Below are 288,358 nucleotides of genomic sequence, written 5' to 3' on the forward strand. Positions count from 1 at the left end.
GTTGTATGGTTGTGCTTCCACTGCTAGTCTCGATTTTGGACATGAATTGCACTGCACTATGTTAAAATTGGGCTATTTGGAGGATTTATTTGTGGTCAATGCTCTTGGGACTTTGCTATCAAGCTATGGGTGTCTTCATTACTTTGAGAGCATCTTTGATGGGATATGTGGTTTTCTAGACTTCAATGTTGAGTGGTTACATTAAGCATGGGTACAATAAACAAGCATTGAGGATGTCTTTTACAAATGACTTGGGGTGAAATTAGTCTGGATGCCTTTGCTCTCTCTGTTGGATTGAATGCATTTCAAAATTTAGGTCATATTCTTTTGGAGCTCAAACACATTGTTGTATAATCAAGTAGGGTTTAAGTTCTTGTCTATGTTTGGAGAATTGTGTTATAGAGTTTTATGGAAGAATTGGAGAATTGGGATCCATGAGGTAGGTATTTGTTAAGATGTTTGAAAAGGATTTGGTTTCATAGAATACCATCATTGAGTGTTGCACGCATAACAATTGAAGATGAAGAGGCTTTGATGTTATTTCATATGTTGATGCTCGATCATTCACAGTGTGATAGGTACACTTTAGGCAGCCATGAGATTAAGAGATCTTTGTCTTAGTAAGAAAGTACATGCCTATATAATTCGAACGGGCTTTGACTTAGATACTCATGTGATTAGTGCTCTTCTTGATATGTACATTGACTATACAAGTTTTGGGGTGTCAGATGACACATTTGATACGGTTCCTCTTATGCTCTGAAAGTAATCTCTATCTACTAAAGCAGAACTAGATGAGTTTATTATAATCAGCAATTTGAAGTCTTTGACTTTCCATATGGATTTGGATACAGGAAATCAGTGCACGCCGTCATTATGAAACTAAATATGAAGTCAGACGGCTATGTGATGAACTCATTTATTGATATGTACGCAAAGTGTAGGATTCTAAAGGCAGCTTTTCACCTCTTTTTTTTTTTCAGGAATCGAGGATCTAGAGCGTGCTATAGTCTGCAATAATCTCCAAGAACTGTTGGAATGGTCAGTTTTGAAAATCTTTGCTGTTGGAGCATGTCAAAGCTAATGAATTCGCTTACACTTCTACCCTTCTAGCATGCATTGCTTTGGGAGATCTTACTAGCGGAAAGAAAATCTATTGCAACATAATCAGAAGAAATGATCATGGATCCATTGGTTCTATTTCTAAAGGTTTTATCAACCTTTCTTCAGAGGTGAGGCAAGTCCAACAAACTCTTACGTTATGGGATTCATTAGTTCAATCTCTAACTGAAGTGAAGGACAATGAAGAGATTCTCAGACTTTTTGAAGCAATCCAGCGCTCTCTTGGGAGACTTGATTATTTATCTGCATGTCTTATTTTGAACTTTTGTGGTCGACTAGTTTATCTGGGTTCTAAGCTCATGCTTACATTGCAAAAAGAGGTCTTGCTTTTGACCCCCACATGAGAAATACTCTTATCAAAATGTACTCCAGTTGTGGACTTACAGATGCAATTAAAGCTTTCAACCACATGCCTGAAAAGAGCTCTTCTTCTTGGACCTCAATGATCTCAGTGAATGTGGACAATGGATGTTCTTCTAGAGCTCTTGGAACTTTTTGAGCAAATACTAAGGAAGTGTAAGTCTTGTCTCTGTGCTGAAGGCATGTGCCCAAATAGGAGTTGTAGATGAAGCCTTCCATTTCTTCGAATTGATGAACAAAGATTATAGGATTAATGCATCAGCCAACCACTATTTCTCCATGGTTGAGGTTTTGAGTTATGCTGGTATGTTCAGAGAAGCAGAGCACTTTATTGACAATGTCATTCCGGGTTGCAAAGCATGCAGCAAAGAAGCTACAAGAACTTAATCCTATTGATTCTTTGGCAAATATATTTCTTGGGGAGATCCTTATAGCATCCGATGAATGGAGTAACAATTCAATGATTGCAAAGGGTTTTTTTGAAGGAGAAGAGTGATAGCTTGAGACAATAAAAGAGGATGAACATGAGTATTCTTCTGCCTAAACAGTTACAGGAGAAATCTTGGGTTAATTTGTTTAGATCAGGAAAGCAATTCTTGTTGCTGCTGAAAATAGTGGCTCCAATACTTGGTAAAATCATCAAACTATACTGCAATAGTTAAGGGAACTGGAAGTATTGCTATGACTGTTGGCCTATGCTCAGCTTCTCAGGAGTGGGGATAAAGAGAGCTCTCATCACAGAGAAGTCATGGCCTTAACTTATTGGCTTGCTTTTCTACATCATATTCGAAGTGATATAGTGTCCAAGGGCTTAATAAGTTCTAAGGATTGTGTTTATTCTGTTATGAACCAAATTTGGACCGATCTGGATGAAAGAAAATTATGAAAATTTATATAGAGGTATCTTCGGAAGTTAGCATTCTAATGGATTTGGTTTCGAATCCAACGTCTAAATGAAAAAATATTAATAAAATAGTGGAGCAAGGTCAAATAGTGCAAAACGGTAAATATCCGACGTTGCAGCTGTTGTCGGAGGGTAGCGGTGGTGAATGATCGTAAGGTAGGGTTGTGCTGGTAGAGGAAGATGGCTAGAGTTTGAAAGATCGAAATGTTTCTATTGAAATGTTTCTACGACTATGATATACTTTTAGAAAAATAAGAACAATCTAACGACTACGTTTAAAGATAAAGACGAGATAATGAAATAACTTAACTTAATCTTCATTCCACTACACACTAATCAATACATGACTACTCTTATTTATAGGAGTAGAGTCCTAGCGGATTAGATTTACATACGAATTATCTGATTTATTTAAAATTTAAAATAATAAGATAACACTAAATAACTAACTTGACTCGATTTAACCCATGTGGTCGGATCGTAACACATTACGAATATGTAACACCATTTATACTATAATAATTGATTGTACATTGTCCAAGACCGCAGGAAACAGTATTTGCAATCGCAGACTTCAAAGATGAGCACTGCAGCTCTAATATAGGTGTTAGATAGTTAAGTTATTACACATTAAACTGTTAATAAGTTTTCCATTTTAGGAGGTTTAAACAATAAAAAGATGTTTTTTTTTTGTTATACATGTAGATTTATAGAAGAAATAATTTCCTTTTAGGAGGTTTTTATTTTTATGTTGTGAAAATGTTATTTTCTGTGTATCCAATTTTGTGAAACAGGGGTTAAAGACATGCAATTCCTGGGAATATATTTTTGTGCTAAGATTTGTGTAAAATGCCAACATTTGAACTACTAGTGGCAATTCACCTCCTTATGTTGCCTCTAGAATTACAGTGTGTAAGACTGTAGATATTTCATTTGAGTAACCTTTCAATTTAATAATTCTTACATGTATGTCCTACTTTGTATAGTTTCCAATCCTACAATTTATGTTCTTTTATGTAGCCAGTTGAAGCTGAAATTGATAACAGGATGGAGTTTCTTTTAGCTGAAGTCAAAGATAAAAGACATATAAGTGAATTTATTGCTTATGGGAGAGAAAATTCCTAAGAAAATCACTACAAATAAGAACAATTATGGATCTATCAAGAGTAGAATCAAAAGAACCATCTCTAAAAAAAATTCTTATTATCTCTGACTGCCTTCTTCATAGTATCCCAATTTTTTTCTTCCTTTGAATCTTGTCGTTAATCCATCTATTATCATCACCCACCTTTCTCTGGTAATTTTGTAATACAATTATCTGTATATTTTTTAGTTGCCATTTACCATGGGCTTTTGCAATTTAATTCCATTTGATTTTTTATTTATTTATAATTTTGGGCTCTAATATTCGTTGCAAATATAAATTATATGCATTCTAATATAACAAAAAATGTATCGACTATAGATAACATATGCACTCAGTTTTATATACTATATTAAAAAATTAGATATAATTAAATTGCAAAAGACCCCATTTTATATCATGTATATTTTGAGTAGCCTATTTAAATATTTATTTTATACAATCGGCCAAAGTACCAAGATTCTTTGAAATTGATTGGCCTCTCTAGAAGATTTGGTGCCAAAGATCAATGCTCTTTTAACATGAAAAAATATCCTTCTTGTTAGAGGGGAAAAAAACTATGGATCGATTTAACATGGATTTAGTTATAAAAAAACTTATAATCCCCACTACTAGATATCCACAACTATTGATTAAAAAATTATTACTTGCTAGACTCAAGAATGCACTACTCTTATGCTAAAAAATTGACTCCAATTGACCTCGTTCAACTTGGGACACTCATGTCTTATTGCAGAGAGACACTGAACATACAATAACAATAGTAGACGATGAAGCTCCTCCAAGATGCTGACACTAAGCATCAAAGTAGAATTGATTTTGGACTTTTGATCTCCTCACTAGACTAGATATTTCTTAGAGAATTCACGCCATAGGCACAAAGGATGGTAGGCCTACATTTTCATTGTATTTAGATCTGAGGGACATCTTAAGAATTATATTAAATAAGTGAAGACGAACTTTTTTTAATTGAAAGAGCTGAGATCTCAGCTATCAGGTACAACACGGGGACTATGCATACCCAAACTATCATTAACAATAATGGAGTCCAGTTATGGAGGCAGGACGTCGAGATTACTCTAGTACCTAACTCCTGAAGATTTTCTTTCCAACCTAGCAAGCCAGTCGGCTGCTCTATTACCTTCTCTATAAGTACATAAAAATTTTACCTCTCTAAAGATTGACACAACTGAGAGGCAATTGGAGAGTATCCCCCTAAGACACCATAGTCTAACTTCCCCCTATAAAATACTCTGACTAAGAACTCTGTATCTGTCTCGACAATAATTTTGTCCCATTTGCCTTTAGTTTCCAAAAGCGCTAATTATATAGCCTGAACCTTGCAATACATTGCTAATTCCTTGATGGTTGGCTCCACTGTAGCCTAGGAGGTCACCTCGCTTATTCCTAGATATAACTTCGGCACCACCTTGATAGTCCCTCTCATAAAACCCCACGTCTGTTTTAATTTTAATCATCCACATGGCGAAAGCCCCCAATGGATATTGATGTTTATATGACCTATGTGCTTTTCAACTAAGGAGATCTGTAAATATTCTTGTGCCATTTGTATAGCTCTTCTGGCCACTATCCCAAGTTGAGATATGATTCCTTGGAAGATCCTATAGTTACATTCCTTCTATATTCTCCATAGTGTAGCTGCAATGGTGGCCTTGAGTTGGGTATCGCAATTTTGCTCATGGTCCCACACCTACATGATCTAAGGACTCTCCCTCCAAAACCAACTGTAAAGTGGGTGACTTCAATGATGCCATCCTAAACCTCCATAACAAACCGGCAAGAATATTACAAATGGGCCACTATTTGCAAAAACAACCCACACATAGAACAATTATCATCTAGTCCACATCTAATCCCATGGAGGAAGGCTTGAGTTGAAACTCTATTCCACAAAACCTTCCATATAAAGGTCTTAATACGGGTCTCATAGCTTGGACCAACCTTCCCACCCATGCTCCTTGGGCCCATGTAAAAAGCTGTAAATAGAACTTGCTTTAGCTTCCCCACGCGCATTTGCAGCCCACATCCATTCATCAGCTATATCAGCACCTATCCCAACCGATGTGAGAATATCGAAAGCCATATCTTTTTCAAAGCCAACCAACAGTTTCTTAATATCCCATATTCTATTATATATGAGAATAGAGACCTTGGAACTCATCATGAAAGCACTCACATTGATTGGGCAAGGTTACCTTCCGAGCAGAACCACCGCCAAGCGTCTCCTAAGACGGGAGTACTCTCTCTGTTGCCAATGTGTCGCCTAAAACCTTCCTTTAGGTATGTCGCTATTTGGCAATGAGCCATCCGCAGCCATGAGGAATTCTTCTCCAGCTTCGCATTTTATAGATCAATAGGCCCATATTTAGCTCGCATGATGGAGACCCATGGGATAGCCCCGCCTTAGTGAACACTAAGCATGTGTTTTCCCAATAGAGTTTTTTTGCTGATCGAAGGCATTTGATACCCAAACCTCCCACCCATTTAGATTTGGTGATGGTCTCCCAATTGATAAGTTGCAGCCCTATTGGCCCTCACCTTTTTCTCGTAGAAAAGACCTAGCATGTTAAGATATGGTGTCGAGAACTAAGTCCAGAATCTATGTAGAGCACATCTAGTATATTGAAATGGTAGTTACTGGTTTGAACAAGAAACTAAAATAGCAGCCTTCCAAAACACACACCATCGATCGAATGCCCACTATGTTGTTTGAATAGTCCTTAATTGGACTTCGCTTAAAAATTAATATCCCAGTGTACAATCGCACTACGGTGTCATCCAAACGGTCTGTTGAAATATTTTTTGTTTAGTTATACAACAATCAAATATTCTCCAAATGCTCTTCAAAAAGCTAGACACCATGTTCTAGAAAAATTGTTCGAAGATCGTTGAAATGTTGCTTAGACTTTATATATGATAAATAAATAAACTAGCATTCGCACTGAAGTGTTGTTCGAATGTTGTCTAATACAGTTGTTGAACTATCTTTCACTTTTCTAGTTTTAGTTTGCTTTATTTGAATTGATATTTTATGTTGTGCATTGACAATATAAATAATAAGATTGTACAGCTCTATACAAATTTTTATGTTTATGAATTTGACGTCGATATATAATTTCACCAACAATCTCATCCATGGCTATGCAATTACAAAACAATAAATATAAATTAATTGCTAAACCATACAACCACCATCAAAATTACTAAGGCACAAAATAACTTGAGATTTAATCAACGTAGGAAACACATATATTAGATGCCCGTGAAATGTATGTGTGACAAATAATAAATAAATTTGATGAAAAAATAGAAAAAGATGATTAAGTCATAGATTCTAAGTATAATTAACCCTCTAGAAGTAATAAGCTCGATGATGATACACGTATGCCATTAGATCTTATCTAAGGGTTTGAGAAATGTATGGATTGCAATTTTGGGTCAAATCTAGGTACGACTAAACCCGTAGCAAGCCTCTCTCTATTGGATGTTTTGACCAAATTAGGTTTTCTCTAAATTTTATATATCGAAATTGATCAAACTGGTACCTAATTTATTTTTAGAAAATTATATAAATCACATTCTATATTTGACATATTTTGTGATTCGCACACAATCTTTGATAATTTTGTAATCTGACTCTTTCTTTTTTTCCCTTTAATTCTCATCTAATACCCTCAGTTAACTTAAACAGTCCTAGCAAAGAAATAATTCATTATGATATATAGAAATCATTTGTAAATACTAATATTTTACTCGTCCTTGAAAATGCCAAACAATTCACTTTCTTTCTTTTCCATTAAATCGCTGATCAACTCATGGAGGGCACATTTAAGTATTAAAAAAAACGTCCAATAGTTCAACATTTTCTCTAAATAAATTGCTTAATAGTTCCAAATAAATCATAGATTGAAAATTTGGTATCTTTTTGTAGCATATATATCATTATCTATTCAAACTATATTGAACAAACAATTGCAATGATCATAATGAGATCTTCCCAAAATATCTGTACGCCTCAAAATAGATGAATTAACACAAAATTATTCACACAGCATTGAGCAAAAGAACTGGACGAAAATTTGCAAACTTAAATTTGGAACCATTCTTTGTGATTTCGACACCACCTTGTTGCCGAATACTGACGATTTTCGTTCATCCATAATATTTAAATTTGGCACATTCGTCACTACAGTATACAAATTGCTAATCTGCAAACTGCCAAGACAAGGCAAAAGGAAAGCATGAAATAATCAACAATTTATCCTTCAATAACATTTCTTCAATGTTTTGCCTCGACAAGGATCGATAATAAAAGAGGCAATGGTCTTTATATTTACTATTAAAAGCAAAACGAGACTGGCATCAGTTGAAGCACAAATTGAGAAAATCCATAACATAAAAAAGACAGTTACTAAACATTATTCACTACCTAGAAGAAAGCATGCTTAAACATGACAAACATGACATAAAGATTAAGGTAGCATTCATGATGCACCAAAAAACTTTTCCACTTCTTGAACTCAACAACTTTACTCCTTCAATTGAGGGGAGGTTTCATCCTTCAAAGATTTTTTTGAAGTGGCTGCTTCGAGTGTCTTATAGAACTCCTCAGGAAGCTCGACTGGTTTGTGTTGAGGAACATGTTTTGGAATTGGAGCATCATCTTCAATAACCTCACATTCATAATCATCAGGAACACCCCAGGGGTCCCATTCTGCAGTACAGAATAACATATAGATTAATGAGCAGTTGCAATTGCTTGCTCAAGATCCATAACCTGAACTAAAACTCACAAAGCAACAAAAATAGGACAAGCCACAAATCTAAGAGAAGATAAAAAATGGTTCAAGGCCTACTTTGTTTAGCAGGCACGAGTAAAGATCCATTCACTACCAAGACCTCTTCACCTTAATTAAGTATTCCAACAACCAAAGGATAAAAAATGGGAAGCAAATTTCATATAAGCATAAAGATTATATCTTTCACAAAAAGTCAAAAACAGTTGAACCATATAAACCAGAGTTAAACAAGGTCCCTTTAAAATAAAAAATCAACAAAAGCTGTAGCAAACATGTAGGGGCAGATTCAGTATCATAAACAAGTATCCCTACAGGACTTTCCTTTTCATTTGAGAAATTGCATCTAGACTTGTGGTAATAAAAATGACAAGATAATTGTGCCTGAAAGAGATGTCCAGAAATGACATGACACAAAACCATCAATATGCTCAATATTATGCATGTGAGGTTTGTCCGACTAGGTAAGTGGTACTAATCAATATTCCTAACCCCTAAACTGTAAGATTCAAGACTCTTCATATTCTAATTCTGTCTCTTTGACATCCTCTAAATTTTCAGTAACCTATAATTAGTCACCAGATGTGAACAATTCACTAACAGGGTTGTGAAAACTGAAAAGTGAAAACAACACAAAAGTGTGTAATAATCCTTTGCTCTATCAAAACTTATAATATAACACAATCAGGTCTTGATTCACCAATAACCAACTCCTCATAGTTTCAAGCTTCAAATCTATTTTACAAGAAGATTATTTTTTTTTCAGTAGTAACAAAAAGTTCGTGGATATAAATGATTTTCAAGAATGACTTTTTGCAGCTGCTATCTGCTCCTATCAAGACCATGCCATCACAATCTCACTCTGTTACGAGTACATTCCAATCATGTCCTGAACATTTACATATAATATTTCAAGGTAAATCATCCTAGATTTGCTATATGTATGATCAAATTCCATCTGTATATTTACACTACATAATTGGCTACATGATGTCATTATCATGTTAATCCATTTAAGATTTTGGGTTAAGTCAGTGAAGGAAGAAAGAAAGGGGCGAATAAGAGAGAAGTAGATAAAGAAGAGATAAAGAAAGAGAAAAGGTAAGGAAGAGTGAAAAATAAAAATTAGAAAGGAAGATTGTCAAATCAGCTGGGAAGAAAAGTGAAAGAGAGTGTTTAAATAAAGAAAAATGAAAGAGAGATAAAAAAAAATAAAAATAAAAATCTACGGGAAATAGAGATTGAGAGAATAGAATGAACTACAAGTCAGAAAAGTAAAGAATAACATTACAAGAAAAGGAAAAAGTATTAATATATGCTGTTGTATTATTCATTATCATCAAAATTTACTACTCTTATCACTATGTACTTTATTAATATTACTATTTTGGGTTATTACATTTTTTGTACCCCACTATAAAAATTTCAGCCTCAGACTTTTCTATCGTTCAATAATACGTCATGAGATCACCAAACTACTACAGAATTGACCAAATTATTCCTACGTACTTTGCAATCAGATGCCATCATTAGTATCACATTTCACAATTTAACTGTTAAAGCCCTCTGGTTCTTTAATTTAGACAAAATCTTCCACATCTATATACTAACTAAATTCATCTATAGAGAGACTAATAAGCAATTCCTTTAGCATCCAACTCTGCTAACAGTATTGTATAAACTTTTACAACCCAACCAATTCGATCAATATGAACAATTCAATTATTTCTGTATATCAGTTAAACCAAAAGTCAATCTACACCATGAATCAATGGACATAACAGTTCTGTTCTTTCTCCATCAGAATCAAAGATAAGAAAAAAAAAACCCAAGATCTTACAGTTATTTATATAGCAACACAATTATATTAGGATGGAAATCAAGATTCCGAGTCTCCCTCTTGCAGCACTAAGAGATATAGATTACTACGGTACAGGCACTTTAGATCGAATATTACATCAAGAGGTTCACTCAAGAATTAGTTATAGTCTCCAATATATATATATATAGATATATATATACTTTGATGTGTAGGACCATACTAATATTAGCTACCTCCATGAACACAAACCACTATCCAATCTTCCTAAATTGTCTAGTTTATCTCAATAAACAACAAGACTAATTATCCTCTAGTCGTTAATGGAATCAATGGTGAAAATTCCCAAAAAAGGTTATGAAAACAACACAAAAGTGTTTAATAATACTTTGCTCTGCTAAATCTTATATTCCTAACATAATCAGGTCTCGATTCACCAATAATAACTGTCCAACTCTTCACAGTTTCAAGCTTCAATTCTAGTTTACAAAAAGATTTTTTTTCAGTAGCAACAAAGAGTTCATGGATATAAATGATTTTCAAGAATGACTTTTTGCAGTTGCTATCTGCTCCTATCAAAACCATGCTTATCGCAACCTCACTCTTTTATGAGTACATTCCAATCATGTGCTGAACATTTACATATAATATTTCAAGGTAGATCATCCTAGATTAAGCTATATGTGTGATCAAATTCCATCTGTATAACCACACTACATAATCAACTATATGATGTCATTCCCATATTAATCCATTTAAGGTGAGGATCGGTAAGATGTTGATTTCATGAAAAACATCTGAAATATTCCTTTCCAAGCACCAAGAGCCAAAATATGATTCTTCTGCGGTTTCCAGATTCACTGCTTCATAACTAGATTACTTCTAAAGCACCAATATTTTTTTTATAAAACAATTCGAAGAACCTCTAGTCAGCAAACTAGACATGAATAACTGTATATAACTTAATCATCCAAGCTCACAATGCCTAGGACTCGACCTGGATAAATTTGATAACATACCAAGAACTGTCTCTGATGCATATGGCATTTTTATCCTTAATCAGAATCATGTCTTTATCCTTGTAGTAACAAGCAAACCTGAATAAATGAAAACATTTGATCCTCCTACCAAGAACTCAGGTATACTCATTAATTTGTTTCCCAAAGTTCAGTAATATTAGTTACTAGATGTTTTGGCAACTTTCTGGGCAATCTTATAACCAATTTCCTAAGGCCTTAACATACAATTTATCTGCCTTTTTTACTTTATTGTTGTCAGAGGTCAAACTATTACATTCCAATTCTCCTTAACAACAGTTTCGTTTTAATTGTCTTGCCATCAATAGTTCATCAATCCCTAAGTCATTAACTCAACTCTTTGGAACAAAACAATAACCCAACATTAAATCATCATCCAAATGCTTAGCGATTTTATCTAATCCTTTGTTAATCTGCCTTCGAATAAGGACATATTCCTTTAACTAACTATCCGTTAATTTACCCTTTCCTTTCATCCATTACCAAAGAATAAGTTTTGGGTCCTTCCTCCAAAGATCTCCTTTACGATTTCTGGTCAACCAAAACATTCCATCCTTACATAATTTAGATAATTAGTAGACGTTAATCCCTGTTTAGATCCATACCTCAACATAAGATGCAGACTTTATTAATGGTCCTGGAGCTAGCTTGCATCCGGCACTAAAGTACATAGGCCAATATTATTTATCTTACTTTGTTAACCCTTAAAAATTCAGATGCTAACTACATTTTCTTCTCATTATAAATCTTGAACACCATAAATTATTAGAGGAACTCATTGATATTACCGATAGAAGATCAGATTTGCTTAAAACATTTTCTCCTACTTGATAACTGGCAGGATCAGTAGCCTATTATGAATCCAGTTGACATTATCCAAACTTTGTTCTAAGTTGTAAGTTAATAAAAGAGCATATTTTCTATAGCTATCTAGTGAGTACATAGATTCTTTGGTCTAGCTAAGAGGGCTCAGCCCCAACTAGACTATTTCTTCCAAACTATTCATTCGATTATGCACTGATGAATGGATTCTTTATGTCATCCAAAAGTTCCAAGAATCTCTTCTAGACTACATCATCAGGAGTCATTTCAGTATAGTAGCTCTGCATATATCTCAATCCTAAATTGGAGTTGTGAAATAATTCTCGTCTTTCAGAGCGTACCCATATAAATACTGGTACTAGGTCTTCTCATCAAGACAACACACTCTAGACTTTGTTCAAGTCCCTAGTGTAAATCATTGCTATTATAGTAGTTTATATTATAGACAACAGTGGAAGGCCATTCATAGGTATAATCTTTATGCCATTGCTCCAACATATAGCAAATTACAACCAAACCCACCAGTTTAATTAGAAGACAATTCAGTCATTCCATTTACATTTTTTCATCTTTGATATTCTGACTAAGTATAAAATATGTAACTACAAACAGCTAAGACAATCAATCCTACCTTTTATATATACATCTGTGCATCACCGGTCACTAGTGCTAATACACACCAATGAACCATCAAAGGTTACTAGTCTACAGATAAAATTCCACCCTCAATTATACCATTTTCTCTTGTATCATCTGATGTAATTGCTGCAAGAACAAGTTAATCATTTTTACCTTTTACACAATTATTTGTCAATCACCAATATATATATATATATATAATCTCTTCCCAAAACAAAGTCAAGACAGATATTTAAAATGCATCATATGCAAGAGGGGACCCATATTAAGTCAATCTCCCACCAATTCAGCATGTCTCTCTAATTTGTCTAACTTCAAACAATCAAACACTAGGCATAATGTTTAATTCAAACGAGGTGTATAACCTTGATATTAATAGATCTTATGCTTGCACTTGGTAACTTGTCACAAACCAAATCGTATAGAGAGAGAAATCCTTTTTTTCCCAAGATAAACAAATCTTTGAGTTTTGAAAAACAAAAAAAGTAAATCTCTGCAATTTGTAAAAACAATGACAAAATAAGACAAGTGACGAAAGGGCAAACAATCAATTATAATATATAAATCGTTCATTCAAGAAACGAAATCACATCCACCAACTCCGAATGTATAGACTATTAGAGATACCAATCTACACAAGATAACTGGATCATGAAAAGAACCACCTTTCGGTAAATCATCAAAAAAGTGAATCTTGAATAAAAAGCCCACACATGAAAAGAAGTGAATATTTCAAATTACAATTTGCCCGAAATGGCTAGGTTCACCCAAATCGATAGTTTTATCACAGAGATGAAAGACTACAGTGGAAAAAAAAGAGAGACAAAAATAGAGTAAAATTACCGATCATCTTGGAGATCAGCTTGAGCTCGTCTTCGGCCTCCTCGATGAGCTCCTCGACTTGTCCGCATCCAATCCGCTTCTCGATCTTCTCCCAGTCCTCCTCCTCCTGGCACACCTGTAAGCGGTGACGCGTGAAACTTTCGACGGCCTTACGATAGCCCTCGTCCTTGGGAATTGTCTGGATCTCCTTTAAGGTCCGCGAGTAGAGCGATATTAGCACCTCCCTCGCGTTCGGGACCACATCCAGCCCTACGATCCCCGTCGTCTCCTTCACCCTCGCCATCACCATCCCTCCAAACCCACCGCTTAGGATCCGCCGCAGGAACATCGTAGCTATCTCCCTCTTCGCTCCGACTTTCTTCTCTTCGCTCCCTTCTTGGATGTGTTTTGCAGGAGGGAGGAGGAAGGAGGAGGAGGAGGGAGGTGTTAGGGGGTGAAAATGGATCGGTCACGGAGATTGATATCGGATCCGGGTCCGGATCCGGATCCATATCTTTGATACTGATATTAGAAGATAATAAAATATAGAAAAATTTGCATATAACACCCTGTCTTTTAATAAAATTATAGTTTATATCCGACATGTTCACTACTTACAAATCGAACCCTATAATTTGGCGAATACGTGTAAAAAATATCTCGCCTAACAAAATCTCTGAGTTAAGTTAACTAAACTTAAAAAATTATGAAAATATCCTCAACCAAGTCATACTAAGGGTATTTTAGTTATTTAAAAAATAAATATCTCTATTCTGACGGTGTTAGTTCAAATCTAACTAGGGTATTTTCTGCAGATATTCTCTCAATCAAAAGACTCGATTTATAAATAGTGAAAATATATGGCGTAAACTATAATTAAGTTATAAAGGAGAGTGTTATATACAATTTTTCCTAAAATATAAAATCACATAGAGATAAAATAGAATATTAAATATTAATTGGATATAAATAAGTAAATAAAAATATAGATAAAATGAGAATTTAGATAAATTTGAAAAATAAACATATATATATATGTGTATATATATCAAAATTTTGAGGATTATAAATTTGCACTAATTCCACTTTAATTATCACAACAGTGAATAAGATTGAATTCCAATTAATTGCTTAACTCCTTTGATAAGTATTATCAATATCATTTCCTTTTAGACCAATAAATGCAAGTCAAACACATCTAAACCCATAACCACATTTCTGTGACACTTAATTATTTAATTCTATGTTAGGTTATATACTTATGCTTTGATTACTTTCATCTTATTAGTAGATCTGCTACTATACAAGGAGGCTCACATGATATAAGAGGAATTAGATAATTGAAGGGCATTTGCAATAGTTGGATACACTTGGGTAGTGTAGACATAATGTGATAATAATGCTAGTATTATGATGTTCCAAATATACTATGATATTTGTATGCTCATGAACCTTTATTTGTTACCATTTATGCTGTATTATATCATTGTGATTAAATACATATTTTATATATTGTATGAACCTTAAGTATGCTTATAATGACATGTATGATGTTAGATATTATACCATATGCATATTTAGCCAAGTAGTTAGATCCCATCACAATAGTACCTTTTTATTCACTTAAGTTAGATTAGAGGTAGAGTATATATATATATATATTAATCTATGCTTAGTTGTTAATCCTGTGAGGACAATCAAGTAAACTATATACTGGATTAGAGCAAGTGTGCTTACTACTAAGTATGAAGATCAGATACTTGATGATCTTGAAAATAATGATTGTGAGGTAGATTTTATAGCCATAACGATATTCGACGACAAAGGAATTCATCTTTTCGAGTTAGGTGCTCATAACTCTCACACGGAGTGCAATAATGAATATGAGGATAAGTTTACGATTGGAGTCCTGAATCTAATGGTCATAGATTACCAGTCATATGCAGTATTGTCAGACACATTATGCTAACTCAATTGTTTGATGCTGAATGAGAGTATGCAATATTATTATTAGTTATTACCTTTAGGCTTAGAAAAGCATGTGATGGTATGAGTACGATAGATGATATAATTTTTGTTATTAAATGATGAAAACCATTGCTTTCATATCTATGAGTTTATTGTGTTATCATATTAGCATGATATATTGTTTTGTTATGTGTTACACTATTTTTTTAGATAGTAGAGAAGAAATATATTTGCTACGCTTTATACTCGCTAGCTTTTGGTGAAATATAATTTTCAGATTCGTAGATAACATTAAGATCATGGAGGAGCAAATATAGATTAGTTAATGTTGCCCTATTTGTGTTTGTTTTCCCACTTTTAATTTTATTATAGATATATATTTTGAAGGCTTGTTGTGACCTATAGTACTTTGATATTCTATGCTTGGATTATTTTTTATAAACTTGGGCTTCTACATTGGATACTATGTGAAAATATTAGCTAAGTTGTCACACGAGATTTATGTGGGTTTATGAAGTACGTGTGTTTTAGTGGTAGATATTTAACTTGATATTAAAGTCAAGTTTTGCCAAATAATCTAATATCTCTAAGATGCTATCTATATGAGTTAGGCTGCAATGAGCGTGGTAGCTATATATAATGAACTACAAATAATATTTGTGACATCTAGATATAAACTTAGATTTATAAATTGATTTATTTTGGACTTATCAGAAATGTTGCTTAGATGTTCTTGTTCTATTTGTGAGGGAGCTTATGAGCTAGCTATTTACACCTTAGTTAGCAGTATGGTGGCTATTAGACTATTTGCCATTTGGTTAGACAATAGATATGACTTGTAGATAAAGCTTATTCGAGAGCAATCTACTTTACAATTGCAATGACCCAGCTAGGTGGGTAGCCAAGTTAGTTTGCATTGGTTGAGCAAATGGATAGTGGGGCATCATGGCTTTCTAACATATTTGTGCAGTTTAATCTTCCATTGTTCAGTGACATAACTTATCCTATAGAGGCAGATAGATGGATCATAGATGTAAAGAAGATGCCTAGAGGACTAATAGGTAGTTTTTGCTACTTTCATTTTTTACATGGAAGCAAAATAATAGTGGAAGCCCATTGCACACTTAGTAGTGGTCTTATGAGTACATTATTTATAAGTCCATTGCGCTATGAGACATTTTTAATTAGAAATATTTTTCGGAGTACATCATTTATAATTAAAGCTAACAAGGAGTTCACTCAATTAAAATAGGATAATATTACTGTATCAAGATATGAAGAGAGATTCAACACGCTATCCCGTCTTGCTCATGGCGTTATACTAGATGATACTGCTAGAGCTGAACGATTCAAGGTAGGTCTCCGAATTGAGATCCGTAAGCAAGTGAACATGACAAGGAATATAACTTATGCAAAAATGGTGGAGAACACAAGGATAGCTAAGAGGGATCTAATTGAGGAGCAATCACTATAGTAGGAGGGCTCAAGTTAATATTTAGATTGCCTTAGTGGACATCAACATGGAGTCAACTCAGATTCAAAGGGATCTACTGTGTTGTTCTCATTGAGATTTCATCCTCATGTTGGAGGTGCTAAATTCAGATTGCCTTAGTTTGACTTTTTTAAAATATACTTACATATCACTTTTGACTTGAGAAATACCTACAATAATAAATATTTACTAACTAATACAAACTTTGAATTGCATAAATTAACTATGACTTAACTTAGTACGAACTAGGAACTAAATAAACTAGCTATAAAATTCATAAGAATATAAGTGTTCAACAACTGTAAATTACATAATAAATTATAAAATAAAAAATATAAGTGTTTAATAACTATGAATTATATAATAAAACTATGAAACTCATAAAAATACATGTGTTTAATAACTGTGAATTACGTAATAAAATTGCATAAGTATAACTACAAATCATTTCTAAATCACTGGATCTAAGAATATATGGATTAGCTATCAAGTTTCTAATCATTTACTTATTTCTGCTTTAAGAATATTTATCTTCTTAATCTTGTCTCTATTATTTTTGGCAAACTTTAACCATTGTTTGAAGTAAATTCATACTAGGCATTAGGATGAAACGAGCTTTCAAAAGTTTGAATGTAATAATATTCTCTTTCTCCTCCTCCTCTTTTATTTTCTAAAAGTAATTCACAATTATTTTACACAATTTATGATTATTTTTATATATTATATTTACGTAATTCACAGTTATTTTTACACATTTCGCTATTTTTACTTGTCTCTACTTTTAAATTATTCATCTTTTTAATCTTATCTCTACTATTTTTGACAAATATTTAGACATTGTTTAAAGTAAATTCTTCCGTGGTTCAATGTTATTTTATGAATATGCAGTAATTGAACACTTTTAAAATTCAAAGTTATTTAGTACCATGAGGATATCTACGCTTTCTCTTCAAGAATAATATCTAATCCTTCCAAACTTAGAAGAATCTCCTTTTATAAGTTAGGGTTTAAAGTCCGTCTATATACAAGGGTTAGATAGTAGCAATGAAATAAAAGAAAAAAGTATAAGAGTAGATTATAGAGTTATATAACCTTACACGAATAGATGTATTAAACATAGTAACATTTTTCTTATACGAGAGACTTGTATAAAATTATTTGATTAAAAAAAGAAAAAGATACGGAGGAGTGAGATATAAAAGAAGAAACTGAAGAAGAATAAAAAAATATTTCTTAGCACACGAGAGGCTTGTATAAAAAAGAAGGAAAAAATAGTTAGAGATGAAAAGAAAAAAGAAGAGCATGGTAACGATTTTCCCATCAGTATTTAATGAGGCACAAAATTACAATAGCAAATCTAAAACAAAAAATTTATAAAAAAAACTGACTCATAAAAACAAAAACCAAAATGGGCTTAATTGATATGTGTTTTCAAACAAATAACCCTAAAAAGTTGGATACATTCAAGGATTCTATTTGAATGATAAAAAATTGAAGAGGTGTATATAAAAAATTATGATAGTTCAAAAGCTATAAATATAATTATCCTAATTTTGGGTGGGATGAAAAAAACATACCTCAAGAATATAGTGTCTAAATCATAAGTGAGAGGGAGAAGATAGGCTAGGGAAGAGCATAGAGAGGGAAAATAAGATTGTGCTAAATCCCTTACACTCCTATAAAGGTAGTTTTGGAAATTCACCTTAAAGTATTCAATCTGAAACAAGATAATTTTCTTCCAAATATAAAAGGATAGGAAGATAATTTTAGAATATCCTTTAACAATATCCTAGGGGTTTATAGATTATCACAATTTTAGGGCACAATCTGTAAAGCAAAATGATACCAAGCCAAAACTCATGGGAACAAACTGTAATTAACCTTAATATAAATAACTTTCTTTGGAAGAACATGTCCAAGCCTTACATCTCAATGAAAATTGCACACCAACAATAACTTTTTTTCACTTTTACTCAATACTCTATCCCAACCCCAAAATCAAGACAGGGGAAATAAAACAAAAATGCATTATTCCTTTGCTCATTATAACAATTCTGCTTATTCTTGCAAATAGCTTCGGATGTTTCACATGAGGTATCCTCACTTACAGCACAACTGCTCATTTCTGTGTCACAAGCCGATTATAACCTAGACCCAGAATAATTAGAACCTCGTCTGTTCAAATGTTAGCTGACACCTACTGCAGCAGGAACTGGTTGAAGATCGATAGCGCTAAAGCACCGAGCACACAGAGTAGGATGCTCAATGACTGATCCAACTAGGGGTGAATAGTTCCAACACCTTTCACATTTCATACCGTCAGCACGAGTCACACCAATCCATAATTCGCCTATTCTTGAGTTACTATATTTGCCGGTGTATGTTATGTTTGATATGATTTCATCATTTAGTGAAGTTAAGATCTCAACCTGCAGAAGCACAGTAAAAAAAGAAGAAAAAGGTCTGAAAATGTGTATATGGAAGGAGATAAGTAATGCTGCAAAAGTGTCTTTGTACCTGAGAAGTTATAAATATACGATGCAGAGCGTCTGCATCATTAGTAGAACTGCACATTTCTTGTAATCGGGATGCAGTGGCACCATCTGCAGCCTGTAGATAAACCTTTGCTTCTAAGCTGGAGCCTATTAGCTTTCCAATTCGAGCATTCTCCAAAACTTTGTTCACTTCCGATCTCAACTACTCAATGACAAGGTTAAAATAAAATTAAGAAGTATCAAAGGATGGAACATTAAGCTATACTTGATTTTGTTCAATGATGAGGAAAGCTAATGTACCTCAAGAATCTGATTCCAGAAATCAACATCGTCAGCAGGTATTGAAAGCCATTTCCCATTTAGATCAGGCCACTTTAATTCAAAAACAAACTTTGCAATGGAACCATCTTCCATGACATGATCAAAAGGGAGATTTTGCCAGACATCCTCAGCCAAATGCGGTAAAATTGGAGCAATAACTTTGACAATGGAAAGAAGATGTGCAGCAAGTACTGTCTGACAACTTCTCCTTGTAAAGCTGAATTTACCCCTGCCAAACACACCACAAAAATATCATCAAAATTATACTCTCATTCATAGCATCTGGGCCACTGTCTCAAATAATCATAACTACTTCAAAGAAATAGAGGATTTTTATTTAATCTTTTTATGATAAATGGAAGCAGAAGTATGTAAAACTTGAGTAAATGCACTCTGAAGCCATATACCACCATTCTATACATGATTGTGTTTACCACCTTAGGAGCTACGGAGCTCAGATGTTGTATTCAAGGAATTACTCCACTCTAATCCTCAGATAATGCAAGTGTGTAAAGTTATGTGCTCAAGTAATGCAGTTTTTTTCAACCCCATTGTACTATGCCTGAAGTGTGTCACCTCTGTTCAAATATTTCATAGTTTAAAACTCTAGGAAGATGTATCAGATGTCCGGTGGCAATAAAGATCCTACTGTGCTTATATAAAGAGCTCAATAAATTAATCACACCAAATCTGTTCGTAGATTATGCATCTTGTTTTCTTTGAAGTACTCATTGAGGTGTATGAGTAAATTGCTTCACAATGATGCATAAAGGGCAAGGGGATTTATTAAGGGATACATCATGTGTGCTGATATAGGTGTATCCTTCAGGGATAGGATTTAAAACATTTCCAGACTTCAATTTTGATTTGAAAATTATTACCTCAACCAAAATAAATATATCAAAAGAAAAAAAGTTAATACATGGGGATCACAAACAGAGTCCAGCATGGCAAGGTATGATAGACAAAATCCTAGAAATATCAACTTATTAGAAGAATAGAGGACACAGGACTGGATGCAAGGAATTACTGGCATGCACAAAGTGATGCTAAGAAGACCTTACCCAACATAAAGTCGATCTTTGGCAACATCGAAATAAAAGTTGGATAGATCAACAATTGCAAAACGCTGTATGATCTGAGATAACAAAAAGAGAACAATGTTCAAAATTCAAAGGTATATGAATAATATACAAACTCAATATATGCAGAAGAGAAACACAATAATTTTAATTAAATTATGCATAAACATTCATCGATGCAGTCTAATGTGCACCATAAATGCACATCTCCTATACTATACTGGAAAATGAAATTTCTGTAGTACCTTCTAATCAATCTTACTGGCGCAGGGACCATTAAGTCAATCACAAGTTCCATATATGAGATAACTAATATAGCTAAACTCAGTCAAATTTATTATGAAGTTTCATCCAATATTTCCTAAGATTCACTATGTCAAGAAGTTTGTTTGCATGAATGTGATACAAAATTATAAAAATGTCTAAACAAAGCTTGAATATTTATCCATATTAGATCTGAAATTTCTTGGTGTAATATCAAGTAAAATTAAGGCATTAGGTGAATCATTTCAATGGGAGTACATAGATTTCAGATAACATGGAGAAGTAGCTAAAACATATATAAGTTCCATCATATTCTCTGCACAATCGAAAATTAGTCCTAGAGATTATTGCTTTCCTTATAAAATATTCGCAAAGGAATCAGTCATAACTTTTTAATATGAACTAAATTGACTCTGATCATAAGGTCCAATCCAACAGCCTTCTGACATGGAAACAAGTACAAAAGTAAGGAAAACATTTGGAGAAGTCTACTTGAACCAATAACTTACATGCAATACCAAACTTTATAATTTCTTTAATTTCATACATATCAATTTGGTTTAAACTTTATCATAGACTGGCAATAATCAATATAAATTATATAATTAACAAGAGTAAATTAAGACTCAATATAAAGGAACTCTTCTCAAGCAAACTCAACTTTTTGTATGGGTTAAGAAGTAACTAAAAACTAGACAATGAAATAAGTGGACAACTTTACGGTCCAGAATAATTGGAATACTATGAACAATTAACAAAACTTCCGGCAGAAATGAAATAATTAGAACTAGACAGACTTTATTTCTTAAAATATGCAAGTATCTGTGTGAATGATTGCAAGAAAAGTCCCTACAAATAAGCCAATATACCTGAAAGTTTTTGTAGAATTGATAGTTCTCATAGCTCTCCTGTATGCTATTCACAACATTCTCAAGTTGGAATAATGCGTATTTGTCAATTTTTGGAAGATCATCATATGAAACTGCATTTTCCGGCTAGAGAAAGACATGAACAAAAAAGAATGAGATAACAATATAATAACACTAAACAAGCATGTGTAATTAACAACTCTGTAAATAGAAAAATAAAGGAGTTACGTAAGTGAGATAAGAGAAACTCATAACATAATAGGGTGATGAAAACCTTCATTGTTGGACTTCTAAAATCACTAGATAAGTTAATAACTATAGTGTCCTTCTAATAAGGAATGACTTGCATTACTACCTAAATATATATTTATTCAAGAAACAATCATAAAGAACTAGTAGATCTACAATTCCTAATAACCAATTTGTTCCAAAATATTGAGGTAATATTATCAAAGATTAAATGAAAATGAGCACTACGGACAGTGATTAGAACCAATATGGATGAAAAATTAGGGCAAACATGAAGAGATGAAAATCAGGATATTTAAGTATCTTTCTACTCATGATTACAATCCATGATTTGGTAAACAAAAGAAAGATATATAGTAGACCACCTGAACATACTTTCCAGTCATGCAGATTTGACAGAAGAAATCTCAGCGTCCCTCTAAGTTTTCTATACATGTCAGATATTTGTCGGAGGACCTGCGGGCCAACCATTACATCACCAGTGTAATCAACACTAGAAACCCATAGGCGGAGAACATCAGCTCCATAGCCAGGCTCATCCTACAGTAGGATAAATAGCATTACAGTGTGCAGAAGAAAGAAGAAACTTACACTCTTTCAGAACTACTTCAAGACAAACCTTGGCATTTTTCCCTCCATTAATTATGATTTCTGGATCAACAACATTGCCAAGTGATTTGCTCATCTTCATGCCTTTCTCATCAAGTACAAACCCATGGGTTATAACACTTGAATAAGGAGCCTTTCCTAAAAGAGCACAGAGCAAATTCATATATTAGCAACTTACCATGGATCTTGGCAGATATACCAGAAAGAAAAGTAATATTAGCTTTGAAAAAAGGCTTAATTATGAAAAAGATCAAAAATACAATAAAAAAAGAGGGAAAAACAATAATTTGAATGAACAACAATTTAACAAAACAAGAATATTTTTGAATGAACAAAGCATAGAATGTCATGCCATCCTAAATCATATGCTTCGAATTATTCTAAGACAAGTGCAGACAGCTGAGCAGAAAGTATGAACTATGAAGATTCCTTATAAAGATTGGTCGCAAGAAATAGCCTTACTAAGGAAATGACAAAGATTCATATGTAATTACCTGTTGTGGCAATACTGGTTAACAAAGAACTTTGGAACCATCCACGATGTTGATCAGTACCTTCAAGGTACAAATCTGCAGGAAAACCAAGGCCATCTCTTTGTGCCAGGACTGCAGCCCAAGAGGAGCCTATGACAGATAAAGAAAATGATGCTCACAACTATCAACTTTTTGATGAGACTGCCATAGCAGAACACTAATACAAGAACAATTGCCCAAGAAAATGAAACTGTAAAAGGAAATAAATTAGAGTGACAGTACTGACATTAATACCTTTTTGTAAGTACTTACTTACATCTGATGCCAAATAGGAACCTTGTTTTTCATCATTTGGCTCAGAGTTCTCCTAATTGGCATCAGATTAATGATCATTAACCAATGCCCAACCAAATAACCAAACTAAGAATACTACCATGTCTCGTGCATTTAGATTGATCATGTTAGAAGGTTATAAGTATCGATCTCAAAAGCATGATTGGTTGCTTGAAAAAATGATATGTATTGGCCATATTAATTATATCGGCCTTCCATTTTGGACAATTTGGATCAAGAATTGGCCATATCGGCTAATCCGTTTGGGCGATACAAATTGGGATCAGTCGATACTTCAATCCATAGTTAGAACCTCCGATTCTTCTTTTTTCATATTAACATCTATGGTGATAGTATAAGTATGATGAAAGAGGCCTTCGGTGCTAGAGATCACATTAGTAGGGCAGATATCTCATAATGTTAGAAAATAGTGAGCACCACATAAATTATACCTGCACAGTCAACCTCTTTGCTTCTAATTACCATACTTGAATTCAGTACAAAATTGCATCTTAGGACTTCAAATTTATAGTATGAAATTTTTTTCTGCCTGTTCCATTCTAGTTCCGTCCATAATGGCAAGATGTGATCCAGTCTCTATGGCTTCCTAATATGGGGAAACAGCACAGTCACATCTATCTCGGTGTTACACTTAATCCAAGATTTCCTTTGTCATACTCAACAACCATAGTAAGTCATCTGGTTCTTATAGCCTTTTAACTTCTATCCTTGCATGCTCTACATGCAATTCACAAATTGATGACTATTGCAACGTTAACTGGCCCTGGTAGGTAGTTTCTAAAAATTCTATGAGAAATCCTTGTTGGTAAGAAAGAGTTCCGGTGTCTCATCCATGAAATGTAGTATGCAAATTTATTATTGCTACTCATGAATATCAACCATCCTTTACTGTTTATTAGCATATAAAAGCACTTCATCTATGAAATAATCATATGCCAACTGTAAAGGATATTACTGAGAATCATGGTCAAGTCTCACCTCATGTATCCTGGTGGCCTAACTTTGCCTTATGAAAACACTCGCATGGAAATAGGGTGAGGTTGTATATAGCTTCTCCTCTTCAGATCTTGAACTCGGAACCTAGTGCACTGATATGCATTCCTTCTGAGTGATATGGAAACTATCTCAGACTCACTGAAAATTTAGTAACACGCACCCCTAAAGGAATAATGAATTATATCCACAGATCTCCCCTTAACTTTCAGGTCATATTGTACTATGGTCATTTTCTGCCCTGACATGGACCACTTGATCGACAGTCTATAAATATATAAAAAAACTCAAATTAATCTTTAAATAAAAGAAAAATATTAACACGTCTAATTCAACTCTACCTTTAGACCTTTTTTTATTACTTTAAATACCTTCAAAGACTATCTTTGCATAGAAAGTCAGTTAGATAGATCTTAAAAGAAGTCAGACAGTAGGAAATATATGAACATAGGAAAAGGTAAGCATTATAACACAACCAAAAAACTTCCATTGATAATAAAACAAATTATCTCAACTATAGAACAACCATGTATCCTATTGCTGCATAAGAAGGTCAGCAAGGATGAGGCTACATGCACATAAAAGTAACCGGGGAGCAGTTTCTTTGATTGCAGCACTGCATTATGCTATATGTTATTACTAATAGTCTAATACATCAGTATGGATAATTGCTAAAATAAAATCCATAAACATTAAAATACTAAGGAAACAGGTAAGCTAAATACCGAAGAAAAAAAAAACACTATACGGAATAAAAGAATTATAAAATGGAAAAAGGAAATTTCTTACGAAGCAAAAAATAGGAATATATTAACAAGTCTTTCAAGAACTTCTAATTAGTGTCTATTAGGAAAAGAAACTGACGAACTAAATTTCTGCTCATTTTTCAGGACATCAAATAATTTAAAACATATTACCAGAGTCAAACCAAACATCCATTGTATCAGTCCCCTTCTGATAGTTAGAAGCTATGTCACGATATTTATCAGGAAGAAGTTCCTCTGTTGGCATGTACCACCATGCATCACTACCCTTTTTCGATACTATAACTGCACAAGAAAGAAGAGTTCCACTATAAGAAGCAAGACATGCTATATTTACTAGGGTCAAAGGATTGAAGTACAATAGATATTAAAACCAGTGGGCAACAAGTGTCAACTACAACCATTAAGAAGTACTGAAAGTCTAAACTAATAGGCATTAACTGTGAACCACAAGCATAAATAATGTTTTACAAGACAGCTGCGAGTTGCAGGTGATCACCCCACCACATTAGCCAAAGTGGAAGGCAAGAGTCAAGACAGTCTAGCATTTTATTAAAAATAATTATATATGATATATAAATATACTAATATAGCATATATAAACTTGTTAATAGCGCAATTCACAACATAACAACACAAGATCACAATACACAAATATGTATACTTATTTTATTAATGTCCGAATAATAAATAACCACTTTGTTCTAAAATAATAAATATGAAAACTGGCAATACAACCTTCTTTTATATTCTAAAGCAATTACTAATGTTCCCCAGGTCAAATCTATTTATATCCGAGCAAAATTTTTACTAAAAAAACTATCTTAACCAGTTTCAGCCAATACAGCCAATCCCAAAAACAAAATCAGTTACCATATTGATTTCAGGCTAGGATCGTGATCGGCTATGAGCCTATGAGCCTATGGCCAATCTAGGTCCATCTTACTGGAATCCATGGTATCAAGCTTTGTCTATTTAGCCCTTGATATGTGAATGCAAATGGATCAATGTCTGTAATATCACCATGCTTTCATCTTCGCTCTTTTCCTAAGGTTTGCCTCTTTGAGGCTATTGAATAGCATTAAGCAGGTGTGGTTGTACTACCAGGACTGCAAGCTTGGGTTTTTAGCTTCGCCAAGTTTCCACTCCAGAACCTCTATCAAGCGCAGAAAATGATGGTGGTTGACTCATCCTTTTGTACACCTTTTGTAGAGGTTCTTGAATAATTTATGTTTATTACAGATACTATCAAAAGAACAAGAAGGATGACCAAGCATTGGTTTTCTCATTACTTTGGTTATGGTAGCTTATCTACTTTTCTCATTTTATATACATTTAGGCTACACCAAAAGATAAGCCATAACCAAAATTAGTAAATAGCTTATAGGACCTGCGTAAATCAATGAGACACTCACTTGATTCTGAATAAATTTAAATACCTTCACCAAAAGAAAAAACAAGTATCATCATTCTTTAGTGGTAAAACTTACTCTTGATATGGTTCAATGTTTCTTCAGTTAAAAGTGGTTCTTTAGAGTCTATGTGATAGAAAACAGGAATAGGAACTCCCCAAGTTCTCTGCCGTGAAATACACCAGTCAGAGCGGCTGGAAGTCATAGCAACAATTCTGTTTTCTGCCTGAACACAAGTTATGCATGTCATTGAACAGCAAATAATCCTCATATATAATAGCTATGGAAAGTTGAAAACAAAAGGAACTGTCACAAATCTTTGGAACATTCTATATTTATATATATAACAAGCATTATAATACGTTCTTTAAGATTCTTGAATGGCAAACTAGTAAAATAACTTTGAACTTTTATAGAACTTACTGTGCTGGTTTAAAGAGGAACATTTAAGCATCTCTCAAAGAGACACTGATAGCTAGAAAAGACTTCATGGTTCTCATCTCCAAGGAAGAAGTCTCACCCTAAAATGCTTTCAATTCTACCTTTTCCAAATCATGTCTTAATAACTATTCCATCAGAAGTATGATCCTTGAGCACTTTTATGAAGCCATTTTCCTAAGGAAATATGGCCATAAAGAACAATAATTAACTGAGTTACACCATAATTTCCAAGGTACAAACACAATCTCCATGTCATCATATCTCGCAGCCTCAACAATGAGTTATAATATATCACTCAACATCAATTATGAATCACAAATTTATTAGTCCATTCTCCTTTAATTCATGTGTTAGCTTTCTCACTTGCCCTGAGAAGCTTTATTGTTTCTGAGAAGGTTTTTTGTCTCGATACAACCCCATGTAAACCATTGGCATGATAGGTGCCAAGTAGTATGGTTAGCATAACCCAAAGCCAAATAATTTTCTATTAGCCCAAATTCACTGCACTAATAGGCATGGATCTGCATAGGGGCCATGGGCATTAAGGCACTGTCATGGCAAATATATCGTCAACATGATAGTATCTACACTTAAAAGTTAATTAAAGGATGTGGGTTTAATAGTATAATCCAAAAATTCACCCTTGAATTGAAGACCAGTGCCTGAAAAAAATCCAGTAAGAAATTCGGAATTCGAATTTTATATCTTTATTTAGTTCCAGAGCTAACAAAGTTCCAGAACTTGATGGAGCTAGATCTTTATTTAGTTCAAAAAGTTTGATAATCAAGGAATCTTGCCAGTAGAAATTATCACCAGATTCACCACTGAACTTCCATGTAAACTTCACATGGAATGCAATTAACTAGTAAAAAGAGTTAAGGAGAAAGCTGCAGCAGTACCTGCGAAGGAATCCAAGCCACTTTGCTAATAGCATCCATAGCAGCATGACGAAAACCATCCACAGATGCAAACCATTGCTCAGTGGCTCTGAATATAGTAGGCTTTTTTGTTCTCCAATCATAGGGGTATTTGTGTTCTGCAAATCAAAGAAACAAATTACGTATAATAAACATTGGAAATTAACAAGAAAATATGCTAATCATTTACATCTGTACTCACTGTATGGCTCTTCCATAAGAAGTGACAATTGCTCATCCAGAAAGTTTGTGACAGCATCATTCCCAGCCCCAAGAACATTTAAACCATGAAATTCTCCAGCTTCTTCAGTAAATTTGCCTTCATCATCCACAGGTGAAAGTAGAGGTAGTCCATATTTCAAGCCAGTTATGTAGTCTTCCTGACCGTGGCCAGGAGCAGTATGAACAAGCCCTGTTCCAGACTCAGTAGTTATATAGTCCCCTCCTAGAACAACAGGGCATTCCTTGCCACTCACAGGATGAACATACCTGACACAGTGGTGGGAACTAACAATTAGCTTGTGAGAGCTGCCATCACTGAAGTGCAAGTTTGCACCTCCATAGAAGTTAACGACTGCCACTAATAACTAACCAAAGCATGACACAATGGAATATATGAGCAAAATTTATTTTTCCATATATGATCTGACCTGCAATTCTCCAAAGCTGATCCAGGAAAAGTTTTTCTAACCACAAGCTTCATGCCCCACTTAGATTCAAGTGTCGATACAAGCTCTGACGCCAATATGAGGAAAGGTTTCTCTTTCCCAGATTTGAAAATGCTGCCAAGTTTTATCTGTTTCCCTCCCGATGATGTTGATGCATTTTCCAGGATAGAGTGCATTTCAGCCACCACATAGGTAAGCCGTGAATTCACTGCAACAGCTGGAAGAAGGTAAAAAGTGTCAACAAACACAATAGCTATCTCTTTACTCCGTAAGCCGTTTCAGATAATGATAGAAATTACGAAGACAGAGTGATCATGCTTTTTGCAATTACAAACAAAACTGATGCTTCTCTCTGTTGCTATTGGACCAGGGGGTAATTCAACTTTCCAGACAAACCCCATGACAAAGAGGCATCATAAGATGTTGTACCCTGAGTACTAGGTGTAAAAATACAGCCATACAGGATGACCAAAGGAAACAGGGTGTTATTTTTGTGGCATAACCCATAAGGAGCAAAATCATAATGTGCAATCCATGACATAATTTTGAGTTTACATTAGACATCCATAGGACAATTCAGTGTTCAAGAATCAAGAGCACAAGAGTACATGGTCATCACAGTATCTCCCAAACTAGGTATGATGCATTGACAAGAACTTCCAAGTTAGCATACTAGAACAATCAACAATCCTAAGGAGAACTAATCTCGGTAAAAAAAATTTCTTGTCAATTTGCACATGATGAAGATTGTAGGGTCAAATTTCCGTTACCTACCTTTTGGAACGAAGACTTCCATGGGACTGATAAGAAAATAAAGGTTCCAGTAAATACCAAGCTAAATTTCAGAATGCCAACAGAATGAATGCATCATAAAAATTGAAAATCAGGATGTCATTCATGCGAGATGCTATCATTTTTCAATTGGTATATCTTGTAAGTCACAATAATAGTATATCTTGAGTGTATTGGTTACTTGGACTGTGTCCAGGTGCCTCCTTGTGATAAGGGGTTCACTCATCCCCAGAGTTGTCCCATGGGGAAGACACACATCCAACGCGATCTGCTAGTCCAGTGCTCCCAATCCTTGTCACACGTTAGGTTTGTACTATTTAATCAAATGACATCATAGCCCTTGGGATTGGGATGCTACAACCCCATGTCAGGGAGATATAACATTCAGTCCGGATTTTATATCAGGTCATTCGTTTTCCATACCAGATATGGGTATATGGCCACCTAACATATCAGTAATGCAATCCACCCTCCATATACCCCAAACAGATATCATCTCACTCCCTTGCTCTAGGAGTAGCTCCTCTAATCAAATGGCTCCACTGATAATTTGATTAATTTCATGAAGCAAAATTAAGCACAATTATCTCACCAGCATTTGCCGGGATAGTCCACGGAGTTGTTGTCCAAATGGCTAAGCATATGTTTGGAAAAAATTCCTCCAATAAGCCATTTGAAGATGGAGGTGGACTTATAATCTTGAAACCAGCATATATACTTTTTGAGATGTGCCCTTCAGGATACTACAAAAGGAAAAAAAATACATGAGTGAAGAGAAACATGTGCACATCTATGACAAGCGATAAATAAATCAATTATGTACATTGTATACCATATGCTCATTCATTTATTATTATGGACAAAATTGAGATACATAAAGATAACTGGAGAGGATTATCAAGCACCAAGTTTTTGTCTTCGACATGGTATTCCTTTCTATTACAAACTCACTTTTGTAGACTGGTCATACAAATCCTATAATTCCAGGATCTGTTTGGACATTAAGTGCTCAGCTTGGAATAAAAACATGATAAGCACTTCAGATATATAGTATTATAAATGTTATGACAAAGTGCTCAGCTTGGAGGAAAAAAAAACAAAAAGTATTAAATATGATTTTTGAAATTTGAATTGAGAAACACATTATTTTGCATAAAGAATATGGTGCTATGAAATAGAAAATGAAAAGGTAGATTTATTGTCTGAACTATTACCAATCCAATTTGCAAGTTGATCAAACAAAAGCAACATAGTTCAAGAAAAAAGAAAAGCACTTATCATAAAGGAAAAGACGTACACTTATATGATTCCACATCTCTTAAAGATAAAGGGTTCCTTCACTTAACTCCAATACATGAATCATCATACTTTACTAAAAAGTTGTCTACTGTCTCAGTTACCATAAAATTTGTAAAATACATATAAATTTCATCTGGCCCTTCTAAGCAATCCATAATATACCTCCAACTCGGCCTCTGCAAGAGCTGTACGTGAGGATGGACTCCAATGGACAGGTTTCCGTCCTCTATAGATATATCCTCTCATGGCCATTTGACCAAACACCTCGATCTGCATAACACAAAGAACAAAATTATTGCTGAAAATATCACAAAGAGGTACGTGGACTGGACCATGTAAAGGACATGGTCTACTTTCTCCTAAATCAACTTAAGCATAAGAATTAAGAACTATGGTCACACATAGATCTGCTGTATATAGAGATGCTAGTGACATGCTTAGAAGTAATAACTCAAGGAGTATATGCTGATAGCATGCAAGTCAAAATAGGCAAGTAAATTAGGCTATGGAAAAAAGTAAATACCTTCCTATTTGTTCCATCAGCTTGAACAGTAATAGCACTTGTAATCAAGGTTCTAAATACCAATATCAATATTGGTCATCAGAGAAAATATCACATATCAACTATAACGGTCCTATAGGCTAATTCAAGTTTTCGACCACTATATCGGTTATTCTGTTAATCTGTTTTAAATTTTTTTTTAATTACTCAAATTTTAAAACATGATATAGAACTTAGGGAAATACTAAAGTTTAGAACAATGATAGAAAAATAAGAAATTTTAGATTAATCAATTTATCATGTAAGTAGCAACTTAAATTGAAGAACGAAATTACTGACTACAATATTAAATTTTAGGTAGAGTCAATAAATATTTAAGCTCATTGTCAACGTCAACTCTGCGACAGAGACAACAAGAAGCCGTACCAACCTCTGCAACAGAGGTGAGTGAAGGAGTTGGTAAAAGAAAAGGTAAAAAATGGAGAGACAAAAAGGCAACAAAAGTTCGGGAGAAGGGAGAGAGGATAAAAAAGAGACGAAGACGTAAACCAAGACATCAATAATTGATGGCCTGAGTTTGATACATGCCAAATTCAATTTATGATCCCAACCCACATCTAGCCCGCGTTGAAGAAAAAATTTAAAATTAGTCATACAATAATACTGGGCCAAAATCAAGAGAAAACCTAGTTCCAGCCTTGTTTCAGTTCAATAATTGCTAAGGTATCAGTATCCCTTAATACTTCAAGTATTCAAAACCATGCTTGAAATAGAATTGCACATTAGGGATATAATTATGTTAGGAAGGTTTCTCTACTAGTTAACAATGCACCTGTCACTAATAATGATCGAGAATATTTAGATCTATGCATGCAAACTAAGAATATAGGGAAACATCTACATCTACTAATCTTGTTCAAACTTGTAATTACTTAAACATGAAAACCATCATGTAATTCTCAACAGTCCAAAAGAAGCAGTAGGAAGCAGTGGAAATGAGCTACCAACCTGAGCAGCTTCATATTCTGGAGAAAGGGTTAAGTAAGGATTCTCCCAATCTGCCCATATTCCATAGCGCTGCAAAATGCAAATATTACAGGTCAATAAACACTAAACCCTAAACAGAAATGTCCAGTGATTAATTTATCAGAGACATTCAATTAATATAAGCAACTCCTATGGGTATATTAATAGGAAATTTAAGATAAAAGAACAATTCGATACAAAATTCATATAACTCATTACATATACCCATTTTTCAATAAAAGAATAATGCAAATTGACCTTGAAAGATTTCATCTGGATGTTAACAGTCTCTTTAGCAAATTTGGCAGCTTTTTGTCTTAACTTTAATGGTGTCAGCTCCTTCCGTGCATCTTGATTCATTGACTGCAAAACTAAAGCAACAAAGGATGTTCCTTACCTAGTTAGATCATTTATAAAAGTTAGAGAAGGGGAAAAAAATGTAGCAGAGGTCCAATAGGGAGTTGTCATACTCCCTGCTAGTGAGGCAGCATTGGAAGAAAAAGAAAAAAAATTCAGCAACCCATACTAAGAAATGATATGGAAGAATCACAACAGATATTTTACGTCAATTATAGTAAGATTTTTAAGTTGTGGTGTGCACAGTACAATTGGAAGACTAGGTCAGACAGTCAGATATCCAACGCAAACTCCCACACATGTTTTGCAAATTCAATGCTAAAATCCTAGAGAAAGACAAGAAAAAAAAATGATATCAAATTCCATTTCAAACCCACAACATTGTAGAGATGGGTGAAAGCCTCACACGAACCAGATTCTCCTTGCCCTAGTCTGCAATCAGGGGTTAATCATGTTGTTGTTATAGTCGCTATGATATACTTATATATAGGCATGATAAATTAATCAGTAGACAAATAGAAGAAAACATGAAATAATATTCCAAGTTTCTCAAGAAATGGAAGGTGACGTAATTAATTCTTGGTTAACAAACATAACTGACAAAGATGCTTAGACGCATTAATAATTGGTGTCTTTCGAAATCAAAGAATTGATGCGTCACTGTTTATCAATTGGTGAGTGGTAGAAATAGAAATAATATCAATGTTTCATATTTCATATCTTATTTATGTAATGACAGTTCACAACACTACTGGCTTCCTAGATTATTCGTGGCAGTTGCCAACAAGTACAAACATAAAAGCTTTGGAAGAAGTCGGCATTGATTAACATACAGAGTAAACTGAATAAGTACTGCATGAACTGTACTTGCCTTTTAGTTCTATTGGGAGACCATGGCAATCCCACCCAGGCACAAATGAGATCTTATGGTTCTGAAGAAGCTGCATCAAGAAGATAATTTGCAGGCAACAAAAGATAAAGATCGTAAGAAACTGAAGACACCTTAAGTCAAGAAAGGCATACAATTAAGTATAACAACAGAGATACATAATATAAATAAGGATGTTCTTCGACCATTAAAATATTAGAACCAATTTTATCACTGAAAACAAGAAATATCATATTTGAATTTTGGAATAACATTTAAGCAGGAAATGATTGAAAACTGCTATTCAAGTTTCACCATTTGACAAAAGAAAGAAAGAAACATATTCCTACATGTGCTACATCAAATAGAGCCTAAAAACCAACAAATGTTTCAACAACCTTGCCCTGATGTCCACTTCCTCCCAAAAAGTAAATATATTATCAATAAGACAACAATCATGAGCACAAAAATCCATGGATCCTAGTTTCGACCGATTTCAAGTAGGATCGGCCAAACCTGATCCAATTCGGGTCAGGATCGGCCATATCAGCCAATCACACCCAAGACGGTACAGGTAAGAGAGAAAGAGAAGGGGAAAGAGAGAGGATGAGAGAGACAAAGAGAGAGAAAGAGAGAGGGTATGGGAGAGGGAAAGAGAGAGAAAGAGGGGGAAGAGAGAGGGAAAGAGAGGTCGGAAGAGAGAGGGAAAGAAAGATAGTCTTATTAGATATGGGTGGCCGATACATATTGTTTTTCTGAACAACTTTTACCAAACCCAATGCCGAGTTTCAGAACATTGCAAAAATTTGCCATTAATACTGACGAGGGAATCATAATCTAATAAAACCAGGAAAAGCTTCCAATGTTGTATCTCATTTGTGGGTTTCATGATGAAAATGCATAGTCCTCAAAATGTTCATCTCTTAATCACTGTATGTCGGGTGGCATGGAGAAAAAGAATCGAAAGATGAAATGTCAAGTATAGAAAGGACAATGTATAGAAATATAAATTGTATCCTATACTAGGGTATAAGCTACCCTTGGCATTGAAAGAATTTTTGTGCAGGCTCAGCAAGAAAACCACAAAAAACTGTGTGCTAATATTGAACACCAATTACAGTATGACCTATGAAGCCTTTCCATTTCAGACAAGAGAAATTGCACCAAACATCTGATTGCACAGAAAGAAACGTGTTCACAGACAAACATTATCATACAAATTATTGAGTTTTTTTTTAAAAAAATGTATTAGAAGACAACAAGTACCTTGTAGCGATTAATAATATCCTTCAAAATTTTATTTAAGGCGTGCCCCATGTGCAGATTGCCATTGGCATAAGGCGGACCATCATGAAGAACAAAGCTACCCTGCTCAAAAATTAATTATCAAACTCCATCCAACCAATATCATCCTATTTCGTGTAACCATACAAATCAAACATATTCCATGGTACCCCAGTATTCTTCTCCGCTATCCTCTTGAACACTTGGTTATCCTCCCACATCTTCTGAATCTCCGGCTCTCTCACCACAGCATTTGCCCTCAATCCGAACGACGTCTTGGGCAAATCCACCGTGTGCTTATACCTCCCTTCGTCTCGCTTCCCGCCTTCACCAATACCAAATTAAATCAGCAACCCAACTATCATTCCTCTCAGGAACACCAAAAATTTAAAAAAGAAACCCTGAAATTCTATTCAAAATCAAAAAACTCTAAATGGGTTACACCTTCCGCCGCCTTCTTGGCCGCCATTATCGGCCCACGAGCTCTTCTCTTCGAAGCGGGTCCCAGAAACCCATCGTTGACATCACTCGAGAAGGGCCGAGAGAGAAGAGGCGGCCTACCAAGAGCAGCTCTTCTCATAGGAAAAGGCGCTCTTTTTGACGTTGCCTGAATCAAAAAACCATAAATGAGAGGCGAGAGAGAGAGAGGCAGAGAGACAGAGAGACAGAGAGAGAGAGTACTAGGCATGAGGAGGCTCGGGCGGCGAGCGTAGCTTCACCGGAAGTGAGCAGATTCGAGGAGGAAGCGGCGGCCTTGAGGAGAGAGGCGGCATCCATTCAACCGGGGATGAGCGTTACCGGACTCACGAGGTGAGCAAGTTGCAGCGAGCCATGGCCGTACCGCACTGGCTTCGAAATATATTAGATGGGGGATGGGGATAAGGAGAGGAACAAGAGCTTCTTCTTGACCTGAAAAAAAATTGTTTAAAAAAATGTTAAATGAGCCGAGCTATTCTTTTTATAATCAATTAGATGTGATCATCGGACGGGTCGGGTCGAAATCAGGCTAAGCTTTTTGGGTCATTCGGGCTTAAATAGTTGTTCGCAGTTTTACCATCAATCACTCAGGTCGAGTTAGAATATTTTAGCTCGTTACCGTCCACTAACCCATTAGATATTACGTTTGGGCTGAATTTAATGAGCTTATATGAAGATATTTTAGTTATATTTTATGCGAATATACTTATATATTGATATAGTTTACTAAATGTTCAATATGGGACTAAAAAAAGTATAGGAATATGTATGCATTATGGATTAAGTTGTAGATGAGAATAGTGGATCGAGTTTTGGGGCGAAGCCAAGTGGGCAAAGGCTTAGCCCATGCCACCCACTACTATCTTAGGCTCAGGTTGGGTTAGGCTTACCTCAGTTAAAACCTGACAAGTTCAGGCCGAGTTTGGATGGGTTGGACCTAATGATCATCTCTTAGTACTCTAGTTTAGAGCCCGTTTGGTTTGAGTTCACAAAGGGTTACTAAATCAGTTCAGAGACCCCTAATTTGGTTCAGTAATCAAATATTTTTTAAAACTTTTTTATATCTAATCAAATTTACTTTTTAAAAAATTAAGTCTAAGAAATAAGACTAACTAATCAATTTCGGAGCTTACCCTCAAACCAAACACGCCCCTTAACTATTTATTGTATAATAATTAGTAGGGTGAAAGTGCCAAGGATCGGCTACTATTAGTTAATGTAGAGTTATAACTGGCCGGGTCTTAATCCAATAACTATAGACCCCATTTTAAGTTCAGATGACAAAGAGGCACACGCTACACATGTAGGAAATTGCATATAACCTGTTTGTAAAATTGTCTGAGCTAGAGAACAGATGTATGAATATTTGCAGACTGCAATCATATCATTTTCTTGTTCATTTTACTGACCTTTCTGTCATTATTTTTTTGTTGATAACATAGTATGTGAATATGTGATGTTGCTTGAATGACTGTATTTTTCTATAGTCTTTTATTTTATTTTTCAAGTTTATATTTATTAAATCATGTCAACTGCAACTCCAACGGTGAATCAACTACCAACCATTGTTTTTAAGCCAACTGATCGGATCAACTACTTTTACAAAGCTACTAAATTAGTCTTAATATATCTAATAGTGTTTTAGTCTTCAATTTTTAAAAATATTTAGTTTATGACATATTTGTGCCTTTTTTTACACCTATACTCTTGAAAAGGCCTTTATTTATAATTTTGTATTATCAATATATATTCGTCAACAACCTCTGTAGATTTTAGTATAGATCTCTGATCTCTAGTCTTTGCAGGAGTTTTCAACCTTAAAGGTTCGAATTATATTGCACGGTTCTTATGTTATATGCAAGTAAAATTATATGTGATCATATATTTATTTCTTATTAGATTTGACAGTGAGCACTTAGATGCATCATCTTTTTATAAGTTCATATAATCTTGGCTTTTTAGGATTTGTGTCAATTGCTTATCACTTATCTGTATCACAGTATCATTGAATGTGCTAATTTTAACTTTCAAAATTTATATTTTTTAATTGCTTAGATTTCAAGATTTTTTTCTTATGCAAATTAGGCTTCGGACCGTTAAGCTCATCGAAGCTTGAAGCTGAGTTCGACCCTTTTTGAGTTAGAAATAAGCTAAGCTAAGCTGAGCTTTTTCAGCTCGACTCGAGATGAGAAAGACGTATTGTCGAGATAGTCCAGCTAGCGTTTAGACCCCTAATTGTAATTAATAAAAATGTCGCTAAAACAACCAAACCAAAAGGATGGTAGCATCAAGTGCACGAACCTCGCTTCTTCCCCCATGCATACAAAGGTGAGGTATGTTAAAAATTGGCTCAAATTCAGTTTTCAGCAAAAATTCAGCATGTATCAGCATTTCTGTGCCGCGCGTTCGAACGCGCCCTGAGGGCGTTCGAACGCGGGCTCAGACAGAGAGCAGTCTGTGAAGCAAGCGTTCGAACGGCCCCAGCCGCGTTCGAACGCGAGCCAACCCGAGAGCAGACTTTCTGCAGGCGTTCGAACGGCCCCAGCCGCGTTCGAACGCGAGCCAACCCGAGAGCAGCTGTTTCTGCAGGCGTTCGAACGGGCCCCTCCCGCGTTCGAACACCCCTTGAGTTTTGCTGTATTAACACTGGGTGCGTTCGAACGCGCCCCGAGGGCGTTCGAACGCGACCCTGAAAACCCCCTTTTCTGAACTTGACTATAAATACTAAAGTGGGGTTTTAGGGCTTAGTAGTTGGAAAAAAACATTAATGAGGATTGAGCCACCATTGTATTGAGAGTGATTAGAGTTGTTAAACTCTTTGTAAATGAGGGATTTGTATAGTAAAGAAGATTGCTCCGCCCGTGGACGTAGGCACATCACCGAACCACGTAAATCTTGTCTCTCTCTCTCTCTATTGTCTCTATTATTTGGCTTTGTTGGTGCTTGCATATTTTAGGGTGTTAATCCGTGATTAGAACTTGCTTAGGGCTTTTCTAACACCATTAACATCCTTATTGGAGTATTTGTATGCTTTGCATTTGGTTGTCTTTCACTATTCCCATTTGAAGACATTTGAGGGTGAAGGTATTGCTTCCGCTTCCTTCACCCATTTGGTAGATTTGCACAACAAATTGGTATCAGAGCCATTGGTTTCAAACCTAGGCCTTTGAAGTTGGGAATAGTGAGGATTTGAAGAAATTTTGGCAAAATGGGAGAATCATCAAGATCGGGCAAACTTATCTCAAATGCAAAGTTTGAAGTTGAGAAGTTTGATGGCACCAACAATTTTGGAATGTGGCAATGTGAAGTTATGGATGTGTTGTTCCAACAAGAATTAGACATCACCTTGGAGGAGAAGCCCGAAGACATCTCCGAAAAGGATTGGGAGAAAATGAACCGGCAAGCTTGTAGTTCCATTCGGCTTTGTCTAGCAAAGGACCAAAAGTATTTTGTGATGAGGGAAAATTCGGCAAAAGGCTTGTGGAAGAAATTGGAGGACAAATACATGACCAAGAGCATTGAGAATCGGCTCTATTTGAAGAAGAAGTTTTTCAGATTTCAATACAAGATGGGAACGCCGATGGCTGAGCACTTGAATGGCTTCAACAAGTTGCTTGCGGACTTGCAAAACTTGGATGTTGAAATTTCAGATGAGGACAAGGCATTGGTTTTGTTGAATTCTTTGCCGGACACTTATGACCACCTCACTACTACCCTACTGTATGGAAAGGATTCAATCCATTATGAAGATGTTGCAAATGCATTGATTAACAATGAGTACCGAAAATTGGACAAGCAAGCTACTCATGAGTCATCTTCAGATGCATTGATGGTGAGGGGTAGATCTGAAAACAGAAAATTTGGGAAGAGAGACAAATCCTTCTCAAAGTCAAGAGGTGCTTCCTCAGATAGGAAGTCAATTGCTAAAGACCAATGTTCTTATTGCCGCAATAAAGGGCATTGGAAGAAGGATTGTCCTGTTTTGAATAACAAGGACAAGAAACCCCAAAAGGCAAATGTGGCACAGTCAGATGATGAGGACTCGGAAAGCGCCTTGGTAGGCTTGGCTCTTGCATGTAGCACGGATGAGTGGATCTTGGACTCCGGTTGCACATACCATATGTGTCCGAACAGGAGTTGGTTCTCCACTTTTGAGAAGATCTCAGGTGGAGTTGTGTTTATGGGCAATGATAGCCCTTGTAGAGCTGAAGGCATTGGCACTATTCGCTTGAAGCTCCACGATGGATCCATCAAAGAGCTAACAGAAGTTCGGTACATACCAGATTTTAAGAAGAACCTCATCTCTCTTGGGGTTTTGGAATCAAAGGGCTTCACCGTTACTTTGAAGGGTGAAGCATTGAAGGTGACTTTGGGAGCACTAGTGGTGATGAAGGGCGTAAGAAGAAGCAATTTGTACTTCTTACAAGGCTCTACTGATTTGGGAAGAGTAGCAGCCGCCTCAAGTAACACTGTTAGTGAGGCTGACTCTTCTAGACTATGACACATGAGGTTGGGGCACCCAGGACAGAAAGCTTTGCAAAGTCTATCAAGCCGTGGTTTGCTAAAGGGTGTGAAGAGCCTCAAGTTGGAATTTTGCAAACATTGTGTTTTGGGCAAACAAACTAGAGTTAAATTTGCTACTGCAATACACCGGACCAAGGGGATCTTGGATTACATTCACACAGATGTTTGGGGGCCTACCCGGAAGGCCTCATTGGGCGGAAAGCACTGGTTTGTCACCTTTGTTGATGACTATTCTAGAAGGTCATGGGTGTACACCATGCACCATAAGAACCAAGTGCTTGAAATTTTTCAGAATTGGAAGAAGATGATTGAGAATCAGACCGGCAAGAAAATCAAGAAGCTCAGATCAAATAACGGTGGAGAGTACACTTCAGACCCATTCATGAGGTTATGCAAAGAAGAAGGGATTGAAAGGCATTTCACCGTTAGAGAGACACCTCAGCAAAATGGCATGGCAGAGCGTCTAAACCGGACCTTATTGGAGAAGGTTCGGTGTATGTTGTTCAATGCTGGATTGGGCAAGGAGTTCTGGGCTGAGGCAGTCAACTATGCATGTCATCTCATCAACCGGCTACCTTCATCTGCAAACAATGGGAAGAGCCCATTGGAGGTATGGTCTGGCAAACATGTTTCAGATTATAATTCCTTACACATTTTTGGTTGTCCTGCATACTATCATGTCAGGGAAAGCAAATTGGATCCTAGAGCCAAGAAGGGCATCTTCTTGGGCTTTAGCACTGGTGTGAAAGGATTTCGGGTTTGGAGGCCAGAATTGAGGAAATTGGTAATCAGCAGGGATATTACATTTGATGAATCATCCATGCTGAAGCAAAGTCAAGCAGGAGATAGCTCAGTTGATGACAGTGCTGAAGATGTTCAACGGCAGGTGGAGTTTGAGGCAGATTCAAGTCCACCACAGGACACATCTTCAGAAGGGGCAAATGAAGAGGAAGATCCAAATTTGCAAGAGGATGACAGTGTGGAGCCAGAAACTGATGATCAAGATTCCATAGCAGTTAGAAGGCCAAGAAGAGAAATCAGAAAACCAGCACGCTATTCTGACATGTTGGCCTATGCTTTTCCGGTAATTGATGAAGACTTCCCCGCTTCCTTCAAAGAAGCTATGAAGAACACCGAAAGAGCAAATTGGAAAGGGGCGATGGATGATGAAATGAAGGCTCTTGAGAAAAATAAAACTTGGGATTTGGTGGAGCTCCCTATGGGGAAGAAAGCTATTGGGTGCAAGTGGATATATGCCAAGAAGGATGATCCTCAATCAAAAGGCGGAGTTAGATTCAAGGCTAGATTGGTGGCAAAAGGGTATGCTCAAAAGGAGGGGATTGACTATAATGAAGTGTTTTCTCCGGTGGTGAAACACTCCTCTATTCGAATTTTGCTAGCCTTGGTAGCTCAGTTTGATCTTGAGCTAGCCCAGATGGATGTGAAGACCGCTTTCTTGCATGGTGACTTGGAGGAGGACATCTATATGACACAGCCAGAAGGGTTCAAAATCAGTGGAAAAGAAGACTTGATTTGCAAATTGAAGAAATCCTTGTATGGCTTGAAGCAGTCTCCTAGGCAGTGGTATAAACGGTTTGATCAATTTATACGGAGGCACAAGTACAAGCGAAGCCACTATGATCATTGCGTGTACTTTCGGAAGCTTCAAGATGGATCCTTTATCTATTTGCTCTTATATGTTGATGATATGTTGATAGCATCCAAGAGCAAGGTGGAGATTGATAAATTGAAGCTCCAGTTGAATAAGGAGTTTGAAATGAAGGATCTAGGAGAAGCAAGGAAAATACTTGGCATGGAGATTAGGAGAGACAGAAAATTGGGGACAGTATGCTTAACTCAGGAGCAGTATTTGAAGAAGGTATTGCAGCGGTTTGGAGTTGATAGCAACACAAAATCAGTGAGTACACCGTTGGCACCTCATTTTAGGCTCAGTGCAGCTATGTCACCCGGTTCAGATGCCGAGAGAGAGCCTATGTCCAACGTACCATATGCAAGTGCTATTGGAAGCTTAATGTATGCTATGGTGTGCACTAGACCAGATATTTCACAAGCTATTAGCATTGTTAGTAGATATATGCATGCTCCAGGGAAAGGGCATTGGCAGGCTGTGAAATGGATTCTGAGATATATTCATGGTACAGTGGGTGTTGGACTAAAATTTGTAAAAGATGATAGACTTGGTCTACAGCTTACTGGATATGTGGATTCGGACTATGCAGGTGATTTGGACAAGCGTAGATCCACTACCGGATATGTTTTCACACTTGCTAGAGGGCCGGTGAGTTGGAGGTCTACCTTACAGTCGACTGTTGCCCTATCTACCACAGAGGCTGAGTATATGGCAGTGACAGAGGCAGTGAAGGAGGCTATTTGGTTGCTTGGTCTGACGGATGACTTGGGTGTATACCAGGAGAAGGTGGAGGTACATTGTGATAGCCAAAGTGCAATTTGTTTGGCCAAGAATCAAGTTCATCACACAAGGACAAAGCATATTGATGTTCGGTTCCATTTTGTGAGAGAAATTTTGGAAGAAAAGGATATTTCACTTTGCAAGATTGGAACTGCTGATAATCCGGCTGATATGTTGACAAAAGTAGTGACCAAAATCAAATTCCAACATTGTTTGGATTTGATTAATGTCACTCACTATTGACCAAGTTTGGTTTGGCGTCTTAGGACGCAAATTTGCAGGCGGAGCACCTTTTGGATGATTACGTCACTTTGGAATGGTGGAGAGTGATTTGCTGAAGTTTTGAGTTCTTCGCCAAGGTGGAGAATTATTAAAAATTAGCTCAAATTCAGTTTTCAGCAAAAATTCAGCATGTATCAGCATTTCTGTGCCGCGCGTTCGAACGCGCCCTGAGGGCGTTCGAACGCGGGCTCAGACAGAGAGCAGTCTCTGAAGCAGGCGTTCGAACGGCCCTAGCCGCGTTCGAACGCGAGCCAACCCGAGAGCAGACTTTCTGCAGGCGTTCGAACGGCCCCAGCCGCATTCGAACGCGAGCCAACCCGAGAGCAGCTGTTTCTGCAAGCGTTCGAACGGGCCCCTCCCGCGTTCGAACGCCCCTTGAGTTTTGCTGTATTAACACTGGGTGCGTTCAAACGCACCCCGAGGGCGTTCGAACGCGACCCTGAAAACCCCCTTTTCTGAACCTGACTATAAATACTAAAGTGGGGTTTTAGGGCTTAGTAGTTGGAAAAAAAATATTAATGAGGGTTGAGCCACCATTGTATTGAGAGTGATTAGAGTTGTTAAACTCTTTGTAAGTGAGGGATTTGCATAGTAAAGAAGATTGCTCCGCCCGTGGACGTAGGCACATCGCCGAACCACGTAAATCTTGTCTCTCTCTCTATTGTCTCCATTATTTGGCTTTGTTGGTGCTTGCATATTTTAGGGTGTTAATCCGTGATTAGAACTTGCTTAGGGCTTTTCTAACACCATTAACATCCTTATTGGAGTATTTGTATGCTTTGCATTTGGTTGTCTTTCACTATTCCCATTTGAAGACATTTGAGGGTGAAGGTATTGCTTCCGCTTCCTTCACCCATTTGGTAGATTTGCACAACAAGGTATTCATGAAGCCTATTGAAAGTGAGGCATAGCACTACAGTGAACCTACTCTCCGCAAGCAAACGAAAAGCCACATCTTCACTCTCTTCGCAAACCAAGCAATCTCTATCTAATCAAACCACCACATAAATATGCATAAATGACGACCGTCAAAACTAAGAGATATCCGCTACTTGGCCAGTAATGAAGCTCTTAGCTTAGAATTGCCAAGGATGCAGAGGTTTCTTGACAATTCGAAACCTCAAGAACTTCCTTCGCTCCAAATCGAACATGGCCTTTCTTGTCAAAATAAAGTGTGGTAAGACAAAGGCGATTGCCATAATCTCCTCTTTTCCTCTACATAACAATTTCATTGTCATTTCTACTAGGATCTCAGGTGGCTTATGGCTTCTATGGGACAACAGCGTGGCTATGGATATTTTAGAAGTCAGCTTAAACTTCATTTTTGCTCACATCAACAGCACAGCTCTTGATCTTAGATAGTTCTTGGGGTGTATCTATGGAGAACCCTACCACTCAAAAAATAGTTTCATATGGGTGAGAATTGCTTCCCACTCCAAAGCTAACCAACTACCTCTCTGTTGTCTTGGAGACTTCAATTGCATTGCGTCACCGACTAAAAAGGAAGGTGGAATCAGTGGAGGCACTGCCAGAATGAGAGAGTACCTGGATTGATAGAGCTGAGCTCATGGACCTAGGGTTCGTAGGCTCAACCTTCACCTAGTCTTTCCAAAAGCTCGGGTCCTCCATCTACCAACCATATCCTTTGACCACAATCCGATCCAACTAGATACCATGTCGGCAACAAGAAGAAGAAGATACAAGTTCATATTTGAGGCATGGTGGCTCAAGGTGGAGTCCTTCCCTTTTGCAGAGACTCTTGTAAGACCTCCTACAATCTCAACAATACCCTTAGCTCCAATCTTGTAAAGCTAACTTGTGAGCTCTGCTCTTGAGCTAATAGACATTCCAATATCCTTGTACTTCAAACCAATGCTACACAACCTGCAGCTGGTCTCGAGAGTGTATGTCCATTATCCATGAAGACCTCCTCCTTAAGGAGGATATCTATTGGCATTAGAGATCTTGTGTGAATTGGTTGAAATAGGGGAATCACAATACCTCTTTTTTCAAGTCCTATGCTACCCTCGAATATCTAGACAAAGAATGAACACCATATCAAAGCTGCCTTCATTTAGCACTTCAAAGAGATATGCAGCTCCTCAAATCCTCTTTCTTTGCAAGATCAATGTCCACAAATTCTAAATTCTATGTAGAGAAATCCCCCAAGAGGCAACGAGCAATCTCTGTAACAATCCATCAAAGGAAAAGGTTAGAGACACGCTCATGTGTCTCCGATCGGACAAATAATTGGGACCTGACGGGCTTCATCTCCAATCTATGCAAACATTCTGACCAGATCAATGGAGAAGGATTTAATTCGACAAGCATTGTCTCTATCCCCAAAAAAAGAGAATTCAGAGGGAGTCGACAACTACTACCTGATTGGTTTGTGCAATACAACTTACAAAATCATTGCCAAGCTTCTTGCTTTGAGGATGAAGCCGCTATTGAACGACATCACCTCCATAGCTCAAAAAGCCTTCATTCTCGGCTAGCAAATCATAGATAACGAAATGGTGGCTCAGGAGATGCTACAGTATCTCCAGACCTCTATTAACAAAAATAGTTCATTCATGCTTCAGGTCGACTTATTCAAGGCATTCGATCGCTTATAGTGGAGTTTTGTCTAGAAATGCCTCAACGGATATGACTTCCCACCAAAGTTTGTGGACTTCATCCATACTTTTATCTCTACTATAACTGTTGCGGTAGAAATTAATGGCTCCACTGATGGTTCCTTCAACCCATCATGAGGTTTGAGTAGGGGTGATGTAATAACCCAAGGTAGGAAAAGAAAAAACTACTACTAAAGCTTGTTGGGCACGACGCAACCGGCCACGCTGTGGCCGGCCTCGTGCCCAACATGCCATGCATGCTGTGGCGCGGTGGGGGTGCCACGCACCTCCACCGAGCCACTTCTCTCCACGCCGCGGCGACGCGTGGAGGTGGGACCCGGCCACTCCGCCGCTGCCGCGTGACCCGCTTTTTCTCTCTCTAATATTCATCCTCTCTCTTCCCCGCATTCTCTCTCTCTCTCTCCCTTTAGTCCACCAGCAGTCATCGACGCCAGGAAGAGCCGTCATTGGCCCTTCGATCCGACGGTGAGCCTCTCTCTCTCTCTTTCTCTCTCTCTCGCTCTTCCTCTTTGTCAATTGCCGTTCGAGACGTCGGAGGTTTGAGCCGCCCGCGAGAGGCCGGCCACTGAGTGGCCACCAACGGTCGTACCCCTCCCTTACAGCGCAACCCTCTTCCCTGCCTTCTCCTTCTTCTTCTTCTTCTTCTTCTTCTTCTTCTTCTTCTTCTTCTTCTTCTTCTTCTTCTTCTTCCCTTCTTTTCTCTTAGACTGCACCTTGCAAGTGGTGGTGGGCTCAACCTAACACCCTTGCAGCGCAAGGTACTGGGCTGAGCCCAGCACTATGTAATATATATATATATAATATATATATATATATATATATATATATGCATATTATTGATTTCTAAGTATATTTAATTATGTTATTAATTATTCAATTAGTTTAGTTAATTTAATGTATTTAATTTATATAAATTAAATATAATTATATCATAGTTAGTAAATAATTATAATTATATCATGTTTAGCAAAATACCTGTAATATAAATTACTATTTTAATCCTAGGTAGGTAATAGTAATTATTAGGGTTACGTATGTATATTCTTACGTAATAATTTGTAGTAACTTAATTCTTATTTTCTTAATTATCATAAAGAATAATACGCAAATAATTATGTTTCAATTACACTATTAAATAATATAATGATGGTTAATAAAATAACAAAACAAATATAGAAATGAAGAGTACAGGATTACAACGAGAAATTATCTTCTAGCCGGGTTAATTTTAATTAATAGAAAGATTGACATTATTTATTATAAATAATTTCAGATTCCAACCCCCCTGTTCAAGACCCCGTTGACTTAGCTATCGAGGCTTGATCGTTGTCGTAGTAGCGTGAACGAGTGGTTGTTTGGTATTTGCAGTGGTAGTGAGTAGTCTTATCCCCTAGACGCCTTTCTCGAATTATGTTATATTATATATTATGTGCATGCATGTTTTGGCCTCCAGTATAATTATATGACTTTATCTAGAGATGATTATAGTCGAGCATATTTTTATCATGCATATAATTAGGCTGATCTCGGATATGAGTATGATTATGATAAATAGATATGATGAGAGATGATTATACTGTTGTAAGGTTATGTCCAGTTGATCTGTAGCACGGGTATACATGTAAGTAAGGTTAGCATGAGTATGCCTGTGTTGACTATATAGTTGGAGACTACATTGCATCATTTTTCTCTTGATTTCTATTCCACCTAAATTTCTATTATGCATTAACTTGTTATCGTACTGCATATATGCATATGATCTGTCATTTAGAAGTAAAGCATAAAATATGATTGATAGGATAGTTGATAGAAAGCGTGAGGATACCCGAGTGGGCGCGAGGGTTAGGGCATGCCTGGAGATGATTGATCGCTCGACATAGTCGCGATACTGTTGGCCTTACGTCTGAGGTCATTAGTCTGTGTGCGTAGTAAATATTCGGACACATGCCGTTTGCCAGGGCATATATGGCGAGTTATCTTCACGAGGTTTCTATCAACTATGTGGGTGCCCGGTCTGAATGGATGTTGATATCCTAGCGGGTGGCGGAGTATACTCTGAGTCTTCAGACATGATGTTGAGACCGGGTATCGGGTGTTGACTGTGCATAGTGGTCTAGTATGATGATGACATATAGAGTTGACATTGATGACTGAGATGTTGAGAAATGCATAGGATTTCATTATTATCTGATTACCTGATTATTGAGTGGTCAATATACATCATATATGATTGCATTTGATATCATAGCATTGTCATGGTCGGCATGCATCATGTATCATATTTCAGAGAGAGTTATGATGATCATATGACGTGGTGACCTATTTATTCATTATCGAAGATTATGTATTCTTATCAGTTATGACATGTTATCTATATTTCATTTATGTATTATTGAGGACACATTCATTTACTCATTCATGACATGATACTCTTTCTGATTCATATTATCCAGTACTTGATTTATTCTCTAGTTGGCTTCACTGATTCGAGGTAAGGTTTATTCACTGAGTCTTTAGCTCATAACTCTCTTGTTTTCTCCTTTCCAAAAACCCAAGTGAACGGGAGGAGCAAGATACTCCCTTAGAAGTCTTGCCAGTGAGTGAGGAGTAGAGTGTGGTTAGTGTTATATGCCAGATGAGTTATCTTATCTGATGTACTAGTGAACATTCTCCAAAGTGTATCTGTATCCTTGTCTTATAGTTTAGCATGTGACATTGTACTTGTGTAATTATGTATATACCACCGTTATGTATATGTAGTTGTGAAAAACTCTTGATGATGTGTTGTGGCCTGTGTGAGGCCCATGTAGGGTTATTTTTATGCTGTTGATAGTTAGACTTGAGTTATTCCTAGTTTAGATGTTGTGGATAAAATTATGATGTTGCTACAGGTTTATTTGATTGTCAGTATTCCTACGCATGTGTCATGTGGGCTCATGCCATGCACGTGTTTAGAGTTTGGGTGTTACAGATGAAAACAGATTGGATACAAATCGAATAGTGTTCAACCCACATCTGGATCCATATTTTTTATATGGATACGAATTCAGATACGGATGAGTGATGTATCAATGACAATCTTAGTGAAATCAACTGATAATTGTGTTATATATCAATTTGAAAACTTTTGTGTTCTGAATTAAATTTGTAGATTGATAGCAGTTGTTACTGTTGTAAAGCTAACTATTGATAGTAGTAGATGTTGTTATAAAGCTAACAATTGATAATAGTTACCTATAAAAACTTGAACTAAACAACTACTATCAAAACTAAACTAAACATATAAAACTAGAATGAACTTTACAAAACTAAACTGGACTTTACAATAACTGTACAAAACTAAGTTTATAACAACTAAATATATAACAATTAAACATATAATAACCTGGATTTACAGATTATCCACATTTACAATAACTAAACATACAAAACTAAATTAAACTTTACAACAACTAAATTAAACTTTATAACAACTGTACAAAGCTAAGTTTATAACAACTTGGATTTATAGATTATCCACATTTATAACTAAACATATAAAATTTGCAACCAACCAAGCTTCTAATATTATAAAAATTACACAACCTGTTATGCTAAAAGCTATTATATCTTGTACAAAGTCATTGAATTAACAAAGTTTCTAATACAACTACACCATAAGATCTAAAATATTAACACCAAGTTTTAGTACAATTACATAGTGTCTGAACTAAATAGTAACTCCAAGTTCAAATTACAAAAATAACTGAATAGTAACTCAAAGTTCAAATTATAAAATAAGTAAATAGTAACTCCAAAAAATCTAGCAGCTGAGAACCATAACAATACTAAATATAATAATATTGTATAGGACCCAATAATGACCAGCATAAAAACGAGACAAGATAAGTATAGTTCCTACTTGGTGAAACATGAGTAATTATTCAGGCACGTGCATTCTAAAATAAGCAATATTTAATAGTATCTATTAGGTGCTACGTGCAAAATTATGTATAGCTCTAGTGACTGAATTACTCCTTATTCTCATAGTTATGGATGATCCCAACTTAGTAGCTGAAGTTCCCCTTGTACCTCTCTCTCTCTCTCTCTACTCTATCTAATATTAATATTTCTAAAATTTTCAGCTACTTGCCCTTACTCTTGCCCTTGCCCTTGCCCTATTAGCTTCTTACAACTTCGCTTGTTGTGGCCTTTCCCACCATAATATCCATAACTTTTGACTGGCTTCATCACCCTGTTTGGCATCTGCTCCTTATTAACACCTCTTATCCTCTTTTTTCTTGGTCTTCCCTTAGGTCGACCTCTCTTAGGAGCATTGACAATTAAATCATCCGTGTGTCTTTTTCAATACTTTTTATCTTGCAATGCTACTATTTTTCCTGCATAAGTTAGCATATATCTTTCAACAGTGAAATAGTCATTGACATAGTCAGTCACTCTTCAATAAAAAATAGAATGACTACTGCAGCATGAATACAAGAAAACCCACATAATTATCACCTTCTACAAAAGCATGTTTGTTCATCTAATTTAATAGTGCATCTCTCATTTGCCCTTTGCACTTCTACTTTCTCATTTCCAGATCGAAAGATGCTACCAACACTTTTCAGCCTCTTTACTCACCCATTGGACATATTTAGCTAATACTAGTGTTAGTTTACCCTACCACATCTCAGAATGCCTTCTACGGTGGTCCATCGTAACTATTAGTTTTTATCTGATACTGTTTATAAGATCAATATATGGTTTCGCTCGATCCTCTAAAATAAACTTATTTGGACATTCCAAAAACCACCTCCATGTATACCCACTTTCAACATTTACTACTGCAAATGCCACTGGAAATATCATATAGTTTACATCCTATGTTGTTGCAGCTAATAAATCACTAAAACACTTTCCCTTTAAGTGGCAACCATCAAGTCTAAGATATGGCCTGCAACCTACCTTAGACCCATCTAAACATGCCTTCAAACAACAAAATGTTTGACAAATGATCCGTGTAAATTAAATTATCAACATCAAGTTTGATTATACTGTCCGATTTTCTCTCATTTAACTCTTTTTATAGTGTAGGAAAAAACTGAAATGATTTTTTTATATTTCCATATATTTTCTCTAAAACTATCTCTCTTTCCCTCCATGCTTCCAATACCCTAGCTCAACTTGATATGCATCCTTTAAACGAGCCTTGATAACTTTAGTAGAAATGTCTAACTCAACCCTTATCCAATAAATAATCTTGTTGCATATCCAACCAGTTATTTCCACAAATATTGACAGTCTCACAAGTATGCTCCCCTTTCACTGTTTTCACCTGGATTAGTGTGCCACCATGTACAGTTGAAGCATGTAATCTCTAAGAACACTTTTCTTTGGCACATTTAACAATTACCTTATGCTTCTTATTATAAAGATAGATCATTTGAAAATAGTGTTTGATTGTATAGTCTCTAAGGGCATCCCTAAACATGTAAACATTATTAAACATGCTTCCTACTGTAAGTGATAAACTCTCCACTGCTCGCTCATATGTGTGGACTTTAAATTGTTCAACATCATCCTTAGAAGATAAAATATTATCAACTTTTTTCTCATTTATAGCAGCATCTTCATCACTATCACTACTAATAGAGCATTCTGAAGCACTTGTGGGAAATACAACATCATCTCCCAAAATATCTACAATATCTATTTTTCCAACATCATCTCCTTCATCATCTAGAGATATATTTGGATTGTCTGCCACTAACTTTGAAGGTCCTTCTCCCAAGACTTTTGATGAATTTGTGTCACAGATCTCAGTACCAACTACAAACATATCAATATGATCTTCAGATAAATCAATCATTCTAAGAACATCATGATCTAAAAATACAGCATTATATGCTTCCCTTGGACCCGGTCTCTTATAACATATATGTAAGGCAACTTGCTTATCCATCTTTGTTTGATCAAAAAAATAATCCAACAGATCTATGAAATTTATGTAGTTTCACTCCACAGTGAATGTAATTTGTCTCCTATTAATAAATTTAGATTGTAAAGTACTTCGATTTGTCTTTCATTTCTTCCATCTAAAATGAAACCCACGACCAAGAATAAACAATTCTTTAATAGTGAGAGAATAATTTATTATGTTGTATTAGGACCACACACGAAATATAATTAACAAACTACTTTACTTTATAAGGACCACAAAGAAATATTTAACAGAAATAAATATTTAATTGCTCTATGGGGATCATACAAGAAATACAATTAACAAACTTCTATAGGGGGCCCACATATAAAATACAATTAACAAACTATTTTACTGTATATAGACTACAAAGATAACATAAACAAATATTTAATTACTCTATGGGGATCATACAAGAAATACAATTAATAAAAAGATCATATAAGATCAAATGCCCTACAAATTGACAACAAGAAACATGTCATCCTTAAATGTAGTATATAGGGACCATATAAGAAACATGACAGTAGGAAAAATGCTTTATAATATTATTTTTTTCCTATCTACACAGTATAAGACCAAATGCCTTACAACATTACTTTTTCCAAATCTAATGGAAGATCTAGCGAGGAAGATAATAAATCCTCTCACTACTAACCTTCACCTTTGCCAGGAGAGAGAGCGTCACCAACTTCAATAGAGAGTGGCCAACTAAATAGTCGGTAAGAAGATAGCGCAACCTACTACGACTAAGAAGAGCAGCCGGAGATCCACCATCAATAATGATCGCATTGAGGGTTTTCTAGAATCTGAGATAGATTTGAGTATTTGTTGGGTTGAGTTTGGTTCAGTTAAGTTAGGTTAGGTTAGGTTAAGTTGGGTCAGGTTAGGCTGGGCTAGGTTGTGTTGGGTTTGGGTTAAATTGTGTATATATTGGATAACTTAGACAAGAGTATTTTGGTAATCATACTAGTGTAGTTAACTTAACCATGGGATTTTGTTAAGTTAAACTAACAAAACTAACAGCAAGATATTTTCTACAAATATCAATTAAATCATAGGGCTTGATGTGTAAAACGTAGAATGTAAATGTAAATTTAGCTAAAAGGCACGATGTTATATACAAATTTCTCTAATTTCTAAATATATAAACTACCCCTATCTTTTTTTAGGAGATGAGTAAAATCTACTAAAGTTTTGTACTAATACGACTCCACAACTATAGCTCTCGTTGCTTTCACTCTCGCTCTATCTCTATCCTAACTATGTAATAGTACAAACATAACTATTGAAGGTAGTGCTTCATGTACCAACATAGCCTCATCCACTAGGTTAGCTTGCTATAGCACTACAAGAGCTGTTAATGTCTAATGCATTGTAAAGGTGATGATGACTAATACACATAGGAGATTGTTGTTTGACAATTGAAACTAAACATAAAATGTGCTTACACATATGTTACATATCGCCTTCTTCGATGCTTCACCACTATTGCTACTCTATGTCACTAATTTTTCGTTACTAGTTAGAGGACATCTGAGGTTTTCAGATCAAGAAGATTGGAAAAGATCTAAGATAGAGGGGAGTTCTCTCAAGAAGAAGAAGAAGAAGAAGAAGAAGAAGAATGGTTTCGATGGAGGGGGTGTGTTAGGTCAAGGTGTACTATAGCTATTTACTTAGACAATGTGGCTAAAAGAGACTCCTAGTATTAAGTTTAGTAGGTATGAGCAATTTGCATGAAAAAACCCTTTAGTTATGGTATTAAAGTTTTGAGCTCTTCAATTTTTAAATTATATTTTTGAACATCTTTTACTCATTTAGCCCTACAAAGTAAAAAAGAAAAAAAACTACCGTGTCCTAAAATTATATGCAAAAACTATACAAACAGTATACTTTCTATTTTGCTAAGAAATGATCAACCAACTCTTATAAAGTGAGTAAGTAACTCCCCTATGACAAGGAGATTGTATGATATATTTCAACTTCAAATAATTATTTTAGAAAAAAATTATTTGATGGTTTACGCTTGGCTCAACGCCTAGGCTCGATTCGGTGATGGCTTGATAGTACAATGGCTTGGATGAATAGCTCAGCAGCACGACGGTTTAAAGCAATATCTTAGTGACATTTATTTCAGAACAATAGCTCAGCCACACACACAACTTAAATTTAGACTAAGAAGATTAATATGTTGGTTAGATCTTAGATAGACATAAGTGCATCTATATTTAGAGAGAGTTGGCCCTTACTTAACTCATATTTAACCTTCAGACTTTTGAATGATAAAAAAAGCTCGCTAAGTTATGCATCTAAATGTAGTAAAAAATGATATGTATTATTTATTATACATAAAAGAGTATGCAAAATTTACATATTTATTTTGTGCTAAGATATGAATCTAAATATATGCTTTAATGAGGTTAAATAAGTAAAAAAAGCTTAAATTTATGATTCAAAAATTAAATAGTCCAGAATTGCTAATACCATATCCAGTAGGTAGGCTAGAAACGGTAAATAATATTTGGGGGGGGGGGAGGCTCGTTACGCTCGGCCAATAACAGTAGTGTTGCTAACTGGGTCCCATCAGCCACAGCATTGGATTGGTCGGTGCACGTTGTCGTGACACGAAATAATTCAGAAGCTCAGTCAGCAGTAATCGCTGTCCCTCCACGTCGGACTCACGTGATTCCGAATCATTTCCCGTTGTCGTCTAATTCCCCAAATCCAACCTTAATGAGAAGGTTTTTTTCTTTAAAAAGAAAAAAAGAGCTCCAAAGCTACGAAGACATCAGATGGGGACCCACTTGGTGTTACGGAAGCGAATCTCCACCGTCTGATCGCAATGGGACGTGGATAAAGCCGAAGCTGGCCCCCTCCAAGGTTTTACTGTATCCACGTGCCATTGGTCTTGCTGCTCTGCTTGCTGTGCGGTGAAAGTACCGGAACAGTGGATTGTTCTTCGGGTAGAGAGAGATATGCATATGACCCCCCCCCCCTTTATCTTTAAGTAAATTTGCGCATAGACACCTGAAATCTTCACTATTTGAAAAACCTCGCTCTATCTTTTCCATTTGATAGTCTTACGTTAGCTTAAAGCGAAGGAATATTTTAATGCTAAGTTTGAAGAGCGAATCCTATTTTCTTGTGTTATAGGGTGTTACGTGCAAATTACACTGTGCTGTTCGGCCATCCGCGCCACGCGGCTCTGCTACACCTGTGGGCCCCATCCGAGCTGTCACGACGGCAGAGTGAGGTCACGGCCACGTGGGATGTCTCGTTCAGCTGACTGGATAAGCCCTCCCCGGGGACCGCGCATGTGGCCTTTCGAGGTCCGCCCACGGTACACAACTCACGGTCCAGCTAATGGGAGTCCGCCACGTGGAGGGGGGCTGCCACGGGAGTCAAAAAGGGTGGCTAAAGTAGGCCGAGGAAAAGAGTGACGGTAGTGCCGACTTTTGGACCGCCATAATTTTTTCCGTTTATTTTACGGAACTTGTGATATCCTCACCCCCCCCCCCCTGCTGCTTTGTGCTTTTACGTACGAATATTAAAGCAGATACTCCACTGCCACATGATTTATTTATTTATTTATTTATTGTACTATACTTCTTTTGGAATACATTAATATCTCATAGGGATGAGATTAAACATCAAAGGTTTTAGTTATATATATATATATATATATATATATATATTAAACCTTAAGAAAGTCCCATAATATTATGTATAATATGTGTATTACATTTTATAAGAAGAGTTTGTCCATTATCCCTTTGTGCAAATATTATCAGAATTTTTTATATTATTATTAACCCTATAGCATATATGTATTTATCGACTACTGTATTTTATTTTTTATTCTTAAACAATATAATGAGATAAATTTAATATAACAACTACTAATAGAATAAAGAATATTTTATTAATTTTAAAAATAAAAGCCTAAAATACCTAAACCAGGATATGATCCGAGTCTGATCGGGTCACCCTGTGAGAGAGATTGAGTCGTTAAGTTGAACCTATTTGTCATACTATTAGTTGTTTATTTTTAATGAACTTCTAGCATCGAGTTTGGGTGGTTAAATGCTTGGCCAATGGCCAACAACGTTCGGATGGTAAAATATAAGAGCAGCCTTTATTGAGGTTCACAACAGTGCTCAAAATGCCCTTACCTAATAATAATATTTGTCCAGTTGTATTCAAATGCCGTCCGGTGGCATTCGAACTTTTGCTCGACACTGAGGTTATATTATGTTAGTATTAATTTGAACGATTTTGAATTTCTAGCTAGCCTCTAAATGTATGAAAGGCAATCATTTTGGGATTAGTGAAAATTATTATTATATTTCTACCTTCTTTCTCTAGCCTTCTTCTTTACCCCTTGATCTCCTTTCCACTTGTTTCTTCAATTTAAGGCCAACACTAATCCCTTTCTCCTCGACTGACGTTCCTCCTAATCTAATAGGCCAACTATCTTTTCCCAACCCCCTCAAATCGTAGATGCCAGCTAGCTCCTTCCTCCTCATCCATCAAACTCCCTTTAGGACCCAACCACCTACTCTCTCATTTTTTTCTCTAAGTATCGAATCTACTCCACACTATTGTCATCTCTATTAATCTTTTCACTTTTATCTTCTAGATCTCATCATCTTTACTGCTTCGATCACCTAGTCATTCACCTTAACTTGATACGCAACAATTGTTATCAGAGTTTAAGTACTCTTTAGGCCAATTTCACAGCCCTTATGCTAGTCCACAACAAACCACATGTTGGTAATATTGTCTATCAAAAGAGCAACAATATTATAGCGTATGTAAGTGAGATAGGTTTAACTTACACAAAAGTATTATGTTCATTATGCTTATATAACCAATAAGTCATCTATATAGTATTAAATAAAAAATATGAAATATTTTCGAAGTAATAAAAATAAAATGATCATAGTAAAAATATAAAATACCGATAAAAGTAGTGTGCTTATAATAATAAAAGCCTTTGTTTACAAAGTAGGTGCAAATAGTCTTGAGCTTTCTATCACGCACTGATTGGTATATCTTAATCTAGATAAACCACTTACTTTTTGTTGTTTATAAACCAATTTAATCATACAAACTGAATTAAAATGCTTAATTAGCTAATGGACAAAATCTCTATTTAGGTAGATATACTAGCTTAGCCAGTATATAATTTCGAGGTAAAATTTGAATCATGCTTAGGTATAGGGAATCAATATCAAAAGGTGGAGTGTAGTTATCAATCCATTTGATCTGTAAAAAAATGTGGTAAAATAATTCATATAATAAACAATGGCAAAGTGCATCGATCCAAGATACTACAAGTTGAGAACAAAATAATTCATCGTTGTTCTCCTTTTTATGCAAGATGATCTGAGGATGCAACAGACCACCTGTAACTTTGATATTATAAATACCCAAACACCCACCACTGCCTTTGCCACTCTCTCACTCTCGCTCTCACTCTCGCTCTATAGCTTAGCTTGTGGTCTCCATTAACTCTCCTTTTAGTCTCTCTCTTGATCTCCATGGCTTCTATAGAGGTGAGCCAAGCATGCATGCAATTATTTGAATCAATATATATATATAGATCCTAGGAGGAAGCTTTATAGGAGCTCTGGTAAAGGGTGTTCATTAATTGTTGTGATGGTTGTGGCTTAATAAGCTATGAAATTAACCAAATTTTGCTAACTAAGTTAGATCTGCTACCTTGTTGTCTACTTCCAAGACTAAAGTTTTAGCCAGCATAGACCCCAGTGATGATGCTCACTGTATGCATCTTTGATCAGGATGTGCCATGAATATTAGTACATCAATCGCCTAACATCCAGTAGTACTGTATTCAGTTTTGACATGATCACCTAAGTAGACTTTGAGTGATCGAGTCTTGATCGATAACATAATCTCTGTTCGAACTCAAAGCTAAGTACCAGCATGCATGCATGCAATCTAATCAAACGTGGATCACTTCTTCTTCTTCTTCTTCTTCTTCTTCTTCTTCTTCTTCTTCTTCTTCTTCTTCTTCTTCTTCTTCTTCTTCTCAGTGGGACTAGCTAGCTCCAGTATTTAGTTCTTGTCATAATTAATAAGTCTTGGTGGGTTTACGGAGCAAGCTAGCTAAATGTGTAAATCTGGATGTAGTAAAGACTTGGATCGATTACTTCTTAAAAGCTTAACAATGGTTTTACCTCCTCCATATTCTAACACTCTCTCTTAATTATCTCTGAATTTTTATCTGCGAATTAGTCTAGTGGCCATTCAAAACCTTCTATACTCAGTAAGGGTAATTTTGATATATACTCTTTTTTATAGGTGGAATCAGCTCCCGTCGTCCAGGTGCCAGCCGAGTCCCCGGCGACTCCTGTAGCAGCCGAAGACGCACCGGAAGAAGCCGTCAAGGCTGAGGAGCCGAAAGAAGAAGCCTTAGTAGAAGCAGAGGCCGAACAAGAAACAGTAGAGGAGGAGAAGCCCACAGAAGAAGCCGAGCCCGCGTCCACACCAGCGGAGCCGGAGCCGGAGCCGGAGCCGGAGACAGAGCCGGCCCCAACGGAGCTTACAGAAGAAGCCAAGCCCGAGGAGACGGTGGAGCCAACCCCCGTCGAAGAGCCGGCGGCTGAAGAAGAGGCCAAGGTCGAAGAAGAGGCGCCTACGGAGGCAGCTACTGTCGAAGAGGCCAAGGTCGAGGAGGTGACGGCGGCGGCGGCCGCGGAAGAGACGGCTGCTGGCTCAGAGTAGAAAGTGGTAGTGGCCTAGAGTGTCATTTTGGGGTGGTTGCATGCATGGAAGAGTTTTAGAGTAAGTATGGTGTTAATTATGATGTTATGGCAAAGTAATAAGTATTTTAAATTTTACAACTAGTAGTAATTATATATATATATATATATATATATATATATATATATTGATGAGAGTAAGGAGTAATAAGAGTTTGTGGGGGGTTTTGTGAGGGTTTTCTTGTAATCTTCTAAGAGATATCCTTGATGGTGAATGTGATGATCATGATGATGATGATTAGTAATTTGTGGGTCCATTGTCCGTATTTACATTATGATTCGCTATTCTTCTCTTTAATTCGCATGCTTAATGAGTACCATCTGAAGTGTTAATTACAAATTAATTAAGAATTACTCTGTGCAGGAATGAGTAAGTGGAGAGAGTAATTTCTTGCCCCCAAAAAGATTATCATATCATTTCTGAAATATAACCCAGTATTGGTTGGATCTAATTAACACCATTTATTATTTACTACTAAAAGAATAAGAATGGCATCTCAAAATTAATCTTTGGAATGTTGTAAGTCCTTTGTGAAGCTATTCTCTATTTGATCTATAAAAATTACTAGAAGATGAACAATTAATAATAGGTTTAAAATGAAGTCCATAAAAGAACATTAAAGTCTTTAAGAATATGGTCAGATGATGTTATCTACACCTAATAGTATAAAATGAGAAAACTAATTCAGATATTTAGAAGGTGGGGGAGTTATAAATCTTTACTAATAACTAAACATAGTAGCCACGAGTTCATGGATTGCTATAGAAGGACAAATATATAGAAAAAATTATAACAAAATGTATATTATATTTTGTTTCGTTTTTTCAATCATTCACATCCTATATATTCTTTATTTCTTTTATCATTTGATTAATTTAACAACTTATATAAAATTGTTAAGTTCTCTAAAAAAATTAAGAAGTTTTTTTTTAATTTTTTTATATAAATCACTTTCTAATTCGACAATTTTCAAATATAAATTGTATATTAGTAATAATAAATTTTAAAAAGATGAGCGCTCGTGAAGGGGTCGGGTTACAGCCTCCTTCCCCAGCTGGGGGAGAGGACGTTCTACTGCGAAGAGCCACGGCGTCGAAACCAGCAAAAAATCGAGGGGAGCCTCAAACGCGATCCTGGGCATTGGTAGCTGCTGGACCAGGCAGCTCTCGGGACGGCAAAGGGCGAATACCTGAGGAGGTGTTGGCCAGGCTCAAAAGGCAGGCCAACGACTGTGTCATCATCGACCCGGAGGTGTTAGAGCGGTGCCAGGGAAAGTGGCGGAGGACCTTATTCGGGAGGTTCTTAGGCAGAGGCATATCTCTGGATAGGCTTAAAGGAACCCTTGCCATGCTATGGAGGGGGATTGAGGGATTCTCTGTTTCAGACATGGAAGAGGGTTACTACATCTTCAGGTTTGACAATGAGGAGGACATAATGTATGCTCTGAGCAATGGGCCTTGGACGATCATGGGAAGGGTGCTCAACTTAATCCCGTGGCGAAACAACTTCCGGCCGACCGCCGAGGCATTTATGACTGCGCCAATCTGGCTCCAACTGCCCAATCTCCCAAAGGAATACTAGGAGCTGGAAGTCCTCATCCCGGTGGCCGCATATTTCGGAAAGCCGTTAAGGGTCGATGAAACCACCTTAGACCACACCCGTAGTCGCTTTGCACGTGTCTGCGTCGAGATAGATCTGGCCAAACCGCTCAAAACGGTGGTATGGCTTGGCCCGAAGGAGGATGAACTGGAGCAAGTAGCGATATATGAGGGTATCCCGGCATTATGCTACCGGTGCGGTAGGATTGGGCACATGGTGGAAGAATGTCCTAACCCTAGACAAGAGGGAACGAGATGTCCCAAAAGCCCAGAAGAAGTAGATAAGCAGGAGAAGGCAGCCGATGAGGCTCGGGTTATGGAAGAAGACCCCGAGGAAGGGCCCATCTATGGGCCGTGGGTCAAGGTCCAACGTAAACCAAGGAGGAAGGGACACCCCACTCCGACGACACCAAACAGTGCTATGGGGCAGGCCAAAGCTCCGGACTGGAAAGCTCAGAGGCCGCTCCGGCAAGGCGGCGGATCTAAGCTGACGCCCGGAGTGCGCGGAGCAGACGGTGGCCAACGGCATAACCACCACCTGAAGGAAGCGAAGTTCACCACCACCAACGTAGGCAAAACCCATGCAGGGGCTGGAGGGAAGGAGACTCAACGACGTACCCCGACGGAACTGTGGGACCCACAGCAACAGTGTGCTAGGCTACCTATCAATAATAAGGGAAAACCAAAGCAGTGGGTACGGAAGACATGAGGGAACAAGTCGCGGTGATTGGAAGTGGGCCGGCCCAACCCCAGGTGGACACGCCAGCAGCTGACAAGACAAGCGGCCATGCAAACGTCGTAACAAGGGGAGCGGCGAGCTAACCACAACCCAACACGCCAGTGGAGGTTTTAATGCATCTAGGGGAAGAGACACAGGGCGCAGCAAGCTTCCGCTCTGGGGAAGGACCCTCGGCCTCGACCGGCACGGCAAACATCAACGGGCTCGCCATCAAACTCGGGTCCGGAAGTGATGGTTCACCCCGCTCGGCTTATGTGAGAACGCTAAAGAAAAATGGCGTAAAGGGCAAGTCCAGCAACCTGTACCCAGCTGAAGTCTTACAGGGAGGGCTAGCAGCAACGGGTACCAGGCTAGCTAGCGCTTGTGACACTCAACAGGCGGAGAGCCATGCAGGTGTAGTCCGGGCTATCAGGCGAGCTTTAATGGCAGCCCAGGGAGGAGAACTGATTCAACACATAGAGACAGACGAGACCAACTTACAGATGGTTGCCGTCTACCCACGCAATTCTCAGCGTTTGGGCACCAAGGACATGGAGGTGGAAGGAACCAGTGAAGCTAACGCGGAAGGCGTCGACCAGCTACCCTCCTCCAAAAGGGGGAGGGCGAACTGAGCACGTACCGATCCCAACCCACAAGGTTATCCAATGAACAAGGCCCTAATCTGGAATTGTAGAGGAGCAATGAGGAAGGAAGTCCTTGACAGATGCAAAGATCTGAACAGAGAGCACCAACCAGAGGTTATGGTGCTGCTCGAGTCTCATGTGGATTGGGATAAGGCGGCCATAGTAGCAAAAGCTCTAGGACGATGCTTGTCCTGGTTTGCAGTTCCGGCGGTAGGAGTATCTGGAGGACTTATTCTCCTTTGGAAGGCCAAACTTGGTCGAGTGGATGTAGTGGCACTGTCTCGCTACGCAGCACACTTCATCATCACCCCGGCGACCGGAGTAACTTGGAGGCTGACGGCGGTCTATGCCAGCAATCACCTAGCGGAACAGCTGAGCCTGTGGGAGGAGCTAATGCAACTCTCTGGCATCGACAGCCCGTGGGTGGTGGCTGGCGATTTCAATGCCTACCTCCATGCGGACGAGAAAAAGAGTTTCGGAACGGTGGAGCTAGATCCTAAGACGAAAGCTTTCGCGACCTTCATCGACTCGGCAAGCCTATGTGATCTTGGGTTCTCAGGACTACCATACACCTGGTGCAATAACCAAGTAGGCAGCCGACGTATATGGGTCAGGTTGGACCGGGTGCTGGCAAACTCTAGGTGGATCAGACTGCACCCTTCAAGCCAGGTCAAGCACCTTGATCGCTCTGCCTCGGACCACACGCCTCTCTTACTAACCCTCCCCTCTAAGCGAACTCAATAGGCTCGGCCCTTCCGATACGAGCTCTACTGGCTTTATTACGAAGCCAGTGTGACCATCGCCGCGGAGGTCTAGAGGAACCAGAGGAGAGGTGACCCCATGCAGCTCTTCTCCCATAATTTGGAGTTGCTGCGGAAAGCCATGAGGAGGTGGAACAAGGAAAAGGTGGGAGATATCGAAGCCAGCCTAAGGGAAGCTAAACAAGAGCTGGAAGATCTTGAGAAGATTGATTCGGAGGCGGGACTGGACGGGCCCGGGCTGTGCCGCCTACGATGCCTCTATAACCTCAAGTCAGCTCTTAGCAGGCAAATTAACATCAAATGGCTGCAAAGAGCGCGACTTAAGTGGGTACAAAACGGAGACAGGAACACTAAATTTTTCCACCTCACAACTACCATCCGCCAGCATCGCAATCGTATCACCGGCATCTTCAGTGAGGACGGGAGGTGGGTCAGTAGCGAGGCGGAGGTGGCAGAAGCATTCAGAACCACATATAACCAGTTATGGGGAGGAAACACCAAGCAGACGGACACCAGCTGGTCTTGGCCACAGGTCGAGAGGATCTCGGAAGAGGAGGCAAAACATCTGGTCAGGCCCATCTCTAGGGAGGAAATCAAAGGTGCTCTATGGAGTCTGCCTAGGGGAAAGGCGTCGGGACCCGATGGTATTCCAGCAGAAGTGTCTGTCAAGCTGTGGGAGGAGATCGGGGAAGGCCTTTGCGACGCCGTTAATCATTTCTTCTCCCAAGCCAACATGCCGCCGCAATGGGGCAGGACCTACATCACGCTCGTTTCGAAGACTGCAAACCCTACCAGAGTGAAGGATTTTCAGCCAATATCGTTGTGTAACGTCAGCTACAAGATCATCGCGAAGCTACTGGTTGACCGGATGAAGAGCCTCCTCCCCAAGCTGGTGGGGCCGGAGCAGGCGGCTTTCGTGGCGGGAAGGAATATAGCCGACAACACCCTGGCAGCGCAAGAAGTGGTGCATTCGATGACCACCAACAGGACCTCGACGCCGATCATGATGCTCAAGCTAGATATGGAGAAGGCGTGCGACAGGGTTAACCGGGAGGCGGTCATGGAGATGCTCCAGAGAATGGGTTTTCCGTCTCGGTGGTGCGCGTGGATAGAGGCCTGTATCTCCTCCCCGGCCTTTGCCTTCCTTATCAACGGAACCCCGACACAGTGGCTTCAACCTTTTAACGGGCTCTGACAAGGAGACCCCCTCTCCCCGTACCTGTTCATCTTGGTATCTCAGAACCTTTCCAGCCTGATTAACGAGAGAGTGGATCACGGCCAACTGACGGGCTACCGGGAAGGGGAAGCCCAACTCACGCACGTGCTGTATGCTGATGACCTCCTCATCACGGTACAAGCGACTAAGTCGAACGTGCTAAGTATCCAAGAGTGCCTCGCAGACTACACCAAGCTAACCAACCAAAAGGTTAACCTAGAGAAGTCCCAGCTCCTCCTCCCCCGGTGGATTGATAAGGAGAGGGAGACGTTGCTCGGCAACTGCCTGGGAATCCAACCGGCGACCATGCCGTTTACCTACCTGGGTGTGCTCATCTCGGACCGCCGGGTAAGAGTCCGGGAACATCAGGCGCTGGTGGACCGCGTGGGCAGGAAACTTGCCGGGTGGAAACGTGGGGTTCTCTCCACTGCAGGAAAACTCACCCTGATAAACGCCACGATCATGGCTATCCCGACGTACTGGTTGGGATGCACGTGGCTGCCGGATACTATCCTACAAGCGATAGAAAAGAAAGCCCGGTCCTTCCTATGGGAGAGTGGGGCAGGCCGAGGTCTCCACCTCCAGAACTGGAACACCGTGACGAGCTCGAAGGCAGAAGGGGGCTTGGCGATAAGAAAGTTGAAGGAGGCAAGGGTGGCGCTCCTCGGGAAACTAGTATTCAAAGTCTTAAATCGGCAGGAAAGCCCGTGGGTGAAGCTACTGAGAGCCAAGTACGGTGAACTTAACCCCTGGAGCCCTAGCGTTCTAGCTAGGGCTTCATGGGTGTGGCGAGCGTTGGTTAACACAGCGGTCACAATTCGCGGCGGGTGTCGCAAACTGATAGGCAACGGAAGAACGACCAAGGCGGCGAGTGAACCTTGGCTATCTGCGGTTCCATGGAACCGCCAGCCACGGCAAATGCACCCGAGGTTGATGAACGAAGAACTGCTCGTCAGCGATCTCATCGCTGAGGCCAGGGGACAGGCGGACCGACTGGTGGGCGAAGCCGGAGTAGACCTGGCTTTCCAGATTGGCACCATGGAGCTGACGGAGGAGATAGGACCAGATAGGTGGATCTGATGGCCGGAGCGAGCTGGAGAACCCAAGGCCAAAGCCATCTACGCCTTCATCAACCCGAGAGGTCAAGACTGTTGGGCAGGATGGACTGAGCTTTGGCGACTACGGGTGGCTCCGAGAGTTCGCATGTTTGCATGGAAGCTGCTATGGGGGAGGCTGACCACACGGGCGCGCCTCTACGCGATGCGAATCGGCCCAGACGAGAACTGTGCCATGTGTGGGATACATCGCAAAAGTATAGAGCACCTTTTCTTCACGTGCAGGGTTGCGAAAGAAATCTGGCGAGCGCTGGCAACAAGCCAAGGATGGGGTGACGAGTGGCCGTCCATGCTGACAGCAGACTGGATCACCACGGCCTGGAACGCTGACCTGGCGGAAAACTGGGACTGCAAGGCAAAAATAGCGTCCACGTTGTGGTTGCTTTAGAAGCTGCGTAACGCTAGGGTTTTTGGTGGAGCTGAGATGCATGTTGACATGCTAGTCCGACGAGCTGTCCAACTTGCTAAGGACTATGCAAAGGAAGGTCGGCTAAGGTCAACTCGGGCGAGGCCGCAGGTGGCAAGGTGGACACACCCAGCGGAGGGGTGGATCAAGGTTAATATGGACGGTGCGTTCTCCGGGGTGGATCGTCTCGGAGGTGCAGGAGCTATAATAAGGGTTGCGGACGGTACTCTGGTCAAGGCAGCGTGGGAACCGTACGCGAGCGAGTCGGTGCTACGACCCGAGGGGCACGCCCTCCGGTTGGGACTGCAACTTGCGGCAGGCTACGCTAAGGTGGAAGTTGAATCCGACTCACTGGAGTTAGTTCGGATCATGCAGAAAAAAGTCAGCTGCCCATGGGAAATTAGGGGTTTAGTTGCTGAGTACAATGCATTACTCAGCTCTTTTGTAAGGTATCGCCTGAGTCATGTAAGGCGAGAGGTGAATAAAGTGGCCGACTGGGCGGCAAAATATGGTAAGCGGAGGCTGAGAGCTGTTCGGCTGGGGCCGACGGACCCTCTCCTCGTGGAATTATGTAACCTCGTTTTAGAGGAGGCCGTTATCCCCGCAAGAGGATAGGTCAGCCTAATATAGCCAGCTTTTCAAAAGAAAAAATAAAAAATAAAAAAAATTATATTTAAAAGTCACCGATTGCGTATCCAAACTCACATAATTTTTAATTCAAATTTTAAAGTGTACTAGACACAAAATAAAAGTTTAAGAGGGCTAGTTTGGTCAAAAAAAGTAATAAACCTGCCCACTCAACGTAACCACAATATTATTTGCCCGTTTGATAAATAAATTTGCCTAAGGGTAGCTTTTAGGTACTTTTGACTTTATAATTTCGAATGTACCAGAAAATTGTGACTGAAATAAGTTGGTAGTTGTTCCCAAATCATCCAGTAGCTATAATTTTGGTTGTCATAATATCCAAAATAAATAAATAAATAATAAAAATAAAATCCCTGCTAAAGCTAATCCTCAACCTTTAAAGCTTTCTATCATGAAAGAATGCATTCAGGTTGGATGCTTTACATTTAAGGACTCTACACTTTACTATACATCCTTAATCACATGATTTACAACTTAAAAAATGAAGTTGCAAATCCAGCTTGTTTGCTTCTGAATATCAATTTGCAAGTCCATGGCCTTCAGCTTAGTTGGTCAACATCTGCAAATGTCCAGTATTCATTGTCTTCAGTCCTATAGAGGATATCACAATCCAACAAACAGTATAAGACTTGTACCTGTAATAGAATGGAAGACCAGACCAGTATGAAGTTCATATGTTTTTAGCTCAACCGGTCATTGGATGGCTGAATAGTATCAACTCATTCTCACGGTTAGCTGAGAAGGCTGCACAAGTATATATGAGAGTATTAGAAAGATGGAATTTTCTTATCAACAAAGTTTAGCAAAGCCAGGATGCACAAAATATTGAGCAATTACTAATCCACCTCTCTTGGATTTGAAATGGTCCACCACATCAGGAAGCACCTGATCAAATTTGTACAATCTAATTAGTTTTGGTCAAACTAGCAAAATTGAGCATCTAAACCTATCATCAAGAAAATAGTAAGTCAAGGGCACCAAATTCCAAATGGATCATGTCTTTTGGGATGGATCAGGTCATGATCAGGGTTGTACAACTTATTCATAACTAGAATGATTTCCATTTTGATCGGTTATAAAATCTATCATATTCAGTATACAGCATTAAATGAATATCAGGCAAGCCTCTTGAATTAGCAACTCTAATTTCTTCCACAATCTCATAAAAGCCTAAAGTGCAAGTCAATATCATCATCTTAAATCCTTAGATGAAGATTATAAACATACATTAACATGGTTTCACAGTATCTTACTATCTTGCACATTAATGAGGCATTTCATCTTAACATGAGTAGCTGCTACTTGGAAAGTGTAATAATGCAACAGGTATTTAAATCTGAATGCCTAAAGATCACTAATAGGGATGAAGTGGGAACAAATTAATCTATGGAGAGAAAAACTTTATGCCAAGCTGCCTTAGAAGAAAATGAAGAATAGAACTCACAACTTAGCCGTCATATGTTTTTCATCAAAAAATTATCATATCATTAACCATCATCAACATTTGAACTACTATAATCAAATGTCCTTCAATTATAGTCCCTCTTAAGTGTTAACTATGTATAAGAGTGCTGGAAACATAGATAACTCTATTGTTTCTACACAATCAATGGTTTAAATTTAGTTCACACAAAACCAGTCAAGTATGGGAAATCAGTAGAGAGAATCATTATTCTAGACATCCTATTATTCCAAATCATTTTGCCTGCAATTGGTCACTAGGAAAGAGGCCTTTAAGACAAAGCACTCATATTAGAAATCATCTTAAAGCACATCTGATAAGATCATTTATTCATTTGGAAACCCCAGCTTCTACCAGAAGCAGGCATAGCGCCGTACACACATACATGTACATGAATATGCATACACAGCCTAGTATTCTGCACGCAAATAGCATGTGCGACTCATAAAGGGAGGATTAGAGACTGCTGCAGTCTCCTAGGACCACACAATTTATTGAGGTTTCATACACTTGAGTCTCACCATCTATTCTATTTAATTTAATAATTCTTATCTAACAAAAACTCCTAGATTCTCATATTGATCTCTTTGGTGGTACAATATTTGGTAGTCAATCTGATCTTTACACATCATTTACTGTTCCACCATTCGTCAGTAGTTGAGAACAAAAAAGATAAGACTTTTTCCCCTCTTTCTTACATACTATGAATTCAATTTGACAGAGAAGAAAGGACCTAGTAACGTGCCAATCTTTTCTAGTATTCTTAAAAATAAATATACATACATGCACACATACATACAAACCTATAAATGGGTAAATACACTCAATAATGTGACAATAATTAACAACTCACCAGTGTAGGGTGGAAGAATTTGATATGCATACTCCCCATAAAATCATCTATTTAGGTTGTGAGCAACTTCCAGTGCTATAGACATTTGATTGTTGATTTCTTCCATGCCCTTCAATATCAAGCACGTCATCCTATGCCAAAACCTTGAGAAGTTTAGGGGTGAAACATTTAGGCATATTTTCAATACAAGTAACTTTAACAAGCATTTAAACAGGCTGATTAGGTTTAAGTAAATAAACAGCATATAGTAAATGGATAGACATATCAAATAACCCAAATCACTTCTTTTCTTTCATATCTCGAATGATGGACCCAAGTGAGACTATCTTCAGCAGATTACTATCAACCATCATGCCAGATCACGAGCCTCAGAATCATCATGATAACTGATTCAGATTCTTATATAAATTAACTTCAGTCAACTTTCAAATATTTGTGCTTTTTGTTTTCATTCTTTGTCTCCCTTCTTATGAGTTTCACTGTTTCAGTAGTTAGGACTTGCTTAGTATTGAGTTGGGACCACTAGCAAAATAGTTCTATAGGAGAGATTGATGCTACATTTGTTCAGGCATAATTTGTGTTTAGATCCTACTTACATGAATAAGTTGTTAGAAGTAGAATACCCAAAAATATTTAAGTTATATCTACTGAGTGGAAGTAGAGAAATTTAGTACCATTTCAGTAGGAATATTTTTATTTGGGCCTCCATTGCTATTCTGTCTCCTCTTTGGCAAAGAGCCAAAAATGTTGAAAGAATTCATCGTCATCCTGCCAGACTGTTTGCCACTTCTGTTACTTCCATCCAAGTCGCTGGGGCCCCATGTGTACATGACAAACTTCCTCAACTGTTGACATAGAATAAGTGCATGTTCTATTGATAAGAAAAATATAGACACGAAGCTTATCCAAGCATCAAGCTGATTACCTTATTCCAATTTAGTTGAGCACGTCTTTGACCTCGAATACGTCGCATTACACTGTCCTCATGGCGTAGTTTCTTTACTTTGGCCTCACACTAAGAATTGGAACAATTGGGTTAAATACTACTCTGGAAGTAATTGTAGTATAAAGGAATAAAACCACCATTCTTTGTAAGATTAGCTTTCAAAGTAATTGATTTGTTAACTATAATTAAATTTCCCACTTCAATAAGAAGACCAAACTAATAGGACTATAGGAGTATGAACATGAGTACTGCAAAGTAGTATCCTCCATTCTAATGCATGTAATTACAAGCAACTATTGGCAAGGAAGATCAAGATATTGTCACTTTCCAATTTTACAAAATATTAAACTGATCCAAGAATTAATAGTGTGACAAGAAAGACCACACCAAAAGAGTTTTTGATTAAAGTGGACCTCCTTAGAAAATCAATTACCATTCTGAAACATCCACCAAATGTAATACCAAAAGGGACATCTTTTGGCAATGTCAATTACCATGTCATTAGTCTGCCAGAAAATCACTAAAGTGTTTAGCATTTTCCATATAAGTAAAACTGCCGAAATGTTCAGCGATTCATTTGAAAAAAAGAAAGCAAACATTGATACACTTAGTTAGGATCTTTTCTTATTGCATTAGTTGTTTATTTTTATTAAAATAAAATTCATGTAGATCCCGTTTGAATGCATTAGGGGTCGCGTTCGAACGCCCTTGCGAACGCCTGCATCAGGTTCGCAAATACAGAGAACGCATATTGTGCGTTCGAACGTGGTCGGGAGAGTTCGAACGCCTGCATCGTGTTCGCACATACAAAGAACGTCTTTTGTGCATTCGAACACGATCGGGCACGTCCGAACGCAATCGAGTGCATTCGAATGCGATTGACGAGAATTCTCTAGAATTAGAGTTACTTATTGTTTTACGACTTGTTGGCTAGCCACTATAAATATGTGGATGACAGCCAAATTCATTATGGAATTAGATTATTGATTTCTTGCCTCCTATATTCTCTATTATCTCTCCCTCCCCCCTCTTCACTATACTTCCACCTCTACCGTTAGCAAGGTTTCTCCTAACTTATAATCTCCCTCGACTGTCGAGCCACTCCTCTTCTTTGGGATCTCGACCATTTCGTTCCTTTCGTCTATATCCCTTAATCACATCCACCATCCCCCTTCACCTCCATACCCATCCATAACCCTAACATCCTCTCCACCCGTCACCACCACCATCACCCACGTTCTTTCGTGTTTTCGTCCCAGTTGTAGTTCGAATCTGCAAAAGGTATACATATGAAAGTTGTAGATCAGGAAGTTACGAATCTAATCCACTTAGTTTCATAATTTTCTGACTATCGAAGAATATTTGACGAATATTTTCTCACGATTGCACGGACTGATTCCTGTAGTACATCCAGATCTTAAAGAAATCGTTGCGTAGCCTATCTTTGATACCGACAACCTATCAAACATCCTATCTCAAAATGCCAAAGTTTTTCGTGGTAGGGGATTGCATTTGGTTTGGGAATCAAGAAGGTTAACTCTCGTCATGTTTATTTCCCCTCCCTCAAACTACTAGTAAATCGGTAAACGAACTTCTTGTAAAGCTCTTATTTTTTCTTGAAGAGAGAAAAGAGTTGAAAAAGAGTCCTTTTTGCCTCATAAGTATATTTCTTCTCTTAGTTTCAGTGAACAGCTTTTTTCGCAAGTGGGTTTTTAATTTTGATCTGGTTAGAGCTTTTGTAGTTGTTAACAAAAAAATTGGTAGGTTATGCTTTTTGTGGGTATTCCTTTGTTCAATCCATGGCTTCCTACTTGCTCAATGGTGCTGATAACCTCACAGAGGAAGAATCTCAAATGGATTGGGGTTCTTGGGTTCTTCTCTTCATGAGATATCCCTTTACAAGACAGGCTTATTTCTCACTAATGGGAGCAAAAGAGCTAACTCATTTTGAAATGAACCACTGAAGTCTTCAGCAATTTCCTTAAAAGATAAACTGCTGAAAAGTTCAGCAGTTTTACCCATATGTAAAATGATTACTCTTCAATAGTTCTCTGCCAAACTAATAAAATTGCAGCTGGCGTGGACAAAAGAGGTGTAGTTTGATATAAGTTTGGTGGGTGGACCAAAACAGTAAATAATTTTCTTCTTAGGCCCACTTTAGTCAAAAAAACTCCATGCTAGGCTGCTAATAATGTCCTATATACATAATGGAAGAGCAATATTCTCTCAAGGAGGGTAAAGTATCAAAAATAGAATTTTTTTTATTAAACCATATTTAATATATTAAAAATGTTAACTAAGTGTTACATCTATTCATGATAAAAAGATAATATAATACTTGCTATTTTTCTAAATTTCACTAAAAACTATGATTGTCATCGAGATTTTATTTTTTGAAAGCATTGCAATCAACTACACTCATTGAACTAACTAGGATTATATCGTCAAGATATAGTGTCAAATATTTTTGAGAACATATATGACTAATACGATTGAAAGGAACCTATTTTTAAATACTCTCTTCTAATTCTATCTGATATATATCAGTGTCAGTCAAATATTCTAATTCTTAATTTAAGATCCGAAGAGAAATATTGTATGTCAGCTCTTGACAACTCTACATATATAGGAAAGATAGAAGAAAACTGACGAAGCCATAGGAAAAAAAGAATCAAACCCACTTAATTTTAGGGTAAAGGAGATTAGCAAAACTTATGTGCATGATAAAAAAAATAAATCAAAAGGTAAAAAAAAAATGAAAATTTAATTCTCATCATTCATTGCAATTGTACAAATCTCATATCCTTATTATCTTCATAATAAGCACCACTAAGACTTTCTTCATAACAAAATTGATAAATATGTGCATGATCCTTGTATTTGGAAACTAGATTTTCTTTATGATTGAATCCGCTTTTTCCGAACTTGCTCTGATATCAAATTTATATGGCCTTGAGATGAGAAATATGCCAATACAAAAAAAGATAAGGAAATACATAGATCCTTACCCAAAGAGAGAAGATAGGTCTCGATGAATCTTTTTTCTGCCTCCACATACTCTTTCTATATTAGCATGATTGAAAATATAGAAAAGATAGAAGATAAGCCTCTAAGTTGGAGGAAAAGAAAATCAAACCCACCTAATTGTAGGGGGAAAAGGTTAACCCACCTAACTTGTTGAGGAAGAAGAAAGCACTCCTAATTTTGGAGGAGAAAGAAAACATGAATTCACCGGAAAAGAGATGAAGAAGGAGGGGGAACGGATAACTATTGAACCTCCACAAGAATAATAATTTTTGATTTCCCATGAGTTTTCTCTTCATTTTCAGAATTTTCATCTCTTCCATATAAAGAGGTGAAGAGATCACATCATATCACAACTTAAAAACTTATCTAAAAACAAAACAACCAAATCTCCAAGATTTTAAGAGTTTTAACCAAGTCAAGCCTGAATTAAACACAACTCAAAACCTTTTAATTTAATTAACAAATTTTTAATTGATTTATATTTGAGGGCTAACCAAATCCAAATTAATTTGACTTAGATGGGTTTTACCATGGTTCCAAGTTTCGGGATCAGTTGAAACCAACCGAAATCGGGAGAGAAAGGGAGAAAGAGGAGAGTAAGAAAAAAAAAGGAGAGGAAGTGACAGAGATAAAGAGAGCTCGTCGAAGGGAGAGAGAAAAGGAGAAAGTACTTCGTCAAGGCTCGTCGAAAAAGCATCGCTAGAGAAGAATCGGAAAGGGAGGACCGAGAGAGAAGGGAGTCGATGAGGGAGAGGTAGAGTTAGTGAGAGAGAGAGAGAGAGAATCAGAGAGAGATCGAGAGAAGGGAGTCGGTGAGGGATAAAGAGGAGCGAGAAAGTTAATGAGAGAGCAAAGGGGAGTTGGTGAGGGAAAGGGAATGGTAGTGAGAGGGAGAGAGATAGTGGGAGAGTTAATAAGAGAGAGAGTTAGTGGGAGGGAGGGAGAGTTATTGGAAGAGAAAATTAATAAGAGAGAGGGAGGAAAAGAGAGTTTGATAAGAGAGATTTAGTGAGGGAGAGAGTAAGAAATTTTTTTTTATTTGTATGAGAGGGAGAGAGAGTGTGAGTGGTAGAAAGAGAAAAAATTAAGAAAATAATATTTTTTATTTTTAGATTTATTAATTAAAAATTTTAAAATCTAACTGTATTTTAAAAAATATTTTAAAATCCAAACCGATACAAACGTCGATACAGCTGATACATATCGATTTTTTAATATGGCCAATCCCGATCTCGATTCCAATACTTGGAACCTTGGTTTTTACTCATCAAGTAAAATTAGACCCAAAGCCAATCCAACCAGCTTTGTCATCTTCATCTTCCCATTTCCTTGTATAAAAACCTAGCTCCGCATCCCCCTTGCCACTTTGCTCTCTCTCTCTCTCTCTCTCTCTCTCTCTCTCTCTCTCTCTCTCTCTCTCTCTCTCTCTCTCTCTCTCTCTCTCACACACACACAATGTCAGTACCCATGGATTATGATGTTGGTATAATTTATGACTCAAGAATTGCCTACTTGAAAAGAACATGTGTTGTAATTCTGCCACATGTGGCTAAACAAAATTACTTTGTTACTTGCCTCTCCAAACCCATGTACTTCTTCACCAGTGTTATGTCTCCAGTATAAAGCTCATCAAAGTGTCCAACGGCTATCCTTGACTACCTTCATAAGTAATTAAGTAGGTTTAACTTTCTGATCAACGTTTTTATCTTTTCCTTTCAACCTAGCTCATCTTCATCTTCTCCATTAGTCCATTTCATTAAACCAAAACTCTCTTCTAATAAACTGACTAATGATGACCAATGAAACACAAACCTGTGACCCCTTAAGTCAGATCCTTTTAAAACTTATCTTTCAAACTTCATACTTCCACTGCTATAAGGGAAAAGAATCCTTTACAGTTTTCAAAAGCCTTTTGGCTGTTCAATAACCCATAAGTTTACAATTTCACCCCTTAGGACTGTTCTACATCACTATGACATAGTACTAATACTTAGAATGAGAATCAAAAGAGAGCACTTATCAAAGTTTAAGAAGGATAATGACTTACTTGCACCAAGATGTACAGAAAAATAGCCAAACTAATGACATAAAGACCACCAATGTTTGCAAGGATACTCACTGCATGATTAAATATTAAGAATTAGAATAGGTTAAAAAGAAAACTAAGAATGTCTCAAAGCCAGAATATTGAACAAAATATCGATTTGCAACATTTAAGATATATTTTAATTGACCAACAAGTGCTGAAAAAGGTAAATTGAAAAAATTGGTATCTTGACCAATCATTATTTCCAAAATATTTCAGCACTACAGGATGAGGCTGTAAAAGACCATGCAATTGCATCACATCCATCATTATTTTGAAGCCAACATTACCCTTTGTGGCAGGAAAAAATAAAAGAATGAAGAAATATGACATGATAAAAATTGTCTAACAACATCAAAGACATATTGAGTAGGTATTTACTCAATAGAGTCAAATCCCCAATCGTCTTCTACAATATCTAGGGTCCACCATGTTTGTTTCTACGTATAACCACTCTGTCATGTCGGCTACTACCGGTATCACTCATGACACTTCCTTGGATTGTGGATTCTAGTGCCACTCATTTTATGACTCTAAACTACTCCATTATTATTGCTTGTTCACCCATATCTAACTTGCCACCACTACAGATTGCAAATGGTTCTCTTTCTCCCATTTGTCAAGGTCAAATACCACTGCCTCTGAACCTTCTAGTCATCCTACACTACCTTATGTTCTAAAGTTTCTTCTCTGAGCATGAACCTTTGCTCAATTAAGTTATTAACAGTATTTGTAAATTTGGCTATCATGTTTTATTTAATGCTGTTTCTTGTATTGCAAAATCAGCTACCAACCACGAGATCAGATTAGTCATAGTGTTGCTGGCCTTTATCATCTTCTTTCTTCTATTTACCCCTATCACCTAATTCTCATTTTGTTTGCCACGTTCTCCTACTGATATGTGGCATCGACGGTTAGGTCATATACTCATATGTTACAGTCTCATTTAAAGGTCTTCTATTTTTCAGAGTCTTCAAATAAGATTCATTTACTCTTAACATATCTCAGAGGGTATCTAGGTTGTCCTTTTGGGTCCATTCATTCCTTTGCTCCTAGACGGAAGCTCTCTTGACTTTTATTAATCTTATTAATCTCATGTCTTCTTTTCTATAATATCATTCGCTCAAAAAAGTTCCTTTCTTTCTTAAGCTAGATTGCAGTCATCTTCATACCTTTGAATGTACTTGCTTTGATGTACTCCTTGCTCATGAGTATGCCAAATTACCTACTTGATTTGTTAGATTTTCTTCTTTTTTTGATACGACTCCAGGCACAAAGCTTATTAATACGATCCGAGTCTCATTTGATCGAATCATGAGGACATTGAGCTCGATGGATCGAATCTATTTATCTTTTAATTGATTTATATTTATCTCTTATGTAAACCCCTAAAGTAAGTCTAGTTAAGTCATGTAAGCCACTAAGGCAAATTCAATTAAGTTACGTAAGCATCCAAGTCAAGTTTAATAAATCATATAAGCCTCTAAACCAAGTCCTGATTCGAGTGGTATAAGCATTTAGAACTAAGTCCGAGTATGACTCATTATATCCGACATCTATATATAGAGGGGCTGGGCTTTAATCATCCAAACATCCATGTATTGAGAAATTATTTTAGTCTTGACTTTATTTTAGAAGAAAAAGTAAAATAATTTAGGAGTAGAAGTAAGTTAATCATAGCCGTTATTTTCCTAAGTGTAAATCTAAATTAGAAAACCAAATTCTACCTCTAACCCATAACCACCATTACCTCCAACAATCATCCTACTCTACAGTTGTCCACCACCAACCTTGGTCGTCCGCCACCCTCCGTCAACCGCCGCAACGTCGGATATTTATCATTTTGCTCTGTTCTAACCTTGCTCCACTATTTTAATTATATATTTTTATCCAGACATCCGATTGACGTGAAACCAGAGCCATTAAAACTCTATCTCGTGAAACTACCACTACCTAAATTTTTATAATTTTCTTACATCCAGATCTGATCTGTAACACTTATTGATGCTATGATTACTAGACTCAAGGATGATCACTTGTTACTCTCATGAGTCTTAAGATCACACCATATTTGAGCCTCAACCTTTATCTATTTCTCAGCTTCCATTTGAGCCTTTGTCTGCTCCTGATTATCTTGAGAATCCCACTTTTGAATGTCTTGGTTTTCTTCCTCTTGTTGTCCTGCTATCACTCGAGTGTACCCTTAGAGTCATTCATATACCTTTTTTATCTATGTCATCACCATCTACACTTTCCCCCCCTATTGATATTTTGAGTACCCATCAATCTCAAGGTAAGTATCGACCTCCTCAGAGATATGGTTATGTTGATGCTACCTGTTATTATTTTGAGTTTAGCACTTTTCTAATAGCTCTTCACGCAAATCATAAACCTAGTTCTTATCAAGACCTGAGTGACGAGGTTCTATAGCTAAGGAGTTTCAGCTTTTGCATGCACTCCAACATAGATGTTGTTCCCTTATCGATCGGTAGCCTACCATGGCGGCTTAGGTTCATGGCAACCATATGGTAGCCGTAGTGGCCAACACGGCAAGCATGGAAGGGTATCGCAGACATTATTTGATTAATATGTATATTAGCATATAACATCAATTAAAACATGGTAGGACTTATTCTTGCCTTGTAGTCAAGCTAATCTTGCACATTAAAGATTCTTGCAAAGTTGAGGTCACCATAAAAACCCTTACTAAATACTAATTATTTGTTAGGAGAAAGAGACTGAAGGAGAAAGAACTGGTCAATACTAAAGTATTCATTAATAATCATTTGTGTCTATTGATATTCACCTACACCTAGCAAAGCACAAAAATAGCAAGTCCACTATCAATAATTTACTTCTATATTTTTTATTCCAATTTTTTTATGCCTTTTCTTTCTTAATGCTCTACTCTCCTACTTTCTTCCTTTTCCTTTTTCCTAAACCTGATTTCATATCTTCCAATTATGTTCTCCCTCTACTATCTCTATACACTTTATTCCTTTTTCTTGTTACATGCAGTATAGCCTATTAATAAAATATAAAAGATTTGAGTTATGCCTCGGGCTCGACATGGCCCCCGCCATCCGCTACACACCACAAATCCACTTGGACATTATGTTGCCACCATAAACTTTTTGTAGCATTGCTTTATATTTGTGCTATCATCACTGCATAGGAGGGCAATTTTCCTATTATGTATATATGACATGATCATTACTACTGATGATTTGAAATATATTAGATCTCTATAGAAGAACTTGTCTCAAAATTTTCAGACCAAGGATTTCGTACATCTACATTATTTTTTGGGTGGTAAGCAAAGTATACTTGCAACCACAAAAAGGTATGCTCTAATCCGATTAGTTAGGGGTTACATGTAAAAATAGGATAGTTGTTACCATAGTTCCAAGTTTCGGTTGATCCCGCCTAATACGAGCTCTCCCTCTCTCTTCTCACTCTATCTCTCTTCTCTCTCTAATTTTTTTTTCAGTTCTTCGCCCATCTCTCTCATTTCTCTCCCTTTAGCGTCTCCCTCTCTCTTCTTCTTTCTCTATTTCTTTTCTCCGATCTCTTTCTCTTGTCTGTCTCTCTCTCTCTCCTTCAATCTCTATTACTGCAACAGAAAATCTGCCGCAATAACAGAGAGTGAGATAGAAGATGAGAGAGAGAGTGGAGAGTAAGAGAGAGGGAGGAAGAGATTGAGAAGAAGTAACAGAGAGAAAGGAAGAGATTGAGAGGGAAAGAGAAGAGAGAAAAAATGAAAAAAAATCAGAGAAAAAAAATTACCTTGCAACAGTAAGAGAGAGGGAGGAACAGAGAGATTGAGAGAGAGAGAGAGAAAGAAAGATGAAGGAGAGAGAAGAAATAAAAAAATAAAATTTACCTTGTGAGAGTAAGAGAGAGAGAAGGTAGAGCGAAGTAAGGAAAGAAAATTATAAAAAAATAAATTTGTCTTGCCAATAATAGAGAAAAGAGGGAAAAGAGAGAGAAGGAAAAAAGAGAAGGGAGGGCCAACTAGGTATTTATCAAAGTTTTGAATAAGTTAATATAATTTTTAGTTTTTAGACTTCATATGTGAATAATTATTATTTTCTTATTATTTTTCTAAATTTTTAGAATTTTTTCCATATTTTAAAATAATAGTTAGAATTTATATGATTAAAAAAAATCCGATCCGATACGGACAGCCAGTACGTATCGTTTTTCCGGATAGCCAATCCCAATTTCGATATCGAGTTTTGGAACCTTAATTGTTACACCTATTGAGCTTCATCTGAAGCTCCGTCCTATAAATGTTGTGTCATTGTCAGATCCAACTACATATAGACAGTTGCTGGCATTATTAGTCCTCCTAATGTATCTTCTAGTAAACAAATAGACAATTGTTTTACCGGATCGCATCCTACTCCTGATCTTAAGTATCCTATAAGAAAACACTTTACATTCTAATCCTCCTATGTATGTATATGTTCATATGTTCTTATATTGTGTCCAAGTGACAGTTGTGCTTTGTATGGCATATATACATCTCCTAACAAGAAAGAACTTACTGATTCTTCCCCTAACAGATACGCTACAGTTCAATATATGTGACCGTGGAGTGGATGAGATTAGCAAGGCCACAAGAGTTGCCATCCATATCGTGCAAAAGCAGATGATAGGGAAATTTAGTAATTCTGTGCATAGAACCTAGGGGCGGGGCATCTTAAGCCATAAGCATGCTTCAAATTTATTATACAAAAAGTGAATATAAGAGGAACCATGGAAAAGGTTGAGTTAGAAATAAATGAGGTGGTTCAAATAAATCATATGACATGATGTAAAATAAAAATTAAACTCTTACCAGAACCCATTACATTTTCATCATCAACCTCCACAATGTAATCAGAAAGATAGCTGATGTACAGGGTAGTATTTATTAATCCATCCTTCGAACTCTGGAGAGAAGCTTGGAGTCTGTTAACATCGGAAAAGGCAGATCCCGGGATGAAGTCATGAAATAGAGGCTGTAGGAGCTTTAAGTTGTGCAGATTATTGTATGCTTGAGGGAAAAGTTGGATTTTCAACACATTCAGTTCTGCCCCTCTGAAAGTTTTTGGTTTATCGTCCATGTATCCATCTGACTTTAATGTACCACTCACAGAGCTCACATGTTTATCATCACCATGTTGTTTTGCTGTAAGGTTGAACTGAAAAGCCACAGCAGTGGCCGGGTCATTTGGAAGGTCAACAAACTGCCAGGAGATGTAATGGTTTCTTCGAGGAACCTGGCAACTGTTGCATTTAAGAGATATAGTTGGACCCCTGCTAGTATTTTGGCAATGGAATTTAATATATGTTGACAAGGGCAAAACTCTGAAGTCAATAAATCCAGGAGTCCCAATCACCAAAGTATTAGGGCCCCGCAAATGAGAACAACTCATGCTAGAAATTGTGGTTATGTTAAACTCTAGGTCATTGACAAATGATAATAAATCTGGAGCATTAGCAGGTCTGACTCTATGCACCTCAATGCTTCGTTTTGTGATGACCTGATACAGCAATCTGCAATAAGTTAATAATCAAGTTCAGTTGTAACTCATGCAATATTAAATATAAAAAATTATCAAATATATTAAATTTCCTTCATGCCATAAAGGGAATGCATAATTTAACACTATCAGAATAGGATGACAATGCCATCACTCACGCTGACAATAGACCAAGAAACAATATACAGCTTGCAACTGAAAATGTTCCACCCAGCTCTGTTTTTCTTTTCACTACCACTTGTTGGTCATCCTACATGTGTAATAAATATAATATTAGAAAGTAGATAAATGCCCTAATATCACCACCAACAAAAACCATATTAAACTTACAAAGTTACAATTTGACATCAAAATTGTCTGACTGTAATGCATGTGAGAGAGCAAATGGTAAACGTGAAAAGCTTATCTAACTCAATCATGCACTGATAAAACAAAGATGATGCCAATCAGTAGTAAAGATATAGTGATCTTATTTCCTAAAATTTCAATTAGCAGAGATGATTATAAAATTCACAATGGAACACTTCATGTTCTCTTGGATAACTGAATTGCCGGGCTAAGATTGGAAATCACACAAGCAGTTTGTTTCTCAACATATGAGAACAGATGGGGAAGAAGAGAATAGAGAAAATAGTAGATCAAAAGCAAAGAAGAATAACTCTACTATGCTAGAAATCCATCATTAATCAAACAGAAAATGTCACTTGCCATGAAATCAGAATATGGCAGCCAATATACCTGAAAAGGATTTCAGGATCTGGAAGGATATAGAAGTTACGTATGATGGACTATAGATTTCTTATTGACAAAATCTGATTGTAAATCGGACTATACAGAAAGTAATTAAAGAAAAACATCCTAAAACAGAAAATTTTCAGATTCAACAAAACCTCAATAAGCTAACAAAATACCTTTCACAGGGTTCTAAGACCTCCCATACATGCTCGAGAAATGCGATTGGTGAACAAACAACTCCACCATATTGATTCCATCAACTTTCTACCAATACTAAAGCTCCCCACCAACAATTCGACAGTATATGGTGCAGTCTGATTTAGTGATTTCACTTTATATCGTCTTATGCTTTTTGCTTCTACTGCATAGGAACTCATTTAGAGTATACAGTCTTCAAGTTTTGTTCTCTCACTCCTATCTATATGATGTAGAAAGATATAACTCTCGTGCAAAACAGATGCAGGACAATACAGTGATTCATGTTTTATTAGTGTTTTGTGAGAAAATGTTGCCGAACATTTAGCTTTCTCCAGAGATACCTAGTTTAACATAACATTCTCTAAAGATATTAAGCAAATACATTTTAGTGGGATGCATACTTTGCAGGGAAAAGACACTCCTTTGGCTCTTTGTTCTTTTCTTTTGTCATCGACTTTTGCATGTCACCACCTACAGTTTTAACCTTCTTGTGAGAAACAGCCTTGCTTTGACATTTTGGCAAATAGATATCTCCTTTTTATTTCTCTTTGGTTCCTTGTTCCTTTGTTGAGTCTTTTGCATATCGCCAACTACATTTTCACCTTATTGCAAGAAACCATCTCTCTTTCGAATATTTGCTGAAAATCCTACTTTAACCATCAGAAGTACTCCCAGAAAATCCTACTTTAACCAATTCATCCATCAGAAGTACTCCCAGAAAATCCTACTTTAACCAAAATGTCTTTCAGGCGGTTTCTAATTATATGGAGTAAGAGGATGGGAAGGACATTTTCTCGTCAAACCTTATTCCTCATAAAGTTGAATACTGATTGCAAATACGCCAAAAGACTATAATTCAGCGCTAATCTACAATGCAGGTGACAATAGATAGCATAACCAAACAAAGTAAGAAAAGCAAAAACAAACAAAAAAAGACATCTTTGCAACAAACACCGCGAAATCCATACCAGCCAATGCTTCGTATCAAAGACCGAATCAAGCCGGCTAATCCACCACCGCATCCGGAACCAGACGCTCCTCCGTCCGTCCATCTTCCCGAATCGCAGCGCGAAGCAGAAGGCGAGCCAGACGACGAGGAAGGCGAGAGTCGCCTCGAGAAGCACCGCCTGCGACTGCGTGAACCGCCGGATGGTATCCACCGGCAGCACCGTGGTGAGGAAGAAGGAAGGATTATTGGAAACCCCAGAGTTCACTACCCAATCTCCGAACCTACCCGGTGAATCCAAGAGCACGCAGCTCCCGTTCGCCGCCTTGTAGAGCCCCGGATCGCACGCGCATAGGGTGCCGTTATACCGGAACGCCCTATCCGGGCAAGATATCCGACCGCTATCCATGTCTATCGGCGCTTGTCGGGATTCTTTATCCGGAAAAGGAGAAGAATTGGGGAAGACGAGAAGGTAATGGGGGGATGGGGGGAGATTAGCTATAAATATTCTTTGCTTTGGAAGGAAGCAGAAGGAAGAGGGGGAAGAGTGGAGAGGATTCCAGGCTGGTGGTTGAAGTGGGGTTTGATTTGGGGGGAGAGAGAGAGAGAGAGAGAGAGAGAGAGAGAGAGAGAGAGAGAGAGAGAGAGAGAGAGTAATGGTGTGGGGTGGGACATTCTGAGCTGGTGGTTGTATTTAACTGGAGGTCTTTTGGGTTTTGACTTTGGACACTGTAATATATTAATAAATTTTCTTGTAGTTAGTTAGTTATTAAGTAAGATTAATAGCAGTTATTAAATAATAAATACTATCCACCTGTTGAAATATTAAATATTAATGTGGCTTAAATAATATATTATAAATGAGTTATCAGGTTATACGGATTAACTCATACGTATATAAATTATTTAGATTATTAAAGAGGTCTAATCAAGTTTATCCTTGTTATAAATAAATTATGCATGAATCTTTCAGATAATAAATTATATATTTGAGTCATAATCTAGTTATGGTATCATAAACCTATTAACTTTGAATGAGTTTATAGGTTAAATTAAGAATTATGAACTTGACTTATTTAATAGATGAGTCAATTTTATTATAATTTTATAAATTCAAATTTTTTATTAATTGATCTAAATATGGATTTATAAAATCGAGCTGAATAAAATTAATTTTGAGACGTACGATTAAGTCATATTTTTAAGTAGCATTTATTATTTTCTGATATGGTTAAGCAATTTAGTGTAGGTCTTATTAGATCCAATGCAAGCTTGTGGGTCATTGATTTATATATATACTAAATCTTCTCTCCACGTTATAACCCTAATTTATTTGCCTCATTAAGATACACCGATTCTAAGTGAAAACTAGATGAAAACCTACAAAATTTCTATTTTTGAAGATCAACAAGAGATCAGAAATGAACAATACTAGTGTGATATCTATTTTATCTGTATTCTAAACTTTATATATAGAGTGTTATAAATTTTATCTTATATGTGATATTAAAAGGTGAATATATATATGAATTTAAACCGTGTATTACACAAAAAGAATATTAATATGTTTATAATTGTGCATTATCAAACTTATTTTCAATAGTGTATTTAATAAGCCGATAAAAGTTAAGGCCACATTATAGTATTGATCTGGTAGGGTTTAACATAGAAATTATGAATTAGATATTTTGTTTTCATATTCTATCGCGCGTTATTTCTAAAAGAGTTTTTCATGCAAAAAAGTTTAATGGAAGTAAATTATTTTTTTTTCTCTCATTCTTTATATTGATGATATTTTACTGGTCAATAATGACTTATTACTATTTAATGAGATTAAATTTTTATAGTCAATGACTTTTGATATAAAAGACCTTAGAGAAGCATTATTTATATTAGATATTGAAATTCAAAGAAATAAAATTCTTAGATTGTTGGATATATCTCAATTGGCATATATTGATTGTGTAGTTAACAAATTTAATATGACATAATTATGAAGAAATTACAATATTATAATATAAAAAATTGATAAGCCTCAAGAATAAACTTGAGAAGTAATCTACACAGATAAATTATTATATTACAGCAAAGAAAATAATGAGATAGTTTTATAGGATGAAAAATCACAATGCTTATTAATAGGAATGTTAATAATTTGAGGTGTTTGGTTATTCAAATTTAGGTTTTGTTAGTTGTTTCGATGATTTGAAATTTGCTCAAGATATATTTTTTATGTTAATTAGAGAAATAATTTCATGGAGCAGTGCTAAACAAAATATTTTGGTTTTTTCACTAGATATGCTAAACTTCTAATTTATTATGAAGCTACAACACAAATTATGTAGTTGAAATTTTTTATTTTAAGGTTTATGAATTAGATTTCATCTTTAGACCAATTACAATTTATTATGACAATAAATTAATTATGTTCTTCTCAAAGAATTAAAAAAAGAACTCGATACATTGAACATATTGGAATAAAGTATCCATTAGTTCGAGATTAGATCAAAATAATGACATCGTAATTAAAAACGTTAGTGCAAGATTAATATTAATTGACATTTTAACAAATGAATTAGACTCATAGTTTTTTTAAAAACATGTTGATAATATGATTGGAGGCATACTAACTTATTGTTGAAGCTAATATATTCTCAAGCTTATTATAAAAGCATTTTGTAAAAGAGAAATTATTTTGAGAACCAATAATAAAAGTAGCAAAATTTAATATCATTTTTTATAATATTGTTTTCTTACTATACTACCAAGTCTTGATTTATATCGATAGAAATCATTATATGCATAATTATGGATTGCATTATGTTAATTATGATACGAAGATTATCATGGTTTGTAGATAATAATTATATTTGATTGGATTATGTTTAAAGTGTTGTTTCTTAAACATGTTTTCTTTTAGTTGTCCTATTCATTTTTAAAATTATTTAGCTCAATATTTTAATTTTAATTTTCTTCTTTTCCAAATCAATACTAATATTATTATTTTATTAAATTACAATTTATATCATCCAAGTGGGAAAATGTTATAATTTTATAAATTTGAGTTTTCCTTTAATTAATCTAAATATAGTCTCGAAAAACTAGGCTGAACAAAATTGATCTCGAGAAATACGATTAAGCATATTATTAAGTGATCTTTAATTAGGCTTATAAGCACTTGTTATTTTCGATACGATTGTGAGAAATTTTATTGGATCAAATGCAAGCCCCTAGATTTTCTTCCTACTTTATAATCTTAATTTGCTTATCCCATTGTAAGTAGCCGATTGTAAAAGAGAATGAGAGACATACCTACCTAGTATTCACATTTGAATATCAGCCAAAGATCAAAGATGAACAACGCATATAAGATTCCTATTTTCTTTACGTTTTAGATTTTATACATAAATTATTTTAGATTTTATATTACAAATATGTCTATGACCAAGATTTTATTATATAAATCCAAATTTGTTTAAAACTTTCAAATTTTATCGGATTATCAGATCGTGTCAAAATTATCACATCTAGGTCTAAGAATAAAAAAAACGTAACAAAATTCAATCGATTCAAATTATTTACTTGAGTATATCACTTTTAGTTTGTGTATGTTTTACGTAAATTATAATGAACGATCGAGTAGAGTTGTTATTTGCTATTAGTTTTATTTTATGTAAATCATTGACTCTTTAATCGGTTATCGGTACTCGTACTTAGAATCTGAGTTTTCGACCAAACTAGTCATCCCTCAAATTTTATATACCAATAAACCATGATTTATATTTAATATCAGAAAGAATCTCTTTCACTGTAGTTGATGGTAAAATATGAAACTTATTATATCTTATGTAAGTAGAGGATACGCTAATAAGTTTTATGTTTCTAATATAAGTCGTTGATCTAATCGGCATTATGTGTGTCGAAAAAAGAAAAGAAAAAACCAAAGCAAACTTAACTCAATCATTAACTGTTTCATTTGAATTTTTTTAAATAAAACGCAAATAAGTTTAAGATTATTATTTTATTTCATTAACTTATAGATATAACCGTTGAATTTGTTGGCATTTCTATTAAAAGTTAAACATTGATCTTATCGGTATTTTACTATTAATTAGAATAAAGAAGACCCCTTTTGATACTAAATATAGGGTGTGTTATATTTTGGTGAAATATTTGAGAGGGTTAATTTGGTTAAAAAGTCGTTAGAATCTTGCCATATGAATTACAGTCAGAATTAGTAGTTTACTTAAATTATAAGTATGCTATTTAATAACTATATCAAGAATATTGACGTTAGTAATTTTTATCGATTTAAATTGCTAACTCTAATAGTGATTTATATGGACGTATCCATATAACTTCTAATTCAACTAATCATCTCCACAAATAAATAAGTTTTAACCTAGACCACTTATGTACGTATTTGTTTATATCTATATCTTGTTTGGCCAAAATTTCTTTCTTAGAAGGTAAAAATTTTAGCATATCACATTATTATGAGATATTATAATTCACTATTTTTTTACATAAAAACTCATAGATAGGTTGATATTTTATTAAAATATAAAAAACAAATAATTAGATAAAATTTTAGCTTATAGGGTATGGCTAACTTTTATTAAATAATTTAAATGTGAGATATTTGTATTCTCTAATGAGAATATTAGTTGAAAAAATAAAATATGCTTAGATACAAAATCTTTTATAAATAGCTTCAAAATTTATTTATTGAATAGGGTTTTCTATTAGTATTTAGTAAATATGTTTTTTCTTTAAAATGATTGTAAATATGAATGACTAGCATCTATTATTTTTTTAATATTAAAAGCATATCCTTAATACATAGAAAAAAAAATTATACTCTAAAATAAAATATAGAAAATCTTAGCCATCAATAATATTTGATAAACCTTAAAATCCCTTTCGACCCTTTTAAGTAAGTTTTTCTTAAATTAAATAATTATTTTTTAAAATGAATACTATTTAAGTGAATTCTTGCCACATAAGCACTAAGTTGAATGCATTTAGCAGCTGTTATTTGAAATACTAACTCTTAGTATTTTTTTTATATATCAATCTTAAAAATTTAAATAATTATTGGATACATAAAATTAGAAACATTAAAAATCACCTTATGACGAAATACTTTTTATCAAGGAAACTTATTTTTCTGAAAACAACTTATAAGACATATCCCTTATAAAGTGATTTATTTAATGGCAAAATTACTTTTCGAGAAAAGTAATTCACTATAGGTAGTTAATTTGGTAAAAATATGACGAATAAAAATCAACTAAATAGTTATTCATTTTGAAAACTAATTTAAATGTATATTTATTTTTTTTGGGAGAAACTTAAAAATGATTAAAAACTTTGTTAAATTTGCAAAATTGATAATTTTATGCAATAAGACCTATGAAATGGATGTTTTTCATAGGTGAATCTTTATAGCAAAGTTGCATTAACTTTATAAAATGTTATTTGCTTGTTAAGTAAGGGTTGAGATTCAGTGTGGGTCAATCTCGTGGGTCGATTCAAGTACACCGTTAAATGTGCATTAATACATCAATGCTTCAATCAAATTTACTCATATTCCACAACTTTATGTATATTTTTTTGGTATAGTTATTAAAGTTGTTAAATGAGTGTGATCAATGTATTGTAATCCATTAAAGTATCTCCAACCGTGGATCTATATTTGGAGCCCAAAACTCTAAATATGGAGCCAAAAATGGAGCAAGAGCCCGGTGCACTCCAACACGCCGGGCTCCATATATATTAAAATAATAATATAATATATATTATTATATTAGCTATTTAAATTATATAATAGGTCATCTTAGCATTATTATTTTTTAATAAAAAATATATGGTTAGAAAACTCTCATTGAGATCTTTAAAATAAGATTAATATTTAATAGTTTCATAATTAATTTTAAATTACTAATTTTTTAATTAAATGCATCGAAATACATTACACGAAATAAACATCGAAATAAGCATTATATGTCATTAACTAAAAATATCAAAATTACATTACATAAAATAAGTAGAAATTAACCAAATATAATAAAAACAATAGATTTTTAATATTCTAGTAATTTATTAGACTCATTTTTATAAATAATAAAAAATTTAAAATTTAAATTAACTTAAAAATAATTTAATATTAGACTCATTTTAAAGGCTCAATGAGACCTTTCCAATATTATTATTTTTGTTAAAAATCGATTAGTAAAATTAATTATATACTCAGTTTAACTAACTAAATTATTTAATAAATGATACAAATGGAAATAAAATTATTGAATGTAATAATTATTGGACAATTTTGTTATTTCAAAAGGTTGAAATGACAAATAGAGTCGGGCTTCAATTTCATAATGAGGCTCCAAATTTGGAGCCCCACTATTGCTAGCTCCAAATTTGGAGCTAGTTTTAGAGCCCCAATGGAGCTAGTTTTATAGTTTTAGAATTTGGAGCCCGGTTGGGGTTGTTCTAAGTGAATATTTAGACTAACAAATATAAATAGGCTCACACCAAAATTGAGTTTATTAAGTAGTATTATATGTACTAAAATTGCGCTCACCACACTGTTTGTATGTAATTATTTAGACTCCAATATTAGTGATGCCTTTTATAACTATAAAGGGGTTAATTTTTAATACAAAAATTATTTTATTTTCTAAAATATATTATAACATATATAAGAGTAGTGCTACATGCCATTTATTGTGTTATACAAATACATTTGATAAATACATTTGATAAGTAAGATATCATATTATGATATAAATAATAATGTAATAAATATAAATATAGTGGGTATTAGTAGAGATAAAAGTGTACTACATAAAATATTCTTAAGATAAAACAATGATAGAATTTCTTGTACCATCTCTTAGGCAAAACAATGAATGGATTAATAATTATTATTTAAAGTAAATTATTAGTTATAAAACCTACTATGTAAGATATTATATATATTGATGGCATTTATAATAACACTATAAAGGACTATTATATATAAAAATAGTGAGAGTTAAACTTTTTGTACATCTATAACATGTTTATAACCAATCTACTATTCTAAATAAATTATTTTTTTCCCATTTTGTTATAGTTTTCAACCTTTTACCAAATGATTATACTTATTGTCATATAAATGCCACATTTGTGAAGTAAAATCATTATATCAAATATCAAATAGTGATTTAATAAATTATCTTGTGAGACAACAAATTATGTAGTAATATATTAAAGAGAATTTTTTTGGTGAAAGCATTTTATTATCTAAAAGAAAATTGTCTTAAATTAATAGAAGTTGTTGATTGAGAGAATAATTTCATAAACCACTGTATGTGATTTATGATTGTTTGCTTGATAAAAATTATAGTAATTTAATAAATAATTAAAAAATTATAGTAGAAATAATGATATTTTGGTCATTTTCTACTGATATAAAGCTTAATTAAAGATGTGTATAATTTTATCGCTTTCTTCTAACATCATAGATTTTGTGTATTACTAATCACTAGCATGTGACTATTTTCTCTTAAACTTTTTATACTTGTTTTAATATTGTATTATTTTTTTATTCTAATAGAGCTTATTACTTTTATTAAAAATTAGTTCTTTTAACCGCTCAATTACCTTTATATAGAGAAAATTACAAATAATACCTAATAATTAAACTATTTTTATAAATAAAGTTATCTCTTTATAGGACAATTTATACTAAAGACCAATATCATTTTCCTCTTTGCATACCTACTATGTTTGATTATTCTTTAAAATTTCAACCATTCTAGATATAAAATTACCAAAATACCCTTATATTTATTTATAAGAATACAAAGGCATCATCACCTTATTATAGATGTGATCATCGAACGGGCTGGGTTAAGTTCATGCTAGAATATTATAGCTCATTACAGTGAACCAGCCTATGAGATATAAGGCCGAGGTCAAGCATAACAAGTCTAGCATAATGAGCCGAATTTACAAAACATTATATCTTATCTAGCCAAGCATAATTGGTTTCCATGAAGATATTTTAGTTATCTATCACAGAAATATATTTATATATTGATATTTAGTAAATATCCCACTAATTATATGATATGAGACTAAAAAATAATAAGAATAGACATGCATAACGGCCGAGCTTGGGAGGGTCGAGCTCAATGATCACCACTATCTTATTATGGGTTTTATTTTAGTTTTGTTCTTTCTTATGTACCTTTTTCATGAGATAATAATCAAAGTATATAAATTAACAAAATATCCTATAATTCCTCATTCTTCTCCCTTCAGCAACATAACAACCTATAAATTTTTTTTCTTTTTTGCCTTATTCTTTCTAGCAATAAAAACTCTTATCTTACATTTTCTTTTACATTATTCTCTAATAAACTCTCTTTCACTTCTTAAATGAAAACCTCAATATATAATACTTTCAGACCTCAATACAAATATGTTACAATAAATTTCCATATAGAGGATATTGTAATATTATATAAGCATTAGAAAGAACTCAACCATACTAGATTTGAAGTCGACATTATTAAGGATAAAGATATCTTGTTAATAGTTAAAAATCTACCCATTATATCAAAAAGTTATTTATTTATTTATTTACTATTAAAATATACAAGCAAGGAGATAGGCCAAGATAATATTTTGTTGATATACTTTCAAATTCCATTAATTCTTTTTTCCTTTTAGATATCAAGTTGCTAACTACACCGGTGAATGCAGTGAAATTGGGAAAAAAATACCCTAAAACAAGAATTTAGAGAGAAAAAGAAATATATGCTCAAAATATAAAAATATATGCAAAAAATGTAATGTCTTGCCCAAATGATTCAAATAATTAAATGTATGCTGCCCTTTAGCTCTAGTAACTATCACAAGAAGATTTTAATTTAATATATAAATATTTATATTTTGTAATAATGTATTCCTATGTTGTATTTATAGATTCTACCTTAATTGACATATTCATATCTCGCATATATGCATTCTCATTTTGTATCTATGAACTCTTATTTTATATATATAAATATGTAATATATGTAGTTTGATGAGGTAATTCTCTGTGGATTCTAATCTATAAATACATATTACAATATCATTATTTATAGATTTTGAAAATAACATCTATGAACTCTATGCAAATAATTATGAATTCTATTGATTTTGTAAATATATTTATCAATTATGAAAATATACATAAATTGTAAATAAACTAGTATAAATGTCAATGAAACTCTCACTAAGAATACTATACAAAATTTGGCTATTGATTATATTGCTTAGTGTACATATTGTTATACGTCGAAAATACAAATTATAATGTTCCAAATTAAAAGAATTAAAAAATAACTTCTATTATTACGTTCAACTTCTTTTTGAATCCTCACGTTGACTTCTTTTATGAGTAAGACTCCAAAAAAAATAAAATATTTGTATAATAAATAAATTAAACCAAAATATTGTCCACAAGTTCAGAGTAAACAAATTTGATTTAAATGAATATCAAATTTAAAATGATTAATTCTAGACTCCATAGATACTATCTCCAGAGTGTACAAATAATAACTCTAGATTTTATAGATATTAATTTCAAATTCTATATATACTATCTTTGGATTCTACAAATAATAACTCTAGATTTATAGATATTAATTTCAGATTCTATATATACTAAGACTACTAGATACTAACTTCGGAATTCGAAAGGACTAAGATCGAAATCCATAGTACTAACTTTTAAAAATAATTAATATTCCATATAAAAACTTATTGAAATCTACGTAATTGTATTAATCGTAATGATGGAACTATATGTCATAATTATATGTATAAGTTTTAATAGAGTACATAGATATATTGATTGCAAACCTACAAAAGTATATATAATCTAATTAAATAGATTAATTGATTACATGATCCATAAATAACTAACAAAAAGTAAATAGTATAAATTATCTCGGTGCTCTTTCTAGAGTTGAAAGATTTGTCTAACGATAAATATAATAATAGGCGTGGAGAATTTAATTGGTTCTCTAGTAATATGGGTTCACCAAACGGAGGAAAGATATTGAGATGATTTTATGTTACTACGATTTAACAACATGAAAAAAAAAATAGAAGTAGTTAAGGTAAGAAATGATGAGACAATTAGAGCAAAAGATTAAGAGAGTTAGTGTAAAAAGAAAGGAAAAAAAAGTTAGAACAATAAAAGTAGAAAAGAATTAGGGTAATAATGAACATTGCAGTTTCGACAAGAAAATGAGATGGGTTAAAAAATATATATATTTAATAAATTTGTAATATTTATGGTAAGAGCACTAAAAAAGTATGATTCAAATTTACCTCATATCCCAAGAATGTTTTATAATATAGATATTGTCAAAAGTGGTGCAAGGGCAATGTTGGTATTTAAAAATAATATTGAGTAAAATTGGTAAATCAAAATGGGTGGGAGTGCAAAAAGAAAATTAATATAGTTTTTGATACAAATTGCCCATCTTTGTATTAATCATAATTGACCCTCCACTTAGTTTAAAAAAGCTATTAATGAGTGAATGAAATATAATATATAATATTTTATTCATTTCAAATTATATTTCTATATTTCCTCTATTATTATTATTTTTAACTTTAATATGATCAGTGTTTTTAATAGTGGACAAGGCAGCCGCGATGGCGTGCGGCGAGCCAGCTGCCCCGCTTTCCATCTTAGTGACTTACAAATGACGTGCAGGCCACCATTTGTCCTTACAAAGGGATTCTGCACAAAAAAAGTCCTTCACATTTTATAATAGAAAAGTTAAGTCATTGTACATATTTCTCATATAAATTATGTATAATTCATTATAGAAAGGTAAGCATCCAGTATAAAAATAAATAAATACACTTAGTTCAAGAATTTAATTTTACTATTACTAAAATATAAGGGCTTCTTGGTGCAAATAGCCCAACTTCTACTAGAAGGTTAAAAAAAAAGCATTTTGAATTCATTCTCACAATGACAATAACCTGTGTAATTGCAATCGTTTATATTTTATGACTAAAATTTGCTCCTATAGTATACAAAAGTAATCTACAGAGGAATACTTTTCTTGATGCATTCTCCATAATAGTAGCTAATAGCAAAGTTCTCTTTTTCTTCCCGCCAGCAAATGAACAGCACATTAACTAATGACAGAAGAAAAATAGGTCAATAGGCTATCTGCAACTAAATAACTTTAGCTAAAAGCATTTGAACCAGATTCAGAAAGCCATATTAAAAGAACCACAAGACTCAAACTTTCTGTCGAATGTGAAAAATAAAGAAAAAGGAAAACCTCTTTTCTCTATCTGCACAATGGAAGTATATACAGATGTTGTCGATCTGCTGAACATATATACTGGCTACTCTTATCAAAATTTGTTGATATTAATTTGACAATATATAAATATGACTATTTTCCTGCTTCTGTTGTAATGGGAGTTGGCCTCACAATAAAAATAATCAATTTTTGCTAACCTCATACTGCAGATTATCTACAATTTGGCAGCTTGCTTCCATATCTGGATGGTGAGTTCATCACCAAGTTACCACTGACATAGCCCAAGAAGGCAATCGAGTCTCTCTCAGGCATTGACAGCAAATTGAGGAAAGAGCAGCAACCACATGTCTCTGATGCGTGAATTGCAACCCCAAAAGGATGCCAGACTTAAACCCATTATGGCCATCACCACAACTGAACAAGCAGCCGGAACTGCATGGCTACTTCCAAGGAACTGAGTTGCAAGAAGACCCGCCAGGGTGGAGCTCTGCATCCCAGTGCACAATGCGATTGTTCTACAAACAGGCTCCTCTTGCCTGAAAAACACTCTTGAAGATTAGCCAGGATGAATGGAAAGGAAACGGACACAACTATTGTTATGACAGCAAAGAAAGACATTACTTTCTAAGTCTGTTGCAATAGTATAAATCATTGCAATGATGTCACTTCACAAGTAAAGCACTAAAAGTGAAACAAAGCATTTCTTAAATAGTTAAATGAAGTAGCAGCACCACAAGTACCAGCACAAAATCAAATTTTATACAAATAATCAGACAGAAAAAATAAAAGCAATTGAATACAAGAAACCAACGAGCTTAGAAAAAGAATCCGTTGTTTCGGGTTTATGGGAATGAATACTAGGAAAGAGTGAAACGGGATCATGTCCAAAATCGAAACATTAATTGGATGACAAAACCTCAACTTAAAACTAGAAAGTAGAAACATGCTTACTAGGTCTTTAAATAATTATTACTGTGATTGAAATTTTATGACAACGGTTATTAAACCAGACAAATGGCTCCAAAAATGTGAATGCAAACAGTAGATTCTAGGAAAAGATAATAAAGAAGCTGGAAAGGAGTAGGGACAGATCATTGTAATACAAATAAAGCTTTAAAGTCTATATTGGATCAAATTGTACCGAACTTGCCAGATAGTTAGGAAATAACTGAGGATGACAATAATGTTTCTTGAAAAATCAAATCAACAGGAACAGCTGTAATATCATATTAAATTCTAGTTTTAAAGGAAGAGATAGCACATTGCCTTTACGCATACTCAATGATTGGAGTTATTAAACCATTGAAATAACACAGAGAACCCTTCAGAAACTGATTGTTTTTTTAAAAAAAAAAATCTATGGATTAAATAAGAAATAGTATCAAGAGTTTTATCTCCCGACATTATATCATTCGTGAAGCATGAGTTAAACATGATATTTACTTCTACTAAGAAGAATCAGGAAGAAAGGGCGAAATTAAGTATCTGGCTATTTAGAATTACCTCAAAGTTGGCAACTTGGAAAACCAATATCCCAATGTGAACGCAACAAGATGGAATGTTAATATGGGAAACAGCAACAGGAAACCCTCGGAAGAAAGGATCTGGCTCCTGTTAATGGCAAGGGGACTTCCAATACAAAGCGACGTACAAACCATGGCAATAAAAGGCATCACAGGTTGTATGACATTCACCAGAGACTTTGCGAAGGTATTGAGAAGAAGACCGAGAGTTACAGGAACTAGCACAACCTAGGAAACAAGAAGAATAAAACTTTGACATCAAACAATAATATGATAATAATTAAAAAGGTAAGTTATATCTATACATACTTAGCATACAAGATGATAAAATGATTCCAAAATTCTTCTGACGACAGTAAAATACAAGAGAAAATTAATCGATGTCTGAAGAACTACTTTAATGTAGAGATGTGAAATATAAATGCCAACTAGCAAAAGAGAAAGTTTATACTAATGCTGTGTTAAAATCATGTGCATCACAGTTCTGATAAATTTTCCTGGCCATTCCCTCAAACAGGAGATTGAATGAGAGAATAGAACAAACAAAAAGGATAACAGTGTATTACAGCAATTTGTCGCCTCTCTGTATGACATGCATGCAAAAGCTGCTACGTAATAGGTATATGACACAGATTAGGTGTATATTGTAGAATATAGGACATGTATTTATTTGTTCTCCAATGAAGTAAAAGGCAGATATAAGAAGCGAATGGAGACCATCTGAGGGGAGCAGAGGTCTTTTGAATCAAACTAACAATCAGTTATCTGCTTAGAAACCTGCCTTAGACAAGCCTATCTAGATTCTAAGCGACACCTAGGGGCTCTTAGGTATCCATCTTAGCATTTAGTAAAATGTTTTAGTATGTAGGATGAGCTTGAATTTCCGAAGTTGATTGAACATGTTGCCAAATCAATGGAGCCTTATAGCCTCTTATGTTCTTATGTTCTTAGTATAGGCATCCCAGAGAAGAAGCTCCTCCTACACAGGGTCTAGGGAGGGGAAATACAAACAACTTTACCCTCATTTTTGAGGAGGCTGTTTATAAAACTTGCACTCACGACTTCTTAAATGCAAGAGGCAAGCTTTATTATCGCACCAAATGATGCTCTCTTTGTCATGTTCTTAGAATAATATGATAAAATTATTTTCTAGCTTTAAGGCATCAAAAAGTTCTTATTTTATGTGTTATTTTCCTAACTTATTTATTTTAAGCCACATTGACTTTTACACAGCTGCATACCCATTCACTCTTTGCCATGTTCTTAATAATTGATAATTTTATTTTCTAGATTTTAATGCATAAAAGTTACTTATTTTATATGTTAATTTCCTAACTTACTTATTTTAAGCCACCTTGACTTTTACATAGCTGCATAGGCATCCTCACATAGCACTTAGGCATCCTATCTACGATCTGTAAGCTCTTAAAAGTTGAAACCTTGAGTTAAAAAGCTCCAACACATACACTTTTTTAGTCTGTATCCTACATAGCCACAAAATGAATTACAAAAGACATGCTTTTAAATGATATCCAAAAATAGCATTATGCCTGTGAGATGGTCCATTTGATTTGAGTTTAAGACCTGAACATGGCTAGCTTACCCCATTTTTTAGTCATCATTTAGATATCTTAAACGAAGCTAAAAGAATATGATGTTTGATTATAAACTTAGCTAAAGTGTAATCATTACTTTTGATGTAATGTGAAAAAGTAAAAAATGTATTAATTTTGGAGGGAAATAGATTATGTATAAAATCAATGGACCAAAGTATCATTTGACTTTAATAACAAAATTTTAATTTTTAAAAATATATTTTTTAAATATTTTTAAATTACTGATTTGCATTACGTGCTTATAAGCGAGATAAGCCTTTGTAAGTCTACTTACATGTAAGGTTAATGTTGTATTTTTAATAGCATGCATGTAACTTACATATTCTTTTTCTTTAAATTTTTTAAAATAATGTAAGATTACTGTTGTTTTTTTTAAAATAATAACATAAGGTTATTACCTTTTATTTTCTTTTGTTTTTGGTTATAAGCTCATATGTAATGCTACATTATCTTTTTAATATTTTTATATATTATGTTTTTAAATAATTTTTAAGAAGTTCTTAGTATTGCAAATTTTATTAAAAAATAAAAGTGAGTTATTGCAAGCTTAAAAGCTCATAAGCCCGCAACCACTCTATAAATTAGGGACTTAGTAAGTTTTAAATTTTCTTTTTGAAAAGATATGTATTTATTTTGAAGGAAAATTGGAGATAGATAGGAGAGGATTTGAAATAGGAGTGTAATACATGAAAAAGTGAAAAATATATATTTTTTTAGGGAAATTGAGTATGTGTCATGCAAATGATACCAAAATATTATTATCAAATTATAAAATATAAATGCAAGTCAGTTATTTTAAATGCATCATTAAATTATATTAAATAGTAAATTTTTTATTTTTCCACCAGTGTGTACAAATATTTTTTTTAGAGGTTCAGTATCAAGTGTGCTCAACTACATTTATTTATTCCAACAGACTTGACTACAAAATTGCAAACTTGAAGGTTATTCTAAAGATAGTAAGGCAGAGTTCAAGGAAATTAAACCTACCACTATGGATTTACTTTCTTGATAGAGCACTTGAAAGTATATCTTTGTGAACCAACTGTCTCCCACTTGGTTTTCAATTATGACTTGGTTAGCAGCATGTCATATGCGGACAGTAAAATGCATAGAATATTATGTTCTCTCTCCTCTAGTTTATGATGGCACACTAGTTTATTATAGTGCAGGAATTGAGAAGCATAGCATACTCAAAAAATTGCAGTTGCTAACCTGCAGAACTAAAATCACAGTAGAAACTGAGAGAAAAAAAAAAAGGAAATAGTATTTATCATTTGCAAGAACAGTAGCTACCTGCAAAATTGACTTGGACATGGCAACTCCATCTACTGGGACCACAGAGCCAATAAGAAGGCCAGTAAGAAGAGGTGTAACAAGGACAGATGAGATTGTTGAGCAGCTGGTTAACAGAATACTTAAGGCCACATCCCCTTTGCTCAGGAAACTAGCATAGCTTGAAAGTTGTGCACCAGCAACACAAGAAGTAAGAATAAAACCAGCATAGAATGTAGGTGGCACCCTGAATGCCCTTGCAAGCAAAAGGCCGAAAAGTGGCTTAAGCATGTATTGTGCAATTAACCCAATAGATAGAGGTAAAGGTCTGCACCGGATGATACATAAGGAAAAAGTTCAGGCCAAGCTAAAATCTATCAGTGCACTGTAATAATGAAAGGTCAGATAGAAAGATTAACCTCTTGAAGGCAAGGGAAAAATCATCAATTGATAGCTTGATTCCAATAGATAACATGATTCCTCCAAGGGCAGGGGCATAATATTCTTTAGAAACCCTGCAAAAATGGAAACAAATTAACTTTTTTTATGTCAAGATACTTGACTATAGTAGCAATCAAAAACAATTTGATACAAAGTCCATATGGATAAATGGAAATGATCTATATTCTGTAAAGTATGACCATTGATCAATGAAACACAAGTTCAAAAGTATAAGATTTAGTGCCAAACTAATGCAAATTCTTAACAGAAGTTTCAACTAGCATGTTTGTAATGTCATGGTTATTTTTTCATTTTTGTTTCACCTTTTCTTCAAAAGAAGAAACTTGGCAGTGCAGATTTAGATCACAATATTCTTCTAATATTGAATCATTACTTGATCAACAATAATTCAAACTTTAATCTCATTTAGAAACAGAGCTTTGACATGCAGGATCAAAGAAGAAAATTACAACCATATGCAATTTATACCAATATTTCGTCAAAGTTTACTACATGACTAACGATCCACTAGTATTGGCTTCAAGCTTATTATTAGAAGTTAATAGTCAGCACTAACCACAATAATCTTCCAAACTCAACTTAGGAACACTAGAAATTCTGTACAACTCCAGATACCTACCTAACAATTTCAAAATTTGCACATATGTTATATCAAAGTCATTTGAAGCCTGTCAACAGTGTTTTTTTTATTTTCAGTAATACTTGCTTTACTCCAGCATTATGAGCAACAATTACTCTAATTCACAATCTAGCAACTTAAAAGTTCTTTAATCTATACTTTCAGACTTTCAAGCTTTCAAGCTTCACTGCAAAAGCACTATATTTTGTCTTGTTTACTTCACTCCGTGATTCATGAATTCATAAGATGTGTGCAGGTGCTACAACAAGTACGAGTAAATTCACACACTAGTTTCCTTCAATATTCACCATAGGTGATAGGTCTGCCTGGTTTTCTTCACAACCAATCATTCCAGTCAAATTTATCATGCCCGTCCTCTAGAACCACATACTTCTCCAGAAGAGTGGATTTCCTTTTATTATCCTAACTACTCAAGAACTCAGCTTCCCTATGATTTCAAATTACAAACCTTCTCACCATTGCTTCGTTCTTCACTCTTTAACTAGTAAAAAGCAAGTTTGATCTGAGTGCATTTTACCACAAATAAGTTATTTTCTTTGCATCATCACTTCGGTATCTTCTAATGACTCCATAAAACACACCTTCAACTCCATCATACCATCATTGAAAGCAATCCATGAATCACTAAATTTATTGTTCCGTTTACTACTTACTATACTCAGTCATTGGCTTTTCCCAATCCAATTCCATCACACAAAAACTCAATTACTGCATGCCGCATTTTAGTACTCTACTGTTTTCCACTTCAAGATTGACGGCATAGATGATCAAATTAAACTCAACAAAAACAGCTGAATTTAATCCAAACCAAAAAAAAAAAGTAAAAATTCCTTGGAGGATTCAGCAAACACACCAGGAGAAGGTATCGGGATTCCCGAGAGCGGCGACCGCGGTGGCAGCGACAACGAAGGGGAGCAGCGCCGCGATGTCCGGCGACGCGTCGTCCTCCGGCTCCGGGGCCGTATATCGCCGCCTCTCGCCGGCGCCGGAGAAGGAGAGAAGCGAGGAGCTTCCCACCCTTCGCGGCCACCCCACCCTTCCTAGTCCCGGGAACGAGGTCGAGTGCGCCCTCGCTCTCCACGACACCGGAGCGCGAACACCGCCCGGTATGCCCACCGCCATGGGAGGCGGTGACCGGACGCCGCTCCGATGTCGCCGGAGTAGGACCGCGGGTAGGGAGCACGGTGCGCCGCAGGCAGACGAGACCGCGGCCATGGAGAGGGAGAAGCGAAGGTTTAAAGATATCTCAAGCTTTTAATGCAAGATAAGGAACTGGGAAGAAGAATAGAGTGGAGATAAGAGGAAGAAGGACGTCATGGAGGTCGTTGTATTATTATTATAAGCTCGGTTGTCTATAGACTACCCGCAACGATGGATAATGGTAGTCGGAATAGGTGTATTCCCTATTCCGAGTTTCGAATAAGAGGGAGGGGTTTTGCAATTTGCACTAGGGTAGCAATTGGGTCGGGTTAGGTGGATTCGGGTCGGGTCAAATTCATCCTAACATGAACACAATCCGATTAATAAATATAAATATAATTTAATTTATAATTAATAGCTATAAATTTTATAGTTATTATCTATGGATGCTTAGGATTAACTAGGTATTACAGAGAAATTATATTAAATTCAGTTCTATATATGATAACGAGTAATAGATCTTATAAATGCAAAATAAAAGTTCATAGATATAAGATAGAAACTTATGTATACAAGTAGACTGACAAATAAAACTCTAAGAAAATTAGAATGTTATGATAAGTACTAAAACTGATGCTGACACTCTTATTTGTATCAGTATGATTTATTGTCAAGGTTTTACATTAAGCCCCATTTTTTATTTTTTTTATATTTTGGGCATTTTTTTTATCTCCATATTCTCACTTTATCGTGATATTCTTTTCTTTTGTTTTTGCTCCGGTTTGACTTTCACTAGTGGAGGTAGCAGTTTGATATCTAGAACACATAATAGTATAGAGTTTAAATTTTTTGAGCTATATTTTTATTAGAGATATGAAAAGAAAGTAAATATGAAATAAGTATGAAGTAAGTGTGGAGTTTATTTTACTGAAGGAGAAGAAAGAAATCTCATATCTCTTATTATCTCTCATTAGTCATTATTAATGTGTTGCTAATCGATAATTTATATTTAAATTAAAAATTATCATAACTAACAATTGAAGATATCACTCTAAATTAATATTGAGAGATATTTTCAAAATCATTACAAAGGCATTTTTAATCGTTTTAAAAAGTTTGGGTAAAACTTCAAAGATAACTTAAATTGAGTAATAAGACAAAATTATAAATATATTTAGTTTACAGTGCAAATCACCTATTTAGATTTTCAATTTAATTTAATTTTTTAATTTACTATATAATAGTGAGTACATAATACACATTTTATTATAGTATAATATCCATATATATATAAATATATAATACACACTAAAATCTATTCTTATTAATAAAACAACTAAATACAATTAAATTATAAAAGCCCTAAGATCCGAAAAACTTTTTACTTTTTTTAGAATCTTATAACTAAATATTGAGCCTAAAGCTCCTGTACTTTATTTTTAATTATTAATATTATTTTAAATATATTGTTAAAAATTTCTCTTCGAGATCTTTAAAATAAAATTAATATTAAATAGCTTCAAAAATAATTTTAAATTACCAATTATTTTAAATTTTCAACTAAATTCCTCGTTGTACATTAGTAAAATCAAGATAGAAATTTTGAGCTGAGTCCACACAAGGCTACCAGATTAATAATAGCTGACAAATGATTCGAGAATATGTCACGAAATAATTGGGCAGATTAACTCATTTATGGCATAGAGATGTTATTTGCTCAATCTGAACTATTTTGAAACAAGACATAGAAGTCAATGTCATGTAGATTTGATGACAAATGTCAACGCGTTGTGTGTCGAGAGGTCAAAGATGGGAGACATTTTTTTTATTTTTAAATATAGACCGTTGAAAGCTCCCCTTCTTTGTTGCTCTTCCCTTTTTTCTTTTTTTCTTTTTTTAATATTTTCCACTACACCGCCGTTTCCTCTCGGCCCCCCCCCCCCTCTCTTTTCTTTCTCCTGGCCAAGAAAAAGAGAGGGGAATAGAGAGCCGCCCTTTTGTTCCGATCTCTGTTTGTACCGGAAAACTAGAAGAAAAAGTCGGTTCTCATGGCTTCCATGAGATCCTCTTCTTCCCTCCTTGTTCTCTTCTTTGTTCTCTCTGTTTATAGCCGCCAAGCTTCTGGGGCTGGGTTTCTTAAGGTGCAAAACAAATTCGCCGGACGGAACCGGACCATCGCTGATCTCGGGGCTCACGACAGCCGCCGACGCGGTCGGATCCTTGCCGCCATTGACCTACCCCTCGGTGGGCTCGGCCTCCCCACAGACACCGGGTAATGCTCTCGCAGTTTAGAAATCGTAAACTAGTTTTTGTTTTTTGTTTTTTTTTTAATTATTTTTGTTACCTTTTGGATTATGATTTTGGCTATTTTAGTTAATTGGGGTGTTTGAATGGGAAAATAGGCTGTACTATGCTCAGATTGGGATTGGAACGCCTTCCAAGAAATATTATGTGCAGGTCGACACGGGAAGCGACATCCTTTGGGTGAATTGCATCTCCTGCGTGCGTTGCCCTAAAAAGAGTGACCTTGGGGTATCCTTCCTTTAGATGAGTTTATTTTACGCTTTCTTGTCTCTTTTCTTATTGATGTATTGAGAATTGGATGTTTGATGCAGATACAACTGACGCTCTATGATCCAAAAGGGTCCCAAAGCGGAAACTTAGTGTCGTGCAAAGAGAACTTTTGCGCGTCGGCAAACGGGGGAGAGATCCCAGGGTGCCTGGGGAATATCCCATGCCAATACAGTGTGATGTATGGTGATGGGAGCTCGACTGCTGGGTATTTTGTGACGGATTTCTTGCAGTATGAGCAAGTAACTGGTCATCACCAAACGAAACAAGCCAATGCAAGTGTTACGTTTGGGTGAGTTGTATGCTTCATAAGTCAAAATAGAAGCTTCTAAACTTATTTTAGAGTTGGTAACAACAACTAAAAGTCATGCTTGATTATAATGCAAAATATTTATAATCTGCATCTTTGTGATTTCTTGTATCCTCTTGAATCCATTATGTTAATGGTAACTGCTATTTTTAGGTGCGGACATGGAGATTTTGAGCATGTGCCACTATGCGCGTTCTTTTCTTCCCTGATGTAGTTTTGTCTTGTTTCAGGTGTGGTGCTCAACAGGCTGGGGATCTAGGTTCATCCAGTGAAGCACTTGATGGGATCCTTGGTTTTGGCCAGTCAAACTCATCCATGTTATCACAGCTGGCTTCTGCAGGAAAAGTTAGTAAGGTGTTTTCTCATTGCTTAGATACTATAAATGGAGGTGGAATTTTTGCTATAGGTAGAGTGGTGCAGCCAAAAGTGAAGACAACACCATTGGTACCTAATCAGTAAGTTATGCTATCCAAGAGAAGCTATTAAGCTGAATTTTTGTTTTGTTTTTAATCTCTAGTTGTTATTTTGATTTGATTACGGGATTTTGAATAAGCATAATCCGATTGATAGTGCATGACTCAGATTATAGGAGTTCAATGAGCATTATATTGACCATAAGTTCTAGGATGTGCAATATATATATACATTATATGGCCACCGTGTTGCAATGTTATCTCATTTTTTTCCTTTTATCCTGCCGCTTCATTTACTATATGATTTTTATATTGCTATTTTCTTCCAATCTGATTTTTGGCTCATCTTTGATCCCTTTAATCTTCCTCTTGTTGGTCATTCAATCCCATATTTTCTTTTCTATTTATGATTATACTTTTGGATGATAATGTCAACTTAGAAGTTTTGCACTTGAGAGTTGACACCACTTTCTAAAGCGTTAAATTTAATTGAAAGATGAGTAGAAGTTATGATACCATTGCTGTACTTTTTAAATTGTAGAAAGCTTATTGGAAGGTCTATGGGTTTTGGTCCATTTTAATTTAAATTTACCATAGGATACTAGCATAGCCAATGAAGAAATTTGTGACCACCGTCACAAAAGTAGCAAAGAGAAAAGAAAAGATACGAAGTAAAATGGAAATAACAATCAATTTTGTAAAAAATGCGTGTTCTCCATTATACGCCACTTCTTAAATAGAGAATAATCCTAAGCAAATAGAATTCCTAAAACGACTAGGATTCCAATCACGATAGTGATACGATCTCCCCTTAGGCTAAGGTTCGATCTCTTTCAATTCTCTGATCTGGACTGGATTTGGCACGGAACTTTGAAATAAGATCCTGAAAGATGCCGCTGTCGGATCGACGTGAAATTTTGGTATGTTGTAGCCCCAGAAAAGAGCTTTCCAACAAATCTAGTTTCAGGCGAATCGGATGTGGGGATCTCGAGATATCGTCTGATTAGTGGACGAAGGTCAGGGTGGTCTGTTTAGGATTCATGGATGGAGGCACGTGATCCTAGGTGATGGTGGTTGGTGGAGGACCAGTGTTAGTGGGGTGGCACCGGTGAAAAGTGGTGGTGGAATGGTTATGGTCGATGGAAGGGTTAGGGCAAGTGTTGGATAGATTGGAAGAAGGGGGAGGAGATGACCACCCCTAAGGGACTAGGGTGATTGGCTGGTCGAGGGAGGTTAGAAGCGGCGTCGTCGGGGATTGAGAGAATGGGAGCGAAGAAGACGAAAGAGGTAAGCCAAAACTCAATTATTCAATAATCAATAATGACCTCTGGTTGTCATCCACATCCTTTTAGAGGCTAACCAACAACTCAAAATTAACCCTAAACAATACAATTTTGCCGACCGCGTTCGAACGCTCCTGACCGCGTTCGAACGCACCGAGTTTGTTCTTCTCTAGAATTGCGAATGTGATGCAGGCATTTGAACGCGCCTGTTTCTCACTTCTCTGGATTTGCAAACGCGATGCAGGCGTTCACAATGCGTTCGAACGGGGCGTTCGAACGCACAATGCACACTCTTCACCCACGTTCACAATCCCGTTCACAACCGCGTTCGAACTCACTTCACCCGCGTTTGAACGCGACTTATAGAAAACTTATTTTCATGGAAATTAAACATTAAAATAAGAAACAAAGACACTCTTAAAGTGACTCCACTCTCGAGACGACGTCGATGAAGTCCGAATCGTATCAGATAAAAAACTAACAATTATTAGGAAACTAAAAATTAGGAAAGACACTTGAAATAGGAAACCTTTAGAGATTAGGAATCTTATGAGATATAGGAAACCTTTGAGATAAGGAATTCTATGAGGATTAGGAAACATTTAAGAATAGGATTCATATGAGCAAGGATTGTTGGATGTAACTAGTATGCCACTCATCACTATGCATGCTGGGTGGTACATGTTGTGACGGAGAGAAAGAGAGGGGGTAGGGTTAGATAAGCCAATTGGCCTGGTCGAACAAATCGTGCAACTCAGCATGTCTCATTCTAATAAGGTTTTGTGGTGGTTCTTAAGTCGTTCACTTATATTTTAACTTCTCTTGCTTGGGGTTCATAGAATGATAACTTTTATATGTTTTACCATCTTATGCTATAATAGTTCTAAATATGCTTTGATATAAAATGCTAATCATCTTGATCACTAAATTTTCATGTGCAGTGTTTTTTACTAAGCTCTAGCATATAAATGTACTTAATTTTCTTTTGGGTCACATACCATATCATATCCTTTTCGTATATTTTGATTAATTTATATATGATAAATGTTTTTCTTTGTTAGGCTACATTATAATGTCAATCTGAAAAAGATAGAGGTTGGAGGCACTTTTCTGCGACTTCCAACTGATCTTTTTGAAACTGGAGATAGAAAAGGAACAATTATTGATAGTGGTACAACATTGTCTTATCTTCCGGATGAGGCATATACAAAACTATATGATGCAGTATGACATCTTTCTGTTCATTAGTCATTTAAAGATTTTTTTTTCCAGTTTCTAATATTGAGTTTTCTGAATACTTTAGGTATTTGCTAACCATCAAGGTTTGAGCTTCCATACCGTTCAAGACTTTTTATGTTTCCAATATCCTGGAAGGTATGTATCTCTTTACAAAATTGAACATGTATATAAGAAAAGGATTAATGAAAATTTCGGAATTTCTGGCAGTTAAAATAGGAAAGCACCTTTTTGTTAGATTTGTTTTAAGATGGAATAGAATATGGGGCATTAACATTATACTCTTTGAATTTAGTAAGGGGACCTCAATCTAGTCAGTTCTTTTCTTTGTCTGTTAAGAGTATGAACATCTAATGAGAGCTGTACAGTTTGATCATGTACATATTGACGTATTTATTTATTTTTTATTTAGCTACGTTGTAAGTTTGTAACTAGTAGGTTATTTTTCTTTAATTTATTTTTAGTCTTATTTGTTTCTTGGAGTATGCATGTATCACATTATTTACTTGTTTTCAGGAGTTGCCATATTTTCACCATAGATAGGTTACAGGTACCATGTCTTTGATTTGTATTGATACTTCATATTTAATCAGCTATGTCTTTCCTCTAGCTCTACATCTTGGTCATGCATGACTAGCTTCCATTAATTTAATTTGATACATTTTTCTTACCTATTTGGAACTTTTCTTTTTCCCTTTTATTATCTTTATAGATCAGTGTCATTTTTCTCCTGTTGATTTTAAGCTAAGGTGCCAGGAAAGTGAAGCCAGTCCAAAGATTCATCACTTTTTTTTGATGAGACTATAAGCATTCATTGTACAATAATTGTGCTCTTTTGGAGATTGAAATAGATAGTTAGTAACGCTCCTTTTTTTTTCTTCTCTTGGATACTGGAATATAAAGTGGATTTTGTTACTTTCGTGGTAGTGTTTAGTTCTGGAATTTGTCTGCTAGGTTAGAGGGGTGAGGCTGTGTAAGGCAAGGTTCAAAGTTTTGGTTTCAGACCCGAAAAAGTAAAACATCTCGGATTTTCAGTCAGTATCAACTTTCCAGATTGGTGTTTTGGTCTTTTATGTTTAGATTAATTTTTTAATGACAAAATAAAAAAAGTCCTAGAAATTAAAAAAGAAGAAGCAAATGGTCAAAAAAGTTATGAAAAAGAAATCCTAAACAATTCCAGAAATTGGGTTGTTTTCTATAAGTACATAATCTATGGTACATCAAGATCACAACATAGTCAATTAGTTGAAATAAAGATGAAATCAGAGGTCGGGCCACTTATGCTATGCTGTGGAATACTGGAAAAGATGAGTGAAGGGGGGTAATGGCAGACTAGGAAAAACCAACAAAAGAGAGGAGAGGAAAAGAAAACAGAAAGTTACCTTGATAGTCAACTTCATCGGAGATCTGCATGGTTGGAGAGGGGAAGATGATAGTCATAGGAGGTTGTTACCACCGAGATTGCTCGAGTTTTTTTTAGGTTGGAGAGAGGAGAGAGGTTCACGGTTGTGTGACAGAGAGATCATTGCCATTGAGGGCATCTAGAGAGATGTGAATTTAATCTAATGGGGGTTGGGTGGGGGAGAATAGAGATGGGTCCACATGTGGTATTGATAAAATCACGGGGTTGACGGGATGTGTATTACAATGACATTAGGGTTTTGACTTGTTTTGGTTGATCCGAAACCATCCTCCATTTCAACTGAGAATTATAGTCGCATGCTGAAACATATGTAATTAGTTGTTTTAGCTATATTTTTAAATCGCCTATGGTCGAAACCAAAACATTTTGAGCAACTTTTTAAAACTTGCATGGTGTACACTGTACAGCTCCCTCCTAGAGCCCTTACTGACTTGAGCCTTTTGCATGGTGTACACTGTACAGCTATATTTTTAAATAGCCTGTGTGTCGTTCGGCACAGCCCCGTGCCAGTCATTGTGCCATATGAAGCTATTTTTAATTTTTTTTTATTTTCATCAGTCATTATCAAATCAACTGATCAATTGATTATTTAGAAGGCTTAGATAAAATTAATGATAATGAGACTAGAAATGGTAATGATGATGATGATGATGGTGATAGTGATAATAACGAAACTCAGTTTGATGGCAGTGATAATAGAGATGAGACATACGTCCCTGTTACACAACATTTTCAGAGAGGTATTATTTTTACAGAGAACTTGAGTTTGTAGTTAGTTGGACATTAAGAGGGGTGTACCTATAGGATGGTATAAGTTCATCATAATTACCATCATATCAATCATATCCACCAGAGCTAGAACACCATTATTATACTTTATATCTACCATTTACATATGCTTATGGTGTGTCTGTGCCGGTGCCGGTGCCGTTCATTCTCGTGCATGTTCAATATTAATATCATATCATATCATAGGAGAATTATAGAATTTCTATTTGTATGAAAGTTATGTGAAATGTTACAATGAGCAATACTATCAGTGAATGAGTTTTAAAAAATATTGGCAGTATTTAATGCAACATTATCGTATTATTCTTATGCCGACAAATAAAGTATTTGTTCTCTTCGTCATTTTATGTTTAGCTAGATATTGATTTTTATTATTAAACTATTATCGATTAATATTATGTGTTCAATTATATTATGTAGTATTCAATCATTAATATTAGTTTTAATGAATGTCTTCAATCAAAGTATGTGTTAAATAATATTTATATTTAACTATTACTTTTTCTTTAATAAATATGTCATTTACAAAAATAATCTAAAGATAAAACATTATAATATAGGTTTTAAACTTTTAATATATATATTTCACCTAAAAATTAAAAATTGACATATCGAAGACCGAAAAACATCTTTAAATATCCTAAAAAGTTTATTAAAAATATTTTAAATACGTGCCAAATCGGCACGTGCCACTAGCACGGCCATCGTTGCTTTCTACAATACTTCGTTCAACTTCAGAATGAGCAAATGCATTCTATTGTTTCAACTCATCATAGTCACTTTCTCTCTGTATTATCCTGAATCATCAACCTAGGAATCCTTTCCAGACTTGATGTGATGGCTCTTTTCTTTTTGAATAAAGATGTGATGGGTGTTGAGACCCATAATAGGAAATCAATAATCACTGTTTATCATACTATTGGACTGGATTACATTGAATGGATGTGATGCTCTAACTTTAACATAAAAGAGAATGAGAATTAACAGGATTAGGAAAATCAGCAGTGCTATCAGATATGAGTAAAGGGTTTTATAACTGAACAATTCAATGTGTGCATATGGAGTTTTTCTTAACCTATATACTTTTTCCTGTATCAGTTTTCCATAGTGTTAATGAACTCACACACATGAACATGAGATAGTAAGGCTAATTGAGTACATGGTATTATGATGAACATGACTTGACTTTCAGTAAGATATTTCTTTGTCCTACAAAAATATTTTCCATGTTAAGAGGTACAGTTTTGTTCAAGCAAATTTTACATCCTATCTTGTTATCTTAGTCATATAGAGGTTGAACTCAAGTTAACTTCCCTGCTAACATGTAACTATTGTCTTGCAGTGTAGATGATGGATTTCCAGAAGTGGTCTTCCATTTTGAGAACTCACTTCTATTAAACGTGTATCCGCATGATTATTTCTTCCAAAATGGGGTAACCAAGTCTTCTTCTATTTTGATGAATTAGTTAAAACCGTTTCTGCTTCTATATATATAAATTATATATATTTGATATTTGTGTATTTGTGTCTCTTGTATTTAACTCTTTCTTGGCTCCATGACCTTCCTTCTCTTGATTTTTTTTTTAATTTTTTTTCTGGAAAATGAAAATTCTCCTTTTGCGTCCTTTTACTTGGTTGAAACTTATGAGTATGCAGTAATTCCTGTTTCCTTTATTCCATCATATTGTTATTTTATTAGTACTTCTAACTGCATTCTTTAACCCTTGTTTATATCTCATTGAAATAGAATTGATAAGAGTTTTCATGTTAATACTTAATAGCATCTATATATGCCAAATTGCCAATATCTTCTGTTCTCCTATAGCGAAACCTATATATCCACAATTAGCTAAAAGAAGCTATTCTGTTCCTGAATTTTTCCCTTTTATTGTGGTTCACTGAGAGATTTGAATCATTTATGTTGCATGCACGGGCTACTCTAATTCCTGTCATGCAATTCAGCAAGTCCTTGCTAAACAAATGAACTCAAATTTTATCATATAAATCTCTTATTTGAAATGTCATTTCGGGTACTTCAGATTCATCTAGGTATTGTAGGATAACAAGTTAACAATTTAACCTAAAAAACATGTTAAGTACTTGGGTTCTCTTCTTCATGTCCTCTTTCGCGTCATTCGAAATATAATTTGTTTGGGCAGGAAATAACTTACAACTTCTTTTGGTGACATTAGACACGTTAATTTCAAAGATTATTAGAAAGATGAAATGTCCGCTTTAAAAGCAAATTTTGGAATTTGGATAGCTTATTATCGTACATAGTTGTAATGTTTCTAGAGTTGCTTATGAAATTTCAGTTTTCATCTAATAGGATAGCATTTACTGCCTTGGCTTTCAAAATGGAGGAGTACAATCTAAGGATGGGAAGGATATGTTTCTTTTGGGAGGTATGAATCTTAAGCACTATCGTACTTTTTCCTACATGTGCAAATTTACTAGTTTTATGGATCTTTCGCTAATGTTTTGAAAGACGGTCACGGGTGCTGGCAGTCACCTCACTGCAGAGCACTTATGCGGAAGATATCGCAGAGTATTATAGTATTTTTAATATATAAACAATTAAAAATAATATATATGATATATAATATATACTGACATAATATATATAAATTTTTTAATAATGCACTACACCAAAATACCGAATAAGATGATCACAATTTGCAACCATAATAAGAAATTCACAACTATAACGTGTAACAGTATGGTAATATACTAATATGCTCATCAAGGATAATAGAACAATATTACAGGGTTATCAAAAATGAACATAACGATATCAAAAATGAAAATAATGAAGAGAGGTAGTGAGTTGAAATTGAAGTATAGTATGGGGGTGTAAAATAAAAGTTGTCCTCTTAGAAGATAAATAATAATAGTGAGTTGCTCCCCCCACTTGCTCTCTCCTATCCATTCAGTATCTCATTACTCACTCCCTTCTCCACACCTAACACCCTTCTCTCTAAATCTCTATTTCCTTTCACTGCCATGTTATACTCCACTTCCCAACCTCATGTTCCTCTCCCTCTCCTTTAACTACATCTACTCTTTCTCACTTCCTATTCTCTACTTCTCTATTTCTCTCTTACCTGCCTTGACCTCTCCTAGAATCTCTTCGTGGGTTGGCCGCTTGCCGCCGCTTGAGAAATAAGATAATTGATAGAGGGAGAGAGGAAACAATAGGTTTGAGGGGTTAGGGCTTAGATCGATAGAGGGGAAGCTAGTGAGAGGAGACAATAGGTTTGAGGGGTTGGGGGTTGGATCGATAGAGGGGGAGCTAGGAAGAGGAGAGGCTCGTTGTCTAGACCGGTCCAACCCGTTAGCTAAGGCGGGCCGACTTGCTCCAGCGCTGAAGTGGGCTCCCTGGCCCGCTCGGCGAAATGGCGGCCCACCCGGCTTCTGCCGGCTGCTTACTTGCAATGCAGGCCACCTGAAGCACCTTTCGTAACACTTAGTTGTTATATTGTTTTGATCCAGCAAAATCAATGATGAAGTTTTTGTGCATCAATTTGATTGTGACTGATTAATTTTAGCTAATTGATTATCGTATCTATTGATAAATCTAGCTAGACACATTTTGTAGAAAATATGGGTTGTTTTTGCTGACACTCAAGGATGCAGGAATAATTTGCTCAGCTTGAAAGGGCCATCAAATCCGTGACTGTTATATATCTTCATTGCTTCTTGCCAAATGAAAAAGATAGTTGCTCTTTTCCACTCAAGATAAATTTTCCTTCATGAGTGCCACAAATTTCATTATAGCTTCAGATCTAGTTTAATTAGAAAATCAAGCTGTAACTATAACTTCATAATGAGTTAAGATTTTAAAAAACAAATTGTATTTAGGACAAAGTGACGGGAGAGAGAAATTAGATGGTATGGATCTATGGAAATATTAACAGGACAAAACAAGGAGAGTTCTTATAAGCAACATAGAAAGTTACAGAAAGAGTCAAAGAGATGATGTCAACTGCAGCATGAAAAAAAATAGTAGGATAGAACATTCGAAAAGCTTGTTAGGATTTTGGAGTAAGTTCACTAATGAAATTTATAGTCAAGAAAGAGTCTAGAAAGTTATATTGAGCAAGGATTTATGTGATGCTAGTACACTACGTGACGGCGCCTATTGGCACAATACTTGCCAGGTGGCACGGGGTTGTGCCGACATAGGATTTTAGGCATAGCATGACATGTCCTGTGTAATGCCACACCATGTTGGGTCTTCAGTTGTGCTGAAACCTCGTCAGCATGCCTAAGTGATGAGTAGCATGGACTGTACCCCTGTGCCCGAGGAATAAATCCATGAGGCTGAGTAGTGAGGACTTCAATTGTTAGTAATATATCTGAAACCTCTAAATTGTATTGGGCTGGTCCTTTTGATCATTCACTCATCATCGTGCAACTATCGAATAAGTATAACCAGTCAGCCAGGTATATAAGGTGTAAGTGTTGTCATTTGCAAGTTAAGTGCCATCATTATTTCTGGATATGATGCTGTCATATTGAATAGAAAAAAAAACACAAGGTACCATTGATCTTTTAGTTATTGGTGTTTTCTGCTTTAGCCAATGTCATCTGAGTTTTAGCTTACACAGTTTCGGATTGCACTCGGTTGATTTTCCATGTAAAGGTAAACAATTACAGTTATAGATTATCTTTGAAGCAACCTAGAAAAGAGTAAGTTATAAGTCCTTACAATATATAAAATTTAACAAATATTGTACTACTTTCTGTAAAGTTTCTCAAGTTTAATGCTGATATAAAGATGTCTATTTGCATAGATCTGTACATATTTAAGATACCAAGAGCCTTGAGTGTATTCAGAATGTTTCATGTTGCCTGGTTATACAATTGGTGTGTGCCTTTATTTAATTTCAGGAATTTTGAATTATGAATACCTGCTTGATTGGGTTTTTTGCATCTTAATTACACTTTTTCTATTGGCATTGTTGTTCGCAAATATTGGATTGGCAACTTTATGTGAAAATTGTTTAAACTACCATATTTACCTCTCAGTTGTCTGTCTCTCTCTCTCTCTCTCTCTCTCTCTCTCTCTCTCTCTCTCTCTCTCTCTCTCTCTCTCTCCCTCTCCCATCTCCACTATTATTACAGACACTACTACCTTCACTACCATCCAATGTTTTGAAAGGCGGTTGCAGGTGGCGGGCGGTCACCCCACCGCCTAGCGCCAAGGCGGAAGGCGGGTGACAAGGCGGTCTAATATTTTTATATTAACAAAAAATTATATATAATATATCTATAATTTTTAATACTAATTTAATATATATAAAATTTGTAATGATGCGCTATGCCACAATATCAAATAACATAATCACAATTCACAATTCACAACTATAACAAGTTCACAAATATCACAACTAAATATCCAAAATAAATAACATGATCAAAGATTAAAATTTATCAAATTCATAACAAGTTCCCAAGAATCACAAGTTCACAACCAAATATCTAAAACAAATAACATGATCAAAGATTCAAAATTGTCAAATTCATAACAAATTCACAATTATCACATCCAAATATGAAATATCTAAGTATCTAACAAGTTCATAATCATCATAAAAATCACATTCATAATAAGTTCACATCATCACAAGAATCACATTCATAATAAGTTCACATTCAAAATTAAAATTCTAGTCTTCACATTCTTCAAGTGGAGCTTCATTTGCCAATAAATTATTATCTGAATCATCATCAAGCTCTAGCTCAACATCATCATCATCCTTTGTTTCCTCATCTGACTGGATCAATTGCTCATCAAGAGAAGTGGAAAGAGTGCTACTAGTAGTAGCTTGAGCAACTCTAGCATTTCTCTTTGATGATAAAAATTCTTCCGCACCTGATGCTTCTGTCACCATCTCCTAAGTTAACCCTTCACCTGGGAAGATCTCTTGCTCTTGAGGATTATTATCCAACCAATCAAATACATTATTTCTCTCTTTTGAAGCCACAAGATCCTTCTCTTTTGCTATCTTTCGATCTTTCATCCTTGCATTAGATTGTACATAGACAAGATCATTCAATCTCTTCACTTCCAATCTATTTCTTTTCTTTGAATGAATCTGAAAATAAAGACTAAGTTAATATGAGTCGATTATAATTTAGAATTGACAACTTAATCAATACTATGATATATTATCCATTCAAATGAGCTCCAATTTCTTTCACACCCGGATGAGCTACATGTCAAATTAAGAATCTGAACTGCCATGTTTTTCAGGTGAAGGATGCTAGCTCCATATACACTCCACCAATGAGCTAATAACTATACAAATTATAAAGTAACTTAGTAACATATTAACATACAAATTAGAAAGACATATTTTATTACATACGTTAAACTATTAAATATACCTAGGTTGAATTCATCTTTATTAACTTCTCTTGCCAATCTTGCTAGTGGTCTCCCAAAAATTCCAATAGCATCCTTATATGCATTCATCTCCACATTTGTAATGTGCACTTGAATCAACAGATTTGGATAGAAGTTTTCAATACAACTAAGAACACCCTCCATTACATTTACATCACTCTTTATTTTATTACAATCTCTATAAAAAATAGTATAAATTTAAATAATATGCAGCAACATGGAGATGTGTATCAAGCTTTCCATTTATGTAGTGATCAATTGCATCGAGGAAAGGCTGGGAAGAAGTCTTATTATTATTGAAAATATTTTTAATTTCCTTAACATCTTTCAACCTACCATATATAAATCCCATTGGTGGCTTTCTTTCACCATCAACAACTCGAAGTAACTTCACCAAGGGAGTGAAAATTTTAACTGCTAATGACATTTGCCTCCAAAATTGATTATTGAGAATAGTAGAGTAAGCTCTCTTACCCTTAGCAGTTTTTGACCATTTGCATGTTGAATATTTATCAGAAGTAAATATAAGCTTTAATTTTTCTTTCTTCTCCAAAAGGCTCTGTAATGTGAGAAAAGAAGTGGCAAATCTTATAACTTCGGGTCTCACGATCTCTCTTTTCTGTGTGAATTGGCGTATCATACTTAATGTCTTATGATGTCCATAAATAAATACCGTGACTTCCCTCCCACGTTCAATTGCACCTTTAATCTTTCATTCTTTGGATATCCTCTCCAACATTAAATCTATACAATGGGCGGCACAAGATGTTCAGTATATGCGGGGATATTTATTTTTTAGCAACCGTGCAGCTGCTAAATTAGTAGCAGCATTATCAGTCACAATTTGGAGAACATTCTTCTCTCCCACTTCTTTGATACCATCAACAACAATATTATAGATGTATTCACTTGTATGTGAGTCTTTAGAGCAATCAACAGAACGCAAAAAACTAACTCCCAACTCACAACTAACACATAAATTCATAATGCTTCTTCCTTTCTGATTTGTCCAAACGTCAGTCAAAATTGAGCAACCATTTTTTCTCTATGCAACTCTATGATTCTCCAAATCATCATTTATTTTAGCCATTTGTTTTTTCAAAAGTGGCTCACGCAATTCATGCATAGATGCTGGCTTATACCCTGGGCCATACTGACCAACTGCTTCCATCAATATATGAAATGATTTATCATTGATAGCATTAAAAGAGATGCCACATTTGTAAACCCAGTGAGCTAAGTAGTTGTTCACTTTATCTCTTTCTTCTTTTGCAAAGAAATCTTTTATGTTCGTTTGTACTACCATCTTTCCCCGCTCTCTAACTGCAACTTCTGGATCAATAGAGGTGAATTTATCCATAGGGCCTCTACTCCTTGGCCTTTTACTGCCAACATTTGAAATTTCTAAATCTTTATTCTCTCTATATATATTTACTTCTGTCCTTAATTCTGCTGCCTATCTTGATTTCTCTTTCCTTTTCTTTTGATTCTCCTGTAGATGATCCTTGATAATTTTTTTGGCCTCATCACTAGCTTTTGGACAAGGGCAACATCACCTCTAATTTGAGTAGTATGCTTTTTAAATCTACTAATTCGTCTCTTAGTGACCTTCCTATAGAATTTACATTTCATTGTGTTGGCATCATTTTTATTAGGAAGGTATCCATATTTCCATCCTGGATCATTAGAGCCAATAGACACAAAATATTCAGATGATGTAGACCCAGCCACAGACACTGTTTGAGAGGAACTAGTTACTATATCTGATTAGTTTTACTCTATATATAAAATTGAGGTCATTGGGTAATTCACAAATTAATTAGCATATGAGATTAACAAAATAACTAGCAATCTAGCATATCAGATTAACAAAGTTACAAACTAACTACTTAACTAGCATATCAGATTGTTAATAGTAAAAAAAAAAATACTAATGGCAGAAGTATTTCTAATTAGCAATTGATTCTTCTAGGCTGCATAACAATTAACAAATTAACAATAATTAGTTAAGTACTAATTAAGCAATTAGAAAACCAAAAGTCCAAAACTAACGGTGATAGTCAAAGAAATCTACATTTAAATTACTACTTACAGTAATTAGTTTTCTAATTACTAATAACTAATCAGAAATTCAGAATTTAGAAAACTAATCACTGTAAATAATATTTATTATTTAATAATTACAGTGAAGCAGTTAAGCAGTTAATTAGTGAAACTGTGAAAAAAAATTAAAAACTCAAGAAAACTAAAGCAGTTAAGCAGTATTGCAGTAATTAAATGTTAAACTGTTAAATGTTAATTAATCAAACCCTTTCACTGCTACAGTGAATCAGTAATTAAGCATTTAATTGTTAATTACAGATTTACTGTAGCAGTGAAGAAAATAGAAAGCAAAGCTGGCGGTGAAAGAAAGAAAGAGAAGGAGAAAGGGAAGAAGAAGAAGAATCATCTAAAGGGAAGCAAAGCCGGCGGGGGAAGGATCAACAAAGTTACAAACCTTAGTTGCCGTCTTGCCGGTTGCCGCTTGGAGCTGTGAAGGGGAAGGCCGTGCTCGCCGCTCGGTGAAGGGAATGGCTGCGCTTGGCTGGTCGTTTGCCAGTGCCGCTTGGAGCCTCGACGAGACCGAGAGTGAGGAGAGAATGGTGGGATTTTTAGGGCTCGGAGAGATTGAGAGAGAAGGCTTCAGTGAGATCGAGAGAGGAGAACGATGGGTTAGTTTTTTAAATGGTTAACGGGTTAGCCTCAAGATCTGACCCGATATCAATTTAAACTCAAAACCATTGGGCTCTCCCGCAAAATGATTTAGCAGGTTGCCTGGCTCGTTACACGCCTTGGCAAACCGCCACGCGATTTGGCGACCTGACAAGAAGGCCTAGGCGGCCTGGCCGCCAAGCCAAGGCCACCTGGGCTGTTTGCGGGGCGGCCGCCTTGATCGCTATTTAAAACATTGCTACCATCAACACCACCTCCTACCATCCACTATTGTTGCTGCCAGTAGCAAGCAACACTGCTTTTATCTTTGCCGACAACACTAATGATCATCACAATGGCCACCACCATCCCACCACCCCATCATCATGATCACCATCTTTACGACCACCATAACCATCACGTCAACCCACCAAAATAACTCATCACCACCACCCCACCATTACCTTTATCACCACCATCTTCACCACCACTGGGGGCACCACGTCAATCCACCATCATGACAATAACTTGCCACGATCTCCACAACCATTAATCATTGGGGCCATCACGTCAATCCACCATCGTGGCAATAACTCACCACCACCATCATTTCAACATGACCAGCACCTTCACCACTAGCACCCACCCCTACTAATATTACCCTTTTCCCTACCAACACAACTACTTTACTGCCACTTCCACCACCTAATTTAATTGTTACCCCATCATTATTATCACCTTCACCACTATCCATATCTTCACAACTACCATAGCCCCACCACTATTTTCACCATCACTACCACATCTTCACCACTACGACACCACAACCACCACCTTTGCACCACCGAACCACTACTGGGAGATGTGTCTATGTTGGACATGTGTCGGGCACGGGCACGTATCGGACGTGTCGGACACGGGTTCAGAGTATCCGTAATTAAAAAAAAGGAGACACGTGCGGGACATTGCTGGGACACAGGCGGAAAATTGGTTAATCTTTAACGGGTCGGGTTGGGTCAATTTTTGTTAGCCAGGATCCAAAACCTGAACCCAAAACTAACTCTCCCAACCTTGCCACCTCCCAAACCTAAATCTCTTTTAGCCCCAAATCCCTCTCAGTCGAAGACAATAGTGCGTGATGGCGAGCGGCTGTGTGACATTGAGCGGTTGTGCGACGGCGAGGTTATCTCTATCTCTCTCTCTTGCTCCCCCCGCAAGCAGCTTTTCTGCTATGCTCTCTCTCCCTCCCTCCCCACAAGTAGCTTCTCTCTCTCACTCTCTCTCTCTTTGCCTCTCTGCTCTCCTTTAAAGCCTTTCATAGTTTCATTTTTCCTTTTCTTTTTGATACTGATAGGGCATTAGGGCTTAAATTTAAATATTTGCTATTTATATTAATTCTAATTAGTGTGATAAACTAATTTTGTTAAATTATATCTGTTCTTAAATTATATTAAAGCCTCTCTGCTCTGTTAAATTAAAGCTTGATGTATACTTCTTAGATTATATTAAAGCCTCCCTGCTCTGTTAAATTAAAGCTTGATGTATACTTCGTAGTAGTTTGAATGATACTTCTTCTTTCTTATAGTTTGATGTATGTGTATTTAACACTATTGGATTGTAAACTTTTACTTTAGATGTATCAATAATATATATATAATGTATATGTATTTAACACTATTAGATTGCAAACTTTTACTTTAGATGTATCAATAATATATATATATATATATTTTGCCGTGTCCTATGCTGTGTTTGTGTCCTATATTTTCAAAATTTATTATGTCGCCGTGTCCGTCTCATGTCTGTGTCCCGTGTCTGTGCTTCATTGGCAATGACTAGGTGGTGGTGATGGGATGACGAGGGTGATGAGAATTGTGGAGGTACTGATAGAGTGGTGGTGATGGTAGTTGTGAAGTTAGTAATAATGGTGAGGGTATGGTAATAGTGAAGGTGGTGACAGTGGTGAAGGTGAAAGAGTAGTGGGATAGTGATGAAGATAGTGATGGTCGTGATGAAGGTGGTGGTACTGGTAAATGTGGGAATGGGGGCATGGCCTTGTTGTGGTAGGTTGCTTAAGGTGGTGGTGATGATGTGAGAAGAAAATGAGAAAGGAGGTAGATAAGGTGATGGTCGTGGTAGTGGCATGGTGGGTTTAGGGGTGTAAACTAGCCGAGCCTGAGTGAGCCGGCTCTGGCTCAGGCTTGGCTCGAAAGTGATTTCGAGCCTCATAATTTTGCTTAGGCTCGGCTCAGCTTGGGCCTAACTGAACCCGAGCAAAGCTCGGTCTTGATTAGAGGATGAGGCGGTGGTGGCGTGGGCGGTGGTGGCATGGACGGCGGCTTGCCGAAGGAGTCGAAGACGGATGGAGGAGGAGGCGACAATGAGGAGATGGTGAATGAAGGAGGAGGAGGAAGTTGACGGAGTGGATGAGGAGGAGGAAGCCGACAGAGAGGAGGGCGTGGCGCCATGGTGGTGGCTTGCTAATGGAGGCCGACGGAGAGGGAGGAGGTGGCGACGCGTGGGGTGAGGCTATGAGTGGTGATCAGGTGGATGAGGGTGAGGGTGAGAGTGAGAGTGAGAGTAAGAGTGAGAGTGAAGGTGAGGGTGGAGTGGGTGAGGGAATTGAGGATGGGGAAGGTGGCGTGATGGGGGAGGGTGAAGTGATGGGTGAGGGTGGGGTAGGTAAGGGTGGGTGAGTGTGGTTGAGGGTGGGTGAGGGTGATGAATATTGAATGGGTTACGGGTGAGGGTGAGGTTGGGTTAGTGAGGGACACGTGGCAATATTTCTTTATGCCACGTGTCCATAGTTATAATTAATCAGGCTATCGAGCCTATCGAGCCGAGCCTGAGTGAGCCGGCTTCTGCTCAGGCTCGGCTCGGTTGTAATTTTGAGCCTGATACGATGGCTGGGGCTCAGCTCAGCTTTGACCGAGTTGAGCCGGACTCGAGCTTCACCCGAGCCAAGCCCGAGCCGCTCGTCAAGCCTGACAGCCCTATGTGGGTTTGTGATAGTGGTTGTGGTGATGGTGAAGATGATGGTCATGGTGGTGGGTTAATAGTCGTGATTACTGATGTTGGTGAAGGTGGAGGTGGTGATAGTAGTGCCAATTGTAATGGCTGATGGTAGTGGTCAAGGATGGTTGTGCCGGTGGTGGCACGGGTGAGTGCCGAACCGTGCTGATATGTAGCTCATGTTTTTAAATCTTTCTTATTTTCATTGATCATTATCAAATATTAAATCTTTCTTATTTCCATCGATCATCATCAAATAACTTTAGTGTTATTCTTGAACCGGCAAATGAATCACCATCATCAATATGATTGAAGATTATCAACATTATTTAACGCAACATTCTCATGCCATTCTTGTGTCGGCAAATGAAGTTTTTAATCATCCCCATCATTTTATGTTCAACTAGATACTACTTTTAATTATTGTACTATTATCAATTAATGTTATGTGTTGAATATTGTTATGTGTTTAATTATATTATGGAATATTCAATCATATTATGAAATGTTTAAACATTAATATAAGTTATTCAATTATATTAAGTGTTGAATAATATTTATATTTGACTATTGCTATATCATTGATAAAATAAGTTATTCACAAAAATTATCTAAAGATAAAAGACTATAATGTAGGTTTTACCACGTATATTTAAACCAAAACTGAAGATTGAGGAACCAAAAACATCTTTAATATTCTAAATTTTTTATTAAAAATATGTCAAATGCGTGCCAGTTGGCACGAGGCTTTGGCACGGCCATCTTTGGTAGTCGTGTTGGTGAAGGTAGCAATTGGTGGTAGGAAATGAGAGAAAAAGAGGAAGAGGTAGAGAAACTGAAAGAGAAAGATGGAGGGGGTAAAAGTAGAATTTTAATTTTTTTAACGTGGATTGCCAATTTAGTTTTTAATGTCACATTGTTGCCAATTGTAAAAAGAACTGCAATTAAGTTGCAAAAAGCCGCTGCTCAGTTTCTAGCAATTGTTTACTTGAGTTGCAAGCCTTAGGATTCATCATATTCATTTTTTTAATTTAACCTTATCTTCATCCTTTGTTCTCACACTTGACTATGTCTTGCAGATTTAGTCCTTTCAAACAAGTTAGTTCTTTATGACTTGGAAAATCAAGTTATAGGTTGGACTGAATACAACTGTAAGTCTAATGTGCCTTTTATCTTGTCATATTTGTTTACAGTAATTAGCTCAAGATATTTTGTCTTATTTTCTTTGTACTTTTGCATCATTTAGTTATTCTATTGTACCGCTCTACCTGGTTTATTCTTTTTATTCTTTTTCTTTGTACTTATTTGTCTCTCCAATATCAGCTTGTTTCTTGTCATGAATAGCTGTCATCCTATTAAGAAATTATCAGCTTTATTCTAGTGATGGAAAATGTTCTTGCTCCATTTCTGTCATAATAGATATTAGGGCAAATATTATTTAAAACCCTCCTTTTGCGTTATTTTCGTTTCAACCCTTCTCCTATCTAAATTGATCATTGCTTTTTACAGTAAGTCTTTGGAAAGATCTTAAGGTTAACTTTAACGCAGCAAAATATGAGGGAATGATATCTATTTACGAATTATCTTTTGTTCTCAAAGCCTGATTCCTAGAATACCAAAATTGCTGATGGAGCACTTTAGATATTTGGTCGACAACCTTGCCTATGCTTATCGAATTCTTTTCTTGCAAGTCAATAAACAATTTTGGATCAAGTCAATAAACAACATCAATTCTCAGTTTTTATTGTTAGTTGAACTATATGTGATTTTCACTTTCATTTGCTTATCTTTTTTCCTCTACAACTTGACCTCGTCAACAATTCAAAATCATCATGCCCCTTGACAGTGTTAACAAAATCTACAAAATAATTATTATGCCTCTAATATGTCTACTACCATGATAAATATGCCCACTACGATCAGAGATTATTGCGATTCAAAGGATGAGTTAACGAGTTATTGAGGATTTGTCCACAATGGGATTAGTGTTGTGGTAGTGATGATGAGATTTATATTTTAGTTTGGGGTTCGAGAGAAAGAATTAAAGACATTAGTGATAGCAGTGGTTGGTGAGATTTATATTTAGATTTAGGGTTTGAGAGAGGGGAGAGTTAGAATGATTAGTGATGGTAGTTGTGGTGGTGAGATTTATATGTAGGGCTAGAGTTTGGAAAAAACATGAGCAAGAGGTGGAAGCAATGAAGCACAAACATGGGACACAGACACGATACGATATGGACACGACGACATGACAAATTTTAAAACAGACATGGCATAGGACACGGTGAAATAAATAAATAAATAAATAATATATAATTGATACATCTAAAGTAAAAGTTTTTCACACTATCTGCCTATCACAATATCAGTTTATCACACTAATTAGAATTAATATAAACAATAAAAGTTTAAATTTAAGCTCTATCGGTATCAAAAGAAAAATAAGGAAAAAAATGAATGGTTTTAAAAGGGGGAGAGAGTGAGAGAGAGAGAGAGAGAGAGAGAGAGAGAGAGGAGAGAGAGAGAGGAGAGAGAGAGGAGAGAACCTCGTTCGTTGCAGCCGGTCTTAAAGAAGCTGCTCAGCCACTTGTCTATTGCAGCCGTTCCTCATGCTCAATCCGTTGCGCTCGTTTGTCGTAGGCGTCCATCGAAGGTAAGGATTTAGGGCTGAGAGAGTGAGATTTCTTTTTGGGTTGGGGGTTTTGGGAATTAATTTTGGGTTTGGATTTGGGTTAACAAAAAAGCCCCAAACCCGACCTGTTAACACCAATATCAGTCCTAATGGTGTCTCACCCTTGTCCAATATTTTTCATTTTTAAAATTAAGGATACTGACACTTGTCCGACACATGTCTGACACGGAGCTTCATAGGGTGGAAGAGAACAAGAGGTTGAAGAATGGGGCATTTTGGTTGATAATGGTCATGTACTAAACATCTGACAAATTTCTGTTAGAAACCCAAATAGTGAACTGACGAAAGGGCTTATTTGATGATTTTGAGTAGTTGAGGGGGTCAAGTTGTAAAAAAAAGATGATGGGTGAAATTGAAAATCACCTATAGTTGAGGGGGCCAAAGTGTGAATTACCCCCAATAATATTGCCAATATCGAAATTTTCCGCAAACCTGTCACCTCTTTTTGGCAGTTGAAATCCAGAAAAGGACAAATGTATCAAAACTTCGGCATATGGATACCACTTGGCTGAAAGTTTTGATTTTTTGTTAGGTTTTGACCTTTTAATTCATATTACAATCTTGCAACTGAAAAGTTCGTAGGAAACAGTACCTATCATTGTTCATTCTCCATCTTATGCATGTTCCGTAAACTGTACTTTGACTTCATTAAACAAATTGTCTTTCCACTAGTTTTTTCTTTTTTCCTGTTCATTCTTTTAGTTTATCAATCCTTATTGTGACCATTCCAATTATTCCAGAGTTTCATCCAAGTCCTTAATCTGCAGTTCTACATGCATTCTTGGTCTATGCCAGCCTCAGAGAGCTGATATTAAAGATTAACTACATTTTAGTTACTGCTTCAGCTCTTAAAAGATATGACCTCTTTAGCATATGGAACTATATTTAGTGGTTTTCTTTGAGAGATACTTTTATATAAGTACTTTAACTGAGATAGCTTGGGAGATCAATATGGTTCCAAGTGTGGCCATTGAGTGCCTTGGGCACTAGGTGCTGTCGAGAAACTTGAGAAGAAAACTGGATTCTAAATTACAACCTAATTCCCCAAACATATTAGAAAAAATAAAGTTAACATCCAAGTTCCCATATTGTAATGGCTCTATGCATCCTCTGCTAAGTTTTTGATGGTATCATCAGCATTATTATTGTATCAAAGAAGCTATTATTTGTTCGACATTTATTATCCATGTTTTAAAGCATTAAAAAAAGAAAAAGCTTAATTATTTTATCAAGTTGTTGGAAAGCTGGTATCAAGATGTAAAAGGAAGGCCTTAAGCAGCACCAGCATCATAGTAGAAGAGATTCTCTGCTCACAGACAATTGTCATTTTCTTATGTCTCCACAGTATCAACCTTTTTTCTTTCAAAATCTTTTCTGGAGATGAAGCTGCAATGCTTACCCTTGTTTTTCTATGAGATCTACTATGTTTTACATAAGCTTTATCTGCAAACCCCGTGCCACCATTTTCAAACTTTCATCAAAGCAAAATTCTTCTTCTCAGAATCTATAACATTTTTTCTTTTCAATCAAATAAATTATGTAATTCTTATGTATTGATTGACCAAGCTGGGATTGATAACCTTGTACCTATCATGGCACTATTGGCATACTTTAAAAGTGTCTGTAACTAGACTATAATACCAAGTTGAGATTTGATATATATTATTGGTATGTTATCTAATAAAGTATTAGAAAAGGAGGTCCTAATTTTGAACCCTGCCAAGCTTATCTGTTTAAAATATAAAACCTTTATCCATTTAGCTCAAATACACTTCTTGAGTTTATTTAAATAACTCGAGCCCAAAATTTACATAAAACTGCCGTTCTATATTAGCTTAAGCTTTTAAAGTAATTCGTAAATTGACAGAGAGATTAATTTTAATTTACATGAACTAATTTATTCAGTCACTTTTGCTAGGTTTGTTTATTCCTTGATGTACTCTAGTAGATATAAGTAAATTTATGACAGTGTAGAATTTACCATATCTAGTGAGCTTATAATCGATAAGAACATATCACATGATCAAACATGGTGGGAATAAGTTCGTAGTTGTGTCTGCGGAACAACAGCAATCAAGGCCTACTATCTAGATCTGTCTATATGGATCCTTTTCTCCATTCTATTTAATGGATTAGTTTGCATCAAGTGCCATTATATCTTTTTGGCTAATTCCCTCTATGCACGATTTGCGAGCTAAAATTAAATTAAAACTTCCTGTAGCAATTGTCTGCAAATGTTGGTGAACATCAATTCCAGTGCCAATGTTTATCTGCTGGGAGGACATTCTCATTCTAAGCACTAAGCATCTCTACCTAGAGGTTTATTTCTTCCTAGATTAATGGCCAATGAAATACCAAAAGAGACCCTCAGCATATCTAGAAGTGGATAATCTATGTACGATCTTATCTTGAAATTTAGCATTTGGACTTATCCTGCTGCAATACAAGATACTCTTTCTTCTTTTCTTAACTTAGAAGTTTTGATTGCTATAAAGAACTCTAGATTTAAATATTTACTGTTTCATGATTAGGGACAAGAAAGTTAGCATGCGTCAATAATTTCAAATATCTCCTTGTACTTCGCGTCATCCTTCTCATGTTGTTTTTTGGCACCTTCTTTAGCTCCATCTATCACAACCTGCTTTGAAGTCATGACCGACCATGTATCACATGAATAGTTGATATATGTTCCAAACCTTAAAAAAAGATAAATCCAAGCCAAAATTTAGAATAGGAAATTTGTATGTTATAAACCAAGTGGTAGACAACTATGACCCTACAAGACATGTGCAGAAGCTACTTATTCTAAATTCAAGAAACCGGAATGCATCATAAGTAATTGTTTCCCAGTGCACAACTGCACATGTTCATTCATCCAGTTGATTATCATCTGAAAATTTTTAAAAAGAGTTCTATGAGCTAACAAGTAACAACTTAAGCTTAGTGGGTAGACTCACTCTACCCTAAGTATAATAGTAATTAAAAATGACGTTCGATGATATTATATAACATGCATGGCTGCAAATGTAATCAAAATATTTTTGGTTTTGAAACGAGGAACTAATATTTGTTACAGGAACTCCACTTGCTCTTATCTATTACTTTACATATTGATAATAAAAACATGCATTTCCCATAGTAGCAGATTTTCAGAAAGTGTACTAGGATACATCTTCACTTGTTTACTAGAGTTATTCTTTCTTCAGGAGAGCATTTTCCATTGTTGACTTGGTCTATATGATTACAGGCTCTTCAAGCATTCAGATTAAAGATGAGAAGACTGGAGCTATTTATGCTGTTGATGCTCACAATATATCATCTGCCTACAGATTTGAGTTGGGGTTGTCCGTAATGCTATTGTTACTAACGATAATGATCCTATGTATGGTCCATTGATTCTTCTTCCCCAGTGATTTAATGTTGGCGTTGCGCTCTAATATATTCATCCTATATTTTTTTGCAGTAAAATTGAAACAAAGTATGCTTGTTTCAATTTGTTTGTTTGCATTCTTTGATTCTTTGGGCAGTTTAAAGGAGCTGTAGATTCAATGTGTTATGTTATAAAGCATTATGTGCCTTTGCAATTGTTAGATCACTAATTTTCCTTTCTAAATGTTCCCTGGCTTGATAATACTAAATCACGCAATTGTTTATCATTCATGTTCAATATTCCTTAGCTGATTCAATGCCTGATTAATTTCAGTGAAGAAAAAGTGTCAGGTATGTAGGAAATTAATCAGTTCTCTGGCACAGTTGGGGAAAGCAATATGTTTAATGTGAAAATAGATCAAACTCTGCTACCCATGTGATTAGACTTGCTGCAGTTCTTACAATCTCTAAATTGATACTTTTTCTCTCTTAAATCAAGGAATTACACATAACCTCTAATTTAGAAATCTGTAGTATGCACCTTCCAATTCAGTTTTTGCAAATCAGGGCCTTTCCCATAAAATCAATTAAGCATCTTCCCTTTGTTTTTCAACTTAAGGTAACCAGGGCTTTGAGTTTAGATGATCATACAAGCAAATTTCTCACCTCACTCCCCTCTCCCCCTTTTATATATGATTTTTTGGTCAAATTGCTTGATAGGAGAGAAATTTATTTGAATAGGGTCAAAACTTGAGTTTATTTTCTATGGAGAAGTACTTTTCCTATGTAGGCAATCAGTTCCCTACTTCATCTCTTTGCTTGCTTGTAAATGAAATTCTATAGGAGGGCAGTCCATGAATCTGCTGATGAGGCTTAGTGGAATAGCAGTCAAGTATACAAAGCCTTGCTCACTTGTGGAATAAGACTTGTTGTAAAATAGTTATTGAAGAAGAAATCTAATACTAGTATAAATTATTTTATTATTTAATTTTAATAGTATAAAAAGTAATAATTATATTTGATGTGAATAAAATTGATATTAAAGTATTTGAGCATAGTGAATTTGTATTGAGAATTTGTGTACAGAGGGCTAACACTTCCCACAATTTGCTTATAGAAACTATTGCCTATCCTCACTTCAATTGCATCTTTAATAAGCTTGAATCCAAGAACTATTGGATTATGAACTAGTTTCTTTCACAACATGACTCCTGTAACCTTTGAAGATGACAAAAGCTTATTACTTCTCTACTAGAAAATGAACTCAAGTTTTGTGACTAAAATCATCAAAGAAAAGTTATCAGGTACCTTTTCTTGCTGTTTGCAGTGGGGTTAATTGGTCCACAAATGCCAGCATGAACCAATTGTAAAATGTGAGAAGCTCTCCATTTGGTCCCCTTTGGAAAGGAATCTCTTCGTTGTTATCAGTTTATAAGGAGTCTTCACACAACTTCGAAGGAGCTTTTAAGTTGTGGCAGTCCATTCACCATTTCTTTTGTAGGAGAATTTTCAAACCATTGAAGCTTAAATGTCTATATATATGTAATGCCAAAGTTGAGTTTGATCTCTGTAAAAGAATATAACAAAGGATTTGATATATTATTCTGTACTTAAAAAAAGTTTCAAACTAGTTTATATACTTATAATTAAAATAAACTCGTTAGTTTTTCTATCAAATTTAATTGAATACCATCAATGAGCAAAATACCCTCTCATGTTTGCTAGGCTCGATTTTTTTAGATCATGTTGCCAAATGACCAAAACAGCTATAATTTGTATTGTTGTCCTATAAATTATCTTATTAGATATGGTATAACTACTAAAGTTCATAAAAATTTGAGTTTAATTATATTTGCTATATAGTTGGCACAACCTAGAAACCTTTTCCCTATGTTACTATATGTTTAAGTTATCTTCACAAGAGCTCTTTGCCCATAGTAGCATAGTATTAAAAAATGATGGTTGAAAAGAGGCTATGTATGAATGAGAAAGTAAGAGCTAGCTAGAAGAAAATGAGAAAAAAATAATAATAAATGACTTTTTTTTTTAAAGAGAATGACTTATATAAGAGGGAGATGACATTTTTATCCAAAAAAATTATATATATATATAAGGAGGGAATTCAGCTCTCCAATTTGTTTTGGATGTTATTTGCACACGCTTAGTTTTTTGACAGAAAAACTAATAATTCCACTTTAGGCATAAGTATAAGAATTTGTTTGAGATTTTTAAAGTACATAAAAGTAAAACAATTTTCATTATAAGTAGATGATGATGAAATGTATTTAATCCTTAAATGAATCTCTTCTTTTGGTTGTACCTTAGAAAGCAAGATGAACATTCTATTTGAGGACATTATAGCCACTAGAATTAAACCTCTTTCACGTAATAAATCTTATACTTTTCAAGTTGTATGAGAATTATAAGTCCCTTTTCTTGTAGCTGTCCAACACTAAATAGATTATTCTTCAATTCAGAGACATAGAACATCTTAGTGGTAATCTATATAATTCTATTCACCAGCATCTATATGTTGCCTTTTCTTATTACAACCATGTTTAAGTTGTCTCCTAACTTCACAAAAAATATTTAACACTTGCAGCTTTCATCTAACTTGCTGAAAAACTCCTTACCATACATATGATGAGTTAAGATACTATAATTCTTTTTTGGTATCTTCTTTAACATCCTCACAAGTCATTAGCAACATATCTCTACTGACTTTAGTAAAATGTGCTTTCTCTATTTCATTGTTTGGATATTCATGTTAAAATATCTCATTTTGTGGTAGTTATAGCACTCAACGAAAAACTTATCAAAGCTTTGTCTACCTCTTTCTCTTCCTCTAAATCTGCCACGATCTCGTTTTCTTAATTGATCTTCATAGGAAACCTTCAAAGCTTGTTTTTTTAAAACATGGTTATTCATATGTTGTTCATGCACCAAAAGACTGTTTCGTAGCTCATATATGAATAAGTTGTCTAGATTATTAGACTCCTCGATAGAGCACACGACATAATCAAATTTTAGTACTTTTGCTTCAAGGAGTCTCAAATACTCTTTGTTGTATCTTTGTTCAAAATGGTCTTCAAAACTGATCAATTGCTTATAGTAGATACATTTTTAGCCTTCAAATCTTTTATTTGGCATTTTCAATCGCTTTCCTTTGTTTTTCAATTGGTTCAACTGCAAGAATCTCTTGTTCTATCAAACTCTAATATTCCTTAACGAAGAAAATTCTCCATGATACACACCAGTGATCATACTATACATCAAGTTTTGAAATTATTGGTTTCAATTGAACTTAGTGTAGAAATTAAGAAATTTGGGAAAGGGAATTTAAGATTTAAGTCGACTTGGCTAGATGTTTGTGGGCTTTAGGGGTTTTGTTTGTTTAGAGAGAGACATGAGCCATTAGATCCTAATGGTTCTAAATTATATATATATATAATTAATCTGAGTTTAGCGAGCCTAAATTAATTGCTCATGCTTAGCTATACTTAATTCAAGCCGCGCTAGAGCTGCTTGTTTATTTTGATAACTTATAACTTATAGGAATATGATCTCTCCTTAGGCATGGTCCTAGATGTCATATCAACCACATTACACTTTTTTATACAAGGTTTAACATTTTTGTAGAATAAGAAGTGCTAGGGTTACTTGAAGCTATAAAAAATAAAAGCGTTTTTTATTCATTAGTCTGCAATGTTAGAGAAGAAACGTGATGCTTGGTCGGTATATTTTAACCCTTTTTTCTTCTTTTTTGTGATTCTAAGTGTTAATTCAATTCATAGACCCTAATTTTTTTTTAAATGTAGATTTAACATGATGCAATTTAAAATTTAATAGCCTAACATGCTCAAGCAAACTATCTTTCAATCTATTTTGTTCTTTAGCTTCTAGAAATCTAATTTTATCTAGTAAAATAATTTTTTAAAAGTATTTATAGAAGAATAAGAAACATTTAACAGTTTGTGAAGTTGAAGATTTTCTTCTCTGAGTTTGCTTAGCTCTTTGGAAACATCATGTTGCTTATTTTAGATTAATCTTTTTCTTACGTCTGACGTTCAGTCCTTTCTTCAAGCTTGACATTGACCTTTTTCAGCTTATACAATTCTTTGTGATGGTTGTAAAAGGTGCCTTGAAGATCTAATTCATCCTCTTCATCATTTAAGCTCTTGTTTTCGTCTTTCCTGAACATCTCATAAAAAGAGTTAGTAGATTTTTAAGAACATAACGAAAATAACATATTTCTTATGTTCAAATTTAGACTCTTCCTCCTCGGAGTCTTAGCACTAATAACAACGAACCTTTCTCCCTAAGGATTTGCTCCTATGCTTAGTGCCTTTTAAATTATAGACAGGGAACCTCTCTCCCTGAGGATTTGCTCCTATGCTTAGTGCCTTTTAAATTATAGACAGTGGAGGGTTCAAAAGAGATCTTTCTCTTTTCAATGCTTTTTTCTCTTTTTGAGCAAAAGAATTTGCTTGTAAATGTTTTCAAAAATCTTCATAAATTTTGAGCAAACCGAGTCATAAAATCTAGATCAACTTCGTCATCATCAAGAAAATCATCATTAAAAGTGTCATATTTCTTATGGATGAAAGAGACATGTCAAGTTTTCTTTTTTTCCAAAAAATTCATGATTGACTCAGAGGTTTGTAAATTTCATACGAGTTGTTTACGCGAAAAGAATTAATATCTTAGTTCTCTTCAATGGCTATAACTGTAGCCTAAAATCTCTCTAAGAGAGATCTATAAGTATTTTTCTCACCATTTTGTTTATTAAAATTAAAAGAAGAGTTAATAATATTGCTCAACTTGGTATAATATTCATTAATGATATCATTCTCATTCATGTTAGCTAACATTTGAAGTTTTGAGAGCTTCACCATGACTGTACCCTCATGAGTAGTCTCAATAATATCCTAAGTATCTTTCACAACCTCATAAGTGCAAATTTTATAGAACTCATCTTATGTTACATCATCGAATAAGAAATTTAGTGCTTTACTATTCCAACCCAAGTTATCGTAATCAATGTAATCGGTCATGTCCCATCAGTCTAATGGTTTGTCTTTGAAGACCTCATCATTACTGGTTACACTGAGAGAAAAGTACTTATGGATGATCGAATACTAAGCTCTCTTATCTATGGATTTGAGGAAAGCCCTTATCTTTACTTTCCAATAAGAGTAATTCTAGCCATTCAAAATTGAAGGTTTAATAGAATAATAACCTTGTTACGAACTAGATTTGAACCGTTCTGGAAGTGATAAATTATAAAAATTTAGGTGGTGGTAGCCTCATGAGTTAGGGTTCTAATGAATTTAGTTTCACCTAAATTGAAAGTCAAGATTAAAAGATATAAATAAAGGAGTGGAGCAGAGTCATAATGGGGTAAAACGATAAATATTCGACGTTGCGACGGTTGTTGGGGAGTGGCGGACGACCAATGGTGGTGGTAGACGGTCGTAAAGTAGGGTGGCTGCTGGAGAAAGATGGTGGCTAGGGTTTAGAAGCTCAAAAAGTTCTATGACTACGATATACTCCTAATAAGATAAATACGATTTAACGGTTATGTTAAAAGATAAATACGAGATAATAAAATAACGTAACTCAAATAATTATTCCAAGATAGATAATAATTTACACATGACCCACTCCTATTTCTAAGAGTAAAAATCCAAGTGGATTGGATCCATATTATATGATTTATTTAAAATTCAAAACTTAACTCGACTTGACTTAACTGATGGTCAAATCATTACAGACCCTATTTTGAAAAATCTCTAACACAAATAATAGTAAAAGCACAAAGATAATATTAAAAAAATTATCACAAAGTGCTTGAGCTGACAAAGACAAAAGAAAAAGCTAATGCAATTATAAAAGCAATAAAGCTAAAATAGTCAAAATGACACAAATAGCAAGATAGTAGATTTCTCTCTTTCGAATCAATGGAGGTGATTAATCATAGGGTGACTTATTCCAATATCCCCTCTCACAGTCCAGTATGTGAGAGTTGATGAGCTCAAGTCAGTCTTAACTATACTAGTCTTGTATCTTCACTTAACGGAGAGAGTGGCACAACTAATGCTATTCGTGCTATTCTAGATTTCTAGCTGGTTGCTCCTACTTATACAAACAGATTATTAGTTCTCAAGGTGAAAAAGAAATACTCAACAAGAATACGAGAAAAATTAGCAATCTAGCATGTTAAGTCTTTAAGTAATAATAATAAAAGTAAAATAACTAAGACCAGCAAAATAATTCCAAAATGCAAATACAATAATTTACTGAAAACCCCTCTATCACACAAGGTCAAAAATCATGGACCTATCCAAACAAATCACTACTGAGATTTATCACTTGAATACAAGCTATTCATAGCCCTACTCATACTGAACACAGTGATGTGTAGATCACACACGGGAGCTTGAGCCTTTTTCTTGAAGAATTTTTGCTAGAACTCCTTTTGTAGTTAACTAGTCATCTCCAATGGAGCCTTCTAACTGGTTCAAATTTTGAGCTATAAATGTCCTCTTCTTTCCTTGCATTGGTGGGGGTGACAATGCACATTTTAGCTCCCCAAGTTCTTTGGCAAGAATTCCCTCTTCTTAAATAAACCATAGCATATGAAGTGGATCTTTTCTATTCTTTCTCCTCAAAGGAGGCTCTTTTAGGGTTTTCTAATAAGTGTGAAAGATGATTTTAAATGTCCTAAACATCTCTTTTTTATAAGAAAAGAGTTTCGCCCCTACATCTGAAAATTTCTAATTTATCCAAAAAATATTATCTTCCCACTACAAAAAATACGGGCTATACTGATAGTCACAAAATGCCACTATAGATCAACACCGGCATTTCTGAAACTGTTGTTTATAGTCGTGTTAGTGTTGTGCAACGCCAACATTTTTATAATACTTAGTGGCATGTATATATGCTAAGAGTTGTAAACAATGGCATAAAATGCCAGTATATGCTGTAACATTTAGTGGCATTTTGTCAATTATTATTAAATATAGTGGCATTCTAAATGCCGGTGAAGATGTAATTCATGACATTTTATCAAACGCCGATAAAAACCTCCATTAATTAGTGACATTTTTTGAAATGCTGGTAAACAGGTAGCGGCAATTACATAAATACCAGTGAAGATATTTGGCTATCTAAGTTTTAGTGGCATTTGCAAAAATACCGGTAAAACTAAATAATTTAATTTTATTATTTATTTAAACTTTATGAGCACTATAATTATGTTAAATTTAAATATCATGTGATAGTGTAATCAAACATAGTACTATTTTCTACTACATATGAACAAAATTATATATAATAAAAACAACTGTATAAACAAAAGTTCACAAATAATATCTATATTGACTTTCTAAAGAAAAATACAAAATTGTCTATGGAGTATACACATTAACAACTATTCAAAAAGATTAATATTATGTCATACTTAAAATTATTCATTTAGATATACAATCATCAAAATATGATTATATCAAAATAAAGTAGTTCTATGACATTTTAAAATCCTTAATATTGAAGATAAAACACCAAACACATCCAACATTTGAGGTATCGCTATTGTATTTCACCTTCATCGTAATTTGACCTGAAAAAGTAAAATAAAATTCATAGATTAAGTAAAAAAAAATACAATAAGCCTATACTTAATGTATACCAAGTAAGAAGGCCAAGTTATTATTTTTGTAGTGACATTTTGACCTGATATTGCTATGACATCTTACTAAGGGCTCATTTCGTGTAAGAATTACTTCTATATAAACTTCTTGAAATTTTTGTTTAAGTCTTTCCCCTCCAACCAATGTTGAGAGATTTTTACTATAAACCACTCCATATGCCACCGGTCGGTGAGGTCTTCTAATTGATATTAAAACAAATTTTTCACCACCTACGATTTATATTACTAAAGTAACAAAAATTTGTAGTTTAAATAAAATAAATTTTACAACAAGATTAACAAGAAATGCTTCATAAGCAGGTGTGAAGGTGTCATAGTATAAGTAGTGAAACAACTATCAAATGGATTGCAAGAACAATACAAATATTCATTGAATTAATCTAGTATTAGGTAGGAAAATCAGTAATCAAGCCAACAACATTAAGTTCAGCCTAAAGATAGCAGTTTATAGATTTATTAGCCCCAACTTAAAATTATACGTCTCTTAGAGATCGAGAATTTACAAGAAAGATCCTAAAGGTTTACATTTATGACATCAAATAAATGAAATCTATGAGATTGCAAAAGCAGAACTAGATGACGGATAAGCTCTTCTACAACATTGCCTATATAACATAAGGTCATATCCTCAAGCCCTAAAGAGAGTAATGCTTACATGTATTAATACCAATCATCTTTGCTATTCAGTAGGTTATTAGCAAAAAATGAAATTAATAAAAGAAAAACTCTTGGAACCTAATCTTCCATAGTTAGTAATTTAGTATGCATATATCTTGCTCATGCCTTATATTGGTGACCCACTCATCATGGACCAAACACTCATGAGCTTACTTCGTGCATGTTTCTCAACCCACGTCAGTTGAAATCTACTATAGACAAAGACTCACTAGCATATTGCGTGATATGAAATTTTAAACCTCCATAATAATTGGCACTTCATATCTATGCACTTTATTTAGTATAATACTTATGCATAATTGTTCTACCTACTGATTTAGCTGATGCAGAAAAAGATCATATTTCCAATCAGTCAATTGATATATCTAAACATGAGAGTATAATGTACTTTAACAATGACATTTGAGCCATCTTAATTGAAATTTATTAATTAAAAATATAAGATGTTTTTTTGCATATATTCGCTAAATCATAGAGCTCGATTTGTAAATAGTGAAGATGTAGGATGTAAATCATAATTTTATTAAAAAAAGGGGTGTTATATGCAAATTTTTCTTGTTACAATGATTTTTATGTGAAGGAGTTTGATTCATTTGAGATTTTTGAGTTTGTGACTAAATCACAAAAGTCATAATTAGAATTATATCTAGAAAAGCCACGAATTGATTGAATAAATTAAATATTCTTAACTATTAAAAATCTAAATCGCAAAAGTCATAATTAGATTTATATCTAGTAAAGCGTCGAATTGATTGAATTCTAAATTGAATATTCTTAACTATTAAAAGTCTTCAATTTCGGTCTCTAGATATTTCTCTCATATGATATATTTAATATTTATATCTCCATAATTGCTTCTGAATATGTTTTTAACTAATATAGAAGTGCTTAAAATCTTGAGACCGTGGATGCTTTAATTTGTACTCGAAGTTAGTTGTTTTATACTAGAGAGAATTATATTTTATTATTTTCTTAATAATTATTCAAAAGTTTAGTCTGCTAACCATTTTATTATATTATGACAGAAAGTTTGGTAGTATTGGAAGAGCTAACGAAAGATATTACAAATTTGGACTTAATGACCAATGCAAGTGAAGCTGTAAAATTCGATGAGCGCTCAAATACATAATTCTAAATATTTAATAAGTTACTTATATAAATTTTAATATATGGGGGAATAGAGTTTTATATTTATATGTCGTTTCTAGGATATATTATAATTTCTCAAATTCTTAAATATGAGATAATATAGATATTTTCTCAATTTTCTATTGTAATTTTTATATTATGTTTCTCACTGCTTATATCTTATATGTTTATTAAGAAAACCTCAATTTTGTCTCTCTCTATCGTCTATCTTAGTTATTTATGTTATTATTATTTTTTTGACAAAGTCATGGTCTTTGGATAATAAAATGGAGAGCTTAATGTTGTTGTATATTTATTTCAAACTATTTGTAATTTATAATGGATTGTAAACTTTAAACTTTGTTCTAATTGTCATCAAATTGTTAAATTTGAGAGTTGGAACTAAATTTATCATATGCATTTGTTCTAAACTTTGTTCCTATAATTTGTTGTATGGATTTAGATTTAAGAGTTAGAACTTTGTTCTAAATTTCAACTTTATTGTATGAATTTGTGTTATGGTGAGTCATTTGAATTGTAATTTTTATGTTCCATGAGTTTTGAGTTAGAAATATATTACTTTATTTGTATAATACACAATTTATATATGATAAATTAATAAATATTGAAATTTATGTATGGCTAAATATTGTTGTGTTATTTGTATCGGTGTTATCGTGTAGTGTTAAATAAGGTATCATGTTCTGTTAACATATCATGTTAACACGAACTGTTTATTAAATAGATTATTTTGTCATGTTAACACGATCCATTTATTAAATAGGTTATTGTTTCGTGTTAATACGATCTATTTATTAAATATTTTGGATATGTCATATTAATTGTTTAATAATCAACTCGGATTCGTATTTATCAAATATAATTCGATTATTAATTGGATCGTGTTGGTCGAGGTGACATAACCCGAACCCACTTAGCACTATCCGATTCCCATCACTATTTGTCTTTAGACTAGATAAAACGGCTCAGCTCGCTCGTGCCCGGCCCGATCCAGCCCGGTTTGGAATGGGCTAAGCCCGGCCGGAGCTCGAACTACCCATGGGCGGCACGGGCCAACCCTTTGCCCGCCCGACCCAGCCCGAAAGCCCGACTGTTTGGCCTGCAACAATATTTACCTGTTCTACTACAATAAAAACCAACTAAAATTTTGGTACTAAACCGTTTTACAATTTTTTTTAGCACACATTTAAAATTTTTTAATTTATTATTATTTTTTAAATAGAGGAATATATATATATATATTAAAAAAAATAAGCTAATTGTAAAAATATTTTAAAAATAGCTAAAATATGGGTTGGGCCAAATGATTGGTGGGTTGGCCCGGCCCAGCCCGGCCTGACCGGCTAGCCCGATCTCTCATTAGCTGACGGGTCGGCCCGACCCGGCCTGACCGTCTAGACTATTATAGCCCGGTCTGAATCCGGCCCGAGTGATTGGTGGGTCGGGCCGTCAATTAATATTTAAGCCCGATTAGTCGGAAATGCTAGGCCCGAACCCGGGCCGGCCCGCCTGATAATCATATCTGTTCGTCTTCCTCTCTTGTCTGGACTCTGGTACTCCTCTGGTTTAATCGAGACCAAAGCCGACTTCTCTCGCCTCGATCGTCTCTTGATCAATTTCTTTAGCTTTCTTGCCCGATTACTTCTTCTCCTCCGTTCTCTTGATCCCGGACACAAATTTTTCTCCTCGATCAACTCGCGTAGGTTTCTTGATTTGTTTCTCTTCTCTCAGTCTTGCTCGATTCATCCACCGTCATCTCCTCCGGCGAAATCGTAAGACGAGGGCTTCACCCGGAGTCGTACGGTACGGTGGGACTACGATCCCTACGCCGCCGAGGGTGTATGTATCCACTTTTTTCTTGAGCGGGTAAAAAGTAATACGGATCTCTCTCTCTCTCTCTAGAAGAGAAGGATGTCGAAATCTTGCAAGGGCCTGGCTATGGAGCTCGTCAAATGCCTCAGCGAGACCGACTGCGTTAAGGTACTCCTCGCCACGATCTCTATATCGCCTTCAATCTTCCTTTTGTTTTCTTTCCTTTGCTGGGTTTGGTATAAGACGACCTCTTTGGTTTGGAATACTTAAACCCTATGATTCAATCTATTCGCGGTTGATTTAGATAGACGGAGGAGTTATTAGTTATCGTAGATATAATTAGTTTTCTTGGTTTCTTTTTCGGCTTCATTAGATTGGATTTAATATTGATAATAATATTTTAAAATGTAATCCGTAGACTACTTTAAATCCCTTTTGGAATGAATGCGCAAAGATTGAGGCCCTTTCAGAACTAAAAACTAGAATGCAATGATGTATATTTTTTTTGAACATTCTAGTCTTTTGAGATGCAAAAGTTTGTGTTAATCTTTTTTATTCGAGGTTTTGGCAGTTGCCAGTGGTGCCGGGCCTGACCGCGTGTGAAGGCCTGCTGCAAGGAGGGCTAAGGGCAATTTCTTTTTAAATATCACATGATCTTGGTATTTAATACTGTTTGTTCAAAAATATCATTCAGCTCAGGAAAAAGGTGAAGGATCTTTTTTGTTAGTAAAAGATGGTAGCTTTAGTTACTACAGTTGCACAGATACAATAGGCTTCCTCATAGATCAACGGCAGGTTTTGCATATTATATATATCATGCAGTTATGTGATTACGGCAAATAAGTTGCCATGAAATTTGAATCAATTCTGGTTATTGTGTATTGAGAATGAGAGCGACAAATACAATTGGTGAATATTTTAGATCATTAATTTGTTCTAAATTTTTAAGCCTAAAGGACTGGTTTCCATCATTGTCGCTGTTCATATGTATCTTAGTCTGTAAGATGCAAATAATGATACAGAAATAATATACTATTGGCAACTCGATGCATTTGATTTCATGCATCAGTATAAAAGGGAAACAATTATAGTTTTTTTTCAGTTCAAATGACCGAACTGAGAAGGACAAAAAGTCATTAAGAGCTACCTTATAATCAGACAATTAAATTGAACTTGTACTTTACTTTCTAACTTGTGGTTTTCTTGTTTATTCAGGTTCAGAATAGATCATATAGGGAATGTGCAGGAGAGAAGGTACCTTGCATATCTAGCGAATGTGTTGGCCTGAGAGAAACGTACTTCAACTGCAAGAGAGGCCAGGCATGTAGTTGTCCTTTTAACTGCTTTATATAGCTCCATGATATTTTTTGGCAATTATCATCAGCATATGGTAATTAGTGAATTCCTCTTTCCTTTGATAGGTGACACCACAACCAACTTCCTATTTTGCTTCCACTGTAAGATTCTTGAATGCACACATTCCAATAGAAAAATACACCTGACTCCCCTTGTTTTAGGTGAATCAGTGACCCCAATAAACCATTGACCGGCTCAGTAAATTTGGCTCCGAGCCCAAAATTTTGCCTATTTGTCAGGGTGACCAGAATGCTACATAATGTAATAGGATATTGGGAACTGATTTTGCATAGTAGGTAGGGGATCATGTTTAAAATCCAAACCCAACCTATTTCAAACTTTGTAACTTATTACCTATGGTCAGAATCCAGATTCTGATGTGGATCTGTGCAGATCAACCCTACCTTGTTGACCTACAATGTAAGTCATGCCTTGACATGCAATCTCTTATGTGTCCCTGGCACACTTATGAATAGTTGACAAAATGCATTACCCTGCACACTGCAAAGGCAGTAGACATTTACAACCTAATTGATAGGTATTTCATTGCACCTCACTTACGTTTGACCTGTGAACAGTTGACATGTACCGATCTCACTATATTGGAAACGAGAAATATCATTCACATTAGTGATGTATTTCTTTCTAGGCTAGTAAACTTGGCCTTTTGAGTTCGACTTGCATTTCAGTCAGCCCTATCGAAAATTGTTTTCATTAAGAGTTCTACAATGGGCAGTACCTTATCAGAAGAGATATATCTCGAACTTCTCTCTTGGAATTGCTTGGTGTAGCTCGAAGAATGTGAAAATATTTCTTTCTACAATGACAATTCTTTGTGGGACCCAATGGCCACTCTTTCCCACTAAGACCAATGACGATGATCATTCCTTATTACTGATGACAATTTTGCTGCTGACTTGTAATGTCAAAATAAATTAGGTGTAATAGAGCATTCCCCTTCTCCCATTATAGCAGTCACCTACATCGCTTTTCCAGTGTAATTTCTGTCTTTGGCATTCCAACTTTTTTGTGGAAAACTGGAAATATTCAGTTGAAAAGAGTAGAAAGTTAGACGATGTTCTTCAGCCGTTTCTGTGTAAATATATCTTCTTATTCCAAATGCATAATTCTAAACTACTTGTTCTATGTAACAGGTTGATATGAGAGCTCGGATACGTGGGAATAAGGGTTACTAAGTGGATCTGGATTCAACATAATGAGTCATATCTTGATATCTGATAGAACTTCACCAGAACATGCTTTTCTTTTTTCCTTTGTTCTGAATGCTGTTGATGTCTTGATGAGCCTTGCAGCTTATTTGTGGCTTGCAATCGAGTTTTTGGTGTACCCCCAGACATTTTTTAGACTCTTCTGTGAAAGTGATCAGATAATTTCTTGAGGATTATATTTTGGATTTGAGTAAAAAAGAAAAAAAAAGCATTTCGAGTTAATGACTGTTGACAGATAGGCACCCAAAATAGGATTATACCATTAGAATCTTGTCTCTTTTTTTGTTGAAAATATCCTCTTCTCTAGAAGTGTGAGTATCTTTTGTTTATCCTTTAGTTTTGATTAAAGCTGGTGTTTTCGGAGATTTTAATTCGTCTAAGTATTGGGTGTAAAGTGTAATTATTATTATTATTATTATTATTTTGAAGCGAAGTAAAGTGTAATTTTTCCAGCTCCTGATTGGCTTCAACTTGTAAGAAGAAAGTAAGTCAAGGACACTTTCATTCGAGAAGATAATCGCGTGTGGCAGCGCTCTCCTCTCCACCGCCCACGCTTCACGAACTGGCACCTTCTCCCCTTCTTCAGATCAACAAAGAAAGAGTAGTGCCCGAACAATATCCGGATTTATAATTTTTGCTTAAGATATGAAAAAGGATACGTAAAAAATTTTATTGTAACTAAAAATAGATATGAATAATTTCTTTTTGGATATTGATTGGATCTTAAAATGATAAGATACGAAACAAAAAGTTTAGCATTATGGATCTGATAATAAAACAGGCATAAAATCATATGATCTAGCATTAAACAAAATCACAATTCCTAATGGCTGCAAGTTCACTTGTTATAGATCGGATTAAGGACTTCAAAACCCTAAACTGACTGTAATTTCTATTATCTCAGTTTACATTTCCTTTAAATTTTTGAAAGAAAAAAATGGATTAATTACACTTAAATCTCTAAACTACCTATAATTTCTACATACATACTAAATTTTTTTAGACACATGAATCCCTGAACTATTAAAAATATTTTAAATAGCCGTTGTATTAGGTTTTCATTGTTTCTTTTTTCATTTGTAAGTTGTTATATGCAACTCAAATGGGCAACTGTATGACATGTTTACCCTTACATTCTAGAGAGAAGAAAGAAAATTTTAGTGTATGGTTTACCTTCTTAATCAGGTGTTTTGGTTTTCTCATTTATTTCATCAACCATACATATATATATAATCGGTATACCAAAAAAAAAAAAAAAAAAAAAATATATATATATATATATATATATTTGATTGTTCAGCTATTGATCCACTATTAAATGAAAGCAAGGGAATTTTAGTCCAAAAACTAAAAATTGCTATAGTTTACTTTAGGGATAAAATCAATTCTAGAATAGATATTTCTTTTTATTATTTTTAAAATAATATTTTTATTTTAAAAATAATTATTCTTATGTTTACTTGTATTATAGAATAAAAGTATAATAATTACTTTTGATGTGATATAAAGTAATGAGAAAAATATATTTTATTTTTATGAAATTATTATGAATACTCTTTGATTTGATATAGAGTAAGTTGATGAGATAGATATCAAGAATAAATTAATAATTTTGACCAAACTAGAACCACTTTATAATTTTTTTACCAAAATAGATTGCCACTTAAACTTATTACCAAATGGGGTATAATTCACTGTAACCATAATAAAAATACTAAATTGATCAGTGTTTTAAAAATGCTAATCAGTTTAGTATTTTTATCGTCAAACATTTTCTTGCCTTAACTACTGAAAGACCTAAGTTATATAAAACACTAATCAGTTCAGCATTTTTATTAGGGCTACTTTAAATTAGACTCCATTTGGTAATAAGTTTGAGTGATAGTCTATTTCGCTAAAAAAATTAGAATGATGCTAGTTTGATCAAAAACACCTGTTTGTTATGTTTCTCTCTCTCTCTCGGTCACTAATCCATTACTAAATAAATATTGGTTTTGCATCAGATCTCTACTCTTATATATACTATATTCAAGTGATGCATCATAAAAAACTTTTCAACAAATAACTCAAAAAGATAACAAATTAAAAGAGAACAAGCAAAAGCAACATAATAAATAATGAGATATAAAATAGCACACCGGAAGCTTTACTATTATGGTAAATTTTAATAATTTTTTTTTTGAGAGAGAAGTGAAAGTTTAATGATATCCCACTAAATACTGATATCACCGAAATTCTTATCCGGGTAGTCTCGTATAATATGAGTCTTTTTAACTAATTCAATTTTATCCTATTTGTGTGAGATTGATATCAAAATATTTTTAGGATATTATGATAGAATATCCTTGTAGTTTTTAAGGAATCATATTTTACTCCTCGCTTGCTACAAGAATATACTTATTTTATGTTATCATTATCCTTTCATAGTTTATGTAAATTTGTGTGATTTGTAGTAAAAAGTGTTTGAGGTTTTTAATTGATAGAAATAGGCATATCGAAATACAAATTCAGGCATTTTTACTAATTTAGATTAATTTATTCTTTCTCTAACTCAATCATATCGTTTAATTTGATGCGCACATTATTGAAAATTAGAGCATACTTTTTATATAAGTGATGCACATAAATTATATATGTGATGTTTCTTTTTTTTTTTGAAATCCTGATGTGCTTATCGTTGAAAATTACAGTGCACATTTTGCATATGTGATACGTATATATTACATAGGTCATATATTTTTTTTTTTAAATTAGAGCATACATTTTGCATGAGCGATATGTATAAATTACATATATGATACATGACATTTTTTTTTGAAATCTCGATACGCATACTTGAAAATTAGAGTGTATATTTTGTATGACCAATGCGTATAAATTACATAATTTATGTGTAAAGTTTTTTTAGGACAAGATAGTTTTTAAAATTTGTTAGGGCTAGCTAAATCAGTAAACAAGGTTCAAAATTATAATATGATAATGGGGATTTATTTTTGCCATTAGAAAATAAAAAGACCTTCTGTTGCAAACCTCACGTAAATTTGCTAATATCAATTATGATCGATTCTTGTCCACCGTTATTCATCTTCTTTTTCTCCCTTAATCAATTTTGCCATGCATGCATTTTTGCACAATTGAGCTCATAACAACACAAACATAAATATTATCTCTTCACAATGCTTTTCCTCTTTATTTATCTTATTAGCCAAAAATCTTCAACTCAACGTAAACACCACCTGTAAACCATTTATGTAAATTACTTCCATCCCATATCAAAGCTGTGCCCTAAATAAATTTTTCGTTCTACTTCAAATTACAGTATTGAGCTTTTCACCAAACTAGCCTAAAGTAAAAAGGGTTCTATTTCACTATAGCCTGAGGTTAAAAAAAAAAAACACTAAACTGTTAAGCATTTTACTTAACTAAAAGTAAAAAACGCTAATCATATCAATGTTTTACCAAGTAAAATATTCATATGATCAGTATTTTATTGAGAAAAAAATGCTAAAAAATTTGGATTTGATCTAAGGCAAAATGAAGAATTTCGAATTTAAGTAGAAATTCATAGTTCAAGTAGAAAATTCTGAGTATTTAACTAATCCTAATTATCCTACCACTATCTCCGATTAATCTCTTAATTTTTTTCTTTTTTCTATATAAGTCTCTTTAATTTTTATTTAATTAATACATAATGGTGAGATAATTAGGATTGGTTAAATAATCAATATCTTTATAATCGATGTTTCAAAAAGAGAGAATTGCTCAATTCAAATTGTTTGGATTTCTCTAAAAAGAATTTAATGCATGTTGCAAATAAAATTATAGTATCTACTTACGGTACAACAAAATAGTAATGTATTAGTATTATAAATGTTTCTAAACGTTTGAATGGGTTGTATCTACATCATTCTTCTAATTCTCTTATTTTTTCTATCTTTCATAGTTAATTTACAAATTTTATAAATTAACGATGAATTTTGTAAAAAAAAAACTATTAATTAGTTAGAATTTTATACTTAAATAACAAATTTCGTACTTAAATTAATAATTCTTTATACTCAAAACATAGCTGTTATGATTCAACCATGTGAGTTAAGTCAGTCAAGTAAGTTGAGTTAAATTAGTTAGTTAGATTTATTTATTATTTTTAAAATTTAAATAAAGTGGATAATTTACATATAGATTTAATCCACTGGAACTTACTCCTATAAATAGGAATGGTCTATGAGTTGATTATGATTGTTGATTCTTATTGCATTTACCTTTTATTATAGTTGTTAGGTCATTTTTATTTTCGTAGAAATAGATCGTAACTCTAAATCAACCTCTAAGTACTCAAATCCTAGCTACTATACTCCATCACAAGCCATCCTACTATATGGCTATCCATCATTACATTTGGCTATCCACCACCCTCCAACAATAATTGTAACATCAGATATTTTTATTGCCCCCATTTTGACCTTTCTTCACTCCGTTATTTCTAATTTTTTACTTCGACTTCAAATTTTCATATGCTATTAGATCCATAACTCATGAGGATACCCTCACAAAAATTCTCATACATTTCTTATGTCTAGATGCTATTTTACAACACATTCTTATATTGCATAAAAAAATATTGCAATCCACTCCATAGAGAAAGATCTCATTAATAACAGAATATATTGATAAGCAAAGAAATATTCAATTAGTTTATTCTTATGACTTATATAACTTTGGGATAATTTTTTTTTAAATATCCAACATGGGGTCAATCATCATGACTGATTGGAGAGTCATCAAATGGGAAATAAACAACTGATACTGTAATTCACTTCTAGTTATTTACTCGTTGTACTTAAAAAATATTTATGAGTAACTACGGATTATGATATATATCTATGAATTCTATCTATATATATATAGATTTACAGAAATAGTACTTATAGATTCTCTAGTGAAATATATACTGAAAATAATATACCATAAAATTTACTATCTGGCACTATTTAATGAGTTGTAATGTATTTATAACCAATAAAAATAGTATGTTATTATTAAGCATTCTATGTGAAGATTATTTTACATCAATATTGCAGATCTTGTTATAAGAGTTAGAGAGTTATAGTTGAGGATATATCTAACTAGAAAAAATAGATTAGTTAAAGCTATAGTTGGATATATTTAACTTGAGGGTGTACAAGTATTACAAGCTATAGTTGAGCGGGTCAAGATATAATTAACCCAAAATATAATTTTTTTTTTTCTTTTGAGCTAACAACCATAATTTTAAGAGTTACTTGTTAACATGCCCATAGACATCAAAATGAATGATTTCAGAAAAATCAAGATAAACTTGGCTCAAATCCTGGCATATCCTACTCACATTTTTGCCTCACTTCATGTTGATGATCCTACGTGAATACAAAAGCACTAAGCTCTTATCAAGCTTTAGCTAATATATTAAGTTGTCTAGTTTAGATTTTAAGTCGTGTGCATTGCCAAACTATTGCTCCAAACTAAACGTTGCCGAGACATTGCTCTAAGTCATCACACTGTTGAGCTGCTCCTTCAAATAAATCTCACCGTCGAGTCATTAACTGAGTTAAGTCATTGAGCCAAGCCACCACCAACTATCAAATAATCTTTTACATAATAATTGTTTGCAGTTGGATCCGATCTCATGACCTTCTTAGTCATGGAAAAGGTACCTACCAATTTTATTAGAATTGGTTAGTCTATTTGTCTCTTTAAAAACATGAGTGAAATCAAAATGAGTAAAAAAGATTGATAATTTTGGCTACTACTTTCCCGTCAATCTCATGAAATGCAAGTTTTTACCTTTAATTGCTATGATTGATAAGTAAATTATAAGTTGGTATTTATTTGATTCTTGAAACCTTGAGGTGCTAAAACTATTTTGCTCCATATGTAACTAGCTAATTTCAGCTTATCTTTACTTCAAAATAAGAAGAATTGTAGACTATCTTACGATGAAATTAACTTTCTTTTTATTTTTCGATGGAAGGCTCGTAGACATAAAGTCTGATTAAATTGAACATCAATACTTAAATAGAGCTCAACATATAAAAGATAGAGGAAATACGATAATAACTCTTTGACACAAGTTTCACATTTAGCTATATTAGATAACACCATGAAGAAAAACTATATATCAAGCCCAATAGTGTAGAAAAAAAATACAACAAGAGAACATGATCCTGATAGATTCATAGGTGCAAAGACCTTAAATTTTTCAATAGCTCTATCGTGATTTTGTAGTTAAAGATGCGCAACTTGAAAAAAATCTGAAAATGTGGGAGAGAAACGTCGTTAAGACCTAATAAAAGAATCACCTCACAAACCATAATGATATAATTGTAAAATAAAAAATAATCAGAAATTAATATAGATCATATCATATCGTCAAAATATCTGGAAAATGAAACTAATGTGAAAAAAATCATAGATGGTATAATCGAACATAGGCAAGAAGAACAGATGCAAGATCGACCAAGCCACTAACCCATAATTGACCTCCAAACTCTCGTTGTCGATGATGACCACGACACAATTGTAGCATTAGCTGTAGTAGTGGTGGTGAAAGCTATAGTATCGACGATGACGGTGAAGGATGCAACATCAATGATATGAAAGTATTTAATGAGAGAGTAGACTCACATGGGACGGAGAGAATCTCTCCCCTCATTGCCAATGTGGCTAGGAGCGAGAAGGGAGAGGAGGCCATCAGTGATGGGGAGAGTCTTTCAAGGAGAAAAGGAAAATTTTCTTTGGAATGAGCCATAGCAAAGATCTGCTAAGCCTACTACACTCAAAACTTATAAATATATTAGATTTTCGGATAAAACTAATTTTCCTCCTCCTATCCTTCACAACATTACATCGTAGTAACTAGACATTATTATCTATGCTTGTCAAGGATAAAATAACCAACAATTAACTAATTAAATAGACTAAATTGAGCAATGTACATTACTTGACTAACATATATATATATATATATATATATATATATATATATATATATATATATATATTGCAACTTGCCCATAATTCCATAACCCATTAGAACAAATAAAGAATTATACAAGGAAAGGATAATGGCATGATTGGGTGGAGGTCCACCATATCCCATCAGGTGGAATGGTAGGCTTATATGCTAACGGCATCTCCGTAATAAAAAGAAAGCTGGAGGGTAAAAACCATCGTTTATATCCAATCTGGGACCAGCTGTCCGGTGGACCCCAGACTACACATTATGAAAGATGGGAGGATTTGTCTTCCATTTCACATCCTGATCCTCCTATGCGCTTATTTTCACTTTACACCCTATATCTTTTTCTATTTTTAATTTGACTCTTGTTTCTTCTTCTTTTCACTGAAAAATCCAACAACTATGGTTAATAAAGATGCTGGTATCTTTTCTGCATTAAAATGTTGAATATTTAAACTTTTTATCATTAATTTATTTTGGATATATGATATAATACAAAGATGAAAGAGAAATAAATATAATAAAAAAATATAGATAAAAATATTAAAAAAAATTAAGAACATTATAACTTAGTGTTCAATTATTCATAAAATAAAGTTTGGATGAGGGCTAGTGGTAGAAAAACGTCAGCATAATAAATACATAATACAGAGTGTGAAATGAAAAAAAGAAATTCTTAAAACTGAAATATGATGTTATTAAAATATGTAAAAGATATATAAACAAAACAAAGGAATATCAAAATCAATCATGGAAAATTTGTCAGAAACACCGTACATTTGTTTTTATTATCGGTCATATCCTTCCATCTGAATATTCGACACTTTTCCTCAAAAATATTATGAAATAATTTTAACTAAAATACAATTATCTAAAATCTCCCAATTAATTTTAAATTTTAGTTCAATTTTTTAACCTTAATCTAGAAAAATCAAGCCTTTATAATTATTTTAACATATATTTATATATATATATTGGGGTCAAATAATAAATATGTATATAATTAGGTGTGAATATTAAAATATATAATAGTGTTTTTGTTGATAAATATTCTAATAATAATAATTAGATAAAAAGAAGCCAAATATGAGCACCTTTTATTATAGACAAGGTAGCTGGATCGCAGGAGATAATATCGAATCCTTTTTCAAGAAAAAAATTAAATAGATTAGATAAGATCTCACAATAATCCTCGAAAAAGGGAGTAAAAAGATGAGAAAGAATAAATCAAGTGGAACAAAAACAAGGGGAGTTGCGAGCGATTGGAACCGGGAGCAGAATAGAATCCAGTGGCGATTCGGTCAAGTAGCGCCACCCGGGAGGAATTATAGTTTGGGTTCTCCAAATCTCTCTCCTTCTGTCTCTCTCTTCTTGATCTTCATTGGATCCGCTTCTTGGGTTGTTGGATTTGGTTTGCGGACATCATTAATATCCTTGACGTTGAATAGGATCTTTGTCTTTGTCCGTCTTTTCTTGCTTTCTTGTTTATTGCACTGTTGATCTTTGCTTGAGGTGGTCGGCTATACGGGTTTTGGTCTGAACAACGCATCTTGTTGGAGGTGGAAAGGGTCAACTTGTGGCGTGCTGCAATGGTTTGATGAATCGCCTGTGAGGATAAAATATAATATTCCGTTCCGGCCGACCATGTTCGGATGTTTTTGTTTGTGGTGAAAAAGGAAGTTGCTTTCTGAGGTCTTTTTGTGTTTTTAGCAGGAATTAAGGACTTCAATTGGGCTATTGTTTGGATTTGGGTAGTCGTGGCCGGGCCGGAATTCCGATCGGCTTGGGTTGAGTTCTGTGCCGGCGGTTGTGGGGAGGCGGCCGGGTTGTCGTCGGCAGGGTAGAGGAAGGAGAAGATCGACGGAGTCGTCAAAAGAAGGCGGTGGGGTCGGCGGCCTAGCAGGTCTGGAATGCCTATTAGGCATCATGAGGGCCCTCAAGATGGGGTCCTGCCTGCCGTTGGATGGGCCAGGTGGCTCGTCTGAGCCGGTCTCGCCTTCGTCCCCTAGGTCTGTGGCCAGACGGCAGAACCAGAAAGTAGGGAGGAAGAGGGCGGGGCCACGGACCTCGTCCTTGGACTCCAAGAAGGTAGAAGAGCTCCTTAGGGTCCCTGGTAGGATATCCACAAATGGCGGTAGCACCGTGGCGTCGCTCTTCACGCAGCAGGGCTGGAAGGGAATCAACCAGGATGCTATGTTGGTCTGGGAGGTTCGTTTCACTCCCTTCTCTTGGCAATTCATTGGCATAATTTGTGCATCTTCTGGTGTTCTTGGTATGCTAGGTGATTTACATTTGATTGCATAAAAGAGAATATTGTTGATTAGATTAGTGATCTAGGGTTTGATTTAGAATTTTCATTGAGTTTCAATGAACTTGTTCTACTCTATGATGTCAATTTCTCTCTCTTTTTTATGTTTAATACTGTTCTCTTTTTTGATGTTTAAAGTTCAAAACAACATGTTTGGATGGAAGCAAGATAGGATGCATTAATATCAAATTTAGCGCCTCTCTTTTCTTCCTTCTCTCTGTTTCAGATGATTGGTTTTGTTGGCTACTTGGCTGCAATTTTGGCCACTTGGCTTTGCTTACGCTCTGTAAAATTTGTTGGCTACTCGCAATCTGTAATCTCGTTAGTATTTGAATCTCTACTCTTCTTATCCTTGTAACTGGAAAGTATTACGGCCAAAACTGCTGTATGTTGAGATTGAGAGTTCACTATATCTGTATGCCCTCCCTGTGCTGTTTTCCTGAAAATTCAATTTCATTTTCTGAGCTTGCTAAAGATTCTAATGGCCTTGTGAATTCTTGTTGTTCATATCTTGGGCAATACTTGTCTGAGACTCTGAATGAGCACTAGTGAATTTGTGAACATGGGGAACTTTCTGATAATGTTGAATTTTGTTTTGCAGAACTTTGGTCCAAGATCAGATACAGTTTTTTGTGGGGTTTTTGATGGTCATGGACCATACGGCCATATGGTTGCAAGAAAAGTAAGAGATATCCTTCCTCTAAAGCTCAGTGCAAACTTACCAGCTGATGATAATACAGAAAGCACTTTGGGCTATCCAGGAAGTATGAATTCAGATGAAAATTCATCTGTATGCCTAGATAAGAAGTCCGGGCTCTCTATTGAATTTCATGGTGAGGGAAAGCATCCAGAGGTCTTCATGACGTTGAAAGAATCGTTCTTGAAGGCTTTTAAAGTTATGGATAAGGAGTTGAGTCTGTATAATCATGTTAATAGCTTTTACAGTGGGACAACAGCAGTTGCCCTAGTCAGGCAGGTAAAAGTATTGCTAACAACCTTCTAATATTAGCATAGTCAAGAAGTCTGCTTCGCAAAGAGTTTCCAAGAACCATTTCACTATGCATTTTTGATGTTTCCTAATTATGTAATTGAACCACTGTTTTCAATAGGGCCAAAATATTGTGATTGGGAACGTGGGTGACTCAAGAGCTGTCTTGGGCACTAGAGACCAAAATGGATCCTTGAATGCCGTTCAGTTGACAGTAGATCTTAAACCAAATCTTCCAAGTATGTGTTTTTCCCCTCTTTGTGAGGCTTTCCTACCTTTGGTCTTCTATAATCCCATCAATGCCTAGTAGTTGAATTTAATTGTAGAAGAACGTTGTTCTTTGTCTTACTGTTATGATACATGTGCTTTTAGTTAATATGGAGGTATGGTCTTATTGAAAGATAAACTTAAGTTATGCCTATGTTGATATTTCCTTTCGTACTACACATGGGACAGGTTAATGTCTGTACTTCTTTATTTTATTGCGGACCAATGGAATTCCTAGACGCTAAGGAGGACTAGCTTGTATTAAATATTCTTATTCTGTCATAAATTGTTTACTTGTTTATGGCATGAAAGTCACTTGAACTTTGCCAGAACTTTGGCTTTTAGTGATGAGCTGATCTTACGAGTTTCGATTTCTCTGTCCTTATTCTGCATATTAATATGACCCTTGAAGATTGACAGCAACTACCACTTTAAGTCATTTTCTTTTAAGTATGCAAAATTTGATGGTTACATCTTACAATCGAAGAAAATCAAGTGTACTTGAAGGGACTTCAAATATCTCCCTCCCTAGTTTTTCTAAGATTTATGTTGTTCAATAAATTATTTATTTGTTTTGGTTAGAAGAAAACTCAAGTTCTATAGCATCCATTGCTATTTGCGATGCCATTATAGTGATACATTGTTTTATCCCTTAAATGAGTAGTGATACAAGGTTTGGAAACTCGAATATTAATTGCCCAAAAAAACGATACATATCAGCCATCTCGGCTGATTATATTGGATTAGAGTATTTTTTTTAATTACATAAAATTCTAATTTAAAAATGCAGAAAAATTTCTAAAAATTTAGAGAAAATAACGAATAAATAAGAAAATAATAATTATTTACATGAAGCTTAAAAACTAAGCAATGACTATGGTATAAAGAGCAAGAATGATGATGATAGGGATGAGGACATCAATTATTTATGCCCCCGGTTCAAATCCTGGTCAAATTTATTATGGATCTAACTCAGAAGACCCGAACCAGCTTATCCAGATTTGAATTGGCCGATTTTTCAATTCATGGGTTCTACTTTCTCAAACCAAAAAAATTTCCATGTATACCGCACAGATACTATAGATGGCTGCCATTGGCGTCATTTGGAAAGTCTAACAACTATTGCTAGTGAAGATCTCGATTAGTCACTAGGGCTGAACATAACAAAAAATGGTAACATTGTATCCACATCCATATTTTTCCCCTAGATATGGATGCGAATACAAATAGTGAATAGGTAGTGACCTTAATTACCATATCAGCTAAGTACAGATATAGATATAATTTGGCTACCATAAGAACTTGTGAAATTTATAAAATCTACAACATAATCAACGTAAGGAGAAAAAGATCATAGGTCCCACTCATTTGCATTCTTTATAGGTTCTTGACAATTTAAAAATATTTCCATTTGTATCCAGTCTCAACTATTTGTAGAATGGAGAGACCAATAATTAGTGTTTTGGACTAAATTCAATTGGATTCACGTGGAAAACCCTTAAAATACAACCCAAGAATTAAAAGTCAAATTAAAATTTTAATTTAGCCAATTTTGGGCAATTTCGAAAGAAAATAACAAAATCACTGAAACTAGTGAGAACAGAACCATTAGTCAAGACCATTGTTCCAAGTTTTGGCCGATCTCGAGTGGGATCGACTGAGACGGATTTGGATCAGCTAATTTTATTTTTAGATATCGGCGGGATACCTAATCTGTATTAGGTCGGGATCGACCATATTGACCGATCTGACTTGATACGAGCTCTTGCATCACTCCCTCTCTCTTCTCTCGCTCCATCTTTCTTTTCTATCTAATTTTTTTTTCATTTCTTTTCTCACTAGTGCCCATTCTCTCATTTCTCTCTACTCTCTTCCTCTAGCATCTCCCTCTCTTTTTCCTCTCTTTTTTTTCTCCAATCTCTTTCTTTGTCTATCTCTCTCTCCAATTTTTGTAACTTTGGCAGATTTTTGCTACAGTAACAGAGAGAGAGGAAGGGAGGAAAAGATTTAGAGGAAAAGAGAAAGGAGAGAGAAGAAATGACAAAAATCAGAGGAAAAAAATTCTCTTGCGATAGTAAGAGGTAGGAAAAGAGAGATCGAGAGAGAAAAAGAGAGAAAGAGAAGGGAGAGAGAAGAAAAAAAAATTTGCCTTAGCAAGGAGGAAAAGAGAGAGCCCTAGAGAAGGGAGATCTAACTTCATCAAAGTTTAAATAAGTTAATGTAATTTTTAGTTTTTAGACTTCATATCTAAATAATTATTATTTTCTTATCATTTTTCTAAATTTTTAGAAATTTTTCTGTATTTTTGAATAATATTTAGAATTTATATAATTAAAAAATAGTCCAATTCGATATGGATAGCCTATACAACCGATTCGACTGATATGATTGATTCCGATTCCAATACCGAGTTTTGAAACCTTGGTCAAGACCACCAAAATTTGTCGAAAGCAACTTGAAACTAGTGATCTTACCAGTTCAAGTGTGGGTTTAGTACTTTAGATTGGTCATGGCATAAACTGGCCCTTTTAACTAAAAGTGAATTGGTTGGAAGTTGTATGGAGTGGATCTCAAAATTTACAGTAATTTGACCTATTGATTAGTTTTCATGGCTTCCACCGGCAAAGATCTCTAGTATATTGGTTGCTATGTGGTTCAACCCGTTATTCATGTGAAGTATGTAACTTGTATGAAGAAACAAGAGGAGGTGGAGAAGTTAAAGAGAAGTCCGACATCAACATTGTCAAAAAATGATGGGCTAGGAGACTAATTCTGTGTTCTGCTGATTGCCAATCTCTTTAAAGGAGAAACTAACACTTTGAATGTTACTCTAGTAGAAGGGACTCTGTTGAACCCTAAAAGTATCTCATCTAGCCCAAGATGCAACACAAAATCTGATTTGTCAAAGGTTGCATACTTTGTAGTACATCAGAGCCTACCAATAGAAAATTATGAATTTATACACCCTTACTGGTATCTATTTGCTAAGTGTGCTAGAGTGTTTCTACCGATTTTCTTGGATTGCTCGAGACAAGAAGCAAGCATGGTATCTAGTTGTGGTTGTAGTTCATCTAAACAAGAAGGTATGGGTTATTCCCAACAAAAAAGATCTCAACGAGGGCGCAAGCGGCTAAATCATCCATTAAACATATTCATAAAAATAAATTGAGTTACAGTCTTCAGTCATTTCTATTAGAGGTAGTTGTTCTTTGTTAGCCAGTCTTGAGAAGCTTTGTTGGCAATGACAGAAACTCGATGGAAGGCCAGCACTTTTTTCTAGTAATAGATAGATAGACAGATAGAGATTGTAAATTGCACTATGGTCCACTTACTCAGGCTATAACTCTGAACATCCAAAATGTTGGGATGGAAGTCTCTGAGTCTTATGAATAGTTTCCCTAATTGCCTTCAATTGAACAATTAATAACTCTACTCACATCGGCAAGGTTTGCCTTGAGTACATGGCATAGTGTCCTATTGACTGTGAACATACAATTGGAGGTGAGCGAAAAATAACAAGGAGATCAAATGCAAGTTCAAGATGTTCAGTTACATCGACAGATTAACAACTCTAGTGTTCCAACAGATGCATTGATCACAATAACAATACCATGATCGCTGTGAGAAGCATCTAATCAAGTGCAACTTTTAAGAATGGAAGCTGGTTTGGCTTCCCATAGAAAAGAGAGACTGAAAGGAAAAGAAAAACAATTGAAAGTCATCTGATAAGGAACTTTGAGTCTATTAGATGATAACAGAAAATGATTATCAGGTGGATTTGCTACATCTCATGGTAGTGCTCCATGATCCAGAGAACTTGAAGCTTTTCAGCCTCTCATTTTGGATATAAGATACAAGCCTATAGGCAGTACTACTCTCGGTGGAGGGTCTACTGGTGGAGTTTGAGGAACCATAGCTGAGATTTGCACTATTGAGCAGAAGTGTATAGAAACCCTAGGAGGGGAGATGTGGTCCTTTCTGATAGTACAAAGGATTCAACTTCCAAAAAGGCAAGATTGTTTGGTCGAGAATTGAGGAAAGAATAGTTTCCCAAGAGCAGCATCCTCTAAAGAGACAAATCCGTAATCCAAGTGGAGCAAGATCTGCTTTGGTCTTTTCTAACCTTCACAGGAAGTCTCCACCCCTAAGTGTAGGGAAGCTTTGGAAATTATTTATATAGCAAGATCAAGCCAGTTAACATATATGCTTTCTATCTTGTACATTGCATGACGGAAAATGACGTGTTCTCATTCCCCTGTATTATCCTTCAACATAAAGTAAGATGTATGCTTGCTTATTGAGCACATTTCCTGATGATTGAAATCTTGTATTGTCCATGTAGAGAAGATCTAAAAGGTTGCCCTTTGAAGCATGATGTGTGTAGTGTAACCTATAATATCTAAACTAAAAACATATTTTTCTGAATTTTCTTCAGATGTTTTTTTTTAAAAAAATCTAATGACGATCTAATTAGAGGTATTATGTAAAATCATATTTTAGGCCTTATATAAAAATCATATTACTTAATAGATTTGATGCTCCTCTTTACCCTTCTGTATAGAACAATATGCCAGTTTTAGTAGCTATTAAAGTTTATAATAGATATTTTTATTAAAATCATAATAGATTGTTGATATTGGGGTAGTGCAAATCTTGTGGATATGTTAAAATTTTTAACTAGGAACCATTTCTGATTTTATATATATTGTGCAAAATGATAAATACATATTATAATTTTCATTTAAGAACCATTTATATATTTCTTGTTCTAATGGTTTGTTTACCAGTCCTAATGGACGGGAACATAGTTAAGCATTAAATTCATTTTCCTTTTGTATATAAATATTTGCGTTTCACATAGGGCCTGGTCTTAAGATTTCTGAAAATGTCCAAAATCTCATGTTTAACAGGGGAGGCAGAAAGAATCAAGCAATGCAAGGGAAGAGTTTTTGCTCTTCGCGAGGAGCCACAGGTGGCTCGTGTTTGGCTTCCAAATGTTGATGCCCCAGGCTTAGCAATGGCACGAGCATTCGGGGATTTTTGTCTCAAGGAGTTTGGTTTAATTTCTGTGCCTGAAATCTCCTATAGATGCATCACCGAGAGGGACGAGTTTATTGTGCTGGCTACTGATGGGGTGAGTAAGCAAAAACTACTCATAACTTCCATTTAGCAATCGACTACTATAACTAATAACTACTACATATTGAAGCTTAGGGTATAAGTTCTACTGCACATTTTTATCTGTTTGTTTGATGTCTGATCCTCTAGGTGTGGGATGTGTTGTCCAATAAGGAAGTGGTCGACATTGTTGCCTCAGCTTCTGATCGGTCTTCTGCAGCTCGCTCCCTCGTTACCTTGGCAATTCGAGCGTGGAGGCTCAGATATCCAACATCCAAAATTGATGACTGTGCTGTAGTCTGCCTCTTTCTCAATACAGGAACAAGTAAGGAGCCCTCAAATGTCATCAACAGTGATGTAGATGGGTTACTGAATGGTACTGATACTGGAAAAAACGAAAGTTCCAGTCCTGCAACCTTAGACCAACCTGGCCCCCTATGCAATGCTGAGATCCTTACGGATGAAGGGAAGCAAAACCCCAAGTAGAAGATGTCTAGCCACTGTCATGGAGGAAAATTACTGTGCAATAGTCTCCCATAGTGAACATCCTGTTAATGCTGCAAAAGTTAGAGCACCAAGAAATGAGTTTGATCATTGGGCTCACGGAAGAAGTCTGCAATGGGCAGATATAACTATTTGATAGCATTATTGATAGCATTAGCTTCATTGGCAAGGGGTTTTCTTTCACCATATTGTATTTTCCTTCTACTTTTCAATATTTCCATTTGCTAGAGTGAGTAGGATTGCTATTTTTGTAAAATCCCAACTCTGCATGATGATTACGATTATTGTATTAATAGATACAACTGAGGGGCCCTAAATTGTGCTGCTTTTGAAGCACTAGTCATCTGTATTCTTTAATCTTTATCAAAAGTAGTGCTGTTAGTTAATTCATTAGTCTATTATATTATTGCTTGTGGTATTTGTTCTCAAGTTTTCTACTCCAATTATGTACTCCAACCATGGTGTAGATGCTTTTCCTAATTCTGGTCTATTAATAACTTATTGAATCTTTTCTCCATTTCAAAAGTCTATGGACTAGGAGCTGCAAAAGTCCCAAAAAGATTCACCTTTATGTAACTGCGTAATTGCTGCTGTGCTTTCTTGGTCTTTAAAATTCATCTGAACCTGCAAAACTATTTCGAAATATAATTTATCTCATCTCTCTAAACTTCTTTTTGCTACAATGTCCCCCTTGAACTATCCACTTAATTGGAAAACGCAGTGGACAGAGAATAAACACAAATACCATTGTACCCAGTAGCTAAATAGTATTCAGTGAGTCAAATTTCAGGTATTTTCGCAATAACTAGAACACACAAACTATCTGACTTGCAAAGAACAGAGGTTGTTTTTCTTTTTTAAAAAAGATAGTCCATGGATTAATTCATTCCATAAAAGAGAGATAACAATGAAACTTAAACAAGAGGATTAATCCGGTCCTTGCAACTTTTGAAAAGATTATGGGCACTAGAATTGTTGTTTTGATTGGTGAAGCAAATCCTCATGAAGGGGGCCTTTGATATCCAAAGACGGATTTTTGAGATGAAAGGAGAGAGATTCCAGCTCAATATTTCTGGCGAAGAGTGATTAATTACTGTGACATGTCTTTGGTAGTCGTTGAAAATCTAGATCCTTTTACTGTCAGCCAGCTTGAGGGCCTCCTCGACAACAAGGTGGAGTGCAATTGCTTCCCTGTGGAGAGCATTCAGATAGTGGTCAATGAAGATGGCTTTCCCTAAGGAGATGGGGAATGAGTGCACAACTAGAGCTATCCCCACACCTCCAATGTTGGAACCACTCTAAACTCCGTCTAACCATATGATAATATCATTGTCGATGGATTAGTAGGTGGTGAGGAGTTGGTTGAGGGAGGGGTGGCAGGGTATCTTCAGCGGGGAGGTGCCAATTGCTTTCCTCGAAGATAGAGTCTGCCGTGCAAATCACACGAAGCGCGCAAGGTGTCCTTCCCTTAAAGATAAAATTATTTCTACACCTCTAGATAGACGACAGAATGATGAAACAGTAGGAGAGTAACCATTGATCATGGAGGTTGGAATGGAGAAAGGTGAGCCATTCCTATTCTAAGAGACTCTTTTTTCCATCTTCAACCCTAGTTTGCTATGGACTTTAAATCTAATAAATTACATTGTTTACTTATACTTCTGTAAATGATACAATCGCCCTTATAGTGCAAAAATCTCTTCTTATCGTCTAAAATAATAGCACCAATATAGTGAAACAAAACTCTCACATTACGATTAGATAGATATTCCTAAATATAATGAATGAACAAGTGTGAGACAAGATAATAAAGATAAGTTTCTAAATGTACAAATTGGAAGAAGAGGAAGAAGCGGCTCAATCTATTCTTATAATGTCTAGTCAATTACTTTCACGTAAAAAATATTACTTTCTCTGTCTGTGTTTGCGGCATTTAATGAGAGAGTCGAGTATAAAAAGAGCAAAGCTGAAAGAAAAATAAGGAAAAAGCATCAAGTGCAAAGGAAACCGAAAATGATTCTAACTTACCAAATCGAAAACCAAGTGAATTTTCAATGTAAAAAACCCCACCTATTTAGCTTGCAGGTAAATTGATTTTTTTGACACTTTTGGTCTAACCTTGGGGATAAATGTTTTAAATAATTGAGGGGTCAATGTAAATAAGAGAGTCTATATGAAAACTCATAGTATTCTAGTTTTCTAAAAGGTTTAGATATATTTATCTCAATGACCATGGATAAAATTATAAAATCTGACAAACTGATTTGCCACACTTGAGATATTTAGTACGGGGATCTCAAGAATAGGGTAAAATTTCCAATGCCAAATCAAGAATCATCATCTGAAGGAAAAGGTGTTCAAGCCCTTGCCATTAGTGCATCTATGATTTTATTCCCCTCTCTATAAACTTCTTTTAAATATTCAAAGGACATTCCTGCTAGTTCTGTAACAGAAGTAATACAAAACACAACAATCTAAGCATCCTGAGTATTGCAAGGATTCTAAGGAAGAAGGAAACAGTGCAATTTGAGAATTTTCCCAATCTAAGACTCTTCAATAGAGCTGTGCATCATCCATAATTTCCCAAGAATATAAACAATTTCTTACACTTGTAATCCAGATAACACACCACTTCAGCACAGTAATCACTATTTGTCATCTGGCCTAGAACTTGTAAATGTGGAATTGCAAGGGAACTACAATGCATCAGTTACAATGATTAGATAAAACCTTGTGGTACATTAATAGATTCACCTTCTTGGTGGCATGCCTTAGGCAACTTCATTTTGCTGTGCAACCTTATCTTGGAAAATTGTAATGTATCTTATTATCGTTACTTTAATTACAACTATTACCTCTTTAAAGCTTATGATTGAAATGAGCCTCCCTTGCTTCAATCCTGCTATAACTGACCATTCAGTGCTGAGAATCAATAAGGCTAGGATGATGAGATTACCTAAATCACAAAGAATGAGATCCAATAATTGTTCTATAAATCATTCAGATCTAACATCACTTCGTTACTCCAGTATACATGAGAAGGTGTGAAAGGAACTGTAGTTGATTCGGTTAGAACATTCTCTAAAGAATAAGCCAAGTCTGCATCCCAAAGACCTAACCGGCAAACCTTCTTATAGGCATCAAAGCCTGCTGCTTTCACCCCTTCTGAAGTCAAACTTGCCAGAGCAGAACTTCCTGATCCAAATTCTCTTAGTAGTTCCTCTGCAACGCCTGACCTCCAGAAGACCAAAACTGCACAGGAACTGTCTAACAATTGCAGCTCAAAGTCCTCCGAGAAAATTGAGTGGGAGCTTTCAAGCCTGCGTTTTAGCTTGGTGGCAGAAGTCCCACCAAAGCCCCACAAGAAAACCAAGTTGCAAGTGCTCACTTTCCTAGGGCTATCAATTAGTGTACCAATATTCTCATCCTCTCGTTCTTGGAGACCAGTACAAGTTGGATAGAAGATGTTAGCATATTCTTCAATTCCCATGTTCTGCTGACCTGACAGAGGTTGACAATCAGGACTAACTTTTAGCAGGCAATTGAGTTTAGCAAATAACTGTGTAATTCTCAGAACATTTCGTCCATGGTTCTCGTTGCAGTTACTCTCAGCTGAGAAAGGAAATACCAGCAATTAGGAAGATATACAATGAATAATATTATGTCTTATAGTCGACATGAGGAAACTTCAATCACCAAGTACTTATGGGCTACCCAGAAGCATTTGCTAAGTAATTCCATTAAGTTATAAATATGATAGATCTCTAACCAAACCTTTTCGTGGAACAGAATAAGAAGTGGTTAAAGGAAAAAATACCCTGGAGAGGAGTTTCCAATTCTACTGGAACGAAGAACTGCCTTTTTAAGTAACTGAGAGCAGCTGGAATGTTCTTTGCTTTTCTCAAAGGGCTAATTTCCTTCAACAGATGACTGACATCAAGTACATTACCGAAGACCAGCCTCAATGAGCACATAAACTCATGCAGTGTAGGTGGCAGAGGTGCAAGAAACTTTGAGTGTATATATGTAAAATCTGCAAGGACACTCTTTATCAGTATGAGAATACAACTATAAAATAAAGCATCCTTGATGATTAGAATAATAGAGTGAAATGGAAAGCTACCGTGTAAGCAATTGTAGGAAATGACTGGTTTACGGGAAGCTGAAATAAGATCGATTACTTCTCGAAAACCACGAACCTTCAAGTTTTGTTCATCTTCAGCATTTTGGATCTCACTCTGAAATTTGAAGAAGATAAACTGAGGCTTGTCAAAAGAGACTTGCTGAAAGTTTATGGCTGTGCACAATAGAAGAATCTATAGAAGTGCAAACCATGAGCAGATTCTTGTCCTCATCTGAACATGCAATAACTACTCGTACTGCCTTGGACCCATCAGCTTTGTCTGGAATGACTAGAGGTACCAGGTCATCAGAAATAAGAGTTACTGCCTGCATGAAGACATGAAAATCTTGAAGCAGCTACCATAGATGGCACCAGAAGAACAATACCTACTACCAAAAACAAAACATTGTTGCAGAGGTAAAGTTCAAACTCCAGGTTAGAAGATAGCAAAGACACCAGAATATTGCTGAATCCATTTATCATCGGTGCTGATTTTCCACATTAAGATAGAAAAGATTGAATCTATGTTAGTGTCAGAAGCATGAGCCTCCATTTAAAAGAACTTCAAAATTTGAAATCTGTCTATCAGCCGATATGAGGCTAATATGACCGATTTGAGGTGGATAGGGACAATATTGGAAAGAAAACAAGGAGAGGACCCTAGTTCTGGCCCCTATTACAAATTGACACTGGCCGATACTAATACTTACCGGTTGATACTTAAGAACATGCTTTATGTCAATGAGAGAACCAATTTATCACTACAAGTGTTGGCAATCTATATAGAAGAACTGCTAGATAAAGAACATCTAGCAGATTAGTCTCAAAATCAGGTCAAGATTCTTGCTGTAAAGAAACAGAAAGAAAGGTAAATGATAGCATCAGTTCATGCAAAAAATAAAAAATAAAAAAGAAATAACCAGAATTTTTGTCTGATGTAGTAAAGACTATTGGTGCATACCTCTAATACCAGTTGCACTTGACGGTCACTGCAAACGTCAATACTTAAGCATGGCCTCGAACCAAATGTTTCAGCACCTAAAATGAGCTTCCTAAGTGAATTAACTAGGGAACCTACATATCAAAACAAAATATCACCTCAAAAATATATTAAGTAAGATGATTGCGGGTATAGTTCTCCATGGAACCTACCATCAGCTGAGTTATTTGGTTCTTTACAGGCTTTCCTCCAGTGCTCAACTCTTGACTTAATTCTTCCCACAAAGATTGAATCAGCAACTGATGGACTTGCACATGATGATGCTTGAAGTACTTGGGGAGTAGGGATTCTCTCTTTAGCTAGAGATTCTTGCACTCTGGATAGGTATGATATACCTGCCAAATATCAGAAGGAATTATACAATATCTCCCTTCATCAGAAGTCAACTGTTTTTTGGAACTTCGACAGCGCTCACCATCATAGATGCAGCGATTAAAATCAAACTGTTCTCTAGCCATAGATGTGAGAAATGACGTCTGACATGAAAAACTATAGGAAGGCATGCCAATATTTAGCTCATCCCTGGGGAACAAATGAAAGTTGTACCTGCAAAATGCCATACAAAAATAACCAAAATCCATCAGAAAGTGGTAAATGAAGCAAATAAGTAATGATTTAACAAAGTTTAAGAAAAGTAAAGCCAATATCACCTGGAAAGGATAAAATAAACTAGTACACATTTAAGCCTTGGAATTACCTTTAAATAATTAATGTTTAAAAAGTATAACAAACATTTATAGAACATACAAATACAACCAGGAAACCACTATTGAGTGCATTGTTCTTCAAAATTTAACCTCATGAGGCATCATAAAAACTAAAAAGCATACTCATCATGCAGATTCTTAGGTACATCGTTGAGGGCTAAGGCTATACATAAAACATTAAGGCTTCAAATAGTAAATCATCAAGATAATATAGTTAAAGCCTTAAAGGTGTATGCCACAGAATAGAATGCAAAAGAGTTATGGGCAAAGGACAATTCTTCAATGTTGACTACATCGGGAGCAAGAACACAATAATTGGATCTAGATGTGTGTGTGTGTGTGTGTGTGTGTGAACAAAGTGACTTGTAACATCTGTTTTTGCTGCGAAAAACTAATCCAAGTCCAAGTTAAAGATCAAACGCAAGCCTAATGATTTTAAAAACAAAAATGAACAAAAATACAAAGCCCAAGGGTTCAAAGACAAGTATTGCTTTGTGTGGAGTTGGACAAATCATCCCTCCAAGATCTGTTGCTTCAAGAAGCAAGGACCTATTAAGAAGGGTGACGCCAACCACAGACATAAGTAGTAGAAACAGAAGACCGTAACTTCGAGTCAGCATATGTTGTAAATTTAATGCTAATAACTAGTCTAGATTGGTAGCTGGACTTTGGAGTTAATGTGCATGTGTGTAATGAGCATTCCCAGTTAATACTTTTCAAGATTCAAGTGTCACCAGCTTGATCGTAGGGAAGATGCACAGTATGTGCACTTGGGCACAGGGAAGTGAACTTGCAATCATTTCAAAGAAGCTGCTCATATTGGATGACATGCTATATAGACTAGGAAAAAGGGAGAATCTATTCACTGGCTCTTTGCTAGTCCAAAAAGGCTACAAGATAGTTCTATAGTCCAATAAACTTGTAATAATGGAAAGTAACCACTTTATTGGCAAAGGACACCTATCTGATAGTCTTTTCAAAATGTTTGTATAAAATCAGAACAATGGAATTCCAGTTGTCAATGTCAATATTCTAAATCTTGTGAACAATGTGGATGAAATCATGAAACACACAATTTAAAATGCACAATCTCCCTGAAAGCAATTCATAAATCACTCTCTGAGTCTCTGAGAAAGTGATTCATATGTAATATTCCACCAATATACTAGCATAACATTTTGTCTATCAGCATCCTTCTCCCTCTCTCTCTCACACATAGTCTATTTACCTTTACAATATATCGTTAGAATTGAGATATGAAAATATTTAAATAGCATGAAGGTAACGACGACGATTTATAGATTGCTGTCAGGAAGAGCAATTCATTAATCATTTTTCCTGACAGTTTCTAGCATCTTGGTCTACTGATTAACTGACTGAAAATCGTTGCTTGAGACCGCGATTTGTTCAGGCAGCAAAAATTATAGTAGTCATAAAAATTGTTTGAACAGTGTCGTACTGCAAGAATTATTTTTCTCTATTGCGATTTGTCAGTCAAAAATTCCCTATCTGATGGTATCTTCAAAATATTTGCACAAAGTCTCAATAATGGAAGTCAATATCAATGTTCTAAATGTTGTGGATGAAATCATGAAACACACAGTTTGGAATGCACAATCAGGTCAAGTGAATATGAACAAAGTAAAAAAGATGAAGCAATTAAATTTGATTCCAAAGATTAACTTGTATATAATATCCAAGTGTGAAGCTTGTGTACAGTTAAAACAAACTAGGAAGCCTTTTAAGAGCGTAGGAAGAAACTCTATACTACTTGGATTTATTCAACGTGATGTTTGTCACACGCCCTAATACTGGAGGATAAAATTTTAGAAACTAAACCCACGTACTCAAGTCAGAAGTTTGCTTCTTCTTTTTTTTTTTTCCTTTTTTACCGAGAAGCACAATTGGGCACCACATCCAAATATCACATATCAATCAAATCTGCAAACTTGCGCATAAAAATGAGAGGAACATACGGAAAGGCGACGACTTTGGAGCCCTCGAGGCGGAATGGGCAGATGGCGAACTGGAGAAGCTCGAAGGACTCAGCGGCGAGTTTGGATTTGAGGTAGGCGGTCTCGGGGGTATCAATGGGGAGAACTCGGCGCCATGGATGGCGTTGAGAGGAGGAAGCGCCAAAATCGCCTGTTTTCTGGGAGGACACGGCGACGAAGTCGCAGGAATCGAGGTGGGCTTTCATCTCCGGGAGCGAGGCGGAGAAGTTGGTTTTGGTGATTTGCTTCACGACACCGCCGACTACGCGGTGCTTCCCGCCGCTCGCAGCCATCAGCTTCAGAGATTGGAAAGGAGCAAGTAAAAGAATGTGCGTGTTTGGGTTTATTTGAATTCTTATGCTTGGGTCGAAGAAACTAAAACCCAAAACCCCACCTGTTAAACCCTAATAAAAAATAAAATTAAAAACATTGAATGTGAAAAAAGTATTTTCTTTTTTACCAAACCAGTCATATTTTAAAACTTATTTTCCTAAATAAATTATATCTTAAATTTAATATTATAATGGGTCTCTGGCATTGTAGTTCTATAGTAAAACTCAATATTTTAGATTAAAAATGGTAAAAATTTGAGAATTATCTTTGAAAAAATTGAAAAATAAATTTAGAAATAAAATTTGAAGGAGGTATGGGAATTTAATTTGGGATTCTCTCTTACGGTGGTTTATAATATGTCTCTACTTAAAGAAGAAAATAGGAAATAGCTATGTTTATAAAATATATTTTTATGACTTTTAACACGTTAAGAAAAAACACTGAGAGGAAGAGGAATTCATTTTTGACAAGAACTATTCTTTAGGTTGGTTGGATGGAATGACGTGCGTTCCTCCAATAAAATTTCATAACTAAACCTAAAATATAATTAACCAAAATAAGGATTCATGATCGCATCAAAATAATTAATTTACTCTCGAATGACAACCACCGGGGATCTACTTATCAAAGGGATATTATAGCTAAAAAAAACTTGGATTACCTTAACCATTGGCAGGGGATTATTTAGTCAGTTACGATGCAAATGCAACTAATATGACGTGCCTTAAAAAGAACTTTCCGTGAAGGTTTCCGACCCCTTGGTAGTTTGCTCACCACTTCGCCCAAGTGGTTTGGATCTTCTATTTCTATAAGAAATTCATAATTGATTTAGGTTATTTCTATTTTCACTTCAAATGTAATATTGAGCTTATTTTAGGTCAAGCCGAATTTGAGTCTTTTTTAACATATCACTCTATAATAACAAGATGGAATAAAATTAACTTGTTGTTCAAATTTAAATCGAGCTTCAGTTTATCTAACTTGAACTGTATTAATATTGAACTAAACGAAGTATAAGTCCACCTTATTCAAACTTTATGTTTTGAGAAAACTATCTCATTCAACTATATATAATTGTATAAGTCGTGAATTGTATTAATAAATATGTTATTTCTTATAGTCATACTATTCAACATGAAAAAAAAAGCTACGGTGGTATAAGTTTAATTTTTTTACTACTTTAAGTCTATCACCAATATTTTCACACGTTTAATTCACTTCGAGATCTAAATACCAACAAATGAGAGTTTTGTCATATCAAATCTAGCTCAACAAACCTACTACATCAGACTTTCTATCGGACTTTAGATGAAAAGCTTATCACCTAAGCAATTTTATCAAGCTTTCTAAAACATGCGAACTCGTTTTCTGGCGCATAAAGCTGGGAGATTTAGAGCTAAGAGTGTCTTAACAGAAAAATGATATAACTTGTGAGTGGTTTAATGTGAAACGCTAAAGAATTTAGCATTTCACTTATTTTAACCTGCGGCCAGTTAAGTGAAATTCACACGACTTAAGACTCCCACACATTTTCGATCTTTTTCCTCCCTCCTCATTTCAATACATTCTTCCTCCCAAACCCTAAGTGCGATGACAGAGGCATTATTTTGTGCCTTCTCCTCCTCGCCCTAGCTTGTAGAGACATCATTGACAACCTTTAATTGGTGAGTATCAGAGCTTTTAATTTTTGGTAATTTTGATGGAATGTTGGTAATAATTTCAATTTATTTAGATAGGAATGTGTTAATTTCCACCAAAGAGTTGTGATTCAGTTCATTTCAGTCTTTTTTCCAGTCTATGTATAATTGTATATCACCAAGGTATAGGTTTGTTGTGATTCAACTTTGGCAATTTTTTCAGTACTTTAGTTTATTCTCAAGGTATAGTGTATCACCTAAGAGTCTGAAGATAAGATATTTTTTAGTCTAGAGATAGAATTTTCAGAGTCCAAAGATTTACTAGAGATAATAAAGGTATCAAAATTTTCTAGCACATATTTAACATGAATTTATATACATATTTGTGTGTGTGTGTGTGTGTGTGTGTGTATGAGTAAAGGAAAAGCAGACTTTAAAATGTCTTTGAAATGCTACATGTTTGCAAACTTAGAAAGTGTAATTCTTATAAACTCCATTGAGTGGTGAACTATAGATATTGTGGCTGACATAATATAACTGCTAAGACATGGTCCTAGCACTTTAAAGACAACTTTAAAGTTATTCTTCTCATGCTTCTCAGTTCTGTTGTTAGATTGATGCTGCCTAATTTTCTTATCTTGATCCTAAGTATAACTTGGCTTAACACAACTTACAATTGATTTTCCTTATCAGACCTAGTATCAATCATACCTTATGCATCAGAAATACCTGACTGATTGTAGCCATAGCGAGCAAGCTTTAGTCATCTTATAGTGTATATATGTTTTATTTTTATTGAGATCAATTAAACCATCAATGCGATGATCAAGTAATATTTGCAAATATGTAAAATCACTTCTAGCGTGATATATTTAACTTAACTTATTTGACTGATATGCAGATTCTATGAGAGCCATATGTAGAAGTATTAGCTGAGCTATTAGCAATATGTACAACAGATAGCCATATATAGAGGATAAGACATCACTTATTTGTTTTGATATTGTTAAATAGTATTTTATAGATCGAGTCATGTGTCAATTTGGTCAAACTCAGCAAACCCTTATTCTATATAATATCAAAGATAAACTTCACACTATATAAGCGTGGTAAGAACATATATGATTGGCAAACTCATCATGTAGAGTATATTATCATATGGGAGCAGTAAAGAGCCAACACAATGGATTCACCACCAATGGTTGCAGTGATGAGTTATGGTGATCCATACATGCATTGGTATAGCAGGGTTACACGATGGTTGATTTCTCCATTATCGGATAGACTATACATGTGATTTTTGCCCTCTAGCACAACAATTGAGGCTATGATATGTCTAGTATAAATTATAATATTTTATGTATGGTATGTTTTTTATTCTTAAAGGTTTGAGATTTGTCAAAAAAAGAGAAAAACTAACTACTAAATATTTTGTGTAGGTTCATAGTTTTCAAATATTCACCAGCGCAAATGGGTTCTCTACTCGCCCTTGACTAGAAATTTTTTTTGATTATTCTGCTCAACCAAAGTCTTTGGGATATGAAAAAACCCTTTCCTTTGTGGGCAAGGAAGCATGAACCTAAAAAAAAAAAAGGAAAGACGGGACATTTCATTGGCCCAGATCATGGCCTTAAACTCGGTCCCTAGGGCACTCGCTTAGATGGAGGAAACAAAATAGGAGTTTCCCATAGATGATTACGGCCTTGAACGAGCTTTGCCTTAAAAAACAACAACAAAGTAAAGCACTCGCTCTTCGTGGCGAGTGCTTTAAAGTTGATTCATTTTAGAACTTTGCTATGGTTTTATATTCTTTTCAATCTACTTCCATAGAGCCGACCTTGCTCATTGCTTCTGGATGCCTTATTCCATCACCTGAGATCCAAGTCAGCACCAACAAAGATCTTTTTCTTCCTTGTGGCCAACTCAAACTCTAGTAAGGCAACTCAAAATGTATAAAATATAGGCTCCTCAGATTGGTTCTCGTGAATCACTCCTTGCTTTCAGTGTGAATGGATTTCAAGATAACAAGTTGCTACCCAATAGCACACCCATTCGTGAGCAGATGGTGCAAGACCAAACACTTTACTCAATCTCATCACATCGAATGCATTGACAAACTATTCAACAGATGGACCTAGCTGATTGATGTCATAAGCTATCTTTCTCATTAAGTGAAGTCTGAAGTTCACGCTTAGCATGAAGGAAAGCGCTTTTACTCTCTCTGAGCTCTCCATACAATGGCACATCACCAGCCTTGTCTTAGTTCTCTTCTCGTTCAATGTTGTCTGTTGAGGCTCAAATGCACTTGCCACATAGAGTAGCAGTGGTGGTCAAGCATCAATAAGCATGATTGTTGACATGTGTGTTAGTGTATAACAGATGGTTAATGAATTGCGAAATTTACATCTTCCTATAGTGCATCAGCCAGTGTCGCTTCCTGCAATTAGAGGTGAAGGTAGAGATAGAGCACGAGGTAGAAAAATGACAGTTACTACAGAGCAAGCTATAGAGGAGGTGACTATATAGGAGCCAACAGAGAAGGCAACTAGAGAGGAGCAGACTATAGTAGAGTAGCCAACAGATGTAGACCTGGCCTACTTCACAACTTACATAGGAACCATTTGCATCTCATTACTCGGAGTTGCTTAGGAAAAAAAAGAAAGAAACTATAATATTTACGATTTTATGTATTTGGAGAATAGATACTTGTTTAGGAACTTGAAATATTTTGATGAAAATAAATCTCATTTAGTTGTTTTACTTTGGATATGATATGATACAGTGTAAATTTACTGCATTTATTTGTGTTTGGTAGATCCTTAAATATACGTAGATAATGTCTTCATTATTGTTTGTACTTGAATATAGTGATGTTTGATAAACAACAGATATATGAAACATTGAGTAAGTGGTGTATTTGAATATAGTGATGTTTGATAAACAACAGGGATGTGAAACATTTATTTGTCCTTTCCAACTTTCTCTCATTATACGTTAGGTTCTGCTCACGATTGATGATGTTCTATTTTGTCCTCACTACAACACTTAGTCTTGACTGCTTGATTGTTTTGAAGGAATCATTGTAATTTGAGCTGGATAAGGAAAACATAATCTTCTATGTTGTTGTACAGTAATACTTAAAACGCTTGAATGATAAACGTTTTAACTAAAAGAAAAATACTTATCCTTTAAGCATTTTTATTCTAGTTCGAAAACAACTTTGGCATGACTAAAACATTTAAGAGTTCGGCGTTTTACCCTTTGGCTAGAACAACTTGTTTAACTAGTGGTTAACTAAATTAGTGAAATAAAAACAGAGTTAAGCATTTTTTTCGGCTAAAACGCTTATTTAGTGAGCATTTTACTTAAAATATTAAAAACATAAATTTTTAATGTTTTCATGGATTGTTTATTTTGATAAATTAAATTTAAAACAGTGCTTGTTTAGTCAAAAACTCTTTTCTTGAATCTTTCTTCCAACGACATACTATTTAGGAGCCCTCGTAGCTTGCCATCTGAAGCAAACGGACACTATTTCCTAAACACCAAGCTTGTCTTATTGAACCTTTTTTTTTTTTCTTAAACTATTTCCGTTCTCAGACCAGGAGAGTGGAAGGTGAAAGACATTATCGTCACAAGCTAACTTGAATCAATAGTCATTGCTATTAATGCCAGAAGGAAGATGAAGGAGATAGTTGAGAACTTCTAAGGAATGAGTTTCACATCTTTCAGTTTCACACGTAATGGGGAATAGGAATTGAATCGATATTTTAAAATCATCCTTAGGGATCACAACCCAATAAGCTTTATCGTCACAAGCCTTTAATTGTGACATGAGCTTCTACACATTTTGAACCATATCAACTTAATTATATTTCTAAAGCCCAAAATAAATTTAAACTTATAGATCATTTAAGTGGGCTTAATATAAATGGCAGGCCCATATACATTTTATTAAACTTATGAGCCCACTAATCAAATTATTAACAATCTCCCACTTAGGCTACATATGTCACTAGGTAATGCATATGATAAAGATAACTATATTGAGCTTAAAAATGCTATTCAACTATAGAAATATCATTTAAACAAATCTGGTCCATTAACTGAATAAGTATAGGACTAAAGTGATCTTTGCTACTATATTTGTAACAATGTCAAATCAATAATCACAATACTAATGTAATTAATGACATAGATCAAATATGGATGTGTAGCATGGAAATTACATAAAAATAATATGTACATGCATATTTCCAACTGACCCTCTTTATGACTCAAAAAGTCTAACAATTATATTTACAAGCACCATATGCTAAACAACAATAGTAAATCATGATTTTTATGTCATAGTTGTCAAGATGAACATATAGATTATTCTTGAACCTTAGTACATACAATAAACAAAAAATATCTTAATGCTCGATATGTGTCAAATAATTAAAATATAAAAGCAACACAAGCTCCCACTAATTTGGAATATCGTCCAAAAAGATAACTCCTATATAACCAACGTGATCATGAAATATTTTGGGTGGCAAACCCTTCGTGAGTGGGTCAGCTATCATAAGTTTGTGCTGATATGCTCAATTGACACCTGAAGACTCCGAACCCTTTCTTTCGCAACTAAGAACTTGATGTCAATATGCTTAGACTTTGACAAGCTATGATCGTTTTGGAATATAACTCAGTAGTTTTATTATCATAATTGATATTTAATAGTTTTTCAATACTATCAACAATTTGCAACCTGGTGATAAAATTTCGCAGCCATATCCTATGGTTGGATGCTTCATAGTAAGCTATAAATTTTACTTCCATAGTAAATGTGGCTATAAGCGTTTGTTTGACATTTTTCCAAGAAATAGCCCCTCCTACTAGGATAAAAACATAGCCTGAAGTGGATCTTTTGCTATCCAAGCACCTAGCAAAGTCGGAGTTTGAATAACCAATAACCTCTAAATGATCATATCTCCTATATGTGAGCATAAAATCTTTCGTTCTTTGCAAATACCACATAACCCATTTTACTGCTTTCTAGTGATCCAATCTAGGGTTACTTAGATAGCTACCCGACATCCCTACTATATACGTTATATCCGGACGCGTACATAGTAGGGCATACATGAGACTCCCTATAACAGAAGCGTAAGGGAATTTCTCTATTTCTTTTATCTCAAGTTCAATTTTAGGGTATTGTTGTAAACTAAATTTATCACCCTTTGCAACTACTGTATCCCTAGGTGCACAATTTTGTATGTCATATCTACTAAGCACCTTTTGAATATAAGCCTTTTGTGATAACCCAAGTATATACTTTGAACGATCATGATGTATCTGTATACCCAGCACAAAAGATGCATCACTAAGATCCTTCATATCGAAGTGATTGAATAGAAATTTCTTAGTGCCATGCAATAAGGCCTTATCACTGCTTGCTAGTAGTATTATCTACGTAAAGCACCAAGAAATAAACTTTCTCCCACTAAACTTGAGATATATGCATTGATCAACAGTGTTCTCTTGAATATCAAAAGAAGTAATCACTTAATCAAATTTCCGGTACCACTAACGGGATGCCTACTTTAAACCATAAATGGACTTCTTTAGTTTACATACTAGGTGCTTTGAATCCTTAGATTTAAAGTTCTCTGGTTGCACCATATAAATTGTCTCGTCAATGTGTCCATTGAGAAACGTAGTCTTTACGTTTATTTGATGTAGCTCCAAGTCATAATGAGCCACAAGTGTCATGATTACTCTAAAAGAATTTTTTGTTGGAACAGGTAAGAAAGTTTATTTGTAATCAATGCCTTCCTTTTGAGTGAAGCTTTTGGTTTTAAAAACCCATTTGCAAGTAATCGTTTTCGTACCTTCCGGTAATTCTACAAGGTCCCAAACACCATTGTCTTCCATAGATTTCATCTCTTCTTTCATGGCTTCGATCCACTTTTCAGAGTTAGCATATAGTTTGGCTTGATTGAAAGATGTAGGATAATCTTCTAATCCTGTATTAAACTCATGCTCTTGGAGATAGACAACATAATCATCAAAATTTGTTGATCTCCTTTCTCTAGTAGATCTCCTTAAAAGCACTACTATTTGAGATGGTTGAGATGTTTTCACCATCACTAAAGTTGATTCCTCAATCTGAGTGGATGTTTCCTCCAACTAGGTTGAAGGTAGCACAATAGTGTCTAAGTTCACTACATTATTCAGATTTGCTACAATAACAGTGTTAGGAATGGTTACCCAATCACCATCTATAGTAATAGTAGTGTCTATAATAGGAAAGTTGATACTTTCCTTAAAGATTATATTCCTTATTTTAGTGCTCCCACTATCCTCAATAAATTTGTCATTGCCTGTTTCGAAAAGGAGGAGTCAGAACTTGAAACATCTCGATCTTTCAGAATAACCCACAAAATAGCAGTTGACAGTTCTTAAGTCAAATTTTCTTTCATTTGGCTTATAAGGCCTAGCCTTAGTCGGACATCTCTAGACATGTAAATGCCTAATACTAGGCTTTTTGCTTGTCCATAACTCGTAAGGGGTTTTTGTCACTGCTTTACTAAATACTCTATTTAGTAAGTAAAGTGTAGTTTTTATTGCCTCACCCCCACAATGACTAGCAAAGAAGAATGGCTTATCATGCTTCTTACCCTGTCCTTCAAAGTTCGATTTCGTCGCTCAGCTACACCATCTTGATTTGATTTTCCTGGCATGGTATATTGAGGAACGATACCGCATTCAGCAAGGTATTGTGCAAAAGGCCTAGGACGTTGTTATCCTGATGCGTCATATCTGCTATAGTATTTGCCACCATGGTCAGATTTCACAGCTTTAATCTTCTTGGCTGGTTAGTTCTCAACTTCGGCTTTGAAGAGCTTAAACATGTCTAGGGATTGTGACTTCTCATAGATTAGGTACAAGTAACTATAGCATGAATAATCATCTATGAACGTAATAGAGTATGCTTGACCATTCGATGAAGCTTTAAGGAATGGTCCACATATATCTATATGTATTAGTTCTAAGACGCCATTGCACCTATTTGTACCTTTATTTCATTTATCAGTTGTTTTCCCTTTAATACACTCTATGCAAACATCAAAGTCTAACATATCAAGAGATTCAAAAATTCCTTATGACATCAACCTTTCTAGGCGTTGTTTTGATATATGCCCTAAGCGCCTATGCTACAACATAGAAGAATTCTCATTTGTCAATTTTCGCTCTATACCTATGTTACTTATATGCATAATTTTGTTGTCATTAGAAGTCAAAGTGTTTAATATGTAAAGCTTATCAATCAAGGAACCTGTACCAACAAAAACTGAATTTTAAAAAATACTAAATTTCCATTTCCAAATAAACAAGTGTAACCGAATTTGTCCAAACATGAAATAGAAACCAAATTCCGTTGAAAAGACGGTACAATGAAAGTATTTGCAAAATCCATAAATACGTTAGTTCCTAAACAGAGCTTAAAAACACCTATAGCTTCTATTTCAGCCCTTTCGCCATTTCCTGTAAAGATGTATCTTTCACCATTAGTTGGTTGTCGGTTCCTGAGACAACCCTACATAGTAACACTTATGTGAGTGATAACACTAGTATCCAACCACCAAGTGTCTTTTAGGCACAATTTCTAAATTAACTTCTAAACTGACAAAATTGAGAAGCTTATCTTTCTTTACACGCCATTTGGCATACTTGGGGCAATCTTTCTTCATATGGCCCGCTTTCATGCAGAACAAACAGTTGAATTCCTGATTATATTTCGTTTGCTCTTTATGGCCTAAAGTCCCAATTTCTATATTTTGCTTACTTTTATCTTTATTGTTTGTTCTCTTCTAAGGTGAATCCCAAATGAGCACTCTCATGTCTCATGCTTTAGTCTCTCTTCCTCTTGCACACACTGAGCTATATAAGCTCATTCAAAGTCTACCCTTTCTTTTGTGTTATAACTGATTTTGAACTGACTAAATTGTGTAGTAAGAAATATCAGGATTAAGTGCATGAGTATGTCATCAGAGATCTCTAACTTTAGTACCTTAAGTCTTGTCACGAGATTAGACATCTTTATTATGTACTCACGCATACTTCCTTTTCCTCGATACCGCATTGAGACAAGCTTAGTCAGGATAGTGCATGTCTCGACCTTTTCATTTGCAGTAAATCGGTCTGCTATCTGTTTGAGGAAAGATTTGGCATTTTCCTCTTCAGAAATTAAGCCTCTGATGGATTCTGAAATGGACAGCTTCATGATCATAAGACTCATGTGCTCCCATTTCTTAAATACAGTTTTCTGCTCAACAGTACTTTCATTGTTCAGATCTGTAGGGTGATCATGCCTGAATCCATAGTCAAGATCTATGCAGCCTAACACGATCATAACGTGTTCTTTCAATTTCTTGAAATTTATGCCATTAAGCATAGGGATATTGTTAACATTAACGGATATTGAGTTTGTTGCATAAAACAAAGAAAACTCACAATTATTAAACAATTAATTCTAGAAAATAACTAGTACGATATTAATATCAAGTGTTTGGATAGTAACATTAACTGTAAATGGTATCCTTGTCATAGTGATCAAGCATTGATAATAAATTATATCAATTAATAACTCTATCTTTGGACAGATTTACTAATTACATAGAAACCTCATGATTGTCACATGTTTATCACCACATCTATATATGCAATTCGGCCAAATGTTAATTTTCCTTTGGGCCAACTAATATCTGCATGAATTTGCATACACACAACCAATTAATTATTCACAATAGACACATAACCAATTAATCTACACAATAAAGGTCACTTTGGCGACATATTATTTCAACTAATCCATTTTCAATTATATTTCTTAAATAATTATGAGTTAATTCTTAAAATCTAAAAGAATTATGGACAAAATCTTTAATTTCCATAATTGAAAGAATTAAGTTAAATAATCTTAAAAAGAAAACCTTAAGTTGCAATTTCAATAATTACAACCAAACCGCATAGGAAATGACAATTAAGATTTTAAAACAAAAAATCCTAACCATTGCAAACTAAAATTACAGTCGCCACCGCAACATGAGCCCAAGAGACAGACGATCGCAGAGATCGCAGAGATCGCGTGATTCATGCTGTGAGAAAATACTTGAAACATGAATTCACTAAAAAAAAATGGATTCACGTGACCATACCTCTGAATTTGAATCTCGATTAAAAAATTCAACAAAGCATTCATTTGAAACATGGAAAGATTTGTATAATCTTTTACCAATTGAATACATCCATATAAAACAAAAAAACATCTCCTTTCTATGAGCGAAGGAACTGATCCAATAAATTGCTTCAGTCTTCCAAAAATAAAAATAAAAAGTGTTCATTTTCATATATCCTGAATCATAAACCGTAATTTCCAAAATTTCATAAGAAGAAAATTATGGCAATCTTAATTCTCAAAAATTATATCAAACATAATTCAACATTGCTCTGATACCAATTAAAAGACTTTCTTAAATCCAAATCAGGATCAATTGAATCATGTAAATATAATTCTAGAAATATTAAAATAATATAAAAACTAATATGAATCGATAATCACTGCCATTGATGCCAGAAAAAAAATGAAAGAGATGATTGGGAACTTCTAGGGGATAGGTTTCATATGTTTTAGTTTCCCATGTAAGGGAGAATAGGAGCTGAATCAATATTTTAAAACCATCCTCAGAAATCACAATCCAATAAGCTTTATCCCATTAATTGTGACATAAACTTATATGTATTTAAAACCATATCAATTTAATTATATTTCTAGAGCCCAAAATAAATTTAAACTTATAGATCACTTAAGTAGGCTTAACAAAAATAACAAACCCATATACATTTTACTAAACATATGAGCCCACTTGTTAATAGAAGGTTCTAATCAATTCTCATATAATGTTCCGTTCTCAATCTAATGATAAATTGGCCCTTGCGTTCTAGTAGTTGTATTCTACAAGTGAAAAAGCGAAAGGCCCTGGCCCTCCCCATTGATCTAAACAGGAAATACCATTCATATCCAAGTTTGGGATAACGCATCTATGAATCAGATCGAGATTCTTTCCATGTACTTCTATTCCCCTTTTTCTCTGCCACTACACAAGAGGGAGGGAATACTAAGCATTCACAACATCAATGAAATTGTCTATAGATAATCTGGAAGCCAGAATTTCAACTTACATTCATTCTTATGCCAGAGTCTGCAAGACTCCAAAGTATATTTTTTGTGTGTCATCTTATAGCTACCACTACAAAACTGAACTTCTCGCTTCTCCACAAAGTGCTTGAACTCATCGCACATCAAGAAAACCTAGCCTTCGTTCTGTTCTGTATTCATATATTATAAAATAATACATCATACAATAAGGTGACAAATCTGAAATAAAAGGAACTGCATTCTATAAAAAGGCTGAATTCTACTAGTTCCCAAGAAGAGGAGCTGCTGGGCATACAGTAGTACTGCATCTTACACATGGGCACTACAAGATAGTGGTGGATCTCTGATTCCTGCTGCCAAATAAGTTTTCAAATAACTTTGGTGCCATTGGAGGAAGATCCATTGGTACTGGAGCCATGAAATTGACAATCTTTTCGTGAACATGATACCTGAAAAGTACAGAAGCTCCAATCATTTTATGAAGCTAAAACCGAAAGTAAGACAATTAGTCCCCCTTGACACCTCCCTCCAAAAAGGTGATAAAGGCAACAAAATATTACCTAATCTTCCGGCTCTTTGAAGCACGGCGGTCAACAACTTTACGCTTCTTAGGCTGCAACTTCTTTAAAGCATAAAATGCCGTCTCTGCAATCAAGGAAATGAAAGTCAGTCACAGAGCATCATGAAAGTACACGTCGCCTGCTACAGCTAAAAATGATATATAAGGTTCTAACACTCAAAAGCAGTTTGGTTCGGGAATAGTGATCAATACAAGTGGCCATCCACCACTTACAAGTTACCGACTCAAAAGCTCTTTTTGGCAACCCAATTGCCTAGGTACCTAGAGCCTGTATAAAGTCCCAGGCTACAACATGACATCTTCAGTAGTTTATTCACAAAAGATGTTTCACAAGTTGAAGGAATATACTCTTCATAATGGTAGACACTTCTATGCTATAAAGACACAATCATTTTATAAATTCTAGTATGTATTTTCCTGTGTACATACTGCTTATCAAGAGTATCTCTCTTAGAGGAATGCAGATGCTTTGGAATAAGAAATGATTTAAACTTCCCAGCAGATTATTCAACAATGAACTTACATGAAATTTTGATAAATAGGATTCAAGGCTGTGGTGCATAAAAGTAAACTGTTACTATATTTTCATAATTTATTGCGCACTGACAAATGATATAATAAATCAACGAGGACAAATTAATTACAGAACATCCTGCGTTACAGCATGTATATTAGAAGAAAAAAACTTCCGGTTATACCACTTCCAGAAATCCACATATCCACATAGTCACACATTATATCAGACCATGCAGATTATCCACATTGCCTAGGACTTCCTAGGCAATTTGCCAACCTTGCAGAAGACCATCAACAAATTCATTTCCCAACACTATAAGTGTATGCGTTTTATTCTTACAGCCTATACCCTAAATTATTCTTGAACCAAAGGGCCACTATGAATGCAAGGTTTCCTTTTCAGCTTTTACTGATTAGTGATTACTCTTCTGAGTTGCCTCCTTAGAACAAAAGATAAGCAGACTTAGAATGAATGGGACTGAATATAGAAAAAGAAACTGACCAGATGCTGCAAGATCACATGACTCAAAGAATTCCTTGAGGAGTTGCTGGTAAAATTCAGAGTCATCAAGAAGTTCAGGATCACCATCCACATTGCCTTCCTAAGAATTGCTCCACAGTATAAGGACTCATATTATCTCAATGTGTACTTAATTGTCATAACATACGTTCAAAAAACAAGCAATAATAAATCTAAAATATGCAGTATAATTTCCTGACTACTTGAGTAGAAGCATATATGAAGTAAGCATTAGTTAAAACCTCTTTTGTAGAGTTGGACTCTGCCGGAACCTGCACGTGAAGCAAAGGTATGTCAGATATTCAGATTTTAAAACCATTTTCTTGAAGGTAGTCTAAATGTTTAAACTTACTTCCCCAAAAATACCAACTGAAGACCTCCTTAACTGCATCCTCTTAATCATTCTGGTAGGGTCTCTCATGTAACCAGCTACTTGGTCACTAATATTCTGCATCGATAGATAGAAAACAATGAAAATGAACAATGACATCAGCTAAGCATTCCAACCAACATCTACTCATAAACTGCTAAAAGGAAGAGACAAAGAAAAAAGTTGCCTGATTGAAAGCATGCAATTTGCCTTTTAAAGCAGCAGCACCAGTTGTCACTTGTGTCTTCCTCTGCCATTTGTCTACTGCACTATTCCTGTATGGTGCTATTCTGCACATGATGTAGAATACTATCATTTGTGAACTTAGCTTCTGCATGCTTGTCAAAATTAACAGCTGAAAGAAACGACGCAGAACAACAGGTGCTGAATAAAAGATCACGAGCATGGGAATTCAAATTTCCAATTCTTACTAATCAGCATCTTCATGGGCATTAAGTATTTTGTTATGCCACACCAATGAGCACAACATTTCAGCTAGAGTAACGTTTTGTCTCACAAGTACGTTCACTAGTTGGATTTGTCTTCATGCTAAGGTGGCATTTACAGCAAAGAGATTGTCACAGTACCCAACTTCAAAATTGGGTCTTATATGAGGTAAATGCATTAAGAGAAGACCAATTTAGCAAACAGTGCAGTACAGCTTGATGGGCAGTTGCTTTTGGGAGAACTACAATTTATATGGACATGTCAACACTACTCTATCAATAGGGTTCAATGTACAGAAAAATGCTATAGAGCTTCTATTACCAGTATTAGACAGCTACTTGAAAATAATTTCTGATGTGGTGTTAACAAGCTCCAGAATGTGCAGTCAACACTACTTTCACTTCTGTTGGTATAGTACTTAAAATCTTACGCGGAATACTCATGGTATATTTATCGTCCTACTAAGTCGGTAGCAGATTCCAATGATGGCCATGGCATAGGCATAGACTGTGCCAACCACCGGCCAGCACGGCATGGCACCGGTGCCACGGCACTTGCCGGCCGTGCCATAAAAGAGGGAGAGAAAAAGGTAAGGAACTACTCACCTTCGCAGTTGCCACTCGTCATCGCCCAAGTTCGCACCCCCATCGGGTGCCCTAGCCCGAGGGAGGGAGGAAGAAAAGAGAGAGGATCAAGTCCACAACTTAAGCTTTTAAACCGACCCTCTCTCTCTCCCCCTCGGGCTAGGGCATCCAATGGGAGTGTGAACTCGGGCGACGATCAGCCACGACAAGCTCGCGATGAGGTCGCGACGAAACTACTAGGAGGGGTGCCATGCGGCACCTCTCGTGTCACGTGCTAGTACGTCGCCGGCATAACCATCCATGACAAATTCACAACTTATGTTGTCACAACTAACAAGCCTGAATAACTAACAATAATAAGCAGCTATTCCCAACTATTAAGGGTAAGTTATATGGATCCTTATTTCCCATTCATCTATATAATAAATTCTTTGCTAAGTTTTGGCATCATATCCTCTTTCACTTCCTTCCACTTCAGTTTTTCCCTTCCCTCCATCATAAGGCACCTTCTACTTCTATAATTCTCTGCTAGCTGGATCAAATGCTTTAAATTTGATGCTCATGAAATTCCTTTATACTCTTACATTTTATTTCGTACAAGTTTTTTCAAAATGCCAGTTTTACCAATAGTCACCAAGAATTATGCATGATATCTGATTCTTCTTCAACAAAGCAGCATGAGAATATGGAGACATGGTAACCAAGGAGCAAATTGAAAAAAGAAGAAAAAAGCATTACCCAGCACTGTCACTTACATTGTAAAAATAAAATAAGGCCATTTATCCATTGATGGCATATATTTACTGGCCAGTACAAGTAGCATTAATTATCAAACCTAGCAAAATTCTATTGCAAATATTATGACAGTTGATACAGAAAAACAAAATATCTTCAAGTGAAAAGAAGTATGGCCGACCTGAGGCCAAGGAAAAAATAGATATACACTTGCTTAATTACAAGGTTGGTCAGTAAATCAAACATATTTTAGCTTAAGATTTTGTCTGGTTCCTATAACATCTATGCTATCTGGGTATTGAACCTATTTCTAACTTCCAAAGGATTCTTTCAATTCTAAAGTTGATAGATGATATCATCTACTAAAACCATAATTACTTGCAAAAAGAACATTGCAATAGTAAATACATCTCAAAACATATTATTAATTTTACTATAGGAGATCAAAGAAATACCTGCGTTGCATTCTATCTATGCAAAACCACTCTTCATCATCCTGTCCCTTCAATTCATGAGGAAAATCATGCTCTCCATTATATTCTTTGCTCTCTCCTTGATTATATCAAAGCAAAACAAAGCAACTCTAATCAATTTATAATTCAGCTGAAAATAACACTAACCAAGTTGGAGAAGATATGTATATCCATTGACTAATATAAAACATTAAACATAAAACATACACCTTGCTAATCAATGAGATCGTCATTTTATATGATAAAATATCTCATGATTCTAATTGAATAAATTATTCAGAAGCAATCTGGTCAGGGACAGGGTTCTAGGGCAACAGAAACACTTTGGCAAAGAAATAAAGCTGCAAACAGAAAGTATAGAATATATCCAAAAGGAAACATCACTGAGAGCAAGAGAGCTACATCTAGTAAAGGAATAACTGGACCTAAATATAAAATTACCTCAAAAGAAAGTGACATCAATTATCACCAAGCACCATCTTGTTAAAATGTCTTTGAAAGTGGCATGTCTCCTGAAAATAACCTAAAAGCCAGCTGGCTATGCTTTTAAATTACTTTATTTTATTTTGATTTTATTGATGTTTACATTTGATTTACGTGGTCTAAGAAAACACTGAGGCAGGAGTGGACCTTAATTAAGCTTCTACTAATGGTATTATGAACATTAAGGCACTGGTGAAGTGTTAATTATGGAACAAATTTAGCCAATGGTGAACTTTGTGTGAGCCTTATATCAAGGATTTAACACTGCAAGAGAGTGTCAGCACAGAAGCATGTCCAACTGTCATAGTCCTCATTCTATTGGCTAAACTAAAGGAAGGATAGGAAGAGGAGAGAGGTTGAAGAGAGGTGTTCAACTATTCATATAATTCCACTTTCCAAAAACAAACAGCCCGGAGGAACTGAAGCCTAAGACATAATGAGTCTCTGATAAGCCAAAGCAACTCAAGATAGGGTAACTGTGAACATCATGAACCTTTCATCACCACAGTAAGTTTCCAAAATAGAAAAGAGAACAAAGATATAAAATATAATTAACTGGGTTTCCAACAGTTTAATTGCATCAAAAGGCAAAGTTAAAGATGGGAGTAAAACAGAACATAGATATCCTTATAGAAAGACCTTTACTACTGACTATTATTCCATTCCAAAAGCTACTAAATGAGGTTGACAAATGGGCCAGGATCAAAGGTCAGAAGATTCGACAAAGTACTGTAAGACAAAAAATTAGAAGGTGTGATAAAAGATTGAGATCATACCATTTGTCCCTTGAACAACAGAAGGATTCTTCTCAAGCAAAGCCTGTTCGTAATATCAGAAATAAATATTATACTTAGTAGCACTATACTAGAACTCCAAAATATATGCTATCATAATTTTACAAAAAGAAAGAAGCCACAGAAGAAAAAAGAGAATACCTCCTGCAGCTCCAACATGCAGCTTAAAGTCTGCTTAGATGATTGTATTAGATCCAAATATGCCTTACTAACTGCTTCATCTGAATTGCAAAATGATGATCTAACAGATTCCTGATGTATGAATTTCTAGCAAATCTTAGATGACAACAATGACAGAACAAAGTATATATAGCAAAGGGTCACCAGACCAAAAAATAATTAATAAGATCAATAATGGAGTTCTCTGATGAAACACACCTTTGGTAATTTGTTTGAAGTTGAAAATGCCTTCTGCAGTATGAACCTGAACTCTAGAGTTTTGTCCCAAAGTGCCTTTAATGAGATAAGAGAGGGAAATAAGCTCTGAGCGTATATTACTGGACTTCAGAAAATCCATATCATACAGAACTACAATGATCCACCTATAAAAGACTATTTTTTGTTCTCTTCTTCTCTTTCTCACTTAACCTTGGCTAATAGTACAGCAACTTCCTAAGCATTGATAAACTCCCAAGTAAAAGAGCTAGTTAATTGGATATAGAATCATCCAAAAGATCTCCATGAAGCAGGTCGTACAAAAAAATTGCCTTTTCCCTCTTATTTTATGTTCTGAAGAAAAGATATCATTGCCTCACCCGAATTTCAAAGTCATATTGCATATACCATGCTTTTCGACAGTTACAATTCAATGTTGAGTCACAGTTTTGTAACCAAGGATTAATGTTAACATGAAGCGCTCATTAGAATCTATTAATTTTCCATGAAACTTAATGAGGTATAAAATTCAACAGATCCTATGCCTCAGACCACCAGAACTCATGGAGGGTGCATGAGTATTATTGGCAATGAACAACAGAGTATCTAGAAGCTTCTTTAAATTTACAGTTTGCACCGTCCTACAGATCTTGTGTTAACTTTGATGTTTTTATTTTGGTCCTGCATTTTATGCATAACAGTTCTTTAATTAATTAGGAATTTAAATTTCTACAGAAATCTAAAGCTTTATGCGTCGATTAGATTGAACTTTAAGATATAGGAATGGTTGCAAACTCTTCTTAAAAGATAAAATATGCATTGAAAAATCTGCATGCAATTATTGTTTCTCAAAAAGGGTATCCATATGCAACTAAATACTCTTGAATTATTTTCCACAGTTTAGAAGTACAATTGGAATCTTTAAGAAATTAACTCCTCTAAAATATTTACTCTGTGCAATTGTTCAGTTACAATATATGTTTTGTTAGGCATTTGTATTTTAATAAACTTAGTTTTTCTATTACTTACTATTTTCTTTTCAAAGTTTAAACAAAGATGCAGCAAATGATCTAATCTATTTCCAAACACATCTTCTTTTACCACTACTGATTTGAAATGGCTTAGGAGACAAATAGCAATATATAATGATAATTATACGTAAATATATTTCCAATTTCATCAATATTATTTAATATCAAAATAAGCTAGTAAACTTAAGCCGTAATGTTAAGTCCGTTGGAGTTCCTAAACCATATTGACCAAATGGTAATACAAAACCAGTTCAAGCATTTCATCACATTCACTTCTATAGATGTTCGTCTAATTATATATGGATGTCGATATTTTATACATGCAGATTTTTTGCATATTTGCTTCCTATGAACATAAGGACGAAATATGAGAATACTAGGAAACAAGACGGACTAGTAAGTATCTTGATCGTAAACATGATACCTTTTGATTCTTTACTGCCTGGCCTTTTAAAGCATCCTCATCCTTGTGACGTCTCAAATTCTTCAAGAGATCTCTTAATGACAAAAGATTAAAAGTTTTAATGGTGATGAATTATGTAAAGCGCATAAATGGCGATTAACAGGCAGAATGAAGTAGACTACACTGTTTTACAACTTGCAACAAGAGAATTTGATACATATTGAAGAGCTTTACCAATGAGATAATAGTGCAAATGTTCCATGGTAACTATATTTAATATGCTATTACACCATAAAAGAATAGCTAACAACATAAGCAATTGCATCAGCAGCACATGATCGATTCCAAGATCTGTGAAACGTCAGTTCAGGAACCAAGGAACTCTTTGCTCATTGTAACTCATGTAAAGTCAAGATAACAAATTCACATCGATGTAGAGATAAATTAAAGGAAAGTACTTCTTACAAGCCACAAGAATAAAAATCACGTTTGGGCTTTATGAGAACATAATGAACATAACTTTTCTACTCTCTAGCAACATAATTGACCATTATTAGAAGGATAGCCATTGAATGATTTACCTATGTTACATAAGAAATTTAAGAATCTCTCTTCAAAAAGAGAATCAATGGTTTACAATTATATATACACTTTTTTCCTAAAGGGGGAGGGATGCAGAACACAGTAACTAGTCCTTCTATAAGAAAGTCAACTTGCCTTGCACATATTTATGAAATTAAAGACCATTAAATATTGAATGTATATCTTCTTGCATAAGTAGCCATATACCTTGGCCATGGCCTTTTGCATACTGCAGCAGCCCTTAGAAGTTAGAACAACAGGTCTAGTTTTTCAAAACCAGTTTTGCATTCTAGTATGCCACATAAAGCCATAAACTATTACCCTTAATTGAAAGAAGTCAATCTAATTAAATATTGTTCAAGCATTAGTTTTAACATGATGAAAGACTACAGTTGAATGGAAGAATTTGATAATTTGAAGAAGGCACTTACTACAAGATGATACTCCTCTTACATTAAGTTTCCTTCTTCAGATAATATAGGGACTTTCAATGCTTGTTTTCTTTTCTATAGAACTTAAATTCTTATAATTATGGAGTCCATGATCGCCTCAAAACAAAGATTCAGCCCAGTAACAAGGGTAATATATCAAAAAGTAATTGATGCGGGCAGGTTTCTGGTATTTTTACATGATTAAGTAACTTGGTATTTGATGAACTTGAAAGAAACTAAATGATCTTTTTACCTTCTTTCAACTCTAAAACTGACAAGATGATCTTGATGAAATATCCGTTAATTAGCACTAAAGTAGTCTCTATTTTAACATTGTTCATGCACACTTGAAAGGTTGATAATTAGCGAATAGCTAGTTATCACAACAAACCAAATTATAAAGCTATTTACTTTTTTATTTTTATTTTAAAGATTTGGAGAAAAAAGAAAAGAAAAGAAAAAAGAATAACTCACTGCTCCGCATTGCGAAGATTGAGATACTCCTTTTCAAGTTCCTCCATCTCCGCGTCTCTCCCACCATGGATTTGCCCCTCGTCACCCTCTCCGTCCTCTTCCTCCTATTAACTCCCACAATCCGAAACAACATTAGGCAACAAAAAAAAAAAAAAAAAGGAGCAAAGCAATAAAGATTACTAGGATGGAAAAGGTACCATCTCGCTTCCTCCATTGCTCTCTTCTTCAGAACCGCTTCCATTCCCATCGCCATCAGAATTGAACCCCATCTGACTACTCTCGGGATCGCTGCTGTCCTCCGAACCGCTTCCGTCCTCGCTATCCACTCGTCTCGATCGCTTCGAAGCTGTTCCCATGACTCTCGGCAGTTGAGGATGGTCTAGGAGAAGTAAAGAGATTGATAGCGAGCGAGAGAGAGATTACAAGGCAGTGAGGGCGAGTATGTGGAGGCGGCGGCGGACGAAGTGGAAGTAATAGAAGACGAGTACGGAGGAGGAGAATACGCAGAGGAGGGCTGGGTGGGCGGGCACGGCGAAGGGAAAAGGAGGGTGGGTGAGGGCGAATAAGGACTCAGGAGGAGAGGAGATGGAGGGTTTTAGGCTACGGGTCGGGTCTGGAAAGGATTTGGGCCTGGCCCAGTTCAGGTTCAGGCTTTATTTGAGCCCGAAAAATTCCAGGCTGGCTCTGGTGGGCATTCTACAAGCCTTTTTCTTTCTTTTTTTAAATAAAAAAGAAAAAAGAAAAATAGTCTGGAGGCAATAAATAAATTTAATAAAAATATATTTTGTTTTCTATCTATACCAATAAATACACAAATATTCATATCATTCTTATATCATTAGATAATATATACACTAAATAAGTTCATGCACTATGTTAGGGAATGACCAAAATAATTAAAATAAGGACAAAATGAGACTAGAATAATCATTGTTGTAGATATACAAAGGCATTTTTTTTATTTATTTATATAAGTAACATGACATTTAAACTTATTTTATTTTAGTAAATAGTCACTTATGTCTACAATCTAACAGTAACATACTATGAACAGAAGAAAATATAGCAGAAAGGATGATATTTATGCAATCTTGGGCATTTTGGGAGAAAAGCAATTGGAGAACAAAAGAATCCAAAGCATATAAATTGATGAATTTAATAAAGAAAAAAACATAAGAATTTACAAAGTCTGTTAGGGTGGGATTGATACCGGTGGTGTGGTGGTAGTGGTGTGTAAAGGATAAATAAGAAATCTCAAGGGGATAGAAGCCATGGGAGAAGAGGAGGGAGAAGTGGAGGAAGGATTGTTACCTTCTAAGAAGCCGTCGATATTGATGGAAGAAGTAGGCATGGCGTTGTCGAGAGAGCAAGAATGGCTTCATCAAGAGAGGGAGGAATAAAGCTAGGGCACCGTGGGTTTTCATGCCCAATTTTTCTTACTTGATTCTCACTCGTTTGTATTCGCTTCACAAGTTAAAAGGATTAATGTGTTTATCCATTTAACCGAGCCAATATACAACCAATAGTTTAGAAATGCTTCTTGACATATTATGAGCGTATTCGGTCATATCCACTAATTAAATTAATAGAAATTTGTATATGACATCTTGTCTTTTAATAAAATTATAATTTACATCCTATATTTCACTATTTATAAATAGAGCCTTATAATTTAATGAATATATACAGAAAATATCCTAATATTAGACTTGTTAATTAAACTTAACCAAACTCCTCGGTTAAGTTAACTATACTGATAAAATTATATCCAACTCAAGCTAACCCATCGTAGCCTAACCTAATCTAACACATACCAACCTATACCCGTATGAGATTAGATTACCAAACCCATTCCAACTTAGAAAATAAAAAGCCTTACATTCGCTCATTTTAACTTTTGTTTGGAAGAGAAGAGAGTTAGATTATACACAGTAAGATAGCTTAAAAAAGAGTTAGATTTTGGTCAAACTATTTTATTGTCCTAAAATAATTGGTCTAAATTAATAAAAAGTCACCGATGAAAATAACAATTTACTTGATGAAACCTACGCGATTGCTTACTTGACAAAAACTATAGTAGTTTGGTAAATAATATGTTAAATATCGATTAAATGCTCTCGATCATTATGATCCTATCGTGAGAGTTACTCCGATATTTCAACATCCCTAATCCTAATCCTCCTCTAAATGAGATGAGAAGAGATGCAAATAGATAGTGTTGATAGTAAAACCTAAAAAATGTGATCAATTGATTCCTCTTCATGTCACATAGGGCACCAGAAGTTGCCTAATGTTTCCTCCTTGTTGCCTCTCTTATATTCAGTTCTATTTTCAGAATAATTTGAAGCTTCCAAGTCCTGCTGCTAGCCAAGATTGGGGGGCTTTTTTTATTCTCTTTTTTTTTTCAACATCACACAATTTTTATATAAATATTTTATGGAATAACAAAAAATTAATTACTAAAAGTAGATGGGAAAGTTTAGTTTCTTAAACAGTTTTAAAACTGAGGCTATTTCTTAAAATTATTTATGCATACAGTATTATTTTGATTATCGTACATAACAAACATTAGAGTGGGTTTAAGATTACGTCGGTCGATCGCTTCTTGTAGAATAATTTCAATACTAATATAACTATACTAGTTTTTAATACAAGTATAAAAGAAACTATTCTTGTATTTTTTATAATCTAATATAGTATGTAATAGTTACACCTAATGTGACATACTAATTAAATTATAGTTTGGCAAATAACTGATGTACTCTTTAGAAAATTTTTATAAATCACACCTTATATTTTACTTATTTTGTTATTTATATCTTATCTTCGAGAATTTTATAACTAGATCCCTCCTTTTTCTTTATAATTTTTATTAAACACCTTAGGTTAATATAATCTAATCATAACTAAACAAAATAGTACTAGCAAAAGAATATTCTATTATAACACCGATTAATTTATAGAACCTAATGTACTCATATTTTCATCTCATAGTTATAAAAAATGACCCTCCCAATGTTCTTCAACCTATAAAGAGAGAGAGAAGCCTCTCATCCTTCTCACATAGCCAAAGGCAAAAAAAAAAAAAAAAAAAAAGGCCTCGGAAACAAACCACCAAGTTGCACCTTCCTCATCCACCCTCCTCTTCCTCACTGAGCTCCTTCACCGTGCAAGCACCCCCCGTCAACCAAATCGGGTTCTCTCTCTCTCTCTCTCTCTCTCTCGTCCACAACTGAGATCCACCTCCTCCAATGAGGGTAAGACGAGGAAAAATGATGGCGGCAATGACAACAATGCCGAGAGGAGGTGGTTAGAGAAGAAAAAGGATGATGGGATAGAGGGGAGGGGGCAGTAGAGTTATTTTAGTAATTTGATAAGTAGAGTTACATAAATCATATAACAAAATTAATGTTAGTTAAAATAACATCAGAGTATTAAAATAAAAATTATAAGAAAAAATTAATCAACTTATAAAATCCTTAAAGGCAGGTGTGAATCACAAATAAATAAAATATAAGATATGATTTATAAAATTCTCTACTCTTTATAATAGATAAGGAGATAAGCGCAACAAAAAGTAAGAAAAGGGAAAGAGAGAAATAAAGTGATTAAAATAAAGTGAATTAAAGTATTGTCTTTTTAAGAATAAAACAGTAAAAATTGATATTTCTGTAGTAATATCAAAATAAATAGTTATTTACTTACCATACTAATATAAGAATACTTATTTCTGAGAAAAAATATTACTATTCCACAAATGAAAGAAGCTTAAAATTGAATCAACACTAGTTATGAGCCTTATTGCTAAACACAAGTCTTTGATCTTAGCCTCCATTTATTTGTGAAATAAAAATTAACTTCTTCTAAATTTTTTTTTCAGATAACCAATATCTTATCTTGAGAAATCCACCCATGTTCCTCTTAACCAGAAGATTGAATCTGGACCAATCGGTCCAGAGTTATCAGAGCTAACCAATAGAGTTTGGATGCGATAGCCCATGCGGGCGAATCAGAATTCAAGTCCAATCCGACCCGATAACTAGCGAGAACTATTGTAGATCTCACTGGAAACAAACAAAACAAAACAAAACTACATTAATATAGGGGAAAAAATGCAATCCCAGTTGAAAGCAAAGCATAGATGCAAGAACTGTAGCTACTCTTTTTCTATCTTTTTTTTTCCCCCTAAAACTTCATTTTTCAGTAAAACATACAGAAAAGTTCCTTGTTGACATCAACACAAGAAGATTCTTTTAATTTACAAGGGTTTTTCCCTCTACTTCTCAAAAAAATTACAAGAACCGAGGTTCGAAGAGTAAGAGCAGAACACAATACTAAATTGTAGAAGATCAATTTAAATTAATCTTACCACAGATGACCTTAAATGAAGTTGCATCTCATACCTCCAAAAAAGGTACCTATTGCTGAATCTTTAGGACAGGGAAAGCAATGACATCCCTTATACTAGCAGAGTTTGTTAGTAGCATTACTAGCCTATCAATGCCGAGCCCCTGAGAAGAAAATAAGCAAAGCTAGTCAAGATACTTTCAAACTCATAAAAATTGAAGGAAATGCCAAAAATGTAATGAAAACATGATCTTAATCACGACCAAAACAGTATAGAATGTATAATTTTGTCACATTCCATTATTTAAAGCCTTCAAAAATAGCAACTAGCATCTGAATTTCACAAAAGCTAACCACTTGAAACTACATGAACTAGCAGATGAAACTGCAACAAAAAAAGAGAGGAAGAAATGAAGGCATATCACAGGAATATTAGGCCTTGACTCAGGGGAAATCCAGAAATTGAAAATAAACAATTGAAGAGAAGGAAGTTAGTTCTATCGAAAACCTACCAGACATGAATACATAAATTGAGAATAAGCATGTGCACAGGAGGAATTTAGTTCTGTAGAATACCTACGAGACATACACAAGCGTGATATTCCACAGGAGATACCTACCATACACATACACAAGCGTGATATTCCACAGGAGATACCTACCAAACACATACACAAGCGTGATATTCCACAAGAGATACCTACCATACACATACACAAGTGTGATATTCCACAGGAGATACTGAATATCTACGAAAGCAGTTAAAAGCGCAGGGTAATCTTCTTTTCTGTCTCCTCTCTAGAGTCTATGGAGTGTGCCTTTCAAAGAGAGCCAATGATGATTTTCAGCTTAGGAGGAAGTTCCAGATTCCAGATTTTCTTGCTTAAAGGACATAGAATCCCATCTTGATTTAGAAGATTGTAAAGGGATTTAGTGTTAAATAATCCGGAGGGATTTAAAATCCAAAAGTCCAAATGCACCCTAAATATATTGTCCAACATATTTTAGGTTCTAAACTAGCTATTAAGGCCTACAGTAGGGTGTTTTAACATTAGATAATATTATAAACCATTTATTTTGTTAATATTTATAAATATTCGAATATAATTATGATTTAGAGCATAATATGATTCAATACATGGATTAATTGAGAATAGTTGATCCCATTCAAGGGCCAAAACTGTTTTAATCCAAAGCATGTGAAAAACTAGAAGATAATCTAATAGTTTAACACTATCATGGTGTCCAATTAAATGACGTACCACTAAAATTACATAATTTTGTAAAAATATTTGAGAAAAACAATATCATAAAAAAAAAAACATTTCTTATGCAGACATTTTAGCCCAAATTTGTAAAATCTGGGTTCAAATCAACCTATATGAAGTTTATCTAACATACTTTTGTTGGACCAACACGATTTTTTTCCCAATTTATATTATTTTGACATTAATTCCAGATTTAATTTTCAATTTGGGGCAAAAATTGGGGGACATTATATTTCCCTTAAATCCTATAATTGAAAAATATTTTACATAGGTCATCATTGTAGCCCGATGATTAAGTCCTAATTCCTCTCAGAATATTGAGATTAATATTTAGTAGATTTTTTGCTAGAGCACTACATACATATGGGTTGAGACTTTAAGACTATTGTGTCTAATTTCTTAGGAAGGTTAACATAATTGTCCAACTTATATATCAGTAAAGGCTAGCCTCTTTGTCTAGCTCATGATTAGCCTATGAACTCATCATCTATTAAAAGAAGAAAAAAGAGATAATATTTTACATAGATGTAGCCCAAAATACAAAATCCATGTAGAATGACTTTTACAAATGATAGATCTAGTTTCATTTTGCTAGATGTAGAATCATTAATCTCATATTTGGTTTTTAAACTAAAAGAAATATAGGGAGAAAGTAAGATAAATATACATTTTGATGGGATTTTAATTTCCCAACCTTGAAGGGAGAAAGTAAGATAAATATACATTTTGATGGGATTTTAATTTCCCAACCTTGAATCAACTTTCCCCTCTTATTAGGGGTGAAACGGATTGAATATAGATCGGACCCACATCTGGATCCATATTTTTGACCTGATACAGATCCGGATATAATATTTGATAGATAGCAAAAATTAAAACCGTATCCTAAAAAAACGAATACAGATAATTTTCAGATACAGACCAGATAATTTTTGGATAAATATCGAATCTTACACAGATTATGACCTTCTATTTTTCAATCCTTTTTGCTCCTAATACTTGCAATTCTTCATGGCTCATTTTTGCTATCTATTATCAACTAAAAAGACTAATTTTGCAATCTAATTGTTAGCATATCTAGAAACTCCCCCCTACTATTATCAAAAGAACATATTACACCCTTTTACCATGCAAAGATCAAATTATCCACAACCAATTTTGCACTTCCAAAATCTTTGAATTAACCAAACCATTTTAAATAGAAATTGTGCTTGAAGCCTTACATATAAGGTTTAACAACAACACTTGCATCAAAGCAAAACTTAACTCTTAGGCACAAAATAAGGGGATCAAACATAGGTTCAGTACATAATTGTAACACCCAGATCGATCACAACAAGTCCTCACTACTTAAGCTACACGCAACCATAACAATTACATCTTGTATTATGAAGTATTATAAAATCAGACTAACGATGACCAAAAAAGGAGATTGGTGAATAACTGCATCATTACTATAAGTGAATAGATGAAAACTTACTCAAAGTGGGAGGACTGACAGAGGCAAAACTTGGTGACGGTGAGCTCAAGAAAAGAGAATTAGTGGAGGCAGAGCTTGATGAGGGCGAGCTTGAGGAAGGAGAATTGGAGGAGGCAAATCTTGGTGATGCCGAGCTCGAGGAGGAAGGACAGGAGAAGGCAAAGCTTGGTGACGCCGAGCTCAAGAAAAGAGGAATAGAGGAGGTGGAGCTTAGTGATGCTGAGCTCAAGGAGGGAGGACTGGAGGAGGCGAGGTTGGTGATGCCGCAACCAAAGAGGTGATGGCGTTCGGTGATCGATGATGACATTTGGTGATCGATGATGGCAAGGAGAGATTTAGAGGGGCGTGGAGGTGGCCATGGGCTATCAATTGGGATTTGGGAGAGATAGAGAGGGTAGGGTTAGGGTGTTTAGAAATTTAGATGAGTTGGGTATTTATATAAGCGGGTAAATGGATATCTGTTATCCGTATCCGATAAAATTAGCTATACCCGTTTCTATATCCGAATCTGGATTTTTTCTAAAAGATTATTCGTATCTGTACCTAGATCCATATCCGAACATTTTACTAAATGACTATCTGTATCTGTATCCGAATATTTTACTAAAAGATTTTTTCTATACGTATCCGATCCAATCCAAATTGAATAGTAGGTCAGGTCAGACTTAATTCGACCCGTTTTCATTCCTACCTCTTGTAGATATCCTTTTCTCCTCTTTGAGAAAATAAGTTTATAAGCAAAAAGAGACAATAAAAAGGAATCTCTGAGTAACCTAACAATGTGCCGCTTGATACTATAGCCAAATTGAGTGATATGCTCGACATAGGCAGCACCACACGTTGGCACAAGGTGGCATGCCTCGACACGGAGGAGTGCTGAAACAGCTTTTGTTTAAATGGTAAAGTTTTCTCTGTCCAACAATGAATTGTTGATCTTAATAACATCCTAAGTTGGGCTACTTCCTCTTTAATGAGTGCCGTGCAAAAACTAGCATAGTAGCATGTCCAAAGTGAGATGTCTATCATGAAGTTTAAAAGAGAAGTAGAAGATTTATACATGTTTATGAGGAAACAATTCATACATGACCTGTAGCTACTGCATATCAAGACCAGAAATAACTAAAGGAGAGATCATACCATTCCTGAAGCCGGGGGCATGCCATACTCTAAAGAAGTCAAAAAGTCTTCATCTAGAGCAACTTCATAGGAGTAATCATCATCGTCACTTTTTGCATCAGCTGTTTTAGAGTCTTTAGCTAGAGCAGCACGCTTGTCATTATGGTTCTTTATTTGCTCCTCAAAGCGACTCCTCTGATTCATAAATGGAGAATTCATAAGAAAGCACATTTCCAACATTCATCAAAGAGAATTTCAACATGTTTCAGATTTATGACAAGACTAATTACCTGACAAGTATCAAAAGACACTATTAATCGCAATCATCGACTAGTTAATAATGGGGAAAAGAATTAAAAGAAGCAACCTAATGACAGGTGGTGAATAAAATTGATATATATCTAGTTGATTTGATTCAGCAACAATAATCAAGTAAACAAGAGAAATATGGAATCCTCATATATCCTCTCTAGTCCAGTGATTTTGAGTTTGCTGAAATGCCTTAATATATAGGCTTATAACTACCACCATCACAAGAAATGATATCCTGCAGAGTGCAGACCCATGTGTAGACCATCCATGTGACCTAAAGGCTATCTGCTTGAGAACAATCCTGATTTTACTGACACATGCCATTCAGAAGCACAAAATAATTAACTTAAAGCAGATAGTTTCTGAATCCAAGAATCCAGAGCACCCACAAGAAATTTGTTGCTTCAAGTAAAAAATCCTCACCTTCTGAAGACAGGTATAATGGCATTATAAGGAACCTTTAGTCCCCTGTAATGGCACTTGCTGATAAATGGATCATATTGAAATTTATAGTATTCTTTTATCTTATTTTTCCAATCGAATTCCTAAATGCAACATCACAGGAAAATCACACGTACATTTCAGAGCAAGTATTCTGGAAGCTTCCCTGCATACTCAGAGAACCAACAATGCTGACCACCGGCCGGCATGGCACGGCATGTGCCACGACGCTTGCCGGTCATGCCGTAAGAGAAGGAGAGGAAAAAGTATGGGATACACACTTTCACCGTCGCCGTTGCCATTGCTCGCTGACAGGTAGCTTGACGACGAGATTGATGGCGAGCGACGAAGCTATTAGGAGGGGTGCTCTGCAACAATCCTCGTGCCACGTGCCGGTACACTGCCGGCATGCCCTGTGCCGATCGACATGACCATTCATGCAGAGAACAATGATTTTTATCTTTTCTATTCTAACCCGTTAGTTTAGCATTTTATCTTGTTTCATTAGGACACCATAAATGGATATACAACATCCAAAAATAGAAAAATCAAGCATATCATTTAGTTGTAAGAGGGTCAATAAGTTATGTGGTCACAAAATTGAAATAACAATACCACAATAACGAATTACATTGACAACTATCTGTATTGGCAAGATATTTAAACACTCCAATGAATACTATCACTACTCACTGAAAATCTTGAGATGACACTAAAATAGTGATAATTTTGCATTGAAAACATTAGCAGTTAGTTGGACATGATCTCTCAATGAGATCTTTCCAGCATTCATCCTCTGTGAACATTCAGTCAATCATTTATCATCAACCAATTAGCATAAAACTCTGCTAATTTCATATCTCAGATGATAATCAATCTACAAATGCCTGAGAGGGAAATGCATCCGCACTGACTTTCAGTTCATGATGGCTGAAATAAAAATATCAAACCTGGTAAAAACTACTTTGGAAAGTAGACAAGTATACCAAATTCTTGGACAAGACATGTATGATCTCATTGACAGAATGTTGATGCATCATTAGTTGATGACATAATATACCTGATCCACTGGATCTGTAAGTTCAGAGAAAGCATTAGCAATCTCACGCCCACAAACAAATAGTTCAAACCGTTCGGTCAATCCTTTGTGCCTACAAAACAGATAAAAGAATCTAGTCAATCTACTATTTGTTACCACATGCCATATGTTTCTCATCAATTAAACAGCATGGGATCAATCAATACTCAAAGATGAACATAAAACAAGTATTATTATGATAGAGAATTAAAGCATGTTGAAAATTTGCTCATATAATATTTGAATGTGGAAATTTGTTTCAGAATATATTCTGTTATTTAGGGAGAAAAAGCAGTTTATAAGCATAGATCTGATTGTTTGTCAGATAAAAAGGAAACAAACAAATTGAATGGATTCTTTTTAATCCTTTTTCTGCAAGAAAGACAGTGGAAGAATAATATCCAGCAAAACAATGGGATTTCTCCTCAAATTCACATAACAAAGCTTGACAGAAATCAAAAGGAGCCTATCACCACATACTACTAACATCTACTTAGTCACAACTAGATAATCAAGATCAAGCATCAAAAGCTTATTGATGATCATCTTTCCTACAGCTACCTTGACAGGAAGGTCACTAGATAAGCAACAGAGTAATGACTTGGTCATTTCTTTATAGTTGCGAAAAACTCAAGTTAGTATACTTTCTAATATACATTGTGTAGACGTGAGGTATATTAGTACGATGAATTAGATTTGGACCGATCTGAATGTAAGCAAATTATAATACTTTTATAGATGATAGCTTCATGAGTTAAGATTCTAATGGCTTTAATTTCATGAAAACCCAATGCCGAGGCAAAGAGATATTAATTGAAATAGTGGAGGAAGGTCAAAGTTGGATAGATTTGTAAATATCCAATATTGCGGCAGTTGCCGGAGAATGGTGGACGACTAAAAGTGGTGGTGTGTCGCTATAAAATAGGGTGGCTCGTGGAGGAAGATGGTGACTAGAATTTGTATGCTTTGAATAGATCTAGAGTTACAATTTACCTCTACGAGATAAGGATAATCTAACGGCTATAGTAAAAAATAAAGACAAATAATAAAATTGGCTAAACTCAATAATCATTTCACGTTAATAATCAACCCATGGCCTCTCCTATTTATAGGAGTAGAGTCATAGCGGGTTAGATCCAATTTCACCCTATTAGATTTATATGCGCTTTATTTGAAATTAAAAAAAGAAGAAGCAAATCTAACTAACTAAGTTGTCTCAACTTGACTAACTTAACCCACGTGGTCGGATCATATCAATTAGATAATAATAGATACTTTGAACATATGTCATCTTTTAACTTCCAAACAGACACAAGATATAGATGACTAACAAGCAGTTTTACTGTTGTAGTCAATGAACCACAATAGATAGGAATCTGTTCCATATAGTTCTTCCAAATTCCAACTATCAAAACATAAGACGACAAGAAAATATATTAATCTTTTAATTAGAAGATATTCCATAGGTAGTAATAGTAGAAGCTCTAGTGTGGACACCAATTTCAAATTATTGAATAGACACATGCACAGCCATAGGCACAAAAGGGCAGCCCACCCACACTTTGGCTAGGTGACAAATTATGAGAGAGGGATATTTTATGTTTTATCTATTGGGCAATTTGGTTTTTTTCTTGCAAGGATATTTTATATATATATATATATATATATATATATATATATATTAGTTTTTACCTACATAAAGGCTTGAAGACTTTGTTAAAGGGTAGGAACAATTATTACTTTGAGACTCGATTGATGAATTTTCGTGGAGTTGGTTGCTATTGTTTGTTGTCCAGAACATTATTCTACATCAAGCTCCATTACAAGCTCCATGTTGCTATGAACAACTTAGATTATTCCCTTCTTTTGGAAAAAAGATATCATAAATACATATTTGATTGTAGAAAGTTTGACAATTGATTAAAGGCCTTCAAAAGGTGAAATTTAGAATAGTATAAAAATGCTTTTAGCAGAAGTATATAGCATTAGTATTTGCAGCTGGACCATGGTTCTCGAAAAAATGCCATTACATTTCTTATGTCATCTAGACTTTCCATGTTAGGTTACTAGTTTCTATGGTAGGAAGCATACTTGCCTATTGATGTCACAAGCTTCCAGAGCTAGCCTAGTGCTTGAGAAGTGAGGAATTCAACATTAATGCAAAAGGTGCAATAGGTTGAAAGCAAGTTGATAAAAACGGAATGTCCTCTTCAATATCTGAATTGGTTGCAGGAAAGCAGTCCGCGCAACTGAGGGAAAATATTCACCCGACCCCGTTCGAATGCGATCGGCAAGAGTCCACTGTTTCTAGGATTAATAATTGTCATTTTAACTTGTTTGGTTAGCTTCTTAAGGTGTAGATGGCAACCAAAATTATTATGATGAATGAATCTTGATTTCTATCTTCTTCTATCCTCTCTATCCTTATCTCCTTTCTCCTTTCTTCAAGCCTTAGCCGTGCGCCATCTCGATGTCAGTGTTCTTCTAACCTCCCTCGTCTGTCGAGTTCTCCTTTTGGGATCTCGACCACTTCTCCCTCTTCATCCTTATCCACTAAACTCCATAAACCATCCACCCTCATCTCCACTATCATCCATAAACTTATTATCACCTCCATCCGTCACCACCACCATCACCCCCACTCTTGCGTATTTTCGTCCCAATTGCAGTTCGAATCTGTGAAGAGCGTAAATACCAAAAACGTAGATCAGGAAGTTACGGATCGACCACCCTTGGTTTTGTAATTTTTTTAACTACAGGAGAATATTTGGTGAATATTTTCCTTCGGTTGCGTGGACTGATTTTCTAGAACCGATCCAGATATTGAAGAGGACGTTACGTTCTTATCAGTGGTATCAAAGCTCGGCGAACCTCAGACCTCCATTAATGGTGGAGACAAGAAAGATGACATCATCAGCGAGATCAATGAAGGGCACACCGACAATGGAGAACTCGACTCATGAAAACCCTAACTGAGAGGTCGATTCTCTTGGTGCGGCCACGGTAGGACCGAGTCAACCGATGTCCGTGGGCGTGAACATGGGCTTGGCGGATGAACTTAGGGGCAGGTTTCAAATATTGTTGTATCGAGTGGACGCAATATAGAATAATTATAATGCCTTAAAAGAATACGTCATGAACCAATCGGCTTCATCATCTCCTCGACGAAGATCGATGCCACAAGAAGGATCAGCGGGAACTACAACAAAATGACGCCCCACAGGTCTAGGTACGACATGTTAATGTCAATGAGCCGCTTTGATTTATTCCTACACAACATCCCCCACCTCTAATACATAACCCGAGGCTGACGGTGGTGGAACCCAAGAGGCGTGCAGCACCGATGCATTTCGTCGGTGAAGAAAATTGGCACTTTGACGATGATGTCGATCCCTTTGGAGATGGTGTTGAGCGCATTTGAGCATTCAGAGAAAGAGAGCAACAAGCACAACGATTCAGATCTGAACAAAGGTCTTTCGTGAGCCCAACAATGCTATTCGGGGGAGAACCGCACGCTTGGACTTTTCAAAATTCTAAGGTGGGGGATCCGATGGATTGGTTGTTTCAAGTAGAGCAGTATTTTAATTGTCAATGGCTAGTGAAGAACGCAAAGGTGACGATGGCAAGCCATCACCTCCAAGGAACCGCATTGCATTGGTACCGATCGGCCATTCGAGGTGAAGGATTTATCGATTGGGCAAAACTTTGTAAGAGGATTATACGCAGATTTAGGACGATGTATGAAGATTTTGCTGCCACATTAAGTAAAATGGTTCAGAGGACAACCGTGTTGAAATACCAAGAAAAATTTAAAAGATTAGTAGCCAGTGCGAGCCACCTTGGCTCGAACCGATATTGATGAACACTTTTATTTCAGGGTTGCAGGAGGAGATCCAGGCGGATGTTCGTGCTCTCTGTCCTACACTCTTGAGAAGACCGTGAGGATGGAGCAAAAGCAAAAGGCTCTTAAATAGTAGCAAAGGCAAGTTGAGGCAATCGAGATGGACGGTTTGCACCGAGAACGCCGGTTGAAAATTCTGCGGGTTCAAAGGCAACGGCTACTAGTGTTGAGTCACGACCACCCTTGAGACCCTCTTCCGATGTTAAAGGAGACACAAGATCTCCCGTTCGAACTCCCACACCTACCCAGGTGGAGGGAAGAGCAAAAGGGCTTTGCTTTCGATGTGATGAACATTTCACCCCCGATCATTGGTATTCTAAATCGGTCGAGAGTGTGATGCTCATCGACAGTCTCGAGGGGGACGATAAGGTTGTTGGTGATGGAGAGTATGCAGAGGAGGTCCATGGAGAGGACGTGGAAAGCGTAGAGGAAGATATACAAGCTGAGATATCGATGCATGCATATTCGGATACTTCCATGCCGAAGACATTGCGGGTAGACAGACTTATTAGAAATATTGTGTGCACATCCTTATCGATTCCGGGAGTACACACAACTTTCTAGACGAGAGGTTGGTAAGGAAGATAGGCTTGGACGCTGAACCGACCGCGGGGTTTGAGGTTGTTATTGAAGACGGCACGAAGCTTCGGGCGGAAAGCTTGAGCCGCTGGGTCGGTATACGGGTGCAAAGACACGATATCATTATGGACTTCTATCCGTTGGCGTTGCAAGGAGCGGACATTGTCCCTGGCACTCAGTGGTTGCAGAGCTTAGGACCGGTCACATTTGATTTTTTAAGTATGTGGATAAAATTTCAGCAAAGAAACAAAAAGCTGCCGCTTGATGGCGTTTGGTCCCTGCCAATTCTAGCGATGTAGCCGATGGTGGGGTTGCCTTGTGCGAGTGATTGGGCATATTTTCTTTACTTAGGATCAGCAGGAGATGAGCCTCAAATGAGTCTAGGTACTATAATTAATTTGTCTAATTTATTGGATAAATTTGTCGGACTATTTAAGGAACCAAAAGAGTTGCCGCCGACTCGAACGGCAAACCACTGGGAAGCTCCATCATTGGCTTTACTGGTCCTTTGTTATATGCCAACTGATGTTGCATTGCCTACAACCTTTGCTTTGCCCCAGTCAAGCTTACTTTAATCGGTACATTTAGTATACTTTTTTGGCTATGCATGGACGGGTATTGGCGTTGCGCGACAAACGTCCTCTCGTCCGCCGTCTTAGTGGGGAGACATTGATGTACGTGATCAGCCAGGGGTCAAAGATCACTTGAGATACCTTCCAAAGTGACCAACTGGGACCCTTTAACGCTTTGCGGCTAACGAATGTGGGAATGAGTTCTCTCCTATGAGGGAGACTCCCATCCATCGAGTCTCCAAGCAATGATCACTCCACTTTAGAAACTCTACTCGACATTCGATCATTACTCCCGATCATTTTGAACAGAGCAGATTTTCTATCTTTCGTGTTATCTGGCTAGCTGTCCCTCATTCTGGCGCTTGGTCTATTGGTTGACCTTTGAAGTCACTGACTTGCCTTTGCTGCCCTCCTATAGCTTATGCTCATACCTTGTTCCATGTTATACTGCGCTTAGTTACCCTTAGTCCTCGGAAATTCTCGCTTTCTCAGGGCTCTTGTTACTTGCCTTAACGTGTACCTCCGAAGTCATACTGGGTCTAGCTGACGACCTTCTATCTAAAGCGTGGCTGTTGTCGTGGCCTTCAGAAGTACCTTTGCTGGCTAGTCTGATCTCATGTCTACCCAGTGCCTAACCCTATTCTCAAGGTCATCGACATTGCATGTGGAATCTCCGCTCCAAAAAGGGGAGTCCCGCCTTAAACTTAAACTAAGAAGTGTTGACACTCAGTTGCATCCGAGCATGAATTAGATTACCTATCTTTTATGCCACCTGGACCGCCTTCCTCAGTTGTTGGTACACTAACCGTTCTCCCAGCAGTTAGCTTGCCATACTTACCCTTGTCATCCGTTGGCCCGCTTATTTACTTAAAGCTCAATCTCGTATTTAGCTCCGTTGTTGTTGTTACTGTCCGCTTTCTTGAGTCTGGAGACTTGCCTCCTTGTGTTCATTCTCAGCCCTTCAGTAAGGAAGACGCGTTCGACCTTCTCTCCTGCGCCTCGCCTTCGTGGTAGGCCGTTCTCGACTAATGCCATTTCGAGGGCTAAACGAGACGAGCCCCAGACGAGAATCGCAAATAATCCTTAATGCTAATCAGAGCAGGGATCTGATGAATGTGAGCGACAATACCTTAGACCATCATATCCCTCCGTCAACGAGGAGGAGGAGCATCTTTCTTCGGTTTAACAGACTTGGGGGAAAGTTCTTCGGCAGGCTCGGCGTGATCACAAGCATCGTCGTCCCCATCACTTCCTCATCCTCAACCTAACGAGGAGTGGAAGATACTTCTTTGTCTTTCTTGTTTTGCTCTTACTTCTTGTCATCATTGCATTTGCTTTGGCCTACAAAAGCTCGGCCGAGTGGATCATATCATAAACTCGAAAAAGACCAGGGTCAGCCGACCCAAAAGAAGACTGTGAAAAAGATAGGTCAACGGATCCAGAGGTAGACTTGTCAAGCGACATAGACACAGGTACATAAGGAATCACATCATCACCTCCCGAGTGCGACACCATGTTGACAATGGCAGAATGATTTGGGAGAGGCTTCGGGACAATTTGAGTCTGGTGAGGGGATGACTCAGACTCGTCTTCAAAAACCAATGTATTATCTCGTCTTGCTTGCAACGTCCTTCAGGTCAAAACTGTACCTCGTACCATGACCCTTCTTGCGGCAATATCTACAAAACCTATCTAACTTCTCATCGCCAGGCTGAACCTTGTAGTCGGAGGGAGGCAACTTAATCCTATTCATTTTCAACAATATCAAAATGAAAATCACACTCTGTCTTGTCAATAGGGTAACGAAGGTCCTTCCTGTGGCCTTGCTTCCTTGAGCGACCAGACTGCCCATTGCCACGACCTCGTCCTCGTCCTCCGTCTTCAGCAACATGTACATACGCGCCTTGATCGCAATAGAAATCCTCGAGTGCAGAAGCTCGGTAGATCAAGTCATCAAAAGTCCTTGTACTCCCCCAGCAATGAGTGGCCCCTGATACTCAGACCGCAATCCAATGATTGAAAGATGAAGAAACTTATCCGTCTATTGGGTTTCCTCGAGTTGCATGACAACTGTCCTGAACCTCTCAATCAAAGCGGCGAAGAACTCATCCTTCTCTTGTCTACACCTCCTCAGATCATCCAGAGTAACCTCTTTCCTAATAGCATCAAACCTCTTGCAGAACAACCTACACAACAGTTCCCAGGACTTGATAGACTCGGGTTCTAAACTATTAAACCACGTTCAAGCAACCTTAGTGAGGGAACTTCGGAACTGTCTCATAAAAAGCTTGGGATTCTGGACGGTATCAACGCATTGTGTCTGAAATTTCATTTGGCGTCATGCTCGATAGGATCGGAACTGCCGTCAAATAGGTCAAACTTGGGTAGAACATATCCTGGAGGATAGGGCTCGAGGTAAACACTCGGCTCAAAAAAAAGGTCGGACATAAGTTCGGAATGAACCAGTCTGTCTCTCAAGCTCTTTATTGGAGACAATCTCCATGATGGCATCCTCAAACTTTGGATCTCGGACATCCAGAGGTGTAGGCATTACTCGGACAGGACAGGTCTCTGGTACCTTCGTCTGTGAATGACGAGGGACAACATTCTGTGGTGGTGGATTGTGCTCGGGAATAGGATTTTCATCAACTGTATCCACCCGCCCGAGCTGTCAGCAGATAAAGACTCTGCTCAAGAGTGGCAGGGGGCGTAGTGACCATCAGACTGACTGATGAATTTTGTTTGGGCGTTTTGCCAGCGAAGAAAAGATGGTGATAGCATTGGATGTATCTTTCCCCTATGCCCTAGTAAAGTCGTCAATCTCACATTGTGAGATGTTGATCAAAAAGAGACTTGATCATTGATCACGGGTCAATCAAAGCATAGCAAGACTCCTACATAAACAGGGGATCGTCAGCAGTGAAAGTCAACGGATCAGCAGCAGATTCTAGAGTACGCAAGAATCCGTCAGAGCGTTCATAATGAAGATATTGAAGAGAGTCGCGCTTCCCATCTACATTCATTTGGAAGTCGAAAAGAAATGCATTTTAAAGCTTCCAGGCGTGCGGGTGAAAAGCGAGACATTCCTATCAACCAAATGGACAAGAAAGTCAGCAGCTTTATATCCAAAAGCGGATTGCCATAAGTACATCTAAGATTGACTAATGGGATGGGACGAGAAGATTGGGCCGGGCTATTCGACCGACTCGGTGCTGAATAAAGTCCAAACCAAAAGGGTTTTTATGATCCGTGGTCGACTACGTAGTCACATGCTTGTCTTTTCCTGTCCACCATGAGCAAAAGGGGATTGTATGATGGTTGGGAAGTTTTCCTCTCGTGCCTTCTTTTTGTGGAAACATCTTCCTGTTGGCTGTGATGTCAGGGTCACCAGTAGTCTCCTATTTTTTTAGCAATGGCCTATCATGCATGTTCTGCTTGAGTATCCTATAAGCCAGAAGCAAGCGTGTATGAGTTGCTTCTCTTTTCGAGATCAGCTTCTTCGGTGTCCTCTTGCCTATTAGTAAGCGGGCCTGCCTGGTAATTAAAATGTGATCAATGCTCTCTCTTGTCTCTCCTTGAGGGTGATAAGTGGGTCAATCTCCTATCTGTTTTTTCATTTCATAAGGGTGGATGGGCGGTTGGTCAATGTGTCTTTCCTTGCTGGAAGTCCCTGTCCCTGCCTTGCGGTATCGGTAGTGGAATGCAGTAGGTGGCTTGTGCTACTGTACTGGTATGAAGCTAAAGTCTCGCTACCTGTGCTTTCAAGGCCAGTGGATAGGGCCTTGGTCATATTGGGCTAGCTTGAATTCCCGGCTAATGGGCTCATGGCCTGTTGCGTGGTGAAGGAGTGGAGCGTAGTGAGCTAGCAAGCGAGTGACCGATCTCACATTGGGCATAGAGAGTTGAAGGTCTTCGCCAAAAAGCAGGCCTCCAGTGTGCCTGCTTTGAAGGGGTGGATTTTCGAAGGTCTTAGACAGAAAGCAGGCCTCCAGTGTACCTGCTTTGAAGGGGTGGATTTCCGAATCTCTTATCAATGAAAGACGAATAAGATAAAGATTGGCTGTGATGTCAGGGTCCAATTCGATAGTCTCAGACTGATGAAGCAAGAGATTGTGCCTGGAGCTGCACCGGTGAACGTGAGACCGTATCGATATCCACATGTGCAGGAGGAGGTTATCTCCAAAATGGTGGCCAAGATGTTAGAACAAGACCTCATACAACCAAGTCATAACTCTTTACTCATCGCCCATGTTATCAGTGCGAAAGAAAGACGGATCATGGCGTTTTTGTGTCGACTACCAGGCACTAAACGCTATCACTATCAAGGATCGGTATCCTATTCCGGTCATAAAGGAGCTGCTGGACGAGATTGCAAGGGCGATCATATTCAACAAACTTGACTTGAGGGCTGAGTATTATTATTATATTAGAGTTCACCCGGCGGATGTGCACAAAACTGTATTTCAGACTCTAGACCGACACTACGAGTTTCGAATGATGCCATTCGGCCTCACCAATGCTCTTAGTATTCTTTAACAATATTTTGATGTACAGTAGGACTAAAAATAGAGCATTAGTGACATTTAAAGGATGTGTTGAATTTGTTAAAGCAAAACCAGCTGAAGATTAAAAAGTCTAAGTGCCTATGGGGAGTACCACAAATGGAGTATTTAGACCACATCATAACAGCGAAAGGAGTGACGACGGCTCCTCAAAAAAGGTGGCATGCATGACAGCTTGGCCGATCCTTATTTCCACTAGAGGATTGCGCTGCTTCTTGGGGCTAATTTGGTATTATCGCCGCTTCATCGTCGGGTATGGCAAGATCGCTGCTACTCTCACTTCATTGTTGAGAAAGGACTCTTTTAGATGGACGGAGGAAACCATTGTAGCTTTTGAAGAATTAAAAACAACAATAACAACGACGCCCATTCTAGCTCTATCGGGGTTTGTTGTGAAATGCGACGCGTCGCGGGTTAGCATAGGAGTTGTACTAATGCAAGGACATCTCATAGCCTTTCTCAATAAGGCTTTATCACAAAAATCTTAGCAATTATTAACCTACGAGAGGGAGATGTTGGTAATCCTACACGCGGTGACAAAATGAAGACCTTATTTGATTGGTAGGCGATTTATTATTCAAACCGATCAAAAGAGTCTTCCATATTTTATAAGATAACATATTCATACTCCAGCACAGCAGAGGTGGATCACAAAATTGCTGGAGTATGATTATGAAATTCAGTACAAGGGGATGAAAACGAGAGCGGCGGATGCACTATCGTGCCAACTCGATACCGCTGAGATCGCAGTCTTTTCTACTCCCACTTTTCCTTTTCTTGATGAGCTCTGACCCAGATGTTAAGAGGCTGTTACAGGAGATGTTGGATGATCCGAAGCGCCATCCGGAGTTGGAGAACCGAGGTGGTTTGCTGTTGGACTGCGAGTGCATCCGGGTGCCCGCGAACGACGGATTGCAGCAAAAATTATTGGAGTATTTCTACCAAACTCCAGAGGCTGATTATGAGGATGTCTTGAGGACTTATAGGAGGCTATCATAGAGCTACACGTGACCAGGATTAAGGCGAGATGTGAGGAGTTTTGTCCGTGCTTACGAAGTTTGTCAAAAGGTGAAGACAACCACATTAAAATCGATCAGATTACTTCAGCCTTTACCGATACCGGACTGTGTTTGGAAAGACATTTCTATAGATTTCATAGAAGATCTTTCGCTGGTACATGGCTATTCTATTATTTTTGTGGTGGTTGACAGATTAAGTAAGGATACGCACTTTTCTGCATTGTCGCATCTATTTTCAGCCAAGTCAGTGGTTGAAATTTTTATGAGAGATGTTGCTAGGTTGCATGGCATGCCACGTACAATTGTCTCCGATCATAATCGTGTATTTGTGAGCGACTTTTGGATGAAAATTTTCAGATTGTGGGAGACTCGATTGAACCTCAGTTCGACCTACTATCCACAGACGGATGGCCAAACTGAGATAGTCAATCAAAGCATTGAGCAGTATTTGCAGTGCTTTGTAGGAAAGATGCTGAGACACTGGTTGGAGTTCTTACCATAGGCGGAATGATCTTACAACACCGCCCACCACAGCAGTATTGGCATGACTCTGTTTGAGGTAGTGTATGGACGCACAGCTCCGACATTACGTGTCTATGACCTTGTGACATCTGCGGATCGGACGGAGGTGGACTTGGCATTAATGGATAGAGACGCCACATTAAGAAAGTTGCATGCCCATCTTAAACTTGCTTCATGCGGTTTATGATCGCAACCACCGTGAGCAGGAGTTCGACATCGATAGTTAGGTGTTCGTAAGGGTGCAACCGTACTGACAGGTGACCTTGCGTCCGATGCGAAACCAGAAGTTAGCACACCGCTATTTCGGTCCGTTTCAGATATTAGAGCGTATCAGTCTGGTTGCATATCGTTTGGAGCTGTATGAGAGGTCGAGAGTACATCCTGTCTTTCATGTTTCATTGCTGAGGGAGCGGATTAGAGATCACCAAGTTGTTGAATCGGTTCTATCGGAGCCATTAAAGGAGGCAGCGATTGTTGAGCCGGTTCGTATACTTGTGAGGCGCAAGGACATCATCGTACCAGATTGGAGATGAAGGTCCTAATCGAGTGGCTTGGCAAACCATCCGATGAGGCGACATGAGAGCTGGAGACGGACATCTTGGAGCGTTTCCCCGACTTTGCACCTTAAGGACAAGGTAGGGGAACCGTGGTGGGCTGATACACTTTGCTGAAGTCTTTTCTTATTGTACTAGTTGTTTAGTTCCAAAAAAATAAAGTTTCTATAAATCGCATTAGAACACGGGAGGGGGCGCGTTCAAACGCTCTTGCGAATGCCTACAGGCATTCACATCGACAGAGAACGCAAATTGTGCGTTCGATCGTGCTTGGCCATGTTCGAACGCCCGCGTGCGAACGCCTGCATACATTTGCATTGACAGATAACGTAACTTGAGCGTTCGAACTCGGCCGAACGAGTTCGAACGCACAATTTGCATTCTCTATTGATGTGAAAGCCTATAGGCATTCGAACATGCCCCCTCCCGCATTCGCAACCTACAGAAACCTTATTTTTTTAGAAATAAACTAGTACAATAAGAAAAAGTGTATCATAAGTCATCCCGAAATAATATCAAAAGTGTAACATCCCAGAATTTCAAAAATAAATAAATAAATAGAGATAATCATTTAGATAACACTAGATTTATTTTATACTTTATATTTTAGGATTTGGATTAAATCGAATTAATATTTTTTTATTAGGTATATCTTTAAGTAAGAAAATAGATTAGAATGCCTATCTTAATAGGACTCTTATCGCTTTGATCTATAAAAAGGGAGGCTTAGGGGGAAAAAAAAAAGAGAAACCCTAAAAAGAAGTTTTTGGGCGGAACTACTGTAGCTTTGCTATAGTACTAAGATGAAAAGGTCGTCATCTCCTACTTCCTCATTTCAATTTATTGTTGTTACATCCTTATCTCATCGGAGCTACAATTGTCGGAGTTGGTCTTCGGGAAGTTGTCGGAGTAAGCGAATACACCAAACAAATCATATTTCATACTATGATTCCTTTGAATTATTATTTGTATAGTATTATACTTCATATATTATCATTTTTTTATTCTATGTTGTATTTCGTGTCATACTTTATTTCGTACAATACTTTAGTTCATGAAATGTTGATCTTCGTGCATTACTATTTTTCGTGCAAATAGTAAAATATTGGTTACGAGATGATAGGACTTTAAAAACAGACACATCCTAGATATTCTTCGTGTATCTCTCTGTGGTGACTCAAATCTACCTTAAAGACCAGAGGACGGACCTATTTCTGATCAGTATATGATTGTATAGGTGGCTCTAACAATATTAGAGAACAGAGAAGACAGACCTCTATTTCTGATCAGTATATGATCCGTTTAGGTGACTTTGACACAATTAGAGAACAGTTCCACACTAAATTAAAAATCTCTCTAAGGTGACTAATCTCTCTCTATAGTTAATGAAAAAGATATGTTGTATTTATCACATAGTGACATCTCTTGGTGACCATAACCAGATTAGTTATGAAGAAAGACTTGAGAGCCATCTCAAGATAATTTCTAGTTGATGTAAATCCACAAACATAGTCCCAGACTGAGTGGGAAATATTAATAGTAAGTAACTTACAGAATAAAATTGAGCATGTTATTAGCTTATTAATCCATACTATCATTACTTGTGCTTGTTATCCATAATATGAGCATGCTGGCTATTGTTATTAATTGTTGAGTTTTGGTTAAAATTTTATACTAGATAAAATATGATTACTCTAGTTTTTGAGTGAATTCACTCAATGAGCTAAAGTTATTAGCTCATTATACTCTTTTAATATTTTAGATGTTGCTCAGCATGACGAATGATCGTGGGCATCGGACAAAAAGCTATTCTTGAACAAACTCACACACGCACACGAGGCACCTAACGCACATGCACACATGCATGCATCTATTCTTGATCGAGTGAAATTTGCCAATCGAAACCTTTTTGGAACTTTAGCCTTTCACCTATAAAGGAAATTATACCAGGTAACTCTTTTCCTCAAGGGAGATCATACCATGCAAACAAAAAAAACACCTTAAACTTTAAAAGCATCATTTGGAAGTATGTGTTACAAGAACATAAAGTCATAAAGTCATAATTCGTAAAGATGCCCTTGAGTACATATTTGGAAGTATGTGTTTTCTCCAGAAATTATCTTACAATGTAGTGGGTGTACAAATAGTAGGAAAAAATGTAATAGCTATATAACTAAAGGTAAACTTGGTTCAATCCATGAAAGAGAGTAATGAATTAATGAAATGAAATTATCTGCAAAGAATCAAAGGATATTGACATACTCTTACATATTCCTGCAGACATACCTTCTGTGTGGTTTGGCAAGTGGGGATATCTCAATAGGATAGTCAAGGACAAATGTTGGTTGTATAAGGTTTGGCTCCACAATGACCTCAAAAACCTGAAACATCAGTATATAATTCAACATTCACATCTTATGAAAGAAAGATCAAATTATATGCCTAAGGCAAGATATGACACAATGGAGAGTTAATATCAGGTTATTAATTTCTTTCTCATAGTTGAAATTGGGTTAAAGAGACTTAATTTAATTCAACATTTGAAAAATCTATAAGATAAGGTTTATTCCAAAATAGACACAAGAAGAGATCCATGGAAAAAAAGACAAGTTGAAAGCCACACCAACCCAGCTGTGAAACATTAGTGATTCCATAAATATTTTCCTATGATGATGCTTGTTAGAGGTGAATGGAGCCAACCAATTCATGGAGAACCACATGCATGTGCTTTGTCTCTCTCCACCTTGGATAAGCCTCTGCAAACCCAAAGATGTGCTCAATGGGTGCAAGTGTAAAACCTTTTTTTTCCAAGTATTAGCATAGAATTGTTAGTCTAACTCTGTGTGTGTGTGTTTGTCTATATATATACATATATATATGTCATAATAAGGCAGGTGTATAAACAGGTCAGCAATGTAAGGAAGTAAAGCATTAAACAACCATAAGACATTCTGATAAATTATAATCAGGATAAAACTAAATTCAGCTCAAACTTAACAAATGAGCAAAACAAAACTCTATGACTGCAAAATAAGGTGAAAAAAATAGAGGATTGATTACTAGACTTAGATCAATCAGGACAGGCCAAAGATTGGTCTAGGCTTCAAGCTATCATAGATGGTTGCAGGAAATTCTGGTGGGATAGCAAAAGGATCAGGAGAAAATGCAAAATAGTGGAAATGTATTATTGGATCTCACCCATGCGAAGGATTGTGTTTATCTTTAAGCCCTGCCTTCATTTTCAACTCCAAACACCAACAGTATTCTTCCCACTGCAGGAATTCCCTAGGACAACAGCAAATACTTGGCAACGGAGCAGAGGAATTGAATAGAGGGGCAAGAAACCACAAGCACAACAGGAAGCTTGTACGTAGAAGATAAAAGGTGGGAATCCACAAGAATTGCGGGAGGAAGTAGTGCAGATAGAGAGAAAGGGAGAGATGTGGAAGAAGAGTACAGAAAGATTTCTATAGAAAGATACTTCACAGCCTCAAAGATTGTCTCACTATAGGGACTGCACAGTATATAATTCATTAATCCTAATTGATATAGAATTCCTCTACTTTATGTACTAGCTAATCTTGGCTTACCTAGATCCTACTTTATGTAATAGCTAATCATTGGTATGAACTCCAACATCAATCAGAGAGGAATGACATGACTTTGGTAAAAGAACTAAGGGCCTCCAAGAATGGTGTTTGTGGGGGAACAACTAACGTATTTTGTTAGCTAACGGACAAACCTAAGTTTCCATCAAACAAACTTAAGTTTCCATCAGCCCTTTATTGTTGCACAACACGGGACTTCTATGGAGATATCCACTGTAGAAGTCACATATAAAACAAACTAAATATGCAGAAAAGGAGTACAAGGTAACAAACACATGAGCATATATTTATCGTATGCAAGGTTCTGGGTTACCTCATTAAGAACATGTCCTAGAGATGGGCATGCTTGTACTAAAGTATTATTTCTTTCCTCTTCTTTAATACCCAGTACCCCTCTTGCAACTCGTTTAGCATCATCAATGTTGTCGGAGAACTGATTAAAATCGATTCCAGTAGCTTCTTTAACAAGATTATGCATGGTTTCCCTCCTCCATGGTCTTTGCAGAGATATCTCAGCTCCCTGCAGAACATTCAACAAAGAATTAGTAGATAAAAAATAGAAAAGAACAAATGGATATTATGTTACAAAATACAAAAGAGGATGCAGAAAGTCTGTAATGCATACTGATAGTGGTAATCTGGTCCTTGCCAAGATATTTCAGTTATTTGCAGAACATAGACAAGTAATAATTATACGAAAAGAGAACAGTGTAGTGGATATTTATGTCAAAATATATGGAAGATAAAGTTCCTAGTTAATCCTCGTAGTGTTACTCTTGAATAAAACAATGATAGTTCAAAGCTCTCCATTATCCCACATTGGTCTATGTCCTTCTTAAGTACATAAATTTTCATTTTTTTTTTCTAAACTACCGGATAAGGACCAGAAAATTAAGAAATCTAAAAATAATAATAATAATAACAATAATAGTTGACATAAATGTGAGAACCGGAGAAAAAAAAAAGGTTTGAGAGAGAGGAGGGTGCACGTGCAACCCCCTCCCCTCTCCCTCTCCGGCACGCGACGAGGCGCAACGAAAATCTCGCCTAATCCGAATAAAATTAGATTTGGATTTTTCTTTTAATCTATAAATTAAACCATAATTCTCTCTCTCTCTCTCCTTAATCCCCCTGAGCTTCCTTCTCTCTTTTCTCTCTTCCTTCGTTTTCTTCTTGCCCATCGTCGGAGTCATGCGACGGAATCAACCTACCGGAGTGCCATCGGAGCCATCGAAGTCCACCACATAACTCCTTGATAAGCCCTTTCCCACCCCTCAAATTTAATTTTAGTTTAATAGGTTAAAATAAAAATACCTCATTTGTGGGATTTCGGCTTCGCCGGCGACACACGCCAGCCGACGGCTTCGGGTCGCTGTCTCTCCTCCATTGGAAGCCTCTTGTCGTTGGTCTCGTGCCATAGGAGTTCGCCTAGGAGCCCTCGTGGCTCTAGTCATCGTCGGCTTTTGAGTCGGCCGTCTGCGGTGGATTCTCCTCCACCTCATGAGGACGACAAAGTCGCGAGAGAGAGAGAGAGAGTCGAGGGGTTCAAGGGTGGTCGTTGAACTGCCACCGGCAGTCACTCTCACCCTCAACTCTTCTCTTCCTCGCGTCGATCGCAGGAAGAAAAGGATTGGGTGGGGCTCGGGTTTAACCCGAGCCAACCCTTTTCTTATGAGTTTTGGGTTCAAGTTCGGGTTTGCATTTCAAATCTAAAGACCCGACCCGAACCACTTAAATGGGTGGGCTGCGGGTTAGCCAGCCCAATCTACTTATTTTGGCTGAGCCTTGTCCCAGCCCGATTAGTTTTATTTTTGGAGTGGGCCGGGCCAACAGTAGCCCAACCCAATCCAATGGGTAATTTAACCCATTTTAGTTCTTTTTAGTTTTTAAATTTTAGAAATATTGATATTATTTAAATTAAAAATTTTATTATTATTTACTATTAAAGGTGGTGATTTTTAGTACGTGAACTAGAGATTTGAGATTTCGGTTGTCTTGCCTAGACTCAGGTGAGTGAGTTCACTCACATATTTATTTTTATTACATTTCGTACCTTGTCAGACCATATAAATTTTCTGTGTCCAAATTTATTTATTTTATCCTTACGTGTAAAATTTAATTGTTATATTTTCTGTATGCATTTAATCATTATACTCAGTGCATCACCATACCTTGTGCAAATATTAAATTTTAGTGAAATAACAAATGAGACTAGTATTGGTACGACTTAGAGAACAGTCCCGGTATAAATCGCTTGTGGTTTTCTGTGGTGACTCAAGTCTATCTGAAAGTCCAGGGGAAAATCCTAAATCAAATAACTGCGGTGACTTTCTTAGTAACTCTGGCGGGATTAAGAAACAATCCTAAGATAAATGAGAAATTTCTTAGGTGACTCTAACTTTTCTCAACGGTTAATGGAAAAGACAGAATGTGTTGATCACATAATGATACCATCTGATGACTTTAACTGGATCAGCTATGAAAAAAATCCTGAGCGTCATCTCAAAGTGACTTCTAGTTGATGTGGATCCACAGGGTATAAACCTATTGAGACATATGACAGTATAAATATTGAAAAGATGTTAACATGTTGAAACTGTACAAAGTTACAAGTTATGACTCTCTATTGTTATCCATGCCTATTGCAAATTGTTATTAATATTGTTGATTTTCGTTTAATTTTATTCAACATTGATATAATCTAAAATTTATTTGATTTTCGAATGGATTCCACTCATTGAGCTATAGTTGTTAGCTCATGGATTTGTTTCTTTTTGTATTTATTTATCTATCTCAAGTAATAGTCAGCGTGGCGACTGAGCGAGACGTACCCGGACTCCACCTCTACTTAGGATCTACCTATTTACTTTTCCGCTTTTTTGGATTTATGTTTTAGATTAGAAGTTAAATTTATTTCGTTTACCGAGATGAGAAGATCGTCATCTCCTACTTCTCATCTAAATTTATTTTTGTTACATCCTTATCTCGTTGGAGCTACCATTATCGGAGTTGGTCATTGAGGACTCGTCGGTGTAAGTGAATAACACCAAACAAGTTGTATGTGAAGAATTTTTACTTGGTTATTGAGTTAAGCTATTCCACATAGACCTTAGGTTAGTGAATTTACTCATATAATTATCGTCTCGTATTTCATACTATAATTTATTTGTATTATTCGTGTAGTATTATACTCCATGCATTATCATCTTTTATGCTATATTGTATTTCTTGTCATGCTTTACTTCGTATAATACTTTAGTTCAAAAAATGTTAATCTTCGTGCATCGCTATTCTTCATGCAATTAGTAAAATATTGGCTACAGGTTGGTAAGACTATAAGAACAGTCCCAGACTAGATTAAAAATCTCTCTAAGGTAACTCTAATATCTATCTATAGTTAGTGAAAAAGGGAGGTTGTATTTATCACATAATGACATCTCTTGATGACTCTGATCAGATCAGTTATAAAAGAAGACTCAAGAGCCATCTTGAGAAAATTTCTAGTCGATGTGAATTCATAGGCACAACCCCAAATGAGTTGGCAATATTGATATTAAGAAAACTTATAGAATAAAATTAAGCACATTATTAGCTTATTAATCATATTATCATTACTTGTGCTTATTATCCATATTATGAGCATGCTGTCTGTTGTTATTAAATATTGAGCTTTTATTAAAATTTTGTATTGGATAAAGTATAACTTATCAAACTTTGGAGTGAATTAACTCACTGAACTAAAATTGTTAGCTCATTATACTCTTTTAATATTTTAGATGCGGGTCAATGTGACAAATACCACTTAGGATTTTAGGCCTTTACATCTTCAGTTATAGTGGTGGTTTTTATTTTCAAATTAAAAAGCTAAATAATGATCTAGTGATATTTGGAAAACATTATTGTATAATTTGTGTATTTTATCTCTAATGGTTTTTGAGTTGGAGTTATTAAATAAATTTTAAGTTTCATTATATTATGAATAATTAGTTTAAGGCTTCATATACCTGAAGTCTACCGGAATACATAGTCGGTCATGATTCCTATTTTGGGTTGTGACAGATAGATTTTAGCAAGGACTTACAATGGTATTTGAATTTGATCAGGATCCGTATATCAAATAACATGCATAGAATTTTTTAACGATAGTTCTTTTTCCTAACATCAACAGTAGTCTGATTCATCATTCTATACCAAAGGATCAAAAATATTCTCATTGCGAAGGTTAACTATTTCAAAGTTAACTGGTAGCAGAGGTATGCTTTTTTTCTTTGTAATCTTTTAAGACCTTCCTAAGTTACTCTAATTTGCAGATGGAGATATTGCTTGTTGGCTATTTAATCCCGTAAGAAGCTTTTACTTTTTGCAACAGCTCATTGATGCACTGCAAACCCAAGATTTGGTTTAGCTCCTTTCTAGGATTGCTACCTCTTTGTACTTCTAGTTATAGGAGGTAAAGGAGTCAAATCAGACTGTATATGACCAACAATGATTAGTATCATCTTGTGATGTTATACCCAATCTTAGTTTTCTTGATGCTGAGAACCAAAAAGTTGACTAAACAAGTAAGCCATCAATATTATGTGGACCAAACAAGTTCAAAATTAAGGTAACAGCCTGCAGATGACACTAACAATATGTCATCAAAATCAACTCATAACTAATAAGAAATATTCACTATTTAGTCTGTTAGGACAGTCCAAAGGCTAAGTTGTCCATCATTACTATACAATCGACCAACAATGGTCATGACATCATCCACACGGGGCATGCCATTGGCATACGTTTATAATATTTTTAATAAAAAATTTAGAATATTTAGAGATGTTTTTGAGTCTTTGGCATATCAATTTTTGGTTTTTAGTTTAAATATATATCTATTTAAACCTATATTATAATGTTTTATCTTTAGATTATTTTTGTAAAAGACCTATTTTATTAAAAATAAAATAATATTTAAATATAAATATTATTCAACATAAAATATAATTGAATATATTCATTAAAACTAATATTAATGATTGAACACTTCATAATATGATTGAATACTACATAATAAAATTGAAGACATAATAACATTCAACACATAATATTAATTAATAATAGTTCAATAATTAAAACAATATCTAGTTGAACGTAGCATGATGACGAGAATTAAAGACTTAATTTGTCGACACAAAAATAATACGAGAATATTGTATTAAATATTATCGATAATCTTTAAAACTCATCCACCGTTCGTATTGCTTGTTATAACATCTCATATAATCTTATAAATTTTGCAATTCTCCTATGATATGATATGAATATTAAACATGCACAAGAACTAAAATTGATTTGATGATGATTGATGAAAAAAAAAATCTTTTAGAAAAAGCTCTACATGCCGTGTCGAACCGGCATGGCCATTCTTGCAATTGACAACTGAAATAGCTTGGTCAAATTTTCTTCACCACAATTGAAAGTACTAGATCCAAACTTGTGAAATGTTTATTACATGGGGCAGTTGCATTAACATTCAAAGAAAGATCGTTCAAAAGATACGCTTCTTAATTTTGCATATTAGTGATTGAAAACTAGATATATGCCGGTCCTCCAATAAAATCAAGTAATTGATATCAACGGCATTGTGGGATTGTTAATCCTAAAGAAGGGTGTTTGGGAAGAAATAAAGTGATGAGATGTGAAAACAAAGAGAATATCAAAGAGAAGTATATGACTAATATAAAATACAACTATGATGCAAGAGTCACCTGATAATTAATGTTAAGCTTTCCATGAATCGACAGAGCACAACGTGTAACAATTTCCTCAGCCATGTTCATCATGCTTTGATAGTCTGAATATGCTTCGTACATCTAAATCCAAGTTTAGATCAACAGAAGTCAGTTATGAGTTTGTAAATCACTAAATCTCATAAGGTAGAACTGGAGTATCGTATATAAACATAGGAGTAGTAAAGAGTAAAGAGAAGTTAAAAAAAAAAAACCTCAATAGTAGTAAATTCAGGATTATGACGAGTAGAAATTCCTTCATTTCGGAATATGCGTCCTATCTCGTATACCTTCTCAAGGCCCCCAACCTACCATTTGTAAATGTTAACCTCAATTAGGATAAAAAGTTAAATGTTTTGCAAGCACAATACTTTTAGTTCACTATATGGAATGACAGCAAAAAAACACATTTTTTTTGTTAAGATTTAAAGGCTTCTTATGATACAATAAGTTCAATAACCTTAACAGGAGCAGACCAAATTATATGCTTACAAGCATATGGACTTCAAGAACTATAATTGGCTTCAATAATAAGTGCCATATTGGAGATAATGTTGCAATAATAAAGACACCACAATAACAAGCATATATTACTGAAGGTCGGAGAAAATGGATATACGGGATGGAGGTCATAAGTTGGTCATAAGGATTCCATGGGTGGAAGCATGGACTCCTAGATATGAGGATGAAGATGGTAGGCCGACAATGATGAGGTGGCGCCGGAAAGGATGGTGGCAATAGCTTGTAGAGGCGGATGTGATAGATAGTTAAAGGCTATAATTAACCTACAATTGTGAAGGTAGATGGCTACGGCAAAGAGACACGAAAGGGGAGAAGTCAAAGACGAAGGTTTGCATAAGGTGAGAAAAAATATCGCCACAATGAAGGTGAAAGCCGCAAAGCGGAGAGAGCCGCGAGGGAGAAAAGGATTTACTAGATGATAGAGAGAAATTATAAAGGAAGACAGAGAGATTAAGGAAGATACATTTATTTTATTTCAAGCATCCCTAAGATACAAGCCATAAGGCTCTATTTATAAAGAAGAATAAAATAAAAAAGTCATAAACAAACTAATAAACTTAACTAAACCAGTCTTTCTTATTCTTCTCAGAATATTTCTTCGTTCTGATGTAAATAAAGTTTGAATCCAAGGAAACTTGGAATATGAAAGTTCTATATCACGAAGTCATTAATCTTATCTAGTTAGTTTTATAATATTTAGATATTGGATATTTATCTTATGATATATTCCTAAAACAGTGCAGAATTAAACTCAACTAAACTTAGCTAATCAAATAAATTATAACCTACTAAAACTCTGACTAATCACATAAGTATAAAAAATAAGATAACTAGACTCAATCCATGAGCCCAATGTCTTTTGAGATGATTCATTCTGATCCATATCACATCATTTACCACTGGTATGAAAGAAGCTATACCAAATAATAGAGTATGACTTACATTCTTGTACATTTTCTACAGTAGTCTGATTCTTTTATTGCATGCTTCGTTATGATCCAACAATGTGAGTTAAGTTAGTCGAGTTGAGTCAATTTTGAGTTAGTCAGATTTATCTTCTTCTTTTTTTAATTTCAAATAAAGCAGTTAATCCACATATGGATCTAATCCGCTAAGATTTCTATTCCTATATATCGGAGCGGTCATGTGTTGATAATAATCGTGGAATGAGAATTGAGTTTAGTTATTTATTTATCTTGTCATTATCTCTTCATATAGTTGTTAGATCATTATTATCTTTCTAGAAGTAGATCGTAACCACAAAAGTCTTTCGACCTTTCAATCCCTAACCACCTTCCTCCACCACGAACCACCCTATTTTACAGTCGTCCACCACTATCCTTGACAGTCCGCCACCCTCTGACGATCGCTGCAACGTTAGATATTTACCATTTTTACCTTGCTCTACTCGTTTATTTATATCTTTTTATCTCGACCTCCGATTTAGGTGAAACTAAAGCTATTAGAACCCTAACTCACGAAACTATCATCACCTAAATTTTTATAATTTCTTATGTACAAATCGGTCCAGATCTAGCTTATAACGTACTTATCAATTTCAAAGAAAATAGTGCATGGTCTCTATCATTACTTAATAAAAACAACTTCATGACTAATCTAGACATTGAAAAAGCAATAGGGTGAAATTGATGAGATGGAAACACAATATCGTTACATAGGCCAATGACATTCAATAGAGTATTTCCTAGAACGGCTTTTGATTGCAAACAATAATGGCCATCACTATTTCACGAGCTTTAGGTTGACCAAACAACATGAAGATATCATCAGCAGCAAAAACCCTCCATCAAATGTTGGCAACAAGATAGGTCCAACAATTTATTATCAAATTATATTTTGATATGACTCATCAAGGATATGAATAGGATGAAAGAGTTGTCCTCATCCATCATTCTTTAGGATTGTCACCTAGCAGCAATCTGATCAAATCAGCTCTTATATTATTTTATTACTTTTAGACTAAGCTAATTCAGGCAAATTCAATCATTTAAAAGGATCAGTCGGGAATAATTTTTAAAATTAGCAAAAGAAAAGAAAAGGACAAAAATTATGCAAAAGTGTGTTGGCAAGATTACAATTTACTATTGTATTTCCCAATTTAGACAACCAGTAAGTAAAAGAAATCTTATTGACAAAAAGTTTATTTACAAAAGTAAGTTGCATGACATATTTGAATTTGAAGTCTTTATGGAGTAAAGCATGAAACTTGCCATTAGCATGACAAAGATTTCAAGCACTACATAGAATACTTGCATAATTATTTATAGAGCACATATTCAGTTAGATAATAAATGCTTAGAAATTAATATGGCACTACAAGATTACCAGCATTCTCTTCAAGTGCAGCTCTGTTGCAATTCTCAGATAAAGATCTCTTCCAAGGGAGTTATGGTAAGTAATAAAAGGCCTAGCTTCCGCACCACCAGCTGCTCCCTGGTTTACCAACTAAACCATGTAAATGACAGCCAACTATCCAATTGATTAACAAGGTACTAGGAGAAAACAAATCTTCTTGCAATCAAGGTGAGAAGATAAGCAGGGGCAAATGCATTAAAAATTGTCTTAAGCAAACAAGGAGCTTAGTGCAGCAATAGTTTCTACATATTGATGTAATGTTTGCTCACAAAGAGCTGACTTGATCAATTGGTAATATGAACAATATTTGACAATCAAGAACAGAATGTCAAGACACACAATACTATTATACTATGATTTGACAGAGGAAATCAGGCAACATATTAGTCTCAGATATGAAGAAATCAAAAGAAGAGAACATTCTTTAAGGATAACAGTACCAAGTGAGTATTTCTACTAGAGAAAAGGAAGTATAAAATTTCCACTACAATTTCTGTCTAGCATCACCAACGGCCAACCATTTCTTCTCCATGACATCTACAAGAATTTGTATCACCTCTGACCGTCCGACCCACAACAGCATCGTAACCACGCCCAGCACAGTGAAAGCAATGACAAAGAGAGCCTGAAAGGGGTGTAAGAGAGGGGACATGGGTCCATTGAGAGGCGAGGAGGGGAGGGTGGAGAGTTGGCAAGAAAAGGAGAAGGGAAGCAGATAGAGGAGATGGAGGTGAAGGGGGAGGTTAGGAGGAAGAGGGGAACAATGAACACGAGAGGCCAGACCAAGAAGGGATTTTTTAATGGCTAGTTCACATGTGGAATAGATCCTATTTGTTATTAGCAAAATAAGAGATTTATTCTAGGAATAATTATTCATTTGTTGATATGTATTCTAAAATAAGAGTGTAATAATTATTTTTGATGTGATATAGAGTGAAGGTAAAGAAGAAAAAATTACCAGAATACCCTTCAATTTGATATAAAGTAGATTAATAGGATCGATAAAGTACAACTAAGTATGTAGCTATGCAATACAATGATGCTAAGTATGCAGGTATGCAATATAATGATGCTAAGTATGCAAGTATGCAATGCAATGATGCTAAGTATGCAATTATTGATATTTAAGTATGCAATGCTAAGATAGATGTGCAATGGAAATAGAGTTGTAATACTAAGATAGGTGTGCAATTATTGACAACTAAGTATGCAGTACTAAAATAAGTGTATAATGGCAAAAGAGTTGCAATGCTAAGGTAGGTGTGCGATGCCAACTAAATATGTAATACTAAGATAGGTGTGCAATGCCAACTAAATATCTAATGCTAAGATAGATGTACAATACCAACTAAATATGTAATACTAAGGTAGGTGTGCAATGCCAATTAAGTATACAATGCAAGGGTGCTAGGTATACAAATATTTTTCATATTGTACAGATAATTTTCCAAATATTATTATATTTTATATTAAAAAATAATAAATTTTATTCTATATGGGAAATATATTTTTTTATTTTAGCTTAAAAACGTGAGATTAATAATAATAATAATATCTTCACACTTTCGTATATTTATTTTTTTGCAAATTTCTTATTTTATTATTTAAAGAAAGAAAGATTTGATTAGCTTTTACATAGTTTAAATAGCAGATTTAATTTATTTAATTTATAATTTCCTCTTTCACTAATTTTCTTTTCAAGTGTTTTCATACTATTTTCCTTCTCCTCCATGTTAAATAATAAATTTTGCATCTAACAATTTTACTGGGTTTAAAGGTATATGATCAGATCAGATGCGATTTAATTCAGAAATTTCACTACCCAATGATCTGAAAATAAAATTTGAATAACAACAACAATATGTTAATTTTTTGACAATGATTGCATAAGTTGCTAAAGAACAGTTGACAGCTTATCACAGATATATTCATTGTGGAATGATAATGAACCAGAAAAACCAAGTGAATAAGGAAAACCTGTAAAACTGGAGTCTCAACCTCGATAAAACCCAAAGATTCCATTGTCTTGCGGATCTCAGACACGATCTGCATTAAGGATTAATCTTTGTGAAGTAATGGGGCAATGAAATAAGAAAAGTAAAGGAAAAAAACATTCATTTTAATGAGCATAGTGACAAAAAAACAATATCTGAAATATGAACACAGAACAAGTTGTAGTGAATTTCTTGCTGGCAAATTTTACAAAGGAAAAAGAATCTTCCAATAAATGTTCCAGCCGATCCTAAAACATAAAAAAAAAAAATGCTCAGGATATAGAGGACAGGAGCATGGTCATGCTCCACACATCCCCTCCCCGCACCCAAGACCTGAATTACCCATTCCAAACCAGCAAGGAGGAGCATAAGATACCAAACCACCACATGAGTGATGACCTGATACTTCCAATTTGGATATACATGAATGCAATTTTAGCTTCAAGATATCCCTGTTCCTTAAGCAATGACTAGTGTTCCTATTCTTATACAAAGTTTCAAGTGTTGCACCAATATCTAGTGCTAAATAACTTCAACTTACTTCTAACAGCTATTTCAGCCCTAAAAGAACCTGAAACTCTGCTTCCAAAGTGCATCATGACATGCCAATATGTTATGGCATGCTAAGTCATCCAAACACTCTGCATGGCAGATAATGTCGACATAAGCCTTACAAAGCCATTGTCACCAACACCCAGTGCCTCTAGTACCACAATTGAAGTCAAGTAGATAAGCATTGTCTATTCTTAATATAACATCCAATTTCAAAAGTATTTCATATAAGATACTGATATATAAGTATAACATCAAATTTACCAAGGTAGAACATAAAACAAGGCAGAACATTTACTGCTTGTTAATTGTTACTATGGATCCATAAAACCCAATAGAAAGGATAACACCAAAATACCAGATTCAATAAACTTCACTTATAATAGGATAGAATCTCCAAAAATGACATACTAAAAATGCTAATAACCTTAGCTCTTATTCGAAACACATCAGCAACCTCAGGATTTGCAATCATGTCAACATACCTAAGAACAAGACAAACATGTTATCAGGAATTATGTTATGGAAAATCAACACTAAAACTATATAATATTGAGTGCACAGATTGTAGTATTATAAATTTTTCCATTATGAATGACTAATGAATTCAAAGACATCATGCCGAACATCAACGATTACAGAATTCCACGGTGCGGTCAAGTTCCATACTACTAACTACAAGAAGTTTCAAAGGATGGCTCCTTTAGGAATGAACCTAAGGTGTGAGAATTAAAATGGAACAAATCTTCAGCCAGCTAGTTATACAGTTCTCACAATCTCTTTGCCGAGAAAAAGAAATCAATCTCAATCCGCCTCTCAGTTAAAAGATGGGCACACCTATTTTTGTCATGCAGAGACGCAGGACAAAATCAATAGCACCACACATCTTGATATTATGCAATTAAGGCTTGTCATATTGGCATGTCTATATCTTTTATCCCATATCCATGCTTCAGAGGTGAACATAAAGGAAGAACAAGCAATGTTCCTTTTGGGTTATTTTCACTTTTGAGAAGGTAAGACCGTAAGAGTCTTAGAGATAATATTTTAGAATAAGGGGCATGCCAATGCCAATAAGGATACCATATGTTACATATACCTCTAGAAATACAAGATATACCTGTGTAAAATGTAAACTTGTATTTTTTGTCATTTTTAAAACATGTAACACTGTATATCTAAGCACATCTATAATTCATCTTTCAACAAAGCCAACCATTTCTAACAATTTATCAATTACTAATGTTATGGGCTAAGAAGATAAGTTATATTTAAAACCTTAATTGATTGTTGCATGAAATTCTAATATGGGTGTCTCTCACATTCATACATCATGCCCAATAAAATAGCAATTACGGTAAACTTTTATGAATAGAACATTCTTGACTTCCTTGTTTTGATTTATCGTTGAGGTTTGAATTTCAAAAGTATCCTAGAAGCAAGGATTGCCTTGTTGCTAGCATGTGTAATGTCAGCCAACTGTCGGCACAGTACATGCCAATACACGGCACCGTCCAGCACAACTGAAGACAAGCTAAGAGATGTATACTAAGAGAGGGAGAGAAAGCATGAGAGGAAGGAAAATAATGAGACTTTTCATTCCTTGTTGTCGTGATGCATTTGTCATCGAGATTTCATCACCAAATTTGTGCCAACCATGCCCTAAACTCCATCTCTTGGAGAAAGGTCACAACAACCCTAATTGATTAAATGGATCATTTTAAATTTGGATCTGCCTAAAAGATCTAACTTAGATTAGTTAGATCTGCTTTAGAGCAGATATTACACTTGAGTCATGATCAACTTCAAGTGAATCGTCTTCTCCAACAAGTAGGTCGCAATTTCTTGCCCTAACCATCACAACATGTGGCTATGAGGTTCCAACAGCTGTGTAGGACTCTGGTGGCTGCAAAAGGCTTTCACAAGGCAATTCTCAACTGTCGGAATGTTGGAAGCCATATATGGCTTTTGAGGGGGGATGCAGGCCACCGCCAGGCACTCCGCTATGCCACATGTCAACCTAGCGCAGCACATGCCATCCAACATAACAATCCATTCCTAGAAGAATTTGCACATATCCACTTTTTTATCTCTATTTTGAAAATCAAATACGTAAAGCAAATATGTGATTCATATCCGAAAAGAATTTAACAAGTATTATTTATGGTACAGTACCCAATTCAATACGACTAAGGTATAGAAGTATCCTTGCTTCGTAGATGTTCATCCCAAGTTGTTGTACCATTCTCTTGTTTTGCAACTTCCACTACAAACTTGAACAACATGACCACCTGACCATGGCACCCTCAAACTCAAGAGTAGGGCCTCCTTCTTTCTCTTATTTGGACAAGACCTTTTTAAACAGATGTTTTTCAATATGAGAAACTCCTAACTGGTCATGAGACAAAAAAATTGTTTGCACCTCCTTGTGGAAAAATAAAAATAAAGATTACGTCCACTCTGATCTTGGCTGAGTTATAGTGCCTAGTAACATAAGAAATTGAAAGTAGTTCACAGATCATTACTTGATCCATAGAGTTCTAATTACAAGAATTTCTTCTAAGATTAGATGAATGATTAATAGTAAGTCATTACAAACTTGTCCAGTAATTTAAAATCAGTGGAGTCAATATCTAAAATTGAATTTAGCTTATTGGAGCATATGAAACAAAACAAAACTAAATTAAAAGCTGCAGAGAAACAAACACAAAAACTTTGCCTATTCATAAATAGACGAAAAACTTCAAGATATTAAAAGTACCTTATTTTGGCCGAAAAGAAGTATTGAAGGATTAAAGTACAGACTAAACAATGCAAAGAAACTAACCGTTGACGGTAGCGTTTGTCGACATCAGTTAGGCCATGATACTTATCCGGTAGAGGGAGCAAAGATTTTGTAAGGATTTCAAAATGCCTCACATAAACAGATAACTCCCCTGCAACAATAAAATATATATATATATATATATATCAAAATACTAATGAACTAAGTGGCATTTGCTGAATCTTATACTAGAGGGTGTTTCAGAATCAATAGACAAATTGGTTAATTTCTAGCTAAGACCAGTAGGACATTTGTAATCAATGCAAAAAAATTAACACAAACATTGCCATGATATTATATTATTATGCAACTAAATTATCAAAAGTAAGTTGTTCCATGAATGGCAGCAAAAGTGGATCAGCATCAGCTTATAGTTTCAGTATGTAGAACATAAAGAACTCCAGCAAGAACTTCCATAATAACAGAGAATCGAAGTATTTGAAGAGGCGAAAAAGTTACTTTCTTCATAGTAAACCTTTTTCTGTCTTCTTTACTGACCCAGTTGAACCTACAATATCACCGATATCAACAAATGACTTCATCTGCTCAAACTGTTCGTCAGTAAGGCTTTCCTTCTCGCAGTAAAGCTAGAAATCCAGTGCTTGACATTAGAAGTACACATAACAGGAAACAACTGATATATTCTTGAAAATGGTCTCAAAAAGAAGTATCTAGAAAGAACTTCTAAAGTGAAAAAGAACAACAAAACAAAATAAGTATGACAAACCAAACAACCACATACATTATTGATTTTTGAGCGTATTGCAAAGCATAATAGAATAAGAAAGTAAATTAGAAGAAATAAAAATTGTTGATATTAAAATTAAAATATCATATTTGAGTGTACATCCTACAATTCCAGAGTTCTTACACAGATATACTTAGTTTTTTACTCTTGGGCAACTAGGAGTTAAAATTTAAGCTGTTTAAAAAGACAATCATACCCTTAATTAGTCGAGAGTGTACATGCAAAATAGATTTGAGGGTCCTTTTCTTCTCTTTTCTCACTTCAAAATGGTTCCACTTCGACTGTTAGACAGCTTTGAGGGGTATCCACACAAAAACAAAAGTTTTGAGCAGTATCCATACGAAATCCAAGGGTTTAAGTGATATACACATGAATAAAAATTTACAGGGGTATACGGGCAATTAAGGGGCTACTTATGGGTATACATGCAACAATGCAAAAGAAATTTTAAAAGGATTATCAATATTAAGCCCCTGACTGTTTGATTACTAATGAACTTACTAATGATACATAAGAAGAGGCCCCCATGTAACTCTCTTTGTGTTGTTTTCATTGATGAATTTTAGAATGAGAATGACGTCCAAGTAAGACAATGAAGACCATTAAATTTAAAGGTTTTGGAATAAGTAATTCTAAGATCATTGTATGAAATTTGATCCCAGTAAAATATGATTACAAAATAGTGGGAAAGGCAAATATGACGATCAAGAAATACGTAAACTTTATTTTTGTTAAGCTAGGCCAATTATTCAGTAAGCCAGAGACTAGGATGTGATTTGTAGAATTAAATCCAAGTTGTTAAAGTGGAGAATGGTTTAATATCTTGTGTACCTACCACATATACCCTAAACTAATGGAAGATTTATACGGAATACTTTATGGTTCCAACTTCTGAATGTAGTGCAGCCAAAAGCATTGAATCTAGTAATCTCCATCTCTAGAAGTACGTATTATCATATACAAGGAAACTATGATGTAGACGACAATGCTATTATTAATCATGGAAAGTCAGTAGCATCAACTTTATAGTAGTTCAAATACTGATATACTGGATACAACATTGAAGTACTGATTGATAGCTTTATTGTTAAAAAAGGGTATTCTAATTCTTTGTAGGAAGTCTCCATCCACCAAACTTGGCTATTGCACAGATATACTATCTCGAGTGCATTAGTCATGAATCAGACCAGCCTACCAGTTTCATACTATTCCAGTGTAATATCGTAAAGTATGAAAATTCTTTTCTTGATAAAAATCAACAAACGAGACCATGAAATTATAGGAGTTCCTATAAGATTATGAAGAGGCTAAACGAAATCAAAATAGACAAACCTGGATTGCCCCTGTATCATCTCTTAGTGTCAAGAAGGCGAGTTTACCAAATGCTCTACGAGCAATGATCCTTCCCGCGAGTGACACTGAAGCTTCCTTACACTCTTCACCATTTCCCAAATAGCTATAATCATCTTGGAGCTGACTTGCAGTGTGAGTTCTGTCCCACTTATAAGCATATGGATCATGCCCATTGCTCCTCAATTCTTCTACCTGACCAAGCATTGAAAAGTCAAAATATAGAATGCATGAGTACTTTTTCTCCAAATAGAATACAGAAGTGAACCTAGACAACAATTGAATAACACCAAAAGTTCAGCTTCTCCAGGTCAAGTATAAAAAACAAAAAAAAATGCTCAAATGACTCCTTCAAAAGAGTCACAATTTCAACCATGCAGTCCTTTACCCAATAAATAGATATCATTTCAAAGAATTTTATTTTTTGGGAATTCATACATATAAATTAGTTAGAACTTCTGCCTGATAAAAATCTAAAAAAGGACAACCTGAATTCTTGATTTTGTTGGATCTCCAATGTGCCAGTTGATTAATAAGTTCTTCAATATGTTGGACCCTTAAAACATCTGCAAGGATACCTTTCTTGATGTTTCATTATAGATAAACTTTGTACTTGTATTTACAGTTACCTCCTCTCTTAATAGTAGTAGTTTCATGCTTTCAAAAATTATTGAAAATTCCGATGCTTTATTTATTACTCAAAAAATTAACATGTTGCAGTGATAGTGTTTTGCCCCTTTTTCTGTGTACGGCAACCTACAGAAGAACCGAAAAAATTGCAATGCATATATGGCCAAACTAGTCAATAATGATAGATGCTGGTTGTCATATAACTAGATGCAATGTTTATAATTTTACATGTGGAAGCTGAGAAGAGAGGGTCACACGCCCACCACCTTGATAATTCAGTCAGAGTTTGGAGTTATAGCCCATTAGTTGCTGCCTGATGAAACATTGTAACCCTAGTGCCTAACAAAACTAGTTCCATTAGGCACGCTTATCTCAAAAGCTCCCTATATCTCTATACAAGATGAAAGTCTCTTCATTGCAGGTCATCAAGACTGGCCAAACTTTTGGAGTAGTTTAAGGTAGGGCATCAGTGAATTTATTCATTCAAATATCAATTCCATCAAGAACATGTATGTCATATATCTCCCTGGATTGTAGTTCAATTCGTCGAAGCACTGCCCTGTCAAGGCTTCTGCACAGATGATAATAAATTGTAAGAAATTTTAAGAAATTTGGTTTCCAATTCAGAAGGAACCATAAGAAAGCCAATTAGCACAGATGATCCCCCTCTCCTATCAGATTTAATCTAAAAATAAGCCTCACAAAACAACTTCTAACAAAGTATACGGTGCAATTGGTAAATCAGCAAAAGAATGATCCAGGATGACAAATAAAACCTCTCAGGTATCGTAGGTAGGTTTTTACTAGACCATTCTCAAGGTTCCCTCTCGTTCGTATGGTCCATTTCTGGCATAGGAAATTGGCATCTGAAATTTCTGGATCAAGGAGGCAGAAAAATGATCTGGTTCAGTCAGGATTTACATGTAGTTTTACAGATCTGGTTCAGTCAAGATATTTTGCAAAAAAACAGCATGTTCTCACATCTGTCATCAGCTCAAGTTGAGAACAAGTAGCTGTAAATGTCCTGAGTAAGAAATTTGTTTTCTTTCAGCCAAACATAAAGTCTCCCATTGAGCCGGCCCTAATTAAGGCTAAAAAATATCCTCAACTTACAGTTCAGGCTTCCGATAATCCAAATACTATCCAAATGAAGCAATTACGCAAAACTGCTGCAAGTCAGCGAAGCAAACACAATACATTAGGTTTTAAAATAAATAAACTAAAAATGACTGAAAATGACAGCCTAAATTAAAATTCAGAGCTGCAGCAAATTAATTCAGTTCCTGATATCTCTGCAAGTTTTGTCCAAATATTCAACCATCTAAAAGCTGAAGTTCTTTGATAGCAAACATAGAATGTAGACACCCTATGGAAACCACCACAATCTCCATCTACTCTCTCCACTCTTAAATGCATTGGATTCCAGTGAGTTGCATCTATGGTAGCATGCATCGAATCTCAGCCAAGCCCAATTCGTATCGTCAAAACAGATTGGCCGATCTCTAATCTAAATCGTCTGAAATGGATGGTTGATTAGCCGATACAGCTGATATGTATCATTTTTTCAAGTAGCTAATCCTGATCCCAAAACCAATACTTAGAAACTTGAGTAGTAGTCATAAAGCTTTGCAAGTTTGCATAGTGAAGCACCCTATCTGTAAGAATGTTAACATGTTCTTAGTAAAGACTGTCCTTCCATCTAACATGTAATTTCTAATAACCTCCTGAATGTATGGAATAACAGAAATCCTGCAATATTCTTTCAATTTCTTCATTTTTCTTCTTTGGAGATGAGGTAAGAGCAGGTAATGAAGGAGATCTTGAAGAATGGAGAAAGGCTCATGATAAGGTGGAAGATTCAGTATTGAAAGTAGAACCAATTCCTGTATGACATGGTGATTAAAAATAGAGGACTTTACACTGACTATCTAGATAACTTTCAAAAGCACTCATAATATTAAAAACCTTTCATGGTTTAGTCACTTCCTGTAGAAGATTTATTAGTGGATTTAGCACATCGCTGCTCTACTTGTTACTAATTGAATAATGAAAGGAACAACTCAAATGGACGAAAAGTACAATTTAGGCTTTTCCAGACATTAAGAAGATGGCATGAGCCAATCTCATGACTTTCTGATATTCTACAAAATGCTTTAACCTTTCCAGGGAAGTCTTTAATTTAGGTATAGATCATGTATTATGCTTGTCAAATTTTTAAACAAAATTTAAGAGGACTCATGCAAATATTCAACATATGATTAAAGTAAGTAAGTTTGACGCACCAAAAAAAACATATATGCTTGTATGAAATGATTAGGTATCATCAGGAGTTCAGTACACCCTGTCACAGCAGTTTGTCAATAGATTAAATGGCAATCAACAAGGACCATCCCAATATTGTGTCAGAGTGCCATGCTAACATAGGAAAATACAGCAAAACCTATGCCTATTAAGGAAGACTAGGTTGTGCCAGTCTTCTTACCCCGGCAGCCACCTTGAGGCACAATCCATGCCTAGTGTCACAAACAGTGCAACCAGCACTAGTAGGATGTGTCAATCTTTTCATACCAGGCAGGCACTTCACTGGTAGAGTATGTGACTAGCTACACAGACCATGCAAATCATAGATAAATCTATGGTTGAGTTAATAATGATATCACATAGATATCTTTTTCCATTCCATAATATTTGGCACATTTGCATTATTACATGCACACATAGCTTAAATAACAATGCATTCTTCAATATGCAAAGATCAGAAACTCTTAAGGTTAATGCTCTTCAGAAAAACTTATGCAAGCAAAGGATCTGAACTACAGACAAGAACAATGATTTAAGAATATAAACTCAAAAAAGTTAGTTCATAAATCTAACTATCTCAAAAGTAGCAAAATAGAAGTTAAGAAATTGTAGGAATTAGCAATGCAAAAGGAAAAAAAGAAACTAGATGATCATAGCCATTAACTCAAACAAATGCCCTGAATGAAAGGAAAAGCAACTTGGACACTGCTAATTCCTAATATTATGAGTAAGATGGTTAATGAATGTTTGGTGGTGACGAAAAGCGTAACTCCAGATAATAGGAAAATTTCAGAGTAGTTTGGGGCTAAATATGTTGTTATTTAGAGTGTAGTTAGAACTTTGCTGGTCAGAAAACAGAGTCTGTGTGTTGCAAATGTTGAGAAGAACTATCTCAAGTCATAGAATTTCTCAATTCTGCAATTGCAAATTGGTGGTAAAAGAAAAGAGGGTAATATTTAGATGTCCCACTTCCATGGCAATGTAATTCTTTCTCTCAAGACGACATGTGCTAAATATATTTCTCAAATCTACTGGATGAAAGTCATGAAGGCAAGGCAGTAGCTTTGATCAAGTTAACCTTTAATTCGTATAGGATTTTCAGAACTCTTCACTTTATTCTTCATTGCATGCTCACTATCATGTCCTATCTACATGACAATCTGCACAATAATACATTAGTAGGAACAGGCATATATGACAGCAGTTCTAGTGGCAACAGCACTCAGTTAAACCAACTGACCAATAAAAGATATGGATAAAGGAAAAAAGAATGAAGAGATGCATGTTTAGCTAAAAAGTTCATGAGTTCTGAGCTCAAGACAAACAGCTTCATTTTCAATATTTGAGTCAGCAAAAAAATGACAGCATCAAGCAATAACCAAAACCAAGTTCCAAGCTAAAAATTTAAAAATGAACTCTCTTCCCCCAAGTTAAAACACTGAGAGGGATTTACCAAAAGCACAGCTACTCCATAAGAAAAGGCAAAAGGATTGCTCACTTTCATTAGAAACATAAGGTGGCATCTAGAATGAGGCCAAGGCTAGTCCCTGAATTTGTTTAGGGATCCCTAGCCGCATTTAGATACCAAACACTTCACCCCCAAACATGCATAAAATAAGTCTAAATTTGAATTCAAATTATATGACATACCACTAAAATGATTTATATTTGTTTTTCCTAATGACTTGTCAATGTCCTCTCTCCTCTCCCTCTCCTCTTTCCCTCTCCTCTCTCTCCTCTCTCACCGTGGAAATGGGTATTTTTTAGTTTTCTTTTCAAAATGCTCCTCTTTCACCATGACCGAGAGAAAAAATTAGCACGCAACAAAAAAAGGGTATACATTGGTGGAAAAAAAATTTACTCAACAGTTCAATATCGGTGCTAAAGTAAAATATTAAAAAAAAATAAGTCTCTGAAAAAGGTTTCATGTTTAATAAGTCTAATTCAGCTGTAATCAAATTGTTGTAATTTGTTAAACATGATATTTTTTATTGGGATGAACACAATAAGGTCTCGTTCATGTGAGATTAAGCTTTTGGATTGTATTTTTGGGTCGTGTTTCAAACATGTCAATATTTTCAGATGATTGTTTGTGATTTTGTTTTTTAGAATTGAAAACTGGGGGCTTAATATTGCTTTACTAGTTCAAAAAAAAAAAGGTGTACAGGATGTGCTATTACTTGCTAAGTATAGCTATTTGCAGATTTTTTTTTTAAAAAAAAACAGAAGCAATGTAAGCCCGCTTGTGAGCTTACAAACACCCAAGCCGACAAGAACAGAGATTTATTCATTTGCAATGACACTTGCTGGCTTACAAGCCCACAAGCTGCAATAACCACACTCTATACATGCCAAATATAGATATCTGCTAGCTTTAAAGAAAACAAAAACAAAAAAAAAACAACCACAAACAATTTACAAGCATGCAAGTCCACAAGTAAAATGGCACTTGTAGGCTTACAAACCCACAACACTGCAATAAGCACGCCATCATTAACATGTAGCCCGCTCACAGGCTTCATAACGACAGCCACCAAGTATATATAAAAGGGCATTTGAGAGCTTACAAGCACATAAGCCCATAATTACTGCACCAAAAGGCTTTTTCTTGCACAAAAGACACATCATTTTATATATTTTTAAACTTTAACTATCATTTAATAATAATAATTCTGCTCTAACATCATTAAAGTTAAAAGATATTTTGATATATTAATTTTACATATCATCTATTTCCCTCCAAAACTAACATTCTTTTTACTTTTTCATATCACATTAAAGGTAATAATTATACTCTTAGCCTACCTCACAATCAAATACTATATTATCTCAGCCTAGTTCAAGCTGCATAAACTATGGGTAAGAAATGGAGTCAGCTAGCCACGTTCTGGGCATAGACTCAATCCAAACAGGGCCACCCTACGAACACATAATGTCCAAAACACAGCAGAACGGAGCCACACCAACCAACATGCCCCTTAAATCCAAACTAAAGCAACAACCACCTGAACCACACCTATACAATCACTGCACAATCTGCTGCTCTATAGCAGCCCGCACGCAGACGAACCAAGTTTAAAGCTACAAACCGCAGTATCATCAACAACATATCAAAATACCAGTACACCCAGAGACAAAGTAACTAACCAAAAACGATCAATGAATCTGGCCATCTTCTCCCACAGTTACGGGCTCTCTACTAAACCAAAGAAGCCATACAGAAGAACTAATGACAGACGAGACCGCATTAGACTACCGGACTGGAGGAAAGGATTCGCTAATGGCAAAGGAGAAATTGCCGATTCATGATACTGATTCCGGATGCTCGGTACCAGAGGACAGAAGACCCATTCCTGATGACAGATAAATGACGACATATTCCCTCTTCCCCTTACCAAAAGCAGAAGACTGATATAGGAAAAAAGAAAGGGATTGAAGGCCAAGTACGTCTTCATCCAAAATGACTTTAAAATCCGATCTTTCGCAAGATTCAAGAACAAAGGAAGAAGCAAGACTAAGAAGGAAAAAAGGTGACACCTTTTTTAGACGGATGGCACGAATGGAGTCCCTATCAGAAGTAGAGGAGGAGCTCCGGCGGCGGCGGTCAGAGACGCCTTTGTTTACGGTGGGCGACGGCGTTGTGACGGCGGCAGGAGAAGAAGAGGAACAGCATCGCACCCTTAACCTTAATCTCGTCCTGGTGGTGGTGGAGACCGCTCTGGACGCCAAGTGAATAAGGTGGGAAGAAGCGCTCCACATCCTAAGGACATCCATTGGAGAGAGATGCGAGAGGAAGGATGAGTGGTTTTGAGGTGGTTTAAGTTGAGATGATCATCGAATTGCCCAGCCCAAATCCGTCTCAAATATACCGACCTAAGCTCGACCGGGATTGAGACCGAGCGATTTAGTAACAGGTAGACATGATCAAATAGCCCAGCCCGCCCGTGCCCGGCCCGACCCGGCCCGGACCCGGTTTAGGCCCGGCCCGGCCCGAGCCCGAACTACCCATGGGTGACACGGGCCAGCTTTTTGCCCGCCGACCCGGCCCGAAAGCCCGCCCGGTTGGCCCGCAACTAGGCCTGCCCGTTATGCTACAGTAGCCCGCCATTTGCTACAGTACTTTGCGTTCTGCTACAGTAATTTACCGCTGCTACAGTACCTTTTTTTGGTATTATACCGTTTTGCATTATTTTAAGCACACCTTTAGAAAATTTTAATTTATTTTAATATGTTTTAGATGGAGGAATATAAATATTTTTTTAAAAAATGTGCTAATAATTAAAAAAATTCTAAAAATAGCTAAAATATGGGTTGGGCCGAGTGATTGGTGGGTCGGGCCGACCCAGCCCGACCGGCTAGCCCGATCTCTCACGGGCCGACGGGCGGTAACTGGCTAGACTATTCTAGCCCGGCCCGAGTGATTGGTGGGTCGGGCCGTGAACAAATGCTTAAGCCCGGTTGGCCCGAAAAGCCTAGCTCGAATCCGGCCCAGCCCGCCTAATGATCATGCCTAGTAACAGACTATTTGAATAAGATTCAAAACAGATCGAATACAGTTGAGATAGTGCTCAACTCATGTCCGAATTTATATTTTTAATCGGGATATAGATATTGGACGGATAGCAAAATTTAAAATAATATCCTAATTAAAAGATAATTTTCGGATAGCGGATCGGATCATAAACGGATATTAATCGAATTTTAATGAAATTATGTTATTTTATTTAGAGATAATTAACACAAAAATATTAAGAGTTTCAAAAAAAATTATATGTCAAATATATATAAAATTAGAAAAATTAATATCTACAAATAATATATAAAACATCATTACTAACAATATCAATATTCACTATTTAAATAAGCGAGTAAATGAATAAACAGATATCTGATATCTGTATCCGAATTCGAAAATTATATCCGACCCATATCCGAATATGTATCCGAATTTTTCTTCAAAACTTCTATCCCTATCCGAAATAGATAGGAATTTTATCCGACCTATTTTCACCCCTATCCCAAGGACATCTATTGCAGAAAGAATGGAGAGAGAAGCCAGGGGAAGGATGAGTTGGGGTGAAAAAGGAATGGATATGGATCGATAGTGTTTAATTCATATTTGGATCTATATTTTTAATTCGAATATGTATACAAATTCGTATACGGAAGATGAATAGTAATTTTTTTTAAATATAGGTCAAATAATTTTCAAATATGCATTAGATAATTTCTAGATACAAGCAGATCTTAAATGGATACAGATCGAATCTTAAATGAATTCTAACCTTTGTTTTAGACACAATTAACATAAAATACTAAGATTACCGGGGATTTGAAGCTAAATAACTAGCACTTTGCATGCACTAAATGGAAAATTACTATTATGTTGGATTCCAGAAGTCAAGCATGGTTAAAGGCAAAAGCCTTAAGAACTCTTAAAATATTTTTAGCATATTTTATTGGACACAGTGATAAGAACAATAAGAATGTATATGACTGTGACACAAATAACCCAAGTGATTTCAAATTCTATTTGATGCAGGAAGTCACAAAGCTACCAAAACATATCAAAAGAATAACAGCCACCACAAAACAAGGGTCATCCCATATTAAATACAACCAAAACTATAAAATCTAAATCCAGCTGAATTCCTGAACAAATAAATACTTATAATTCTAGTAATAAACTATCACTATAGAACATTCAAAATACCATGGCAATGGTAGATTCTATACTTTCAACATATGTTAATTGAATTGTCTAATTTATTAGATAACTTTTCTGGACTGTTTGAGGAGCCGCAGGAGTTGCCACCGAGGAGAGCAGCAAACCATCGCATAGAGATTGTACCCGGGGCTACATTGGCGAACGTGAGGCCATATCGGCATCCACATATGCAAAAATAAGTTATCTCAAAGATGGTAGCCGAGATATTGAAGCAAGGCCTCATACAACCAAGTCATAGTTCATACTCATCCCCCGTGCTATTGGTGAGAAAAAAGGATAGAACATGGTGTTTTTATGTTGACTACCGAGCACTAAACGCTATTACTGTCAAGGACCGTTATCCCATTTTGGTTATCGAGGAGTTGTTGGACGAGCTTGCAGGGGCGACTATATTTAGTAAGTTTGACTTGAGGGTCGGGTATCATCAAATTAGAGTTCACCCGGCAGATGTGCACCAAACTACATTTCGAACTCCGGACGGGCATTACGAGTTCCGAGTGGTATGTCTACCTTTCAAGGCCTCATGAATAATATATTTTGGCCTCTATTGCGAAGGTATGTCTTGGTATTTTTTGACGATATTTTGGTATATAGCAGGACTGAATTAGAGCATTGGTGGCATTTGGAGGACGTGCTGAATTTGTTGGAGCAAAACCAATTGAAGATCAAGAAGTCCAAGTGCCTATGGGGAGTACCAAAGGTGGAGTATTTAGGCCACATCATTTCAGCAGATAGTGTAGCGACAGATCCTCAAAAGGTTGCATGTATGACCGCTTGACCTATTCCTAATACTACCACTAGATTGAGAGGATTTTTGGGGCTGACTAGTTATTATCATCGATTCATCGTCGGATATGGCAGAATCGCTGCTCAATCCATAAACCACCCTCTTAAAAAATAAAAAATATATCTATCTCAAGTTGAATGTTCACATTAACTTCAACAAATGAAATTAACACAAATTCGAAAAGCTTCAACATCTCAAAGGTAGAGAGTAACAAAATATCCAACTATCTAAATAATCCTCCTCATTTAAGTGCATTTGCAAAATAAACAAAACTAGATTAATGAACTTAAAATATAAAGTGAAAGATAAGTGTCACAATTTTTTATAAAATATAATATCATATAATTACAATGTGATCACTCCCCCTATAATCTAGTGAACTTATTGATGGAACTAATTATTGAAAAACAAGAATTTTATATTGTTCAACATCCCAAATAATTGACGCTACCTGTCCTAATAAGAAAGAAACATATTAAAATTAGTAAATAATACTAATTTATAAAATGTTATCAAATATTATAACTAACTTACTACAAAAAGGGATCCAACATATTACAATAAGTAATAACTACTCGGCCACCTATGCTAAATACAAATTCAGATAAAATTATAGCGACTTGAATTGTCAATAAATCATGGATAACTTGTGACAATATATGATACTTTCTATTACTTTCTGTCTTTCACCGAGATAATAAATTAAAGGGAAATTTGCATATAACACCTTGACTTTTAATGAAATTTGCATTTACACCCTATATTTTTACTATTTGTAAATCGAGCCCTATGATTTAGAGCATATGTGTAGAAAACACCCTCTCGTTAGATCTGTTAGTTAAATTTAACCAAACCCCTAAGTTAAATTAACTGTAATAAGAAGATTATAAAAATACCCTCAATCCAACCCAACCTAATTAAACCTAACCAACTAAACCCAACCCAAACCAACTAACCAATTAAACCCAACCCAAACCACCTAACCAACTAAACCCAACCCAACCCACTAACCAACTAAATCCAACCAACCTTCTCCACCATCCGATCTAAACCCAATCCTCCTCCCTCCTCCCTCCTCATCAACCGACCTAACACTCCTCCCTCCTCATTCCTTTCTCCTCCCTCCTCCCTTCTCCCTCCTCCCTCCTCATCATCCCCACCTCCCTCGACAGGATTCGGCATTCGCAACGTGGTGGGCAAGGTGTTGGACAGTGGGTTTGGCTTAAGATCAGGGACTTTGTCGCTCGGCTACGCCGAGGTTTGGCCCAAGATCGGGGACTCCGTCGCTCGGCTACGCTAAGGTTTGGTCCGAGATTGGGGACTTCATCAGGATCGGGGACTCAGCCGCTCAGACGAGAGTGCGGCCAAGCCCATCGTGGCCGTCCCCTGTCGAGGATGCGGGCGAGGGTGGTGGCCGCGTTCTAGTCCCGCGGGTCAACCTAGGGGTCGGTCAACCTCAGGTCAACCTAAGGGTATTTTAGGCATTTAAGGTATTTTAAAAATAAAATATATATAATTAATGGAATATTCTGACGGTGTTAGTTGAAATCTAACTCAGGGTGTTTTTTGCACATATTCCGTAAATCATAGGGGTCGATTTATAAATAGTAAAAATGTAGGGTATAAATACAAATTTAGCTAAAAGACAGGGTGTTATATACAAATTTTCCTAAATTATATTTAGTATCATTATGTTGCCATAGAAGTGAGAGATCATTAATATATTGATCCAAATTTGTTTTAATATATTGATGTTGGCATCTTCACTTATTGCCCAAAATTTTTATCAACATCAAGTTCAACTCTACCACTCTGAAAAGCTTCACGTCGTATTTAGATGCATATTCATTATACAACTTTCTTGTAATTTCACGAACTTCCTTAAGTTCATTAACACTACCAAGAGAATAAATTTTAAAAAAAAAGTAATACATCATTAGTTTCATCTTATACTAATGATTTAGAAATAAAGACACAACTAATATAAGATTGCGTTGCTCTTAATATTTGTCAAAAAAAAATTTCATTGATGCTGTAATAGAAATAATAAGTTCATTAAAACTTATGCAACATTCTTTAATTTGCAATTAAATAGTACAAACTTCTTTGAAAAATAAGTTAGTTGTTGAGTATGAAGTTCATGAAAATAATTAACCTTTGGTCATTATTTTCTTTATATCTTTTGATCTACCTGCCCAATCGATAAGATTTCAATCGCGTTATATTCCTAACTTCCAAAGGAACAACATAACTAAATCTTAGATTATTTCAATTGTTAGATCAATTTCTATGACAAGATCTGGAACCAAAGATAGGCTAGCTAAGATTCCTTCAAGATCTAAATTTATAACATGAATCAGTCCGCACAATCGTGAGAAAATATTCGTTAGATATTCATCGGTAGTCAGAAAATTATGAAATAAATTGGGTTGGATCCGTAACTTCCTGATATACAACTTTCATATATACGCCCTTCATAGATTCGAACTGTAGCAGGGACAAAAATATAAAATAACGTGGGTGATGGTGGTGGTGACGGGTGAAGTGGATATTAAGGTTATGGATAGATGTGGAGATGAGGGTGGATTGTGGAAGTAATTAAGGGAAGTAGACGAAGGGAACGAAGTGGTCGAGATCCCAAAAAAGAGAGGTGACTCAACAAACGAGGGAGATTAGAAGCGAGGAAAAACCTTGCCAACGATAGAGGTGGAATGATGGTGAAGAGGGAGGAGGAAGGAGTCTAGAGAGAAGATATGAAGCAAGAAATCAAAAATCCAATAGCATAATGAAGTTGGCTGCCATCCATATATTTATAGAGGCTAGCTAACAAGTCCTAAAACAATATGAAACCCTAATTCTAGAGGATTCCCATCGATCGCGTTCGAACGCGCCCGATCACGTTCGAACGTACTAAAAAAAACCCTTTTTCTGGATTTGCGAACGCGACACAGGCGTTCGAACGTGACTCCACCTACGTTCGAACGCGACCTATAGAAATTTTATTTTAATAAAAATAAACAACTAATGAAATAAGAAAAGCTCCTAACTAAGTGTATTAGCCCACCATGCTTCCCCTACCTTACCCTTAAAGTGAAAAGTCAAGGAAACGCTCCAAAATGTCAATCTCCAACTCCCATGTCGCCTCATCGGATGGCTTGCCAAGCCACTCAATTAGAATCTCCATCTTCAATCTGGTACCATGTCGTCGTCGGCGCCTAGCAAGTATACGAACTGGCTTTACAATCTCTATCTCCTCCAATAGCTCTGGTAGAACTGATCCAACGATCTCATGATCTCCAATGCGCTCCCTCAGCAAAGAAACATGGAAGACAGAATGTACTCTCGACCCCTCCGGCAGCTCCAAACGATATGCAACCAAACCAATACGCTCCAACACTCGAATGCATCCGCGGTTCAGCAACAAACCGCCTTGATTCTCCAACTCTGGATAACGCTCCGGATTATCCAACATCTCCTGCAACAATCTCAAAATATCTAGGTCAAATGTACATGCATACCTCAGCTCGTCAAGGAAGGGAAAGGTAGGAGATGAATAGGCTGTAAGCTCGGTGGTATCGGGTTGGCGCAATAGTGCATCCGTCGCTCTATTTTCCATCCCCTTCTTTTATTGAATTTCATAATCATACCCCAGTAATTTTGTGATCCAACGCTGCTGTACCAGAGTGTGTATGCACTGTCCCATAAAGTATAGAAGGCTCCTTTGATCGGTTCAAATAACGAATCGTCTACCGATCAAATAAGGCCTCCACTTTGTCACCGCATGTAGAATTGCTAATATCTCTCTCTCATAAGTCGATAATTGCTGAGATTTTTATGATAAAGCCTTACTAAGATAGGTAATGGGACGTCCTCCTTGCATTAGTATAACTCCTATGCCAACACCCGACGCATCATATTCCACAATGAATTCTTTGGTGAAGTCCGGTAGCGCTAGAACGGGTGCCGTCGTCATTGCTGTTTTCAAGTTTTCAAAGGCTAAAGTGGCTTCATCCGTCCATCTAAAAGAGTCCTTTAATAAAGAAATGAGAGGAGCAATGATCTTTCCATATCCGGTGATGAAGCGTCGATAGTATTTGGTCAGCCTCAAAAATCCTCACAATCCTGTGGTGGTGGTAGGAATAGGCCAAGCAGTCATGCATGCTACCTTTTGAGGATCCGCCGCTACACCTTCTGCTGAGATAATGTGGCCTAAATACTCCACTTGTGGCACTCTCCATAGGAACTTGGACTTCTTGATCTTCAGCTAGTTTTGCTTCAACAAATTTAGCACATCCTCCAAATATCGCAAATGCTCCAATTCAATCCTGCTAAACACTAAAATGTCGTTAAAAAATACCAAACCATACCTTCATAATAGAGGCCGAAATATATCATTAATGAGGCCTTGAAAAGTAGCTAGAGGATTGGTGAGACCAAAAGGCATCACTCAGAACTCGTAATGCCCATCCGAAGTCCGAAATGCAGTTTTGTGCACATCTGCTAGGTGAACTCTAATTTGATAATACCTGGCCCTCAAGTCAAGCTTACTAAATATAGTCGCCCTTGCAAGCTTATCCAGCAACTCCTCGATAACCGGAATAGGAACTAGTTCTTGATGGTAATAGCGTTTAGTGCTCGATAGTCGACACAAAAACGTCATGTCCTATCCTTTTTTCGCACCAAAAGCACGGGGGATGAGTATGAGCTATGACATGGTTGTATGAAGCCTTGCTCCAACATCTCGGCTACTATCTTTGAGATAACTTCTTTTTACACATGTGGATACCGATATGGCCTCACATTTACTAGTGCAGCCCCGAGTACAATCTCTATGCGATGGTTCGCCGCTCTCCTCTGTGGCAACTCCTACGGCTCCTTAAAGAGTCTAGAAAAGTTATATAATAAATTAGACAATTCAATGGTAGTACCTGAACTCATTTGAGACTCATCTCCTATTTATCCTAACTAAAGAAGATATGCAAAATCATATGCATAAGGCAGCCCCACCATAGGCTGCATCGTAAGAATCGGCGAAGACCGAACACCATCAAGCCGCACATCTTTGTTTCCTTATTTATATTTCATCCACATGCTTTGGAAATCAAATGTGACGGGTCCCAAACTCTGTAACCACTAAGCACCAAGGACAATGTCCGCTCCTCACAGCACCAACGGATATAAGTCCACAATGATGTCGTGTCCTTGCACTCGTATACCGACTCGGCGACACAAGCTCTCCACCCTAAGTTTCATGCCGTCTCCAATAGCAACGTCAAACCCCGTAGTCAATTCGGTATCCAAACCCAATCTCTTGACTAGCCTCTTGTCTAGAAAGTTGTGTGTACTCCCCAAATCGATGAGAATGTCTACACAATGCTTTATAACGAGTCTGTCCACTCGTAACGTCCTCGGTGCGAAAGTACTCCCTAAATCGATGAGAATGTCTACACAATGCTTTATAACGAGTCTGTCCACTCGTAACGTCCTCGGCGCGAAAGTACCTGAATATGCATGCATCGATATTTCAGCTTGAATATCTTCCTTTATGCCCTCTTCAACGATCTCCTCATAGGTCTCCTCTGGACATTCTCCATCATCAACTATTTCATCATCCTCCTTAGAACCATCGATAAGCATCACACTCCCGATCAGTTTAGAACACCGATGACTGGGGGTGAAACGCTTATCAGTTTAGAACACCGATGACTGGGGGTGAAACGCTTATCACATCGAAAGTAAAGGCCCTTCGCTCTTCGCTCCTCCACTTGGGCCGATGTGAGAGTTCGAATGGGAGGGTCTAGTGCCTCCTCCAACATTGGAAGAAGGTCTCAAAGGTGGTCGTGGTCTAGTGCTCGCAACCATTGTTTTTAAAACCGCAAAATTTCTAGTCGGCGTTCTAGGTGCAAACCGCCCATCTCGGTTGCCACAATTATTTTTCTCTATCATCCTTAAAGCCCTATGCTTTTGTTCTATCTTTACGGCCTTCTCAAAGGCCTCCTCAAGAGTAGTAAGACATAGAGCACGAACATCTGTCTGTATCTTCTCTCATAGCCTTGAAATAAGTGTACTCATTAATGTATGTTCGCGCTACGGTGGCTCACAACGACTACTAACTCTTTCAAACTCAGCTTGGTACTCTAATACGGTAGTCATTTGAACCATCTTGCTTAATATGGTAGCAAAATCCTCATATGCCGCTGTCCCAAATCTGCGTGTAATCTTCCTACAAAAATCAGCCCATTCGATAAATCCACCACCATGAATAACCGATTTATACCAATGCAATGCCGTTCCTTAGAGGTGAAAGCTTGCCATCTGAACTTTTGCATCTTTCGCTGTACCTTAACAATCAAAATATTTTTCAACTTGAAATACCCAATCCGTTAGATCACCACCTTGGAATTTTGGAAAGTCCAAACGTGTGATTCTCTCCCGAATAGCGTTGTTAGGTTCGCGAAGAATCCTTGGTTCGGATCTAAACCTTTATGCATGTTGATTACCTTCTCTAAATCCTCGAGCACGTCCATCACCAACTCCATAGAGATCAACCTCATCCTTATAGTGCCAATCCTTCTCATTGACGAAGCGCACTAGTGCCACATGTCTCTCAGGTTCCACCACTGTTGGTCTTGGGTTTTGTAACAGAGGTAGGGAATGATATGAAGGCATAGGTAGGAGGGGATCATTGACACTCATATGACGCACCTGGACCTGTGGGGTATCGGTTCTATGGGGTCCCACCGCTGGTCCTTCTTGAAACTCCATTCGTTGTCGAGAAGATGACGAACCCAATCAATTCATGACATATTCCTTGAATTCATTATGATCCTTTTGTATGCTGTCAACTCTATGCAACAATGTTTGGAACATGCCCCTTAGTTCATCTATATTTGAACCCATGGACGCTGGTTGACTCGGTCCTACTATGGTCGCTCCAAAAGAATCGACCTCACGGTTAGGATCATCGTGTATTGAGTCCTCTTTTGTCAGTGTGCTCTCCATATGTCTCCTTGTTGATGTCATCTTCCTTGTTTCAACTATTATGGAGGTCTGAGGTTCACCTGCTTTGATGCCAAATTGATAGGCTATGATACCAATTGATAAGATCTAGAACCAAAGATAGGCTACGCTAAGATTCCTTTAAGATCTGAATTTATTATAAGAATCAACCCGCGTAATTGTGGGAAAATATTTGTCAGATATTCTTTAGTAGTCAGAAAATTACGAAACTAATTGGGTTGGATACATAACGTCTTGATCTACAACTTTAATATTTACACCCTTCATAGATTCGAACTGTAGCAGGGACAAAAATGCAGAATAACGTGGTGATACGATCTCCCCTTTGGCTAAGTTTCGATCTCTTCCAATTCTCTGATCTGGACTAGATCTGGCACGGTACTTTAAAATAAGATCCTTAAAGATGCTGCCATCAGATTGATAAGAAATTTGGATATGTTGTAGCCCCAGAAAATAGCTTTCCAACAAATCAAGTTTTAGGCGAATCAGACATAGGGGTCTCAAGATATCGTCCGATTAGTGGACGAACATCAAGTTAGTCTGTTTAGGATCCGTAGATGGAGACACGAGATTCTAGGTGATGGTGGTTGGAGGCGAACCGACGTTTGTGGGGTGGCACTGGTGAAAAGTGGTGGTGGAAGGGTTATGGTTGACAGAAGGGTTAGGACAAGTGTTGGATAGATTGGAAAAATGGGGAGGAGAGGGTCGCCCCTATGGGTCTAGGGTGATTGGCCGGTCGAGGGAGGTTAGAAGTGGCGTCGCCGGAGATTGAGAGAACGAGAGCGAAGAAGACGAAGGAGGCAAGGCAAAACTCAATTATTCAATAATGACTCCATGGTTGCTATCCACATCCTTTAGAGGCTAACCAAATAATTCAAAAATAACCTTAAACAGTACATTTTCGTCGACCGTATTCGAACATGCCCGATCGTGTTTGAATGCACCTAGCTTGGAGGAGCAGTTTGATAGCATGGCGGCTTATAGCGATGTCTCTACGGTGTTTAGTTTGAGCAATAGCTCGATGACTCACACGACTTAGAAGCCTAAACTAGATGGTTTAGAATGTTGAGTAAAGCTTGGTAGGGCCTAAGTGCCTTTGTATATAAAAAAAATTAATCCTTTGTTCAACCCATATTAGCCTTGTGGCTCTTGAATCCCTAAAGAAAAAGAATATTGCATCTTAAACTAAAGAATGTAGAAGTCAAACTCTTGCATGTAATCTCAAAATTTAATATGATAAAATTGATCCAACCCAACATGTCTTAATACTTATCATTATTGCTATTGTTATTGTTATTATTATTATTATCCCCCAACCATGAGAAACTCAAGAGGTAATGTCAAACGGCGCCAGTGTCGATGGAGGAACAAGTACATGTGGGAGCATAGGAAATGACGGCGGTGGGTGTATAGGCCCTGATGGTCTCGACGGTGGAGTAGGTACCTTCGGGAGCATAGGAAGCAGCGGCGGGTGTATAGGCCCCGATGGTCTCGACGGTGGAGTAGGTACCTTCGGGAGCATAGGAAGTGGTGGCGGGTGTATAGGCCCCGATGGTCCCGACGGCGGAGCAGGTACCTTCGGGAGCATAGGAAGCGGCGGCGGGTGTATAGGCCCCGATGGTCCCGACGGCGGAGCAGGTACCTTCGGGAGCATAGGAAGCGGCGGCGGGTGTATAGGCCCCGATGGTCCCGACGGCGGAGCAGGTACCTTCGGGAGCATAGGAAGCGGCGGGTGTATAGGCCCCGATGGTCCTGACGGCGGAGCAGGTACCTTCGGGAGCATAGGAAGCAGCGGTGGGTGTATAGGCCCTGATGGTCTCGACGGTGGAGTAGGTACCTTCGGGAGCATAGGAAACGGCGGCGGGTGTATAGGGCCCGATGGTCCCGATGGCGGAGTAGGTACCTTCGGGAGGATAGGAAGCGGCGGCAGGTGTATAGGCCCCGATGGTCCCGACGGCGGAGCAGGTACCTTTGGGAGCATAGGAAGCGGCGGCGGGTGTATAGGCCCTGATGGTCCCGACGGTGGAGTAGGTACCTTCGGGAGCATAGGAAGCAGCGGCGGGTGTATAGGCCCCGATGGTCCCGACGGCGGAGCAGGTACCTTCGGGAGCATAGGAAGCGGCGGTGACGGGTTTAAAGGCCCCGACGGCCCTGACGGAGGAATAGGTACTATTGGGAGCATCGAAAACCGAAATCCTTGTTCTCCACGCATTGCGAGCTCACCGCTCATTCTCTCGATCGGCCGCACCGCCGAGCCTAAAGAGAAGCAAAGCATCAATGTGATCACAAAAGCTAGCAGTGCTCTAGAAATCTTTCCCATACTAGAAAGTTCGTCGTCACCTTCTACTACAATGAGGAACGAGGGAGGACATTATTATGTTTTATAGTGATGATGGTGCATAGGATCTCGGTAAAAAGACTATCATTTCTAAGTTTGTGTGATATCTAGCATGCGATATTTAAGGTAAGGAATATCAAATATTTTTGGAAACTTATGCTCTGTTTTGGAAACACTAGATTTTGTTCCTCTAAAGTGGCTATTTGGGATGTACTGTAACGAAATTTTTTTTGAGATATTTACATAGTTGCCACTAAAAACTTTTAAACTATTATAATTACCATCCAAATTATTGCTGCTTTCAAAAATATTATTCCTTTAGCTAAATCTAACTAATCATAATTTAAACATAGTTTAGATTATAAGAAAACTATTTTGCCCTTACATTATTTAAAATTACTTTAAAACTATCTAATAGTATTCATATTACAATGATATATATATATATATATATATATATATATATATATATATATATATATATATATTACAACGATATCATACCCCAACTTTAATAACAATTTGTTAGGAATATTATGTTAAAATTAATCATAATGATAATTCTAAAAGAGTAAAAATATTTTAGTGGTATTTCTGATATTTAAAGGAGGTAAATTTGCACCAAAAACCTAGTAGAATTTTATTTTTCTCACTCATGCCCCTTTCTGGTTTTCTTTGCATATGAGCCAATTATCCTTTTTTTTTCTTTCAAATTTGCTCTTATGCTATTTAGTGCTCGTTAAATACTGATAAGATAATGTAAAAATAGAGAAAAGTGACCTATACTTTTTTTATCTAAGACAATTTTTTAACTATATATTAGATTGTTCCCCAATTCAAAAGGCTAAAAGAATCATCTTTACTTATTTTTCTAGCTATATTTTGCAGGAGGAGGATAAAAAAAGAGTGAAAGAGATATTACCCTAAAATGAACTTAACATGTGTTCAAATAAAATGCAATATCAAGCTATGAGTACTTTTATTTATCAAACATTTCTTAACTTTATATTAGATTGTTTTTCCAATTGAAAGAGCTAGAATTATTATCCTTACTTATGTTCCTCACTAGAAATAATTCTATAGAAGCCCCTCGTACAAGGGAAATAAGAGTGGTCGAGTAGTGAGAGATATAGAAGAATAAGTAAAGAAGAGTAGAGTAAAAAATTTTGTAAGTTAACTACAAATTTTATAAATGAACTATGAACTATAATCATAAAAAGGTGGATGGAAAGATGTAAGAGTGACACTATCATCTTTAAATTTTTGTTATATTAGTATCTTTCTAACATACACTAAGCACTGTCATTTATCTAACTGATGGGTTCTCGTACCAAAAATAGGTTACACAACGATTCTTTCAAGATCTAGATGTATTATAGGAATCAATCCGTGCAACCATGGAAAAATATTCATCAAATATTCTCTAGTAGTTAAAAAATTACGAAACTAAGTGGATTAGATTTGTAACTTTCTACTCTACAACTTTTGTATTTACATGCTATGCAAATTCGAACTACAACTAAGACAAAAATATGAAAGAACATGGGTGATGGTGGTGGTGACGGATGGAGTGAATGTTAGGGTTATGGATGGGTATGGAGATAAAGATGGATGGTGGATGTGATTAAGGGATATAGATAAAGGGAACGAAGTTATTATGATCCCGAAGAAGATGGGTGACTCGACAGATGAAGGAGATTAAAAGTTAGGAGAAACTTTGCCAACGGTAAAGGTGGAAGGATGGTGAAGAGGGAGGAGGGAGAGAGTCTAGAGAGAAGATATAAGGCAAGAAATCAATAACCCAATAGTTGTCATAGACATATTTATAGAGGCTAGCTAACAAGTCCTAAAACAACATGTAACCTTAATTCTAGAGAATTTCCGCCAATCCGTTCAAACGCACTCTATCGCGTTCGAACGCACCAGAAGATATTATCTGTATGTGCAAACACGATGCAGGCGTTCAAATGCGGGCGTTCGAACTCGCCCAACCACGTTCGAACGCACAATATGCGTTCAAATACACCATATGCGTTCTCTGTATTTGCGAACCTGATGTAGGCGTTCGCAAGGGCGTTCGAACGCGACCTTTCCTATGTTCGAACGTGACCTACAGGAATTTTATTTTAATGAAAATAAATAACTAATGCAATAAGAAAAGCTCCTAACTAAGTGTATCAGCACACCACGCTTCCCCCACCTTGCCCTCAAGGTAGAAAGTTAGGAAAACGCTCCAAAAGGTCAGTCTCCAACTCCCATGTCGCCTTATCGGATGGCTTGCCAAGCTACTCAACTAGAATGTCCATCTCCAATCTAGTACCATGTCGTCGGCGGCGCCTAGCAAGTACATAAACTGGCTCTACGATCTCTATCTCCTCCAATGACTCCGGTAGAACTGATCCAATGATCTCATGATCTCTAATGCGCTTCCTTAGTAATAAAACACAGAAGATAGGGTACACTCTTGACCCCTCCGGCAGCTCCAAATAATATGCAACCAGACCAATATGCTCCAACACCTGAAACGAACCAAAGTAACGATGTGCTAATTTTTGGTTATGCATCGAATGTAAGGTCACCTATCGATATAGTTGCACCCTCACAAACACCCAATAATCGATGTCAAACTCCTATTCCCTATGGCTACGATCATAAACTTGTTTCATGCGGTTTTGAGTAAGTTTAAGATGAGCACGCAACCTCCTCAATGTTGCGTCTCTATCCATCAATGCTAAGTCCACCTTTGTCCTATCTGCAGATGCCACTGGATCATAAGCGTATAACGTCGAAGCCGTGCGTCCATACACCACCTCAAATAGAGTCATGCCAATACTGCTATGGTAGGCGATGTTGTAAGACTACTACGCCCATAGTAAGAACTCCAACCATCATCTCGACATCTCTCCAACAAAGTACCTCAAATACTACTCAATGCCTCGATTAACCACCTCGGTTTGGCTGTCCATCTATGGATGGTAGGCCGAACTAAAATTCAATTGAGTCCTCTACAATTGAAAAAACTCAGTCCAAAAGTCGTTCATAAATATACGATCACGATCTAAGACAATCGTGCATGGCATGGCATGTAACCGTGCAACATCTCTAACAAAAATTTTAGCCACCGACTTGGCTGAAAACGGATGTGATAATATCGAAAAATACGCATACTTACTCAATCTGTCAACCACCACAAAGATAATGGAATAACCACGTACCATCGGAAGACCCTCTATAAAATCCATAGAAATGTCTTACTAAACACGGTCCGGTATGAGTAAAGGCTGTAGTAATCCGGCCGGTTTCAATGTGGTTGTCTTAGCCCTTTGACAGACTTCGCAAGCACGGACAAAACTCCTCACATCCCACCTCAATCCTAGCCACGTGCAACTTTGAGATATCCTCCTATAAGTCCTCAAGACACACTCATGACCATCCTCTGGAGTTTGGTGGAAGTGCTCTAACAATTTTTGTCGCAATCCATCATTTGGGGACACCTGAATGCATCCACGGTCCAACAGCAAACCGCCTCGATTCTCCAACTCTGGATGGCGCTCCGGATCATCCATCACCTCCTGCAACAATCTCAAAATATTTAGGTCAGATGTACATGCATACCTTAGCTCGTCAAGGAACGGAAAGATAGGAGAAGAATAGGCTGCAAGCTTGGCGGTATCGGGTTGGCGTGATAGTGCATCCGCCGCTCTATTTTTCGTTCCCTTCTTGTATTGGATTTCATAATCATACCCCGGTAATTTTGTGACCCATCATTAACACAATTTTTAATGTCTACATGAGATTTTTTTTCCATTTGAAAGCTCTAAAAGAATCAAATGTTATAATTAACCTTTCAAAAAGAGAGAACAATGGTGCTATTAATAGTCAAAAATAGGGACAAATATTGATTTTATTGTTTATTTCCTATTAGGTACATAATTAATTTATAAATTTCACAGTTAAGTTATATATGTGATAATTCTATTTTCACCCCTTGAACTATCATTATTTTGTACCAATGACCCCTGAACTTTTTTTTTTATAGAAATGACTTACAAACTTCTTTTTGGTACATAATAACCCTAAAATGGAAAGAGTCAAGTGAGGTATTTCTAATAGTTTAAGAGATTATTATGTACCAAAAAAAGTTCAAGGGATTATTGTGAAAAATGGTGATAGTTAAAGGGATAAAATGAGATTATCCCTTTATATATTTCACAGTTTTATTACAAAATTTATAGCTATATTATGAATTTTGCAGTTATATTTACAAATATTTTTTTTGTCTAAACAAGCCATAAAAAATGGAGGATAAAGAGAAGCAAAAGAGATACTACCATATATAAACTTTTGAAGATATTTAATAATCATTAATACCTGTCTAATTCTAGATAAGCCTCTCCTACAAACCTTGTATATAATTTTATTCACAATTGTCACAAGTATTTACATTTTATAAGGCAAACAAATTGTGTATATCCCTTTGGGGGTTAACATTTAGGTTGCACATGTCAATGAATGTAAAGGAGAACTACATGTTATTCTATATATCATTCCTCCACCTCCTTATTTCTCTGATATGAGAGGCTTATATGAAAAAAAACAAGACAAAGAAGTTTAGTAAATATAACTATAAATTTGGTAAAATTAACTATGAAATTCAGAAATTAATTATAAAATTCAGAAATTATATATGAAATTCTAACTGTAATTCACAGTTTTTTATATAAATTTTCTAATTAATTTACAAAATTTGTAAATTAACTAGAAAATATTTTCAGAAAAAGAAGGAGAATGAGAAGAGTGAGATAAATACTACCTTATTCAAATATTTAGAGACATTTACAAAATTGGTAGTATCCATAACTAGATATTGTAACTTATTTGCAACATAGATTATTTTTTTTTTCAGAGGAAACTAAACAATTTGAATTAACACTACAAGAAATTTGACCTATAATGGTATTTACTATTTCAGTAATCGAACAAATGCCACTAATAAGTAGTTCACCAGCTTTTATTATTGACTGATAGCATAAGTATTATTTGAGTGGCATTTTCTTAAATGCCACTAATTAGTCATAAAATGCCATAGTATCTAAGTTATAGAGGCATTTATAAATGCTAAACATACCATATATGTCCTTCATAATTTTCAGCATTTCATAAATACCGATATAAATCACCTCTCTAGTTCTCTCCAGTGTCACCAAGCTTCGCCTTCTCCCTCCTGGAGCTCGTCGTCAATAAGGTTCATCATCATTGCCTCACTGCAATCCCCAAGATTTGCCTCCTTTCTCCTTAAGATCGCCATCACCAAGATTTGCTGCTGTCACCTCTCCACCATCACCAAGATTCTCCCTTCTCCTTCTTGAGATCGCCATCACCAAGCACATTCATGTATTTCTCACAATGTTGGATTCTTTCTTCACTTTTTATTATCTTTCTTATTCCTTTTGATATCTTCATACCGATGTTTCTCTTTTGATGGGCTAATATTTAACTTATTCATACCACGATGTTCTTTCTTATTAGATAATGTAATGGCCAATCAAATAAAAATTGAAAGCATTGAGAAGATTCTTTCAAAATTCTCACTATTGTGAAATAGAAAATCCAATCACCAACTAATGTTCCTATAATGACTTAAATATATAGGTAATTTTGTGTAATTGATTATACTATTGAGCTAACTCAGTTTGTTCTTTTCTTTAATATACGACCTATTATGTATGTTCTTTGTAGGTCTACAATTTTTACTACCACTATCTTCTTGGTTATTAATCTTTTTTAGTTCATGTTGTAAATAAGTTTTTCAATCTAGTTTCCTTTTCCTTTTTCTTTGCATAATGCAATTTTTTATTGACATTGTTAGGAGTCTCTTAGTTAACTTTATCCGCCTTGTTGATGTTAAAATTATCTTTGAATTCAGAGTTGATATCTCTAATTTGCATTATGAACCTAAAATCTAGAACGTAAAGGATCATTGTTGACAGTATTAGAAATCTTTTGTTTAATATGTCTTTTGAATTTGAATTGGTATTTTTGCTTGAGTCTCGAATCTCTCGGTTAACTTAGTATTCTACTCAGTTGATTTTGAAATCAAGTACTCTACTTATTTGAATTGTATTTATATCAAATACTTGGAGGATCTAAGATTTGATTTTATGGATAAGAGGTGGATAAATCAACCATGATATTAACTCTACTAATAACTTATTTTAATTCTATATTTATTAATTTCCATACGCAAATACTTTTCTAATATTCTTAATTAATTTTTCTTGAGAAATAGGAATAGTAATAAATACAAAGAAGATGTACAATAGTTTTTAGAATTCACATTTAGACATGCATCTCACGAGGAGAAACTATTATGTCCATGTAAAAATATTGCAATAGTTTTAGAAAGACTCATATACTATTTATGATCATCTATTATGTGACAAATTTTTGAATGCATACACAAACTAGATGTTACATGTTGAGAATGCATCTTGTTTTGCCTTTACTTCAACCTCTCATTTGAATGAAGTGAATATGATGAGATGCATACAATGTAGCAAGACAGATTTAATTTCCTAAGCTTAGATGACTGAGGTGTAAACAATATAGATAAACATATTAGCAAGGGGTCAACCTTGATGCTAAGAAGTTCCATTGATTGGATAAAGATGTAGATAAAATATGTGAGAAATTTTCTAAGCTTTTGATTATTCCACATTAAATATCTTTATGGATGGAGCAACAAATTATTTGATGTGCTTTTTGAATTGCTTATAGAAGCTTTTCCAAATTGTTAGTTTGCCTATGAATTTTTTTGAAGGAAAAATTATCATTTCAGACTTAGGTCTTGAAAATAAGAAAATTGACACATGTCTAAATGATTGTATATTTTGAAAAGATTTAAAAATTGCATCTACATGTACTATCTGTTGTGCTTCGAAATGGAAAGTTTTTTTTTATAAAAAAAATCAAAATCAGAGTACTGCAACATCATCTACAAGTGAAAGCAAAATTGTAGTTTAAGTTTTAAATCATTTTTCATTAATGCCAAGGCTTCAAGGGTTACTTATGTCATCAAAAATATCATCCTTTGTGCGATGCATAAGGATGGGCGCATAATATCTTACTAATTCGCCAGCATGTAAAGATTTTAATTTCCGACATCCAGAGTTTTTTTGTCAGCCACTCAATGTAAGACTCAGTCTAGCAAGTGACGGATTTAATCCTTTTAGATCTATGAGTATAGCACATAGCGCATGGTATGTTATTCTAGTACCATACAACTTACCTCCATAGATGTATATAAAATAGTCTTATTTTATTATATCTTTACTAATTCCTGGTTTGCACCAAGAAATAATATTGGCATCTACTTGCAGTTACTAATAAAGGAGTTGAAGGAGTTAAGACAAGACGGCTTGAAAACTTATGATACAACTTGCACCGAACTTTTTAAATATGAGTAAACTTTTATCGTTTATAAGTAATTTTCTTGGACATGCCAACTTATGAGGATGGAGTACTAAAAGATGGTTATAAAGATACTTGTTCTCAATATTCAAAGTATGGTGATTTGGACCCTGGTGGCAAGCCAATTGAATGATGTTAATGCAATATTTGGAAGAAAAGAAGTAAGAAGTATAACTACAACCCATCATATAATTGGAAGAAAAGAAGCTCTTTTATGGTATTTTTGAGTTTAGGGATACACCTACTCAAGTATCTCGATTAGACTTGGCAAGCCAATCGAATGATGTTAATGTCATATTTGGAAAATATAATTTTTTTTTTGATTGAATGAGCTGTATTTAGCTATTGATGATTGGCTCCCGTGGGTTTAAGCCCACTTGGCCCAAAGCATACACATCCGGTGGGTTTAGGCCCACTTCTCCCAAATCATACAATTCTTGAGGGATTGGGTCCCCCTGTCGGATCGTTCCGACCCGGGTTGCACCCAGTCCCCTCATCGCCGCCCAATCGGCCAACCTGTTACATCTTCTTCCTACGTGCCCTACAGTACACTCCACAATTCTTCCCATTTGGTTTTTACACTCGCGAATGATACTTGTGATCTGCCAAGGACACGGTGTTTCCTCCTTCAGTATCTTCACCAAGACTTCTGCGTCCACCTCCACGTCCACCGGCTGCTCTGCCCGGAGAAGGCTCAGCCCCATTCGAAGCGCCCACGCTTCTGCATGTAGCGGCGACACTGCCGGCGCTGGCTCCCATCGAACTATTATAAGCTTCCCCCTGTCGTCTCTGATAACAGCCCCCGCTCCTGCTTGGCAAGCTCGGACGCGGAAAGCTCCATCAGTGTTCAGTTTGACTCTCCCTTCCGATGGTCTTCTCCACTTGCCTTGCTCATGTCCCGCAGCCGTTACAGCGGTTGGCGTCTCCGCCGCATATTCATTTGTCATGAATAGGCCACGTTTCACCACTGTGGCTGCCTCCTCCATGTTCTCTCCGAAAGCCACCCGGTTGCGCTGTTTCCATATACCCCAGCACGTGGTCGCTATTAACGCCCTTATGTAGTCGTCGCTCACTGTACTCCTCCCCCAAGCCGTAGTTATCCACTCCGGGTTCACTGAGTCGCACATCTCCACCACCTCCGGTAGCGCCTTACCCAGCTTGGTCCACACCTCTTTGCTGTATCTGCAGCCATAGAACAGGTGGTCAATGGTCTCGCTGAACAGCCCGCAGAGGCTGCACCTGTCATCTCCTCCTACTCGCACGGCATGCAGCATCCCCTTAGTAGGTAGTCTTCCCCATAGGAGTTTCCAGCAAAACATCTGCACTCTCAGCGCCACCTTTAGCTTCCACAGCCCCCTCCAGCCCGGCCACGCTTCCTCCTCATTAGGTTTGAGGAATCTGTAGATGGAAGAAGACTTCGGGCTCCCCAACGTGTGTGGCCACCAGATCCACTTATCCTTGACCTCCGATGTGGCTAGGGTGGTGCTGGCTATCTCAAACGCCAGCTCCAACCCAGCCACTCCCATAAGGTTGTGCCCACTGTTTGATCTGCTCTGTAGTACCTCCGCCACTGAGAGCTCCGTGCTCATCAGATCCGGGTGTAGCACGCGTGGTTGCCACCTCCATGGTACTGCCGAAGTCCACGGGTCGTCCGCTGCACACGAGTCCCTTCCATCGCCTATCAGTTTTCAGCATCCCATTTTTATTACTCTCGCAGTGTTGTATAGTGCTTTCCAAACTCCAGACGTTGTCCTCCAGTTCCCTTGTCGCCAGGGGTGCAAGCCACCATACTTTCCATTCACGATTTTGATCCAGTTCGCATCCTCCCCGTTGAGCACACGGAACACCTGCTTGCCAAGCAAACTGAATCTGGTGAGTTTCAGGCTACGCACTCCAAGGCCTCCCTCCCGCTTTGGCTGCGTCACCTTGCCCCAGCTTACCAGATGAATTCCTTTGTTACTGCCATTGGACCAGAGAAAGGCCCTCGCCACTTTATTGATCGCTTCCAGCACCGTTTCTGGCACCCATGAGCAACTCAACCAGAAGGTTGGTATTGCCAGCATGGTGGACTGTAGCAGGGTTAGCCTGCCGGCAAAGGAGAGGCTGTTGCGTTTCCACCCGGCTAGCTTCTTGGCTACTCTCTCCACTAGCCATTTATGCTCCCTAACAGAGACTCGTTTACCAGATATAGGCACACCTAGATATCTGAACGGCATTCTCGCTTCCGGCATCCCCATGAGGTTGCGAATGTTATCCGCAGCTCCTTTCTCCATCCACTCAGGTAGGAACAATTCCGACTTTGCCAGGTTAACTCTTTGGTTTGTGGCCGTCGAGTAGGTATCCAGGCATTCCTTAACGACATCCACATTCTGCCCAGACGCCTCAACAGTTACCAGTAGGTCATCTGCGTACAGAAGGTGTGACAGGTGTATCTGCCCCACCCGATATCCCTGCAGCACCCCACGAGCCATTCGATCTTTGAGTAAGCTGGATAGCATTTGCGAGACCAGGATGAATATATATGGGGATAGTGGGTCTCCCTGTCTCAGCCCGCGGTGGGGCGTAAACCATCTTGTCGGAGAGCCGTTCACAAGGATGGCAAATCTTGGAGACTTGATGCAGGCGCTGATCCACCGACACCACTTTGCCGGAAATCCCATGGCGTTCAGCACTCCTAGGACGGCCTGCCAACTTACCCTGTCGTAAGCTTTCTCCATGTCTAATTTAATCATCATCAGAGGATGCCGGTGTTTATCATTATTCATCGAATGCGCTATCTCTTACGCGGCCAGGATGTTGTCGAAGATGTTCCGGCCCCTAACGAACGCCACCTGTTCTTGGTCCACCAGCCGTGGAAGTAACCCCCTCAGTCTGCCAACCAACACCTTGGCAATAACCTTATACACTACATTGCAGAGTGAGATCGGTCGGTAATCTCGCACTGTGGCTAGTTTATCCACCTTTGAAATTAGGGTTATAAAGGTTCGCCCCCACTACTGTGGAATCCTTGCATGTTCGAAGAAGTATTTGACAGCTTCACACAATGCAGCTCCCATCTCCTGCCAGTGGGACAGGTAGACCTCCGCCTGTATCCCGTCCGGCCCCGGTGCTTTTCCCGCCGGCATGCTTCGTAGTGCCTCTAGGATCTCGTCGCTGCCCACCGGCTTCATCAGTGCCATCCGGTCTTCACTAGAGATTACTGGCAGCTCCATCTCCTTTGGCAGCTCCCACCTCTCAGCCGTGTTTGGTCCCCACAGCTCCTCGTAGTGCTCAAGAAATTCTTTTGCAATATGCTCTTGATCCTGCATCCATTCCCCTTCCTTTGACCTGAGCCTTTGGATCTTGTTCCTTCGACCCCTCAGAGTTGCCGTGAGGTGGAAGAAGTGCGTATTCTTGTCCCCCTCCTGCACCCATTTCAGTCGTGATCGTTGCAGCCATTTCAAATTGATCTGTCGGCTTAGCGCGGCCCTCCTGTTGTAGCAGCATCGAAGGTTGGTGAAGTCAGCAGCATCCAATTCCTCTCTAGCATCCCTTTCCTCCAATATTTGGATTTCCATCCTCATCGACTTCATTTCTGACTCCAAACAGCCCAGGCCTGCTTTATTCCACTCTCCAAGGTACCGCTGCATGTTCATTATCTTATGAGTAAGTCCATGCATGGGGTTCCCGTGTGCAGTACCCCTCCAGGTCCTAGCTATGATGTCGCGGCACTCCTTGTACTCCATCCAGTATAGCTCGAAGCGAAAAGGCCTACGTCTCCTTTCCGGTGTCCCTTGGACCTGAACTAGCAATGGTGCATGGTCAGAGGCTGACCTGTCCAGGTGTAGCACTCTGCTCCCAGGAAACATCCGGACCCATTCTGGGTTCGCTAAGGCTCTGTCCAATCTGACCCATAACCGATTGTCTCCCATCTGGTTGTTACAACACGTAAATGGCACCCCTTCGTACCCTAGGTCACAGACTCCGGCCTCCTCCACAAACTTGGCAAAATTGGAGGATTTCGGTCCAAGCGTAACCGGAGCTCTACTTCTCTTCTCCTCCACAGATAGGATTGCGTTAAAGTCTCCGCCAACTAACCACGGCAAGCCTAAGCTCCCTAGCCCCGCTAGTTCTTCCCAGAGCAGTTTCTGCTGATCCAGTTGGTTACTAGCGTAGACTGCCGTCATCAGCCAGGTCTCACCCTCTCTGGAAGAGACCACCATGTGCGCCGCGTAACGCGAGACCGTCACCATATCGACGTATCCAACCGCTGTCTTCCACAGTAGTATCAATCCTCCGGATATTCTTGCCACTGGTACAGTAAAGGCAGACCACATTCTTCCCATCGCGCGACTGACCACCTTCGCCTTTGCCTAGTCTGCATGGGTTTCTAACAAGAATACAAAATCCACACCGTGTTCTCTACTCATGTCCCGGCACCTATCAAGTACATCCTTCCTCAAGGCACCACGATAATTCCAGTAGATTGCTTTAAACATAACACAATTTTTAGGTTAGGTCGTCCTGCCGCGCTTCGCGGCCAGTCTTCCCTGGTCCATTCCTGTCTCCTCCGCCACCACTTTCCCAGTCGACCCTGTCGCAGTGGGACCATTGCTATTTTCAACGCATACTAGTGCCCAATGCTCCTCCTTGGTGTCTTCCACCTCCATTGGGTCATGATCTCCGCTCCTTGGGTTCACCAGCGCCTCCTTTAGCTTCTGCACAGCTCTGCTATGGCTCTCGCTCGGTCCACTTTCCTCCGTTGGTGGTTTGGTACCAGCAGCTGCGACCCCGTCCTTGCATCCTCCCGTTGGGTGTCTCGCACTCTCACCACCACGAGTATCTCGCCACGTAGCCGTGAAGGTAGTTCTCCCGCTTCTCTTCCCTCCCGAGCCAAGCCTAATGGCGGTACCGTTGATAGTGACACACTCTTGGTCTGGTTCCAGGCTCGTACCCGTATCGCCCGAATCTACCATCCCTACTTGGCCAGATGTCCCAGGGTCCATCAGCGTCTGACAGGCCAGTTTATCTTCTTGCCTCGCCTTTCCTTTATCCATCATGCACAATTTTTGTCCTTTGGACAAATGGGTTCCGCTCTGGTTGACTTGCACCACTGCAGCATCCTCTATTTTTCTTGTAGGTTGCGCCAGGCTGTGGTTTGTGCCCTTAGCCTTCCCTTTCATTTGCATTGACCTCACCCTATCATCATTGGGTCCTGCGCTTCTCACCGATTGGCTGTTCCTCCTTCCTAGGTTCGAAGGCTTCGGTAACGTCTGGCTACAGTCTGCCACCTTTATCTTCCCGGTGCCCTCTGTGCATGCCTCAGCCACCCCGCTTCTCTTCCAGCTTCCATTATCGTGTAAGGGGTCCTCCTTGCTCGTAGATTCTGACTCCCTATGCTCCATTTTTCCTTTCCCCATCTTGGCCCCTCGTGTCCTGTCCATTGGAAACCACGCCTCGCCGGAGTGCTTCGTCTGAGGCTGCACCGTCTTCCGCCGTCTCCTAGTCATCGTGCACCACGGTCCGTAGGTCATGTTTTGTTCCTCCATCTCTGGCTGTCCACCCTCCGTCTCCTTCCGTGCCTGTCCGCCCTCAGCACCGTCCGCTACAGTTTTCTCCTCTCCTTCTTTACTCTTATACTCGCAACCAGTTGCTCGATGACCGATTCTGCCACAGCGGTAGCAAAATATAGGTATGTTTTCATAGACCGCTCTAAGGTCTACCTGGTCCTCTTTTGGTCCCAACCACACCGCCTTCTTAAGTGGCTTCTCAAGCTCTATCTCCACACACACCCTGGCATACCTGCTCCTGGTATGATCGAGCGTTGTCTCATCCACCCTCAGCGGCTTCCCGAAGTACCCTGCCACTGGCACTAGTGCTTCTAGCTCCCAGTACTCTTGCGGGAGATTATGTAGCTGGATCCACACTGGAGCCGCTGTAAATGCCTCGGCTGATGGCCTGAAGTTGTTCCTCCATGGGATGAGGCTGAGCACCCATCCCTGGATTGTCCACGGCCCTTTCGTTAACACATGCACCATGTCTTCCTCCTTTTCAAACCGAAACAGGTAGTAGCCTTCAGCCATGTCCGAAGCAATGAAACGATCTATTCCGTTCCACAGCCTGGTCAAAGTTCGCTTAAGGAGTTCCAATGGAAGGCTGCGCCCCAAGAACCTTTCGAATAGGGTGAGTTTCCACCGGCTCCTGCACCTCTCCAGGACCTCCGGATCGATGATTATGCAATCCTCCGTTTGTTCTCTCAGCTTGGTCAGAATTTCCTTCGGAATACGGCCATTCGGTCCTTTTGCCGGGCCTCCTCCCGCAGCGACTGATGCCCACGAGCGTCTCAGCCTATCTTCCTCCTCCCCATCAGTATTTTGAGTTCCCCCTCTTTGCCCGTTTCCCCCACCAGCATGGCCCGGTGGGGGCTCCGACTCCATACTGCCAACCCTTGTGCCGGTAGGTCGATGGCTTATCCCTTCGTTGGCCTCTCTCCGATTCTAAACGTGAGTTTTGCTCAGACGCGGCGGGAAACCATTTTGGAAAATATAATCGTAGTCAACTTGGTAAAAGGAGTAACATGTATAACTACAACCAATCATATAATTGAAAGAAAAGAAGCATATTTTTTGAGTTGACATATTAGAAAACTAATTGCGTCGTAATCTAAACATTATGCATATTAAGAAAAATGTGTGTGATAATGTTCTCTGAACATTGCTAAATATTAGAGGGAAATCTGATACATTTAGTTAGGGTCTTTTCTTATTACATTAGTTATTTATTTTTATTAAAATAAAATTTCTGTAGGTCGCATTCGAAAGCAGAAGGGGTAGTGTTCGAACTCCCGTGCGAACACCTACATCAAGTTCGCAAAAACATAGAACGCAAAATGTACGTTCGAACGCGGCCAGGCTTGTTCAAACACCTTCATCACGTTCACACATACAGATAATGCCTTTTGTGTGTTCAAACGCGATCGACGGGAATCTTCTAGAATTAGGGTTAATAATTGTATTTTGGCTTGTTGGCTAGTGATAAATTTAGTTAGGATCTTTTCTTATTGCATTAGTTGTTTATTTTAATTAAAATAAAATTCCTGTAGGTCGCGTTCGAACGCAGGAGGGGTTGTTTTCGAACGCCCTTGCGAACGTCTGCATTAGGTTCACAAATACAAGACGTGAAAAGTGTGTTCGAACATGGTCGGGCAAGTTCGAACGCCTGCATCATATTCGTACATACAGAGAACGTCTTTTGTACGCTCGAATGCGATCGGGCGCGTTCGAACGCGATCGGCAGGAATCCTCTAGAATTAGGGTTACTTACTATTATTAGAACTTATTGGCTAGCATCTATAAGTATGTGGATGGCAGCCAAATTTATTATGGAATTGGATTATTGATTTTTTTGCTTCGTATCTTCTCTCTATTCTTTCTCCCTCCTCTCTCTTCACCATCCTTCCACCTCTACCGTTGGCAAGGTCTCTCCTAACTTCTATTCTCCCTCATCTGTCGAGTCACCCCTCTTCTTTGTGACCTCGACCACTTCTTTTCCTTTGTCTATATCCCTTAACCACATCCACCATCCACCTTCATCTCCATAATTATCCATAACCCTAACATCCACTCCACCCGTCACCACCACCATCACCCGCATTCTTTCATATTTTTGTCCTAGTTTTAGTTCGAATCTGTGAAGGGCGTAAATACAAAAATTGTAGACCAGAAAGTTACGGATCTAATCCACTTAGTTTCATAATTTTCAAACTATAGGAGAGCTAGGCGAACTTTAAACCTCCATTAATGGTTGAAATAAGAAAGATGACATCAACAAGGAGACCAATGGAGAGCACACCAATAAGGGAGACTCAACTTACGATAACTCTAACCGTGACGTTGATTCCTTTGAAGTGACTACGGCAGGATCGAGTCAACCAACGTATATGGGTGTGAATATGGGCTTGGCGGATAATCTTACGGGAATGTCCCAAACATTGCTGCATAGAGTTAACGCAATGCAAAATGATCACAATGATTTAAAAGAATATGTCATGAAACGATCAACATTATCATCTCCTCAATGATGATCGGTGCCTCAAGAAGGACCAAAGGAATCGACCTCACGGTTAGGATCATCGTGCATTGAGTCTTCCCTTGTCGGTGTGCTCTCCATAGGTCTCCTTGTTGATGTCATCTTCCTTGTTTCAACCATTGATGGAGGTTCGAGGTTCACCTGCTCTGATACGAATGATAGGCCCTTATACCAATTTGATAGGATCTAATACCAATTTGATAGGCTCTGATACCAATGACAGGGCTCTAATACCAAATTGATATGCTCTGATACCAAATGATCTGGAACCAAAGATAGGCTACGCTAAATACATCCGCGGTCCAATAGCAAACCGCCTCGATTCTCAAACTCTAGATGGCACTCCGGATTATCCATCACCTCCTACAATAATCTCAAAATATCTGGGTCAGATGAACATGCATACCTCAGCTCGTCAAGGAAGGGAAAGGTAGGAGATGAATAGGCTGCAAGCTCGGCGGTATTGGGTTGGGGCGATAGTGCATCCGCCGCTCTATTTTTCGTCCCCTTCTTGTATTGAATTTGATAATCACATCCCAGCAGTTTTGTGACCCATCGCTGCTGTGCCGGAGTATGTATGCGTTGTCCCATAAAGTATGGAAGGCTCCTTTGATCGGTTTAGATAATGAATCGTCTACTAATCAAATAAGGCCTCCTCTTTCTCACCGCATGTAGAATTGCTAGCATCTCTCTCATAAGTCGATTATTGCTGAGATTTTTGTGATAAAGCCTTACTAAATAGAAAATGGGACGTCCTTCTTCCATTAATACAACTCCTATGCCAACACCCGACGCATCACATTCAACAATGAATTCTTTGGTGAAGTTCGGTAGCGCTAGAATGGGTGCCGTCGTCATTGCTGTTTTTAATTTTTCAAAGGCTAAAGTGGCTTCATCCGTCCATCTAAAAGAGTCCTTCTTCAACAAAGAAGTGAGAGGAGCAGCGATCTTGTGATATCCGGCGATGAATCGACGATAATAACCAATCAGCCCCAAAAATCATCTCAATCTTGTGGTAGTAGTAGGAATAGGCTAACTGGTCATACATGCAACTTTTTGAGGATCCGCCGCTACACCATCCGCTGAAATGATGTTGCATAAATACTCCACCTTTGGTACTCCCCATAGGCACTTGGACTTCTTGATCTTCAATTGGTTTTGCTCCAAATACCGCTAATGCTCCAATTCAGTCCTACTATACACCAAAATATCGTCAAAAAATACCAAGACATAGCTTCGTAGGAGAGGCCAAAATATATCATTCATGAGGCCTTGAAAGGTAGCTGGAGCATTGGTGAGACCAAAAGTCATCACTCGGAAATCGTAATGCCCGTCCGAAGTTCGAAATGCAATTTTGTTCACATCCGCCGGTTGAACTCTAATTTGATAATACCTGGCCCTCAAGTCAAACTTCCTAAATATAGTCGCCCCTGCAAGCTTGTCGAACAACTCCTCGATAACCGGAATGGGATATCGGTCCTTGACAGTAATAGCGTTTAGTGCTCGATAGTCGACACAAAAATACCATGTTTCGTCCTTTTTTCGTACCAATAGCACGGGGGGATGAATATGAGCTATGACTTGGTTGTATGAGGCCTTGCTGCAACATCTCGACCACCATGTTTGAGATAACCCCTTTTTGTACATGTGGATACCGATATGGCCTTACGTTCGTCGGTGCAGCCCTGAGTATAATCTCTATGCGATGGTCCGCCGCTCTCCTTGGTGGCAACTCTTGCGACTCCTCAAATAGTCCAGAAAAGTTATCTAATAAATTAGACAATTCAATGGTAGTACCTGAACTCGTTTGAGGCTCATCTCCTGCTGGTCCTAACTAAAGAAGATAGTCCAAATCATATACACCAAGCAGACCCACCATAGGCTGCATCGTAGGAATCGGCGAAGACCGAACACCATCAAGTCACACATCTTTGTTTCTTTGTTTATATTTCATCCACATGCTCCGAAAATCAAATGTGACGGGTCCCAAACTCTGTAACCACTGAGCACCAAGGACAATGTCTGCTCCTCGCAACGCCAACAGATACAAGTGCATAATGATGTCTTGTCCTTGCACCCGTATACCAACTCGGCAACACAAGCTCTCCGCCCTAAGCTTCGTGCCGTCTCCAATAGCAACGTCAAACCCTACAGTCGGTGCGGCATCCAAACTCAATCTCCTCACTAGCCTCTCATTTAGAAAGTTGTGTGTACTCTCCAAATCGATGAGGATGTGCACACAATGCTTTCTAACGAGTTCGTCTACTCGTAACATCCTTAGCGCGGAAGTACCTAAATATGCATGCATCGATATTTCAGCTTGGATATCTTCCTCCACGCCCTCCTCAACGGTCTCCTCTGGACACCCTCCATCATCAACATCCTCATCATCCTCCTCAGGACCATCGATAAGCATTACACTCTCGATCGGTTGAGAACACCGATGATCGGGGGTGAAACGCTCATTACTTCGAAAGCAAAGACCCTTCGCTCATCTCTCCTCTACCTAGGCAGGTGTAAGCGTTCGAACGGGGGTCTTGTGCCTCCTCTAACATCGAAAGAAGGTTTCAAAGGTGGTCATGGTCCAGTACTCATAGCCGCTATTTTAAAATTGTAGAATTTTTAGTCGGTGTTCTAGGTGCAAACCGCCCATCTCGGTTTTCCCAATTGATTTTCGCTGCCATCTTTAGAGCCCAATATTTTTGTTCCATCCTCATGGCATTCTCAAAGGCCTCCTCAAGAGTAGTAGGACATAGAGTACGAACATCCGCTTGTATCTCCTCTTGCAGCCCTAAAATAAATATACTCATCAATGTACGTTCGGGCCACGGTGGCTCACAAGAACTAGTAACTCTTTCAAACTCAGCTTGGTACTCCAATGCTGTAGTCCTTTGAACCATCTAGCTTAATATGGTAGCAAAATCTTCATATGCTGCTGTCCCAAATTTGCGTGTAATCCTCTTAAAAAAATTCAGCCCATCCGATAAATCCACCACCACGAATAACCGATCTATACCAATGCAATGTCGTTCCTTGGAGGTGGAAGCTTGCCATCTGGAATTTTGCATCTTCCACTGTACCTTGATAATTAAAATATTATTCAACTTGAAACACTCAATCTGTTGGATCATCGCTTTGGAATTCTAGAAAGTCCAAATGTGCGATTCTCCCCCGAATAGTGTTGTCGGGTTCGCGAAAGATCTTTGGTTCAAGTCTAAACCTTTGTGCATGTTGATCACCTTCTCTAAATCCTCGAGCACGCCCATCACCAACTCAATAGGGATCAACCTCATCCTCATAGTGACAATCCTCCTCATCGACGAAGCGCACCGATGCCGCACGCCTCTTGGGTTCCACCACCGCCGGTCTTGGGTTTTGTAAAGAAGGTGGGGGATGATGTGAAGGCATAGGTAGGAGGGGATCATTGACACTCATATGACGCACCTGGACTTGAGGGGTATCGGTTCTATAGGGTCCCACCGTTGGTCATTCCTGAAACTCCGTTCGTCGTCAAGGAGATGACGAACCCAATCGATTTACGACATATTCCCTGAATTCATTATGATCCTTTTGTATGTTGTCAACTCTATGCAACACTATTTGGAACATGCTTCTTAGTTCATCCATATTCGAACTCATGGACGTTGGTTGACTCGGTCCTACCGTGGTCGCTTTAAAGGAATCGACCTTACAGTTAGGATCTTCGTGCATTGAGTCCTCCCTTTTCGGTGTGCTCTCCATAGGTCTCCTTGTTGATGTCATTTTTCTTGTTTCAACCATTAATGGAGGTCTGAAGTTCGCCTGCTCTGATACCAAATAGTAAGCTCTGATACCAATTGATAAACCTCGCTTTGATACCAAATTGATGGGCACTGATACCACTTGTTAGACTCTGATACCACTTTGATAAAGCTCTGATACCACTTTGATAGGGTTCTGATACCAAATTGATAGGCTCTGATACCAAATTGATAAGATCTAGAACCAAAAGATCGACTACGGAATAATTCCTTAAGATCTCAATTTATCGCAGGAAGCAATCTGCGCAACCGTGGGAAAATATTCATAAGATATTCTCCGTTAGGTCTAAACCTTGGTTCAGGTCTAAACCTTTGTACATGTTGATCACCTTTTCTAAATCCTCGAACACGTCCATCACCAACTCCATAGGGATCAATCTCATTCTCATAGTGCCAATCCTTCTCATCGACGAAGCGCATCGATGTTGCACGCCTCTTGGATTCCACCACCGTCGATCTTGGGTTTTGTAATGGAGGTGGGGGATGATGTGAAGGCATAGGTAGGAGGGGATCATTGACAATCATATGACGCACCTGGACCTGTGGGGTATCGGTCTTTTGGGGGTCCCACCGCTGGTCCTTCTTGAAACTCCGTTCGTTGTCGAGGAGATGACGAACCCAATTGATTCATGACATATTCTTTGAATTCATTGTGATCCTTTTGTATGTTGTCAACTCTATGCAACAATGTTTGAAATATACCCCTTAGTTCATCTATATTCGAACCTATGGACGTTGGTTGACTCGGTCCTACCATGGTCACTCCAAAGGAATCGGCCTCACGGTTAGGAAGATTGTGCATTAAGTCCTCCCATGATGGTGTGCTCTCCATAGGTCTCCTTGTTGATGTCATCTTCCTTATTTCAACCATTAATAGAGGTCTGAGGTTCGCCTGCTTTGATACCAATTGATAGGCTCTGATACCAAATTGATAGGCTCCGATACCAATTGGTAGGCTCTGATACCAAATTGATAGGCTCTGATACCAATTGATAAGCTTTGATAGTGATAAGATCTGAATTTATTATAGGAAGTAGTCCGTGCAACCCTAGGAAAATATTCGTCAGATATTCTCTAGTAGTCAGAAAATTACGAATCTAATTGAGTTGTATCTGTAACTTCCTGATCCATAACCTTCATATTTACGCCCCTCACAGATTTGAACGGTAGTAGGGACGAAAACACAGAATAACATGGGTGATGGTGGTGGTGACGGGTGGAGTGGATGTTAGGGTTATGGATGGGTATGGAGATGAGGGTGGATTGTGGAAGTAATTAAGGGAAGTAGACGGAGGGAACAAAGTGGTTAAGATCCCAAAAAAGAGGGGTGGCTCGACAGTTGACGGAGATTATAAGCGAGGAGAAACCTTGCCAACAAAAGAGGTGGAAGGATGGTGAAGAGGGACGAGGGAGGAGTCCAGAGAAAAGATAGGAGGCAAGAAATCAAGAATCAAATAGCATAATGAAGTTGGTTGCCATCCACATATTTATAGAGGCTAGCCAACAAGTCTTAAAATAATATGAAATCCTAATTCTAGAGGATTCTTGTCGATCGCGTTCAAATGCACTCAAAAAGCCCCTTCTCTGGATTTGCGAACGCAACAAAGGCGTTCAAACGCTGGCGTTCGCAAGGCGTTCACAAGCGTTCACAAGACGTTCACAAGGGCGTTCGAACGAACTCCATCTGTGTTTAAACGCGGCCTATAGGAATTTTATTTTAATAAAAATAAACACCTAATGTAATAAGAAAAGATCCTAACTAAGTGTATCAGAACGCTTGCATCAGGTTCGCAAATACAGAGAATGCATATTGTGCGTTCTAATGCGGTCGGACGAGTTTGAACGCCCGTGTTTGAATGTATGTATCGCGTTCGCACATCCAAAGATGGGGCTTTTTGAGTGCATTTGAACACGATCGGGCGTGTTCGAACGCGATCGATGGGAATTCTCTAGAATTAGGGTTTCATATTATTTTAGGACTTATTGGCTAGCCTCTATAAATATGCGGAAGACAGCCAACTTCATTATGTTATTGGATTATTGATTTCTTGTCTCCTATATTCTCTTTGGACTTCTCCCTCCTCCCTCTTCACCATCCTTCCACCTTAAATGTTGCCAAATTTCTCCTCGCTTCTAATCTTTCTCGACTGTTGAGCCACCCCTCTTCTTTGGAATGTCGACCACTTCGTTTCCCGCGTATATTTCTCTTAATCACTTCCACAATCCACCCTCATCTCTATACCCATCCATAACCCTAACATTCACTTCACCCGTCACCACCACCATCACCCATGTTTTTCCATGTTTTCATCTCTGCTACAGTTTGAATCTGTAAAAGGCGTAAATACAAAAGTTGTAGATCAGGAAGTTATAGATCTAATCCAATTAATTTCGTAATTTTCTCAGTACCAAAGAATATATGACGAATATTTTTCCACGATTTCGTGGACTGATTCTTGTAATAAATTTAGATCTTAAAGAATTATTCTGTAGGCTATCTTTGGTTTCAGATCCCATCAAATTAGTATTAGAGCCCATGAATTGGTACTAGACCATGAACGTACATTGATGAGTATGTTTATTTCACGACTGCAAGAGGAGATATAAGCGGATGTTCGTGCTCTATGTCCTACTACTCTTGAGGAGGCCGTGAAGATGGAACAAAAGCATAAAGTTTTAAGGATGGTAGCGAAAAACAATTGGGGCAATCGAGATGGGAGGTTTGCACCTAGAATGCCGATTAAAAATTCTGCGGTTTCAAAAATAGCGGCTGCAAGTACTTGACCATGACCACCTTTGAAACCTTCTTCAGACGTTAGAGGAGGCACAAGACCCCCCGTTCGAACTCTCACACCTGCTTAGGTGGAGGAGAGATGAGCGAAGGGCCTTTGCTTTCGAAGTGATGAGCGTTTCATCCCTGGTTATCGGTGTTCTAAACCGATCGGGAGTGTGATGCTTATCGATGGTCCTGAGGAGGATGATGATGATGGAGAGTGTCTAGAGGAGACCCATGAGGAGACCGTTGAGGTGGGCGTGGAGGAAGATATCCAAGCTGAAATATCGATGCATGCATATTTAGGTACTTCCGTGCCAAGGATGTTACGAGTAGACAGACTCGTTAGAAAGCATTGTGTGCACATCCTCATCGATTTGGGGAGTACACACAACTTTCTAGACGAGAGGCTAATGAGAAGATTGGGTTTGGATGCCGAACCGACTATGGGGTTTGACGTTGCTATTGGAGACGGCACGAAGTTTAGGGCGGAGAGGTTGTGTCACCAAGTCAGTATACGGGTGCAAGGACACGACATCATTGTGCACTTGTATCTGTTGGCGTTGCGAGGAGCAGACATTGTCCTTGGTGCTTAGTGGTTACAGAGTTTGGGACCCGTCACATTTGATTTTCGGAGCATGTGGATGAAATATAAACAAAGAAACAAAGATGTGTGGCTTGATGGTGTTCGGTCTTCGTCGATTCCTACGATGCAGCCTATGGTGGGTCTGCTTGGTGTATATGATTTGGCCTATCTTCTTTAGTTAGGACCAGCAGGAGATGAGCCTCAAACGAGTTCAGGTACTACCATTGAATTGTCTAATTTATTAGATAACTTTTCTGGACTGTTTGAGGAGCCGTAGGAGTTGCCACCAAGGAGAGCGGCAGACCATTGCATAGAGATTGTACCCAGGGCTTTATCGGCGAACGTGAGGTCATATCGGTATCCATATGTGCAAAAAGAAGTTATCTCAAAGATGATAGCTGAGATCTTGGAGCAAGGCCTCATACAACTAAGTCATAGCTCATACTCATTCCCTATACTTTTGGTGTGAAAAAAAGACCGGACATGCGTTTTTGTGTCGATTATCGAGCACTAAACGCTATTTCCGTCAATGACCGATATCCTATTATAACACCCAAACCCTAAACACGTGCATGGCACGAGCCCACACGGCACGTGCGTGGTACCTGACTATTTAGATAATTATTGACAATCAAATAAACCTATATCAATATTATAATTTTATCCACAACATCTAAACCAAGAATAACTAAAGTCTAACTATCAACAGCATACAAATAACCCTACTTGGGCCCCACACAGGCCACAACACATCATCAAGAGTTTTTCACAACTATATATACACAACGGTGGTATATACATAATTTTACAAGTACAAAATCACCTGCTTAAATATAAGACAAGGATACATACATACTTTGGAGGATGTCCACTAATACATTAGATAAGATAACTCATCTAGCATATAACGCTAATCACACTCTACTCCTCACTCACCGGCAAGGCTTCTAAGGGAGTATCCTGCTCCACTCGTTCACCTGGGTTTTTGGAAAGGAGAAAACAAAGAGAGTCATGAGCTAAAGGCTCAATGAATAGACCTTACCTCGAATTAGTGAAGCCAAACAGAGAATAAATCATGTACTGGATAATATGAATTAGAAAGAGTATCATGTCATGAATGAGTATATGAATACATCCTCAATAATATATAAGTGAAAAATAGATAACATGTCATAACTGATAAGAGTACATAATTCTCGACAATGAATAAACATGTCATCACATCATAGATCATCATAACTCTCTCTCAAATATGATACATGATGCATGCCGACCATGACTATGCTATGATATCAAATGCAACCATATATGATGTATATTGACCACTCAATAATCAAGTAATCAGATGATAATAAAATCATATGCATTTCTCAACATCTCAGTCATCAATGTCATCATCATATTAGATTACTGTGCACAGTCAACACCCGGTATCCGGTCTCAACATCACGTCTAAAGGCTCAGAGCATACTCCGCCACCTATAAGAGTATCTCAAATATAACCATACCCTGCCACCCGTTAGGGTATCAACATCCATCTAGACCGGGCACCCACATAGTTGATAGAAACCTTGTGAGGATAACTCGCCACATATGCTCTAGCGAACGTCATGTGTCCGAATGTCTGCTGCGCACACAGACTAATGACCTCAGACGTAAGGCCAACAGGATCGCGACTATGTCGAGCAATCAATCATCTCCAGGCATGCCCTAACCCTCGCGCCCACTCGGGTATCCTTACACTTTCAATCAACTATCCTATCAATCCCATTTCATATTTTCCTTCTAAATGACAGATCATATGCATATATCTAGTACGATAATAAGTCAGTGCATAACATGAATTTAGGTGGAATAGGAATCAAGAGAAAAATGATACAATGTAGTCTCCAACTATATCGTCAATACATGCATACTCATGTTAATCTATTACATGCATACTCATGCTACAGATCAACTGGACATAACCTTACAATAGTACAATCATCTCTCATCATCATCATACTCATATCCAAGATTAGCTTAATTATATGCATGATAAAAATATGCTTGACTGTAATCATCTCTAGATAAAGTCATATAATCATGCTGAAGGCCAAAACATGCATGTACATAATATATTACTATAACCTAATTTGAGAACATCTCAACATCTAAATCACCTTCATCATCCGCTCCTCTAAATTTTGTTCAATTGTAGATAGGGCCATCCCTTTGGACTTCCTCGGTTTTGAAAGACTGGACTCAAATGTTTGTAGATTTCCTACCAATTGTTCAACTTTCATTGAATCGATATCCTTACTTTCCTCAATAGCTGTAACTTTTGCCTGAAACCTTTCTGGAAGGGACCTAAGGATCTTACGGACAATTCTGTTTTCAGGAAGTTTCTCTCCTAGGTTGAAACTAGAGTTGACTATATCACTCAGCTTTGCATATAACTCATCAAATGTTTCATTCTCCTCCATACGTAGGGTTTCAAAATTAGTAGTCAACCTCTGAAGTTTCGAAAGTTTTACAACCATAGTACCTTCATGAGTTGTTTCTAAGATCATCCAGGCTTGTTTTGCTATTTCACAAGTAGATATTCTTCTAAATTCTTCCGAGGAAACACAACTAAAAATTGCATTTATTGCTTTGCTATTCCAGCCAACTTTTTCATAATCTGTTTTATCCCATGACTCAATCGGTTTCTCAACTAACTCATCATTCACCATGTACATTGGTGGACTCCAACCGTTCATAATGGCCATCCAAACTCTCTCATCTATAGACTTCAAATAAGCTCTCATCCTAGCTTTCCAATATCCATAATTTGATCCATCTAGAATAGGAGGTCTAATAGATGAGGGTCCATCTCTATGAAAATTCATGCCTATTTGATCTCTTTCAAAGAGTGAGAGAACCCGCTCTGATACCAATTGAAAAAAAATAAATCCCTAGACACACGTATGTATCTAACCTCTAGGCAATGATATTTCTCGTTCGCTTAAGTAAAAGTCGGAAGAAATATTAAAAATGAAAGTAGAGATGAACGCCAAGATTTTAACGTGGAAAAACCCAAAACGGGAAAAAAAACCACGGATCCAAACTCGGATCAAAACCAATCACTATAATAGTAGCAGTTACAAGACTGACTCACAAAACAACCCGTCGATCCAAACGACTTTGTTCCTCTCAGTCTTGATCGCTAGAACCCACGATTCACTGCTTCTTGTGATTGAAGTCCAATCTCAGTAGCCCTCGAGATTAATCTTTCGTCTAGATCACCCTTAAGACGAAATATTAAATTCTTGTAGATGAGTGGAACATTGTTAGTTGAAGAATCGATGTAGCCTCAAGAAGTCTCCTTCAATCATATTTCTTCAACTTCCTTGAGATAGGGTTTCACAATCCTTATATATGATCTTCAAGGTAGAGACAAATCCGAGTCTTATCCGTACTCATGAACTTCAAGATAGAGCCAACTCCGAGTCTTATCCGTACTCATGATCTTCAAGATAGAGCCAAATCCGAGTCTTATCCGTACTCATGAAAGTCCAATATTTTTAAACTTTGTTGGTGCGTTCGAACGGGCTCGAGTGTGTTCGAACGCGACAGCTTGAATTCTTCAGGTTGCGTTCGAACGCGTTTGTGAACGCGGCTCTCTGTCTGTGTGAACGCAGTGCCCGCGTTCGAACGCGTTTGTGAATGCGGCTCTCTGTCTGTGTGAACGCAGATTTCGCGTTCGAACTCGTTTGTGAACGCACCACGTTCGAACTCGTTTGTGAACGGCGTTCGAACGCGTTTGTGAACGCGGTGTGAACTCAACAGCTTTTCTCCAATAACCTTGCAATTCTTCAGACCAGAGATATTCTAGACTTGTGTAAAGCTCATATACATGTAAAAAATACACTTAGAATATTTTGTACACAATTGCCAACAAATAAAAACCTAATAGGGTCCAGTAAATGTTAGGCCATACCATTACCCGTTCATTCAAAAAGAGGCTATAACGTATTCTAAGCAATCTCTCTCTTATCTTCTCACGTCCCCTTTAGAGAGCTCATATCGATAACCTTAAAACTAGGCAAAAACAACTGAGTCCCAATCGAAACCAAAAGCAAATAAAAAAGAAAGAGAAGAACACTTCGTCAAGTTTATTTCCTTCTAGGAGTTTGAGTTATGATGTGATCTAGGTCAGATCAGATCATATCATAGGGACATTGGGCTCAATGGGTTGAATCTAATTATCTTATTTAGTTATTTAGTTTAGTTAGAGCCTTAGTAAGTTAGGATTTTATTTAATTAGCTAAATCTAACTCTATACAGTTTTAGAAAAATATTTGTAGAATATTCTACAGATATCCAAATAATACCAAACTAGTTAAATAAGATCACCAACCTCTATTTTTATAACTTTGGTATTCACAACTTCTCCAGATTCGGAATCTATCTATGGCAAAATTAAGGGTTAATCCGAGAAGATAAAGAAAATTGGTTTAGTTAAATTTGTTTTAGACTTTTTGATTTAATCTCTAGGGCCTTATGGCTTGTATCTTAGATATGCTTGGAATGAAAAATTAATTGACCTTTTGCCCTGACATCTCTCTCAACTAGGTTGTGGACCTCTACATCTCCCTCCTCCTTTACCAGCCAATGCCACCTCTTCCGTTGGCATGGTCTCGTCTAGCTTCTAATCTCCCTCTTTTACTGATACCTCTAGTCTCTTAGGGTAAGCCTACTTTTCATTCTTCTCTCTATCTTAACCGTTTCTACCTCCTTTATAATTTTTTTCACAGTTGTAGGCCATTTATAGCCTTCAACCATCTATCGCATCCGCATCCACAAACCATCAATTGCCGATTTACCTCCATCAACTACTTGGCCTCTAATCTATCATCACCTCCATTCTATACCTAGTAGTCCGTGCCTCTACCCACAGATCTCAAATCCCGTACAGATCTGAATCTCAACTGCTATGAATTGAATCAATCCAGTTCCTAACAAGTTACATCCTTACAGTCTAGTTTTCATCAGCATAGATTGGCTGTCATGAGCTCATCTTCTTTAAAAGGACATCATAGTTGAGTTATTTTTTCTTTTACTTTTTAAGTCTATTAAACTTTTTTTTTTAACACGCATCTAATTCATCTTGAAACTTACACATAAGATTAAATGACTCCAATACCGTTAACTAGAACAATGACTTCCAAATAAAAGTATATACAAATTTAAAAAGTAATAAAAATGACTAAATCCTCATGTAAGTTGCTTCCCAAGACCGATCCGAACGAACTTATTGGAATTATTTGGCAAGTAACTCGTTTATTAGAAAGAGAAGAAAGAAAGAAAGAAAGAAAAGAAGAAGTTGGATGCACCAAGGGTAGTAGGTGAGTAGCCCTAGTCCAGGCAGGTGGCCCTAAATGCTATAATAACAACAATTATTATTATGGGACCAGAATCTTATCTCCCAACCGAACCTCCACAGCTACCTCCTTCCAAACTTATCCCAACCGTCCAGCACAGCATAATCCATTAACTTTTTCTTTTGTCCCCCAATGAATATATAGCGCATAAAGCGCCAAAAACCCGAGTTAGGAGAAGGACAACTTTATTAGGGAGTCTTTTTTCTTCTAAACCAAACTTAAATACGAAACTAAGTATATTTTTCCATGTCAACAGAGCTACTACTCCGTAAACAGGTTATACAAAAATATAAAAATTAGTAGGAAAATTACTTAGTTAGTCTTAGAAAGAAGTTTAACGATTTAGAGATTATTTTCCTAAGATTTAGACAATTTTTGAGAGGTTTTAAAAAATACACACAATTTTATTATGAGACAATAGTCAAAACCTCCAACTTTAGTAGGAGATCGGCCTGTATCTCGCATTTTTTTTCTCTCGTTGCAAGTCTCTCACCTCACCAAAGCCTGAGACGTTTCTCGTGTTCTACTCCAAAATTTATTCTCCTCTTCTCTCTCGAGGGATCGTTTGATTCGTTTCATGGCGACCACCTCGGAGTCGGTCACAACCACATGCGGCCACTGGTGATTTCTCTTATTTGCCTCACAGGCTTCGATTTCTTCAAGAATCTATGTTTCTCGGATTACGATTAGGATTAGCTTCCGATTTTTGACTTTATGATGAAATACTGCGGCCTCTAGGATTTCTGTTGATCTTGAATTTTGTAGAAATTTCTATGATTTCGGGTTGATTAAGGGTTGCCATCTATGGTTATTAGAAACAATGAGGTGTCGAGTTAGTTAAAGTTGATCGTGAAAGAATTGCTAAAACTGGCAAGGAATTGTGATATATGATTCTGAATTGTAAATCCTAGTTAGTTTATTCTCTTGGCCCAGGTTATTATTTGGTTCAGGTCCAATTGTTTAAATTGATCATCATCACATGAAGACCTAATTCGAATGTTATCATTGTTAGCTAGATGAAGATACATAAGTAGCAATAAAATGTTTAGGAAGTTAACGGAATAATAAGAAAGTAAATGATCAATAGATAGGTGAACAAGGATTATCTCCTTTTGGTTTCATAAAGCTTGAAAGTGACTATGACCTTCTTTTAGATTTAAAAAGTGAAGTTATATTTTCCCTTAGACTATGGTAAGACATTATACCATTGATTATTTCCAACGTCTTTTAGTCATCATAGGTTTTAGACTCCTATAATACAGCTAGCTGTTTGTGAGGATCATCCTGTAGGATTTTTTATTTTCCCCAAATGCAAATACTATCTGATCATTGTAAAGTTTAATGTTCATTGACAGAACACATCTCCTTCAAGTTATCTTTGAGTTAAGTCATTGTGATCTAGCCATGGTTATGTCTGACTAGGGGTGTCATTTATCAGAGGTATTCTTTTATTTAACATCTGAGGAATTTAGGTTTCAATTCTTCTGAACTAAAGGCTTATCCCATTTCTTTTCCTGTTCTTGTTTACCAGAACATTCAGATTGTGATGGGTCATACTTAAACCCTTTTTCTTCTATTCCTCTGTTTAAGTATGGATGAGTCCATTCCCAACCACTACTGTAAGACATGGAAAACCAGCTTTGCATAAAAAACGATGAAGTGATGTGCTGAATAAGCATGAGATAACTCATACAGGGTAAATATAACTTGATATATGACCAAGTTGCTAGTGTCACATTGGCATGAGTGTGCCTATCACCCTTGTTCATGCTGATTGACTGGAAATCAACTGAAAAATCAGTCATGCGGAGATGTTGCTTGCAAGCTAAATTTTTTAGATCAGCTGGAAAATCCTTGTACTTTGGATACCAACTCTTGTATGTGATCACATGTAGTTCAATCATACTGTAGATTGAGACAATAGGTGGTCGAATCTAATTTGGAGGGAAAGATACTTTTAAGCCCATTTGTGATATATTGATTGTAATTTCAATAATACACTCAAACTAAGGGATATCAAATGAATCTGAATTGGTTTCTTTCATATAGTTGATATTTCATGATTTACTGAAATGTTTATTGACATTACTGACTTATAGACAAGTGAAATATGTCTGGGACGAAAGGACCATGAGAAAGTAAGAGCAATGTGGTCAAGTCTTAAATTTGGAAATATTATCGGCTATGAAGCTTTCATTTTAGATCCAAGAGAAACTAGTACCAATTCATCAAAATCATGTAAATAACCTCATCAGTTATTTAGAATAAGGTTTGTATATCTACCCTCATCTCCATCCCCATCCCCATCCTCACCTTATCCCGATAGCAATGGGAATGATTTTTGATTGCTTTTAGTGTATAATGTTTACATAATGACATGAGCAATGGTGCATAATTGTACCCACCTGAGTCCTTAAAGTTTGGCAGTCACTGAAGCTAAAATCTAATGTAATCACCCTCTTAAGAGAAGTCCTGAAGAATATCATAAAGGTCTCTAAATGTTTTGTATAATAAATATGGAATCTAGAATTTACCTTCATATTTTCTCTAACTGCAACTGGGCTATATTATTTATTTTTTTATCAACCGGTTGATCTAGTTTATCAATGCCAATAGTGAAAAGGACAAGATATATTTGTCTAGATTCTAGAGCTGGATAAGTAAGGTCTATTGTAGAACATTTTTTTGTTCTTCATATAATTGTAACTATTTGTAATAGAATTCAACCTTCATCCAAGCCCATAATCTCTTACATTCGTTCTTATTTTCCCTCTAGAGGTTCTTGTGCAATTCAATGATGATGTAATAGTATAATCTAATAAATATTTTGGTCTGAAGAAGCCATTTTTAATATCTGATTCTTCTGGTGCCATTAATGATTTTGTTATTCTCAGCGAGAGAGATATCCCTGCTTCAAACATTGATTTGCATTATGCACATTGCTCCCGCAATCTTCAAAAATGTTCATTCTGTGGAGATATGGTTCCAAGAAAGCATATTGATGAACATTATGATGAAAGTCATACTCCGGTATAGTGCTGATCTATCCTGCTGCATATTGTATTTTAAGTATCTACATCGTATGCATGCTCTAGACAATTCTTTTTTTTCAAAAATAAATAACAGTTTTACAAATACTTTCATGTAATCCTATTTTAATAGTTTTATTAAAAATTCATTTATTTTTCATGTTCCATTAATAGGACTTCACTTTTTGTTCATGTGATCATGGCAAGGTATTGGGAAGTCAGATTGATTGCCTTTTTTCTATCATATGTATTTCTCAGCAATAATATGTAAAATAGATGAGAGAAAGGCTTTACATAATGTGCAATTAATCTTACAGAATCATCTCAGAATGGTTTTTATGCTTGAGCAATTTATGGTCATGTAGTCTGTATTGCTGATTTAATTGCATACTCAGGTAAAAATCCAAGGCTCACTGTTTTTGATAAAGGAACACTTTTAGTGAAGTTTAGTTTATGTATTAGCAAGGATGTGGAAAAGGAGTAGTTACTTGAGAATTCTGAACTGTAATTTCCCCAACTTCATACAGAGAGTTGTATTTCTAGCAATATTCTGTTGTTTATGTATATTATGAGGATGTGCGCAGAAAGCTGACATTAAAGAGAACATAGTAGTAAACTAGCAATAATCACTTTGATCTGTAAGAGATGTTCAAATTAAGCATTTATAGATTGAATTCGCTTGTTTTTCTTTTTTACACCTTAGTAATAGAAATATATTAGACCTTTGTTATAAATGTTAGTTCTTTTAATGGATAAACTGGACATTTATGTACATAAACTATCATATGCAACAATAATATATGATTCCTCAATTAAGAATATATAACTACACAAGCACACTTATATATATGTGTAGACTTAAATATATGAGGTATGTATTTCCATATCCATGCTTCATAGAGCATAAGGTTGTTGCTTTAGTCAATAGACAACATGGTTTAGGGTCCTGATAATATAATTATGATTTAAGTCCTAGTCTCCTGGAGGAGGTTGTGTTGGAGATTATCCTGAACAAAGTGACTATTCACAATTATTAGTTCCCGACCACCTTGATCACCCTTTATTGGTGAAGCCTGGAGAATTATCTTTTAGGAATTTAGTTCCATTAAAGGGATGTACTGGACATATGCTTTTAGAATTGGAGGAAAGGCCCATTTTCTTCTTCCAAAAACCTGTGGAAAGTTAAAAAGGAGATTCTCAAAGTTGTTTCCACATTTTTCTCACCTTCTATACTCTCATTACAAATTTAGAGATCATGCTAATATGAAATCAAGAATTTAAGAGCTAAGGAACTTCTCCAAATTTGGTGCCTAACACTGCACTGTGCTGTAGTCAGCACAAAGAAATAGAGCCTCTCGCTACAAAAAAGAAAAATATTTGATATGATTCCCAATTTAGTTTGCTTTGCTGAACCTTTCTTAGTTTTATTATAAAAATTTAGTGTTTCAGGTTGGATGTACAAAAGGAGGATTTTGTTTACTGTTTTGGATGAATTAGTTGAAGCGTCAAGAGGTCTGTGACCTAAAGTATTCCAATTAGTTCCTACATGGAAAGGAAAAGGAACAAAAAGGCCTCTTCTTGTTTGGGCAACAACATTGACCTTATTAGGAATACTTAAATAGTTTTGTTACAGTCTTGTTGGACAGTTTCTCTAAGCGATCTTTTATGACATTTTTGATGTTAAATACTTGGCCTGTGCTATGTCTGTAATCAAGAATCTACACTTTCTGAATCTGATTAAGCTTATTATAGGAAATTGATACGATTCAGACTTCACCGATGTCGTCTCGAGTATGGATTCACTTTAGAAGTGTCTTTGTTTCTTGTTTCAGTGTTTAATTTTCATGAAAATAAGTTTTCTGTAAGTTGTGTTCGAACGCTGGTGGAGTGAGTTCAAACGGGGTTGTGAACGTGGGTGAAAAGTGTGCATTGTGCGTTCGAACGCACTGTGAACGCCTGCATCGCGTTCGCAAATCCAGAGAAGTGGGAAACAGGCGCGTTCGATCACGCGTTTGAACGCCTGCAGCGCGTTCGAACGCCTGCATCGCGTTCGCAATTCCAGAGAAGAGCGAACTTAGTGCGTTCGAACGCGGTCAGTGAAATTGTATTGTTTAGGGTTAATTTTGAGTTGTTGATTAGCTTTTAAAAGGATGTGGATGGCAATCAGAAGTCATTATTGATTATTGAAGAATTAAGTTTTGTCTTGCCTTCGTCTTCTGCGCTCCCGTTCTCTCAATCCCTGGCGACGCTGCTTCTAACCTCCCTCGACCGGCCAATCACCTTAGACCCTTAGGGGCAGCCCTCTCCTCCCCCTTCTTCCAATCTATCCAACACTTGCCCTAACCCTTCCATTAACCATAACCCTTCCACCACCACTTTTCACCAGTGCCACCCCATTAACGTCGGTCTACCACCAACCACCATCACCTAGGATCTCGTGCCTCCATCCACGGATCCTAAACAGACCATCCTGACGTTCAACCACTAATCGAACGATATCTCAAGATCCCCATGTTCGATTCGCCTGAAACTAGATTTGTTGGAAAGCTCTTTTCCGGGGCTACAACATATCCAAATTTCACGCCGATCCGACAGCGGTATCTTTCGGAATCTATTTACAAAGTTCCGTGTCAGAATCAGTCCAGATCTGAGAATTGGAAGAGATCAAACCTTAGCCTAAAGGGGAGATCATGTCACGACCCAAAATAGGAATCATAACCGGCCATGCATCTCAATATGCTTGAGATACACAAAGCCTTATTAATACTCTCTACGTGTACGATGGCAAAATAAATAAATAAAATGAAAATGTGCTTTATTAAATTTTAAAACTAATTGCAATAAAGATAAAACAATGTTAATGTTTTTGAGTCTCTAAACTAAATAAATAAAACTTCTAATCTAAAGCATAAAATCTAAAAGTGCGAAAAAGTAAATAGGTGAATCCTAAGTGGAGGTGGAGTCCAGGTACATCTCGCTCAGTCGCCCCGCTGACTATTACTAGAGATAGATAAACAAATACAAAAAAATAAAATCTATGAGCCAACAACTATAACTCAGTGAGTGGAATCCACTCGAAAACCAAATAAATTTTACATTATATTAATGCTGAAAAAGATTAAACTAAAAACAATAATATCCATGAAAATTTTGCAATAAGCATGCTCTCTAAATAATAACAATGATAACAATAGAGAGAGTCACAACTTGTAACCTTGCACGGTTTCAACATATTAACATCTTTTTATTTATACCGTCATATATCTCAATGGGTCTAAACCCTGTGGATCCACATCAACTAGAAGTCACCTCGAGATAACGCTTGGGACTTTTCTTCGTAGCTGATTCGGTTAGAGTCATCAGATGGTATCACCCTATGATCAACACACTCTGTCTTTTCCTCTAACCGTTGAGAGAAGTTAGAGTCACCTAGAAAATTTTCTTATTCATCCTAGGACTATTCCCTAACCCCGCCAGAGTCACCTAAGAAAGTCACCGCAGTGATCTAATTTAGGACTTTCCCCTGGACCTCCGGATAGACTTGAGTCACCACGAAAAATCGCAAGTGATTTATACCGAGACTGTTCTCTAAGTCGTACCAATACTAGTCTCATTTTTCTTTTCACAACTTTCAATATTTGCACGAAGTATAGTGATGCACTGAATATAATAATTAAATGCACACAGAAAATATAACAATTAAATTTTTACACGTAAGGGTGAAATAAATAATTTGCACACAGAAAATTAATATAGTATGACAAAGATACAAAATATAATAAAATAAATATGTGAGTGAACCCACTCACCTGTGTCTAGGCAAGACAACTGAATCTCAAATCCCTAGCTCACGTGCTAAAAATCACCACCAACGAGTTGCGTGGTAGTCTTCGATGGCTCCGACGGCGCTCCGGCAGGCCGATCCCATAGCGACGACTCCAACGGTGAGGAAGAAGAAAGCGAAAGAGGGGAGGAAGAAAAGGGCTGAGATGGTTAAGCCGAGAGAGAGAAGAGATTAGGGTTTTAATTTATAGATTAAGAAAAAATCCTAATCTAATCTGATTTGGATTAGGCGCGATTCTGCCCTGCGCCTCGTTGCGAGCCGGAGAGGGAGAGGGGAGGGGCTGCACGTGCAGAGCACGTGCACCCTCCTCTCTCAACCCCTAAATTTTTTTTTTTTTTTTTTGATTTTGACATATCGTATCAAAAATTTGTGCCTTTACAATTTTAAAAATGTTATTTTGTCATAACATTGGCTTATTTTGGATATTTGATTTCATGAATCATCGTCATGAAATTAATTTTTGACTCTTGTGGTCCTTGTATTTGTGAGCAAGCAGGTGAATTGTTCGCTTTGCAATGAGACGGTGGAACGTGAGAGCTGGCCTCTTCATAAAGGTGAAAAATGCTCACAGAGGATTGTTACTTGTCAATATTGTGAGTTTCCATTACCCTCAGTTGATCTCTTTAAGCATCAGGTATCATATAATTTACTCTGGACCAGATACTCTGTAGAATTACATGAAATGCGTCTGGCTGAAATCTCTGTGGTCACTAAATATTCAGGAAATATGCGGAAACCGAACAGAATATTGTCATGTATGTAACAAATATGTTAGGCTCCGCGAACAAATTGAACATGAAATCCAGTTTCATGGCAACTCAAATGATACTGCAGTCTCTTCAAGGTACTCTATTTGAGGTCCTTTATTTATTAGCTAATAAGATATCTTTACTTTGCTAAAATTTTGGTTTAGATGACATATCTAGACTCCTACTTTTTTGTTTAGACACATATATAATTGAGTTTACTTTCTTGTCACACAAAGTTCTGATAATGCTTTAGGGGGTAATACAGCAGTATTTTCAACTTAATGTTTTTTTTTCTCTCTATCAATTACAATTTTTTCTATTCCCTCATTTAAAGATTTCTTCTCCTTTTTGAATCTCCCACCTCCTGCCTGCCTAGCTTCAGATAATGAATGCATGCATATATGATTTGATTTGATTGATCATTGATTTCAACAGCTATAACTAAAGAAGATTATGGAGGTAGCAACTAATCTTAGCAATAATACTCAAACTATTCTTATTTGTAAATTATGGATCACCAATACAAGCTGTTATTTTTTTTCACCAACTGATGGCACAATACCTGCTATCTCCAAAACCTTTCTGTGGACATGGATACAAGGATACCAACGAAGACTATGTGGAAGATATATATGGGTGTAATGAATCTTTATTGTCACTCTACTAGCTATGAAACGTGTAACTAATTTTAGGAGGAGCATGGACTTTTCCATTATGGCAAATCCGGATTGGGAAGTTACAATGGTTAATTACTTTTACTGGGCTCTCAGTGACAAATCCAAACTGACTAGCCAGAAAGAATGACTTTGACAGGGATTGGAAAAGAGACTGGCTTTTAGAGGGACGGGATTTCTTTTGCTAACTCTCATACTGTAGTGACAAAGTACTAACTTTCCCAGATTTTGAATCCATTTTAGACTCGAGATTGTTTGACTTAAAAAACTTCTTTGCTATTTAGTCAAACTTGGAGTTTCATCTGGACCATGATGACATGACCCACTGTTGAAGAATGAAAACTAGCCATTTTGCCATTATTTTTTGCTGTGGTTTACTGGTTTTAGACCGGTCCTGTCCCGACTCGTTATACATTTTTTATCAAAACATATAAGAGAAAGGGTTTGAACTTTTGGCTATAACACTTTTGCATTAAATATGTGATCAGATTCTTCACCCTGTTAGGATGCCTTGTTAGATGATTATTTCCATTCAGAATAATGGATGTGCAATCCATGTATTACAGTGTCATTTGAAACTTCTTTTGTTAAACACTATTTTTAAGAGATCCCCTTTTAAATATAATTGTTTTATGTTTTTGTCAATCCTTGTGATCGTTATCTGCAGTACTCATATATGATCGATTTGAAATAAAATAAAATAGTGATGCATTGCTATAAAAACACCTCAAGCATTTGAACTTACCATGCACTTGCACTTATTTGAAGGGATAGGAGAATATCCGAACAAGAAGAACGTGCACCAGGAAGACAAGATCGTGATCCTTCACCGAAGCGGTTATTATTTACCATTGCAATAACAGGGATTGCCGTTTTAATTGGGTCATTTCTTTTCCAAAGAAGAGTTGACAATAATCAGCCACATAGCTTCTGAATGTCTCCTTCTCTCAAGAGATATTCTTGAAGTCTATGTTATTACATAAATCACAAGTTCACATACTTTTATTTCTATACAACGGTGAAAACATGTATAACTGATCCTTGTAAGTCTCATAGAACACAAACCTTCAAGTTTATTTATCTTAAAACTTTTTTCTTTTCCATTTCTTCTTATCAGTTGCCGATGACTATGTTGTACTTTCTGCTAAGCAGTATATATGCCCTTGCTCATCCATTTAGCTTTGAATATTCTGTGATGGCTTTTTCATGGCATTCTCATTTATCAGTTTGAATGATGTCATTAGACAATCATCTCCTGTTAGTTGAGCTTGTCAAATTTTTGTTATATATCTATAAAAATTGAATAGCGAGACTTGTTCTGGTCAATGCATTCAAACTCTATAAAAGTTGCTGTCCTCCATTGTATCTATTGGTTTGCTTCCTTTATTATCTTAGTCAGGTTCTAGAGATCAATGAGATGGTTTTGATCAATTTGGTGAAATTGACCCACTAGCATTCTTATAGTGGTTTGTGCACAGATGAAAACTCTAGACAGAAGGCTTAAGTGTTAGGGTTTTGATTCTCCATTTGTCTGATGAAAGAGACCAACAGTTTCATCTCATCCTATCGTAATGGCTTCTAGCCTTGTATTTATTTAACTTTGCATGACGCTGAATAAGTCAATAATCCATCAGAGCCCAGCCTTTGGCAACTCTGGTGAAAATTTTAATTATGGTGGTGCATCAGCTTCATTCCAGAGGAAATAGTTTGTGAATTTGCAGTTACTAGCCGGTTTCTAGGGTTCTGAGTTTCAATAAAAGTTTGTCAAATTTAATTCCTACTTAAAAATCTGTGCTATAGAAATTGTATGAAATTTATTAATGATCATCTGACTCCTGCAAACTACTACATGTGTTATCTTTCTCATCTATTTTCTCTTGATAGTTTTATCTAGACACTGTCCTACTAATGTTAGCACATAAAGAAAATTTCTCTTGATAGTTTTATCAAAATAGTCCACACACGGCAGGGAAGAAGTAGTGGACTATTCGAGAGGATCTTTGTTATTTGGATTCGTGAGGCCTTGTGATCCTTCTTCTCGATCCCCAGACATGCAAGACCCCAACATAATCTGAAAGAGTGTGCTCCTCCTCTCTTGATGACCAGAGGGACCACATTACTTGGCCCTTTGCCAATGGAACCTTTTACATTTAACTCTTGCTACAACCTTATTAAACCTTTTTAGGACGGAGAGCGAGAGAGACACCAACATTATCTGAAAACACTTCTGTCCAAATGAAGGTCTAAGGTGTTCCTTTGGCTCGCTCATCACGACTGGTAGGTTGCACACCAGAGCAAGAAGGGTTTTGTAGGAGGGCGTTGAAATTGTGAACCCCTTAATTCATCTTTAAAACGATCGTCTCTTCCTTCACGTCTCAGGATTGACTCTGAGCTCGCAGGTCTTTGGCGAATATGGGAACAAGATCTCGTTCTCAAAGGTGTGGGAGGGAAATCTATTATAGGTGGTAGGATCTTTAAACAGTGGTAATGATAAATGAATGTAGACGTCGTATCCATAGGATAATTCCGTGATATGCTAGCACTCCATTATGAAAAAGATTCATGTAATAATAGTACTGCATCTTTTGATCATGATGACTGGAGTTCAATCAGACAAGTATTAGAACCGCTTACATTTGCACAATCATATTCATAGTACTAGCATCTTCAACTATTAACCACTAACAAACCAACAAGCCATTTATGCAATTATATAACTCCACATCAACAAACCGTTCTTACATTCAGCAGAAGCTTGACGCCCCGAAAAAACGAAGCTATCTCTCATTAATTTAAAATCTCAGCAGTAGCGAAGATTTTGGTCCAAGCAGACTTGACTGATCCAAGCACACTAAAAACTGGCTCAGACATGATACACACCTGAGACATTCCTTATTGACTCTAAATTTATCGCAGACGTATAATGAGAGCAGATGAGGGTTTCTGATCCAAGCCAATTCCAAGCAAGACCCAAGATTAAAGCATTGATATGTACTGCTAATGCAAATAGGTATACAGACATAAGGTTATCCAACCCATCACAAAGCCAACATAACCCAATTGGTACATTCGCCACATGTATTGTAAGGTTGTATGATACAATAGAACTGTCAACTATAAAGATTTTGAAATAGCAAGATCAGAAACAGAAAAAATACGTGTCTTCCATTGTGTCATGTATAGCTGTGACCCAAGTTATAGCACAGGATGGTGGCAAGTCTACAATCAAAGTGAAAACCCCATACTGGAAGATAATACAAAGAGGCCACCATTTAAAGGTAGTGGCTCGTCTAATGAAAGGTAAAAAGTGATCTTAGTAGCAGGAACTACAAAGATTAATCTTCTTTTTCAGTTAGAGGGTACAGTTTGATGCCAAAAAGTAATGATCCTATCAAAAGAGTGTCACAACTCATTACATCCAAGAACAGTTCACTATATATGTGGCCTTTTAACCAGAATACTTGACAAAAGATCACACAGTATAACGGTTCTTAGGAACTTTATCCTTCTTGGCATCCTCCTGCAAAAAATAGAAGAACATTAGGAGAACCAGTAATGAATGACCAATCTATATGCAATCCAGGATCAGTGAGCAGTGCTTACATGAACAATGAAACCAATCACGTCATTATAATCCAGAAGTTCCTTCCATTGCCTCCCAATGCTTACCTGATATAAAAAATATATAAAATAAGTTCTTGAAATATATAAAAAAGATATAACAACACAAACTCCAAGTTCAATTAAATAACCATTGCCTCCCAATGTTTTGTCTGGCGCTCTTATTATAGCAATCACTCTCCACCCTACAGCTATACCTATCTCTGCAATCTTTCTCATCTTTTCACTCGTCCCTAAATTATAACTCTTAATAATGATTTGGCAAAATATTTGGAATGTTTACATAATTGCCACCGAAAACTTTCAGAATATCATAATTGTCATGACATTATACAAAATAGTATTATTGCCAAATAAATTATTGAGCTCTTTCAAAAATGTCACTTCGTCATTTAATATATTTAATCAGGGTTAAAATTCGAATTAGATTAAGAAAAATGTCAAAAATTACTTTGTCCCTATATAAATTGTTTAAAATGATTCAAAAGTTATCTATTACCTAGTATCATAATACAAGAAAAGAAAATTCTATTTTTTGCTAGAAAAAATTAGTGATAAATATTTTACACAAGGATGGCCATTTCGATAGAGTATCAACACCCGGCACAAGTTCTACCGTGGCACAACCCCATGCCAGGAAGCGTAGCGAACCGACATAGCCTTATGCAAACCCGTGTCAATCGACACGATTTTATTTTCTTATTTCTTTTTACACTTTAAAAACTAATTAACAGTGGACAAATGATAGATCTAGATCAATTTTGCTAGATTTATCTTTTGTAAGGATCTTTTTGTATAGATCTACCATTTTGGTGCTAGATATATGAAAAAGTCTTTAAAATGTAGGAATCAAAAGAAAATTTTAATTTATGCAAAAAATCTCCCTAAATTTAAAAAAAATTCAAAATTAGTATCTCTTCATTCAAATTGAGTTAAAATTGATATAGAAACATATTAGATTACTCCATATGAGTTGATTTTAACCCAAATTTTATAATTTTTAGCTAAACTTTCAGCATGATTAGATTTCCCCCAAATTTTAAAAAAAAAAATCTGAAATAAATACATCAAATCCATTCAACTTGGGTCAAAATTCATATAGAAACACGTTAGATTAACTACGTTCAACTAGGTATTAGTTTAATTATTGAACTATTGTCAATTAATAAAAGTATTTAATCGTATTATATGTTAAATAATATTTCTACTGGACTATATATATATATATATATATATATATATATATATATATATATATATACATATAATAGGTCATTTATAAAAAAAAATCTAAGTATAGAAGACTCTAATATTGACTTTAATACATATATTCAAATAAAAATTTTAAAGATTGTCATGCTGAAGACCCCAAAAACATCTGTAAGAGTGCCAGTGGCAATCAACATGACCATCCTTGATTTTCCTTTACATTAAATATTAAAAAAGGGTATTTTAGTCATTTACATATATGTATTAACTTTAAAAACCATCTATTAGGAATATTTCTATGAATATTCTGTCAAAAACTAACCATAATAGCAATTCTAGAAGTGTCAAGATTTCAGTAGCAATTATGATATTTTAAAGAATAAAGTAACAAAGACGATATTTTAAAAAGCTTTTGGTGGAAAATATGTTTAAAAAAAAATAGTTTACATTTAAAACGGTACATATTGAGATTGTGCTTTACACAATGATCATCATGTAGCAAACCTTTGTATTGTAACAATTAGTGGAACTCTTCGAAAGTAGATCAAAACATCATGCAATTGACATAATATTATTACTCAAATTAAATTTTGAGAAGGCCTATGAGATAAGGTGAATTGGAGTAGTTGAAGGAGATTTTGGTCTGGGAGAACTCAGTTTAAAATGGGTAGCATGGGTTATGAAATATTGAGAACATGAAACTTTCCAATAAATGTGAATGGGGTTTTAGGTAATTATTTTGTATGTAAAAAAAGGACTAATAAGGGAGATCCATTGATTGTCTCATTTGTTATTTGTCTTTGTTGAAGATGACTTGACTGCTAAATAATGTGAAGAAGAAAACTAGAAAAGGATGGAATATAGATATGGGAAAGGAGCAGATTAAAATTGGAGTGTTGAATTTATATGCAAATGATACTTTACTGTTGTTAAAGGTTCATGAAAAAGAGAGTCCAGTTTTGAGATGGCTTCTGCACTATTTTCAAGAAATCTCTATCTGAGATAAATTTTAGCATATAGTGCTATGTATGTAGGGCTAAATGAAGAAGGGGGAAGAAAATTAGTAGATCCATTTAATTGTCAGAAGAGGTCCAACTAAATGCTTGAGCTTACCACTTCATGATGGTAAGTAAAGAAAGGAGTTCCTATCATTGAGAAAATTGGAAAAAGGTAAGTGCGGAAAGGTAAATTATTATTGGAGGGAAGAGTCTCTTTAATTAAATCCATGCTGACTCTTACACCATTGTGCTATATTTCTCTCTTCTTCATTGTTCCAAGCTGGGTAAAGAAAAAAAATTGATCAAATAAGAGGTATATTTCTGGTGGCATGTTACCAATTTAGAGAACAAAAGATATGCCCTTACTAAGTCGGACCTACTATAACAGGAAGAAACATAATTGTTTGAGGGTGGCGGACGGCTAAGGGTAGTGGTGGACGGCCATATGGTAGGGTGGCTGCTGAAAGAAGGTGATGGCTAGAGTTTAGGTTCTTAGAAGGGTTCTACAGTTACGATCTACTCCTATGAAAATAAAGACAATCTAACGGCTACAATAAAAACAGTAAATATAATACTAAAAAAATAATTAAATTCAATTAACTCTCAATGCTTGGATGATTAGATGAATAAACAAAGAAACCCAGCCTCTTTATACATAGAGGTCAGGTACAATAAGTATTACTCGAACTTAATCCTAAAAGCTTTTATAATTCAAACTAGGATTTACCTTAAAGGCTTGCATGACTTAATTAAACTTACCTTAATGGCTTACATGACTTAATTAAACTTGTCTTAGTAGTTTACATGACTTAATTAAACTTGTCTTAGTAGCTTACATGACTTAGCTAAACTTACCTTAAAGGCTTACATAAATATGAATCAATTAAAAGATAAATAGATTCGACTCGACTTGACCCAACTTAACCCACATGATCAGATTGTAACAATGGCAAGCCTAAAAGTGTTTATCACTATTTCAATCCTAGAAAGATGAAAAAAAGCCTATCCCAAAGTTCTCAAACTTGGGATCAGAATTGGCGGCCTGAAAAAAACAATATGTATTAGCCGCCGTATCAAATCAGACTATTTTTTAATTATGTAAAATTCTAAATATTACTTAAAAATGTAAGAAATTTCTAATATTTAAAAAATAACTGAAAAATTAGAAAATAAAAACTAATCAAATATAAAGCCTAGAAACTGAAAAAAGTACTCACTCAAAATCATAATGAATTTCGAGCTAGATCTGATAAACTATTATGCTCATGAATTACTGTTGTAGAAGTAAAATGAAGAGAGAAATCTCTATCTCTCTTCACCGTTGTCTTGGCAATAATGAAAAAGTGGGAGTCAAAGTGTTACAATAGCCTTTGGTGAAGATGATTGTCTATCTAATTTGTTAATTTGGACAGAACTCAGCACGGAACTCACAAAGACAATAGGGATTGATCCAACTATTGGAACGATCTAAGAATTTAGATATGTTGTTCCTCTGAGAGTTAAAAATTCAATGCAACCGGAATCTCGTTGATTTAGTTAGTAGATCGAAAGTTATGAAGGAAATAATGACCAAAGGTCAGGAGGTGGCAGGATAGACGTGGATTATGTGGTTAGGGTTATAAAATATGATGATGGGTATGGTTGATGGGTTAGTGCCTAAACAAGAAGAGGTGAAAGAAGGAAGCTTCTAGGTATGGTTGGTCACTAAGGAAGGAGGGAGAAGCGACGGAAGATTAATCTCA

General features: G+C 36.4%; 14 protein-coding genes across 23 annotated transcripts in view; 6 read left to right on the plus strand and 8 right to left on the minus strand.

The window, feature by feature from the left end:
* Positions 1 to 7,786: 7,786 nt before the first annotated feature.
* Positions 7,787 to 13,913, minus strand: LOC140771594 (probable NADH dehydrogenase [ubiquinone] 1 alpha subcomplex subunit 5, mitochondrial). The gene is made up of 2 exons (XM_073113149.1): positions 13,508 to 13,913; positions 7,787 to 8,265 (listed from the first exon to the last, which is right to left on the minus strand). The coding sequence occupies exons 1-2, from the start codon at positions 13,833 to 13,835 to the stop codon at positions 8,081 to 8,083; spliced, it is 513 nt and encodes a 170-aa protein (XP_072969250.1). The 5' UTR covers positions 13,836 to 13,913; the 3' UTR covers positions 7,787 to 8,080.
* A 4,890-nt stretch (positions 13,914 to 18,803) lies between these two features.
* On the minus strand, positions 18,804 to 35,898 carry LOC140771824 (isoleucine--tRNA ligase, chloroplastic/mitochondrial). 3 transcript variants are annotated; one of them, XM_073113578.1, is made up of 22 exons: positions 35,705 to 35,898; positions 35,430 to 35,592; positions 35,156 to 35,310; positions 34,968 to 35,069; positions 33,705 to 33,774; positions 32,735 to 32,847; positions 32,459 to 32,527; positions 31,111 to 31,218; positions 30,242 to 30,392; positions 28,840 to 29,074; positions 28,392 to 28,678; positions 28,172 to 28,308; positions 26,910 to 27,057; positions 25,573 to 25,704; positions 23,330 to 23,458; positions 22,846 to 22,973; positions 22,602 to 22,766; positions 21,978 to 22,103; positions 20,827 to 20,900; positions 19,742 to 19,991; positions 19,464 to 19,643; positions 18,804 to 19,375 (listed from the first exon to the last, which is right to left on the minus strand). In XM_073113578.1, the coding sequence occupies exons 1-22, from the start codon at positions 35,756 to 35,758 to the stop codon at positions 19,133 to 19,135; spliced, it is 3,219 nt and encodes a 1,072-aa protein (XP_072969679.1). In that variant the 5' UTR covers positions 35,759 to 35,898; the 3' UTR covers positions 18,804 to 19,132. The 3 variants fall into 3 exon arrangements, with proteins under 3 accessions (XP_072969679.1, XP_072969678.1, XP_072969680.1); XM_073113577.1 differs by having other exon boundaries at positions 35,667 to 35,898; XM_073113579.1 differs by lacking the exons at positions 35,156 to 35,310; positions 35,430 to 35,592; positions 35,705 to 35,898 and having other exon boundaries at positions 32,735 to 32,839; positions 34,968 to 35,037.
* Positions 35,899 to 56,700: 20,802 nt separating this feature from the next.
* LOC140772020 (uncharacterized) lies at positions 56,701 to 58,333 on the plus strand. Its single transcript, XM_073113897.1, has 2 exons — positions 56,701 to 56,858; positions 57,628 to 58,333. Exons 1-2 carry the CDS (start codon positions 56,844 to 56,846, stop codon positions 58,048 to 58,050), a joined length of 438 nt encoding a protein of 145 aa, XP_072969998.1. The 5' UTR covers positions 56,701 to 56,843; the 3' UTR covers positions 58,051 to 58,333.
* Positions 58,334 to 61,106: 2,773 nt separating this feature from the next.
* Positions 61,107 to 61,793, plus strand: LOC140771993 (uncharacterized). The gene has a single exon (XM_073113855.1). It carries the CDS (start codon positions 61,107 to 61,109, stop codon positions 61,791 to 61,793), a length of 687 nt encoding a protein of 228 aa, XP_072969956.1.
* Positions 61,794 to 65,435: 3,642 nt separating this feature from the next.
* LOC140772498 (uncharacterized) lies at positions 65,436 to 81,586 on the minus strand. 2 transcript variants are annotated; one of them, XM_073114593.1, is made up of 10 exons: positions 81,002 to 81,586; positions 79,259 to 79,350; positions 78,413 to 79,113; positions 73,531 to 73,601; positions 68,436 to 68,525; positions 68,185 to 68,355; positions 67,511 to 67,641; positions 66,041 to 66,080; positions 65,831 to 65,939; positions 65,436 to 65,754 (listed from the first exon to the last, which is right to left on the minus strand). In XM_073114593.1, the coding sequence occupies exons 1-7, from the start codon at positions 81,386 to 81,388 to the stop codon at positions 67,558 to 67,560; spliced, it is 1,596 nt and encodes a 531-aa protein (XP_072970694.1). In that variant the 5' UTR covers positions 81,389 to 81,586; the 3' UTR covers positions 65,436 to 65,754; positions 65,831 to 65,939; positions 66,041 to 66,080; positions 67,511 to 67,557. The 2 variants fall into 2 exon arrangements, with proteins under 2 accessions (XP_072970694.1, XP_072970695.1); XM_073114594.1 differs by lacking the exons at positions 65,436 to 65,754; positions 65,831 to 65,939; positions 66,041 to 66,080 and having other exon boundaries at positions 67,516 to 67,653.
* A 10,350-nt stretch (positions 81,587 to 91,936) lies between these two features.
* LOC140772212 (probable sodium/metabolite cotransporter BASS3, chloroplastic) lies at positions 91,937 to 99,224 on the minus strand. 2 transcript variants are annotated; one of them, XR_012106265.1, is made up of 6 exons: positions 98,688 to 99,224; positions 97,152 to 97,247; positions 96,754 to 97,060; positions 93,822 to 94,069; positions 92,516 to 92,854; positions 91,937 to 92,184 (listed from the first exon to the last, which is right to left on the minus strand). XR_012106265.1 is itself a non-coding variant. In XM_073114161.1 (5 exons), exons 1-5 carry the CDS (start codon positions 99,047 to 99,049, stop codon positions 92,623 to 92,625), a joined length of 1,245 nt encoding a protein of 414 aa, XP_072970262.1. In that variant the 5' UTR covers positions 99,050 to 99,224; the 3' UTR covers positions 92,323 to 92,622. The 2 variants fall into 2 exon arrangements, 1 of the variants encoding a protein (XP_072970262.1); XM_073114161.1 differs by lacking the exon at positions 91,937 to 92,184 and having other exon boundaries at positions 92,323 to 92,854.
* A 1,684-nt stretch (positions 99,225 to 100,908) lies between these two features.
* Positions 100,909 to 125,396, plus strand: LOC140772109 (aspartic proteinase 36-like). The gene is made up of 10 exons (XM_073114010.1): positions 100,909 to 101,246; positions 101,377 to 101,506; positions 101,590 to 101,837; positions 102,086 to 102,310; positions 104,613 to 104,775; positions 104,855 to 104,925; positions 108,342 to 108,432; positions 109,329 to 109,404; positions 120,194 to 120,265; positions 125,054 to 125,396. Exons 1-10 carry the CDS (start codon positions 101,023 to 101,025, stop codon positions 125,200 to 125,202), a joined length of 1,449 nt encoding a protein of 482 aa, XP_072970111.1. The 5' UTR covers positions 100,909 to 101,022; the 3' UTR covers positions 125,203 to 125,396.
* A 10,856-nt stretch (positions 125,397 to 136,252) lies between these two features.
* On the plus strand, positions 136,253 to 139,289 carry LOC140772096 (uncharacterized). Its single transcript, XM_073113990.1, has 4 exons — positions 136,253 to 136,519; positions 136,619 to 136,696; positions 137,744 to 137,848; positions 139,039 to 139,289. Exons 2-4 carry the CDS (start codon positions 136,628 to 136,630, stop codon positions 139,078 to 139,080), a joined length of 216 nt encoding a protein of 71 aa, XP_072970091.1. The 5' UTR covers positions 136,253 to 136,519; positions 136,619 to 136,627; the 3' UTR covers positions 139,081 to 139,289.
* Positions 139,290 to 147,269: 7,980 nt separating this feature from the next.
* LOC140771727 (probable protein phosphatase 2C 33) lies at positions 147,270 to 155,681 on the plus strand. 2 transcript variants are annotated; one of them, XM_073113366.1, is made up of 6 exons: positions 147,270 to 147,718; positions 147,821 to 148,318; positions 149,020 to 149,394; positions 149,528 to 149,645; positions 154,584 to 154,807; positions 154,942 to 155,681. In XM_073113366.1, the coding sequence occupies exons 2-6, from the start codon at positions 148,037 to 148,039 to the stop codon at positions 155,275 to 155,277; spliced, it is 1,335 nt and encodes a 444-aa protein (XP_072969467.1). In that variant the 5' UTR covers positions 147,270 to 147,718; positions 147,821 to 148,036; the 3' UTR covers positions 155,278 to 155,681. The 2 variants fall into 2 exon arrangements, with proteins under 2 accessions (XP_072969467.1, XP_072969468.1); XM_073113367.1 differs by having other exon boundaries at positions 147,824 to 148,318.
* Positions 155,682 to 157,837: 2,156 nt separating this feature from the next.
* LOC140772137 (poly(A)-specific ribonuclease PARN-like) lies at positions 157,838 to 163,447 on the minus strand. Its single transcript, XM_073114055.1, has 8 exons — positions 163,102 to 163,447; positions 160,834 to 160,964; positions 160,571 to 160,753; positions 160,380 to 160,492; positions 159,628 to 159,744; positions 159,419 to 159,533; positions 159,113 to 159,328; positions 157,838 to 158,907 (listed from the first exon to the last, which is right to left on the minus strand). Exons 1-8 carry the CDS (start codon positions 163,410 to 163,412, stop codon positions 158,285 to 158,287), a joined length of 1,809 nt encoding a protein of 602 aa, XP_072970156.1. The 5' UTR covers positions 163,413 to 163,447; the 3' UTR covers positions 157,838 to 158,284.
* Positions 163,448 to 175,035: 11,588 nt separating this feature from the next.
* Positions 175,036 to 186,812, minus strand: LOC140771685 (uncharacterized). 3 transcript variants are annotated; one of them, XR_012106208.1, is made up of 14 exons: positions 184,289 to 186,811; positions 184,092 to 184,195; positions 182,626 to 182,698; positions 181,174 to 181,248; positions 180,937 to 181,047; positions 180,778 to 180,820; positions 179,501 to 179,597; positions 177,467 to 177,569; positions 177,262 to 177,357; positions 177,152 to 177,181; positions 176,892 to 176,991; positions 175,854 to 175,938; positions 175,317 to 175,742; positions 175,036 to 175,231 (listed from the first exon to the last, which is right to left on the minus strand). XR_012106208.1 is itself a non-coding variant. In XM_073113291.1 (14 exons), exons 2-14 carry the CDS (start codon positions 184,358 to 184,360, stop codon positions 175,616 to 175,618), a joined length of 1,116 nt encoding a protein of 371 aa, XP_072969392.1. In that variant the 5' UTR covers positions 184,361 to 184,437; positions 184,515 to 186,812; the 3' UTR covers positions 175,294 to 175,615. The 3 variants fall into 3 exon arrangements, 2 of the variants coding, with proteins under 2 accessions (XP_072969392.1, XP_072969391.1); XM_073113291.1 differs by lacking the exon at positions 175,036 to 175,231 and having other exon boundaries at positions 175,294 to 175,742; positions 184,289 to 184,437; positions 184,515 to 186,812; XM_073113290.1 differs by lacking the exon at positions 175,036 to 175,231 and having other exon boundaries at positions 175,294 to 175,742.
* Positions 186,813 to 188,215: 1,403 nt separating this feature from the next.
* Positions 188,216 to 232,350, minus strand: LOC140771683 (lysine--tRNA ligase, chloroplastic/mitochondrial). 2 transcript variants are annotated; one of them, XM_073113289.1, is made up of 14 exons: positions 232,056 to 232,350; positions 225,570 to 225,782; positions 224,434 to 224,518; positions 223,493 to 223,601; positions 221,093 to 221,150; positions 220,097 to 220,165; positions 218,090 to 218,197; positions 215,437 to 215,529; positions 215,201 to 215,305; positions 209,764 to 209,970; positions 208,129 to 208,223; positions 194,116 to 194,206; positions 192,324 to 192,497; positions 188,216 to 188,602 (listed from the first exon to the last, which is right to left on the minus strand). In XM_073113289.1, exons 1-14 carry the CDS (start codon positions 232,290 to 232,292, stop codon positions 188,510 to 188,512), a joined length of 1,737 nt encoding a protein of 578 aa, XP_072969390.1. In that variant the 5' UTR covers positions 232,293 to 232,350; the 3' UTR covers positions 188,216 to 188,509. The 2 variants fall into 2 exon arrangements, with proteins under 2 accessions (XP_072969390.1, XP_072969389.1); XM_073113288.1 differs by lacking the exon at positions 224,434 to 224,518 and adding an exon at positions 223,965 to 224,076 and having other exon boundaries at positions 232,056 to 232,348.
* Positions 232,351 to 272,924: 40,574 nt separating this feature from the next.
* LOC140772688 (uncharacterized) lies at positions 272,925 to 281,962 on the plus strand. 2 transcript variants are annotated; one of them, XM_073114876.1, is made up of 5 exons: positions 272,925 to 273,113; positions 275,387 to 275,522; positions 279,859 to 279,999; positions 280,088 to 280,209; positions 281,557 to 281,962. In XM_073114876.1, exons 1-5 carry the CDS (start codon positions 273,070 to 273,072, stop codon positions 281,720 to 281,722), a joined length of 609 nt encoding a protein of 202 aa, XP_072970977.1. In that variant the 5' UTR covers positions 272,925 to 273,069; the 3' UTR covers positions 281,723 to 281,962. The 2 variants fall into 2 exon arrangements, with proteins under 2 accessions (XP_072970977.1, XP_072970978.1); XM_073114877.1 differs by having other exon boundaries at positions 272,929 to 273,113; positions 279,862 to 279,999.
* Positions 281,963 to 283,930: 1,968 nt separating this feature from the next.
* The window catches only part of LOC140772560 (eukaryotic translation initiation factor 4E-1-like), an 8,309-nt gene continuing 3,881 nt past the window's right edge, over positions 283,931 to 288,358 (minus strand). Inside the window, exons 4-5 of the mRNA XM_073114691.1 lie at positions 284,392 to 284,457; positions 283,931 to 284,308 (exon numbers count right to left, since the gene is read on the minus strand). Coding sequence (XP_072970792.1) covers positions 284,261 to 284,308; positions 284,392 to 284,457 — 114 coding nt within the window. The 3' untranslated portion in view covers positions 283,931 to 284,260. The remainder of the gene's footprint in view (positions 284,309 to 284,391; positions 284,458 to 288,358) is intronic.

Source organism: Typha angustifolia, chromosome 12 (assembly GCF_048772165.1).
Source record: "Typha angustifolia cultivar Huaian chromosome 12, ASM4877216v1, whole genome shotgun sequence".
Taxonomy (NCBI): Eukaryota; Viridiplantae; Streptophyta; class Magnoliopsida; order Poales; family Typhaceae; genus Typha; species Typha angustifolia.

Coding starts and splice junctions, on each gene's coding strand:
- LOC140772137 (XM_073114055.1), bottom strand. CDS start 163,412: ATGGCTGCGAGCGGCGGGAAGCACCGCGTAGTCGGCGGTGTCGTGAAG. Junction 160,493..160,570: donor ACCAAATAACTCAGCTGATG/GTAGGTTCCATG, acceptor TTTGATATGTAG/GTTCCCTAGTTAATTCACTT. Junction 159,745..160,379: donor AAGTGCAACTGGTATTAGAG/GTATGCACCAAT, acceptor GTCTTCATGCAG/GCAGTAACTCTTATTTCTGA.
- LOC140771824 (XM_073113577.1), bottom strand. CDS start 35,762: ATGGATGCCGCCTCTCTCCTCAAGGCCGCCGCTTCCTCCTCGAATCTG. Junction 30,393..31,110: donor TTGCAGAGGCCGAGTTGGAG/GTATATTATGGA, acceptor TTCCTTTTGTAG/TATCCTGAAGGGCACATCTC. Junction 25,705..26,909: donor AACATTGAACCATATCAAGA/GTAAGTTTTACC, acceptor TTTCTTGTGCAG/TTATAGTATCGAAAAAGGGT.
- LOC140771683 (XM_073113288.1), bottom strand. CDS start 232,292: ATGGATGTCCTTAGGATGTGGAGCGCTTCTTCCCACCTTATTCACTTG. Junction 225,783..232,055: donor GTGCCATCCGTCTAAAAAAG/GTGTCACCTTTT, acceptor ATGCTTGGTCAG/GTAGAAGAATTGAGGAGCAA. Junction 215,306..215,436: donor CTGAATTTACTACTATTGAG/GTTTTTTTTTTT, acceptor ACTTGGATTTAG/ATGTACGAAGCATATTCAGA.
- LOC140772688 (XM_073114876.1), top strand. CDS start 273,070: ATGGCGACCACCTCGGAGTCGGTCACAACCACATGCGGCCACTG. Junction 280,000..280,087: donor TTGATCTCTTTAAGCATCAG/GTATCATATAAT, acceptor CTAAATATTCAG/GAAATATGCGGAAACCGAAC. Junction 280,210..281,556: donor GATACTGCAGTCTCTTCAAG/GTACTCTATTTG, acceptor ACTTATTTGAAG/GGATAGGAGAATATCCGAAC.
- LOC140772212 (XM_073114161.1), bottom strand. CDS start 99,049: ATGGCCGCGGTCTCGTCTGCCTGCGGCGCACCGTGCTCCCTACCCGCG. Junction 97,248..98,687: donor AATCCCGATACCTTCTCCTG/GTGTGTTTGCTG, acceptor CCATTTTTGCAG/GGTTTCTAAAGAATATTATG. Junction 97,061..97,151: donor TTTTCCCTTGCCTTCAAGAG/GTTAATCTTTCT, acceptor CATCCGGTGCAG/ACCTTTACCTCTATCTATTG.
- LOC140772109 (XM_073114010.1), top strand. CDS start 101,023: ATGGCTTCCATGAGATCCTCTTCTTCCCTCCTTGTTCTCTTCTTTGTT. Junction 101,507..101,589: donor CTAAAAAGAGTGACCTTGGG/GTATCCTTCCTT, acceptor TGTTTGATGCAG/ATACAACTGACGCTCTATGA. Junction 120,266..125,053: donor AGGTTGGACTGAATACAACT/GTAAGTCTAATG, acceptor ATATGATTACAG/GCTCTTCAAGCATTCAGATT.
- LOC140772498 (XM_073114593.1), bottom strand. CDS start 81,388: ATGGATAGCGGTCGGATATCTTGCCCGGATAGGGCGTTCCGGTATAAC. Junction 79,351..81,001: donor TTGATACGAAGCATTGGCTG/GTATGGATTTCG, acceptor TTACACATGTAG/GATGACCAACAAGTGGTAGT. Junction 73,602..78,412: donor TGAAAATGTAATGGGTTCTG/GTAAGAGTTTAA, acceptor TTAATCATGCAG/TGAGTATCCTTGCAAACATT.
- LOC140771685 (XM_073113290.1), bottom strand. CDS start 184,447: ATGGGAACAGCTTCGAAGCGATCGAGACGAGTGGATAGCGAGGACGGA. Junction 182,699..184,091: donor AATCTTCGCAATGCGGAGCA/GTGAGTTATTCT, acceptor TTTGTCATTAAG/AGATCTCTTGAAGAATTTGA. Junction 176,992..177,151: donor AGTCCAACTCTACAAAAGAG/GTTTTAACTAAT, acceptor AGCAATTCTTAG/GAAGGCAATGTGGATGGTGA.
- LOC140771594 (XM_073113149.1), bottom strand. CDS start 13,835: ATGTTCCTGCGGCGGATCCTAAGCGGTGGGTTTGGAGGGATGGTGATG. Junction 8,266..13,507: donor GCTGATCTCCAAGATGATCG/GTAATTTTACTC, acceptor TCTGTACTGCAG/AATGGGACCCCTGGGGTGTT.
- LOC140771727 (XM_073113366.1), top strand. CDS start 148,037: ATGAGGGCCCTCAAGATGGGGTCCTGCCTGCCGTTGGATGGGCCAGGT. Junction 148,319..149,019: donor ATGCTATGTTGGTCTGGGAG/GTTCGTTTCACT, acceptor TTTGTTTTGCAG/AACTTTGGTCCAAGATCAGA. Junction 149,646..154,583: donor TCTTAAACCAAATCTTCCAA/GTATGTGTTTTT, acceptor CATGTTTAACAG/GGGAGGCAGAAAGAATCAAG.
- LOC140771993 (XM_073113855.1), top strand. CDS start 61,107: ATGAGGAAGGAAGTCCTTGACAGATGCAAAGATCTGAACAGAGAGCAC.
- LOC140772096 (XM_073113990.1), top strand. CDS start 136,628: ATGTCGAAATCTTGCAAGGGCCTGGCTATGGAGCTCGTCAAATGCCTC. Junction 136,697..137,743: donor GCGAGACCGACTGCGTTAAG/GTACTCCTCGCC, acceptor TTGTTTATTCAG/GTTCAGAATAGATCATATAG. Junction 137,849..139,038: donor TCAACTGCAAGAGAGGCCAG/GCATGTAGTTGT, acceptor TCTATGTAACAG/GTTGATATGAGAGCTCGGAT.